Consider the following 288358-nt stretch of genomic DNA (forward strand, 5'->3'; position numbering starts at 1 on the left):
TTCTATTGGGGTAAAAACTATCTTACTCAAGTAATTCACACAATTCATCCCATGTTTTTTCACTTGGAGTGGACAATTTTACTAACTTTTTGAAAGTTTCATCCACATTAGTATACTTTTGAAAAGTAGACTCGATGAAAAATAATTGTTTGATCTCATTTTTTATAGAGAGATCAAAATCCAAAGCTTCCATGAAATCTTTTCCTATGATGCTTCCTTTGATGCCAGCAAAATTTGATTTATCCCTTGCTATGAGGTACAATTACTGGTGATACTCTTCCTAATGAATCAGCTTGTCTCCAATTCCTATTAATCTAGGTAGTCCCTTCTGATTAAGTACATTAAATTTCTTGTGAAATTTCTGAATGTTGGACTCCATATTGTGATATTTATTCCCCAATTGCAGCATAAGGTTCCTTTTTTTAAGGACCTTCCTCACTTCCAAAATTGTCTTTGTCCTATCTGCAATTTCTAATTCTTCTCATTCTTCCCTTGTTTTAGAATTCAGAAGTCCGATGAGAGCAGTAGCTTCACCAGGATTCTACCCTAGATTTTCTTTTACTTCTTCAACAACCTCTTTTGACCTCTATAGTAACTCTTCCTGCTCAAAGATAATCCCAATTTAGGGCCATATTTCAGTCATGACCTCATTTATTTCTATCCCTGTGCCAATGTTTGTGCCATTGTCGATTCACTTTGCAATAGCTCAATGTTTTGTGTTAAAGTTGGCAACAGGATCCCCCAAGGAGAGTTTTGGGGCTAAAAGCCCATGTTTTGGGTCAAGTTTTGTAATAAAATTGTAAAGTCTCCACATTTTATGGTCGCGAAGTGCAAAGGTGTCATAAGTCATAAAGGGTTGTCTGCCCTTAGTTTTGTAAAGAAGAGTCGGCTGTAAAAGATCTATCTATGGTCCGCGGACCATGGATTATATAAAAAGAGCTAAGCTCTAAGTAGTTTAAGTGTCATATAGTCATGGAAGAAGAGTAAGATAGTCATAGCTCTGAAGTAAGAAGTCTAAGTTTTGAGTCATAGTATAGGTAGAGGCTCTGCAGTTGAGTGCGCAGAGGCCTAGGGTAGAAGTCTGCAGTTGTGTACGTAGGGCGGGTAGAGTCTGTAATCGCTTGAAGATATCAATAAAGAGAAGAATTCTGCAAATTCTGTGTCTTTGTTTCGATTAATGCATCTTTTCATTTTATGTATGAATTTCCTTTATAATTCTTATATGATGCGCAAATTAATGTAATTATGTTGGATAACTAAATGCAAATAAGAATTCTTGGGCAGCAGATCCCCCCATAGTATGGTTTTGGGGCTTAAAGCCTGAATTTTGGTAAAAGTGTAATATAAATACCCCGCGAAATGTGGGTGTGGAGCGCGAGAGTCTAGGGTTGTCCACCCTAAAATAATGTAATTTAATGTAGAATGTGTCAGCCTAGCCATGGTCCATGGACCATGGAATCGTATAAACAGAGCGATGCTCTAAGTGTAAAAGGCAGTCTTAGCTTTCAGAAGTAATCTGGGTTTTGAATAAGGAATTCGCTCTGAGTTTGTAAGTCTGAGTCATGGATCGTAGTAGTAGTAGTAAGAGGCTCTACAGTTGAGTGTACAGAGGCCTAGTAGAGTCCGCAACTATGTGCGCAGACCCCTGCAGCCGAGTGCGCAGGGCGGAGTTGGGATTGTACTTGAACATAGGATTAATAAAAGATAAGTTTATTCTAGAATACTATGTGTTTATTGCTTCTATGATATTTATGCATCTCTTTACAGTTTATGATTTCATGCACTAGTTATAAATATTGAATGATTAATAAGAATATTGGGCCCACATAATTAAGTTAATATCTATAATAAAAGCACAGTAAAGGTAAAGGATCTAGACAACATCTCTTTGCTCCCTTTACAAAGCTACGCAGAAGTAGTTGCACAAGTCGCGAAGGACAGATGACTACACGGAATAGTGCAAGCATGTAAGATTGGCTCGCAAACTTCACAGACTTCATCAAGACATCCCTAGGGTGGAGAAACCTGGTTCCAGTACCCTCCCATACTACCTCGGGTGAGACCTCAGTCTACACACCACGCACTATTACAAAAGGTCCAGTAGTACCGGGATTTTCTTGGCTAAACTCACTACTGAACCTGGGTTAGGCCCCAAGTAGCCAACAAATGGTTCTGTCGGGACCAAGATCTGCCTAAGGGATGTCTGATGTTGTGCCATTGGAACCCTACAAAGGAAGAAATTGAAGAGTGGTTGGACAAGAATCTTCACGAGTTTGTGACACAAGAAAACAGAACTTCGTAGATATCCGAGGAGAGGTGGTTGGATCACTACGTATATATGGAAATCCACGAGATATTCTTCACGTCCTTCCCTTCTGAATTTTACGAGTGGATCGCAAGTTTAGCTGACAGCCAGGGAAGGTATAAGCTCGATCAACCGATAGTGTGGACTCCAGAATTAGTGCGCAAACTTGAGATATTGAAGATAAGATCGCGCGAGCTATGGACCATTGGCTCGACCGAATAATATGGGGATTTATCACTAAGTTTGCAATAGACACGACCGTGAGCTACAATGAAGCAAAGCAACGTTTTCTCAAGGGATCGTGAGGTAGGTACATTAAATCCCTGAATACCTGGATTAAGATGTTTTTATGTGAAAAATAGGTGATGCACGTACATTAATGTTTGGAACAATGCGGAGCAGGAGAATCTACAAAGGTAGCGGGGAATTAGGAAATAGTCCCTTGATTTCACCTTCACGAGAGAGAGAGGAAGAGCTCACTCGGTTCTCTCTGAGAAGTGTGGTCAGTTTGATAAGGCATCACATTCCACAGTTACAACCTCCACTTACGCCACCACCCATTTCATCTTCTTCACCTACATCTTCACCCACCCCACCTCCACCAACACTGCAGTACAGCATGGCGAGTGCGATCAAGCTACCTGTATTCAAAGGAGTATGAAATGAGGATCCGAATTAGTTCTGGTTCATGGTAAGAGCAGTATGGGAAGCAAAAGGGGTCATGGACGAAAACATTAAGAAGGCTACATTGGTGAGCGCGTTGCAGGATCGTACGTTGACATGGTATATCAAGCATTCCAATGATCACCCAAATGCAGGAATAGTAGAGATCCAAAGCGCGCTAAACAGAGAATTTAGCCAGTCAAAATCAGAGACACAATCAATCATCAGATTTAAAGAGATCATGATGCTTCTAGGTGAGACCCCATGAGATCTGGATCAGTGGATGAAGAGTATGATCTACGAGGCTAATATGACACTAATGGATGCGCAGCACCATGCATGGTTTGTGGCCTCTTTGACAATAGACCTAAGGATGGCATTGTCACAGCAGAAACTTTCAACCCATGCCAAAGTGTTGGAAATGGAGATGAGGTTGCATGAAACACCGATACAGGATCCGGGGCTGGGAGTTCAAGAAATCCACGTGTAGCTACGGAATCTATACTTGGAAATGTAGAGCTTGAAGCAAGATAGGGCACCACGACCAAAGGCACGCAATGAGGTATGGTGTATAAAATGCAAAGGTCAAGGCCACAATAAGGATCACTATCTAGTATTCGCAAACTACTTGGAGGGAGGGGAACCAATGTCATTGAGACCAGAAGCACACACAAGGATAAGTACAACACCCGTGTTATGGTGCGCGATCTTTCAGATAGGAGGAAAACACATGATGGAAAATTGTCATCTGTTGCAGAAGTATACACAGACACTGCAATAGCTGTTTTGCAATTTCTGTAGATCGATGGGCCACGAGAGCGTACTTGTTGCAGCTACAAGTTGATGATGGAGCGGACCCCAGCCTATAGAATACAGACAGAAACACGAGACCTCAACCCAGCTGCGGGGATGGTCCGCGCTGGAGTTCAGGGCCGAGGTCAAGGACGAGGAGGAATGGGGCCAGGAAGGGGCCACGGACAGTCAATCTATTATTGTGGAGGACTATGGCACAGCGCTCGCGATTGTACCAACCCAACGAGAATATCTTGTTTGTACTGTTCTCAGTTTAATCATAAACCAGTGGATTGTCCTACGCTGATCACACAGATGCGCGAGAAAGGAGTACTCCAACCTCCTTTGACTCAAAATATCCAAATGATGAGATATAAACCTCACGAAGAAGACCCCAGCGTGAACATGATGCTCTGAAGTGGCATGACCATAAGGGAAGATGAGGGGAAGAAGCTTGAGGAAGATACATGGGTTCGCAAGGCTCTTACAAAGGAACCTGAGTTTGACTTAGAACGCGCAAAAGAGACTTTTATGGAAGCTAAGAAGAGCTTCACAGAGGCCTCTACTTCAAGTAGTAAGGATCGACCAGAGCCAGGAATGGATCCTTCTATGCTTACTACCTTTTTATATACATGCATGAAGTTGCTGCATGACAAAAAGGCAGTTAAGGGACTACAAGAGTTAATCACTAGGTGTGTAGGGTTAGGGGAGCCACGCATAGTTTGGAAACTGGGATAGCATACATTGCACACTGGAAGGGAGATGAGATTGACGACATAGATTGGTGAATACAAAATGGATCAGGTAATCTTGGACCTGGGGTCCGACGCAAATGTGTTACCTAAGAAAACCTGGGATCACATGGGCAGGCCCGTGTTGCAGTGGTCCCCTATCCAATTACGAATGGCAAACCAACAGAAGATCATGCCCATGGGAACGTTTCGAGGGGTGACAGTTAATATCGAAGGCACGAGCACGCAGATGGACTTTGAAGTAATAGAGATTTTTGATGACAACAATCCTTATCCCTCGTTGCTAGGAATATACTAGGCCACTGATATGAGTGGCATCACCAACCTGAAGAAGCCGAAGAAGGTATTTGAGAAAAAGTCCCTACACATAGTAGTTCCGCTAGATCCAGCCGAAGAAGCATGCTACATTGAACCTATTTGCGACTTTGATAGCGACGATGAGCTAAATTTCATTTACTAGATAACAACACAAGACCAGGATCAGGTGAACCCGACTGCAAATGGGAGAATCTCTGGGAATGTGACAGTTCTTGTACATATTCAGATGAAGAAGTAGTGCATTGGCAGAACCGGTTGCACAAGGTGACAACGTTGAATTGCAACATGATGATTAGATCACTGCGGTGCGTGATGATAGAAGCAAGGGAACTGCCAACATATTTTTATGGCCTAAATCTACCTCAGGCTGAGAAAGGCAGGATCTAGGGTAACATCAAACCATGCTTAACCTAGTAGCTAGCCCTACCAGGTCAGGAGAGGGCTTTCTCCTTGTCAATCTCAGAAAAGATGGCCAATAAAGCTTGATATAACTGATGTGAGGACTGATTTTAGGCTAGGTATGTGCACAAAGGAGTTTGAATGAATTTAATTTTGCTTTGTTGGCTCAAATGTGAAAGGCAAATTTGAGTCTGGGGAATGGACACAGTCTTGTAGAGATCTCTATCGGGTGAGGTAGGAAAATGGTTTAGCACTTCAAATTTAATGAGATGGAGAGATTTTAGACTAGTGAGGAGTTGGAGAGGGCATGAAAATCTCAAGGATCCTCTTCAAACAGCTGAAAACATAAATAACTAAACAAACCCTAGGTAGAGCACTGCAACTCCAATGAATTCTACCTTTATCCTTGCTTCATTTAGTTAAGATGAGCAGAGAGAGATAATGGCATACATAAAACACATGTAAACTTGCAATTATAGAAGGAAACAAAATACCAAATCAAGTTGCCACAAGAATCCCATACAGTGCTGCAAACCCTGGTCTATTCCTTAGCCAAACTGCTGAAATGAGTGTACAATAATTCTAAAAGCATTCACAGGAGTCCAACCTTTACAAATGACTGAAAAGATACTAGATATAGGTAACAAACAAATCATGCTAGGCTTTAGGGGTTGAATTCATGAGTGTAGGAGATGTTTCAACAAGATCTAAACTAAGAACTGAAAAGGAGGCAATGGAATAGCTTGCCTCTAAAACCTAGGAAACTGATTCATTCAGTTTCAAGCTACCTTTTCATGATGTATCTACCTCCATGAGTGAAATTTTAGCATATTTACATCAAATTCCATCAAGTTACATCAAATTACATCGTGATTTTGACTATGAGATAAAGAAAAGTCAAACTGAGAAAAAACTAGGCGAAAAACAGAGTTTTTGGGGAAAAAAGTCAATTTTCCATCCTGTGCACTGCACCTCTGTCCCTGTGCATAGCACCTTTTTGTAGCTGATTTTGGAGGCCTTCCCATGCACCAAATTTGCTTCAAATGGGCTTGTTGGAAAGTTATGTCTGTCTACTTTCCATAACAGGTGGAATTTCTGAATTTGGTGTCCATTTGCCCCTCCGAAAGTGAGTTCTTCCAACACTTCTTCCTGTGTGGCCAAAAAAGGGCAAAAAGTGCATTTTTTAGGTGTTTTTGACCCTTTTGGAAGCTCAAAACTTGACAAAATTTATTGCCCATTTTGGGCATTCATATTTTTGCATGAGGAATCCAAAAATGCTAATTTTTCCTCCAAAGGAGGTCCCTAACAAAAGCGCGCACCAGGTGGCATGGTGCACCAGGTAGAAAAACCTGTGTTTTTCTCCAAAGATTCAAAATTGACAAAAAGTATCCAAAATTTCTTGAAATTTGGGCTGAATGTCCTGCATCAAGTGCTATGTTGGGCTAAGGAAGCCTCAGCCAAAATCTTGAACTTGTCTTGCTCTTTCTTCCTCCTCAAAGCTTTCCTCAACTTGGCCTTCAAAGTCCTAATTCTCACTTTGCAAACTTTGTTTCTTGCCAAATAGTGATAGGCCATGTGCCTCAACATATTTTTCTCTTTGTTGGCCTTGTCTAGTAGCCTCTCCAGATGCATGTTCATCTTCTCCAACCAAGACTCCTTGTCATTCTGTTAAGTTTAGGTATGTTCTATGCTAGAGCAATTTATTTAAATTTTCACAGTTAGCAATCACATCAACATTACAACAAACTGCAGATAGAACATAAGTATAAAATCGCAGAAGACAAGCCAAGACAAGGGGACACAAGATATGGCACGAGCCAGGGACAAACCCCACAATGTGTGGGGAAACCCTTGATCAATTCTTCTTTTATCTTCAAAGTTCAGCAGAAAGAGAGATGGTACAAATACATTTGAAGTCAAAACTTTGACTTGCCAAAATAAGAGATTAGACATCAGAGATATTTCATCATGAAGATGACAGGATAGTTCTGATGACAAGGACTGTAGATCTGAACTCAGGTGAAGGCACACTTCTCAGTCCTCATACTTCAACTGATTCACCATGCTGCGTCCATCACTATGCTGCATTCAACACCATGCTGCATTCAACATCATGCTTTCAAGCTATTAAATAACTAAGCCCTTCAAGGGCTTCAGTCCACCTAGGAGAGTCTCTCCTAATCCATGCTGCCATCCGAACTCAAAGCAAACTGTAATACTTTCTTGGAACAGCCTTAGCTGCTTGCTATGGCTTGCAGCCTAGCAAAGCAGCTAGCTGTAGCTGTAGACTCCTTCAACAGGCCTAAACAAGATCCTAAATAGCAGCATTTCCCTTTCTTCTAATCTAATGATTGTTGATCCCAAACGTACCTTATCCATACCTTAGAACAGTAGTATTTAACACGTTGTTACAACGATTTCCATGCTGCCCCTTTACGCTGATATATGTCTCCGTTATGTTGCGGCTAGGCTTCATTTGCAACGTATAGAAGCTCCCTTAGATAGTTGTAATTGTGACAGCCGATTAGGGCACCTTCAAGTCTGAGATTAGGGCCTCTTCTAGGCCTCCTTACTGCAGCTTAGGACAACGTATGAGTAGCATATAGAAGGCCTATCCTAACTGCGTATATACATCCTTCTTGACTGCAGCTAGGTGATTTCTTCATGACTCTTTCAAGACAGTGTTTAGGGAACTTAAGGACATCGTTAGATTAGGTCTCCCTTGCCAGCGTTTAGACCTCCTTTATGCAGCGTATAGGATTCTTCATAAACCTGCGGCTAGGGCACATTATGACAACGGATAGGGCCTCCTCATTACAGCGTATAGGGCTTATGTTTCACTGCTAATCAACCCTCCTTTTGCTGCGGATAAGGCTTCTTCATAACTCCGGATTAGGGCATCATTAAACAGCAGATTAGAGTTCCCTTTTAGGCTGCGGATTTATGCCTCCTTTGACTGCGGCCAACCCTCTTCCTTGATTACTGCTAGGGCTCTTCTTAACTGCGGCTAAGTCTCCTCTTTTACCTGCGGCTAGGGCTTTCTTCATGACTACGTCTATGCCTTTTAGGTCAGCAGATAAGGGCCTCCATTAAGTGTGGATTAAAGCTCTTCTTTCAACGGATTAGAGCCTTCCTTAAGAGCGGATTAAGGCTCCTCTTTGACCTGTAGCTAGGGCACCTTCTACTGCGGCTAGGGCATCATCAGCGTACTCTTAGTGTCTCTCTCCTTCACCAAAAACCCAAGACGTGGTGAGGAGGAGATCACATGAAGAGTGTGTCTAAAAGACTTCACATCCTCTCTTATTTATACTAAAAGCGTAAGGTTGAATAGACATGACATTTTGGCTTCTAGAGCCTACATAAAAGCTGGTCGGCTTGATAATAATTACATAAACAAAATAAATTCATATCTCCATAAATACTTATCAAAATCGGATGATCTTTGGATCAATCCTATACCTCTCGACGAGAGGGATCCAATAAAATTATCAGCTGCCATAAATAAGCTGACCCACATGGAGTTTTTCCCTAGTTGCCAATTTAACACATTCTCTATCTCTTGTTTAATGGAAGTCAAAGTGACATGGTCCTCTTCATCATTTTGCTTCTTCAGTTTCAACATTTCTAGCTCCATTAGGCTTTGCTTATCCTCCAACTATTTGTTTTCTTTCTTTTTTGTCATCTATATCATCCTCGTGCATCTTCTCTTTGCCTTTGCTTTGCTGCTTATCATAGTCATATTCATTGTCTCTTTCCACTGTTTTCCCTTGGTTTTGAAAAATGTGATCATATATGAATGGTTTGTGGATAATAGTATGGAATAGAATGGAGGAATGGAATGGGAAGAGTGTATGTGGAAGGGAGTGTGGAAATGTATGTATGAAAAGGGTTTAGAGATGTGAGTAGGGTTTATGGAGTGAGTAAGATAAGTGTGTAGGGTTTTAGGGAGAGTGTGTAGGATTTTAGGGAGAGTGTGTAGGGTTTGGTGATGTGAGTAGGGCTTGTAGGGTTTGGGGATAATTGGAATTAGGTATTAGGGTTTAGAGATGCCAATTAGGGTTTGGGAGTAGTGGGATTAGGTATTAGGGTTTTTATTTTTGGCGATAGGGGAATAGATGAATGTGAATGAAAGAGGGAAGGGGGAAATGAGATGAGTGAAATGTAGTGAAGGGGAATATAACTGATGCAAGGGGAGCAAACAAAAAAAAAGACAACTTTGAAACCCTAGATAGTTTTTTGAATGTGACTATGCAACAATATAGGGTTTTCCTTTTCACCTATTTACACACCATGAATGATGATCAAAACTTTTGCAATGGCACAATGGAATGCTTCACTTACTTATTGAATGAAGATTGCACAAATTTGGAGCTTGGAAAAATGATTTGAGTGAAATTTGGGCTAATCAGGTAGCTGTGCCATGCCACTACCTAGGTGCATCGTGCTCAACACGTGTGCCACACCCATTCAAATTGCAGTGTAAAACATGCACCAAGTGCGCCGCGCTCAACATGTGCGCCACGCCAGCTGACAGGTGCGTAGCACCTTTTGAAATACACTTTTGGAGGCCTTCCTTGTGTCCAAATTGGGCACGAGACAGCTCGCTGGAAATCTTATTGAGTCTACTTTCCAACACAACTTGAATTTTTCAATTTTGAGTTCATTTGCCCTATCAAAAGGAAAATATTCCAAGACTATTCAAAATGTGCAAAATGAGGCTACCTAAAGGCAGAGTGCTGTTGTAGTCAACTTTTGAAGGTCTTCCTCAACTCCAAATTGAGCTCATGATAGCGAATTGGAAATATATTTGTGTATAGTTATCATTTGACTCATCAAGCAAGTCATTTGGCCAACCAAGCTAGGAGAAATCTTGATTTTCCCAAGGTCACTTCATATGTGCATCAATTCTCCTAAGGCAACTGTATTATTGACATTTATCTAAAACCATGACACCTGTGTAAAAAGTGAAGGAGGTTTTTCTTCCTTGGCATATTTTGGACAAAATACACTCTCAGTTTTCCCAAATTCATCTTTTCTTGCTCAGAAACATCATTGGAGTAAATCCTATCCCAATGTGTGGAACAAGGGATTTGTCAAAATGAAGTGAAATGAAGGGGATAAGGGGCTTCTAAATTCTTGAGAAAATTTTTGGAAGTAGGGAGGGATGTTAGGAAGCAGGGGAAAATGGAATCTCAGAGATTGAGTGAGGGGAATGGCTCCAAAAGGGAAAAACGCAGGCCTAGCCTAGAAAATTATGAAATTGTAGCAAGAAACTAGGGTTTGTACAAAAATGAGGAATTTGAGGGATATCAGTGATGGGACGTGTTTAATAAAGTACATTAAGTATAGGGGAAGGTGTATGGACATTAGGATACAATTTTTTCTGATGATTTGACCATCCAAGAGAAATTACCTTCAAAACCCTAGGAGAGGGAAATGAACCTTACCTAGGCACAACTGAAGCATGAACAAGGTGTAAAATGACCCATTGGAACCTAACATGATGATGACAACCCTCTGAATGATGGCACACTCAAACAAATGGTGAAGTGGACCAAAATTTGGACAACTTTGAAAGGAGTGAAAGTAAACCCTAGGCCTAATACCTAGTGACCAAATTTTGCTTGAAGACTCACTGAAATGACAAAATTTGACCCTGACACCTTAAAATCACTTTGTAAGAGCATGTTTGATCACTGGAGGAAGGTTTGAAATACTGACACTAACACATCTGATGGAGTAACATCGGTGGATGAATTCTTGGACAAATTTGAAAGCACAGTATCAGAACAGCAATGGTATGATGCGCTGGAATGGGTGATGTGCGCAACACCTACATGATGGTGGAGTACACATCAAAAGAATATTGGAAACTAGAACGAATGTAGAAAATGGATGTGCTTATGGTTTGGAAGTCCCCAACGTCAAACGAGAGCCGGGAAACTAGGACGAAGCAACTTGCATGCCCACCTATGTCGATGGGTGCAGACATGTGTTGTGCAAGCACATCCCAAACTAAGGATCGACATTCGCAACCATCTGTAGTAGCAGGAAAAGCATTGCGCCCTGCAAAAGTTCCACATAGAAGCATTCAAGAGGGTACATGGGATCTTGAATAAGGTTCACCAGGCTAGATGAACTGATTGGGACCAGCGCGTACCAGTAGTTTGATGGACCTATAGGGTCATGTACAAGAATCTGAGCGCGGAAATGATCCTAAAGATCCTGGGCAGAGTTGAAGCCATAGGTTTGGGAGGAAGGAATCCTCACATAATTGAAACGAATCGTAATGACCAGGACAAAGGAATTATGCCGCCACGCGGGGCCAAACATATGCAAATTCAGGAAGCCATTTGGCAAGGGCACTTGAAAATTCACGAACTCGAAGAAGATCGAGTATGGCTAAGGAAGAAAAGTAGGATCTTGGATGAAGAAATCAACAAACTGGAAACCGAAATTACATAGGCAGGCTGCGCCGAGAAACTAAGCTCGATAGAATAAAAGGTAGGTAGCCACACCACCGCATTAGAAGGCTTTGTGGTTTTGCTACCATCGTTGTGGTCGCACCTCACCAGACAAAGGAATCTAGGGAGCGCACCATGTAAATAAGAACACGAAGCACTGAATGAAATTAGGGTAATTGCGGGGTACCCGCAAACTAGGATGGAAGGTGCAGGGAAACCTCGCTCGGGTGGAGTAACCACCTGACTATCCATAAAAAGCATAGTCTCAGTGCTCCAAGCAATTGGAAGAGAGCGCAGTACTATAAAAGAGTATATATGGAAGAAGCGTGATAGGAGGACAACGCGGAGGACCAGTCTGTCCTAAAGGTCGCGCCCGCACATGGGAGGCAACACTGTTGCACAAGTAGACTGGGAAGTGACCGTTGGGGTCACTGTTCATGATAAGATATCCCATTTAAGATAACAAGGAGCGGGTGGCAGGCAATTAAGACACAGTGTCAGAAATCAATTTGAAACGATCTACTGCCAATATGGCATTACTGAGCCAGAGGAGGGTGAAACGGTAGAATTTGAATTCAAAAGGGCCTATAAATCATAGGTGGCACTCCACCGAGCAACCCTTAGCATTTCCAGAATTTCGTTGTTGCGTTATCAAGTGGGTATGAACCTGACGAATTTGGAGGTTGTGAGAGCAAGTTTGTGGTTTAAAACATTGTCGAAGGAGACATAGGATTCCCTGATTAGAATAATGTCAACAACCAGGGGAGCCATACAGAGCTTTGCGCCACCTATAGGGGATGCACCAAAAATCCCAAAATTGTCCCGAATGCCAAGGCCTAAAAAGGACACACAGTTAGCAAGACCGATCCATATGTCTCCATGAAACCCATGGTTTTGTAAGCTATTTATGGAAGAGAAGGGCAAAACAGTTAATATTGAGATCGGTGATGAGGAGGAGGATTTCCAGGCATTCGTAAAAGGGATTGAACCAGAGGTAGAATTGGAGGAAGACATCTAGCCAGTACGCACAGCAGAAAAGCTGCCCAAGTATGTCCCTCCGCGGAAAGGGAGGGTAAAAGTACCTAAAGATTTGGATGTCGTTAAAAGTGCACTCAAAACCCTGTTCCTCCCCGAGGGAATTTTGTTTGAAGGTTTGGCTGTGGGCCACGTACCCACGATGAAGTTTGAAGACTGGGACCTCATGGATAGTGAAAAGTTCCCTCATTTGGAAACTAGCCAACTGATGAAACAAAGCAAGGAGGGGGCAGTTATAGCGCTGCAGCCATGGAAATGGCTGCGCAGGGTGGAGGAGGCCTACTCCACCTCCTATGGATTCCACACTTTCATCAGGCACCAATCACGATATTTGTCATCAGGCAACTGCTTTGCCTAGTGCATGACGGGTACTTGTGGCTAGAGGAGCCCATTCCCATCATGGCGAAGCTTATTCATAGGATTTCTCTACTTCCCTATATGGGAAGGGACCTTGCGGAAATAGTTGGCACAAGTGGAGACTTGGCGATTACAGAGGCCATGAAAAATAAATATAAGTTGGAGAAAAAGCAAAGGGGCTAGCTTATTACTAGCATTCAAGACAAAGGGGTCTGAGTCGCTGTAGAGCTATAAAAAGGGTCTCTTTCACCTCTAATTACCTCACGTTAATATGTCAATCCGGGAGCATTTTGTTATTTCAAAGAGTGTCTCAGTCTGAGGCTATCATTTGCCAAAGTAATTGTAGTAGTATAATGTTTCAGAAATACAAGAGTAAATGTTTGTCTACAGCTTAATTTCTTCAAAATATTAAATCACGCATTCAAAAGACTAAGCAACTTATCAGTCAAGGGTTCAGTAGCAATAACCCATCCCTTTGGAAACTGATGGAAAAGGAAATCAGAGAATAGATCATGGATCTGGGAGCCGGACAGTACATGCCAATGCTCACTACAGATTGAGATCGTTCTTCACACCAACACCAATAAATGGAATGGCAGATGAGAAATGGAACAATAATTAAGAAATCAAACAGCAAGTCTACAATGGAACAACAAATCTGAAATAGGACAGCAGCTAAGTCTCACAAGCAGTAACAATCTTAATCTATCAGATCAAATGCATTAATCGTAATCAAACGGCAATCTTTCACTCTTAAGGGAAAATCGAACAGCACACACCAATGGAACAACACTGATTACTGATAAATTATGGAACAGCACTTGAAAACCATATACGGACACAGCACACTTAAATAGTAATCTGATCCAAGTATCAATCTTAGTTAGAAAGAATACGACTGCGTTTCAAAATAGAACAACATTGTTCATAAATCCAAAAATCGTAAAGAACATAACTCCCAAGATGAATTCCGTAACGTTATTGAATAGGTGCACAGCACAAAAGCTCTATAATGGAACAGTAACAGTATTTTGTCAAGACTAGCAATATTAGATCAACTCTTAAAAAAACAGTAATATGATGCAGAGTCAATACAATAGTTCTGTCTGTAGAAACCTTAATGAATTAAACATAACAGAGCATGTGATGTAAACTTATAAAACACATCAGATTACCAAATAACGTCGATAAGCAAACCATGCATAAACCAAACGTAATAATACAGGAGCAAGTGTCCTCCAGGGCCGGGCCCTTAGCCTCCAGGGGTACACCGCTTGAAGTTAATCCAGACTCAGAGATGAAGTAATAACCAAGTTTGTATTAATGCATAGAGCAGAATTACAATAAACCAGTTCTTAACGAGACTCGATGATCAAAGTTTTGATCTTTAAAGGAAATTACATAAAAGCATAACCGTGTCTAACTCTCCTCTTTTTTCCCGAGCTAATAGTGATGCCCCTTTTATAAGGGTGACGGCGGAGATGTCTAAGTGAAAAAATAGATAAAACAACAATCCCTCAGGATCAAGGATCCTGAGGGATTCGCCGAACCGTTAATCCTCAGTCATTTCTTTTCTCTCCTGCACTGAGCTGATATCTCCACCTACTTTTCCGGGCTGATTCGCTTTGATTTGCTTTTCCTTGTTTGCATTCGGTCTTCCATCAAAGGGACAGCGGTTAACCCGTCCTTGTCCTCTCCTTTGGAACGACAACTTCTCGTTTTCCCTCCTTCCTGCATAAGGAAATGACAATTGTCAGCATTTTAGTGTTGCATATTAATCTCACATGTTTTATTATAATTCTTTATCATTTTCTGAGTACATGATGCAAAAGATTTGCAAGTTCTACTGAAAAGATACTGAAATAATCATCAAAAACATACCTTCTTTAGTACTCCACACACCCCCCTGCTTACCCTGTTTCATGCCCTCATGAAAAAATTGTATTTGACATGCAAGGAAGTGAGAGAATAGGCTGGAGATGGAATCTCATGTGGAGGCCTACAGCCATGATGAGTAACTAGGTAGTCAAAGAAATGGCCTGTCTGACCCTCGGGCATCTCATACAGGGCTTGGTATCCGGGTGCAGGGTGCCAAATAATTGGACTCCAGAACCTATATCCTAACCAGGATGGCCCTGCCCTCAAAATGATTTCACCATAGAGGTGCAAGCGGTTGGCAGCTAATTTAAAATTCTCATACTTAAAAGGTTCCCTAAGTTGGATATTCGGATTAGAGATTTGATACCGAAATTTAGCTACATCAACGGCAAGGTCTTTGATAGAAAGAAAGTATTCTAATCCCTGTCGAATGAGTGCCTCATGCATGGTTCCTAATGTTTCAATTACACCTGGAGTCTTCATGAGGTTTCTATGTGCTCTCCACAACTCTACTCGGTTCCTAGGCTCAGCCCTTACCCACAAATCTAAGCTGTTTTCTTGCCTCTGGAAAGTATTGGAGGCTTTAAGCCATTTAATTTGATTGACCCCAAATGAGATGAATGCCTACAATTGGATATCCCCAACAAAAGGGCCAGCGTTCAGCTCGGTCTCCTGGTCTAATACAAGGTTATGTAAATAGAACTCACACAGTAGTCTCTAGAGTGCTTACAGCAGTCTATAAAATCATTGATAGTGTTAATTTGTATGGGAGCACCTACTTTAACAGCCTTAATTTTTAGTTGCAGATACCATTCCAATAGAAACAAGGCATAATTCTTGGCAGGGGCTCTACATGTTAAGACGTCATTGTATAAAGAACACAAGGTATCCATCTGCTTCATAATGATATCTAGCCTACGAGTTATCTTTTCGACTTTCTCTTGTTCCCTTCGCCAACCTTCAAAAGCCTCGCTTTCGGATTGATTGATGTTCCTAAGCTGCTGCTGTAGCTCTTCATAGTTTTCACGAGGGATCGTTTGCTCTCTAAGCTTTTTTGCTTCTTGTTGAGATTGCTTCAACCCTTTTTGTAGGGTTACTGTTTTTGGATCTCTTCTCCATGCAGCAGTGGAGGCTGGGAGTTTTACCTAAACTTTCCTATTGCGTTGCTTTGAGTTCATAACCGTTATCACTCCTGAAAGTAGTGCCTCCCTCTGAATTTCCTTATCACAGGTCAACATCTCGTCCATTTCTATCTTAACGTGACTATCAGTCTATTGCTGTTCCTTTTCAATTGGAACAACAGTCTGTTTCTCAGCATCATTTGGAACAGAAGCCTCGTTCTCAACAGGGTTTTGAATAGTAGGATGAATTCTAGTCCTCCACCCCTTTGCCTTGAGGGGTTTTGCTGGAGTGGTCACATTTTTCCTTCCTGAAGTCCTTTTTACCCTTTGCCTTGCTTTCAGGATCCTAATCTGTTGGTGGAGCTGGACTATTATATTCAATAATCTCTGTTGTTCCTTTCGCAATTCTTTAATTTCCAAAATTTCCTTAGAAGGAACAGCAGGCTGTTCACTGCGGCCTGGACTGTGACTAGTTTTTGGATTTTCCTTCTGGGGTGTTTCTTCACTGTTCTGCTCTGGCTGTTCTAGGGCAGGAACCCTAACTGGTTCTGTCATTTCTTGGGCGACTTCTCTTTCTACCCCTGCTTCCTCCGGAATTTCTTCTGGTGTCTTCTGGTTAGGAATGGATTGTTCCTGTTCAGTATCTCCTATCATCTTTTCATCATGAACAGGCAGATTCTCTTCTTCTACCTCCTTTGCATGTGATTCTTCAGGTGCATTTTCCTCCTGGGGTTTCTTTTCGGCATGGAGGTCTGATGGACTGGAAGGTTGGCCATATTCGCCCATATTGGCCAAGACTTCGGCCAATTCATCTTCTCCCACTGGGTCCTGCAATGGGCTCCCTTCCTGCTGTTCCATTTCCTCCTCCTGCTCGGATTGCTCAGCTTCTTCTTCAGATTTCTCAGCTCCTTCTTCATTTTCTTCTTCTTCTTCAGATTGCTCAGCCTCTTCTTCTTCTTCTTCTTCTTCTTCAGACTACTTGGCCTCTTCTTCTTCTTCTTCTTGCACTCCTTTTTCATCGTCCTCCCCTCCTGGCCGTGAGGGTTGCTCATCTTCAATTTCTATCGGCCAGTTGGTGTTTTCCTGGGGCTTCTCCAGCCTCCCTTGTAGCCGTGCTATCCAAACCAATTTCCTGCGTTTTACTGGCCATTCGGGTGTACTGGTGGTATGTTTACGCTTTGCCAATTCCTTGCGTTTTTCTGGACGCTTGGGTGTACTGGTGGCATGTTTACGTTTTGGGGATGGTGCGGTCAATCCCCCATTTATCATGGCAATTAGCTCTTCCCAGCTGCTCTGCTACTGGGTGAGGCTATGGCTGACAATTAACTGAATCAACCCATGATGACTAACAACTGACTCTACATGCTGTGCCTTTTTTATGCTCCGTGCAATGTCATGAAGTAATGAATTCAAAAATGCAGGTAAATTTATAGAGCATTTTTGCTTTAGTACAGCTAATAGTTTAAGATGTCGTGGTCTTACCACATCTTTTCTACCTTCACAGGTGATGTAGCTTTGAATGGTCCTTGCTAATTCTAGCCAGGGCTCTCCTAGTTTTGCTGGCAGAACTCCCTTTCCTCTAATTGCTAGGCTCTGGCCTTCGTCCCGAAAGATTTCTATAATCTTCTGCAATCTCTCATTTTTTAACGTCCATACAGGTCTGGTGGCTGGTAGTCCCGAGACTTCTGCGATTATATCATCGGTGACTGCTATGTGTCTCCCCCTCACTGTGGAGTAATCCTCTTGCAAATTCTGCAGGAATTCAATTGCCACCGTCTCGTTAGACTCCTGCAAGCGGTTGAGATAAGTCAGCCACCCTGCTCTTGCCAGGATTTCCCGGGCAGCAGCAGAGACTGTCAACACCTGCGGTTCCCTCCGAATCGATCTTCCTCCCATGGTTTCACTGTAAACTCTCAATGGAACGGTAGCTGTTCGTGCTGTTGAAACACAGAGAGGCTAATAGACGCAAGACTTGTTCAAAAATAGAGTATACAATAGAAATGGCTTATGAACAACAATTCATGCAGAAAAAAATAAAAATAGTATGTCGTTGAGCCGTGCCATACCCTAGTACACAACTTCCCGAATAGTGAGCTGACACGTAATCCAGGGAATGATGAGGTTAACCTCCCCCCCCCTGGAATGTGATAGGCTGTCCCAGCCGTCAAATAAAGGAGCAGCGCCCGCTCTGAAACAGAGTCATAAAGGAACAGCGTATGGCAATATGCCATGTTTACAAAAATAGCGAATTACCGAAATCGAGGGATAGAGTTGGATCGCTTATTACGTAAGAGGCTGCTGTGATATGATGCGAGGCTGGGAGGATAGGACATCTGCCGTACATTCCAAGTCTCATGCGGTCATTGTCAACTACTCTGCCATAATTGGTGATAATAAATTTACATGCATTATATAATTCGGGAAATGATATATGATTAATTACTAAGGTATAAGAAATAGAAGGGTGCTAGTAACTTTACCTATTGGTGTAAATAATGTGACTTCAATACCATTAACAGTGCTCTGTTGTCGACAGGTGTCCATAACCTTGGCAGAGTTGTTTATTTCACCCATGGAACCATGATCCTTTGTGTATACTTAGGAAATGTTGTGTGATGTCAAAATGTAGGCCATTATGTTGGCTTGGTGACCAGTTGACCATAATGCCATTCACGAGGAAGGAGAGAAAAGTGGGCAGGCCGGCTCGTGATGAGACCTCCTATTCCAAGGGTTGTTTATTTGATATACATTTTGGACCATATCCCTGGTGTGGTGACCATAGTGGAAATGCCACTTCGCTTTCATCCTCATGATCATGGTAGGTTGGCTCTTGATGAGACCCCCTATCCTGCATTTGACAATTTATAAGTCATGTTTACTCTTTCTTCTTTCTTTTTCATAAAGAACTTTTCCTTATTTATAAACAAAGGGTGGTTCAACACTCCTTAAGAGTAGGAATGGTGGAAGAAGTCTTAACATCTCAATAGGAAGATATAAACCCTTTGCTCTTATTCCTAAATAATAATCAAAGAGGATTAAAAGGGATCATCATGATAAAGATAACCAATCATAGCAGAATTAGTAGAACAGTGACAACAAAAGATGATAAGTAAGTGTGTCCTTCCTTTTGTCCTCTTACCAATGTAGAGCCTTATAAAGATAGTGATTTATGATTGGCTGATTTCAGTATGTTGTGATTTTGTATCCATTGCATAAGTGCATAGCTGTATTCTAAAAGACTTGAAAGAACAGGAGCAATAAGCATCCTCAATTTAGAACAACAAAAGGAACAAGTTGTTTCATAGGGAGAGCAAAAGCATGCAAGTGGTGTTCCTTTTGGAAAAAGGAACAACAAAATACCACAAATAGCAGAAAATACAAATGAGATTCCTTTGAAAAAGGAACAACAAAGATGGAAAACGTTGTTCCTTTGAAAAAGGAACAGCAGAACACACAGATGTTGTTCCTTTGGAAAAGTAACAGCAGAACATACCAATGTCATTCCTTTGAAAAAGGAACAAAAGAAATCAAAAATGTTGTTCCTTTAGGAAAGGAACAACAAACACACAGAAATGTCGTTCCTTAGGAAAAGGAACAACAGAAATCAAAAATGTTGTTCCTTTGGAAAAGGAACAGCAAAAGACGCAAAAATGTCGTTCCTTTGGAAAAGGAACAGCAGAAATCAAAAATGTTGTTCCTTTGGAAAAGGAACAACAAACACACAGAAATGTCGTTCCTTTGGAAAAGGAACAGCAGAAATCGAAATGTTGTTCCTTTAGAAAAGGAACAACAAAACAGGCAAATGTCGTTCCTTTGGAAAAGGAACAGAAAAAATCAAGAATGTTGTTCCTTTGGAAAAGGAACAACAAAAACACACAAATGCCATTCCTTTGGAAGTAAAACACGCAAAAATAAAGAAAAAGAACCAAATTACAACAAGATGACGGCTGATCCAAAGGGGGTTGCTCTTTCGAAAAAGGAACAACCAAAAGAAAATGCTTTTCTTTTGAAAAAAGAAAGAAACAACAAAAATAATAACAAAAATATGTACAAAAATGATTCAAGAAAAGAACCTATGTACAAATTGTAGAAAGAAATGAATTCCTTAATGAATTACAGGTGAGGAATCCTTCTCTTCCTCCCCCAAAATCTCCATATCAGCGTCTCAGCATAACTGCTGGCAGAAGGACTCCCGAGTGAGTGGTTTGTGGTAGAGACGAACTCGGTGGCGATTTGCCTTGAAGGCATATCCAGAACCGTCAATAGTGATTAGAGTAAGGGTCCCATTGTCATGTACCTTATGGATTTCGTATGGTCCCAACCAACGAGTCTGGAGTTTCCCGGGGAAGTCCTAAAACCTAGAGTCGTACAAAAGAGCCCAGTCTCCCTCGTGGAAGAATTTATTTTTAATGAGAGCATCATGTCGTTTAGCTCGCTGTTGTTGGATCAGGGCAGTGTTTTGAAGTGCAGAGAGCCTAATTTTGTTCAGCTTGTTGATTTGCTGTAATCGATTAATCTGTGCGTCGGTTAAATCTAAGCCAACTTCCAGTGATGTTCGTAATGTTTGGATTTCGAATTCTATGGGGAAAATGGGTTGTTTTCCAAACACTAATTGATAAGGTGAGTAACCAGTGGTGCTTCTCCATGTTGTTCTGTAAGCCCATAGTGCTTCAGGTAGTCTAGCAGCCCAATCACGTCTATGTGACTCAATGGTTTTCGTTAGGATTGCTTCTATTATTTTATTTCTGCTTTCTACCTATCCATTAGCCTGTGGGTGATATGGAGTAGTGATTTTATGCTGAACATGATAGTTGTTGGGTGTTGCAGCTATTCTGTTCCCAGCAAACTGTTGTCCACCGTCTGTAATTATTTCTCTTGGAAGGCCATAACGTACAAATAGATGGAACAAGAACTGTATGACAGAGTCCTCTGTAGCTCTAGGCAATGCCTCTGCTTCAACCCACTTGGTGACATATTCTGTTTCCACCAAAATATATGTTTTCTAGTTTGATGATGGGTTAATTGGTCCAACAAAATCAAGAGCCCATTAATAGAATGGTTCGATGAATAGTTATGGTTTCAGAGGCATCTCATCAGACTGACTAGGGCGTCCTGCTCGCTGGCAAATGTCACAGGCTTGGACCAATTTCTTTGTGTCTTTGAAAATCATGGGCCAATAATACCCTGTCTACGACACTTTATGTCCAGTTCTACGATCGGCGAAATGTCCACCACATGGTCCGTCATGGCAGGCTTTTAAAATGTCAAAGATTTCATCTTCTCGAACGCATCTCCTGATGTGCATGTCTGCCCCTGTGTGAAACAAATAGCCCCCAATCCAAAAAAATCGAGCACTCCGCTAAACAATCTTTTTTCGCTCATTAGGGGTTAGATGCTTTGGTAATTTACCTACTGCTAGGTAATTGGCAACATCAGCATACGAGGGTGTTTGAACAGCCATAAAAAATAGATGCTCGTCCGGAAATTGGTCTTCAACTGTTGCTGCATCGATTGGCTTTGGCATTCTTGATACAAAATCGGCTACAGGATTTTCTTTGCCAGGTCGATCCTTGATTGTAATATCAAATTCCTGCAATAAAATCAGCCATCTAGTTATTCTACCGTTTGTGATAGGCTTGTTTGCTAAATATTTTATGGCAGAATGATCTGTGTATAAGATAACAGGATATCCAGTAATGTAATGTCTAAACTTATTGATAGCATGTATTACAGCTAGAAACTCTTTTTCAGTAACAGTGTAGTTTAATTCAGCAGGGGATAAATTTTTGCTAATGTAATAAATTGCATATGGTTTTTTATCCTCTTCATGCCCAAGGACTGCTCCAATGGTTGTATCTGAGGCATCATATGATATCTGGAATGGAAAATCCCAATTTGGTCCTCGAAGGACTGGGGCTATGGATACGAGCTTCTTCAGATCCTTGAAAGCACGTTCACATTTTTCTATCCAAAGAAAATCAACGTTACTAGTTAGTGCATATAGAGGTGCAGCAATGTGCGAATAATGTTCTATAAATCTCCTATAATAACCAGAAAATCCAAGAAAACTGTGTACCTCTATTTGAGTGGTAGGAGTGGGAATAAGCAAAAGTATTTGGATTTTGGCTGGGTCTACCTGTATGCCATCTGCTGAAATATAATGTCCTAGGATAAGTCCTTCAGTCATCATCATATAACATTTTTCGTGGCTTAAACAAAGCCTGGTAGCAATGCAGTGTTGTAGGAATTTTTCTAGGGTATCCAATGCTGGATCAAAATCATCTCCGTATGGTGTAAAGTCATCCATGTATACTTCAAGTCCATCATTTATTAAATCTGCAAAAATGCTAAGGATAGCCCTTTGGAATGTGGCAGGAGCATTGCATAAGCCAAAAGGTAGAGCTTGGTAGGTAAATGTTCCCCAAGGACAAGTAAATGTAGTTTTGTCTTGGTCTTCAGGGGCAATCTGAATCTAATTGTATCCACTGAAGCCATCCAGGAAAGAAAAGAATTTCTTTCGTGCTAAAGTGTCTAATACCTGGTCGATGAATGGGAGAGGGAAGTGGTCTTTTTGTGTTGCTTTATTTAGCTCCCTATAGTCCACACAGATTCTCCATTTCCCATTCTTTTTTGGTACCACCACAAGTGGAGAGACCCATTTACTATCAGAGATAGGATAGATAAAATTGACATATAAAAATTTTTGAAGTTCAAATTTTACCACATCTTTTAGATGAGGGTTTAGTCTCCTCTGAGGTTGACGAACAGGTCTTGCATCTTTTTCTATATAAATGTGTTGTGTACATAATTGGGGGTCAATTCCTTTCATATCAGGGTAGTCCCATGCAAATGCTCCTTTATATTTCTTTAACAAATGCATGAGCTTCATTTCTTGTTCGGGTGTGAGGTTGGCATTAATATTTAAGGTTTTTCCTGGTTCATTTTCCACAATTTTACTATTTGCAACAGAAGTAACAGGTATTGTTTGATCATGTGTATCTTTCAGAGGATCTTCTTCTAATTCATTATCAAATGTTGCTTCTATCATATGATACTGTGTGCAGGATCTGGATTCAGTTTGACTAATGAAATTATTAATGGCATCATCTTCTGTTTGGTCTTTGAAATCAAGTACCTCTTGTATAGTTAATGGAGATCTAATGTTATCAGTAAGGTATGATAGAGAGTGCTTATTAGTTTTTATTATTGTGACACTTGGCTGTGCTGGAGGATATAGAACTATGTTCTTGATATTTGGTCCTTTGGTTATGGTCATATTTCCTTGCTGACAGCCAATATAAGCATCGGCAGTGGCAAGCCAAGGTCTACCTAAAATCAATGGATGTCCATCAAGTCGGGTTTTGGGATTTATTATCAGAAAATCAGTTGGATATTCCTAGGAATCAACAAAGACCATGACATCATGTAGTGTACCCTCGGGCCTAACCACGGATCGGTCAGCCAATTCTAGCAAAGTAGAGGTGGGTTCTATATATGTAATGCCTAGCTTTTGGCAAGTATTGGTTGTTAAGATATTAATTGCAGCTCCTAGATCAACTAAGGCATTGGACAGTGTCTCTCCATAAATTTGGACAATTACAATTGGATTTCCTAGGTCTTCATATTTAATGGGTGTTTCTTTTCCTGATAGTAAGCCAGATAAAGTGCTGACTACTTGGACTCTTGGATTATTTGTTATATTCCTCCTTGGTTTCTTTATGCACAATTTTTTGATAGTTTTTGCGTATATCGGGATGTCTTGAATGGCTTGGAGGAATGGAATTTTTATGTACAGATTTTGTAATTCTCCCATAATGTCAAAATTAGGATATTGTATAGATCGAGGTATGAATAATCGTTCTGGGAACGGAGGAGAGGATGTGGTTGCTTGATTATGAGTTTGTTGTTTATTCAAATCCTCTTGTTGTGACAGATGTTCTCTGGGTAACTGATCTTCAACCTGAACTGTCTTATCTCCCTCGATTTCAATAATACGCCCAGATCTTAACTGAAGATCATTACACTCCCTCAGATCGGCTCCTATCTCTGGTGTTTCTATGATTTGGACAGATTGAACCGGTCTGTTATTTAGATTGGGGTTGGGTTGGGCTGGGAGTTGCGGTCTCAGATTAGACTGGGGATTTTGTTGTAAGGCTGGAAGTGTAGGTTGAGGGAGCGAAATGGTTCCTACTGTCTGATGCATCGGTCTCTGCGAGTTTGTTTGCCAAGCTGAACTTTGTGAGGTAGGGGGAGTCCATTGTGGTGGATATGAGTTACCTTGCCAATATGGTGGGGTATAAGGAAGATTCGGCCAACCAGATTGGCTTACCTGATTCAACCACGGGTTTGAAGAAGGAAACGACTGTGATGACCAGTTTGGAAATGGGGATTGGGATTGACTTTGCCACATATTATATTGTTGAGCATTATACTGTGGAGGCTGAAAAGAAGAAGTTGGGTCTGGAAACATACCAGATTGTCTCGGCTGCCACTGACGGCATTGGTTGAGGAAATACACCGATTTTGGCTCTTCTTCCGCTTCCTTACATACCACTTTCAATCCAGGAAGTGAGGGACAGCTCTCCATAAGGTGATATTTTGTACAGATGGCGCATTTTTGGACTGCATCCAGTGGACACTCCTTGTGGCTATGCTTTTTCCTACATTGGGGACAGAAGATTGCCAAATTCTATTCTGCCTCCCTTTGGTTCTGTTTGTCCTGCATAATATCAAGTTGTGTAGTCAGTGTCCCTAGTATATCCGTTTTAAAATTTTCCAATAAATTTCCAATTTCTACACGTGCTACTCCTTCTGTCGAAATTTTATTATCTCTTACAAACCAATCATGTTCTGTCGGTTTTACTCTTGTGCTGCCTCTCGAGCTCCTGATACATAAATCAATAATGTCAGCAAAATTTTCTTGATAAATATCCATTTTCCCATAATGTTTAATGTTTCAATCCATTGTTCCTTCATGCCCCTTATTAATGTTGTTTTTATCACATTATCAGGTAAAGGTAGTGATGCATAAGGAGATCTTTGTAGATTATAATGGAAACGTTCCACATACTCCTCTAATGTTTCATTCGGTCTAGTTTTCATCTGGAATATTTCGTCCTTCAGTTCTCTAGACTTGCAATAATCCTGATATTTTTTTAGAAAAGATTCTTTCATTTGATCCCAGTTATTTATAACCCCGCCACCTAATCCCATAAACCATCTTAAAGCAGTCCCTTTTAATGTAGAGGGAAATAGTTTCTTTTCCTGGGGGTCGGTGGTGTAATCATATCCCCTACACAGTACATCAAATTCAAATAAAAATGCATCCGGATCTTCTGATGTAAGACCATGGAATTTAGGGATATGTTGAAGAGGGATTGCTTTCATAGGCGCATTTGCTACAGAATCCACTATAGGGTATTGTAATGTAGAGGTTTGGGTGTTTGGTTGGTTTTGAGCCATTACGTCGAATATATGCCAATAACCTTCTGGGATATCTAGGAGGGTATTCCTAGGTTGAGAGGGAATGGCTTTAACGGGGATAGTTTTAATAGCACTTCCTCTATCTGGGATAATGAGAATGCTTGATGTCTGAGGGGATTGAGTTTCTTCAACAGTGATTTTTGCAGCACTTCCCTTGTCTGGGTTGTTTAATGGCTGAGTTGTTCCAATAGGAGACCTTGGTTCCTCAGTTTTCCCTGTCTCTCCTTCTCCTTCACAAAGATTGCTGAAATTCCCTTCCTGTAATAGTTCTAGAGTAGAATTTTCAATTTCTTGAAAGTCCTACTCTTTAGTTTGACTATGCACCTCAGCAAAGGCTATAGATGGTGATCTTGTGGCCTGAAGGGGACTAGTAGGCTGTTTAGAAATGACTTTCCTGGGTCCTACTGAGGGTTGAGATTCTGCTTTCTTGTAGATTTCATCTATGAAGGTCGGTCGGCCAAGGGTTAGTGGCCCCTTAGCTTTTTCTGGCTTGGGTAGAGGTTTGGGATTTTTTTCTAGTTTTTTCTGCTTAGTCATGCACTCAAATTAACTACTAAATTCTATTCAAAATAAACAACAGCAAATTTGTAGGAAAGCGGACAGAGGTGCAGGGCTTTTACATGCTCCACACATAGGTTCTTACCTTTCATTTTTAAAATCCAATTCTTCCCTAACAGGTTCGTACACTACTCTGAAAAAAAGGAACAAATGGCTACACTCTTTCCCCGGAAACGGCGCCAAAATGTAGAGCTATAAAAAGGGTCTCTTTCACCTCTAATTACCTCACATTAATATGTCAATCCGGGAGCATTTTGTTATTTCAAAGAGTGTCTCAGTCTGAGGCTATCATTTTCCAGAGTAATGCTGGTAGTATAGTGTTTCAGAAATACAAGAGTAAATGTTTGTCTACAACTTAACTTCTTCAAAAGATTAAATCACGCATTCAAAAGACTAAGCAACTTATCAGTCAAGGGTTTAGTAGCAATAACCCATCCCTTTGGAAACTGATGGAAAAGGAAATCAAAGAACAGATCGTGGATCTGGGAGTTGGACAGTACATACCAATGCTCACTACAGTTTGAGATTGTTCTTCACACCAACACCAATAAATGGAATGGTAGATGAGAAATGGAACAACAATTAAGAAATCGAACAGAAAGTCTACAATGGAACAACAAATCCGAAATAGGATAGCAGCTAAGTCTCACAAGCAATAACAATCTTAATCTATCAGATCAAATGCATTAATCGTAATCAAACGGCAATCTTTCACTCTTAAGGGAAAATCGAACCGCACACACCAATGGAACAGCACTGATTACTGATAAATTATGGAACAGCGCTTGAAAACCATATACCCACACAGCACACTTAAATAGTAATATGATCCAAGTATCAATCTCAGTTAGAAAGAATACGACTTCGTTTCAAAATAGAACAGCATTGTTCATAAATCCAACAATCGTAAAGAACATAACTCCCAAGATGAATTTTGTAACGTTAATGAACAAGTGCACAGCACAAAAGATCTGTAATGGAACAGTAACAGTATTATGTCAAGACTAGCAATATTAGATCAAATCTTAAAAGAACATTAATATGATGCAGAGTCAATACAATAGTTCTGTCTGTAGAAACCTTAATGAATTAAACATAATAGAGCATGTGATGTAAACTTATAAAACACATCATATTACCAAATAACGTCGATAAGCAAACCACGCATAAGCCAAATGTAATAATAGAGGAGCAAGTGTCCTCCAGGGCCGGGCCCTTAGCCTCCAGGGTTACACCGCTCAAAGTTAATCCAGACTCAGAGATGAAGTAATAACCAAGTTTGTATTAATGCATAGAGTAGAATTACAATAAACCAGTTCTTAACGAGACTCGATGATCAAAGTTTTGATCTTTAAAGGAAATTACATAAAGGCATAACCGTGTCTAACTCTCCTCTTTTTTCCCGAGCTAACAGTGTTGCCCCTTTTATAAGGGTGATGACGGAGATGTCTAAGTGCAAAAATAGATAATACAGTGATCCCTCAAGATCAAGGATCCTGAGGGATTTGCCGAACCGTTAATCCTCAGTCATTTCTTTTCTCTCCTACGTCGAGCTGATATCTCCACCTCCTTTTCCAGGCTTATTCGCTTTGATTTGCTTTGCCTTGTTTGCATTCAGTCTCCCATCAAAGGGACAGTGGTTAACTCGTCCTTTTCCTTTCCTTTGGAACGGAAACTTCTCGTTTTCCCTCCTTCCTGCATAAGGAAATGATAATTGTCAGTGTTTTAGTCTTGCATATTAATCTCACATGTTTTATTATAATTCTTTATCATTTTCCGAGTACATGATGCAAAAGGTTTGCAAGTTCTAATGAAAAGATACGGAAATAATCATCAAAAACATACCTTCTTTAGTACTCCACAGTCGCTACCCAGTTGCTGGCAAGAAAAGTGATGAGAAAATGTCGTGGCAAAGAGGTACCAGCAATGGTCATCACGTTGGCTGAGCAATGCACAGAAGGGTATGGTTCAACTGGGTACAGTTCATCTACGAGGAGTTCCTCACGAACTATAGGGAGGCCCAAGAGTAGGGTAATACCTTCCACTACGCATGGTTGATCTTATCCATCCTGTTGGTTGCAGGAGAATTTCCTGAGAATAGTCAGTTTCCTCCCCTTGACCAAGAATTTCCAGAGGGAGCCAAATATGCGTCGCTATGGGCGACGAAGAATGCCTCATGAAACCAAGATCTTCTGGATATTAATGGAGGTGAGTGTATAAAAGTGGATCAACAAATGGCCATGCCTATCCCCCATGGTATACGATAGTCTACCGAGCTTTGCAGACTTTAAAGCAGATATGCACAATGTGTATATCAAGGCATGGAAGGATCCGGAGAAGAAATGGACCAGATACCCTTCATTGCAATTGATGATGCTATTTTCACGGTGCTCGACTCATGCCCGCCAAAATGGTGTGCACTAGATCTAGCAGCATGCGATGAGATGGCGATTCAAAAACAGAAGGATGCCGCAAAGCTGCTAGCACAATAGAAGAGGAATGAGCAACTAGCTGCAGAAGTACGAGCTTCCTGTGAGGTAGCGAAGGCCGCTGCGGAAAAGGCAGCAATAGCACCACCATCTGAGGCAACCATGATGTAGGGAGGAAGACTCCTGGACCTGACCACAGGACAACGGACAAATGACATGGTGGCAGGCATAGACCCACACACATCATCAACACAGCTAAAGCGGCCACACAGTATGAAATGAATAGGGCCCAGGAAAATACCAAGGCGTCCAAATTAGATAGGGAACCTATTACACTGACCGAGGGTGACCTATACGACATCGATGACACAATTCACGAGGTCACCAGGGAGGCACCCCAGGAAGCAATGACGAAGCAGAAAAATGTGTTGGGGGTGTTAAAGGCGCAACTCGAAGAACTTTAGGTGTGGCCCCCACAGTAGGGAAATGTAGTTTTCTAAGGGGCTATGGGTACATCAGCCACAGAGCAGTTGTTGCGGGCCAAAATGGCTAATACCGTCGTGCTGCTGGAAGCCGCACTGACAGCGGACAACATGGAGGACAAAGCCGCAGTAGGCCAGCTCAAGGGACTTGGCCTAAACTTGGCTGCCCTTCTGCGAGAGATATTATACCAATTGCACGATGGAATGATGATAGAGCTTTGCGCTAGGGAAGGATGTGCAGTATAGATTCTCAGTGAACAAAAAATCAACATCGAGCAAATCAGCCTCCAACGCGATGAAGCAGTAGCATAGACTGAGCAGTTGGAGAAAATCATCGAGGAAGCATGTCACTGTGTCCCCGAGCTAGAGATTACAATATAATTACTAGTAGGTATACAGATCCACAAATTAGCCAGTGGATTCCGCCAGGCAAAGGAGGAAGCAACGAGGATCTAGCTGGACCTCAACCTACAGATCACAGAACTATGGTTGAAGGCGCAACCCTCTACACCCCCGAAAGTCAAAGAGTAGTGGCACTGTGCCATTCAATTTGGGTTCGAAGCAATAGAGCACGCCATACAGGATTGCACGAGTTTGTTAGATCAGCCACTCTTCACCCTCACGTCACTAGAGGAAGACCCAATACTACAACATTTAGAGACAGAAGTGTGAGATTTGCAGTAGACCTATGACAATGTCTAGGGCACCACGCAGATGGTCGCCCTTACTCAATGACTGGTCGAGATGAGGGAGGCCCAGGCTCTAAAGGAACAGGTGGATGCCACGCATTAGAAAGAGGCAGTGCTTAAATCACACATCCAGCCTTAGCTCGAGGAAGCATTCATGGTCACCACCAAGATCGAGGGAAAGTTGGCACAGATGCAGGGCATATATGTGCTCAGGCAAAGAATTGCACCTGAGAACGACGCATCAGAGATACGCGCACAATTGGTACAACAAACAACAGAAGAATGTGCTATGGATGTAAGCAAAGCGCAGAAGTTGTTAGACGGACTTCGCATGAAGATCACGACACTAGCCGAGTGACTCAAGATGAGTCATGATGATTGTGTTGGGGGCCTGTTGGGTAGCAAAACCCCCCATAGTATGGTTTTTGGGCTTGAAGCCTGAATTTTGGTAAAAGTGTAATTTAAAGACCCCACGAAATGCGGGTGCAAAGCGTGAGGGTCTAGGGTTGTCTGCCCTAAAATAATGTAATTTAATGTAGAATGTGTTGGCCTACCCATGGTCTGCGGACCATGGGATTGTGTAAATAGAGCGAGGCTCTAAGTAAAGGCAGTCTTACATTTTAGAAGTAATATGGGTTTTGAATAAGGAATTCGCTCTGAGTCTCTAAGTATGAGTCGTGGGTCGTAGTAGTAGTAAGAGGCTCTGCAGCTGAGTGCGCAGAGGCCTGGTAGAGTCTGCACCTGTATGTGCAGACCCCTGCAGCTGAGTGTGCAGGGCGGAGTTGGGATTGTACTTGAATAAAGGATCAATAAAAGATAAGGTTATTCTGGAATACTATGTGTTTATTGCTTCTATGATATTTATGCATCTCTTTACAATTTATAATTGCGCGCAGTGGTTATAAATATTGAATGATTAATAAGAATATTGGGCCCACATAATTAAGTTAAGATCTATAATAAAATCATAATAAAGGTAAAGGATCTAGACTACATCTCTTCGTGCCCTTTACAGAGCTACGTGCAAGTAGTTGCACAAGTTGCGAAGAACAGACGGTTGTGCGAAGCAGCGCAGGATCAATTCACAAACTTAACAGAATTCATCAAGACATCCCTAGGTTGTGGAAACCTAGTTCCACCACCCTCCCATACTACCTTGGGTGAGACCTCAGTCCGTGCACTGCGCACTATTGCCAAAAGGGCCGGTAATACCAAGATTTGCTTGGCTAAACTCACTACTAAACTTGGGTCAGGCCCCAAGTAGCCAACAATAATATATGTTTAGACAGTGCTAACTATGAGTATCTAATAAGATAAGTAAGAAACTTAGACTAGTTTGGGAAACTGCATGGTACGCTGCCTTAGTAGCGCGAAAGTACTTGAGCCCCATGTTAGGGTTGCGCGAAGGTCAATCATACCTTTTTGCGGAGGTACTGAACGGAAGAATAGAGGGCTAGTCTAGCAAGACCTAGAACTAAATGACCTGTGTGAAGGCAGGAATAAACGGAACAAAATGGCATCACGACCATCTCAGGGTGAGGAAACTTGGTTCTAGCATCCCCCCATACTGCTTCGGGTGAGACTTTGGTCCATGCTCCGTGGGTTGATGCCAAAAGGGCCAGGAGTGTAGGGATTTATTTGGCTAATTAACGTTGAACCTAGGTTAGGCCCTAACAAGCCAACAAATGGTTCTGTTGCTGGGATAGTAATCTACACAAGATATGTGTGATGTTGTATCACTAGTATCAAACTAAGAAAGAGATCAGAGACTAGTTGGATAGGAAGATCAACGAATTCATGGCGCAGGAAAACAAAAACCCATGACTAACAAAGGAACAGTGGCTAGACAGGTACATGTATACAGAGATCCATGAGATCTTTTTCTGCTCCTTTCTGGTTGAGCTATACGAGTGGATCACGAAACTAGAAGATAGCTAAGGAAGGTGGAAACTTGACGGTCTTATTGTTTGGACCCCAGAGCTACTACAGAAATTGGAAGCATCTAAGGATAATATCCCCCTCACTGTCGATCATTGGCTCGATTGCGTCATAGGAGGATTTGTGACTAAATTCGTGGTCAAAACCTTAGCCACCTATAGCAAGGCAAAGTGGTGCTTTTTCAAAGTTTCGTGAGGTAAGTACTTGAAATATTTGAATACCTCGATTAAAATGTTGTTGTGTGAAAAATAGGTTATGCAACTACCTTGATGTTTGGAGCTATGCAAAGCAGAAAAACTTACAGGAACAAAGGAAGAAATGGTCCTGAGTATAGTCCATTGATTTCACCTTCGCAAGGTGACGAAGAAGGGATAGCGCAGGTTTCTCCATGAAGTGCTATTCGGTTAATAAGACAAGGATTCCTGCGAGTGCCACCTCCACCCACTCCACCTCCAACTTCACCACCATCACCTGTGACTTCACCTGTACCACCTCCAACTACACCGAAGTTCAGTATGGCAAACTCAGTAAAGCTTCCTTTGTTCAAAGGCTTGGGAAATGAGGATCCAGACCAATTTTGGTTCGTTGTGAAAGTTGTATGGGAAGCTTAGGGTGTTATAAATAATAACATGAAGAAGGAAACCCTAGTTAGTGATCTTCAGGATCACACACTAACCTAGTACATCAAGTACTCTAATGATAACCCGAATGTTGGAGTGGAAAACATCTAGACCATGTTGAAACAAGAATTTAGTAGGCCTAAATCTGAGGCACAGTCGATTGTGGGGTTCAAGGAAATCACGATGCACCGAAGTGAGACACCTTGGGAATTAGATCAGAGGTTGAAGAGTAAAATCCATGAAGCTAACATGAATTTAACAGATGGACCGCATCGCGAATGGTTTGTAGCTTCGCTCCTGCCTCACCTGAGGGTTGTGCTACCACAACAGAAGATAACGACTCAAGCAGAGGCCTTGGAGATTACAATGAGACTGCATGAAACACCGATGCAAGATCCAAATCTAGGGGTTTAACAGTTCCATGCGCAGCTAAAAAATATTTGCCTTGAGATGCAAAGTTTGAAGCAGGATAGAATAGTTCGACCAGAGGCATGCAAAGAGGTATGGTTTCTGAAGTGCAAATGTCACGAGCATGATAAAGACCATTGTTCGGTCTTTGCGAACTATATTGCAGGAGGAGCTCCAATGGCTTTGAGGCTAGAAGCTCAGGCAGGACCAAGCACGAGGCCTGCATTGTGGTGTGCTATATGTCAAGTAGCAAGAAAACATGCCACGGATAACTGTCATTTGTTGCAGAAGTTTGTACAGACACCGCAGCAAACTATTCTACAACTTCTGTAGGTATATAAGACATGATGAGCATAATTGCAGAAGATATGAATTGATGATGGATAGAACTCCCGCCTATAGGGTACAAGCAGAAATGCAGCCCCCTGACCAAAGCATGGGGATGGTGCAGACAAGATTTCAGAGGTGTGGATGAGGACGAGGCATAGGAGGACCTAACAGAGTTCGAGGACATTTGATCTACTACAATTGCAGAGGACCAGGACCTTATGCCCATGATTTCACTAACCCAACACGTCCGTCATGCAAACATTGCACTCTGTTTAATCATGAGATGGAAGACTGTCCTACACTGATAGCAAGGATACGTGACAAAGGGTCGCTACCACCTTAGCTAACTCAGAACCTGCAACTGATGAGGTCTGAGCCACGCGAAGAGGATCTGAACGTGAATATAGTGCTTTGAAGTGGAATCACAATAGGAGATGACAAGGGGAAACAGCCCAAAGATAGTACATGGGTTCACAAAGCTCCAATGAAGGAGGCTGAGTTCGATTTGGAGTGCACACGTGAAACCTTCATGGAGGCAAAGAAGAGCTTCGCTGAGGCCTCCACCTCAAGGAACAAGGATAAGCCTGATCAAGAGATGGACCCTTCTATGCTTACAACCTTCTTGGAGACCTGTATGAAGTTACTATGTGATTATAGCAACGCTATGAAGGGGCTGCAGGAGCTCATAAATAGATGTGTTGGAAACACTCTGGCTAAGCCGCGCATAGTCTAAAATATTGGTAAGCATAAAACAAGGATGGGACAGGAGATGAGATTGACCACGTAGATAGGAGAGTATGAAATGGATTAGGTTATTTTGGACCTGGATGAGATGCAAACGTCCTACCAAAACAAACTTGGGAACGGATAGGAAGACACATGCTACAACGATCTCCAATTCAGCTAAGAATGGTGAATCGGTAGAATATCATCGCCATGGGGCGGTTACAGGGGGGGACTGTAGATATGAAGGTGCAAGTGTGCTGGATGACTTTGAAGTAATAGAAATTGTGGATGATAGCAACCCCTATCCGACACTCCTGGGAATTGATTGGGCTACTAATATGAACGTGGTAATCAACCTCAAGAAGCGAAAGATGATATTTGAGAAGAAATCACTACGCGTAATAGTACCCCTAGATCTTGTTGAAGGATCGCGCTATACTGAACCATTCCGCAATTATGAGAGTAATGGCGATCTGGACTGTATCTATAAGATAACAGCGCGAGACCAATATTGTGTGAATCCAACAGTGGATGGATGGATTACATGGGATCGTGCAAGTTCCTACACCTTGGACTCTCATGAAGAAATAGAGTGTTGGCAGAATCGGTTACATGAAGTAACCACACTGAGCTGTAACATGATGACCTGGTCGCTGCACTGTGTGTCATCAGAAGTAAGAAATATGCCCACTTATGATGGCCTGAATGATGTAGATATCATTTTGGATGCATTTGAGAGGGAGGTACTAGAAAATCAGCGCTTCCAGGCATTGGATTGGGCACTATGCGCTACGCCCACACGATGGTTGGGTACGCATAAGGGAAGCTTTGATGATTGGTGCAAATGTAGGAGGATGATGATAACACGCTTTGGGAAGCCGAAGGTGCAAATAGCAAAGAAATATGATGGGTAGGATTATCCGCGCATGCACTTGGGAAAATGGGATTAGGCTTATGGAGAGAAGCCCCAACCTAAATGGGTGAACTTGTTCTATCACACCTTGAATGTCATCAAAATTAACTGGTATGTAGAAACAAAGCTCCGCCATGGTACAGGTGAGTGGGATATTCTGTGTGAAGGATTCATAATGACATTCAACTTCGAAGACGGGTTTGACTGTATTGACGAAGTGCTACAAGAGGTAAAGGTAGCAATATTTAGGATACTGCATGATCCTTTAAACATGATTCAGCCTGAGTGGGCTACTCAGCTGAGTCACATGCTAGAATGCTATAACATAACCGCTGAAGAAGAATATGAGGATCTGCAAAAGATTAACATCCCTGAACAGAAGGTTAGCACGAGGTTGAAAGACAACAGATTGAGAATCTTGATATAACCGTGTCATTCAAAATGAAACAAGTAAACATTAGTATAGAGGCAGAGCCCAAGTTCATGAAGATTGGAGACTACTGGGATGATGCGACGGTGGATAAGGTCGTTTAATTGCTCCGCAAATACCAGGATTTATTCCCTACCAAGTTTACAGGTATAAAGGGGATAATTGAGGACCTAGGTGTTATGAAGATCACGCTGAAGCCCGACGCAAAGCTAGTTAAGCAAAGACCTTACCGTCTCAACCCAACGTATAAGGAGAAGGTTCGGTTAGAGCTAGACAAGATGCTTGCGATAGGAATCATTGAGCTTGTGGAAGAATCTAATTTTGTAAGACCAATGGTGGTACAAGAGGAGAAGTAGAAGGATGAAATAAGGATATGCGTGGATCTCAGAAAGCTGAATGACGCTTGTGCACATGATCCTTTCCCGACTTCGTTCACTAATGAAGCGTTGGACAATGTAGGTGGCCAGGAAGCATATTCCTTCACTGATGGGTACTTGGGGTACCACCAGATCAAAATCACACCAGAGGATAGGAGCAAGACAACCTTCGCAACTAAGTGATTTTGTTTCCAGTACACTATAATGCCGTTCGAGTTGAAGAATGCGCCTGTGATTCTCTCACGCGTAGTCATTGCTGCGTTCAAGGAGTTTATTCATAAGTTCCTGGAAGTATACTTTGATGATTAGACTGTGTTTGGACTAGCGAACGCCATGTAGCAAGCTTATGCCTGATGCTAGATACCTGTTGAAGATACCAGATTGTGCTCAATCTGAAGAAATGCCTATTTTTTGTTCCTTTTGGGACCCTGCTGGGTCATGTGGTTTGCATGCAAGGATTGATGGTAGATCTTAGGAAGATCATGGTGATATTAAATTTGGAAGCGTCGAGGAGTGTGAAACTGTTATGCGCTACCCTAGGATATACAAGATATTACAGAAAGTTTATTAAAGGTTATGCCCAGATCACCGTGCCTATGGAAAAATTATTGAAGAAGGATGTCACATTCTATTGGGATGAGGATTGTAAGAAGAGCTTGGATGTATTGAAAGAAATTATGGTCACTTCACCAATTTTAGTCTTCCCTAATTGGAAGAAGGAGTTTCATGTACATGTTGATGCGTCATGTATAGTGCTAGGAGCAGTAATGACAAAGGCTGGAAAAGGAGACTTGGACCATCCTATCACGTTTGCAAGTAGAAGGTTATCCAAGGTGGGGAGGAACTATTCCACCATTGAGCACAAAACATTAGCTATGATAGACGCACTCCAGAAGTTTAGACACTACACGTTGGGTGACCATTTTATGATGTATTCAAACCACTCCGCATTGAAGTACCTGGTCAATAAGCCTATGTTGGGGGGGAGAATCTGTAGGTGGTTGTTATTGTTCTAGGAGTATGACTTTGAAATTATTGTGAAGCCTGGATGACTGAACGCGGGACCAAACCAACTGTCGTGCATCAAAATAGGGGGAGAGCCCACTAATTTGGAGGAAGGGTTGCATGACGCGCAGCTTTTGTAGTGCGTGTCACGGATGGTCATTTTGAGGATATCATACACCTACCAATGATAGGAACTGCCCCAGAGGGATACATCGTCTAGCAAAAGAAGGAGTTAGTGGTGCACGTGGCAGATTTTTCTGTCATTGCTGGGCATATATACAAAATGGGGTCCGATGAGATATTGCGATGGTATGTACTAGAGTTTGAAATAAGCAGCATCCTTGCGGACACTCATGGGGGTGCCGCGAGAGGACATTATGCAGGGAAAGTGATCGCGCAGAAGATTCTCCGCACAAGGCTGTCATGGCCAACCCTCCATCAGGATTCAAAAATGTACTGCAAGGAATGCGATGTATGTCAAAGGACCGGTAGGCCATCGCGAAGGGATGAGATGCCTTTGAATCCACAGTTGACGTTGCAACCCTTTGAGAAATGGGTGATAGATTTTGTGGGACCCATTCAGCCCCAAGGAAAGAAGGGAGTAAGGTACATTATCACCGCGACAGAATATTTGACTTGTTGGGTGAAGGCATAGCCTATGAAGGATTGCACAGTGTCACACGGAATTGGTCAAGGGGGCGGACACGACTGACCTTCCTAGAAGTCTAAGACATTCTAATGACAAACAAGACAAAATGGAGTGATCTTTCTCTAAATACACCTTTTACAACATGAAAACTACAAGTGTTTAGGCTTACCTTATTCCAAAACGCTGTTGTTGAAGTCCGTTCTTGACGATCCGGATGAGCTCCTCCTTCAAGTCAATTCCTGCAACCACAAACAATCAAACAATTACCAAGCACTTGCATTTCATATAATAAAACATATATTCAACATGCAGACCAAGGAACACATGAAATAACTCATTAACACAAGCTATTGAGAAAAATAAACCAGTTTGTATTAATAACGAAACAAAGAAACTCTTACAACCTGGCCTTGGTGTTGTGCAAGTTCCTCCCAGGGTCCATCAAGGGTTTTCCTCTACTTTGACAAAGCTCACCCTCTTCCAAGTAGAATCAAGTAAAGACAATCTCTCCTCACAAAGGCTCTAATGGAAGACCTAAATCCTACAGCATTTACCCAAAGAAAATGTATAGCTCCAACCTCTTCTCCCTCTGGCTCAATGTCTTTATTTATAGTGCTGTAAAGAGGTTATTCAGGTCCACTATCAATGGGATCATCCCCCTCTTTGGGTGGGATAGCTCCCTTATTGATGGGATAAGTTCCCCCTTAATAGAGATACATGAACCAACTGGAGGCGCATCCATTTCATCAAACCGACCTCTAGAATGTTCTAGAAGTAACCACAAGTAACTTTTTCAAGATAAAACTCGCGCATTTTGCCTTTTACAGAGGGACGCACCTGTCCCTTAACATGCAGAGCGTCCATGGACGCAGATTTTGTGAACATGGTCAGCGTCCCCGCAGGTAAGGCTAGAGAGAACCTGCGACCCCAGAGATAAACATAGTTTTTACAAGACTTTCTCTCTTCTTTGAGTTTGAGATGGATAACAGAGGCATGAGACTTGCCTAAGAGGGTAGCATGACTGTTGATTTGAGCCATACTAACTGTAAGTAGTCAAGGTGACATTTTTTAGTGTAACAGATTGCCCCCTAAAGTGCGAAGCCTGGAATAGAGTAGGGTTTTGTAATTCTAGGAAGGGTGAAGCGCTTTATCATTTCAAGGATTGTCTTGTGGATGGCCTGGTTGGAACCTGCAATTTTCAACACAAAATACATGGATAAGATTATATCATCACTGAGGTAGGCATTCCCATACTCAGATTCAAAACTTTAACTAATGGACTAACTATTCTGATACAGGAATGATCTTGCAGTACATCATTTTTTATAGACTTTTGTAGACACAGTATGGACGCAGCCATCTTTTTATGATTAGTCTACATAGATAATGAATACAAAACTCCTCGCAGCCTGGATGGTAGAAACTAGATCCAGGGTCTTCACTTCTACTTCCCGAATTGATACGATTCTAGCCATGTGATTAAATGATTCGATGTCGAACATGTTAGAAACCACTTGATTACCAGTCGATGATGTAAACTGTTAACAAGCATGAGAGAGACCACCAGTAATGTCAATGGTTTTCAAAGTACCAAGCACAACCCGTGAAATGTGAATAGATGTTTTGATGTCGAACACTTCACGGAATCCTTTGATCGAAAGTCAATGATGTAAACTGACGTCAAAGGCGAGAAACCTGCCATTGATGCATGCAGACTTCAAGGTACTGTCGATTCCTAAGTCATCTTTCTAGATAATGTGTCGATGTCGATAGAAAGCGACCCGTTGCAGGCAAGCCCACAACACGAAATCATTGTTCAAGTTGAAGAAATGTTGCTGTAAGGACTGACTCAGGGATGGTCAAATGGATGACAAGTATTTTGCAGATGAAAGTTTTGCTTGCAGACCTCTTGAACACATAACGACACGACAGATGGCTTGGTGACGAATAACTCAAAGTTAATCCCCGGAACCTGGTTAAAGACTTTCAAAGTGGTTTGGTCAACTGTGAGGTAAAAGATTTCCCAACCCAGGTGAATGAAAAGTGTCGTGTTCAAGAGTGGTAATAAAGTTTCTTCTGAGATAAAGGGTGACAAACAGGTTCATTCTTCTCTCTTTTCCCCCACCATTTCTGGCAAGTACCTCTTTATTTTTAACAAGCTTGAGGAGGATAACATATGCTTGATTATAAGCTCATCCTTCGGACGAGTCCAACCTAGTTTAAATTCGAACCCTAGGAAGGAGTGGTTCGTTCCTGTTTGTAATTGAACAGGTCCTCTACTGTAAAAGTTTAACGAGCCCAGTATAGGAGAAACTCGGCGTTTTTCAATTTTAGAGAGTCTGAAAAAACTAAAGGAGACTCCACGTTGAACTTTTTCGTATATTTGTGTCCCTCAAGCCCGAAAAAGTATAAAATAATACCTGGGGGAACCGCTTGATCTTGCGACCAAGGAGTACTTTCATAATAGTGTCGTTGACCTGAAAAGTAAAAAGCGATCAAGGACACGTCGTTTTATTTCCTTATCGAGTTTGAAACGACAAAAACCCGGCAATCTTTTCCTGATTTTACGGTCAGAAAAGAGCTAAAAGGGGACCGTCTTTTAATTCCGTTTTAACGAGTGTAAAAGAAACGCTCGGCGATCTTTTCATGTTTTAGGAGTCAGAAAAGGGCTTAAAAGATGACTCTGATATTTTTGTTTGTGAAAAATGACAATTTCCCTCGAAATCCCTTTGTCCTGCACAAAAGCGACACATTACTCATACCTGTTTAAAATAGGCAAAAATACATCGAAAAACAACTTTTCATGGTAAAAAATGAACTAATTCATCCAAAAAACCTATAAAAAGACCTTTTACCATGTCATTTTTACCGTTTCACTGTTGAGGTTGAAAAAGGAGCTTTTGACAAGAAACTTCCTGTGGTCGCTGCGGAAAATCTGACCGTCGGAATCGAACGCCGTTTCATCCAGGTATTTTACACATCCTACTCTGCATTTCTATCTGTTTAGAATTAATTTTTAGGTCTTAGTTTCATTTTTTGGGGGGGTTTTGGTTTTGGAATGCGCCTCTCGGCGGATGCAGGTGCTCTTCGGGTGACCTGCGTCCCCCGACTTTTTCTCATACGGGAAAACGGTCGGAAGACGCAGCCCGCCTTCAGGCCAGCTGCGTCCGGGCGCCCTGTGCTACAAAGCCGGGGTGCGTCTTCCGAGAAACGCGCATTTCAAAACCCCAACTCTCTCAAAAAACCACCAAAAATTCCCAAATCAATTTCTAATTGCTATTTTTGATATGCAGGGCATTAATCATGTTAGACTGGAGAGAAAGAGAGCATGTAGAGGAAGATGAAGCTGCAATAAATCATCAACCTTCCCTGGATGCCCTAAGAGCATGCGGATTATACAAATATTGGACCATACCGGGCATGAGGGGCCAGGTAAGATTCTTGGAATGGCTGGTTGAGCGATGGAACGTTCAAGAACAATGCTTTTACATAGGAGGGCACCAGCTTGAGATAGAGCCCTCGGATGTATACTTTCTCACTGGCTTGCCAAACAGAGGTGAGCAACTTAGTCTTGCGGGGACTAGGCCGGGTGGCCAATCCCTTGATAGTCTCCGCGAGGATTGGTGCACACGTGGGGCTCACCATTCAAAAGGCATAGAGATAAAACACATCACTCTACCGGAACTCAAAGTCATAGCGTTCACGGTTACCAGAATTTGCGGCGCGGCCGCTTTACACATTGCTTCCGGATCCCAAATGCGGATGGCAATTGACTGTTACCAAGGCACCATTTTCAACTGGTGTGAAGCTGTGTCGGCTCATATGAAGAGCCAACTGACCAAGGCAAAGAACGGACGACTAAAGACTTTTGGATATGGGCCTATAGTCGTGAGCTTTGCCTTGGAGAGAATTCCAATGCTGATCCCTCAGCAACTCACTGTTGATATCTTGGGTCCTCGGCAGCCAAAGCTGATACGATGGGTTGCGGTGATGGCCCGGCATCCTGACGAGGGCGCGATAGTAGTTCGATTCTCAGATAGTTATTTTGACTGGTTAGAGGGCCAGCTTTTTGTGATACAGGACTTTCCGTATGCCGGAATGGATTTCAGAGGTGATCCGGACATGGTTCTTCCACAGGGAGAACAATGGGACGACAGAGGTACTTTTATTTTCACAAGTTTCCTAATTATGTATTTTTTGCATTTTTTATATATATCGTCTCAAAACTAATAGTAAAACTTTTTCAAAATGCAGATGTTGGTCCACAGCGTCCAGCCAACCTCCGGCCTTATGATAGACTACATCCAGCTGCACCGGTACCGGCCCCACAGGACGCGACAGCAGAAGTACTAGCTGAGTTGGAGCATGATCTAGAGCGTCTCACGGCAGATATACCTGAGACTACTATGGACGACATTCCTATCAGGCTTCAGCGTTTCGTAGTCGCGGTCCCTGGACCGTTTAGGAGATTTTTGCGTAAGGTAGCCCGCGCAGTGGTGTCATACAGAGAGCACCACCAGTGATTGACTAGTCACTTTTGTAGTCACATGTGACATTTTTGACTTTTTGTACTATCATTTTGCCGATCATAAGGTGTTTTCAACCTATGATCGAAGACGATGTATATATTTTTTGACACACTTCTACCTATATATATCACTATTACCGGCTTATCTTGTTTAACATATGTGATGAAATGTTTTTAAATTTACTTGCATGATTATCGTAAATGTCTGTCCAACACTCGAGAAGCAATTGCATCTGCTAATGTATTCAGGGACCTTGGAATATGTTGATATTCAATGTAATCAAATTCACGTTCCAAGAGACGCACTCTCAAAAACAACCTTAATAACACAGGATTTCTAATGGCATAAACCCTATTGAAATGTCACCCAGCGGAGTCGCCAATTTGTCACACGGAATTGGTCAAGGGTGCGGACACAGCTGACCTTCCTAGAAGTCTAAGACATTCTAATGACAAACAAGACAAAATGGAGTGATCTTTCTCTAAATACACCTTTTACAACATGAAAACTACAAGTGTTTAGGCTTACCTTATTCCAAAACGCTGTTGTTGAAGTCCGTTCTTGACGATCCGGATGAGCTCCTCCTTCAAGTCAATTCCTGCAACCACAAACAATCAAACAATTACCAAGCACTTGCATTTCATATAATAAAACATATATTCAACATGCAGACCAAGGAACACATGAAATAACTCATTAACACAAGCTATTGAGAAAAATAAACCAGTTTGTATTAATAACGAAACAAAGAAACTCTTACAACCTGGCCTTGGTGTTGTGCAAGTTCCTCCCAGGGTCCATCAAGGGTTTTCCTCTACTTTGACAAAGCTCACCCTCTTCCAAGTAGAATCAAGTAAAGACAATCTCTCCTCACAAAGGCTCTAATGGAAGACCTAAATCCTGCAGCATTTACCCAAAGAAAATGTATAGCTCCAACCTCTTCTCCCTCTGGCTCTGTCACACGGAATTTGTCAAGGGTGCGGACACGACTGACCTTCCTAGAAGTCTAAGACGTTCTAATGACAAACAAGACAAAATGGAGTGATCTTTCTCTAAATACACCTTTTACAACATGAAAACTACAAGTGTTTAGGCTTACCTTATTCCAAAACGCTGTTGTTGAAGTCCGTTCTTGACGATCCGGATGAGCTCCTCCTTCAAGTCAATTCCTGCAACTACAAACAATCAAACAATTACCAAGCACTTGCATTTCATATAATAAAACATATATTCAACATGCAGACCAAGGAACACATGAAATAACTCATTAACACAAGCTATTGAGAAAAATAAACCAGTTTGTATTAATAACGAAACAAAGAAACTCTTACAACCTGGCCTTGGTGTTGTGCAAGTTCCTCCCAGGGTCCATCAAGGGTTTTCCTCTACTTTGACAAAGCTCACCCTCTCCCAAGTAGAATCAAGTGAAGACAATCTCTCCTCACAAAGGCTCTAATGGAAGACCTAAATCCTGCAGCATTTACCCAAAGAAAATGTATAGCTCCAACCTCCTCTCCTTCTGGCTCAATGCCTTTATTTATAGTGCTGTAAAGAGGTTATTCAGGTCCACTATCAATGGGATCATCCCCCTCTATGGGTGGGATAGCTCCCTTATTGATGGGATAAGTTCCCCCTTAATAGAGATACATGAACCAACTGGAGGCGCATCCATTTCATCAAACCGACCTCTAGAATGTTCTAGAAGTAACCACAAGTAACTTTTTCAAGATAAAACTCGCGCATTTTGCCTTTTACAGAGGGACGCACCTGTCTCTTAACATACAGAGCGTCCATGGACGCAGATTTTGTGAACATGGTCAGCGTCCCCGCAGGTAAGGCTAGAGAGAACCTGCGACCCCAGAGATAAACATAGTTTTTACAAGACTTTCTCTCTTCTTTGAGTTTGAGATGGATAACAGAGGCATGAGACTTGCCTAAGAGGGTAGCATGACTGTTGATTTGAGCCATACTAACTGTAAGTAGTCAAGGTGACATTTTTTAGTGTAACAGATTGCCCCCTAAAGTGCGAAGCCTGGAATAGAATAGGGTTTTGTAATTCTAGGAAGGGTGAAGCGCTTTATCATTTCAAGGATTGTCTTGTGGATGGCCTGGTTGGAACCTGCAATTTTCAACACAAAATACATGGATAAGATTATAGCATCACTGAGGTAGGCATTCCCATACTCAGATTCAAAACTTTAACTAATGGACTAACTATTCTGATACAGGAATGATCTTGCAGTACATCATTTTAATAGACTTTTGTAGACACAGTATGGACGCAGCCATCTGTTTATGATTAGTCTACATAGATAATGAATACAAAACTCCTCGCAGCCTGGATGGTAGAAGCTAGATCCAGGGTCTTCACTTCTACTTCCCGAATTGGTACGATTCTAGCCATGTGATTAAATGATTCGATGTCGAACATGATAGAAACCACTTGATTACCAGTCAATGATGTAAACTGTTAACAAGCGTGAGAGAAACCACCAGTAATGTCAATGGTTCTCAAAGTACCAAGCACAACCCGTGAAATGTGAATAGATGTTTTGATGTCGAACACTTCACGGAATCCTTTGATCGAAAGTCAATGATGTAAACTGACGTCAAAGGCGAGAAACCTGCCATTGATGCATGCAGACTTCAAGGTATTGTCGATTCCTAAGTCATCTTTCTAGATAATGTGTCGATGTCGATAGAAAGCGACCCGTTGCAGGCAAGCCCACAACACGAAATCATTGTTCAAGTTGAAGAAATGTTGCTGTAAGGACTGACTCAGGGATGGTCAAATGGATGACAAGTATTTTGCAGATGAAAGTTTTTCTTGCAGACCTCTTGAACACATAACGACACAACAGATGGCTTGGTGACGAATAACTCAAAGTTAATCCCCGGAACCCGGTTAAAGACTTTCAAAGTGGTTTGGTCAACTGTGAGGTAAAAGATTTCCCAACCCAGAGTGGTAATAAAGTTTCTTTTGAGACAAAAGGTAACAAACAGGTTCATTCTTCTCTCTTTTCCCCCACCATTTCTGGCAAGTACCTCTTTATTTTTAACAAGCTTGAGGAGGATAACATATGCTTGATTATAAGCTCATCCTTCGGACGAGTCCAACCTAGTTTAAATTCGAACCCTAGGAAGGAGTGGTTCGTTCCTGTTTGTAATTGAACAGGTCCTTTACTGTAAAAGTTTAACGAGCCCAGTATAGGAGAAACTCGGCGTTTTTCATTTTTAGAGAGTCTGAAAAAACAAAAGGAGACTCCACGTTGAACTTTTTCGTATATTTGTGTCCCTCAAGCCCGAAAAAGTATAAAATAATACCTGGGGGAACCGCTTGATCTTGCGACCAAGGAGTACTTTCATAATAGTGTCGTTGACCTGAAAAGTAAAAAGCGATCAAGGACACGTCGTTTTATTTCCTTATCGAGTTTGAAACGACAAAAACCCGGCAATCTTTTCCTGATTTTGCGGTCAGAAAAGAGCTAAAAGGGGACCGTCTTTTAATTCCGTTTTAACGAGTGTAAAAGAAACGCTCGGTGATCTTTTCATGTTTTAGGAGTCAGAAAAGGGCTTAAAAGATGACTCTGAGGTTTCACTTTTTCATAAGTTTTAACGAGTTCGAAAAAATGATAAAAATGTACTCATGGTTTTCACTTTTTCGTAAATTTTAATGAGTTCGAAAAAATGATAAAAATTTACTCATGGTTTTCATTTTTTCGTAAGTTTTAATGAGTTCGAGAAAATGATAAAAATTTACTCATATGGCCGGCTTTCAATTTAATTTACGAGCAGGAAAAGACGGAAAGAACTCGGCATTTTCATTTATTTTACGATAATGAAAGATAGCAAAATAATCTCGAGATTTTCATGAGTTTAACGAGTCTTGAAAATAACTGAAATTGACTCGAGATAGGTTTCATTTTTACAAAAGCTTGAAACAGAGAAAAACTATGCTTCATAGTAGTTTCATTTTTACACAAGCTTGAAACAGAGATAAAACTGTGCTTGATGCCCCCTAAGCATAACTGTTAGAGCGCATGCCCCCTCAGCTTCATTTCATTCAACTAAGTACAAGCTGGATGGAGTGAAGGTTCATGAACGAGATCATTTGAAAGACTCGACCTAAAATTGTAAGAAAATTATGCAAAAAACTGAAATAACTAACCTAAAAATACAACTTAACATCTATGAGATCTAGTCAATCTCTCGACTCAAGTAGAGGAGGATTTGTTTCATTTTTTAATGAGCTTGACACAGGAAAAGAACTATGCTCAGATTCGGTTTCATGTTTACGCAAGCTTGAAATGAAAAACTATGCTTCTTAAAAGTTCACATGCCCCCAGCATAATGACGCAAAACGAGGTACATGCCCCCCAAGCTTCATTGCATTCAATGAGGTGGATGGAATGAAGCTTTACTTTCAAGATCTTGGAAAGACTCGTGGGAGTTGTTTCATTTTTTAGTGAGCTTGACACAAGATAAGGAACTATGCTCATAACTACACTACAATCTACCTAACAAAAACTATACTCGAAAAAACCTTGATTCATTTTTTAACGAGCTTGACACAAGACAAGGAACTGTGCTCTAAAAACCTTGATTCATTTTTTAACGAGCTTGACACAAGACAAGGAGCTGTGCTCTAAAAACCTTGTTTCATTTTTTAACGAGCTTGACACAAGACAAAGAACTATGCTCATGACTACTCTCTACAATCTACCTACTTAACCTACCCTTGTTTCATTTTTTAACGAGCTTGACACAAGACAAGGAACTATGCTCAAAAAGTTCGCATGCCCCCAGCATAATGATGCGAAATGAGGTACATGCCCCCCAGGCTTCATTGCATTCAACCGGCTGGATGAAATGAAGGTTTACTTTCAATATTTAACTTGAAAAGGGAGTTGTTTCATTTTTAAAGAGGTTGACACAAGAAAAGAACTATCCTCATACCTGATTCATTTTTTAACGAGGTTGACTCAGTAACAGGAACTATCCTCAAACCTGATTCATTTTTTAATGAGGTTGACTCAGTAACAGGAACTGTCCTCAAAACCCTACTTTCTACAATCTACCTACATATCCTAAAATCTAGCTGATTCATTTTTTAATGAGGTTGACTCAGTAAAAGAACTGTCCTCATACTAGCCTGTTTCATTTTTTAACGAGGTTGGCACAGGAAAAGGAACTGTCCTCGAACACACTGATTCATTTTTTAACGAGGTTGACACAGTAAAAGGAACTTTCCTCGCTAATCCTACTTTCCTATATAACCTACTATCTACCTGATTCATTTTTTAATGAGGTTGACTCAGTAACAGGAACTTTCCTCATAACATCCAATTTCATTTTTTAACGAGGTTGAGAGAGGAACAAACTATCCTCGCGCTCACTGATCATGGCTTCCAACTGGAAGAAAGACATGTCAATGGACACACCTTGATCATGGCTTCCAAGAGGTCTTCATCAGAAGGAAGAATAGTCTTTTGGAAGGAAGACACGTCAAGGGACTCAAAAGGGATAAGAACATCGTGTTCAAATAATCCCATAGAGTTTTCCATGTCAATTACCGGATCTAAATCAAAGGAAGATGAGCAAACAACGGGAGGCTCACTTACATCGGTAGCTGAAAACATGGGACCAGTTGCCACATAATTAACCCGTGGCGGGGTAGATACCACTTGAGAATCAGGAACATTTAGGGTTGTCGTATTATTGGTAGTTGAGACAAGACTAGGGAACGAAAGCTGGTCTACAGTCACAATACTTCCATTGTGAGGGAAAGACATCACGCGAAAGAGTGTCGATACGACAGCTTTCATTGCATAAACATAGTCTCGCCCAAGGAGTAAATTGAAATCCAAGGGACCTCGAACTACCATAAGATCAATACAGACAGTTTTACCTTCCAAGGTAATAGAAAACTTAGGAAGGATCCCTAAAGGTTCACTAATGGTTCTGTTAAAAGCTTTCAGATTCTGCGTAATAGGTGCAAGCTGAGGGGAACCCAAAGCTTTCCAAACAGTTGAGGATAAAATACTAACAGAAGCACCCTCATCTACCTGAGTACGATGTATGTCCCTACCACCAGCCTTGACAATGATTTGGAAAGGGATGGAGGAAGGAAGACGAGGTTCTGTCAGTCTATTCCAATCAAAGGAAAAGACCTCAGTGCTTGGAGGGGGTTCTATAGAAACAGGTGAAATGCCCCCCGGCATAGAAGAATCTGATGTAACAAGAAGAACATCAGCGGTATGAAGTTCACTCTCCAAAGGGAAAGTGTGATCGATCGAATGTGAAATTGAATCGACCACTTGATCAACTAATGGATCATCAACCTGAGTGACATGAGTTTCACTCTCCAATGGAAGAGTGTGATCGACCGTACTTGAATTTAGATCAATCACTCCGTCAGTGGATGGTAGGTTGGGAGAAAGTTTACGGTAACCAGTTGGAAATTCTTGCTGTGGAACAGTAAGGTTTTCCAACAATGTTGAGGCTTCATCCATGTGAGGGCAAATGTGAGTTTGATGACTCCCTTTGCATAACTTACAAGGAAACCTAACTTTACCCTTTTTCTCAGGAACCTGACTATCACTGGTTGATGGATCAATGGAAAGTTGATGGGATTTTTCTGACCATACTTCCAGGACCTTTGGAATACCAGGACAATTGACAAGGAAGTGGTCACCCTTACAAAGCCTGCAAGGGTATTTGGGTTTACGGTGCATGTCAGAATTTTCCTCAACACAACTAACACTTACAGCCATGGTTGGTTGGTTGACTTCTTTCTTATCTTGCTTCTTCTTCTTCTTCTTCTTCTTCCCTTTCTTCTTCTTCTTAGCCTCCTGGTTACTAGCATCAAGGCTTTTACCAGGCGAAGAGGAAGAAATGGAGGAAGAAAAATTAGGCGAAGAAAGTAAAGGGTCAACAGAAGGTTGGTGATGTTGAGATGGTGAACTCTGTTGAGGTGAAGCATTCGGTTGAGATGGAACAATTGGAGTATTTTGGGCCAACGAAGTTGAAAATAACCATATCGGTAAACCTATTGTAAATCCAGGTAATGACAAAGTAGCCATATAAGGAGGACCAACATTTCCAAAGTAAGGAAAAGTACTAGGATTCTCATTAGGAGGGGTTCCTAGGTTGATAAATTCCGGAACATTTGCCATTATATTCAACTTCAGTGAATTTTATTAACAATTTAAAACTAAAATTAACAATTCACAATTCACACTTAACAACTAAAATTCACAATTCACACCTATGGTCTCTAAAAGTAAAAACAAACAAATTAACACGCGCTATCAAATCTAGGAGTCAAACCATACACAAACAGTAGCCTTCCGGACCGAAAACACTAGTTGGTGATGAAGCCCAACATCGCCGAATTCAGTACAGAAGTGGTGGGTGGAACAGTTACCCCGGCAACCTGCTTAATGAATAGACCGGACCAAGTTCCTCCACTTTAACCGTCTCGAGTGAAGTGAACCCCCCGGAAAATCCAAGTGAGTATAACCGACGTCTGCTCCAGGTACAGTGGGATCTTCCCTCCACCGTCACCTTGGGTAGAATCCTAAAGATTATGGTCACTAAGGTTACCAACGGCCACAAGTACACCTGGGGGAACAGTCTAAACTCCGACAGCACGCAAGGGCAGAGTAGCAAGCTCAATCCCCTTACCGGCTCCTTGACAGTAATCCAAGGTTTACCGATAAGTGACCCCTGGCTCCTCGACAATGGTTAATCCGAGGTTTACCGTTTGTAATACGTACTGTCTGGCGTCGTTCCCAATGAGGGAGGATGGATCCCCTCACTGGTTCGGACACGAGCTCGTGCTTCTCCTTTAAGAGGAGCTTTCCCAGAGTGCAATTGAAACAATTGGATTTATTCTACTCAAGATAAACTATCTGTTTGGTTTTGTAGTCTTGGAGAGTTAAGTACTCACCTACTCCAAGACCCTAGCCTAAGCTATGTTGGTGTTTCAGAGCCCTAGAAATGTAAAAATTACTAGATGAATTTTAATTAAGCGTTGTGTTATTAAGGCTGTTATTACTCAAATGGGTAAATGGAGATGAAACCAATGGTGTTATGACCCGACTCAACTGAATGCAATCGAATATGATAATGCAATCCTTTCAATTCGATGAATCCTAACTAGAGTAAGGAGAGAGTTTCCATTCACTTCCAACAATGCAAAAAATTGATCATTAAGAGAAAATTTAACAAATTCTCTAATGCACTAATTTCATCAAGAAAAACTAATGCAAATCAATTCCAAACCAATTTTTTTTATTTTTATTTTTGTGTAAATTCAAATCAAAGAAAGCTGATCTAAATCTACAATTGATTTTTCAGAATGTAAACTATGCAATTGTAATCTATGCACAATTCACTTGAAAAGTATGCAAATGTAATCTATGCACATTTTTCATTCATATTCTGAAAATGAGAACTCTAATTATGCAAATGTGATCTATGCAAGAGAATTCTCAAACACAAGATGATTCTAATGTAATCTAAGAACCAATCAAGTGCAAGTCGAGAAAATTGGGTGAGAGTTCCAAAGATCAAAACATAAAAACACTCAAAGGCGATTAACACTCATACACAATTTAGCCCCCCCCGGCGAATGAGGGGGAAATTTTTTTGCAAAAACAAAAGCAAAAAGATGCAAAATTGTGAAAAGACTGAGAGAAACCTCCAAGTAATGACCAAAGGAAATCAAATTAAGAATTTCTCAAAAAAGAGACTCAAAACACCCAATTGATGAAAGCTAAAAGCAGGAATGCTAATGAAACAAGTTCAGGTGAAAATTTTTGACAGGGTACTAAAGGATCTGGGCAGAAAACACTAAGAAAAACCAAAATCTAAAAGAAATTAAAGCAAAAATGGAGTTTTCCCAAATTTTTACAGGAAGACGCAGGCAACCCGTTAGAACAGGCGCGGGCCCGCTCTGTGCAAACGGCAACAGCGCGTCCAAAGACGCACTGTGCAGTACTCAGAGGCTGCGTCCTTCTGGAAAAGTTAAGAAAAACCAAATCTAACTAAATCTAAAGCTAAGCCACCCAAATACTAATTCTCACAGTCAAAAACCAGAAAATAAAAATGATTTTCTCAGAGCAAAGTTCACATAAAGGAAAAGACTTTCACATTAATGGATTCCCCAGCGGAGTCGCCAATTTGTCACACGGAATTTGTCAAGGGTGCGAACACGACTGACCTTCCTAGAAGTCTAAGACGTTCTAATGACAAACAAGACAAAATGGAGTGATCTTTCTCTAAATACACCTTTTACAACATGAAAACTACAAGCGTTTAGGCTTACCTTATTCCAAAACGCTGTTGTTGAAGTCCGTTCTTGACGATCCGGATGAGCTCCTCCTTCAAGTCAATTCCTGCAACCACAAACAATCAAACAATTACCAAGCACTTGCATTTCATATAATAAAACATATATTCAACATGCAGACCAAGGAACACATGAAATAACTCATTAACACAAGCTATTGAGAAAAATAAACCAGTTTGCATTAATAACGAAACAAAGAAACTCTTACAACCTGGCCTTGGTGTTGTGCAAGTTCCTCCCAGGGTCCATCAAGGGTTTTCCTCTACTTTGACAAAGCTCACCCTCTCCCAAGTAGAATCAAGTGAAGACAATCTCTCCTCACAAAGGCTCTAATGGAAGACCTAAATCCTGCAGCATTTACCCAAAGAAAATGTATAGCTCCAACCTCCTCTCCTTCTGGCTCAATGGCTTTATTTATAGTGCTGTAAAGAGGTTATTCAGGTCCACTATCAATGGGATCATCCCCCTCTATGGGTGGGATAGCTCCCTTATTGATGGGATAAGTTCCCCCTTAATAGAGATACATGAACCAACTGGAGGCGCATCCATTTCATCAAACCGACCTCTAGAATGTTCTAGAAGTAACCACAAGTAACTTTTTCAAGATAAAACTCGCACATTTTGCCTTTTACAGAGGGACGCACCTGTCTCTTAACATACAGAGCGTCCATGGACGCAGATTTTGTGAACATGGTCAGCGTCCCCGCAGGTAAGGCTAGAGAGAACCTGCGACCCCAGAGATAAACATAGTTTTTACAAGACTTTCTCTCTTCTTTGAGTTTGAGATGGATAACAGAGGCATGAGACTTGCCTAAGAGGGTAGCATGACTGTTGATTTGAGCCATACTAACTGTAAGTAGTCAAGGTGACATTTTTTAGTGTAACAGGCTCAATGTCTTTATTTATAGTGCTGTAAAGAGGTTATTTAGGTCCCCTCTTTGGGTGGGATAGCTCCCTTATTGATGGGATAAGTTCCCCCTTAATAGAGATACATGAACCAACTGGAGGCGCATCCATTTCATCAAACCGACCTCTAGAATGTTCTAGAAGTAACCACAAGTAACTTTTTCAAGATAAAACTCGCGCATTTTGCCTTTTACAGAGGGACGCACCTGTCCCTTAACATACAGAGCATCCATGGACGCAGATTTTGTGAACATGGTCAGCGTCCCCGCAGGTAAGGCTAGAGAGAACCTGCGACCCCAGAGATAAACATAGTTTTTACAAGACTTTCTCTCTTCTTTGAGTTTGAGATGGATAACAGAGGCATGAGACTTGCCTAAGAGGGTAGCATGACTGTTGATTTGAGCCATACTAACTGTAAGTAGTCAAGGTGACATTTTTTAGTGTAACAGATTGCCCCCTAAAGTGCGAAGCCTGGAATAGAGTAGGGTTTTGTAATTCTAGGAAGGGTGAAGCGCTTTATCATTTCAAGGATTGTCTTGTGGATGGCCTGGTTGGAACCTGCAATTTTCAACACAAAATACATGGATAAGATTATATCATCACTGAGGTAGGCATTCCCATACTCAGATTCAAAATTTTAACTAATGGACTAACTATTCTGATACAGGAATGATCTTGCAGTACATCATTTTTTATAGACTTTTGTAGACACAGTATGGACGCAGCCATCTGTTTATGATTAGTCTACATAGATAATGAATACAAAACTCCTCGCAGCCTGGATGGTAGAAACTAGATCCAGGGTCTTCACTTCTACTTCCCGAATTGATACGATTCTAGCCATGTGATTAAATGATTCGATGTCGAACATGTTAGAAACCACTTGATTACCAGTCGATGATGTAAACTGTTAACAAGCATGAGAGAGACCACCAGTAATGTCAATGGTTTTCAAAGTACCAAGCACAACCCGTGAAATGTGAATAGATGTTTTGATGTCGAACACTTCACGGAATCCTTTGATCGAAAGTCAATGATGTAAACTGACGTCAAAGGCGAGAAACCTGCCATTGATGCATGCAGACTTCAAGGTACTGTCGATTCCTAAGTCATCTTTCTAGATAATGTGTCGATGTCGATAGAAAGCGACCCGTTGCAGGCAAGCCCACAACACGAAATCATTGTTCAAGTTGAAGAAATGTTGCTATAAGGACTGACTCAGGGATGGTCAAATGGATGACAAGTATTTTGCAGATGAAAGTTTTGCTTGCAGACCTCTTGAACACATAACGACACGACAGATGGCTTGGTGACGAATAACTCAAAGTTAATCCCCGGAACCCGGTTAAAGACTTTCAAAGTGGTTTGGTCAACTGTGAGGTAAAAGATTTCCCAACCCAGGTGAATGAAAAGTGTCGTGTTCAAGAGTGGTAATAAAGTTTCTTCTGAGATAAAGGGTGACAAACAGGTTCATTCTTCTCTCTTTTCCCCCACCATTTCTGGCAAGTACCTCTTTATTTTTAACAAGCTTGAGGAGGATAACATATGCTTGATTATAAGCTCATCCTTCGGACGAGTCCAACCTAGTTTAAATTCGAACCCTAGGAAGGAGTGGTTTGTTCCTGTTTGTAATTGAACAAGTCCTCTACTGTAAAAGTTTAACGAGCCCAGTATAGGAGAAACTCGGCGTTTTTCAATTTTAGAGAGTCTGAAAAAACTAAAGGAGACTCCACGTTGAACTTTTTCGTATATTTGTGTCCCTCAAGCCCGAAAAAGTATAAAATAATACCTGGGGGAACCGCTTGATCTTGCGACCAAGGAGTACTTTCATAATAGTGTCGTTGACCTGAAAAGTAAAAAGCGATCAAGGACACGTCGTTTTATTTCCTTATCGAGTTTGAAACGACAAAAACCCGGCAATCTTTTCCTGATTTTACGGTCAGAAAAGAGCTAAAAGGGGACCGTCTTTTAATTCCGTTTTAACGAGTGTAAAAGAAACGCTCGGCGATCTTTTCATGTTTTAGGAGTCAGAAAAGGGCTTAAAAGATGACTCTGATATTTTTGTTTGTGAAAAATGACAATTTCCCTCGAAATCCCTTTGTCCTGCACAAAAGCGACACATTACTCATACCTGTTTAAAATAGGCAAAAATACATCGAAAAACAACTTTTCATGGTAAAAAATGAACTAATTCATCCAAAAAACCTATAAAAAGACCTTTTACCATGTCATTTTTACCGTTTCACTGTTGAGGTTGAAAAAGGAGCTTTTGACAAGAAACTTCCCGTGGTCGCTGCGGAAAATCTGACCATCGGAATCGAACGCCGTTTCATCCAGGTATTTTACACATCCTACTCTGCATTTCTATCCATTTAGAATTAATTTTTAGGTCTTAGTTTCATTTTTTGGGGGGGTTTTGGTTTTGGAATGCGCCTCTCGGCGGACGCAGGTGCTCTTCGGGTGACCTGCGTCCCCCGACTTTTTCTCATACGGGAAAACGGTCGGAAGACGCAGCCCGCCTTCAGGCCAGCTGCGTCCGGGCGCCCTGTGCTACAAAGCCGGGTGCGTCTTCCGAGAAACGCGCATTTCAAAACCCCAACCCTCTCAAAAAACCACCAAAAATTCCCAAATCAATTTCTAATTGCTATTTTTGATATGCAGGGCATTAATCATGTTAGACTGGAGAGAAAGAGAGCATGTAGAGGAAGATGAAGCTGCAATAAATCATCAACCTTCCCTGGATGCCCTAAGAGCATGCGGATTATACAAATATTGGACCATACCGGGCATGAGGGGCCAGGTAAGATTCTTGGAATGGCTGGTTGAGCGATGGAACGTTCAAGAACAATGCTTTTACATAGGAGGGCACCAGCTCGAGATAGAGCCCTCGGATGTATACTTTCTCACTGGCTTGCCAAACAGAGGTGAGCAACTTAGTCTTGCGGGGACTAGGCCGGGTGGCCAATCCCTTGATAGTCTCCGCGAGGATTGGTGCACACGTGGGGCTCACCATTCAAAAGGCATAGAGATAAAACACATCACTCTACCGGAACTCAAAGTCATAGCGTTCACGGTTACCAGAATTTGAGGCGCGGCCGCTTTACACATTGCTTCCGGATCCCAAATGCGGATGGCAATTGACTGTTACCAAGGCACCATTTTCAACTGGTGTGAAGCTGTGTCGGCTCATATGAAGAGCCAACTGACCAAGGCAAAGAACGGATGACTAAAGACTTTTGGATATGGGCCTATAGTCGTGAGCTTTGCCTTGGAGAGAATTCCAATGCTGATCCCTCAGCAACTCACTGTTGATATCTTGGGTCCTCGGCAGCCAAAGCTGATACGATGGGTTGCGGTGATGGCCCGGCATCCTGACGAGGGCGCGACAGTAGTTCGATTCTCAGATAGTTATTTTGACTGGTTAGAGGGCCAGCTTTTTGTGATACAGGACTTTCCGTATGCCGGAATGGATTTCAGAGGTGATCCGGACATGGTTCTTCCACAGGGAGAACAATGGGACGACAGAGGTACTTTTATTTTCACAAGTTTCCTAATTATGTATTTTTTGCATTTTTTATATATATCGTCTCAAAACTAATAGTAAAACTTTTTCAAAATGCAGATGTTGGTCCACAGCGTCCAGCCAACCTCCGGCCTTATGATAGACTACATCCAGCTGCACCGGTACCGGCCCCACAGGACGCGACAGCAGAAGTACTAGCTGAGTTGGAGCATGATCTAGAGCGTCTCACGGCAGATATACCTGAGACTACTATGGACGACATTCCTATCAGGCTTCAGCGTTTCGTAGTCGCGGTCCCTGGACCGTTTAGGAGATTTTTGCGTAAGGTAGCCCGCGCAGTGGTGTCGTACAGAGAGCACCACCAGTGATTGACTAGTCACTTTTGTAGTCACATGTGACATTTTTGACTTTTTGTACTATCATTTTGCCGATCATAAGGTGTTTTCAACCTATGATCGAAGACGATGTATATATTTTTTGACACACTTCTACCTATATATATCACTATTACCGGCTTATCTTGTTTAACATATGTGATGAAATGTTTTTAAATTTACTTGCATGATTATCGTAAATGTCTGTCCAACACTCGAGAAGCAATTGCATCTGCTAATGTATTCAGGGACCTTGGAATATGTTGATATTCAATGTAATCAAATTCACGTTCCAAGAGACGCACTCTCAAAAACAACCTTAATAACACAGGATTTCTAATGGCATAAACCCTATTGAAATGTCACCCAGCGGAGTCGCCAATTTGTCACACGGAATTGGTCAAGGGTGCGGACACAGCTGACCTTCCTAGAAGTCTAAGACATTCTAATGACAAACAAGACAAAATGGAGTGATCTTTCTCTAAATACACCTTTTACAACATGAAAACTACAAGTGTTTAGGCTTACCTTATTCCAAAACGCTGTTGTTGAAGTCCGTTCTTGACGATCCGGATGAGCTCCTCCTTCAAGTCAATTCCTGCAACCACAAACAATCAAACAATTACCAAGCACTTGCATTTCATATAATAAAACATATATTCAACATGCAGACCAAGGAACACATGAAATAACTCATTAACACAAGCTATTGAGAAAAATAAACCAGTTTGTATTAATAACGAAACAAAGAAACTCTTACAACCTGGCCTTGGTGTTGTGCAAGTTCCTCCCAGGGTCCATCAAGGGTTTTCCTCTACTTTGACAAAGCTCACCCTCTTCCAAGTAGAATCAAGTAAAGACAATCTCTCCTCACAAAGGCTCTAATGGAAGACCTAAATCCTGCAGCATTTACCCAAAGAAAATGTATAACTCCAACCTCTTCTCCCTCTGGCTCAATGTCTTTATTTATAGTGCTGTAAAGAGGTTATTCAGGTCCACTATCAATGGGATCATCCCCCTCTTTGGGTGGGATAGCTCCCTTATTGATGGGATAAGTTCCCCCTTAATAGAGATACATGAACCAACTGGAGGCGCATCCATTTCATCAAACCGACCTCTAGAATGTTCTAGAAGTAACCACAAGTAACTTTTTCAAGATAAAACTCGCGCATTTTGCCTTTTACAGAGGGACGCACCTGTCCCTTAACATACAGAGCATCCATGGACGCAGATTTTGTGAACATGGTCAGCGTCCCCGCAGGTAAGGCTAGAGAGAACCTGCGACCCCAGAGATAAACATAGTTTTTACAAGACTTTCTCTCTTCTTTGAGTTTGAGATGGATAACAGAGGCATGAGACTTGCCTAAGAGGGTAGCATGACTGTTGATTTGAGCCATACTAACTGTAAGTAGTCAAGGTGACATTTTTTAGTGTAACACACAGGTGCAACTACTGCAAATTTCCTCTTTGGGTATGTACTGATGCAATTTGGCTATCCAAATATCTTGATGAGTGATTGTGGTACACACTTTTTGAATGAAACAATCAGCGCGCTGATGGAGGAATTATAGGTATATCACTAGAAGAGCATGCCTTATCACCCACAGGCTAATAGGATGGTGGAAGCATTCAATAAAGTGTTGGAGAACGCGTTGACCAAGGTTTGCAATGCTCAGCGAAGTGATTCGGACCTACGCATACCTGCAATACTATGGGCTTATCAAACGACATGCAAGAAGTTGACTGGAAAAACCCCCTTTAGGCTTGTCTATGGTGTTGAATCGATAATTCCTATGGAGTATATTGTGCCTAGTCTGCGCATAGCGGTGCTCACAAGTATGATGGATCGCGGAGTCCTGGAGGAAAGGCTCACACAACTAGATGAACTTGAGGAAGAGATATTTATAGTTGGATTTCACCAATAGGTCGAAAAGAAGTGCGAAAAAGCATGGCATGATCAACACATTAAGTTGTGCACCTTTAAGGTAAATGACTTGGCTTTGTTATATGATAGTAAATTTGATAAATTTCTAGGGAAGTTTAGGATGCACTGGTGTTGAGCCTCGAACCTACACCTTCCTATACACCCTCTCAGCCTTCTTTTTCCACTCATTTCATCCACCAAGTTGATTAAATCATTGTATTTTAGTTTAAAAAAGAGCTTTTGACATGGTTTTCTAACTACGCTGATGACTGTTGTTTGGTTTAGAATTTTGTTCAGAGAGCTGCGGAAGCTTCTCAGTTTCCACAGCCGACACAGGTTTCCGCAGCCGACACAGGTTTCTGCAGCCAGCACAGGATTCCGCAGCCGTTTTGTCAAACACCATGCTACAGGTGTCCTCTGAAGAAACGAGCCATATGGGCAAGTTACAGGAGTCAAGGACATGGAACATGTCCCTCCAAATCATCCAGCACGCCCATAAAAGCCGCGGTCAAACAAGGGGCAAAGGATAGTCAACGAAAGTGTTCAGCGGTGGAACAACTCTGCGTAGCTCTGTTTTTGAGCACGTGAAGCTACGTGGCACAGTCCTTAGCCACGAAGACATCCTGGTAGCGTGAATCCAACAGCCATACCTCTCAGATTTAATAAACATGATGACAGTTACCTAGATCCGGGCTGAAGAGGATTTACGTGTCTCTGGCAGCGTCGTTAATAGCATATATTTAGTTAATTTGTTTAGCTTTCTTTCCTTATAAATAACGCGTCCATGAATGCTGTAAAAGTTAATCTCTTGTAATGTAATTCGAAGTTGTTGTATTTCCCCACTGCACTTTTACGTTGCTGTTTAATATATGAGAAGACTGGTTTAAACTTAAGCTTGTAGTTGTTCGTTGAATCGGCTGAAGTGGCAGAGGGCCCCTGCTCACTAAAGCCTTGCACAGTTGTCCTTTAACTCTTGCATTACTTTTTTTTCCTGTTCATGTATATTAGCTGTACAGTTGTCATTTAAATGCTGCGTTTTATTTCATCATGTATATTAGCTGTACATAACAAAGCTTTTTGATTTCTGTTGATTTACATTTTCATTGCTGCTCTTTTATGGTTACAACTGATCAGTGTTTTCTGCAGGTTTTCTTAGGCAGCCCGGGGCAATTTTTCACCTTTTATTTTTATAACTATTGGCATACGAGATCATCTTGTCTTTGTTGCTGACTCTTGTTTTCTGAAGTTTGATTTCCAGTACTGTCATTTCCTTAAGTTGTACATTTATTTTCTGCTCTTAGATATCATGCTATTCATCTGTTAACGGTTTCTTTCTATAATCAAATAACTTTATTAGGAACCAGAATATCACTCATTATAGCTTGATTTAGTTTGCTTTAGATCTCAATTGCTTGACTTGTTCATGATTGTTTCTCACAGGGTAAATTAAGCTGAAAGGCAAAAGGTCAAGAGAGTTAAAGTAGTGTGATTAGTTTCTTTTATGCAGCTTAACTTCTTTTAGATTTCACATTGCTTAACATCTCATGATATCTTTTCACAAGGAAGATTGAGTTGAAGAGTTGAAATAGTGTGGATTAGTTGTTCTTACTTTTAATTGAATTTAGTGTAGATTTCACTTTCATTTTCATTCAGCAACAAAGATACTGGGCCGATGTCATTAGTTCATTGTTTGATGTCTTTATTTCTTTTTAAGAATTGATTTCATTGCAGTGATTTTAAAGCTTTCTTTCTTTTAAGTTTTGAAAAACCACTTAGAGATCACCATAATCATCCATATTTCACTTGCTTTATCACCTTTTCATCATCTCACATTAGGGAAAGATAAATCCAAAAACAAACTTGAAAAAACTAAAAACGACAAAAGACTAAGTAAATGGTTATCTAGTACATATAGTACACTTCACTTCGTCAGTTTACGAACCCCGGGTTGACATTTTAAAGTAGCAATTTAGACCTCACTAAATTGACCAAACATTTTGGCACCATTGCCGGGGAAGTGAAATTAGGTAGCCAAATTCTTTAAAAAAAATATATAATAACAAGAAAATTTCAAGGAAGGAAAATTAATAACCTCTCAAAGTATGCTCTCCTCTTGCACCTAGAGTGATCTGGAGGATCAGAAAAGAGAAAGTTTTTGGTTTAATAGTTTCTTAAGTATGCTCTCTTCTTGCACCTAGAGTGACCTGGAAGATCAGAAAAGGAATTATTACCCCGACTTGAAGGAAAAATAAAAATGACATGCATAGAGCAAGAGATTCTAGGGGAAGGGTTTTAGCTAGGGCTAAGAGTTCGATTTTTACAAGTCCATCCACTTCAAGGGATAGACAAGAGACATCTTCATCATCTCCAACCCACACTCCTAGTCCTAGGGTCCCTGGAATTCAAGAAGCAGTAGTTGACTCACCCACACCATCTATCGAGTCTGAATTAGGAAGAGACCCTTTCCTTCCTTCCACAGGAGGACAAAATGTAATTGAAGAAGTAGAATCACCTGAGGAAGAAGAGGGAGAAATTCCTTCTCGTTCACCCTTAGTAGAAGAACCAGAAGACTCTGAAGTCTCCAGGGAAACTACCATGACAGAGGAAGGAGCAACTGGATTTGGTAGAGGTAGAGGTAGAGGAGGAGGAGGAAACAATGGAGGAGGTAGAGGTAACATTGGGGGAAATAGGGATGGAGATAACTCATTTGGATTTCCTATAGTCGATGAGGACTCCCGAGCCACAATGAAAAACATCTCACCATATGTCCTCCCAAACTTCCATGGGTTAAGGAATGAGGACCCTGAAACATTTCTATTTGAGTTTGAGATCGTATGTCGAACTTATGATTATCTGGAAGACTCTCAAAAACTCAAACTGTTTCCTTCAGCATTGAAAGGAGCAGCCTTGAAATGGTTCATGGGATTACTCACTCAATCCATTAGGACTTGGAATGATATGAAACAAACATTTTTGGATAGGTACCTGGACTATTGTATGCCCACCAATCACAAGGATGAGGTATTCAAAATGGTGCAAAGAGAAGATGAAAACTTGGAGGATTTACTTGAAAGATTTCAATACAACCTGAAAAGAGCAAAAATGAGTAACTTAGATGAGGAGACCTTGAAATCCCTTCTATTAAAAGCCATTAGAGATGAATGGATAGATATTTTGAACATGATGGGAAAAGGAGACATATCTCAACTTCCACTTCATGATATAGCAGAGCTATGTGTCCATCTCTCAAGGGGGAAATCTAAAACTCAAAAAGGGCCTAGAGATCCTTCTCTCATCAGAGCAAACAAATCTGCAACTGGATCAGTAAGTAGGGCTGAGATTGGCAACATGCTTGATGAATTCAAAACTGACATCTTAGGGAGTCTTAGTGAGCAACTATACACCCTTAAGATTCACAATAAGCAAAAAGCAGAAGCTGAGGCTTTGGCCATCTTTTGCCCAAAGTGTAGGAAGAAACATGCTCTAAGGGAATGTCCCTTGGATGCAAAAGTTGTAGAAACATGTGTAATTTGTTTAGAGAATCATGAGACCAAGGATTGTCCTTCAATTCCTGGGCTCAAAGCTGTCTTTCAAGAAGATCCAAATACAATCGAATCTCTCTGTTTTGTTGCAAGGAAACCTTGGCAGGGGCAAAAAAATCAAGGGTTTAGCAACTCTATGAATTTTCAACCCCCACCAAATTGGAATCCTTGGCAACAACCTTGGTCCCAACCTCAAAATCCTTTTCAATCATGGGTACAAGGTATGCAAAATCCTTATGGGAGATTTGCTCAATTTTATCAATATTCTCCATCTTTTCCAAATCAACAAGCTTTACAATTTCCAAATCAAAATCCACAATTATCATTACCATTTCAACAACAACAACCTTCTCAACAGAATCCAAATTCCCAACTCTTGCTTCCATTCCAACAGAAGTCAAATCAAATTCCTTCCCAGCCATTGCCAAACCCCAATAATAAAAACCTTCAAAATGCTTATATGGTAGAAGGACAACAATTTCCTACCTATATGATTGTTCCTCTCAATGATGTACAACTCAGATCTGATAGAATTTTATATAATCCTTCTATAAATGCCCAAAAATAAGACATTTTTGAGGAAGAGTCTCTTGAAGCCAATAAAGGTTTTGAAGCATCTCTTCAAAACCCAAACACTCAAAAAGAAAAAGAAAAAGAGTTAACCCCCACAACTCCCATAGTTGAGCAACCTGCATCTTTATCCACACCTCCTTTTCCCGAAAGATTACAAATTGACAAAGGAGTGGAAAAACAAATTTGGCTGCCTGACTATAATTTTCTAGATGAATTGAAGAATGTCTGTATCAAGATTCCCTTGTTACAAGCCATTAAAGAGATTCCTATTCTAGCAAAAACAATAAAGGAGTTGAGCCTTAAAATACCAGGAAAGAAACTAAGAGACACAAGAAGAATCCACCTGGTAGGAAAAATTGCAGATATCATAATGGGTAAAATTACCATGCAGAAGTATATAGATCCCGGTAGTCCAATTGTCAAAACACATATCAATGGAATTGAAATTCCAAATACTCTGATTGATTTAGGGGCTGCTATCAACATCATGAGTAGACAGACTATGGAACAGTTAAAACTTCCTAATCTTCTTTTTACACCTACTTTATTGCAACTTGCAGATCGATCAATTATTAAACCAGATGGTGTATTAGAAGATATTTCAGTCTCCTTAGACTCGTGGGAATATCCAGTGGATTTCATGATTTTAACTCCCAAGAGTAATCTAGGAGGACATCCTCTCATCTTAGGAAGACCTTGGCTAGCCACAGCTGATGCTTTCATCAGTTGTAGGTCTGGGGATATGTATATTTCTGATGGTAATTTGACAAAGAAGTTCAATCTGTATCCTCCAGCAAAAGCAATTACAGAAATAGGAGATAATGAGTGGGTTGATGATGAAGATACTATACAACCTGTCCTTACCATTTCTGAGATTAGTGAAGATAGTCAAATTCTAAACACACTAGAAAACTTTGGAACACTTTCAGGATATGACTACACACAATTTCAGTTGGATGCCAACATTGAGTATCTATCCTCTAGACAGATGTCTCTTTTCTCTATGGAAGAGTTTGGTAGTTCCACCATTGAGATCCTTCTAGGGAAAACATTGAATATCAACAGAAACTTGGAAAGATCACAACAAGAAAAGTTAACCAAACTCTTGCAAAAGCATTCTACTGCATTTGCATGGGAGTATACTGATATGAAAGGTATCGACCTTAAGACTTGCATTCATCACATCTACATCGAAGAAAATAGTAGACCAATTAGACAACCTCAGAGAAGGATGAATCCAAACCTTAGGGAGATAGTGAAAGAAGAGCTCCAAAAACTACTCAAGGTAAACTTCATTTATCCAATTTCAGATAGCCGATGGGTTTCTCCCTTGGTTATAGTACCTAAAAAGAATGGTAAATGGAGGGTTTGCATTGATTACAGGGAATTGAACAAAGCAACTTTGAAGGATCACTTTCCTCTACCCTTTACTGATCAGGTATTAGACACTTTAGCAAGCAAAAAGTATTTCTCATTTTTGGATGGTTTTAGTGGTTACAATCAGATTCAGGTAGCACCTGAAGATCAGGACAAGACCACATTTACTTGTCCATGGGGAACTTTTGCTTACCGAGTACTTCCTTTTGGATTATGTAATGCACCCGCAACATTTCAAAGGGCAGTACTAGGAATCTTTTCTGATCTAATTCATGATTGTGTAGAGATTTATATGGATGATTTTACAATTTATGGTAATTCATTTGAAGAGGCATTAGAGAATTTGGAAAAAGTCCTTACAAGATGTAAAGAAACAAACCTTTCATTAAGTCATGAGAAATGCTTTATGATGTTTACTGAAGGGATTGTTTTAGGACATCATATTTCGGGAGATGGGATTAAAGTTGATAGATCAAAAGTTGAAGTCATCTCCAAGTTACCTATTCCAAATTGTCAAAGAGATGTTAGAAGTTTTCTTGGATTTACTGGATATTATAGAAGATTTATTGCAAACTTCACCAAGATAGCATCTCCGCTCTTCAAATTACTTAAAAAAGACTGTGAATTCAAGTGGGATCCTGATTGTCAATCTGCATTTGAAACTTTGAAAACAATAATATCTGAAGCACCCATTTTGAGAGGACCAAATTGGAAACTTCCTTTTCATATTTCTACAAATGCTTCAGATACAGCTCTAGGAGCTGTATTGGGACAAAAGGATTTAGTTCCTTATGTCATTTACTACACCAGTAAAAATCTGACTCCCACTGAGTTAAATTATACTGTGACTGAGAAAGAGTTCTTAGCTATTGTTCATGCAATCAATAAATTTAGACACTATATAACTGGCTATGAAACTTTTGTCCATACTGATCATTCTGCAATTAGATATCTCATGAACAAACCTGTTACTAATGGCAGAGTTACAAGATGGCTTTTACTTTTACAAGAATTCAATATTACTGTGTTAGATAGACCAGGGAAACAAAATACAGTAGCTGATTTCTTGTCTAGAATCCAAAATACTAACGAAGATTCTCCTGTAGAGGATAAGTTTCTAGATGAATATTTGTTTGCAGTAACTACTAAAACTCCTTGGTATGTAGATATTGCTAACTATTTGGTTACAGGGAAGCTACCTCCACACTTATTTCCTAATGAGAAAAGGAAAATTATTCGGGAGAGTTCAAATTATTCATGGATTTCTAATGAATTGTTTAAAATAGGGCTAGATTGTGTGATCAGAAGATGTGTTCGGGAAGATGAAATGCCTGACATCCTCAAGGCATGTCATGATGAACCATGCGATGGACATTTTGCTGACAAGAGGAAGGCCTATAAAATCCTTTCTTTAGGATATTATTGGCCTTCTCTCTTTAAAGATGCAAAACAATATGTTAGAAGGTGTGACAGCTGCCAGAGAGTTGGGAGACCAACTCTTTCAAATGAAATTCCATTACAGCCACAGGTACTCATCGAACTCTTTGAAAAATGGGCTTTAGATTTCATTGGAACCATTAATCCACCATCTAGACAAAAGAAATATATATTGGTTTGCACTGATTATGTCACTAAATGGGTAGAATCCAAGGCATTGCCTTCTGCCACTGAAAATTCAGTTGTTCAATTTCTTTTTGAGGATATTTTTACTCGTTTTGGTGTCCCAAGAGAAATTGTGATAGATCAGGGAAGTCAATTCACATCTAAATTGATGAAGAAGCTGATGGAAGAATACAAAATCAAGCATAGAAAATCTACTCCGTACCATGCGCAAGCAAATGGCCAAGTGGAGTCTACAAACAAAGTCCTTGAGAACATCATCACCAAAACTGTTCATCTACATAGAAGAGATTGGGCAAAAAGGCTTCCTGAAGCCTTATGGGCCTATAGAACTACATGGAGGAATACAACAGGACATTCTCCCTATGAACTTGTTTATGGGAAAGAAGTCCTGCTCCCCATTGAGTTTCAAGTCAAGACTTTCAAGATGGCAGTTCAATTGGGGATGAATCTATCAGAAGCCCAAAAGCACAGAATGGAGCAGCTGAATGAGCTAGATGAAATAAGACAAGATGCAATTTTAAGGACTGATCTAGTTCAGCACCAAAGAACTAAGTGGCATGACAGATATATCAAAGAGAAAAAGTTTCAAAAGGGAGATTGGGCGTTACTGTTTGATTCCAAGTTTAAAGACTTCAAAGGAAAATTTCAGACTCATTGGCTTGGACCATATGATATTGATGAAGTCTTTAGCAATGGAGCAGTTCGAGTCAAGACCATTGATGAGTTTCAAACTCCTCTCATTGTGAATGGCCACCGATTGAAAATTTATCATAAGCCACTCTCAAAAGAGGAATTTGTCAAAATGTTTCAAGAAAATTCTGCAATGAGGTTGGTGGAGAGGAATCCTTCTCCTCCATCAGCCTAGTCTTTGTTTCTTTCAGTTAAAATATATATATATATATATATATATATATATCTTTTGTATAAGCCTGAAAACCAATCATAGATTGGCAGTCTTATACATAAAATGTAGAGTGAAAATCAGGGGCACCTGACACTCTATATTTTCCAAAAAAAAAAAAAAAAAATCTCTCTCTCTTTCCATCTTAACTCCACCTCATTTGCCATTTCAGTTCATCCATCTCATTTTCATCTCCATCTTCACTCCACTTCATTTCCATCTCATTCCACTCATTTCATTTCATTCCATCAATAAAAGTCCCTCTCAGGACTATTTTATTTAGTTAGTTCTTCTCTAACTATCTTTGTGCAGTTAAAGGGGTGTTGTCTTAGTTTCCGCAGCTGGAAACCATTTCCGCAGCCAGAAACAGTTTCCGCAGCCAGAAACGATTTCCGCAGCCAGCATCACTCTGTCCTTACAGCCGGCATCACTCTGTTTTCAAAAAAATCACAGTCAAAGGTTAGTGTCATCATCATCAAGTGCAGCAAAGACATGGGGCATCTTCAAGATCAAAGAACAACAATGGGTCAGAAGCCTTAATCAAGAAATGATAAACTTCCAAAGGTATGATCAAAAATCTCTACCAAATAACAATTCAATGTCATTATTATGCATAGTTATTAAACCATGGCAAGTTCCACTAAATGCAATGATTTGATACGGCAAGCCCCATACCACTCCTCTTCCACGATGTCATTCCACACACCTTATTCATTTCTAACGGTCCCATGATCATTCTAAATTTAAACTCGAGATGGACTGCTCTCCCATTTATTGGTCGTACTTTTGAGACGTGACCTACTGTACTACGGCTCTCCTTCACCATAATTTCCGCAGCCGTCTGCTGAGACGTGTGCGCAAGTCATCCGATCCAAAAGGACTCAGCCGTTATTCTGCCCATTTATCACTTCACTCCCGCATGCATTCGATGTTGAACTCGTTACTGTTGCTTACCCTTTACTCCCTCGGTACTCATACCATTCCCTGTTCTCCATTTCCGCTGCATCCATTACAGCTTGCTCCAAACCCTGGCTACAGTCACCACATACATCCTGAACTTTGATTACGGCCACTCCAGTTACCCTAAGAATCCCGTAATCAACCCATTTTTTTTCCTGAACCTTCATACAAGTAGAATTTTCAGTCGGAATTTAAAGCCGAGAATGGGAAAACTACTAAGAGCTGAACCGAAAGGACCAAAATACCTGGAGGGTTATCCTCAAACGAAGGAGTCGTTGAAGAAAGTAAGGTGGCTGAGATTCATTCAAAAGTTCAGGGGCTATAACAAAGAAGTGACTAAAGCCTTTGCATGGTCCTTTAATGGACACGTAGTGGAGATAGGAGACTTAAAATTTACAGTGACTGAGGCCACAATAGCAGCTGCAACAAGTCTCCCACAAGAAGGTGAAAGGTGGTTCAAAAATAGAAGTGTGGACGATCAAGGATGGAGAATCATGCTCCAAAACCCAGGTATGGATACCTTTGTATTTACAAAAGGAATCCCTGTGCATGCAATAAAAGAAGAATGGTCCACTCTGTTATTACTTATCCAGAAATTTATCACATGCGAGGGTCGTTTTGGTTCCATGTACATGTATCATGCCAGGCTAATGATCAATTTTATGGAAGGTTATACCCTTAATTTTCCTTATTTTCTGTTATCAAGCTTGAAGAAAATGAGCTCTACTGTTCAAAAACACGTAGGCAATATTGAACCCCATCTTTACCATCATGGGTTCATAAAAATCCTTATTGAAGATCAGTTGAAAAACACTAAGGATACTTGGGAAATTTTTTTGACAAGAAACCACTTCCAAGAATTGACTGAAGCCTCTGGAAGCAGTTCCCCAAAAATTCCAAAGAGAAGTAGGAGGAAAGAAAAGAATATTACAGCCCAAGACTCTCCTACAATAGACATTCAGGAAACTATTCAGAAAGAAGAAGAAGAGGGAGCTAAAAACAAGAAACAGAAGAAGGACAAAGGCAAAATAACCATTCAAGAAACCTATCCATCCCCTGAACCATCCATAGAGGAAGATTCTCAAACTTTGGCAGAAAGATTAGTACATCTTCAAGCTGCTGCCATAACAAAGAAACAAAAAGGAAAACAGAGTGCACAGGAAAAGAGCACTAGTCCACACGTGAGGAGGAGCAGTAGGATAAAAAGAAAGAAGAATGTAACCCAAGAAAAACAATCAAACTTTATTGATTTAGGTGAAGAAACACCTGAAAAAGCTCCATCTCAGCCAGACATTGAGTCAAGTCCTCCACGTGATGAAAGCCCTTTTCGGCCAGAAAGAGAGGACAGTCTTCCTCCTCCACCAGATTTTGATTTTGAGCCTAGCCCAAGAAAGACAGCTGAAGTAGATCCTAATCAGCAAGAGGTATATAACTACCTAGAGTCCTTGGAACAATCAGCTGCAGGACCAAGCACCACCTTGCCGTTTGATGCACAAGTACAGTCTTTAAAACAGGAAGTGTTTGAATTGGAAGTCCTAAATAGGCACATCAAACAGGAAAACGAAGCACTCAAAGAGTAGAGTAAGGTAGACCAGATTGTCCATGATAACACTATGCTCCATTTAGGACTGTGGCAAAAGAAGAACAGGAAGCTGAAGAAAAAGTGTAAAAAGTTGAGTAGGGCATTGATTAATCTTAAGTTCAAATGTCTAGTCAGGAAACCAAGGACCATTTTAGCATCAAAGAGAAAGAGAAGAGGGCTAGATGTTCTTGCAGAAGCCTCAGAGCATATGGATTAAGGGAAAATAACTAAGTTTTGGTTGCATGAGGACATGCAACACCTTCACAGTGGGGGTATGTTGAGCCTCGAACCTGCACCTTCCTATACACCCTCTCAGCCTTCTTTTTCCACTCATTTCATCCACCAAGTTGATTAAATCATTGTATTTTAGTTTAAAAAAGAGCTTTTGACATGGTTTTCTAACTACGCTGATGACTGTTGTTTGGTTTAGAATTTTGTTCAGACAGTTGTGGAAGCTTCTCAGTTTCCGCAGCCGACACAGGTTTCCGCAGCCGACACAGGTTTTTGCAGCCAGCACAGGATTCCGCAGCCATTTTGTCAAACACCATGCTACAAGTGTCCTCTGAAGAAACGAGCCACATGGGCAAGTTACAGGAGTCAAGGACATGGAACGTGTCCCTCCAGATCATCCAGCACGCCCATAAAATCCGCGGTCAAACAAGGGGCAAAGGATAGTCAACGAAAGTGTTCAGCGGTGGCACGGCTCTGCGTAGCTCTGTTTTTGAGCACGTGAAGCTACGTGGCACAGTCCTTAGCCACGAAGACATCTTGGTAGCGTGAATCCAATAACCATACCTCTCAGATTTAATAAACATGATGACAGTTACCTAGATCCGGGCTGAAGAGGATTTACGTGTCTCTAGCAGCGTGGTTAATAGCGTAGATTTAGTTAATTTGTTTAGCTTTCTTTCCTTATAAATAACGCGTCCATGAACGCTGTAAAAGTTAATCTCTTGTAATGTAATTCGAAGTTGTTGTATTTCCCCACTGCACTTTTATGTTGTTGTTTAATATATGAGAAGACTGGTTTAAACTTAAGCTTGTAGCTGTTCATTGAATCGGCTGAAGTGGCAGAGGGCCCCTGCTCACTAAAGCCTTGTACAGTTGTCATTTAAATGCTGCATTTTATTTCATCATGTATATTAGCTGTACATAACAAAGCTTTTTTATTTCTGTTGATTTACATTTTCATTGCTGCTCTTTTATGGTTACAACTGATCAGTGTTTTCTGCAAGTTTTCTTAGGCATACGAGATCATCTTGTCTTTGTCGCTGACTCTTGTTTTCTGAATTTTGATTTCCAGTACTGTCATTTCCTTAAGTTGTACATTTATTTTCTGCTCTTAGATATCATGCTATTCATCTGTTAACGGTTTCTTTCTATAATCAAATAACTTTATTAGGAACCAGAATATCACTCATTATAGCTTGATTTAGTTTGCTTTAGATCTCACATTGCTTGACTTGTTCATGATTGTTTCTCACAGGGTAAATTAAGCTGAAAGGCAAAAGGTCAAGAGAATTAAAGTAGTGTGATTAGTTTCTTTTATGCAGCTTAACTTATTTTAGATTTCACATTGCTTAACATTTCATGATATCTTTTCACAAGGAAGATTGAGTTGAAGAGTTGAAATAGTGTGGATTAGTTGTTCTTACTTTTAATTGAATTTAGTGTAGATTTCACTTTCATTTTCATTCAGCAACAAAGATACTGGGCCGATGTCATTAGTTCATTGTTTGATGTCTTTATTTCTTTTTAAGAATTGATTTCATTGCAGTTATTTTAAAGCTTTCTTTCTTTTAAGTTTTGAAAAACCACTTAGAGATCACCATAATCATCCATATTTCACTTGCTTTATCACCTTTTCATCATCTCACATTAGGGAAAGATAAATCCAAAAACAAACTTTAAAAAACTAAAAACGGCAAAAGACTAAGGAAATGGTTATCTAGTACATATAGTACACTTCACTTCGTCAGTTTACAAACCCCGGGTTGACATTTTAAAGTAGCAATTTAGACCTCACTAAATTGACCAAACGATTGGTTAGGGCCCTATGTCATTAAGGAAATTACCGATGGAGGAGCTGTACAGCTAGTCAAAATGAACGTAGATCCCTTCCCAGGAAAGGTCAATGGCAGTCGATTGAAGCCATACACTGACGGTCTGGCAATGTGACTAAATGAAGGTAGCATAGTCTTAGTGATCCAGGCAGCTAAAAGGAGGTGCAAGATTATAAACTACACTGTCCGGGTTGGGGAGCTGTGCAATTGGAGGATTGTGCAAAGTAAGGAAGTGTCACAGGGTTTGCGGTAGCACAAAGGGAGCTGCACTACTTAGGGAGAAATTGCGCAAGTCACCAAAAAGTGACTGTTAAAGTTATTGTTTATGATTTAACGATAGAAATGTGACCAAATGGAGTGTCCAGCCAGCATTTAAGACAAAATTTTTGGCTCAGATCCTTGAAAAGATGCTGCCAATCCAGCATTAATGAACTCAATTTGGGGGGAACGGTCAGATTTGAATTCAAAATGCCCTATAAATTACAAGTGGTTGTCCAACAAAAGCCACTTGGCATTTTAAGAATTGAGTTGTTGAGCTCCCAGGCGCACACGAATCGCGAGCACTCTAAACTTCTGATAGCCATTAAATTATTTGAGACATTATTGAAGGAGAAATAGGAGTTCTTGCATAAAATCATGTCAGCACCCACAGAAGCTATAGATACCAAAGCAATAGAGTCAGTGCTAGAAATGGAGATGGAGGCAAAAGTAGTTTCTCTAGACGTCATCAAGTACTAGCCGAAGTCCCAAAATCATCGAGAACGTCGAGACCAAAGCTGACCCCAACCAAGGAGATCGTGAAGGATACCAGTGCATGCATCACCAAGAAGAAACCCACCAAAACACACCGCATAGGAGAAAGGCAAGACCATAAATTTGGAGCCGGAGGAGGACATTGAAGACATCCCAATGCATGATGAGGATGTGGGAGTCGAGGTAGAGGAGGTTGAAGCCTAGGGTGTGAACCCTATTACTCAGTTTCCTGAGTATGTCCCTCCACGCAAATCCAAGACAAGGTGCTGAAAGAAATCGATGAAAGAAAGACCCCCTTGAAAACCCCTCTACTGCTGGATGAGATTGTTTTCAAAGGACCATGCTTGGCGCGGGTGCCACTACTGAAACTTAAGGACTGGAACCTAGATGATCACAAGAAATTCCCACACCTGGTGATCAAGTAGTTGATGCGTTGCATCATTGATACAAACACTGGAATGGCTGCATTAGAACCTCGGAGGTGGCTCAGAGGAGTAGACAAGGCAGGGTTGCTCAACCTGCTTCGGGTGTCACACTACAACCACACCCCGGTGATAGTATTGGTCATCAAGTAGCTGTTATGCTTGGTCCATGATGCGTGTCTGTGGCTAGTGGAACCAATACCTGTCACGGATAGATTGAATTACTAGATAATGTGATTGCCTTACACAAGAGAGAATCCGGCCATGATATTTGGCGGAAAAGGTGGTGAACAGGCCCTCGTAGAGTCTATGAAGGAAACATTTAAACTAGTGAAGAAACCGCATGGATATGCTATATCAAGCATCTACAACCCTGCTGTGGAGGTAGCCACATAGATCTTATAAGGGAAGGTGATGAGAAAGCGTCGCGCCAATGAGGTGTTGGCACCTATCGTTGCTCTAGCAGCCCGGTGCACCGAAGGAGTCTAGTTCAACTGGTCAGACTACCTTCGCGGAGAATTCTTAGAAAACTATCGCGAAGCACAGGAGCTCAGAAAGACGTTCCACTACTCGTAGCTCTTGTTGTCAATTGTGTTGGTAGCATGGGAGCTACCCAAGGACAGTTAGTTCCCTTCGATCACACTGGACCTCCCAAAAGTAGTGAAGTACGATTCGCTATGAGTGACCAAGGGCATGTAGTGAGTCAAGGATATCAAGATCTTCTGGATCTTGATGAAGATGAACATCCGGATGGACATCAATCGCAAACCATGATTGTCGCCTATGGTGTACGTCAACCTGTAGGGCTATGCAGAATTTAAAGCCAACTTCCATCATGTATCCATTAGGGCATGGAAGGACCCTACGTAGAAATGGTAGAACTTGCCTTACCAGGCAACGAGTGACAACATTGATCCAATACTTGATCAATGGTAAGAATAGTGGCATGATATAATAGACTTGGCAGTGGGAGGGAGCAAGTCTACCGTGCATAGAAAGAAGAAGGAGGCCAAGCTTAAGATGACACAGCTAGCCAAAAAGAGGAAAAAGGAGGCCGTTGATATGGCCCAAGAGGAGCGTGAGGCCACGTAGGAGACAGTGAAATAGAAAGGTGTGATAGAGCGGGGCTCTGACAAAGGCGCAAGGTCACCTTCACATGAGACAGAGGAGGAGACCGTACAGCACGGTGTGGACCCTCAGGATACGTCCGCCCACATCAAGCACCCAAGGGAGCTAGAGAAAGGAGGGTCCAGGAAGAAATCATAAGCTACCAAGACATCACTAGACCCTATCATGCAAACATAGGGTGATCTGCATGATATCGATGACACAGTAAGGGATGTCGCTGCAGAGGCCCTACAATAATTTGAGCAGCACTAGCATATCAGCTTGGGGGCTATCCAAACAGGGTTGCAGGAGCTGAAAACCCACACGTCGTAGGCTGGCACGGTATCTACTGGCTTGGCTATTGCCACTTCAGAAGCTGCTGAGATGTTGCGTGAAAATGCCTCCAACACAATCATGCTGCCTTATGGAGCATTGACCACAGAGAATGAGGCTGACGGGCCCACTGTCAGCACCCTAAAGGGAGTAGGGTTGAATCTGGTAGTAGTCCTGTGTGAAGCACTCTAGCTCTTGCAGGATGGATTGATTGCAAAGTTGAGGGCCAGTGAGCACCGCGCCCTCCAGGTGATCAGTGAACAACGGATCAACAACGAGCTGATGGAACTACAACGAGATTCTTCCATTGCCGCTGAGACTGAGAAGACCAATCAGAGCAAGCACATTATGCAGGTCATTGAGGAGGCATGTTGAATGGTCCTATAGTTGGTCATTCCTGAGGAGGAGCCAGTCGAGGTACATATCTGCAAGCTGGCCACAGGGGTGCATGATAGTCACACTGAGATGGCAAATGTTTAGTTAGATTTGAGCCTGCAGATCACAGAGTTGCAGTTGAAGGCCCAACTGTCGAGTGATAAAAGGTGTCTTTTTAACTCCTAATTACCTCACATTAATTGTCAACCCAGGGACGACTTTTTGTTTCAAGAGTGTACTCAGTCTGAGGCGGCTATTTATTCAAGAGTAATGTTTTACAGTATAGTGCTTAAAAGTAAATGGATGCTTGAAAATAAATCTAACTACAACAACATAAACTCAAATGCTCTAAAATCCAACTATTTACTCAGCAAACATCAATCGAGGATACAGTAGCAATAACTCATTCCTCTAGAGATTGATACAATTGAAATCAACTAGAACAAGACAATCAATCTAAGAACGAGGAAGCAGTAACCAATGTTCTCTACAATTGATAGCCCTGCTTAAAACAATCAAAAGGAAATAGAAATTGAACTAAAGCTGCTATTGAAAGTAAATTAGGAAAACTCTTTAAAAGCAAACTCTTGCAATTAATCAACCAAACTGAACAGCGAAGTAAATGGACAACAAACTTATAATTAAAGGAATTAAACAATAGCAAAGCAAAATTAATAAAAATCTTTACTCTAAGAATAAATCAGACATAAAACAGAAATAGAATGGCAACTAATTAGAAATGAAATATACAACAGCGCTTAGAGCCTATGGTGCTAAAATAAATAATACACGCAGCATACAGAGATATTAAGAAAAACAGTAATCTGAGTCTGATACCACAAGTATTAATCCTGGTTAGAAAGGGTAACGATTACAATTCATAATGGAACCACAATGTCAATTGAACAGCAATCGTATGAAGTATAAACCATAGACAAATACAGTAATACCATCTTAAGAAGGTTACAGCTTGATTACTCTGCAATTAAACGGCAATAACATTCTGTAGAGAACAACAATGTTACATTAATGACTTTAAAGGAATAACAATACATTATAAGATCAGAATGCACATTACGACTTTCTTGTTGCAGAGAACGATATATGAAATATAACAGATCTGCAATTTAAGATAACAAAAAACACTAAATTACTGATTCAAGCTGATAATACAAACCACGCATAAACCAAAAAGATAATATATAGCAGCAGCAACGTACTCCACCAGAGGCTGGGCCCTTAGCCGCCAGCGGATGCTGCTGGGTTACTTCAGATGAACAGAATGAACAGCAACTCCCAAATCATGTATTAATCATCAAATTGTGAAATCATTACAATAGCAAAAGCTTGAGAATTACAACATGCAACAATCCCTTCTTCTTCCTATCCTATCATGAATCATGAATCCTTAATTCTCCATCATTTTTCCATAATTTTTCCATCCCCATCTCTGATCTCTATTTTCATTTAAATAGAGAGAGATCAGAGAGAAGTTACAATAAAGATAAGTACAACATGATTTCTATTACAAAATTGGTTTTCCTCTAACCAATTGATCAACAAGAGCAAAGCGAATTTGCCTTTGTAGCTGAGATTTGGAGGACGACCGCAACAACAAATCTGAGAAAATCATGCTCAAAGAACCCTGCATTTCTCTCAATACATGTTGAATTTGGGTAAACCATTTCTTTTCAAAGTTAATTGGGTCCGTTGTGGACAAAACCCATGTTTCGGATTTTCCAGATTCTTCTTCATTTGCTCAAAATCTCAATTGCAAAACTGTCACTTCTTATTCCAGCGAAATTCTGAGTTGGCACTTTTAATGATCAAATCTTCAATCTAGAAATTATCTTGGAGGCTAAAAATGGTGAAATAATGTTACAAACAATTTATTAAAACTATCATTGATAAAATCATGCATAATCATCAATTTATTGGAAATAAAGGAGAATAAATAACATTCATTCATAAGAGCATAAATCATCATAAAATGGATTTATATAATAAATGACATGATGAAGAATAGTAGAAATGGGTGGAATAAGTGTTCAAAAGTGATAATAATAATGGCATATTAACGGCCCAACACCAACCTTCCACTCTGCTAGAGCTAAAGAAGCAGCGGGCGACCACTGTCACATAAGAAGTAGCAACGGTGGATAGTGCAGTGGCAGACTGCACGCAACTTTTTGAGCAGTCATTTGAGGTCCTAAAAAACTTACAAGAGGACCCCAATGTCCAGCAACTAGTCACAGAAGCATGCAAACTATAGCAGTGCTATGATGAAGTTAAGGTTACAGTATGAACCGTCGTGCTGACACAAAGACTAGCAAAGCTGCAAGAGGCCAAGCAGTTGAAGGAATAGGTGGATGCAGCGCTGCACAAGGAAGCAGTGTTGAGGGCAAGAATGAAGCCTTGGCTGGATGAGGCTTACATGGTGACAGGATCTATTGAAGGAAATCTTGTGACTCTGCAAGTGACGCATCAAAAGCTTCAAGTCGACAGCTCAGGAGCAGTGACCGAGCAGATGGTCAAAGACGAAAAGCAAGCAGCAACTCAGTGCACTGTCAAGGTTGCGGTCATACGAGTCGAACTAGAAGGTCTTCATGCAAGGATCTCCATGCCTACTGAGTGACTTGAGGGAAAGTCACGATGTTTGTGTTGGGAGCCTATTGGGAACATGATCCCCCAAGGAAAATTTTGGGGCTAAAAGCCCATGTTTTGGGTCAACTTTTGTAATAAAATTGTAAAGTCTCCACATTTTGTGGTCGCGGAGCACGAAGGTGTCATAAGTCATAAAGGGTTGTCTGCCCTTAGTTTTGTAAAGAAGAGTCAGCTGTAAAAGATCTACCCATGGTCTACGGACCATGGATTGTATAAAAAGAGCTAAGATCTAAGTAGTTTAAGAGTCATATAGTCATGGAAGAAGAGTAAGATAGTCATAGCTCTAAAGTAAGAAGTCTAAGTTTCGAGTCGTACCATAGGTAGAGGCTCTATAGCAGAGTGCACAAAGGCCTACGATAGAAGTCATCAAGTGAGTGTGCAATCCCCTCTAGTTGTGTACGCAGGGCGGGCAGATTTTGTAATCACTTGAAGATATCAATAAAGAGAAGTATTCTGCAAATTCTATGTCTTTGTTCTGATTAATGCATCTTGTCATTTTATGTATCAATTTCCTTTATAATGCTTATATGATGCATGAATGAATGTAATTATGTTGGATAACTAAACGCAAATAAAAATATTTGTTTACGCGGTACTAACTATTAGTATCTAATAAGATAAGTAAGACAGTTAGACTAGTTTGGGAATCTTCACAGTACGCTGCCTTAGCAGCATCAAAGAACCTGAGCCGCAGGTTAGGGATGCGTGAAGATCAATCGTACTCTTTCACAGAGGTACTGAAGGGCGGAATAGAGGGCTAGTCTAGCAAGCCCTAGAACTAAGTGACCTGCGTGAAGGTAGGAATAAAATGAATAAAACAAAATCATGACCATCTCAGGGTTCAGAAACTTGGTTCCAGCATCCCCCCATACTGATTTGGGTGAGACTTTTGTCTGCGCTTTGCGAGATGATGCCAAAAGGACCAGTAGTGTGGGGATTTGTTTGGATAATTAACATTGAACTTGGATCAGGCCCCAACAAGCCAACAGTTAACCTATGTGTTTTTTGCACTTCTACCAAGTACCCATTATCAATCTTCAACTTCTACTCCTAAAGGTTATTTAGCTGTGTCTTCATCTTCTCAATTTCATGTCCTTTGATTGATAGGTCATCCATTTCTCTAATGAGTTCCTATGAAGAATCTATCAACTATCCCTCAACGGTGATAGTTGCTAAAGAAGATGCCCCTGCTACTGATGTAGATGCAATAGTGACTGTTGTCAATGGAAATGCTACTAATTGTGTTGTTTTTTCTCTCTCTTTTAGCAAATTCTCCATTTCAACCTCCATTTCCTTGATCTATCCACTCTGTTCAATTAGGTTCCTAAACATATCTTCATTTTCCTTCTCAAGCTCTCCTACTTCCATAGTATGTGGGTCCTATGGAAGGAAGTTTGAATTTCTTTTTAAGTGTTGCAATATTAGCATTATTCCTTTTGAAAATCTCTTTTGTTTTGATCCTAAACATATCTTCATTTTCCTTCTCAAGCTCTCCTACTTCCATAGTATGTGGGTTCTATGGAAGGAAGTTTGAATTTCTTTTTAAGTGTTGCACTATCAGCATTATTCCTTTCGAAAATCTCTTTTGTTTCTTTCACATCACTCGGATCATATCCCAGTTTGATTACAAGGTATTCTAATGATTTGATCTTTCTATATTTGGATAGAGAGGATATTTTTTCTCACTTAAGCTGAGATTGGATATTATTCAAAGAGGCTTGTAGCTTAGAAGTTACCATTGTAGATGTAGTCAAAATGGAGTATAAAATTTCTCCAGTCTGCTTATGCATATCTGTCTGGTCAATTGGATGAAATTGATCCACATCAAAGGAAAAGATAGGTTTCTTGTAATCTCTTGGAGCTTTAGGGAAAGGAATTTGAGAATGTAGAAAGATTATCTACATTTTCCCCTTTTTTGTATCAAATGCAAATAGCAACCTATGCTGTGAGGAGGATGTCTATTTCCATAACTGTTTATAAGTTGATGCTTTTCACATTTCATTTTTCAATTTAATTTCCTTATACTTTGCAAAAATGTTTGGTTCAACTTGGTCATGAACCAATTATCCTAACTGAGAAGTGTCCACTGGATCTTAGGAGGTTGTAAAAAATGGAGATCCTACAAAAATTTCCTCAGTCCGCCTCGAAGCATGAGGGCCTGTCAAAACTATTGTCTATACATTTTCATATTCAAAGGATCCTTTTGTTGTTGGAGTAGTCTTCTGCCTTTTCTTATAGATTTGAAACTTATTTTTAGGAATTTATTTGACTATAGGGGAAGCCTCTTCCCTTGGTCTCCTTTCATGCTTCTCCTGTGGTGTAGGAGTCTGTGATGCTGTAGTGGAAATTACCTTATCTTCTGCCTCTTGTAGAGTGTTTTCCTGCCATTGGTCCTAGTTCATATACTTCTCTATATCTGGTCTGGGAGTGTTAAGTAATGGAGTAGTCTTCCATTCTACTCTTAGTTTTGAAAGTGCTCCCAAGGGGTCATATGACTAGGTGAAGCCGAGTTGGAAGTTCATTTTGCTTTAGGAAGATATTTTCTTCTTTTGGTGCTTCTCTACTATTGCAAATGAATAGGCCCATCTGTGTTTTTATTTTAAATTGTGATTTCATATTTTCTACCACAAATTATAGATCATCCATATTGATCCTCTGTCTTATGACCTCCAATGAGAAAATCCTCATTGCGACAAACTTTGGAAATATGTAAGGTGGAAATTCATAGCCATAAACCTCAATCTCTGTGTAGATTTGGTACAAGTACCAGTCTCCTATTCTCATTTGCTCACTTAGATGAAGAAATATGTTAACTTCTGGACCTATTATTGGATCAATATTATTGATTAACAAACAGGATATTGTGTATAAAAACTTATCAGCATACTCTGTGAAAGTAAATTCATTGGAGTGTTTCCTTACCAAGGAAGTCCAATGAATTACTGATTGGGGATTTCCCTACTCCTCCAATTTCTACAAAGGAAACTAAAATCTATTTGCCTGATGGTATAGAAACAAATAAACAAGTACTGAAGCATATTTGAAAGTTCCCTCCATGGAGAATTTGAGGAATTGATCATGGATTACATCTGATATAAAGTGGTTGTAATTAAAGATGGTGGGTTTTTCACCTGTTGTGAAGGCTTATTAAAAACCAATAATGACCTAATCAACCCACTGATCGGATTGGTAACCCAGTAAACATGAAACAATATAAATAAATTGCTTGTTCATCTTTGAGAATGTAAAGGATGAATATGGGGGGGTTTCTTGGGTAATTGGCCATCCTTAGGGAGAAAAGTCTCAAAAATATTAGCTATATGTGGGAATATTAGGTTCTTGTAGAATTCCATGAGGGAATCTACTATAAATGGTTTCAGAGGGGTAGAATTTTACAATTGGATCATTTGGGAGATGGATTCAGTTGTAATGGTGAAGAAGATATCATTATTTTGGGCCACAATTTCCCTCTAACTGGGAATATATCTGAATTGACACCATGACACAAACTCAGGAAAATGGTAGGTCTGGGGAAAAATTAATTGGATTAGGGAGGATTCCCATGGACCCAATTCATCCTTAAGTTCTATGAATTTCTATTTTAACCAATTGTGGAGTTCATAAAGGTCAAACTCACAATTGGTTTCAACGATCTTGTATTATTGGTATACCAAGGATTGATGGTCTAAATCTATGATCGGGAGTAGCATGGGGCCATCAATTTAGGCCTTATATTTTCCTTTGGGAGCCATGCTGGAAGGAAAATAGACAAGAAAGTTTGAATTACCCTAGAAAAATTTTATGAAGACTAGTGGTCGGATGCATAGTCGTAGTGACAGGTTCTGCTGATTGAGTGTTGCAATAGGCTTTGATACACACATGGATCTATATAACAGTTATGGTCTAATAGTCTCGAAACAATGCAAGAAGGAAAGGAAAATAAACGGGCTCGGGGTCTATTTAAGGACAAACATGGATAGCCGTTGTAATTACATGTTTAATGGAGAGGGTCAGTTATGCTAGGAAGGGGTGGCTATTAAATAATTTAATGGTTTGATGACAGTGTGACGGAGGTTCCAAGTGGCAGTGGTGCACTAGGGTGAAGTGGGAACGAGAAGTGACAGGGATGGGAGATAAGTGAATAGAGGAGCGTCATGTGGAGGCATCATGTAGGAGTGAGGTGGTGATGGGAAGATAAGAGTAATTTAGTAGAAGGGAAGTGGGGTTCGAAGATATGAGGTGGTGGAAGAAGAGTGGAGCGGGAGCGGAAAGGTCAACAGTCGTAATTGGTGGGCGTGGGAGCAAAAAGGTGGTTTTCGGGGGGGGGGATGGTATATGGTATTAGACGAGGGAGTCTGAAATGGATGAGGAATGGACACATTGTAAGTGTGGTGAGTAGGGAAACCACCTTTCGGACCCCCCCTTGTGTTAACCATCGGAAGGACTAGGGAGGCCCAAAACTCCTCACCCGCCGTTGATCCGAGCGGGTGAGATCTCGACCGTTGAAAATTGTGGTCCATTTATTACATGGTGACAAAACTCATCGCATCAAAATAAAAATTTATTATATTACATAATCGCGGCTTATGCAAATACAATTTCACTTAATTAATTAAATTAACCCTAATCTAAGCATGTTTAAATTGTGCATTGTGATTTTCAACTTATTTAAAATCAAATCAACTTTACCTAATCCTAATTTCAACCACGATTACAGTGTGTGGTCGAACCATTAATTTTTCCTAACTACTATAATTTAACCACAGTTAAACTATGTGGTTAAACCATTCACTTATCTAAACTAATTATATTTAATCAAGCCTAATCACACTTAAACGGTGTGATTAAACTAACTAACCCTATTTATCTAACTTCAATGTGGCATTTTAACTAGAAGCACATTATTCAAACTTTCTAAGGTGTTACTGATGGATTTTTCATTTTTTGAGTGCCATTTAGACTTGCTCACTTATTTTTGGGGTATTTTGATCATTTTTTCAATTTTCTCATATATGTTTTTTATTTTTTTTTATTTCTTCACATATATATATTTTTCTTTTTGTATCCCCTTTATTTTCTTTTCTTTTCTTCTATTTTTTCTTTTTCTTTTCTTTTGGAAATAATTTGTAGAAAGGAAGATTATTTACAATAATCATATACATGAAAATTCACAGATAATCAACTTATGATCCTATAGATTATAGGACCCTAACAGTGGCTCCAATGGGGATGGCATGCTCCTTTTGAGATGTTAAGAATGCTATAGATTCTTAGCCTTTATCCATTGGGCATGGAGTCCTTATTCTCTAGATAAACTGATTACATGTTTTTATTCTTAAATATGGGTAACAAATCACCAGAAGCTCAAGGCCTTCTCTTCGGGCTTCAACTTCTGATGTTAGCCACCTTCACTCTTGCAGTAGAATAGTAAAATGATATATACAGTAATTCTAAATGAAAACTCATTTAACTTTGAGGAAAGCAGTGTTTGAGAAGTCTGTCATTGACAGGTCCACCAGGCAGTAATTCTTCAATCAAGTACTTCAAGAAAAATGCATTATTTCCTCAGAAGGCTACAACTTTGTAGGGTCCCTTCCATAGATGATCAACTTTCCCATGTTTTCCTTTATCCTTATTCCTTGAACACCATTTCAACACTAGATCCTCTAGTTGAAAATCATCTGCCTTATTCCTTCTATCATGGATATTTTTAATCTTATCCTGAATGATTTGAGTTTTATTATAGACTTCCTCCCTGGACTATTGCAACTAAATCGGCTAATTAATTATTCTACTTAAATCATTGGTTCCTACCTAAAATTCCTGTAAAATTTTAACACATGAACTCCCAGAGAAGTAGGAAAAACAACATCAAGTCCATATACTAATACGAATGGAGACATCCCAATAGACTTTTTGGTGTTAATTCAGTTAACCCATGGGGCATTAATCAACTTTCTATGCCTTGAATTTTTATTCTCCTGCAGTAGCTTTGTAATGATGGTGACTAAACTCTTATTGGAGGAATTAGCTAACCCATTTCCTTGTGGGTGATAAGCATTTAAGTGTCCTAATTTTATGTTATACTTATGACAAAACTCGATCATTTTCTTTGATTTAAAGGTTGCAGCATTTCCTGTTATGATATTGTGTGGGCATCCAAACCTAGACAGAATGTTACATCTAAAAACTGTATGATGACTGTGTCTGTAGCCTGCCTGGTTGGGATAGCCTCAATCCACTTGGTAAAATAGTAAGTGGTTGTCAAGATCCATATATTTTGAGTTGAGGAGCTCAGATGGATTTCTCCAATGAAATCTAGGCCCCACTGTTAGAAGGGGACCTCCACTGAAATAAGCTTTAGGGTTAAGGGCAAAAACTTTCTTTTACCTTCAAAAATTTGGCATTGATGGCATGTTGAGACCTTCTTGTACACATTTACAAATAAAGTGGGTTTATAGAAACCAGCTCTGAGGATTTTATTAGTTGTGGTTTTCCAACATAAGTGTCCTCCACAATCTCCTTTGTGGAATTCTTGCATGGTCTTATCTGCTTCATCCTTCAATAAATAGTTTAGAAAAATACTCCCAACATCTTTCCTATACATATTTTGACCTAAAATGCAAAATTTCATAGCTTTCAACTTAAGAAATCTAGATTTAGTTTTAGTTAAGCCAAGAGGAGCTTGTAAATTCTGTAAAACAAAAATGATATATGCATACTAAGGAGAGGTAACAAATGCTTCCGAAACTGGTTGAGTCACCTGCTCTTCCTGTTCATCAAGAGAAGCTATGAAATTTATGTAAAGAGCATGGAAATTTGACTCAGCCATTAGCTTAGCCAATCCCTGCCTTTCAATAAGCTTGGTAGGATTTACTTCAATATCATACTATAGGATGACTGTTATCCACTTTCCCCATTTTCCATCAGGATCTATCTGTGTAAGAATATCTTTTAGCACATCACTGGGAACATAAGAAATTGTTATAGCACCATTTACCACCGTTGGTAGATTTGATGCTCTAGTTATGGCCTAGGGAAACCCTTCATTCTAGACTTTGTCCAAAATTCGAAAAAACAGTGTTTTACTTCCCATACGCTACTTTGCCCTATGTTAAAATCATGTACATGTGGATTAGTATATACCAAACCCACGTATATGTGTTAAAACACTAAAAAATAAATAATATCCTTAAATTCGGGCAGATTTTATGGGTTTTACCTGTTACTCACCTACAATAACCCATGGCCCAACTATTTTCCAAAAAACAAAAACAAAAACAAACAAACAAAAACAAACAAACAAACAAAAACAAACAAACAAACAAAAACAAAAACAAAAAAAAAAAAAAAACAAAAAACAAAAAAACAAAACAAAAAACAAAAAACAAAAAACAAAAAACAAAAAACAAAAAACAAAAAACAAAAAAACAAAAAACAAAAAACAAAAAACAAAAAAAACAAAAAACAAAAAACAAAAACAAAAACAAAAACAAAAAACAAAAACAAAAACAAAAAACAAAAAACAAAAATACAAAAATACAAAAAAAAAAAAAAAAAAAACAAAACAAAACAAAACAAAACAAACAAAAACAAGAACAAAAAAACAAAACAAAACAAAACTAATTTGGAGAAGTATAAATAAACCTCCATGGGAAGGCCTAAGGGGAGAAGAGATAAGATATTTATATTATAGTTGATTGATCCCTGATCAAGTCTGAAGAAATCCCCGTGCCTCCTGCACTCCCAAGTTATAGAAAACCTTTGTTTCCTCTTTCGAGATGTCCTTCATCCCTCCTATGACATCCTTGTGTGTATCGATGGAGGAAGATTGTTGAGGCTGGGGTAGGACGGTTCCGCTTACAGTTGGAGGAAGACTTAGGTTGTATTTTTCCACCTTTCATTCAACTTACATCAATAAAGAAATGTTGTTTTCTTCCTAATATTTATCATGTTTATGCATTGATGCATGTTATGATTTTCTTATAAATCTTATGCTAATGCTCAATTGCTCATTTGATTATATGATCTAACACATATATCATGAACATGATTTTTGTTACTATCGTTGTATAAGCTTTGCTTGGATAAGTTATAGGTTCTAAAGGCATTAGAAGGAGCAGAGGGTTGGACCCTACTGGATCGACCCCGAATGTAGGACCTCCGAGTAATACCACTTCTTCCCACTTCAGTGGTTTAAGAATTTAGATTGTTTGTCTGCACATTTCTTTTTGTTGTATGCCGTCCGCTCTGTTGGGGTTTTCAACCCAAGACCCTAGGGTGTTTCCACCCACAACAACAATTATGTGAGAATTTAAAATGTAAACTCTGAAATATTTTACTGCTTTTACCAATGAAAAGGCTTGTTTCTCCATGATGTTATATTTTAGGGATGCATCTCTCAAGGCCCTGCTAAAGAAAGCAATAGGTTGCTCAAATCCTTCACTATTTTTCTGCAAAAGAATATCTACAATAGTATGTTCAAATGCAAAAGAAAAAATCATAAAATTATTTGTAAAGTCAAGGCCAATTAAAACAGGAGTCGTTGTTAAATTTAACTTTACTTCATTAAAATATTTTTTTGGCTTCAGTGTTCCATTTTATCTCAACATATTTCTTTAGCATATCAGTGATGGCTTTTAAGATCTTGACCAGGTTTGGAATAAATCTTTTGAGGAAGTTTATCTAGCCTATAAAAGATTGGATTTCTTTCTTGTTTCTGGGAGGGTCAATTTTTTGTATGGACTTGACTAGGTTAGGATATATCCCAACATCGTCTTTAGAAATAATATGACCTAGAACTTTTCCCTCCTTTAAACCAAAAAGAGTTTTTTTAGGGTTTAAGGATATTCCATATTTTCTGTGTTTTTCGAAAACTCTTCTTAAATGTAGCAGATGGTCTTCATCTGTTTTTGAAAACACAGTTATATCATCTAGGTAAATTACTATGAACCTATTTATTTCATCAGCAAATGCATAGTCCATAGCTCTCTGAAAGGTGGCCCCTGCATTCATGAAGCCAAAGAATATCTTTACATATATAAAGGTCCCCCAAGGTGTAGTAAAATTTGTCTTGTGTTGATCATCAGGGTGAACCAGAATCTGGTTGTACCCTGAGAAACCATCCAATAGAGAAATTCTACTAGAACCAACTACTCTTTGTAAAATATGGTCCATTTTAGGGAGAGGATAGTTTTCTTTAAGAGAGACCTTGTTTAAATTCCTAAAATCTACACAAAGTCTAATTTCTCATGTTTTCTTCGTAGTTGTTACTAGATTAGAAACCCATTTTGTGAACCTCAAGGGTGCAAACAATTTCTTCACTTCTTTCTGTATTAGAGGTAATAAAATTGGATTTACCCTTCTTAATTTTTGTTTGAAGGGTTTTTTTCTTCTCTTATGGGGACGGTGTGCTTTATGATACTAGTATCATAAGATTTTAAGTCCTCATAACTCCAAGAAAACACATCAGATAATTGTTTAAACAATTCAATGTAATTTTGCTTTTCTTTAGGAGGCAAGGATTTAGACAGTTTTACAATATTAGGATTTTATTATGTTCCTACATTACAGTCTTCTACCTCATCTCCTACATGTTCAATTTTTGGATTTTTCACCACATCATTGAAGTCAAAAAGCTCTTCCAGTGACACCAATCCTCTTGGCAGCACATTATCATTTAATTGCAGAACCTCAAGTTCTTCTTGATTGTCATTACTTTCCTTTAACACTATTTTTATTATTATTATTATTTACATCGCTATCAATATCATTATCTACATCAATATTCACACACTCAAACTCACCTTTCATTTGTAAAAAATTCTCTATTTGCTCATCATTACCAAAAACTTGCCAATATCTTACATTATCAGGGACAGCTGGCTTGTGTTTCAATTCCACAACATATTTCCTATTGTGATAGAAATGTATTTTGAAAGTACTGGCTAAAACATACAAGGCATCGGCTAAAATATTTTGGCTTCGAGGGATAATAGAACAATCACATTTGAAAAAGCATTGCAAAAAATATAAGATTGCATTCCTATAGGCTCTTAATGTAGGGTGTTTAGCATAATATTCACCCTTAATTTGATTGATAATTAGCTCAGAATCCCTATGCACAGAAATTACTTTTTCTCCTAATCTCTTTAAAATTTGCAGCCCTAAGATCAATGCCTCGTATTCAACTATGTTATTGGTGCACTGAAAATTAAGTTTGTCACCGTGTCCCTTTTCCATATTTTTTGATGCGTTTACAATGAGAATACATTCCCCTACTCCATCCTTACTCACAACCCCATCGAAATTCATATTCCAAAGTGCTTCTGCCTCTACATCATTTTCTTTAGTATCCCAATTTTACTACTTTTGTATCACTGATTTCAGCCTCTAAGTGTGAAAATTCATTTTCTACACATTCAATATTATATAAGGTAAATGAATCCATGTCTGAATGTACTGAATACAGGGGATAATTGTTGGGTTTGTCTTGACTACTAACCATATACTTCATTAGTGTCTCCCTATATAATCTTCTTGGCTGACCAAACACTGGAATGGTAGCATAATTCATGTCCATTTGTAAAGTTCCTTGTAATTTTTCTCCCCAGGATCTAGAGAGCAACATTCCATACTTAGGAGGTATGTCTGCTACTACAATGTCCATCACCAAGATCTTTGTTGGTATTTGGACTAGAGTAACACATAAATCTTTGATTAATCCTAAGCATCTTACCTTACTTGAATCAAATGAATATAAATATTTGTATGGCTTGGTTATGTTTAATCCTAGCTTCTCCATCTTAGCCCTAGGCATTAGATTGTGTGAGGATCCATAATAAAGCATAGCATTGTGTATAATTTTATCATGAATATTCAGGCTAATGTAGAAAGGGGGAAGACTTCTATCCTAAGATTTTCCTTCGACCTTAGGTCCAAACAATAACTCAGGTTGGTCATCAGTCAAATTGATTGTGTTAGTCCCTTCCCCTATCTTCAAGGCTTTTATGACTTGTGATCTATATGCATTTTTATTGATTAATTTAGTGAGAGGAATAGAAATTTTTACTTTAGCCAGTTCATTTTCAATGCTAAAAGATGTAGGAGGTTTTTCTATTTCTTTAGTAGTTGCATCTTGTTTCTTAGAAGTTTCCTTCTAAGAATCATCTTTAGGCTGGCTAGTAGAAGGGGTATCAGTTTGGGTCTTCTTGGGAGGAGTGTCGTAGTCTTTTTACTCAAGTTATATTCTCTATGTATTTCCATAACTACATTCTAATATCCTTGTTTGTAGTCTTCAGACTCTAATGGAATGGCTTTTGGTTGTGAGAGAAGGAAAATGTCTTGCTCTTCGTTAGTCAGGAAAATGTGGTCAACTTCAGTTTCCTCAAAAAAAATTATTTTATTTTCTTCAAGTTATTCAAGTATGTCAGTTTCCTCATCTACACGGATTTCCTGGAATGGAGGTCTAATCTGTTGTTGATCTTTTTGGCCTCTCTGCTCTCTTTGTTTAATCCGAGGCTAGTTTTTCCTTAAATTTGGATTTTTAATTTGGGGACCACCTTGGTTTTCCCTTGGAGGGGCTCTATCATTTATATTAATTATCTCCATTATTTTTACTAAAGTATCCAACTTAACATCAGAGGAAGAAGAAGCATGTTCCTTTCTTATGGTAACTCTCCTTTTAGCATTCACTCTAGTTGTCTTTGCTAATAGATTGGCTTCAACACTAACTAAATTTATCTACAATTCCTCAAGGGTTGCAAGGTTTCTTTCACTTAATTGGTAAGACATATTAGGGTCAAAACCATCTGGGAATTTAATTAGGGCTAGCCCCGGAGGAGTTTATATTGTTGTAGGGATAGAGTTATATATATTGTTAAATCTGATACAATAGTCCTAGACTGTTTCACCAGGGGCTCTCTTGATACTTTCATACTCTATTAAGATTTGTAGAGGGTTCTTTTTCACTTCCCATCTTCTAAGGAAGGTTTCATGAAATTGAGTAAGGTCTGGGATAGAACGAGTTGGTAATCCTTTAAACCATTTTTTAACCTGGCTAGTGATACTTTGAGCAAAAAATCTCATTTTACATCAACATCATCGTCTCTTGGAGGTCTAAGTAGTCATTCATTTTATCAATATGTTGTTGAGAAGTTATGGGCCTAGTGCTATCAAATTTTGGAATCCTACTCTAGTAATCTTGAGGCATTGCATTAAGTTGTGCAGGTATGACTAAGGGTTCATAACAGGCTGCCATGATTGTTAAATGAGAATGAGAAAATGATGAAATTATAATAGATGTGTATGTGGGAGGTATTAAAGAAGGTGGATTAGAACTCTGTTGAGTTGGTGTAGTAGTATTAGTGGAGGTAGGCATTGTGGTAATGAGATAAGTTACTAAATGAGTAGTATAAATAGGAGGAATTTCTAGTGGGATAGAAATACTAGGTATAATTTTTTTTGGGGTTGGGGATGAAGTAGTAAAAGAAGAAGGTGAGGGTTTAGGTGACTGATGGATCAGGGATTTATGTACAGCCTGATCTAACTAGCTTACCAAAGCTTCAAGCTTATCAAATTGTTTGAGTTCATCATCAACAGAATCTAATTTAACAGTTTGAGGTTTGGAGATATAAGGTTTTAGCAGGCTTTCATCAATCACAGTTTTAGGCACAAAGTTGTCAAATTTATTTCTAAAAAGACTATGTTCAAAATACAAATCAAATTCTATATATTCTAAAGTGAAAAAAATCTCAGGAAGGGAATTAACCCTGGGTAGAGGACCTTCACTTGATTCACTCTCAAATACACTTTTCTTTCTAATTATTTTTTCTGGATTATCTACAATTTTCAGTGGATTTGGATCTAGATTAGCTCTAGTGTATATTCTTTTAGGAGCCCTATCTACTATTAAGTATTCACAAATAAAATATATACAACTTTAAAGTGGAAAATAGCCTGAAACAAGCAAGCCACAAACTTGAAATAACTTTAAGGTCTAATGAAATCTTTACCAAGGAAAATTGAATTTATATGAAATATGTTCATTCCCCAATATGTTTGCCACGATGTTATCACTCCATAATGTCCCAAGCTGTAAAGGAATTCCAGAGGTAACCACAAAACAACTTTTAATTTTAGTAGTTATCACTTCTAAACTAAGAAACGGATCTCTTTGCTAGATTTAGCTTTGTTGCTTTAAGATTTTAAGCTAGATATAAGGTTCAAAGTTTGGTTTTTTGAATTGTTTGGTTGAAATTGTAGAGAAAGACCATTGGGAAAATTAAGTTAATAGCCTTAGGGTGATCAGATGCAGAAATATCAGAACAGATGTAACAAGGCAAGGTAGGCAGGCTATTGGATCATTGTGGCTTAAAGGAGTGATAGAGAGGAAAATCTTAAGGTTCAATTAAACATAGAGCAGTTCAGAATTTTATATTTAATTTCAGTTTGAAAACATATATATTGCTTATAAGCCAAAACAGAGTGTAATTAAACAAATTCAATCTCTCATTTTCTTTAAACAATACAGATCAGAATAACATATGGAAAATAGAGATACAAGAAGTTTATAAAAAGAAAAACATCACCAGTTTGCTTGACATAAGAATATTGGAATAGATTTTTGTTTTAAAGAAATGATCACTTTCAACTCAGTAAACAACTTTACATCAATAGCATGCTTTCTTTATCCAAGTTCCAACATTTGCACTTCGATTTATGAAGTACTTATACAAAATTATAAAAAAATATCTTAAGTGAAAACCTCAATATCTTTTACAAAATATTATAAATTGTTTGTAAAAATAGAACAAAAATATAGATAATTGAAGCTGATGTAATGCTCTGTCACTATTTTTGAGGTATGATATTGATGATTCAGATTGAAGAAGTGTTGCCATGTTTTTGGGGTAAAAATTGTCTTACTCAAGTAATTCACACAATTAGTCCCATATTTTTTCACTTGGAGTGGAGAATTTTACTAACTTTCGAAAAGTTTCATCCACATCAGTATACTTTTGAAAAGTAGGCTTGATGACAAATAAGTGTTTGATCTCATGTTTGATAGACAGATCAAAATCCAAAGCTTCCATGAAATATTTTGCTGTGATGCTTCCTTTGATGCCAGCAAACTTTGGTTTATTCCTTTGCTATGCGGTACAATTGTTGGTGATACTTGTCTAAACTAATTTGCTTGTCTCCAATTCCTACTAATCCAGGCACTCCCTTTTGATTAAGCACATTAAATTTCTTGTGAAATTTCTAAACATTGGACTCCATATTGTGACATTTATTCTCCAATTGTAGCATAAGGTTCCTTTTTGTAAGGACCTTCCTCACTTCCAAAATTGTCTTTGTCCTATCTGCAATTTCTAATTCTTCTAATTCTTCCCTTGTTTTAGAATTCAGAAGTTTGATGAGAGCAGTAGCTTCACCAGGCTTCTGCCCTAGATTTTCTTTTACTTCTTCAATGACCTCTTTTGACCTTTGTATTAATTCTTCCTGCTCAAAGATAATCTGAATTGAGGGCCATATTTCAGTCATGGCCTCATTTATTTCTATCCATATACTCTCTTTAGCTTGTGCCAATGATTGTGTTGTTGCTAATTCACTTTGCAATTGCTCAATCTTCTGTGTTAACCTGTGTGTTTTCTGCACTTCTGCCAAGTACACATTATCAATCTCTAGCTTCTGCTCTTGAAGGTTATTTAGCTATGTCTTCAGATTCTCAATTTCCTATCCTATGATTGACACATCATCCATTTCCCTAATGCGTTCCTCTACAGAATCTATCGATTGTCCCTCAATAGTGATAGTTGTTGAAGTAGATGCCCCTATTGCTGATGTAGATGCAATAGGAGATATTTTCAATGGAACTGTCGCTAATTGTGTTATTTTTTCTCTCTCTTTTAGCAAATTCTCCACTTCAAACTCCATTGCCTTGATCTATCCACCTTGTTCAATTAGGATCCTAAACATGTCTTCTTTTTCCTTCTCATGCTCTCCTACTTCCTTATTATGTGGGTCTTCCGTGGAAGGAAGTTTGAGTTGCTTTTTGAGTGCTACAATATCAACATTCTTCCTTTTGAAAGTCTCTTTCCTACTTTCACATCGCTGGGATCATATCCCAATTTGATTACAAGGTATTCTAATGATTTTATCTTTGTATATTTGGCCATAGAGGATATTTTTTCTAACTTAAGCTAAGATTGGATATTATTCAAAGAGGCTTGCAACTTAGAAGTTGTCATTGCAGATGTAGTCAAAGTGGAGTACAACATTTCTCCAGTCTGCTTATGCATATCTATCTGGTCAATTGGATGAATTTGATCCACATCAAAGGAAAAGATAGATTTCTTGTAATCTCCTTGAGCTTTAGGGAAAGGAATTTGAGCCTATAGAAAGGCTATCTGCATTTTCCCCTTTTCTGTATCAAAGGCAGATAGCAGCCTATGTTGTGAGGAGGTTGTCTTCTTCCAGAGTTGTTTATAAGTTGAGGCTTTTAACATTTCATTTTTCTATTTAATTTCCTTATACTTTGCAAAAATGTTTGGTTCATCTTGGTCATGAACCATTTCTCCTGACTGAGAAGTATCCACTGGATCTCAGGAGGCTGTAGAGGATGGAGATTCTGTTGTTGGACTAGTCTTCTACCTTTTCTTGTATATTTGAAACTCCTTTTTAGGAATTTATGTTACTATAAGGGAATCCTCTTCCCTTGGTCTCTTTGTTGGGCACGGGATCCCCCAAGGAAAATTTTGGGGCTTAGAGCCCAAATTTTGGTCAAAAATTGTAACTTCGATGTAAAGACCCCGCATTTTGTGGGCACGGAGCGCAATAGCTTGTAAATGAGTCATAAGGTTGTCCACCCTTAATTTTGTAATGTAATGTCGACTGTTGAGATCTACCCATGGTCCGTGGACCATGGGATTGTATAAATAGAGCGAGGCTCTAAGTGTAAATCAATAATGGAATAAATCAAAAGAATCTAAGGATAAAGAGTTGAGTTGTATCTAGAGCGTGAAGTCTAGTTTTGGGTCATAGAGTAGGAGAAGGCTCTGTAGATAAGTGAGCAGAGGCCTAGTAGCCCACAATTGAGTGCGCAAAGGTAGGTTGAGTCTGTAACCATTGAAGCATTAATAAAGATAATTTTTATATCATTCATGTGTAATTATTTCTTGTTTTCTACATTGAATGTATTGGGTATAAATTACATTTCTGTTGTTTATATGGTGCACGAACATGTATGATTGTGTTAAATGAGTGAATGCGAGATCAAATATCTGTTTATGAGAAGTTAACTAACATTAATAAGAAGATAAGTAAGATTTTTGGTATAATTTAGGGAAATAGCACATATCACTACCATAGTAGTGTGAAATCACCTCGGCCCTTGGTTAGGGATGCGCGAAGGAAATTATAACAAATCGCGAAGGTCTCGCAAGTCATCACAGTGAACGAAGTGACCTACACGAAGGTAGACACAGTTTCACTCAATCGACCCTTCACACATCTCAAGGGTAAGGAAACTTGGTTTCAGCATCCCCCCATACTGCTTCGAGTGAGACTTCAGTTCGCGCTCCGCATGCTGATACCAAAAGGGCCAGTAGTTTAGGGATTTGCTTAGCTAATTAACTCTGAACCTTTGTCAATCTCCATCAAGCCAAGAAATGGTTCTCTTTCCGGGACTGGAATCTGCATGAAATATGTCTGATGTCGTATCATTGAATCCAACTAAGAAGGAAGTTGAAGGTTGGTTGGACAAAAGAATTCACGAGTTCATGGAGTAGGAAAATAGGAACCTATGACTATCAAAAGAAGAGTGGTTAGACTGCTACCTGTACATAGAGATCCATGAAATTTTCTTCGCGCCTTTCCCTACTGATATGTACGAGTGCTCAAAAATACAAGAGTAAACATATGCTTGTTTACAGCAAACTACTTTTAAAGACTAAACCATACATTCAGAAAACTATGCAATTTATCAGTCAAGGGTTTAGTAGCAGTAACTCATCCCTTTGTAAACTGATGGGACCAAAGGAAATCAGGGAACATATTGTTGATCTGGGAACCAGATAGTAAAGGTCAATGCCCACTACAGTCTCAGATCATTCTACAAACTGAAGCAATAATAATGTGAATAACAGGAAATGGAACAACAGATAAGAAATGGAACAACAACTAGGAAACTGTAACAGCAATTAAGTTTAATAAGCAGCAACACCTTAGTCTACAAGATCAAATGCAACAATCGTGTCCTACAGAAATCAAATGGCAATCCTTTACCTTTAAGGATGAATTGAACAACACACAGAAATAGAACAGAATTGACTAATGATGGAATATGGGACAACGCTAGAAACTCAAACAGTAACTTAACACATGGCACACCTCAATAGTAATCTGATCTGGGTAATCCAATCATCAGTCTTTGTTATAAATAATACGATTGTATTTCAGAATGGAACAACAACGTCCATAGATTGAACAATCGCAAGGAAATATAATCTCTAAGATGAATTTAGTAAGACGAATCCTATAAAAGCCAGTTATATCAGTACTTAAGGAAACAGCATTGCGTTGCAGAGTTATAATGTCTCTGTCTCAGAAAACGATATCACTTAATAGATCAAAAGTAACAGGGCTGTGATGTAAAATAATAGAACATATCAGATTACCAAATAAAACTGATGAGCACACCATGCATAAACCAAAAGTACTAGTACAGGAGCAAGTGTTCCTCCAGGGCCGAGCCCTTAGCCTCCAGGGGTCCACCGCTTGAAGTTATTTCAGGATCAGAGATGAAATAGCAACCAAGTTTGTATTAATGCATAAGATAGAATTACAGTCGATCACTTCTCAACGAGAGTCGATGATCAAAGTCTCAACTTTAAGAGAAATTACATAAAAACATAACAGACTATCCCCCGGGCTAACAGTGCTGCCCCTTTTTATAATGGCAAAGGTGGAGATGTCTAGGTGCAAAAATAGTTAAAGCAGTGATCCCTCAGGATCAAAGGATCCTGAGGGATTCACCAAACCGTTGGCTCTCAGTTATCTCTTTACTTTCTTGCGCTGAGCCGATATCTCCATTTCCTTTCCTGGGCTGATATGATTTGATTTGGTTTTCCTTGTTTACATGTGGTTCCCCGTCAAAGGGACAACAGTTACCTGGCCTTGTCCTTTCCTTTGGAACGACAGTCTTTCATTTTTCCTTCTTCTTGCATAAGAAAATGAAAATTGTCAGTGTTTTCATTTTGCACATTAATCTTACAGATTTTATTACAATTCCTTATCATCTACCTAGTTGATGATGCAAAAGGTTTGTAAGTTTTAATAAAAAGATGCTGAAATAATCACCAAAAACATACCTTCTTTAGTACTCCACACACCCCCCTGCCTACCCTTTTTCATGCCCTCATGAAAACATTGTAGTTGACACGTAAGGCAGTGAGAGAGTAGGCTGGAGATGGGATCTCATGTGGGGGTCTACAGCCATGATGCATAACTAGGTGTTCAAAAAAATGGCATGTCTGACCCTCAGGCATCTCGTACAGGGCTTGGTATCCAGGTGCAGGGTGCCAAATAATTGGACTCCGAAACCTATATCCTAACCAGGATGGCCCTGCCCTCAAAATGATTTCGCCATAGAGGTGCAAGCAGTTGGCGGCTAACTTAAAATTTTCATAATTAAATGGTTCCCTGAGTTGGATATTCGGATTAGAGATCTGATATCGAAATTTAGCCGCATCAATGGCAAGGTCTTTAATAGTGAGAAAGTATTCTATTCCCTGCCGATTGATTGTTGTATGAATGGGTCCTAATGCTTCAATTACGCCTGGAGTCCCCATGAGGTTCCTATGTTCCCTCCACAACTGTACTGGATTCCTAGGCTCAACCCTTACCCACAAGTCTAATATGTTTTCTTGTCTTTGGAAAGAATTATAGGCTTTAAGCCATTCAATTTGATTAACCCAAAATGAAATAAATTCCTGTAATTGGATATCCCCAAAAAAAGGGCCAGGGTTCTGCTCGGTCTCCTGGTCTAACACAAGGTTATGCAAATAGAATTCACACAGTAATCTTTGAACCTTTACCCTGTAGTGCTTACAGCAGTTTATAAACTCATCGATGGTATTAATTTGTATAGGGGCGCCTGATTTAACAGCCTTTATTTTCAATTGCAAATATTGTTCCATTAAAAACAAGGCATAATTCTTAGCAGGGGCTCTACATGCTAGGACGTCATCATACAAAGAGCATAAGGTATCCATCTGCTTGATAACTATATCTAACCTATGAGTTACCTCTGTGACTTTTTCTTCTTCCTTTCGCCACCCTTCAAAGGCCTAGCTTTCATAAATTGACGTTCCTTAGTTGTTTCTGTAGTTATTCATACCTTTCTCGAGGAACCGTTTGTTCTATGAGTTTTTCTACTACTTGTTGAGCTTGCGTCAAACCCTCTTGTAGGGTTACCGTCCTCGGATCACTATCCCACATGGTGGTAGTGAGCGAGAGGTTCACCTGAATCTTTTTATTGCATTTTTTCGTGGCTCGTATTCCTTCAGGGGATTGTGCCTCTGTCTATACTTCTTTGTCATAGGCCAATACATTATGGGTAACAGTCAAATGCTGTTCCTTTTGAATTTGAACAACAAACTGCTCCTCAACAATATTTGGAATAGCAGACCGCTTTTTGACAGGGTTTTGAACAACAGGATGGACTTTGGTCCTCCGAACCTTTGTCTAGATGGGTTTTTTGCATGTTTCCCTCCTGAAGTCCTTTTTACCCTTTCCCTTGTTTTCAAAATCCTGATCTGTTGTCGAAGTTGAACTATTACATTCATTAGTCTTTGCTGTTCTTTCCGTAATCTCCTAATTTCCTCAATTTCCTTAGAAGGAACAGTAGACTATTTACTGCGGCCTGGACTATTATCTTGATCAATTCCCTGGTTTTCTCTTTGTGATGTTTCTTCGTTGCTCTGCTCAGGTTGCTCAGGGGAAAGAACCCTAGCTGGTTCTGTTATTTCTTGGGTGACTTCTTTTTCTGCCTCCCCTTCTTCCAGAATTTCTTCTGGTGTAGTCTAGTTAGGAACTGATTGTTCCTGTTCTGTATCACTTCTCTCTACTGTCATACTTTCATCATGAAAAGGCTAATTCTCCTTTTCTACCTCCTCGTCATGTAATTATTCGAGTGCATTTTTTATCCTGAGCAGAGAGTTCTTTTGGTTCTTCTTCAGAATGGAGATCTGGTGGGCGGAGAGGTTGGCCATATTCGCCCATATTGGCCAAAATTTTGGCCAATTCATCTTCTCTCAATGGATTCTGCAATGTGTTGCCTTCATGATGTTCTGTTTCCTCCTCCTACTCAGGTTGCTCAGTTTCTTCCTCCATTTCTCCTTCCTCATTTCCTTGCATTCCTTTCTCATTTTCTTCCCCTTCTAATTGTGGGTGTTGTTCATCCCCTGTATCGTCTATCTCTACTGGTTGGATGGTGTCATGCGGAAAGAGTCAATTTTGTGGACAAAACCGACCTCCCTAGAAGCTAAGGCTTTCTAGTGACAAACAAGACAAATAAACACTACCTTTCTCTAAATATGCATTTAGAATACAAGTAATCAGGTGATAATAACATACCTTTAGTCCAACGCTTTGTAGTAGTCCAGCCTCGCCGATTCGGATGAGCTCCTCCTTCTCTTCGAAACCTGCATTCACTAACAAGCCAAAAGATTAAATAGCACCTGATAAACTTATAAAATAACACATATCCATCATACAGACCAAGGAGTATATGAAACAAATCATGAATAACAATCTGTTGAGAAAAATGAGTTTATTTGCATTAAGTGGAAACAAAAGAAACCATTACAACCTGAGCCTTGGTGTTGTGCAGGTCCCTCCTAGGGTCCAGCAAGAGTTTTCATTTACTTTGATCAGCTCACCCACTTCCAAATAAGGCTAGGAAAGGATGGGAATCTCTCCTCTCAAGCTCTATAAGGGAGTCCTAATTCCAGTAGCATCTACCCTTAGGAATGTTCAGCTTTCAACCTCTCCTCCCTCTGGCCCAATGCCTGTATTTATAGTGCTCTAGAGGAAGTTAATCAGGTCCACCATCAATGGGATAAGCCCCTCTTTGAATGGGATAGCTCCCCTCTTGATGGGATAAGTTCCTCTTTCATAGGGATACATGAACCATCTGGAGGCGCTCAATACACGTCAAACAAGCTTCTAGAATGCTCTAGAAATGACCACAAGTAACTTTTTTGGAGTGAAACTTGCGCCTTTTGACCTTTACAGGAGTACGCACCCACCCCTTTACAGACAGAGCGTACAAGTACGCAGGTATTGTGAACTTGGGGTGCGTACAAGCAGGTAAGGCTAAGAGAAACTGTGTACCCAGAGATATATAGATTTTTAAAGACTTTCTCTCTTTCTTGGAGTTTGACATGAAGAGCAGAGGTATGAGACTTGCCAAGGAGGATAGTATGACAGTTGATGGAGCCATACTAACTGCAAATAGTCATGGTGACAAATTTTAGTGTAACAGCTGGTATCTCCTTGGCAATTTCCCAGCCTCCCTTTAATCCATGCTAATCGGACCAATTTCCTTCGTTTTTCTGGACACTCTGGTGTACTGGTGGCATGTTTACATTTTGGGGATGGCGTGGTCAATCCCCCGTATATTATGGCAATTAGCTCTTCCCAGCTGCTATGTTGCTGGGTAGGGCTACGGCTAACTATTAACCATATCAACCCATGGTGACTGACGACTGATTCTACATGCTGTGCCTTTTTCATACTTCGTGCAACATCATGAAGTAAAAATTTAAGAATGCAGGTAAATTTACAGAGCATTTCTGCTTTAATACGGCTAAAAGTTTAAGGTGTCGTGGTCTTACCACGTCTTTCCTGCCTTCACAGGTGATGTAGCTCTGAATAATCTTTTCCAATTCCGCCCACGGCTCTCCTAATGTTGTAGGTAGAACTCATTTTCCTCTAATTGTCAGGTTCTGGCCTTCATCCTGGAAGGTTTTTATGATCTTCTGCAATCTCTCCTTCTTTAACGTCCATACAGGTCCAGCAACTGGCAGTTTTGAGACCTCTGCGATTATGTCATCGGTGACTGCTATATGTCTCCCCCTTACTGTGGAGTGATCTTCTTGCAAGTTCTGCAAGAATTCTATTGCTATAGTCTCATTGGATTCCTGTAAACGATTGAGATAAGTTAACCATCCTGCTCTTGCCAAGATTTCCCATGCAGCATCAGAGACTGTCAACACCTGTGGTTCTCTCCGAATCGATCTTCCTCCCATGTTTTTGGTTTCCCTGTAAAATCTCAGAAATGGCAATGGAACAGCAAGTTGTTCATGCTGTTAAAACACAGAGAAACTAACAGACGTAGGACTCGCTCAAAATCTAAAGGGCTTTACTAATGCCATAGAGCATACTATGGAAATGGCTTAGGAACAACAAGCCATGCAAAAATTAAAAAAAATAGTATACCGTTGATCCGTGCTATTCCCAATTACACAATTTCCCGAATAGAGTTCTGACATGTAATCCAGCGCATGATGAGGTTAACCTCCCCCCCGCAATGTGATAGGCTATCCCCGGTCGTCAAATATAGGAGCAGCATTGTTATAGACATTTTTGGGCCCTACAACCCCAAGCATGAAATTTCCAAAAACCAAGGGCTCCTAAGTCCCTAAAAGTGTTGTTCTAACCCCTAAAGGAACAATGTCAACAGACTACAGCTTCTCCCAGAAGTTCTCCATGAGAAACTGCTCAGAATTGGTCAAAACAGGATCATTGCAGCTGCTCCACTGGCTAAGTGCATTGCATCCCACCTAAATACACTGTGTGGGTGTGTTGCATTTCAAAAATCCCTTCTGTGGGGTGCGATGGGCGAGAAATGACAAATGGCAGTGTCATTCCGCAAGGTGGAGAAGCAATGGAAGCTTCCAGAATCTTCTCCTGTGACACTTGCCTCACTGAATTCGACCAAGGATGAGTAAGAGACCATCAGTCTCCAAGTGGAAGCAAGAACTATCAGAGAGAAGACACTAATCAAATCACAAGCTGACTCATCCCCCTTACAGATATCTATATATGGATCCCTCATCCCAGAGATCCAGAGGCTGGAATTTTGCATATTGTAAGGAATTGCTATTGGTTTCTTGAGACAAACATCAGATTGTTGGGTGATCTAAGCTTTGTTTGAGGTGAAGAGGGGCTTCTTTGCTGGGAGGTTGATGCTGGGTCAGAAAAACTGGTTGTAACTCCTCTTGGCTCTTTTCTTGTTTATCAATAAAAGCTATTTGATTTTTCCTCCATGCTTTTGTGTCATTGATGCTTGCTACATTTGTATGGTCAATTTACATCTGATCCTAGATTGTTTATGATTATAGATCCATGTCTTTGTATAGTGCTATGATTTTGTGATCTTACAGGTACTTTGTGAAGCTGGGCGTGCAAGGGAGCAGGTAGCTGAGGACTATCAAAGAAGAGAGGGATCAAATCAGGAGATTAGCGCAAGACAGAGGTTGGTCTTTCTGTTCCTCTCTATCTATAATTCGTAAAGGAAAAACGAAAGTAGCTTTTCTCTGTTTGTTTCTAAGGCAGCTGTCACACCTTAGTGGGATAGAGCAGTTCTATATAGACACTTTTCCCTGTAACAAAATGGCGACTCCGCTGGGGAGCTAATTAGTTTGTTTGTTTATCATTCTTTGTTGTTTGTTTCATAAACTTACAAGTAGCATTCGAACTGCATTTGCCATAACGAATGCAAAGTAGATAACTGCTACTTCAATCCATCTACTGGATCTGTTTATGATTTAAACAACTGATTCACAAACTATCTGATTGCCCTTGTGATAGCTCTTAGATCCTCCTTAGATCTACCCCTGATTGTTGCATTACTGATAACTTTTTGCTCGGCCAAAACCCAAGAACTGAACTGCAAACTGTGACCCAGAACCCGAACAGAGTCTCATTTCTAGCCCAGCATAGGTACTGTTCAGAGATTCTGAATTTCAGCACACTTCCCGAGTGGACAACCTGCGCTGCATTTCAGATTCTCTATGTTACAGGTGCGCTGATCAGACTAGCTCTGTGCAGTTGTGGCTTCTGTGGTTCATTCTTTCTAGTTCTATTCCTGAATTTTGCTGCCTGTGATCAGTATATGTCTATTGGAAACCCCTTTTCCTTGCTGTTATTCCGCCTCCTTTGTACAAAAGAACTGTAGATGTTTTTGTGTGTTTGTTGAGTCATTTATAGTTCCCCTTTGCAAAACTAACATAATCGTACTGTCGTCCTTTGATTTGAAACTGTCGCAAGTGTCGATTTCAATCGTAGGAAAGAGTTTGATTGCTGTTGATGGTCGATTGTCCTGTTACTATTGCTTTTTGTCTGAATTTGTAACTTTCTAGTGTCGAGAACAAGTATTCAGTTCAAAATCGTAAAGTGTTGTGATCGTCTCCATTTTCTGATTTCAAAAAGAAACTTGTTGATATTTGTTGCTTGAAAAGAAATTCAGATTTGTGCATCAACTTTCTTTTTAGCATTCATATACTAAGAAAGTCGAAAACAAATACATGCATGTGCATTTGCATATAGACAGTTTGATTGGCTTGATTTAGGAAAGTGCATTTAGAGTGTGCTCTTTGCTCTTTGTGAAAAGATTCTGTCTTTCTTTTCCCTAGTAGCTAGGATTTTCATTGCATAAAGGAGATAAAAAGTTTGTTTATCATCTTAGATTGCATTTTAGGAATTACATCTACATCTCGTGGTAAACCCGAAAGGCAAACTTCATAAACAAGATCAACTTCAAATAAATTCAATGAATCTAACAACGCTCTGGAACTTAACGCACAACATTTAGAAGTCTAGGCTAGAGACGTATTCCGACGTCGTAAAGCCTGGTAACTATTGTTCTCACTGATGGTTGGGTGATTCCTCCACTTTGAGACGATAAGTGCCAGTGTGGACTTGTGCTCCCACGTACCGTCAAGTATATTTTGGGAGACCCCAATAGGCATAATCCTTTATCCATAGGAAGCCGTGTTTGCTGCCCTATCGATCGTAATGCACTGAACACAACATTCGGGAAGATTGACTGCCGTACCGTAAAAAGTATTCTGCAGTTTTACGATTGGTTTGGTAATCCCTCTACCTAGATTTCCAGAGCAGTCCCTTTTGCTCCTTTTCAGACTCCTTAATGGAAAAGGTCCATCTGAGCACTTGTCATTTCAGGCTCATTAAAAATCGAAGGAGACTAGAGTCATCTTTTGTTTTTTCTCGACTCTTAAAAATTGAAAAAACAAGTTGTGTCAAAGCGTCTAAAATTTGTTTTAAAACGGAATATTCATTACCCTTTCCTACGTTGATCTTGGGTTGAGAAAAATGGAATCCACCAACCAAGGAATTCCCCTTGGAGGAAATCTTAGTCCCTTCTCCTCTTGGGGAGATGTTGGTGCACCCCATATGGCCACATTGTCGCTTCTAGGATTGACAATTGGTTTTCCTATATGGCTCTTCTCAACCTCTGTCGTTCAGAATACCACTATTCCTGAACAATCGAATCAGCAACTAGACGAGTCCAGAGTTACCCACTAACCTTCTACTTCCTCTAATTCTTCCTCTCCTCCTTCCTCTTCGCTTGATGGGACTGGTAAAGCCAAAAGTCAAGTACCTAAGGAGAAGAATGAAAAGAAGAAGAAAGAGAAGAAAAAGAAGGATCCAAAAGCAAATGGGGGCAAACGAGTGTCATCTAGTGAAAATCCACACACTGCACTGACCAGGCCTAAATCGCCATGTGTCATTTGCAAAGGAGACCACTATCACAGAGATTGTCCTTGCATCCCTCGGATCTTAAGGGATTGGCCTCCTCATTTGCACAACCCGGTGTCGTCAACCTCTGAGGGTCATGTTGAAAACACACCGTCAACTAGTGAAAGTGAAGCCTGAAGACAAAAAGGAAAATATAGATTTCCTTGTAAATTGTGTGAAGGCGATCATGCCATCCACCGTTGTCCCTTCTTAGACGAAGCTAAAAGAGTTTTGGATGATCGTCCAGTTTCACCGTTAAGACTTCCTCCTGGATATAAAAAACTCTTGCCGAGTCCATCACTAGTTGAAAATCCGGCTGGCCCGCTCAGGTGGCGGCCGAAGCATCTATCATTGAAGATAAACCATCTGAACCCATACCAGACGAAAGTCAAAAGGTCGAGGTGGCAGTTGACCCGGTCTTGCCTTCAGAGGTTCCATCTTCAGATGATACAATCACTGAAGAGAATAAGGATGACACCGCCCAAATTCTTTTCATAAGCACAGACTCCAACGAACATGGGGGCAATTTACCTGTTCCTTTACCGCAGGAAGGAAGTTCGTCAGAGTCGTACCCGGCCGTCTATTCGGTACCACCTCCAAGCAACCTAGTTGTCTCCTTCGACTAGAATCAACTAGGCAGACCCCGTTTACCAGCTAGTATACCATTCTAAATCATTGTTCAAATATATAGAATGGTTATGGATGGTACCATCATAGATGAGGGGGCTTCTGTGAGTATCCTTTCCTCAACTGCTTGGAAAGCACTTAGTTTGCCATCGCTTTTGCCTGAGATGAGAAATCTAACAGGTTTTGATAAAGGAACCAGTCGACCGTTAGGGATCCTTCCCAATGTGCCCATAACATTGAGAGGGAAAACCGTTCACATGAATGTAATGGTAGTTCAAGGACCCCTGGATCACAATCTACTCCTTGGACGAGACTATATTTATTGCATGGGAGCAATTGTCTCCTCACTCTTTAGAGTAATGTGTTTTCCGCACGAAGCTCTTTAGAGTAATGTGTTTTCAACACGAAGGAAGAGTGGTCAAGCTCGTAGACCAACTTTCATTTCCGGGATCATACATAGCAAATAGTCATATACCATCCCTAAATGGTCTTTTCACGCAAGAAATGTCTCAATCTCCAATCCGTCCACCCGATGAGCGTGAGTGATTTGGGGGGACATGCACCCTGGTCTGCTTCGGCAGGAAAACTTCGGGTATAGGGTAGGTTTCTGCGAGAGAATATGACTAGTTTGTACTCCCATCCGTGATTGGAAGAGGGGGTTATTCTAGAACAAGATTCTCTTGTCAAAGTTATGTGAGTGGATTAGCCTCCTTCACTCACCTTTGTCTATTTCGGTAGACATCGTCGAAGAAGTGTTTTGTTTACGCCTTAAATAGAACAATCTTTGGTAACCTGTAAGAGGTAGGCCTCTCTCGGTAAAACAAATGTTTTAACAAAATAAAGAAGGGGTAACCTTGAAACTCTATTTTATACCTGGGGGCATGAAAACCTTTTGGAGTGCAAGCAAAGAGTGATCATTTATTTGTTTTTTTTATTGGTCATTTCCTAACTTGCATAAAGAAAGGATGTGGGGCAAAAATCTAAAATTTGTCGTTTTATATGAGACATTCTTATAACACGACTGGATTAATCAAGCAGTTTTAGCACATAGTTCAAGCTCGTTAAAAAATAAACATAAGACATGAGCAAATGTTTCCCCACGCGTTTAAGCTCGTTAAAAAATGAACTATTCCCCGGTAAATAACCATCGTGAATGTAATACTTCAGCCATTAAAGCCTTGGTCGTGTTTGCACCGTCACCTCCACTTTTTCATTGGCCGATCATTCACCTCCATTTGATTGTTTACCCATTTTGAGGAACAACTGCGAAGAGTGATCTCACTAGCCATCCTTGTGACACTGCCGTGATTGGAAAATTCCAAACCTTACCTGGAATTAGCTGCTACCCTTTTTATCACTCGTTCCTCAAAAGACGAGTCTCCTTTAAGCTCTTTTCAACTGACTCGTAAAATATGAAAAGATTACCGAGCCATTGGCCTCTCCAGCTTGTTAAAGGGACAGGAAGTGCTATCCCTCCTCTAAATTTTAATATTTTTGGACCTGAGGGATTATTACACAAAAAGATCGAGCGCTTGTTTTGTTCGGCTCGTTAAAAGTATCGAAAATTCATCCCTTTTGTATTGTTTTATACTTTTTCGGACTTAAGGGATTAGATGACGAAAAAGGAATTTTGGATTTACCTTTACGTTCATTTTCAGACTCTCTAAAATTGAAAATGACCAAGTTATCTTTGTCGTTAAACTCGTTAAAAGTATAATAGCGACAAACTTGTCTATAGACGAGAACGAGTTTCACTATCGCTAGGCTCGTTAAAACATAGCGATGGGTTTTTCCGAAGGGAAGATTATAGAACAAGCATATGTTATCCTCCTCAAGCTTGACAAAAATAAAGAGGTACTGGTCAGCAATGACTGGGGAAAATTGGGAAGAAAACTTGAAGAAACTTTGTTGGTAGCAAGTCGCTCTTGAACATGACACTTCCACTCCGTGTCCGAGTCAGGTTGGGTTGTTTCATTCACTGGTCACATCACCATGGTCATGCCATACCATCCACATTTGGGGTTAATGCTACCAATCCATCACATCAGTGTCGTCGATATGTTCAAGAGAAGTCATTTAGAGAATTCACCTATGTCTCACCCACTACCATACATTTATGCTCCATTCTTTCATGATCGCCACCCTGAACCTTATATCACCAGATCGTTTTCACCTCCATTAAAATCATTTGCTCCGTTCTGTGTCATTGATGGGGGATTCATTAAGGCCCTCCTGCGACAGATCACTTCTTGTCGACATCAGCTCATTATCCAAGAAGTTGATCTAGGAACACCCCATTCAGTACTTTGAAGCTTGCATGCCTCAATGGCAAGTTGCTCACTTCCGGCGACAGGTTTACATCAATGGCCTTCGACCGAAAGATTTTGCGTGGTGTTCGACGCCAAGTCCGTTATTCACACCACGTGAATTGTACTGCAGTACCTTGAGGGTCATTATCATTATCGGTGATTCCTCTCGTGCTTGTTAACAGTTTACATCATTGACTGGTAATCAAGCGATGTATTTCCATGTTCGAATTCAGAACATTTCTCACATGGATCGACTTGTACTTCGAGTGAAGATCGAACGAGATTGAAGACCCCGGATCTAGTTTCATCCATCCGGGCTACGATATATATTCAGGGAAATAAAGACATTAAATGTACATCATTGCTGCACAGATAATCATCCACTCGAAAGGATGATGGCTCTATCAGAATCATCAGTCTACACTTAGATGATTGTCTGTCCTATGTACATGAAAAAGAATTTATAAAGCTGAGCATGGGAATGCCCGCCTCAACTAGATCATGAAAATATTATGAAGATAATGTATTGTATTGTATCTTATTACAGGTCTCCTCCCAGCATTGAAAGAACTTCGGATCCTCATAATAAAGCATTTCACCCGACATCAAAAGATTAACGACCTCATGCTTTAGGGGGCAACTGTTATAGACATTTTTGGGCCCTACAACCCCAAGCATGAAATGTCCATAAACCAAGGGCTCCTAAGTCCCTAAAAGTGTTGTTCTAACCCCTAAAGGAACAAGGTCAACAGATTACAACTTCTCCTAGAAGTTCTCCATGAGAAACTACTGAGAATTTGTCAAAACAGGATCATTGCAGCTGCTCCACTGGCTAAGTGCGTTGCATCCCACCTAAATACACTGTGTGGGTGCGTTGCATTTCAAAAATCCCTTCTGTGGGGTGCGATGGGCGAGAAATGACAAATGGCAGTGTCATTCCGCAAGGTGGAGAAGCAATGGAAGCTTCCAGAATCTTCTCCTGTGACACTTGCCTCACTAAATTCGACCAAGGATGAGTAAGAGACCATCAGTCTCCAAGTGGAAGCAAGAACTATCAGAGAGAAGACACTAATCAAATCACAAGCTGACTCATCCCCCTTACAGATATCTATATATGGATCCCTCATCCCAGAGATCCAGAGGCTGGAATTTTGCATATTGTAAGGAATTGTTGTTGGTTTATTGAGACAAACATCAGATTGTTGGGTGATCAAAGCTTTGTTTGAGGTGAAGAGGGGCTTCTTTGCTGGGAGGTTGATGCTGCGTCAGAACAACTGGTTGTAACTCCTCTTGGCTCTTTTCTTGTTTATCAATAAAAGCTATTTGAGTTTTCATCCATGCTTTTGTGTCATTGATGCTTGCTACATTTGTATGGTCAATTTACATCTGATCCTAGATTGTTTATGATTATAGATCCATGTCTTTGTATAGTGCTACGCTTTTGTGAGCTTACAGGTACTTTGTGAAGCTAGGCGTGCAAGGGAGCAGGTAGCTGAGGACTATCAAAGAAGAGAGGGATCAAATCAGGAGATTAGCGCAAGACAGAGGTTGGTCTTTCTGTTCCTCTCTATCTATAATTCATAAAGGAAAAATGAAAGTAGCTTTTCTCTGTTTGTTTCTAAGGCAGCTGTCACACCTTAGTGGGATAGAGCAGTTCTATATAGACACTTTTCCCTGTAACAGGCATGCCGATCTGCCCTGGAACAGAGTCATAAAGGAAGAGCGTATGGCAATATGCCATGTTTACAAAAGTAGCAGGTTACCAAAATCAAGGTGTAAAGTCGGATCACTTAACAAGTAAGAGACTGTTGTGATATGATGTGAGGCTGGGAAGATAGGACGGTTTCCATGCATACAGAGTCTCATGTGGTCATTGTTAATTGTTCTGTCATGATTGGTGATAATAGATTTACATGCGTTTTATGGTTCGGGAAATAATATACATTCTTCTTATGTGATTTATTACTAAGGTATAAGAAACAGAAGGGTGTTAATAATTACCTATTGGTGTAAGTAATGTGACTTCAATACCATTAACAGAGCTCTGCTGCCGACAGGTGTCCATAACCTTGGCAGAGTTGTTTGTTTCACCCATGGAACCATGATCCTTTGTGTATGCTTAGGAAATGTTGTGCGATGTCAAAATGTAGGCCATTATGCTGGCTTGGTGACCAGTTAGCCATAATGCCATTCACGAGGAAGGAGCGAAAGGTGGGCAGGCCGGCTCGTGATGAGACCTCCTATTCCAAGGGTTCTTTATTTGATATACCTTTTGGACCATATCCCTGGTGTGGTGGCCATAGTGGGAATGCCACTTCACTTTCTTCCTCATGATCATGGTAGGCTGGCTCTTGATGAGACCCCCTATCCTACATTTGACAACTTATATAAACAAGTCATTAAAACATCATTTTTCGCTCTTTTTTCTTTCTCTTTCATAAAGTACTTTCCCATTTATACACAAAGGGTGGTTCAACACTCCTTAAGAGTAGGAATGGTGGAAGAAGTCTTAATATCTCAATAGGAACATGTAAACCCTTTGCTCTTATTCCTGAATAATAATCGAAGAGAATTGTAAAAGTTTAAAAGGAACCAACATGATAAAGGTAACCAATTAGAGCAGAATTAATGGAACAATGACAACAAAAGATAATGGGTAAGTGTTTCCTTCCCTCTGTCCTCTTACCAATTCAGAGCAATTTCTTATAAAAATAACGATTTTATAATTCATTGATTTCAGTATGTTGTGATTTTGTATCCATTGCATAAGTGCATAGTTGTGTTCCAAAAGACTTGAAAGAACAGGAACAGTAGGAATCCTTAATTTAGAACAAAAAGGGGAGCAAGCATAAGTAAAAGGAATACGAGGATGTTGTTATTTCAAAAAAGAAGAGCGAAAGAATACAAGTGGTGTTCCTTTTGAAAAAGGAACAGCAAAGATCAAAAATGTTGTTCCTTTGGAAAAGGAACAGCAAAAAACACAAATGTCGTTCCTTTGGAAAAGGAACAGCAAAAGTCAAAAGTGTTGTTCCTTTGGAAAAGGAACAGTAGAAAACACAAATGTTGTTCTTTTGGAAAAGGAACAGCAAAAATCAAGAGTGTTGTTCCTTTCGAAAAGGAACAGCAGAAAACACAAATGTCGTTCCTTTGGAAAAGAAACAACAAAAATCAAAAACACAAATGTCGTTCCTTTGGAAAAGGAACAACAAAAATCAAAAGTGATGTTACTTTGGAAAAGGAACAGCAGAAAACACAAATTTTGTTCCTTTGGAAAAGGAATAGAAAAATGAAAAGTGTTGTTCCTTTGGAAAAGGAACAGCAGAAAACACAAATGCCGTTCCTTTGGAAAAGGAACAGCGAAAATCAAAAGTGTTGTTCCTTTGGAAAAGGAACATCAAAAGCACAAGGTAAAAAAAATAACCGCAAAGTTAAAGCAAAATGAATGGCTGATCCAAAAGGTGTTTTTCCTTTGAAAAAGGAATAGCAGAATGGAAATGTTGTCCCTTTGAGAAAAGGAACAGCATAAAATAATAAAATTGTTGCTGCTCCGAAAAGTAACAGCAAAGTGTTGATACAAAAATATGTACAAAAATGATTCAACAAAACAAAGAAATTATGTACAAAGTGTAAAAAGAGATAAATCACTTAATGAGTCATAGGTGAGGAAGACTTCTCTCCCTCCCCCAAAATTTCCATATCAGAATCTTCGCATAGCTGCTAGCAGAAGGACTCCCGAGTGAGTGGTTTGCAATAAAGTCGAACTCGGTGGCCATTTTCCTTGAAGGCATATCTAGAACCGTCAATAGTGATTAGAGTAAGAGTACCATTGTCATGTACCTTCTGGATTTCGTATGGTCCCAACCAACGAGTCTGAAGTTTCCCGGGAAAGTCCTGAAACCTGGAATCGTACAAGAGTGCCCAGTCTCCTTCGCAGAAAACTTTGTTTTTAGTGAGAGCATCATGCCATTTAGCTCACTGCTGTTGGATTAGTGCAGTGTTTTGAAGTGCAGAGAGCTTGATTTCATCCAGCTCATTGATCTGTTGTAATCGATTAATCTATGCCTCGGTTAGATCTAAGCCAACTTCTTGTGCTGTTCACAATGTTTAGATTTCGAATTCTATGGGAAAGATGGGTTGCTTTCCAAAAACTAGTTGATAAGGTGAGTAGTCGGTGGTGCTTCTACATGTTGTTCTGTAAGCCCACAAGGCTTCTGGTAGTCTTGCAGCCCAATCTTGTCTATGTGATGCAATGGTTTTTGTTAGGATTGCTTCTATTATTTTATTTCTGCTTTCTACCTGACCATTTTCCTGTGGGTGGTATGGAGTAGTGATTTTATGCTGGATATGATAGTTTTTGAGTGTTGCAGCTATTTTGTTACCAGCAAAATGTGGTCCATCGTCTGTAATTATATCTCTTGGAAGGCCATAATGCACAAATATATGGAACAGGAACTGTATGACAAAATCCTCTGTAGCTCTCGACAATGCCTCTGCTTCAACCCATTTGGTGACATATTCTGTTGCCACCAAAATATATGTTTTCTAGTTCAAGGATGGGTTAATTGGTCCAACGAAATCAAGGGCCCATCGCTCGAATGGTTCAATGACTAGTTGTGCGTTCAGGGGCATCTCATTGGACTGACCAGGGCGTCCTAATCTCTGGCAACTGTCACAAGCTTGGACAAATTTCTTTGCATCTTTGAAAATTGTAGGCCAATAATACCCTGTTTGCAGTACCTTATGTCCAGTTCTGCGATCGGAGAAATGTCCGCCACATGGTCCGTCATGGTAGGCTTTTAAAATGTCAAAGATTTCATCCTCACGGACGCATCTCCTGATATGCATATCTACCCCTGTGTGAAACAGGTAGCCCCCAATCCAAGAAAACCGAGCACTCCGCTGAACAATCTGTTTCCGCTCATTGGGGGTTAGATGTTTCGGTAGTTTACCTACTGCTAGGTAATTGGCAACATCAGCATACCAGGGTGTTTTAACAACAATAGTGAACAAATGTTCATCTGGGAATTGATCTTCAACTACTACTTCATCGATTGGCTTTGGCATTCGTGAACGAAAATTGGCTACAGGATTTTCTTTTCCAGGTCGATCCTTGATTGTAATGTCAAATTCCTGCAATAAAATCAGCCATCTAGTTATTCTGCCATTTGTGATAGGCTTGTTTGCTAAATATTTTATGGCAGAATGATCTGTATACAAGATAACAGGATATCCAGTAATGTAATGTCTGAACTTATTGACAGCATGTATTACAGCAAGAAATTCTTTTTCAATAACAGTGTAATTCAATTCAGCAGGGGATAAATTTTTGCTCATATAATAAATTGCATATGGTTTTTTATCCTCTTCATGCCCAAGGACTGCTCCAATGGTTGTATCTGAGGCATCTGATGATATCTAAAATGGCAAATCCCAATTTGGTTCTCGAAGGACTGGGGCTGTGGACACAAGCTTCTTTAGATCCTGGAAAGCACGTTCACATTTTTTTTCCAAAGAAAGTCAACATTCCCTGTTAGTGCATACAGAGGTGCAGCAATATGCGAAAAATTTTCTATAAACCTCCTATAATAACCAGAAAATCAAAGAAAACTGCGTGCCTCCGTTTGAGTGGTAGGAGTAGGAATAAGAAAAATTATTTGGATTTTGGCTGGGTCTACCTGAATGCTAGCTTCTGAAATATAATGTCCTAGAATAAGTCCTTTAGTCATCATCATATAGCATTTTTCGTGGCTTAAACAAAGGCTGGTAGCAATGCAGCGTTGTAGGACTTTTTCCAGTGTGTACAGTGCTGGATCAAAATCGTCTCCGTAAGGTGTAAAGTCATCCATGTATACTTCAAGTCCTTCATTCATTAAGTCTACAAAAATGTTGAAGATAGCCCTTTGGAATGTGGCAGGGGCATTTCATAAGCCAAAAGGTAGAACTCTGTAGGAAAATGTTCCCCAAGGACTAGTAAAAGTGGTTTTGTTTTGGTCTTCAGGGACAATCTGGATCTGATTATATCCATTGAAGCCATCTAAGAAGGAAAAGAATTTATTTCCTGCCAAAGTGTCTAATACTTTATCGATGAATGGGAGAGGGAAGTGGTCTTTTTGTGTTGCTTTATTTAGCTCTCTGTAGTCCACACAAATCGTCCACTTACCATTCTTTTTTGGTACCATCACAAGTGGAGAGACCTATTTACTATCGGAAATAGGGTAAATGAAATTGACATCTAAAATTTTTTGCAGTTCAGCTTTTACCACTTCTTTTAAATGGGGATTAAGTCTCCTTTGAGGCTGGCGAACAGGTCTCGCATCTTTTTCTATGTAAATGTGGTGTGTACATAATTGGGGATCAATTCCTTTCATATCAGGGTAGTCCCATGCAAATGCTTCTTTATAACTCCTCAATAATTGGATGAGCTTCGTTTCTTGTTCAGAGGCGAGGTTAGCATTAATGTTTAAGGTTTTTCCCAGTTCAATTTCCACAATTTTACTATTTGCAACAGAGGTAATAGGTATTGTTTGATCCTGTGTATCTTTAAGAGGATCTTCTTCCAATTCGTTATCGAATTCTGCCTCTATCATGTGACATTGTGCGCGGGATCTGAGTTCATTTTGACTAATAAAATTATTAATGGCATCGTCTTCTGTTTGGTCTATGAAATCAAGTGCCTCTTGTATAGTTAACGGAGATCTAATGTTATCAGTAATGTGTGATACAGGGTGCCTATCAGTTTTCATTATTGTGACACTTGGCTGTGCTGGAGGATATAAAGCTAAGTTCTTGATATTTGCTCCTCTGGTTATGGTCATATTGCCTTGTCGGCAGCGAATATAAGCATCAGCAGTTGCAAGCCAAGGTCTACCTAAAATCAATGGATGTCCATCAAGTCGGTTTTTGGGATTTATTATCAGAAAATCGGTCGGATATTCCCAGGAGTCAATAGAGACCATGACATCATGTAGTGTTCCTTCTGGCCTAACCACAGATCGGTCAGCCAGTTCTAGTAAAGTAGAGGTGGGTTCTACAGATGTAATGCCTAGCTTTTGGCAAGTAGTAGTTGTTAACATATTAATTGCAGCTCCTAGATCAACTAAGGCATTGGAGAAGGTTTGACCATGAATTTGTATGGTTAATATTGGACTTCTTGGGTCTTCGTATTTAATGGGTCCTTCTTTTCCTGATAATAAGTCAAATAGAGTACCAACTACTTGGACTCTTGGATTGTTTGTTATATTCCTCCTTGGTTTCCTTACACATAATTCTTTGATAGTCTTTGCATATATCGGGATGTCTTGAATGGCTTGGAGGAATGGAATTTTTATGTACAATTTTTTTAATTCTCCCAGAATGTCAAAATCAAGATATTGTGTATGTCGAGGTATGATTAATCATTCTGGGAACAAGGGAGAGGATTTGGTTGCTTGATTATGAATTTTTTGTGTATTCACATCCTCGTCTTGTGACGATTGTTCTCTAGGTAACAGATTTTCAACATGAACTCTCTTGTCTCCCTCGGTTTCAATAATACGCCCAGATCTTAGCTGAAGATCATTACACTCCCTCAGATCGGCTCCTATTTCTAGTGTTTCTACTATTTGGACACATTGGACTGGTCTGTTATTTGGGTTAGGTTTGGGTTGGGCTGGGAGTTGCGGTCCCAGGTTAGGCTGGGGGTTTTGTTGTAAGGCTGGCAGTGTAGGTTGAGGGAGCAGAATGGTTCCTACTAGCTGATGCATTGGTCTTTTCCAGTTTGTCTGCCAGGCTTGATTTTGTGAAGTAGGAGGTGTCCATTGTGTTGGGTATGCATTACTTTTCCAATATGGTGGGGCATAGGGGAAATTCAACCAATTGTATTGGCTTGCTTGATTCAGCCACGGGGTTGATGAAGGAAATGACTGTGGTGACCAATTTGGAAAGGGCGGTTGAGGTTGATTTTTCACATATTATATTGTTGAGCATTATACTGTAGAGACTGAAAAGAAGAAGTTGGGTCCGAAAACATACCAGGCTATCACGGCTGCCACTAACGGCGCTGATTGAGCAGATACACCGATTCTGGCTCTTCTTCTGCTTCCTTGTATACTGCTTTTAATCCGGGAAGTGAGGGACAGCTTTCCGTAAGGTGATCTTTTGTGAAGATGGCGCATGTTTGGATTGCATCTAGTGGACACTCCTTATGGCTATGTTTCTTTCTGCATCGGGGACAAAAGATTTCCAAATTCTGTTCTGCCTCCATTTGCTTTTGTTTGGCCTGCATAATATCAAGTTGTGTAGTTAGCATCCCCAGTATATCAGTTTTAAAATTTTCCAATAAATTTCCAATTTCTGCATGCATTACTCCTTTTGTCGAAATTCTCTTATCTCTTACAAACCGATCATGTTCTACCGGTTTTAGTCTTGTGCTACCTCTCGAGCTCCTGATACATAAATCAATAATGTCAGCAAAAATTTCCTGATAAATATCTCCTTTTCCCATAATGTTTAATGTTTCAATCCATTGTTCCTTCATACCCCTAATTAATGTTGTTTTTAACACATTATTAGGTAAAGGTAGTGATGCATAAGGAGATCTTTGAAGATTATACTGAAAACGTTCCACATACTCCTCTAATGTTTCATTTGGTCTAGCTACCATCTAGAATATTTCATCTTTTAGTTCTCTAGACCCGCAATAGTCCTGATATTTTTTTAGAAAAAATTCTCTCATTTGATCCCAGTTATTGATAACACTGCCACCTAGTCCCATGAACCATCTCAAAGCAGCCCCTTTTAATGTAGAGGGGAATAATTTCAGTTTCTGGGGGTCGGTGGTGTAGTCATAACCCGTGCACAACACATCGAACTCAAATAAGAATGCATCCGGATCTTTTGATGTAAGACCGTGGAATGTAGGGATATGTTGAAGAGGAATTTCTTTCATAGGTGCATTTGTTGCAGTGTCCACGATGGGGTATTGCAATGTAGAGGTTTGGGTGTTTGGCTGGTTTTTAGCCATTTGGTCAAATATATGCTAATAACCTTCTGGGATATCTAGGAGGGTATTCCTAGGTTGAGACAGAATGGCTTTAACAGGAATGTTTTTAATGGCACTTCCTTTATCTGGGATAATGAGAGTGCCTAATGTCTGAGGAGATTGAGTTTCTTCAAAAATGATTTTTGCAGCACTTCCCTTATCTGGGTTGTTCAATGGTTGAGTTGTCCCAAGAGGAGACCTCGGTTCCTTAGTTTCCCCTGTCTCTCCTCTTCCTTCACAAAGATTGCTGAAATTCCCTTCTTGCAATAGTTCTGGAGTAGAATTTTCAATTTCTTGAAAATCCTGCTCTTCAGTTTGACTATGCACCTCAGCAAAGGCTACAGATGGTGATCCTGTGGCCTGAAGGGAACTAGTAGGCTGTCTGGAAATAACTTTTTTGGGTCCTACTGAAGGCTGAGATTCTGCTTTCTTGAAAATTTCGTCTATGAAGGTTGATCAGCCAAGGGTCACCAGCCCCTTAGCTTTTTCTGGCTTGGGTAGAGGTTTAGAATTCTTTTCTGGCTTTTTCTGCTTAGTCATGCACATAAATCAATTGCTAGGTTCTACCCATACAAAACACCAGCAAATCTGTAGGAAAGTGGGCAGGGGAGCAGGGTTGTCACATGCTCCACATGTAGGTTATTACCTTCCGTTTTTAAAACCCAATTCTCCTTAGTAGGCTCTTACACTACTCTGAAAAGAAACAAATGGCTACACTCTTTCCTCGGCAACGACGCCAAAATGTTGAGCTGTAAAAAGGGTCTCTTTCACCTCTAATTACCTCACATTAATTTGTCAATCTAGGAACGTTTTGTTATTTCAAAGAGTGTCTCAGTCTGAGGCTATCATTTGCCAGAGTAATGCTAGTAGTATAGTGCTCAAAAATACAAGAGTAAATGGATGCTTGTTTACAGCAAACTACTTTTAAAGACTAAACCATACATTCAGAAAACTAAGTAATTTATCAGTCAAGGGTTCAGTAGCAATAACTCATCCGTTTGTAAACTGATGGGACGAAAGGAAATCAGGGAATAGATCATCGATCTGGGAGCCAGACAGTAAAGGTCAATGCCCACTACAATCTCAGATCATTCTACACACCGAAGCAATAATAATGCGAATAACAGGAAATGGAACAGCAGATAAGAAATGGAATAGCAACGAGGAAACTGTAACCTCAATGAAGTTTAATAAGCAGCAACACCTTAGTCTACAAGATCAAATGCAACAATCATGTCCTACAGAAATCAAATGGCAATCCTTTACCTTTAAGGATGAATCGAAAAACACACAGAAATAGAACAACATTGACTAATGATGGAATATGGGACAGTGCTAGAAATTCAAACAGTAACTTAACACACGGCACACCTCAATAGTAATCTGATCTTGGTAATCCAATCATCAGTCTTAGTTATAAATAATACGACTGTATTTCATAATGGAACAGCAACGTCCATAGATTCAACAATCGCAAGGAAATATAATCTCTAAGATGAATTTAGTAATACCAACAGTCAAGTGTTACAACACAGACATTCTATAATTGAACAGCAACGGTATCTTGTAAAAGCTAGTTATATCAGTACTTAAGGAAACAGCAATGCGTTGCAGAGTTATAATGTCTCTGTCTCAGAAAACTATATCACTTAACAAATCAAATGTAACAGGGCTGTGATGTAAAATAATAGAACATATCAGATTACCGAATAAAATTGATGAGCACACCATGCATAAACCAAAAGTACTAGTACAGGAGCAAGTGTTCCTCCTAGGCCGAGCCCTTAGCCACCAGGGGTCCACCGCTTGAAGTTATTTTAGGATCAGAGATGAAATAGCAACCAAGTTTGTATTAATGCATAAGACAGAATTACAGTGGATCACTTCTCAGCGAGAGTTGATAATCAAAGTCTCAAATTTAAGAGAAATTACATAAAAACATAACAGACTATCCCTCGGGCTAACAGTGTTGCCCCTTTTTATAATGGTGAAGGCAGAGATGTATAGGTGCAAAAATAGTTAAAGCAGCGATCCCTCAAGATCAAAGGATCCTGAGGGATTCGCCGAATCATTGGCTCTTAGTTATCTCTTTACTTTCTTGCGCCGAGTCGATATCTCCATTTCCTTTCCTGGGCTGATAAACTTTGATTTCGTTTCCCTTGTTTGCATGTGGTTCCCCATCAAAGGGACAACGATTAACCTGGCCTTGTCCTTTCCTTTGGAACAATAGTCTTTCGTTTTTCCTTCTTCCTGCATAAGAAAATGACAATTGTCAGTGTTTTCGTTTTTCACATTAATCTTACAGATTTTATTACAATTCCTTATCATCTACATAGTTCATGATGCAAAAGGTTTGTAAGTTTTAATAAAAAGTTGCTAAAATAATCACCAAAAATGTACCTTATTTAGTACTCCACAACAGATAGCCAAGGAAGGTGGAAACTCGACAATCCTATTGTGTGAACCCTAGAATTAGTACAAAGGTTTGAAGCATCGGAAGATAAGATTATGTGTGTTGTTGATCATTGGCTCGATCAGATTATAGGAGGATTCATTACTAAGTTCGCGGTCAACACCTCAGTCAGCTACAGTGAGGTAGCGCAACGCTTTCTCAAAGGACCATGAGGTAAGTACGTAAAGTCTCTGAATACTTGGATTAAAATGATATTGTGCGAAAAGAGGGCTATGCAATTACCTTGATGTTCGGCGCTACCAGAAGTCGAAAAACCTACAGGAACGAAGGAAGTAAGGGACCAAAAAATAGCCCCTTGATTTCACCTCCACGAGGGGATGAGGAAGAACTTGGAAATATCTTGCCACAAAGTGAGATCCATTTGATAAGGCAAAGAATTCCATGAATACCACCCCCACCCACACCTCCACCAGCTTCGTCGCCATCACCTCCATCACCCATACCACCTCCGCCACCACCGCGATTCAATATGGAAAGCACAATAAATTTTCCTGTGTTCAAGAGAGTGGGAAATGACGCTCCGAACCAATTCTGGTTCATTGTAAAAGCCATATGGGAAGCACAAGGAGTTATAGATGACAATATAAAGAAAGTGACACTAGTTAGTGCCCTACAGGAGCACGTGCTGACCATGTATGTTAAGCACTCCAATGATAATCCAAATGAGGGAATCGCAGATAACAAAGCAACGCTAAATAGAGAATTTAGGAGGCCGATGTCTAAAGCATAGTCGATCATTGGATTCAAAGAGATCACAATGCTACCAGGTGAGACTCCTTGGGAGCTGGATCAAAAACTAAAATGCATGATTCGCGAAGCTAATATGAATCTGACAGATGGACAACATCGTAAATGGTTTGTAGCATCGCTAACACCATATCTAAGGAATGCGCTATCATAACAGAAGTTAATGACTTAGGCAAAGGCCTTATAGATCGCGATGAGGCTACATGAGACCCCTATGCAAGATCCTAACTTGGGAGTTCAGCATATCCATGTGCAGCTGAACAATTTATGCCTGGAGATGCAGAGTCTAAAACAGGACAGGACAAGACAGCTCGACCAGATGTACGTGAAGAGGTGTGGTGCATAAATTCAAAGGTCAAGGTCATGACAAGGACCACTGCCCAGTTTTCATGAATTACCTCGCAGGAGGAGGACTAATGTTGTTAAGGCCGGAAGTGTAATCAATACCTAGCATGAAGCCTACTCTGTGGTGCGCGATTTGTCAAATTGGGGGAAAACATGCTACGGACAACTGCCATTTGTTACGGAAGTATACACAAAATTTTCAACAATTGTTCTGTAACATTTATAGGTCAGTGGGACACAATGAGCACACTTTTAGAAGCTATGATTTGATGATGAATAGAACTCCCACCTACAGAGTTCAGGCCAAATCGCGACCCATAGGCCAGAATGTAGGAGTGGCGTGAATAGGATTTCAGGGGTGCAGATGAGGTCGAGGTGGAGGACAACCTCGAAGAGGTCGTGGACAGTTGATATGCTACAATTGCGAAGGGTCAAGACATTATGAACATGACTGTATGAACCTAATGCATCTGTCATTTTTTTATTGCAACTTGTTTGATCATGAGACTGAAGATTGTCCTATGCTGATAGCTAGGATACGCGACAAAGGAGCGATACCACCTCCCTCGACTCAAAACCTGCAGATGATGAGGTCTAAGCCATGCGAGGAAGACCCGAATGTAAATATTGTACTCTGAAGTGGAATCGTGATGGCAGATGACAAAGGAAAACAACCAGAAGATAGTACTTGGGTTCACAAAGCTCCAGGGAAAGAAGCGGAGTTTGATTTGGAGCGTGCTCAAGAAACCTTCATGGAAGCCAAGAAGAGCTTTGAGAGGCCTCCACTTCAAGAAGAAAAGATATACTGGAGCCAGTGATGGACCCATCCATGCTCACAATGTTCTTGGAAACATGTATGAAGTTACTCCGTGACAGTAAAGCTGTAAAAGGGTTACAGGAACTCATTAACAGATGTGTTGGGACTGCGCTAGGAAAACCGTGCGTATTCAAGAAGATCAGAAAACACAAGACCATAACGGGAAGAGAAATGAGACTAACCGTGCAGATTAGAGAATATGAGATGGATCAAGTTATCCTGGATTTAGGATCGGATGCAAATCTTGTACTGAATCAGACATGGAAGCGAATGGGGAGACCTACGCTGCAGTGATCTCCTATTCAACTACAAATGGAAAACCAACAGAAGATAATACCCGTGGGGTGATTGCAGGGAATCACTATGGATATTGAGGGAGCGAGCGTGCTGGCAAACTTTGAAGTGATAGAGATTATTGATGACAAAAATCCCTATCCTACGTTCTTAGGAATTTATTGGGCCACTGACATGAATGGGGTGATTAATCTGAAGAAGTGGAAGATGATTTTTGAGAAGAAGTCACTACGCGTAGTTATACCCCTGGACCCTGCTGAAAGATCGCGCTATACAGAGCTAGTGCGCAACAATGAAAGTGATGATGATTTGGATCACATCTATAAGATAATAGGGTGAAACCAGGACTGGGTGAATCCCACTGTAGATGGACGGCTTACATGGGAGCACGAAAGCTCATGTACTTCGGATTCGGATGAGGAGATGGAGCAATGGTATAATCGGTTACATGAGGTAACTACACTGAATTATAATATGATGACAAGGTCATTGCACTGCATATTGACAGAAGCAAGAGACCTACCTACTTATGATGGCCTAAGTGAGGTAATCACCTTCTTGAATAAATTTGGAAGGGAGGTGCCAGAAAAGAAACACTTCCAGGCCTTGGATTGGGTACTGCGTGCTACGCCTGCAAGGTGGTGGGGCACACATAAAGGGAGCTTTGACGATTGGCGCGAATGTAGAAGGATGATGCGCACATAATTTTTGAAGCTAAGGGTGTGATTGACAGACAAATACAATGGATGAAATGATCCACATGCGAGTCTAGCTAGGTGAATGCAGGCATATGGAAAACAACCTATGCTGATGTACATGAACTTCGCCCTGAAAGGTATGGTCAATAAGTATGTGTTGGGGGACAAATGTGTAAATGGCTCTTAATGTTGGAAAGACATTATGTAAGAATGAAAATTGTGCAGAAGGTTATCCACGCAAAAGCATTCAACAAGGTCTGCAACGCACTGAACAATGTATGTAACGTGCAGCGAGGTGATCAGGACCTGTGCGTACCCGCAATACTATGGGCTTATAGGATGACATGTAAGAAACTGACAAGATAGACACCTTTCCAGCTTGTCTATGGAGTGCAAGCTGTAATGCCTATGGAATACATTGTGCCTAGTATGCACATAACAGCACTCACAGGTATGATGGATCGGGGAGCCCTGGAGGAGAGGCTCGCGCAGTTGGAAGAGATCGAAGAAGAACAGTTTTTGGCTAGATTTCACCAGCAGGTACAAAAGCAATGCGAAAAGGCTTGGCATGATCGACATATTAAGTTGTGCACCTTCAAGGCGAATGATTTGGTGTTGGTGTATTATAGTAAGTTTGATAAATTCTCAGGGAAGCTCAGAATGCATTGGTTGGGACCGTATGTTATTAAGGATATCATAGATGGTGGCGCGGTGCAGTTGGTAAAGTTAAATGGAGAAATCTTCCCAGGAAAAGTAAATGGTAGTCATTTGAAGCTATACACAAGTGGCCTAGCCATATGGCTAGCCATAGGAAGCATAGTCTTAGCGCTCCAGGCAGCTGAAAGGAGGCGCGGGACTATAAACTACTCTGCCCAGGAGCTATGCGATGACAGGACTGCGCGCAATAGCAAAGTGTCACAAGGTCCGCGACGACATGAGGGTAGCTACGCTGCCATGTGGGCTGGTTGGAAAGTGATCATTACAGTCACTATTCACGAAGTAATGCTTGGTTTGAGACCAAATGGAGTGAGCAATAGGCATTTAAGGTGAACTTTATGGGCTATATTTGGGAAAATCTATCGTCAAGGGAGAACTCGTGACAGAAAATGAGGTCGACAAGCCTATGGTTAGTGTATTAAAGGGGATCAGGATAAACATGGTTACCCTCCCTCAGGAGACGCTCTATGTTTTGTAAGACGAAGTTACTGTAGCACTGCGAGCCAGGGAGGGTCACGCACTCCAGGTCATGAGCGAGCAATGCATCAACATCGAACAGTTGAGCCTATAGTGCGACGAGGTAGTGGTGCAGAACCGACAGATTGTGTAGGTGGTTGACGAAGATTTCCAGATGGTCCCGGAGCTAGCCATCCAAGAAAAGGGACCAGTGGAGGCACGCATCTGGATACTAGCAGTAGGGGTGCATGAGGTGAAGGAAGAGATGGCCAAGTTTCAGCTGGAGTTGAACCTTCAGATAGTTGAGCTACAATTGAAGGTGCAGCCTTCAATGCCGCCGGAGGTTAAGGAACTCCACGCCAGCGTGATTACAATGGCCATAGCAGAGGTCAACGAAGCGAAAGACTATACCAATCTATTTGAAGAGTCGTTCAAGGTTCTCACCACTCTACAGGAGGACCCAAACATACAATGCTTAAAAACAGAGGTGCGCGAGCTGCAGTGGAAATATGATGAGATAAAAGGGACTGTGTAGACGGTTGCTCTTACACAAAGTCTCACACAAATGTAGCAGGAAAAAGTGCTCAAGGAGCAAGTGGATGTTGCTCGACACAAGGAAGTTGTTTTGAAGGCACGCGTACAACCATGGATTGATGAGTTGTTCGTCATTACAGCCTCTATTGAAGCAAAGCTCATGCAAATGCAAGGCACACAGGAACAGGTTTAGGGAAGCAGTTCAGCCACATCGGTTTCTGAACAACACGTCCAGGAAGTGCAACAGGTAGCCACTCAGTGCGCTGCCGATCTTGTAGCAGTCCAGGCAGAGTTGGGAGGTCTTCGCGCAAAGATCTCCAAACTGACAGAGTGACTCAAGGGCGAGTCACGATGTTTATGTTGGGGGCCTGTTGGGCGCAGGATTCCCCAAGGAAATTTTTGGGGCTTAGAGCCCAGATTTTGGTCACAAATTGTAACTTTGATGTAAAGACTCCACATTTTGTGGGTGCGGAGCACATAGATTGTAAATGAGTCATAGGGTTGTCTACCCTTAATTTTGTAATGTAATGTCAGTTGTAGAGATCTACCCATGGTCCGCGAACCATGGGATTGTATAAATAGAGCAAGGCTCTAAGTGTAAATCAATAATGGAATAAATTAGAAGAATCTAAGGATGAAGAGTTGAGTCATATCTAGAGCATAAAGACTGGTTTTGGGTCGTAGAGTAGGAGAAGGCTCTGTAGCTGAGTGCGCAGACCCCTACAGCTGGGTGTGCAAGGCAAGTTGAGTCTATAACCGTTGAAGCATTAATAAAGAGAAGTTTTATATCATTCTTATGTATTTATTGCATGTTTTCTACATTAAATGTATTGGATATAAACTACATTTATGTTGTTTATATGGTGTGCGAACATGTATGATTGTGTTAAATAAGTGAATGCGAGATCAAATATATGTTTATGCAAAGTTAACTAACCTTAGTAAGAAGATAACTAAGATATACGGTATAATTTAGGGAAATAGCGCAGATCACTGCCACAGCAGCGCGAAATCACCTCAGCCCCTGGTTAGAGCTGAGTGAAGGCGATTATAACAGATCCCGAAGGTCTCGCAGGTCATCACAGCACACGAAGTGACCTACGGAAGGTAGGCACAGTTGGACTAAATCGACCCCTCGGACATCTCAACAGTGCGGAAACTTGGTTCCAGCATCCCCCCATACTGCTTCGAGTGAGACTTCAGTCCGCACTCCATGAGCTAATGCCGAAAGGGCCAATAGTGTAGGGATTTGTTTGGCTAATTAACTCTGAACCTAGGTTAGGCCCCATCAAGCCAACACTCTTCTCATGCTTATCCTGTTGTGTAGGATTCTATGTTGTTGTAGTGGAGAGTACCATTTCTTCTGACTCATGTACAATGTTTTCCTACCACTGGTCCTGGTTCATATATTTCTCCATCTCTAGCCTGGGAGTGTTAATGTATGGACTAGTCTTTTGTTCTACTCTTAGTTTTGAAATTACTCCCAAGGGGTCATATGACCAAGTGAAACTGGGTTGGAATTTCATTTTCTTTAGGAGGATATTTGCTTCTTTGGTTGATACTCTACTATTGCAAATGAATGGGCCCACCAGTGCTTTTATTTTAAACTGTGATTTCTTCTTTGTTTCCACAAAATGCAGCTCATCCATATTGATCATCTATCTTATGTACTCCAATGAGAAAATCCTCTTTGGGAAAATATTTGGAAATCTGTAAGGTGGAAATTCACAGCCATAAACCCTAATCTCTGTGTAGTTTTGGTACAAGTACCAGTCTCTTGTTTTAATCTCCCCACTTAGATGAAGAAATATTTTAACTTCTAGACCTATTCTTGGCTCAATATTACTATTAAACAAAGAAGAGACTGTGTATAAAAATAGTTCAACATACTCTGTGAAAGTAAATTCATTGGAGTGTTTCCTTACCAAAGAAGTCCAATGAACTATTGATTGGGAATTGCCTTGCTCATCTAATTTATGCAAAGAAAACTGAAACCTATATGCCTTATGGTAAAAAATCAAATAAAAAAGTATTAAATCATATTTGAAAGTTCCCTCTATAGAGAATTTAAGGAACTGATCATGGATTGCATCTAATATAAACTGACTATGATTGAAGATGGTGGGTTTTTCACCTGTTGTGAAGACTGATAAAAAACCAGTAATGGCCTCATCAACCCATTGATCAGATTGGTAGCCCAGTGAACATGAATAAATAGAAATAATTTGCTTGGACATGTCCGGGAACATAGAGGATGAATATGGTGGGGGGGGGGGGGGGGGGGGTGGGGGGGGGGTTCTTGGGTAATTGGGCATCCTCAGGGAGAAAAGTCTCAAAAATCTTAGCTTTGTGTGGGAAGGTTAGGTTCTTGTAGAATTCCATGAGGGAATATACTGTAAATGGTTTTAAAGGGGCAGAATTTTGCAATTGGAGCATTTGGGAGTGTTAGCTACCTATACCAATAGGTTTCATTTTTCATGATTGGTAGGGGAAGTGCCAAATATGCTCTACTTTGGTGATGCAAAGATCTCATATTTTGTGGAAAACACATATCTACAATTGTTTGATGCTATCCTACTTCTGAATGGGTGATCCAACAGTCTAAACTGGGTCATGCCATATTTCAATTTTTGTTGTAGATTAGAGAAAGAAATTTGTCCAAACTGTTCAATCTTGGCAGATCAGTAGTTAGGTAGAGAATGAAGGTTCCCAACTTCTTAATCTGGGGCCTTGGAAGTAATAAGGCTAGCCTTAGATAGAAAATCAAAAGAAAATGGAAAGAGAAAAGAAAAAGAGCAATTGAGGGTTTGCCAGTCTAAGTGCACCCTCCTTGAAGTAACAAAAAATGCTAGGCAATAGAATGGGTAGGTAGATGGGGTTGCAGAAGCATGACTTCTTTCATATTTCTGGCCCAAACAGAGAAAAAAGATATTGGCCAGAGCACATCCACCTATCCAGCATTTTGGTGACAGTAAAGTGAAGCATGTCTAATTTCCCAATCATTCCCCATCAAACTCCTTGCTAACATCCCACTATCACCTTGGTTCATAAGAGAAATCAAACTCATTTGTTGATCCTTGTTGTATAGAAGAGCCACATTTCTTGTGTAAAAATCTTTTCATTTTGATCTACTCTCCTAACTAAGTTTGTTCCCTAAAAACTTAGTGTTTGCCTCCTCTCTTCCATATCTCCCATCCAATACTAACTACTAACTCTATTATTACTTAACTCCCTATCTTCCCCTTTTCCCTATTACTATATCACTATTGTGTATAAAAACCCCAAAAAATATGTATTCCCCCTTCCCCTAGGCAATATAGCCTTAAGTCCCAAAGGGTCGGAGCACAAAGGAGTTTTAGCGCTAAGGCAAAAGCGCGCTAAAGGGTCTATTTCGGGATTAAATCAACATCTGGTTGATTTAACAGCCCAAGCGCATTTCACCAACAAATACATGAAAACCCATTTGTTCTAAAAAACATTACAAAACCCACAAATCCGCCATTGTCCTAAGTTTTGTACCTGGCGCGCCTTTCCACAAATATCATTTGTTTATTGTCCGCTCCCCGCCGTATTGTCCGATCACCTCCGCTCCCCGTCGACCGTCGGATCTGGGCCCTCCCATCCGACGGCCCACAGCAATATCGGACCACCCCCGATGCCTGTACGTTAGCGCCCGAAATCTGTCAGAGGGTGACGTCAGGGCTCGGACACGCGTCAATCCTGGGTTGTATCGGGCGGCCTCCTGCCAAAACCGCGCCCATACCTTAAGCGGTCCGATATTACCGCTTACCACCTTCCATTTACCGCCCCCCACGTCACCCCTACGTCAGCTCCAAGTCGTTGCTGAATCAGCGTCATGTCAGCGCCTGACCCGCCACTGCTCTAACTGTCTGCCACGTCGCCCGTCCACCTGGACCACTCACAGACCGCCACATCACCACTCCGTACCTGACCCCACCTATGACGTCATGTTGACGTCATCGGACAAAAGGCGCCAAAGGCCAAATTTTCCATATTTTTGCCCAAAAAACGTGTTTTTCATATTGTTTCCAAAAAAGCTACTGTGCTCCTGCATGAGTGATTACGTCGCTTGCTCACCAACCTTCAACACTATTTCCTTGTTGCTGGCACCGTGGATTCACCTGCATGTCAACGCCATTGTCATAGTAAACCCAGGTATTTATCGGTATCCCTCTGTGTACCGTGGTTTTTGCATAATTCACCAAAATAAGCAAGAAACAAGAGAAAACACTGTAATTACCAGAAAATCCTCGGTGACCAGCGTTTCATTTCCCACTGTAAGGCCGAATTCACCTACAGAGTTTCCGCATTGAGCCAAATTACCATAAATTCACTGTTTGTTTGCGCATTCGCAAATCTAAACCTTTGCTAGACAAATCCACCAGGAAGGCCACCCTCAAACCCAGCATTTGCTCATTTGAATATCTCCCTGGAGCATTTCAACTCAGTTTCTCCTCTGTCTACCTTGTCCTCTCTGAAAATTGCCCCCTCATTGGAAATTCACTGCTCTGTATCGCTGTGCCCAGAAAATCAAGTTCAAATCCAATTCCAAGTATCAGTGGACCATGGAAGCCCCTGTAGCTCTAAACATTCCACCTTTAAATGCCCCACAAAGAGAGCTAGAATGGCTGCCCCTGGCTGACAGAGACTACCAGATGGCAGAAGTAATCCCAGAGTACAGCAAGTATCATATTCATTTTATTAATGAGCTAAAAGCCAAACATCTCAGTGGAAATGATATTCTAGGGATTTGGGACTCCAATTTGCCCATTTTCAATCTTCCTCAAGTCAATATCCTACCAGATTTAATCCATCGATGCAGTGCCAACTATGACCCATGTCAGAGAGCTGTCCTCAGTCCCTCAGGCTCAATTTTGTTCCATGTCACCCCTGAGGCTATAAATCAAATGCTGCAATTTCATACTACAAAGCCATTGACTCCTCTATCTATGATGGACTTGATAAAGCAAGGAGGCAAGCTGTCCAGTGCCCAAATCATAGAGATTAATCAACTATTCATTCAATCAGGCTCTCAAACTGTGACTCCTCCTATTGGAAATGAATATCTCAACGAGTTGGGAAAAATGCTTGTGGATATGATCAGTTATGTCCTGGGATACAGATCAACTAAGGATGTTGATGAAACCATTCTGGCCATGATGTCTGTTTTCTCCCCTGGAAAGCCTCCTTCTGTTCACTATGATTATGCTACATACATTGCCAATAAAATTCATGAGCAATTGATGAATTTAGAGAGGGAAAGGATATTTAGATACACTTCTTACATCTATCACTTGTTCCTATTTTATCAGCCTGATAGCTTCCCTATTACTCTCAAGAAGTTTGATGCTCAGGGAAACCAAAGGTCTGTGGTATTTTGGTCTTCAATCTTTCATCACATATCTTTTTCACCATATAGCTACTGTGAATTCATAGACCTTTTTATCCATCCAGCCATGTCCTTGCTGTTGAGTTCCCCTCCTCCAAGATTGACAGATGAGATGCAAAGAATCCTCCAGCTCTCAAAGGCCTACAGCATTGGGGATTGGTACTTTTACCAACACCATACAATGATCAGAATATATGGCTGTGAGTTAGCCCCATATAGGCTACCAAGATATGTCCCTATGAGACTTTTTGCTTTAGAATATTTCAGACAATTTGGAAATGCAGACATGATCCATTTCCACAGCAAAAATAAGAAGGTACAACTCAAAGTCAGAAACCAGCTAGGCCCATTTATTTATAATAAAAGAGAAGAGGCATGGCAAGAAGCAGATAAGATCCTGCAACGCCTCGGGTTGCAAACCAGTTTCCTCTGGATACCCTATGATCCCAATCATTTCATTAGTCTTAGAAGGGTCAAATATAAATTGGCTAGCTATGATCATGTCAGGTTGCCTCATATTGAAAAATATTCAAATCAATTAGAATGGAAAGAGGGCACCCTAGATGAAGCAAGTTCTAAAGAGGAAATAGCACAAAAAGGTGCAAAGACACTTGAGAAGCAAGCTGACTTGGAATATTGTGGGCAGGTTTTTTCTATTCCTCATACTCAACTCGGAGCAGCTGCCTCATCTTCTACAACTCCCCAGCAAGCAGCTCAAACTATTCCTCAAGCAGCTAGCACAGATAAGGGAAAAGAAATGGAGCAGGAGCAGACACTCCCAACAACAGAACAGCAGAAAGAACAGGCAGAACAGCAAGAGGAAATGGCTGAGGCCCCTGTATCCACAGAGCAACAGGCTCAAGAAAGTGTGCCTCCAAGGCAGGAAACAACAATGGATACCTCGGTACTTCAAACCCCAATAAATGAAGAGAGAACTAGGAAGAGGGACAGACAGCAAGAAACTCCCCTCACTACATCAGCAAGTCAACAAGGGGAGAAAAGGCAAAGGCTAAACCCTTTTTCTGAAGAAGAGATGCCTATTGGACCATCCATGGGTATGGGCCCCCCTAGTATGGAAGCATCAGCCAGTTCCTTCCAGCAGGAACAAGAGAGACCGCTTGGAGGAGAGGTCAGTTCCTCAAGCCAGCAAAGAAGAGCAGAGTCTGGAATCAAAAAGCAATTTATGGATATAAAAGCTAGGAATGAGCCAGTCAGAATCCAGCTTTATAATCATTTGCTCAAGATGGCTCCCACTAATCAACAGAGGCTCATGTCAGCATATGACATTGCAGAAGGGAAGATGACTATGAGCCATTTTATGCCTACCATGCTACAGCCACAGTCAGCTGCAGATTACATCAGAACCAACCTAGAGGTATTTGCAAAAGACATCCACCCAATGGACCAAATAGAGCTACATAAGCAAACGGGTGAGATGGTCTACTCTACTCTTGCAGATAAAACATTTCTAGCACACAAACTGCAAAATTCTCTCCATAATACTACTGCCCAACTAGAATTGGAGAAAGCTTCTTCTCAAGCCAAAGACAACAGGATTAGATCTTTGGAAGATATCATTATAGAGCTTGGGCATGACCCAAGTGATCCTAAAGCTATGCAGGCACTCATGAAGAAAAAGGATGAAGATATATCATCTTTGAGGAAGATGGTCAAACTTCCAGCAACCCTTCACCCCCAAACAGAAGATGTTGCTCAGCAGAGAAAGGATCAAGATGTAGTGGCCATGCTGTTGACACTACACAAACAATTGGTAGAAACAGAAGGACGATTGATAGCAATAGAGGGTGCATTATAGGCAGCCCTGAAACAAAAAGGAGGAGAGCAGATACCTCATCCCTCTCAGCCAGTAATTAACCTTGAGGAGCCTCCTCAAATTATAAGTCCTCCCATAGGACAAGCACCAGAGGCAGGCCCTTCAGTAGCAGCACCAGCAACAACATCAGGACAGACACCCAGCCTTGATATGCAAAATATGATTAAAGAACTTCAAGCTCTGGAGGCCCAAATGGCAGAATTAAATGAGGCCAGAGAAAAATTGGCTACACTTAATGAAAAATATGATAAATCAAAGCAAAGTGTATCTGAAAAAACAAGAGAGGTAAGGGCTCTTGAGAAGAAGATAAAAGAACTGGAGAAAGAGCTCTCTCTTGATAAAGTTGTGGCTGAAATCAAGAAAGTCCTGTGGGCCAATATTGGTCAGTCTATAACAGATCAATGGCAATATATTGAAACCATCCATGAGCATATAGATCTCATAGGCAGGGCCCAAAAGGAAAGTCAAAGAGCAAGGGCATCTCTAGGTAATATGCCTGAGATAGCCAATAGGATGATCAATGTCCTTAACAATCGCACAGGCCCCCAGCTGGCAGCAGTGGGTATCTCTAATAGAACTGATACCATTTTACTAGTAAAAAGGGTGCTCACTTTGAGAAATCATGTGCAAACATTGGATAGAAGGTGCCAGGAAATGCAGACAGAGGTGAACAAATTCATGGAGAAATTTACAGCATTGCATAACAGAGGCCTTCCCAACTTACTAACCAGTGCAGGAAGGTTACTATCTCATGAAAACTATGCCAAGAGGGTAAATACATATGCTACAAATCAGATCACTGCAACATCAAGTGCCCCAGAGGAAACAGGGCCTGCATCTGGGCAGAGTCTCTATCAGAAAATAGAGAATTTGTTTTTTATCATGAATGAGATTAGAAATCTATTTGAAGTGCCTCCAAATTACTACAAATATACTGAGGCAGATGAAACCTTAGGCATAATTTTGAGACATCAGTTGCCTACTCAGGAATGGTGGACAAGCATGATACGGACATTGCTGTGAAGAAATAGATTTTTCACCGAATTTTTGTACATCAATTATAAGTCATCATGTTCAGAAAATTGATATATTCACTATGACTGGAGAGGAGTGGACAGAGCCAACTCAGCGAACAAATTTGGCCACTAAAGCAACACCGACAGATGCAGATGACGGGGCTGAGATAGCTGCAGCACGACAAAGCAATAAAGGGCTTATTACTCAGAATCAATACGAAGCACCCAGCAGACCCAGTTGCCCCAAAAGTCAAGAATCTCTGACAAACAGCAAGAAGTTGTTGTATATTCATTTAAGTAGCTTTTAATTTTGTAAAAAATATCTTAGAAAGTTGGTAAGAGAAGTTATTATGCAATAACTCAGTGCTGAGATATTTTTGTGATATTTTGTATATATGCACCCCCGCATAGCTTATTGGGGGTTGTTGTTACTCATTTGTTCAAGAGAACTCGGTTGTATATCCTCTGAAAGATATAATACAAAGGAGCTGTTGGTTTCCAAAGGAATGAGTTTTCCTTGGACCTGATGTGATGAAACTATTGACTGCTGCAGGATTCTAGTGTTATGGCGTGATACAATAAGTGTTTTCTACCCGTATTTCTATTTCATTTTTTACTTAAGCTGGCTGTGATGTATGGTGATTAATCTTAGTAGAAAGGTAAAAGACTAGTTCAAGATTTGTCCATTAAAGACACCCTAAACTCAATCCTTACTACTAAATATGTTTTCTTCAGGGTTAGCTGCAACTATGGAATTCTTAAATGCTCCTATTTGCTCTAATCACATGATAAGTCTTTATTCAGTAATTCTCTTTTGCTGCTGAGTAGGATTTGTTCTTCATTTCGTGTTGCACTGTGAAAGAACTCTTGATTGCCTTTCCTGGTGTAATTTATACTGTCTCTTTTCTAAAAAATCAAAGTTTGTATCATGAATATCCACCTAGCCTTGCAGTGAAACTCTCTTTATCGCAGATATCAAATACTTTTCATTTCTGGACTCCACATGCCCAATGGACTGAACGTTCTTCGATGCTTGCACGCCCTTCTTTGAACAATAGCCGACAACCAAAATTCAAACAAAACTCTCACCTCATAACTAGCCTAAAATCTTCAAAAAAACAAAGTTAAAACTAAAAGAGAGAGCCCTCTCTGATTACAGGTAGGCTAGAACCTGTAATCCAAAGCTTGGTTAGTGGTTACCCCGGCCGTATTCCCTCAGGAGTCAAAGGGAACAACCTGGGTGTTAACATAAATGGCGACTATGCTGGGGACCTGAATGAAATTCATAAACCCCTGTCTGATTCTTAATACTGTAGATAAAGCCTGAGTGACAGCCAAACAGCCTTAGAAACTGCCTCTACTTTGCATTTGCAGGAGTATATAAAAGCTGCCTCAGTCAATCTTTATTCAGTCTTAAGTTCCATACAGTTGTGCTATACTTGATCAGTCCTTGTCAAATATCACTATCTCTTAGAAATTCTCTTAAAGAAAATCACAGAAACTGGCTCCTAAGAAGAAAACGCGTTATACAAGATCTAACCCGGATCCAGATCCATCACCTGAGTTCCAAAATCCAAACCTGATTTCAAGAATCCTTAAGAAACAAAAATCGGAAGGGACTTTATCAGATTCAAGTTCTGAAGCAGGATTCCAAACTAATATTCCAACCTCTGCTAAGGTTTCTCTTCATCCTCATAACACCGTTCCACAATCTCCTAGTTCTTCATCCACTTCACATGGTGTCCTTTCAACCCCTCCATCAACTACACATACCCTTCTCATCCCCTTTCCTCCACTTGTCCCATTCATTCCTGTTATCCCTATTGTCCCACCAAACATGGCTAATAGATATGCTCCACTGCAGTTACCTGCCAATCCAGGGCCTATGCCTCAAGATTATCAAACCAAGATATCATATTTTGATGGTACTGACTCTTATTCAGCCCTTCAACATACTAAGAAAATGCAGGATTATTTTGAAAATTATGAGATAGATGATGATGGGGTCAGAATGAAAATTTTTGTGCAAAGTATAACGAAGATGTAAGATCATGGTTCAGGTCACTTCCAGCAAACTCCATAGCTGACCCCGAAGCCCTCTACCAAACCTTTATCAACAGATGGGAGAAGAAAAAGGATCCACTTCATATTTTATCTGAATACAATATTATCAAAAGAGGTCCTCAAGAAACTGTCTTGTACTATTGTGCTCGGTTCAACAATGTCTACAATGCTATTCCCCAAAATCTCAGACCCCCACCTGATCTGGCCCTATATACCTTTCCTGATGGGTTTGATTCAGATATGGCATACCAATTGAGAGAAAGAGCTCCCCGAACTTTAGCTGAGATGCAAGACATAGCAGTTAGTGTAGAAGCCAACTTGATAGCTAAGAGAAATAGGACCAGAACTGAAAGAAAGACTACCTTCAAAGAAGATCCTTCAGGCTGGGATCAGAAATTAGATGCAATAATCTCTGGTATGCACAGATTAGGTGACAGAGTAGAATCTGTTGAGAGAAAATCATCATGGGAGGCACCACAGAATAATCCTATCAGGAATCCAAATTTTAGAAGAAATCAAAATCCTAATGTTGGCAAGGCCAGCCCTGAACCAGAGATTAGACCTCCGTTCCAAGAAAACTATGCTGAAGCATCTACTTCTAATGAGCAAGTAGATGATACCCACATTAATTTGATGGGTCTGAACGATGATCAACAAGTTTTTCTCAGTCAAGAAGATCATGAGGATGATGACATCAATCAGTTCCAAACTAAATCAGGTGAATCATTTGATTTCAAACAAGGCTATGACACAGCTGTTTTTGAAGTTCATAAACAATACAAATTGAGAAGCAGAACTGTAAATGTGACACAGCCTGAGAAAACAAAGGATACCCCACAGCCTAAGAAGGCTACTATCATAGAGCCAATTAACAAAACTGATTCAATTACAAATGAAGTAACAGTTGAAGAGGTAACTGAAGCATTTCCCTCAAATCAACAACCATTGGCTACACCACCTTTACAGCACAATCTAGGAAACACTTTTCAAAAGATGAGAAAAAAGGACAAACCTCAAGATCAGATTGAAAGTCAAGAAGAAACCTCTAAAAACTCAATTGAGAAAGAAAAGGATGGTAACCAGAACACCAAGATCCAATCTGAAAAACCTTTTGACTTAGAAGCTGAAGTTGGTAAATTAAAGATAGCCATTCCTCTTTCAGAGCTAGCCAAACATAACATTTACAAGCAACAAATCAAGAAGTCCCTTCAACTGACCCATAATAAGGATGATGTCAATGTGCTGGATGACACCCCAGAATTGCTTTTCAGTCCAGAGGTTGATGGAAAGATAGGAGATACTGGAATCTTACCTTTTTATGTCAGCTTGCATATTCATAATAAGATATTACACAATTCAATGTTTGATTCAGGCGCCTCTCATAACCTTATGCCTAAGTTAGTAATGGATAGATTAAATCTAGACATCACAAGACCATATAAGAACCTATTTTCATTTGACTCCATCCAAGTTAAGTGTTTAGGCTTGATAAAAGATCTATGTGTTTCCCTTGTCCAGTACCCAAATAAAACAATCTTAATGGATGTTGTAGTTGCTGATATCCCACCTAAATATGGAATGTTGTTATCAAGATCATGGGGAGCCAAACTCCAAGGTTCCCTACAATTGGACATGTCATATGCCACCATCTCTGTCTTTGGGCAGCCAAAGAGGCTATACAGAGAATCACTCATGAAATACATGGTGAGCAGTGAAGAAAAACCTCAAAATTTCCCTATTTATGCAGTCCATTCTGACATGGATTCCTTCATTCTGTTCAATAATGATATAAGTCCAATATCTAATGACAAATCTGTCTTACTTGAGCAAGATCTGCATATGCATTAGCAATCAAGCTCCCAAGAAATCCAGGCTGGGCAAACAATTGATGAAACCGTTCTAGAAGACAAACCAGATGAAAGACAAGATCTCCAGCTTATAATCCCAAGTCATAGAGAAGCTGTTAAATATCCCCTCAATCAAGAAATCCTTTGGTTTCTTGAGTTTGATGGATCAGTCAACAAATTAGGGGCAGGAGCTGGAGTGTGGAATCATAACAAACAAAACAATCATGCAGAAGGTCGAGCCTATAGGCTTAATTTCAGATGTACTAATAATGTGGCAGAGTATGAGGCTCTTTTGCTAGGCCTCAAACTGGTAAGATCCTTACAGGCCACAAAAGTTTCAATCCTGGGAGACTCAGACCTCATTATTCAACAAGTGAAAGGAAATTTTGTCACCAATGACAAAAGACTAAGATCATACAGGTCTGCTGCTGTTGAAATACTCAAAGCTTTCACTGAATTTCAAATGACCAAAATAGCTAGAACCCACAACCTTCATGCACATAGTTTAGCTACATTTGCCAGTACATGCAAATTGCCTTTTGAACCCAACCACTGCTTTACAGCTGAGATTAAACACAGACCTTCTATCCCAAACAATGTCAAAGATTGGCAAGTATTTGAGGATGACACACAGATAAATAGTTTCTTGACCTTGCAGCATGAATTTTCAGGTTTGAACATTGATGTTGATTCTGTGAAAGACACACAACCACTAAGTGAACAGGACCAAACAACTATATCGCCCAAAACAGCAAATCAAATACTTTGTCCAACAACCTTTGACAAGGAAAATATATAAGAACTTAAACAATTGCATTTTGATGAAATAGCTGGTGCAGAGGCTGAAGTCATACAGCTAAAAGACTATTTTATACCAACAGGCCTGACTCCGTTGGAGGACATTTTTTACTCAAATGATGTTCCTAGAAAACCAAAAATGCAACCCCTTAATGCTGCCACTGAAGAGTGCAACATTGGAACTACTGAAAAACCCAAGATAATAAAATTGTCTACATCTTTACCTCCTGACCAAAAGCCCAAATACATTGACCTCTTTAAAGAGTTCCAAGATGTGTTTGCATGGAGTTATGAGGATTTTAAATCCTATGACACCTCTGTTATTCAACACACCATTCCTCTCAAGCCTAATCAAAAGCCATTCAAGCAAAAATTAAGAAGAATCAATCCCATGCTTCTCAAGCCAAAGACAACAGGATTAGATCTTTGGAAGATATCATTATAGAGCTTGGGCATGACCCAAGTGATCCTAAAGCTGTGCAGGCACTCATGAAGAAAAAGGATGAAGATATATCAGCTTTGAGGAAGATGGTCAAACTTCCAGCAACCCTTCACCCCCAAACAGAAGATGTTGCTCAGCAGAGAAAGGATCAAGATGTAATGGCCATGTTGTTGACACTACACAAACAATTGGTAGAAACAGAAGGATGATTGATAGCAACAAAGGGTGCATTACAGGCAGCCCTGAAACAAAAATGAGGAGAGCAGATACCTCATCCCTCTCAGCCAGTAATTAACCTTGAGGAGCCTCCTCAAATTATAAGTCCTCCCACAGGACAAACACCAGAGGCAGGCCCTTCAGCAGCAGCACCAGCAACAACATCAGGACAGACACCCAGCCTTGATATGCAAAATATGATGAAAGAACTTCAAGCTCTCGAGGCCCATATGGCAGAATTAAATGAGGCCAAGGAAAAATTGGCTACACTTAATGAAAAATATGATAAATCAAAGCAAAGTGTAGCTGAAAAAACAAGAGAGGTAAGGGCTCTTGAGAAGAAGATAAAAGAACTGGAGAAAGAGCTCTCTCTTGATAAAGTTGTGGCTGAAATCAAGAAAGTCCTGTGGGCCAATATTGGTCAGTCTATAACAGATCAATGGAAATATATTGAAACCATCCATGAGCATATAGATCTCATAGGCAGGGCCCAAAAAGAAAGTCAAAGAGCAAGGGCATCTCTAGGCAATATGCCTGAGATAGCCAATAGGATGATCAATGTCCTTAACAATCGCACAGGCCCCCAGCTGGCAGCAATGGGTATCTCTAACAGAACTGATACCATTTTACTAGTAAAAAGGGTGCTCACTTTGAGAAATCATGTGCAAACATTGGATAGAAGGTGCCAGGAAATGCAGACAGAGGTGAACAAATTCATGGAGAAATTTACAGCATTGCATAACAGAGGCCTTCCCAACTTACTAAGCAGTGCAGGAAGGTTACTATCTCATGAAAACTATGCCAAGAGGGTAAATACATATGCTACAAATCAGATCACTGCAACATCAAGTGCCCCAGAGGAGACAGGGCCTGCATCTGGGCAGAGTCTCTATCAGAAAATAGAGAATTTGTTTTTTATCATGAATGAGATTAGACATCTATTTGAAGTGCCTCCAAATTACTACAAATATACTGAGGTAGATGAAACCTTAGGCATAATTTTGAGACATCGGTTGCCTACTCAGGAATGGTGGACAAGCATGATACAGACATTGCTGTGAAGAAACAGATTTTTCACCAAATTTTTGTACATCAATTATAAGTCGTCATGTTCAGAAAATTGATATATTCACTATGACTGGAGAGGAGTGGACAGAGCCAACTAAGCGAACAAATTTGGCCACTAAAGAAACACCGACAGATGCAGATGACGGGGCTGAGATAGCTGCAGCACGACAAAGCAATAAAGGGCTTATTACTCAGAATCAATACGAAGCACCTGGCAGACCCAGTTGCCCCAAAAGTCAAGAATCTCTGAAAAACAGCAAGCAACTGTTGTATATTCATTTAAGTAGCTTTTAATTTTGTAAAAAATATCTCAGAAAGTTGGTAAGAGCAGTTATTATGCAATAACTCAGTGCTGAGATATTTTTGTGATATTTTGTATATATGAACCCCCACATAGCTTATTGGGGGTTGTTGTTACTCATTTGTTCAAGAGAACTCGGCTGTATATCCTCTGAAAGATATAATACAAAGGAGTTGTTGGTTTCCAAAGGAATGAGGTGGACCTGATGTGATGAAACTATTGACTGCTGCAGGATTCTAGTGTTATGGCGTGATACAATAAGTGTTTTCTACCCGTATTTCTATTTCATTTTTTACTTAAGCTGTCTGTGATGTATGGTGATTAATCTTAGTAGAAAGGTAAAAGACTAGTTCAGGATTTGTCCATTAAAGACACCCTAAACTCAATCCTTACTACTAAATATGTTTTCTTCAGGGTTAGCTGCAACTATGGAATTCTTAAATGCTCCTATTTGCTCTAATCACATGATAAGTATTTATTCAGTAGTTCTCTTTTGCTGCTGAGTAGGATTTGTTCTTCATTTCGTGTTGCACTGTGAAAGAACTCTTGATTGCCTTTCCTGGTGTAATTTATACTGTCTCTTTTCTAAAAAATCAAAGTTTGTATCATGAATACCCACCTAGCCTTGCAGTGAAACTCTCTTTATCGCAGATATCAAATACTTTTCATTTCTGGACTCCACATGCCCAATGGACTGAACTTTCTTCGATGCTTGCATGCCCTTCTTTGAACAATAGCCGACAACCAAAATTCAAACAAAATTCTCACCTCATAACCAGCCTAAAATCTTCAAAAAAACAAAGTTAAAACTAAAAGAGAGAGCCCTCTCTGATTACAGGTAGGCTAGAACCTGTAATCCAAATCTTAGTAAGTGGTTACCCCGGTCGTATTCCCTCAGGAGTCAAAGGGAACAACCTGGGTGTTAATAGGGAGAAGGATTCAACTATAATGATGAAAAGGATATCATTATTTTGGGCCACAGTTTCCCTCTAACTAGGAATATATTTGAATTGACACCATGACACAAACTCAAGAAAGTGGTAGGTTTGAGGAAAATTGAATTTGGGTAGGGAGGATCACCACAGACCCAATTCATCGTTGAGGTCTTCTTGGTATATGAGGAGTTGATGGTCTAAATCTATGATCAGACGTAGCATGGGGTCATCAACTGATGCCTTACATTTCTCTATGGGAGCTGTGATGGAAGGTAAATAGACAGGAAAGTTTGAATTACCCGAGAAAAATTGGATGAAGGTTGGTGGTTGGATGCATGGTCACAGTGACATGTTCTATTGACTAAGTGCTGGAACAGACTCTAATTTGCAAATGAAACACTGTAACAATTATGGTCTTATAGTCTTGCAACAGCACAGGGAAAGGCAAATAAGCTGGCTTGGGGTCTATTTAAGGACAAACATGGATAACTTTTTAATTACTCGTTTAACAGAGCGGGTTTGTTATGCTCATAAGGGGTGGTTATTAGATTCTTTAATAGTTTTATAACAGGGTAACGGAGATGCCAGGTGGCAGAGGCACACTGGGGTGAAGTGGGAATAAGAAGTGACAAGGGTGGGAGATGAGTGAATAGAGGAGCACCATGTGGAGGCATCATGTAGGAGTGAGGTGCTAACGAGATGATAAGAGTGATTTGGCTAAAGGGAAGTGGGTTTTGGAGAAATGAGGTGGCAGAAGAAGAGTTGAGCGGGAGACGATAGGTAAATGGTCGTAATTGGCAAGAGCAGGAGCAGAAAGGTGGTTTTCAAAGGGTGCGACGGTATATTGTATTAGGTGGGGGGGGAGTCTAAAATGGATGAGGAGCAAACATTTTGCAAGTGTGGTGAGTGGGGAAACAGATTTTTAGACCCCTCCCTTTGGTTAACTGTTGGAAGGACCCAGGGAGTACAAAACTCCTCACCCGTCATTGATCCAAGAGGGTGAGATCTTGACTGTTGAAAATTGTGCGTCATTTATTACATGGCAACAAAACCCCTCACATCAAAATAAAACTTTATTATATTACATAATCACGTCTTATACAAAGACGATTTCACTTAATTAATTAAATTAACTCTAATATAAGCATGTTTAAACTGTGCACTATGATTTTTAACTTGTTTAAAATCAAATCAACTTTACCTAACACTGCTTTCAACCAAAATTACATTGTGTGGTCAAAATATTTTTTCGTAACTATTGTAATTTAACCATGGTTACAATGTGTGACTAAACCATTCACTTATCTAAACTAACTATATTTAATAAATCCTAATCACGTTTAAACAGTGTGATTAAACTAACTAACCCTATTTATCTAAATTCAATGTGGCATTTTAACTAGAAGCACACTATTCAAACTTTTTAAGGTATTACTAATGCATTTTTCATTTTTTGAGTGACATTTAGACTTGCTCACTTATTTTTGGGGTATTTTGATTCTTTTTGTTAAAATTGGCAACTAAGGCCAAACTCCATGTGGGTCATCCTATTATAGCAATTGATATTTTTCTTGGATCCCTCTCATCAAGAGGTGTAGAATTGATCTAAAGATCATCTGATTCCAATAAGTATTCATGGAGTTATGAATTTATTTGTGTTACAAAAAAAAATTTCAAGGTCGGCCAACAACCAAATAAACCCCACATGTGCTCAACGTTTTAGGATAAAAGGAGATGGATTGAGAGTCATTTCTCACACACACTTCTATCTTGATTTCTCTCCACTTTACTTTGGTTTTAGTGGAAGATAAATCTAGGAGTGGAAGCCCTAGATGTTGGAGGAAAAGAGGTTTCCCTAGATGCAGATAGAAGGAATCCCTAGACACAGATGGAAGAAAACCCTAGACACAGATGGAAGGCAACCTTAACACTATCCTAAGGCAGCCCTAACCTACACTATCTCAAGTGTAACCTAGCCACAGTCAAGATAAGGATATACGTTGCCCTAATAGGTCCTAGCCACGGTAAAGTCATGGGTCTTTTGGAGGATTGAGCTACTATTAGGAGGGCCTAGGAGCTGGGCTAGAAGGCAGCAATCCCAGGCCTACTTCATTGAAGGAGAAGTGATGGTAATGTCACCCTTGTGACCACTTGAAGAGGAAGCAAGGTCTGTGTGAAAGCCACAGGCATGTAAGTATTGTTTTGATGGTCAAAACAACCCTCTACATGGAGTTGTAGGTGTCTCCTCAACCAGGGAGGTCACCTACCTTGTAAAGAATGGGAGGATGCATAATTCAAGGTGAGTTATGGGCTGATCATTGGACTGTTGTAGGTTATAGGAGGGTGCCCTAACTAGTGATCACATTTTTGCCATGAACAGCAGTACAGAGATGTTGGATACTACCACATAAGAGCTGCAATGTCACTAAAAAATAGGAAAATGGGACAACAACATGTTGGGATGAAAAATTTGATGGGACAACCCAATGGCATAGGATAGCTATGAAAATTGTGCAGTAGTGGCACAAGTGGGACAACTACTAACTAGTGCCACAAATTAAATAGGACAGCAAGGTGCATAGTGTTGTATAGATGCATGGGACATCAAGGTACATAATGTTTTATAGATGCATGGGACAACAAGGTAAATAGTGTTGTATAGATAGATGGGACAGCTGTGACATGACAGCAATGGTACATGGGACAACAGCAAGCATGGAAAACATGGCAGGCATGGTGCATCATGGAAAGCATGGACAACACGGAAAGCATGGTGCAGCATGGAAATCATGGACAACATGGAAAGCATGGTGCAACATGGATAGCAAGGATAGCAGTGGCAAGCATTGTATTGCAAGCACATGAGACATGATGTATGACAACATGGTTATGGTGCAGCAATAGGTGCAGCAATATAATGTGTACAACATGGTCATCAGGTCCAGCATTGTGATGATGGGTGTAGCATGGTGCAGCACAGTGAGGTGCAACATGATGATGGGATGCAGCAAAATGATAGGTCAAGGAGTCACCTTGGAGAATCAGTTGAAGCAGCATGTCTTCAACTGATCTCATGTATCATCTTCTTAGAGATGATCTATGTTCTTATCTATATAAGTCAAAGTGTTGACTTCTGTTGTAAATGTACTATCTCTCCCTCTCTCTCTACTAAACTATTGAAGAACATAAAAGAATAATTGATCAAGGGTTTCCCCACATTGGGGTTTGTCCTTGGCTAGCACCACATATTGTGTCCTCTTGTCTTTTCTTGTCTTCTGTGATTTATGTTTATGTTCTATCTGTAGTTTACTTTAATTCTGATGTGATTGCTAATCTGGAAAAGATATTGAGCTAAAATTGAAATAAATTTCTCTAAGCATAGAACATACCTAAAATTAACATGGTATCAAAGTTGAGGTGAAGAAAATTCCCAAGCAAGAGTGAAAGAGCAATCACCAAATATAGTTTGGAAAGGATAATGTTGGCCATGGAATCCCCCCAAGGCATATTTTGGTGCTTAAAGCCCAATTTTTGACCAAGTCCTTTGTAAAAGCTCCGCGATTTGTGGGCACGGAGCGCGAAGTCATCAAAGAGTCACAGGTTTGTTTGCCCTTGTTTTTGTAATGTAATGTCAACTTAATAAACCTACCCATGGTTCACGGACCATGGGATTGTATAAATAGAGTCAGGCACTAAGTGTAGAAGATAGTTAATCAAGGAAGAGAACAGAAGCATGATGAGTCTAAGAGATTAAGTTGAAGTGTAAAGTGTGTCTTTGGGTCGTAGAGTAGGAGAAGGCTCTCCAACTGAGTGCATAATGGCCTAGTAGTCCGCGGCTAAGTGCGCAGACACCTGCAGCTGAGTGTTGGGCATGGAATACCCCAAGGCATGTTTTGGGGCTTAAAGCCCATGTTTTGACCAAGTCCTTTGTAAAGTCTCCTCGAATTGTGGGCACAGAGCGCGAAGTTATAATAAAGTCACAGGGTTCTCCACCCTTGTTTTTGTAATGTAATGTTGGCTTGATAGACCTACCCATTGTCCGTGGACCATAGGATTGTATAAATAGAGTGAGGCTCTAAGTGTAGAAGAGAGGGTAGCAAGAAGAAGCATGATGAGTCTAAGAGATTGAGTTGAAGTGTAAACTGTGTCTTTGGGTTGTAGAGTAGGAGAAGGCTCTATAGTTGAGTGTGCAGAGGCCTAGTAGTCCACAGCTGAGTGCGCGGACCCCTGCAGCTAAGTGCACAGGGCAGACTGAGTGTAACCATTGGAAGAATTAATAAAGAGAATTTTACCATATTTCTGTGTATATTTTCTTGTTTTAATGTATTATTGGGTATAAATTGCAAGTTAATTGTTTATTTGTTGCGGAAACTCATATGAATGTGTTATATAAATTAATATAATGTAAGACATCCATTTACGTGAAGATAATTAACTAGTATAAGAAGATAAGTAAGATCTTGGGTGCAACTTGGGGGAATAGCGTAGACCACTACTCCAGCAGCGCAGAAGCCCCACAACCCCTGGTTAGGGCTGCGCAAAGGCAAGCATATCGGGGCACGAAGGCTAGGAAAGTGCACAAAGAAGCCTACACTAAGGGACTAACAATTAGACAAGATCAATCCCTCAGACATCTCAAGGGTGTGGAAACCTGGTTCCACCACCCCCCATACTACTTCAGGTAAGACTTTAGTCCGCGCTCCATGGAATTTTGCCAAAAGGGCCAGTAGTACAGGAATTTGTTTGGCTAATTAACTCTGAACCTGGGTCAGGCCCCAACAAGCCAAAAAATGGTTCTGTTTTCGGGACCGGGATCTGCATATAGATGTCTAATGTCGTATCACTGGAATCCGACAAAGAAAGGAATTGAAGATTGGTTGGTTAGAAAGATTCACAAGTTCGCAGTGTAGGAAAACAGGAATCCGCGACTATCAAAGGAAGAGTGGTTAGAATGCTACTTATATACAGAGATCCAAGAAATTTTCTTCACATCTTACCCCACTGAGATATACGAGTGGATCACGAAGCTAGCAGATAGCCAAGGAACGTGTAAACTCAATAGACCTATTGTGTCGACTCCAGAATTGGTGCGCAAATTGGAAGCATCGAAGGATAAGATCATGTGCATTGTTGATCACTGGCTCGATTGAATTATGGGAGGATTCATCACTGAGTTCATGGTAGATACTTCAGTCAGCTATAGCGAGGCAGAATGATGCTTCCTCAAAGGGTCACGAGGTAAGTACGTTAAATCTTTGAACACTTGGATTAAAATGCTACTGTGTGAAAAACAAGTTATGCGAATAAATTGATGTTTGGGGCTAAAAGAAGTGGGAGAATATACAGAAATGAAGATAGTACAGAACTAGAAACTAGCCCCTTGATTTCACCTCCATGAGGGGGTGAGGAAGAGCTCGCGAAGGTCTCACCAAGAAGTACAATCAAATTGATAAGGCAGAGGATTCCGTGCATACCACACCCACCCACACCGCCACCAGTTTCACCATCTTCACCCCCATCTTCGCCCATACCACTTCGGCCACCACCGCGAATCAATATGGTCACCGTGATAAAGTTGTCAGTGTTCAAGGGAGTATGGAATGAAGATCCAAACCATTTTTGGTTCATGATAAAAGATGTATGGGAAGCGCAGGGAGTCACAGATGACAATATAAAGAAGGAAATATTGGTCAGCACTCTGCAAGATTGCATGCTAACCTGGTACATTAAGCATTCCAATGACAATTCGAATGCGGGGATCATAGATATACAAGCTACACTAAAAAAAGAATTTAGTAGGCCAAATTCAGAGGCGCAGTCGATCATTGGGTTTAAGGAAATCACAATGCTACCAACCGATACCCCTTGGGAGCTAGATCAGAGATTGAAGTGCACAATTCTTGAAGCTAACATGACGTTGACAGATGGACAACGCCACAAATTGTTTGTAGCATCGTTAACGCCGCATCTAAGGAACGCTCGGTCACAATAGAGGCTAACAACTCAGGCCAAGGCCTTGGAGGTCGTAATGAGATTGCACGATACCCCCATATAGGATCCCAACCTAGGAGTTCATCAGATTCACACGCATTTGAAAAACTTGTGCCTTGAGATGTAGAGTTTGAAACAAGACAGGACAGCTCGCCCAGAAGTGCGCAATGAGGTATGGTGCGTAAAGTGTAAGGGCCAGGGACATGACAAGGAGCACTGCTCGGTGTTCGCGAATTACCTCAAGGGAGAAGGGCCAATGCCATTGAGACTGGAGGCACAAGCATGACTAAGTGCGGCGCCTGCACTATGGTGCACGATTTGTCAAATAGGAGGAAAGCATGTCACACGTAACTACCATTTATTGCAGAAGTACAAGCAAAATTCACATCCGTTGTTCTGTAATTTCTGTAGATCAGTGGGACATGATGAGCTCACCTGTAGAAGTTATGAGCTGATGATGGATCAGACTCCTGCCTATAGATTTCAGGCCGAAATGAGGCCCCTTGACTAGAATGCAGGGACGGCGCGAACCAGATCTTAGGGGCGCGGATGAGGCCAAGGTGGAGGAGGACAAGGAAGAGGTCACGGACAACAGATATGTTACAATTGCGGAGGGCCAAGACATTATGCCTACGATTTTACGAATCCAACATGACCCTCATGCTTGTATTGTACATTGTTTGATCATGAGACAGAGGATTGTCCCACGCTGAGAGCGAGGTTGCGTGATAAAGGAGCACTCCAACCTCCCCTAACTTAGAACCTGCAAATGATGAGGTTTGAGTCATGCGAGAAAGACCCTAATGTGAATATTTTTCTTTGAAGTGGAATTATGATAGGGGATGACAAAGGAAAGTAGCCTGAAGAAAGTACTTGGGTTCGCAAGGCTCCAACGAAGGAACCAAAGTTTGATTTGGAGTGCACTAAGGAATTCTTCATGGAAGCCAAGAGGAGCTTCGTTGATGCCTCCACTTCAGGAAGTAAAGATACACTGGAGTTGGAAATGGACCCATCGATGCTCACAACGTCCCTGGATACATGCATGAAGCTGCTACACAATAGCAAGGTTGTAAAGGGGCTACAAGAACTCATAAATAGATGCATTGAGATTGTTTAAGGATAATCGCGCGTAGTCCAGAAGCTCAGAAATCACATGACACAAATGGGAAGGGATATGAGATTGACCACGCATATTGGAGAATATGACATGGACCAAGTGATTCTGGATCTAGGATCTGACACAAACATCCTACCAAAGCAGACATGGGATCACATGGGAAGACCTACACTATAATGGTCTCCTATCCAACTGTGAATGGAAAACTAGCAAAAGATCCTACCTATGGGGAGGTTGTAGGGAATCACAGTGGATATCAAAGGAGCAAGCACACTAGCAGACTTCGAAGTGATAGAGATTGTTGATGATAGCAATCCCTACCCCATGCTATTAGGAATAGATTGGGCCACTGACATGAATGGGGTGATAAATCTGAAGAAGCACAAGACGATTTTTGAGAAAAAACCTCTACGCATGGTTGTATCTTTGGACCCTGCAAAAGGATCACACTACATCGAGCCGGTGGACGACTATGACAGTGACGATGACTTGGACTGCATCTACAAGATAACCACGCGAGAGCAAGACTAGGTGAATCTGACCGCAGATGGATGAATCTCATGGGAGCGCGAAAGCTCCTGCACATCGGATTCAGATAAGGAAATAGAACGATGGAAGAACCGTTTACACGAGGTAACCACATTGAACTGTAGCATGTTGACAAGATCATTGCAGTACATATCAACGGAGGTGAGGGCTCTGCCTACGTATGATGGGTTAAGTGTGGTGGATGACTTCCTGTGAAGATTTGAAAGAGAAGTGTCGAAATAGCAACGTTTTGAAGCTTTGAAGTGCGTACTTCATGCTACGCCCGCAAGGCGGTGGGGTACGCACCAAAGAAGTCTTGAGGACTGGCGCGAATGTAGAATGATGATGCACATCCGGTTTGGGAAGCCTCGGATGCGATTAGCAGACAAGACTATCGGACGAAACAGTATGTGCACCCACCTATCCAGATGGATGCAAACATATGGTGCGAAACCTGCGCGGATGCACACAGTCTTCGCATTAGGAGACACAATTAGTAAGCAAGTTCGGGCAAGGCAATGGCATGAACAAACCCTCTAGTTGGAACCATGAAGTATGGAAAGACCAAGTGCACAGAAGGTTATTGACGCAGAAGAATTTAACAAAGTGTGTGAAGCGTTGAACAAGGTCCACAATGTGAAGCGAACTGACTGGGACCTACACGTACCAATGGTTCTATGGGCTTATAGGACTACATGCAAGAACCCGACAGCATAGGCACTACCGAGGCTGGAGTATGAAGCGAATGCAGTAAGCCCCCCATAGAGCATGAAATTCCTAGTCCGCGCATGGCATCACTGGTAGATACGATGGTTCGCGGAACCTTGGAAGAAGAAATCCAACAAGGCAATTTTAGGCTCTAAGAACTTGAGAAAGAAATGGTGCAATTAAGGAAGAAAAGTGCTCTGGTAGAAGCAGAAGTCAAAAAGTTGGAGGACGAGATAAAGGAAGATTTTCTCGATAAGAAGACTCGGGTGATAACATAGGGTGTGCACGATCATGCTGACAAGTTTGAGGACTATCTTCGTGAATTGATCAGTCTGATGCCTTCGCTTGGATCGCACATTACTAAGCGAATCAACCAGGGTGGCGCGTTGCAGATGATAAAGTGCGCGATGCCGCCAGTAACAATAAAAGGTGGGTATTTTCCAGTAAAAGTGATGGATGACTGGATGAAACCCAATATAGGAGGCGTAGACACCTGATCAGCCGAGGGAAGTACAGTCTTAGCACTCCTGGTAGTTGAGAGGAGGCGCGGGACTATAAACTACTATGCCCGGGAGCTGCGCGATGTTGGAGCTGCGTGAAAAACCAAAGAGTCACAGGGTCCACGACCATGCAAGGGGGGTTGTGCTGCTACTAGGGTTGGCCAGAAAGTGACCATTGAAGTCACTATTCATGATGTGATGCTCAACTTAAGACCAAATGAAGTGAGCGGTAGACAATTAAGACGCAATTTATGGGCAAGATTTGGGAAAATATAGCGCCAATGGAGCATTAATGAACCAGATTTTGGGGGAGCGGTCTAATTCAAATTCAAAAGGCGCTATAAATTACAAAGGGCTGCCCAGCAAACAACACTTGGTCATTTGCAAATTGAGCAGTTGTATACCCTGCGTAGCCTAAGAAAAGCCCTGTTTGACCTGTGCAGAGCGTTGATTGAGCCCCTGAGTACACAAGTCATAGATTTCTGGTCGGACATGATGGGAGCATCTAAGGAAGTTATGGAAATCACAGAGATGACTACCGAAGAGGCTGCATAGGCCCTGACTGTGGGAGATGCCCCTAAAGTCGCTAGGATTGTGGTAGAAATCCTTAAATCACTGCACACACCAAGACCAAAGAAAGACAAATAGGTGATGGTTCCCGTACGTGTGTCCCCATGAAACCCATTACGCACCAGTCTAACAATGGAGGAGAAGGGGAAAGCTATTAACATAGAAACCAACAAGGAGGGGGAAGACCTGTAGGACCTTATCATCGAAGAATATGAGGACGAAGGCATGGAGGAGGAAGCTAAAATTGTGTACCCTCCAACAAAGTTGCCTGCCTATATCCCCCCGCGGAAGGGGAAGGCTAAAGTGCCCAAGGATCTTGACGAGAGAAAGAGCTCTCTCTAGACCCTGCTCCTCCTAGAAAACATCATTTTTGAGGGCACGCACCTGGGACAGGTACCTAGCTTAAAATTTGAATATTGGGACCTTAGTAACCACGAGAAGTTCCCTCACCTAGAGACCATGCAACTCATGAAGCCTAAGTAGAAAACCACAGCAGGGGTTACCGAATTAGAGCTGCAAAAATGGTTTTGCGGAGTGGAAAGGCAGGGTTACTAAACTTGCTTTGGGTGCCACATTTCCACCGTGCCCCAATAACAATTTTTGTCATCAAGCAGTTACTCTGCCTAGTGCATGGTGGGTGTTTTTGGTTGGAGGAGCCCATCCCCATCACAGAACACTTGATTCACCGCATCACCCAGCTGCCATGCAAGGGAGAGGACCCTGCAGATATCTCGGAGGGGAAAAGCAGTGACTTGGCCATCGCAAAGGCCATGAAGAAGAAATATAAACTAGAGAATAGTTGGAAATAATTAATTCCTACTTGTCTATGGTTGTAGTTTTCTATTTGAGGAGTTTGTTCCTATGTAATAGGAATTTAGTTTCTCCTAGTTTAGTGTGTGGTTGAGAGAATCTCTCAACCACACTACTGTACGTCTAAGATAGCATTCCTATCTTAAGACTACTGATTGTATAAATATGTGTGTAATCATTCAAGAATCAAGAGAATATATTTTGAGTGATTGCAATTTTATCTTGGTATCAGAGCCTGTGAGGGCCTGGCCCCTCCTGGGCTTGGCCCCTCCTGGGCTGATTGAAAATAAAGGGTTTATTATATGTTGTTTGTCCATCAATTTTTTTTTTATGGTCTGTTCAAGTGCTTGATCGGCTGATTGAAATCGTGTTGCTGAGCCGACCCTGCGAGCTTGTGATTTGATGGAGCTCGACAGTGTTGAATACAATTCACAGCGCGGTTGATTTGCTACCTCTATTTGTGGGATCGGTCTCGGACCAAGAAATTGTTCAGTGGAACGGCTCTCGTGTTGATGGAAATGAGGCTCGAATAGAATATATGGAAAAAGGAGGAGAGGCCAAGGAGGCCAGATTTCTGTTTTTTGTTTGCAGGCCGCAATTTTTTGTTTAATAGATCTGTTGCATCATGATCTGTCATACTAATGTCATTTACATACTAATTTCTATTATTATTGGAGCTCGGCGGTGTTGAATGAGCTCGATGGCCATGGAGGAGGTCGGGATCGTTGCTGAGCTCGACTGCCATGGAGGAGGTCAGGATTGTTGCTGAGCTCGACGGCCATGGAGGAGGTCGGGATCGTTGCTGCGTGAGGTGGATCATCGGTTTATAATGGGAAAAGGAGACAATTTTTACCAAAATCAAAATCATCAAGAAAATGGATCGGCAAATGGAAGCTCTACTGCTCCTCACCTGCTTTCGTCTTTTCAAATGGGTCCGCTATTCAATCTATCTCACAGAGCGGTGTTGGCCCCGGTGACCCGATGCCGTGCACTGAACAACATACCACAGTCCTCCCACGTGAAGTTCTATTCTCAGAGAGCAACCAAAGGCGGCCTCCTCATTACCGAAGCAAACGCAGTGTCACCGCAGGCCATCGGGTTCCCACATTCTCCTGGCATTTTCAACGATGACCAAATCAAGGCCTGGAGAAATGTTGTAGCCGCCGTTCATGAGAAGGGCGCCATCATTTTCTGCCAGATATGGCACGTCGGCAGGGCGTCCCACAGAGTTTATCAGCCCAACCATGAAGCCCCACTCTCATCCACCAGCAAGTCGATTCCAGAGCAGTCGAGCATCTTGATGCCTGATGGCTCTAGAGGCAGCTGTTCCAAACCCCGTGCCCTCGCGACAGCAGAAATTTCTGAAATTGTAGCACAGTTTCGCAGAGCGGCCAGAAATGCAAAGTTGGCCGGATTCGACGGTGTGGAAATACACGGAGCCCATGGTTACCTGATCGATCAATTTCTCAAAGGCATTTTACCGTGGAAAAACTCTGAATTCGGCCAGATCAAGGGTTTAACTACTGAAATCAGCCATTGTTTCAGGATAAGATGGTTTAAGAATTGTGATATTAGGGATCTGGCGAAATGAATACAGAAAACAACCAGGTGAAAGATCAGTAACGTGGATCTGTTGGTGAGGGCTAGATTTGATAACAGCATTGGGCTTTGTGCTCTGTAATGGGATATAACCAGGAGATTCGAACTCAGGTCACTGATATATTCCAGAAGTGATCGCCGAGAGTTTTTTGGACATTTGTGTGCACAATAAACTTTGTGCAGAAAGATGAAGAACGGGGTGATAGAATGTAGTGTTTGCCACTCCAAGTTGGGTCTTTCCCCAACTGCCCGTGCCGTTTCGAGGGCATACGATCGGCATCATGCAAAAGTTTTGTTTGCCATTATCATGCTCCTGTTCCAGGTCCGAAGACAAAAGCGACAGTGAAGATGTTAAGCAATTCCAAGGTTCTGGTGCGTTGTAAGCCGAGGAGAAGACCGAAGGAGGCTGCAGTCGCGCAGTGATCTGCGTGTTGGACGGGGCTGCATTGGCTCTCGTTTTTCGCCGATGATTTTATCTGACTTGTTCTGAGGGTTGAGGCAGAGAAGGAGCGACGCCCTCTAGCCCGTGCGTGCGAGATAGGTGTTGTGAGCATGCGAAGGGTCTGTTGCCGATTATGTGGAAGCTCTGTTGCCCGTTATGTTATTGTGGGATATCTCGTATACAGAGATCTACAGTGGCTTACCGTGTTGGAGTCGAGACCTGTGTATGGTCTCGCTGCGCTGGACTGCGTCTGGCATGAATTATGTTTGGTGTGATGTCGTTGCTCGGATCTGAGCTAAGGTCTCCATGGAGTCTGATGGCTTTGTTCAAAATTTCAGGCATGAGTTCAAGCGTTGGTCCTCCGCTATGGGCTGGAGCCTGTGGTTTTTGGAGATCGCTCCCCCTCCAGAACTTGTGACCCCTCCAGATGTTGGATTTCTTAGCAGCTTGGAGCGATCTCGAATTTGTGAGATTGTCGTGTGGCTGGTTACCTTTGTCTCTTCGATGCAAGGGTGTTTGGGATTGCAGTGAGCTGAATCCTAACACAGATCCGAGGATGACAGAACGAAACAACTTATGTGTGTCTGCGATTCAGAGAGTGAGATCCGAGCAGATGACAGCAGATCGGTCGAACCGGTGGACTGGTTATGTTGGCAGAGGATTGGTTGTGAAGTGGCAGCCCAGCATGGAGAAGATTGTTGGGTCCAAGAACACTCCAGGATTGGAGGAGATCGGGCCGGTGGTGTGTGCCGAGCAGGCAGCCAATTGCAGATCACTGGTTATGATTCATGATATTTCTGGACTCTAATAGTTGCTGTTATGATTGGGAAATAATCATCTTTGGGCAAAGATAGAGAAATTTGATATTTTGTCAACCTGAAAGTTTATTTTTTATATCTTGGAATTATGCATAATATTATTGAGCCTTATTGAGCCTAGCTAACTCAATGTAGGTAAAGTTGTTTTGTTAGAATTCATGACTCTAACAAATGACAGGATAAGCATGGAGTTCCAAGAATTTATTTGACAATGATGCCCAAGATGTGAACAGTGAACAGATGAGATAAAGGAGCAGCAACAACGGTTATGGTGGACAGCAAAGTAGATTTGTTTGAGTTAGTGTGGAATAGACTCCCTAGCATGTTGTAATAATCATTGTATGTACCCAGAAACTCCAAATGTTGAAGTATGGAATGTAAGCCTTGTAAAGGCATTTGAAAGTTCGTGGTGATCTTAAAACCACTTTGTAATGGTTTATGGTCAGCCTGAAACCATCTTTTGTCACTGTAATGTGATGGTTGGTGGTGAGCCAGAAACCATCTATATAGTCTTTGTGACTGAAGTGCCTTTGTGGCCAGCTTGCCTTTGTGGCTGAATGGTTGGTGGTGAGCCAGAAACCATCTATATAGTCTTTGTGACTGAAGTGCCTTTGTGGCTGAATCGCCTATGTGGCTTGAGGTGCCTTTGTGGCTGGCATCGTGGATGTCAATATGTTGTTTGACAAGCTCGCCTTCGTGGCTGTGTTGAGCTTTGGCTGAGTTGAGTCAGCGTGCCTTTGTGGCAGTGTGTACACGGGAGCTTTGTGCTCGTAGGAGCAGGTGGACTGCAGAACACCTGGCTCGGACTCAGATGATTTTTTTCTGAGTAGAAGGGGATTGGCGTTTTTCGCGCTAACAGCAATGCCAGGAAGGCCAACTGGCGCGTCTGTTAGGCCATTAATCGCGCCAATGGGTGCGGGTTTTTCGTTCAGGATCACGCCAATTCACCTTCAAGGGGATCCGTGGGATCGGAGAAGTTGTGGATCTGTCCGAGGGCGGCAGATTGTGTTTTTGGAGGTTTTGTACATGCAATTCTGATAGTGGTGGATTTGACTATCATGACAAGTAGTCATTAAGGGGGGGAGTTGGAAATAATTAATTCCTACTTGTCTATGGTTGTACTTTTCTATTTGAGGAGTTTGTTCCTATGTAATAGGAATTTAGTTTCTCCTAGTTTAGTGTGTAGTTGAGAGAATCTCTCAACCACACTACTGTACGTCTAAGATAGCATTCCTATCTTGAGACTATTGATTGTATAAATATGTGTGTAATCATTCAAGAATTAAGAGAATATATTTTGAGTGATTACAATTTTATCTAGAATAAGAAAAGGGAATATGCCATATCCACGATCAACGACAAAGCAATAAGAGTGGTGACCCAAATTCTGGCAGGTAAGGTTATACGCAAGTGCCACGTCGATGAGGTACCCATGCCCATGGTAGCACTTGCTAAGCAGTGCGAGGAGGGGGTCCATTTTAACTCGTCTAAGTTCCTCTGCAAGGAATTCTTGGAGAATTGTCACGAGGCTTAGGAACAAGGAAAAACATTCCACTGTGCATGGCTTCTTCTATCCATAGTGCTCGTGGTAGGGGAATTGTCAAAGGACAGCCAGTTCCCCACAATTCACATGGAACTGCTGGAGGCTGCGAAGTACGCTTCGCTCTGGGCCACAAAGGATGCAAACCAGATCTGCGACAATAAGATATTTTGGGTGTTCATGGAGATGAACCTCAAAATAGGTATCAAGATGCAAGCCGCGATTATCACCCACTGTCTACAACAGGCTGCAAAGTTTTGCAGAGTTTAAAGCGGACCTTCACATCATATACATCAGAGCGCACAAGGACCTGGCCAAGCAATGGAGAGAAATACCCTTTGTAGCCATGGACGATGTAATCTTTAATCTACTGGATACATGGCCATTGGAGTGGTGCACTCCAGAAATCGGGGCAATAGAGAAGTCTACGGTGCAAAGGAAGCAAGAGGAGGCCAAACTACGCATGGCACAATTGGCAGAAAAAAGAAGGAAGGATGCAGTGGCAGCAGAAACACAGGAGGCACAGGACACTGCACAAACAGCAACTGAACAGAAAAAGGCCACAGCAGCAACAACAGCACATGACGCAGCCACGAAGGCGCGCCAGGGCAAAAAGTCACCTTCTCATGGGTAGGAAGCAGAGGAAGAGGATGGATGCGAGGACCCACAAACCACGTCAACAAAGCTGAAGCGCAAACACCCGACCAAGTGGACGGGCCATGCAAGAAGGTCAAGGCATCGAAGCTGTCTATTGACTCGATCACCCTTACCGAGGATGATCTGCATGACATCGGTGAGACAATGTGTAATGTCACCTCCAAGGCCCTCCTAAATTTTATGCAGGAGAACCAGATTGTGTTGGGGACCCTCAAAGCGCATCTGGTACCCTTAGCCTGGTACCCTTTCTACCAACCTCACAGTAAGGATAATGGAAGCAGAGCAGATGGTATGCACTCGGGTGACAAATACCATAGTGCTACCGAAAGGGGCACTGATGACAAAAAATGAGGCCGACAGGCCTATGATTAATGCACTGAAGGGTATCAGAATCTACATGGCTGCACTCCTGCAGGAAACATTATACGTTCTGCAGGATGGGATTACTGCAGAACTGCGGGCTAGGGAGAGTCGCGCCCTGCAAGTACTAAGCGAGCAGAAAATCAACATGGAATAATTAAGCTTGCAGCATGACGAGGTGGTGTCACAGAATTGGCAGCTAGTACAGGTACTGGAGGAAGCTTGTCAAAACGTCCCTGAGCTGGCCATTCCAGCAAATACACCAACAGAGGTGTGCATCAATAGGCTAGCAGCAGGGGTGTGCGAGGCGCGGGAGGAAATGACAAAGGTTCAGCTGGAGTTGAACCTTCAGATCACAGAGCTGTGGTTGAAGGTGCAGCCATCCACCCCTCTAGAAGTAAGAGTACAACACGCCAACGCTATTACAGTGGGACTCAACAAGATCGGGAGTGCAGTAAGGGATTGCAGCAGAATGTTGGAGGATTCATTTGAGGTCTTCACGAACCTGCAAGAGGACCACAACATCCAGTGCTTACATACAAAGGTGTGTGAACTCCAATAGAAGTATGACATTGTAAAAGGAACTGCGCAGACGGTGGCCCTCACTCAGAGGCTCATGTGGATGCAACAGGCCAAAGTGCTAAAAGAACAGGTTGACGCAGCACAACACCATGAATCAATCCTAAAGGTGCGCGTTCAGCCTTGGATTGACAAGGCCTTCACCATCACAACACCAATTGATGGCAAGCATGCATAGATGCAAGGAACATAGGCACAGATGCAAGGAAGTAGTTCTGACACCATGGTCTCGGAACAATGCCTATAGGAGATCTAGTAGGCAGTCGCTCAGTGTGTTGCCGACCTTGCAGCAATTTGGATAGAGTTGGAGGGACTCCGCGCAAAGATCTCCACACCGACAGAGTGACTCAAGGGTGAGTCATGATGTTTGTGTTGGAGGCCTTTTGGGCATCGAATCCCCTAAGGCATGTTTTGGGGTTTAAAGCCCAAGTTTTTACCAAGTCCTTTGTAAAGGCTCCGCGAATTGTGGGCATGGAGCGCAAAGTTATAATAGAGTCATAAGGTTGTCCACCCTTGTTTTTTGTAATGTGATGTTGGCTTGATAGACCTACCCAGAGTCTGCGGACCATGGTATTGTATAAATAGAGCAAGGCTCTAAGTGTAGAAGAGAGGGTAGCAAGAAGAAGCATGATGAGTCTAAGAGATTGATTTGAAGTGTTAAGTGTGTCTTTGGGTCGTAGAGTAGGAGAAGGCTTTGCAGCTGAGTGCACAAAGGCCTAGTAGTCTGCAGCTGAAAACACGGACCCCTGCAACTGAGTGCACAGGGCAGGTCGAGTTTGTAACCGTTGGAAGAATTAATAAAGAGAAGTTTACCATCTTTCTGTGTATCTTTTCCTGTTTTAGTGTATGATTGGGTATAAATTGCAAGTCACTGTTTATTTGCTGTGTGAACTCATATGAATGTGTTGTATAAATAAATGTAACGTAAGACATCCATTTACGCAAAAATAATTCACTGGTATAGGAATATAAGTAAGATCGCAGGTGCAACTTAAGGAATAGCGCAAATCACTGTTGTAGCAGTGTATAAGCCCCACAGCCCCTGGTTAGGGTTGTGTGAAGGAAAGTATATCAGGGCATGAAGGCTAGGAAAGTGTGCAAAGCAGCTTGCGTGAAGGGACTAACAGTTGGACCAGATCAACCCCTAAAACATCTCAAGGGTGCAGAAACCTAGTTCTAGCACCCCCCCATACTACTTCAGGTGAGACCTCAGTCCACGCTCTGCAGACTGTTGCTAAAAGGGCTAGTAGTACAAGGATTTTTTTGGCTAATTAACTTTGAACCTAGGTTAGGCCCCAACAAGCCAACACTGAGTGTTTAGGGAAGGTCGAGTCTGTAACCGTTGGAAGCATCAATAAAGAGAAGTTTCATCATATTTCTACGTATCTTTTCCTATTTAAAGTATTATTGGGTATAAATTGAATGTGTATTTTTTATTTGCTACGTGAACTCATATGAATGTGTTGTATAAATAAATCTAACGTAAGACATCCATTTACGTGAAGATAACTAACGGGTGTAGGAAGATAAGTAAGCAGAACTTAAGGAAATAGTGGAGAGTGTTGCTCCAGCGGAGAAAAAGCCCCACAGCCCTTCGTTAGGGCTACGCGAAGGTGAGTATATCAGGTTGCAAAGGCCAGGGAAGTGCATGAAGTAACCTGCATGCAGGGACTAGCAGTTGGACCAAGTCAACCCCTTAGACATCTCAAGGGTCCGAAAACCTAGTTCCAGTACCCCCCCATACTACTTTGAGTGAGACCTCAGTCCACGCTCCACGGACTGCTGCTGAAAGGGCCAGTAGTATAGGGATTTGTTTGGGTAATTAACTCTAAACCTGGGTCAGGAACCAACAAGCCAACAAATGGTTCAGTTGTCAGGACCAGGATCTGCATAGAGATGTCTAATGTCATATCACTGAAATCTAACAAAGAAAGGAATTGAATATTGGTTGGATAGGAGGATTCAAGAGTTCACGGCACAGGAGAATAGGAACCCATGACCATCAAAAGAAGAGTGGTTAGACTGGTACTTATACACAGAGATCCATGAAATTTTCTTCACATCTTTCCCTACTAAGCTATACAAGTGGATCATGAAGCTAGCAGATAGCCAAGGAAGGTGTAAGCTCGACAAACCCATTGTGTGACTCCAAAATTAGTGCGCAGATTGGAAGCATCGGAGTATAAGATAGCGTGCATTATTGATCACTGACTTGATTGAATTATAGGTGGATTCATCACTGATTTCGTGGTAGATACTTCAGTCATCTATAGTGAGGCAAAATGACGCTTCCTCAAAGGACCGCGAGGTAAGTACGTTAAATATTTGAACACTTGGATTAAAATGCTACTATGTGAAAAGCAGGTCATGTGAATAAATTGATGTTTGGGGCTACGAGAAGTAGGAGAATCTACAGAAACGAAGGTAGTACAGAACTAGAAACTAGCCCCTTGATTTCACCTCCGCGAGGGGGCGAGGAAGAGCTCGCGAAAGTCTCACCAAAAGGTGCGATCAATTTGATAAGGCAGAGGATTCTGCGCATACCACCCCCACCCACACTGTTGCTAGTTTCACCATCTTCAACCCCATCTTTGCCCATACCACCTTAACCACAACTGCAAGTCAGTATGGCAAGCGCAATAAAGTTGTCAGTGTTCAAGGGAGTAGGAAGTGAAGATCCCGACTAGTTTTCGTTCATGATAAAAGCTATATGCGAAGCGCAGGGACTTACAGATGACAATAGAAAGAAAGAAACGTTGGTCAACGTGCTAAAGGATCGCACACTGACCTGGTACATTAAGCATTCCAATGAAAATCCAAATGCGCGGATCATAGATATTCAAACTGCGCTAAACAAAGAATTTAGCAGGCCGAAGTCAGAGGCATAGTCGATCATTAGGTTCAAGGTAATCACAATGCTACCAGGATAGACCCCTTGGGAGTTGGATTAGAGACTGAAGTGCACAATTCGCAAATCTAACATGACATTGACGAATGGCCAACACCGCGAATGGTTTGTAGCATCGTTAATGCTGCATCTAAGGAATGTGTTGTCACAACAGAGGCTAACAACTCAGGCCGAGGCCTTGGAGGTCACGATGAGACTACACGAGACCCCAATACAGGATCCCAACCTGGGAGTTCAGCAAATTCATTCATAGCTGAAAAACTTGTGTTTTGAGATGCAAAGCCTAAAGCAAGATAGGACGGCTCACCTAGAAGTGCGCGATAAGGTATGGTGCATAAAGTCCAAGGGTCAGGGACATGACAAGGACCATTGCCCGATGTTCGTGAACTACCTCGTGAGAGGAGGACCAATGCCATTAAGACCATAGGCACAAGCAGGACCGAGCGCGACGCCCACATTATGGTGTGCGATTTGTCAAATAGGAAGAAAGCATGCTACATATAATTACCATTTATTGCAGAAGTACACGCAAAATTCATAGCAATTGTTTTGTAATTTTTGTAGATCAGTGGGACATGATGAGCTCACCTATAGAAGTTATGAACTGATGATGGATTAGATTCCTACCTACAGAGTTTAGGCCGAAACGTGGCCCCTTGACCAGAATGCAGGGATGGCGCGAACTAGATTTCAGGGGCGTCGACGAGGCCGAGTTGGAGGAGGACCTAGAAGGGGTTGCGGACAACTGAATTGTTACAATTGCAGAGGGCCAGGACATTATGCCCACGATTGTACGAATCCAATGTGGCCATCATGTGTGTATTTTACATTGTTTTATCATGAGACAAAGGATTTTCCCACACTAATAGCGAGGTTGCATGATAATGGAGCACTCCAACCTCCCTGGACTTAGAACCTGCAAAATGATGAGGTATAAGCTACGCGAGGAAGACCCTAATGTGAATATTGTGCTCTGAAGTGGAATTACAACAAGGGATGACAAAGGCAAGAAGCCTAAAGAAAGTACTTGGGTTCGCAAGGCTCCAACGAAGGATCAGAGCTTGATTTGGAGCACGCTAAGGAAACCTTCATGGAAGCCAAGAAGAGATTCGTTGATGCCTCCACTTCAGGAAGTAAAGACAGAACAGAGCCAGAAATGGACCCATCGATGCTCACAACATTCCTCGAAACATGCATGAAGTTGCTGCATGATAGAAAGGCTGTAAAGGGGTTGCAGGAACTCATAAATAGATGCGTCGGGACCACACCAGGAGTACCGCACGTAGTCCAGAAGCTCAAAAAGCACACGACACGAATGGGAAGGGAAATGAGATTGACCATGTAGATTAGAGAATATGAGATGGACCAAGTTATTCTGGATCTAGGATCAAACGTGAATGTTTTGTCGAAGCAGACATGGGAGCGCATGGGAAGGCCTACGCTGCAATGGTCTCCTATCCAACTATGAATGGCGAACCAGCAAAAGATAATACCTGTCGGAATATTGCAAGGAATCACAGTGGATATTGAGGGAGCAAGTGCGGTAGCAGATTTCGAAGTAACAGAGATTCTTGATGATAGCAATCCCTACCCCGCACTATTAGGAATAGATTGGGCCATTGACATGAATGGGGTGATCAATCTGAAGAAGCGTAAGATGATTTTTGAGAAAAAGTCTCTGCATTTAGTTGTACCTTTGGACCCTGCAGAAGGATCACGCTACATAGAGCCAGTGTGTTACTACGACAACGATGATGATTTGGATTGCATCTAAAAAATAACTGTGTGAGAACAAGACTGTGTGAATCCAACTGTGGATGGAAAAATCTCATGGGATCACGAAAGCTCCTACACATCAGATTATGACGAAGAGATAGAACGATGGCAGAACCGGTTACACGAGGTAACCACACTGCACTGTAACATGATGACGAGATCTCTATGCTGCATATCAAGAAAGGTAAGGAATCTTCCTACGTACGATGGGTTAAGTAAGGTAGATGACTTCCTGAACAGATTTGAAAGAGAAGTTACGTAACAACAACGTTTCGAAGCTCTGAAATGGGTACTGCGTGCTATGCCCGCAAGGTGGTGGGGTATGCACCAAAGGACCTTCGAGGACTAGCACAAATGAAGGAGGATGATGCACATGCGGTTTGGGAAGCCTCAGATGTGACTAACAAACAAGATTGCTAGATGAAACAGTCCACATACTCATCTGTCCAAATGAATACATGCATATGGTACAAAACCTACGCAGATGCACACAGCCTTCGCGTTGGGAGACACGGTTAGTAAGCATGTGTGGGCGAGGCAATGGCATAAACAACCCCTCCGATGGGAACCATGGAGTATTGAAAGGCCAAGTGTGTAGAAGGTTATCCACGTAGAAGCCTTTAATAAACTATGTGAAGCGCTAAACAAGATACACGTTGCACAGCGGACTGATTGGGACCTGTGCGTACCACTAGTTCTATGTGCTTATAGGACCGCATGCAAGAAAATGACGGCATAGGCACCTCCGAGGCTGGAGTATGGCACAAACACTGTAATCCCCATAGAGCATAAAATGCCTAGTCCGCGCATGGCAACATTGGTAGATACGATAGTTCATGAAACCTTGGAAGAAGAGGTAATGCAACTGAACGAAGCAGAATACTTGGGACCTGATGAGGAAATCGGACAGGGTGACCATAGGCTCCAAGAATTTATGAATGATAGGGTGCGGTTAAGGGAGAAAAGCACTCTACTAAAAGTGGAAGCCAAGAACTTGGAGGACGAGATCAAGAATGATTTTCTCGATAAAGAACCTAGGATGACAAAGCAAGGTGTGCACGATCATGCTGACAAATTTGGGGACTATCGCAGAGAATTGATCAGCCTGAAGCCTTGGGTTGGATCGCATATTACTACATGAATCAACCATGGTGGCGCATTGTAGATGATCAAGTGCGTGACACCACCAGTAACAATAAAAGGTGGGTATTTTCCAGGAAAAGTGATGGATGACCAAATGAAACCTTATATAGGTGGCGCAGCCACCTGACTAGCTGTGGGAAGTATAATCTTAGTGCTCCTAGCAGTTGAAAGGAGGTGTAAGACTATAAACTACTCTGCCTGGGATCTGCGTGATGTTGGAGCTGCGCACAGAAGCAAAGTGTCACAAGGTTCGCGACCGCGCAAGGGTGGTTGCACTGCCGCACGGGTTGGCTGGAAAGTGACCGTTGGAGTCACTATTCACGATGTGATGCTCGACTTGAGGCCAAATGGAGTGGGCAGCAGGCATTTAAGACACGATTTATGGGAAAGATTTGGGAAAATTTGTCGCCAAGGGAGCATTAATGAACTAGATTTGGGGGGAAGGATCAAATTCAAATTCAAAAGGCGTTATAAATTACAAAGGGCTACCCAGCAAACAACACTTGGTAATTTACGAATTGAGTTGTTGTATACCTCGTGCATTCCAAGCAGAGCCTGGTTGACCTATGTAGAGCATTGATTGAGTCCCTGATTATGCGAATGATAAATTTCTGGATGGACACGATGGTATCATCTGAGGAAGTTATGGAAATTGCAGAGATGACCGCCGAAGAGGCCACGCAGGCCCTGACTATGGGGAATGCCCCTGAAGGCACCCATATTGTGATGGAAATCCCTAAATCACTGCGCACGCTGAGGCTGAAGAAAGACAAACAGCTGATGGTTCAAGTAAGTGTGTACCCACAAAACCCGTTGCGTACCAGGTAACAATGGAGGAGAAAGGGAAATTCGTTAACATAGAAACCGACGAGGAGGAGGAAGACATAGAGGACCTTATCATCGAAGAAGATGAGGAAGAAGGCATGGAGGAAGAAACCAAGCCTTCACACCCTCCAACAAAGTTGCCCGCCTATATCCACCCGCGGAAGGGGAAGGCTAAAATGCCTAAGGATCTTGACGAGAGAAAGAGCTCTCTCCAGACCCTGCTCCTCCGAGACAACATCATTTTTGAGGGCACGCACCTGGGATAGGTGCCTAGCTTAAAATTTGAAGATTGAGATCTTGTTGACCACGAGAAGTTCCCTCACCTAGAGACCGCGTAGCTCATGAAGCCTAAGCAGAACACCATGACAGGGGTTACCGGATTAGAGCCGCGAAAGTGGTTGTGTGGAGTGGAAAAGGTAGGGCTACTAAACCTGCTCTAGGTGCCACATTTCTACCGCTTCTCAATAACAATTTTCGTCATCAGGCAGCTACTCTGCCTGGTGCATGGTGGCTATTTGTGGCTAGAGGAGCCCATCCCCATCACGAACCACTTAATTCATCGCATTACCTGGCTCCCATGCAAAGGAGAGGACCCTACAGATATCTCGGAGGGGAAGAGAAGTGACTTAGCCATCGCAGAGGCCATCAAGAAGAAATATAAACTAGGGAAGAAGAAAAGGGGATACGCCATATCCAGCATCAACGACAAAGAAGTAAGAGTAGCGACGCAAATACTGGCAAGTAAATTTATGTGCAAGTGTCGCGCGGATGAGGTACCTGTGCCAGTGGTAGCACCTGCTGAGCAGTGCGTGGAGGGGGTCCAGTTTAATTGGTCTAAGTTCCTCTGCAAGGAGTTCTTGGAAAATTGTCGTGAGGCCTAGGAACAAGGCAAAACATTCCACTATGCATGGCTTCTGCTGTCCATAGTGCTCGTGGCAGGGGAACTTCCAGAGGACAATCAGTTCCCCACAATTAAAAGAGATCTTCTAGAGGTCGCAAAGTACGCTTCGCTCTGGGCCATGAAGGACGCAAACCAGATCCGCGACAGCAAGATATTCTAGGTGTTCATGGAAATGAACCTCAGGATGGGGATTAACCGCAAGCCATGGTTATCACCCACTGTCTACAACAACCTGCAAATTTTTGCAAAGTTTAAAGTGGACCTCCACAACATATACATCAGAGCACACAAGGACCCGGCTAAGAAATGGAGCGAGATACCCTTTGTAGCCATGAACGATGTAATATTTGATGTACTAGAGACATGGTTGCTGGAGTGGCGCACCCCAGACATCATGGAAATGGAGAAGTCTATGGGACAGAAGAATAAAGAGGAGGCCAAATTTCACATGGCGAAGTTGGCAGAGAAGAGAAGACAAGAGGCAGCAGCAGCAAAAACACAGGAGGCACGGGATGCTACACAGACAGAAGTAGAAAAAGCACAGGAGGTAGCTGAGAAGGCACACAAGGGCCAAAAGTCACCTTCGCATGGGCAGGAAGTAGAGGAAGAGGAGGATGGCACGGACCCACAAACCACGTCAACACAACTGAAGTGCCAGTGCCCAACTGAGTGGACGGGGTAGCGCAAGAAGGTCAAGGAATCAAAGTTGTCTATTGACCTGATCACTCTTACTAAGGGTGATCTACACAACATCGGTGAGATGGTGTGTGATGCCACCTCCGAGGGCTTTCATAACTTTGCGCAAGAGAACCAGATAGTGTTGGGGGCCCTTAGAGTGCAGCTGCAAGAGTTGCAAGTGTGCACTCCTCAGGCTGGTACCCTCTCGACTAGCCTCACAGTAGGGACAACTGTAGCAGAGTATATGTTGCGTGCCCAGACAACAAACACCATCGTTCTGCCAGAAGGGGCACTGGTCACCACAAATGAGGCCAATAGGCCTACGATTAATACACTCAAAGGTTCAGGATCAACATGGTTGTGCTCCCACAAGAGACACTATACATTTTTTGGGATGGGATTACTATAGAACTGCGGCCTAGGGAGAGCCGCGCGTTACAAGTATTAAGAGAACAAAAGATCAACATGGAGCAGTTGAGCTTGCAGTGCGACGAAGTGGTGTCGTAGAACAGGTAGATGGTACAGGTACTAGAAGAATCCTGTCAGATGGTCCCTAAGTTGGCCATCCCAGTAGACGCATTAGCATAGGCGTGCATCCATAAACTAGCAACAGGGGTGCGCGAGGCACGGGAAGAAATGACCAAGGTTCAACTGGAGCTAAACCTTCAAATAGCAAAGTTGCGGTTGAAGGCACAGTCGTCCACCCCTCCGGAATTAAGAGAACAGCTCGCTAGAGCTATTGCATCAGGGCTGGACGAGATTGGCAGTGCAGTAAGGGACTGCACCAGAATGTTGGAGGAGTCATTTGAAGTCCTCACAAGTATGCAGGAGGACCCCAACATCCAGCGCTTAGAGATAGAGGCATGTGAGCTCCAACAGTAGTACGACAGTGTCCAAGGGATCGCGCAGATGATGGCCCTCACTTAGAGGCTCGCACGCATGCAATAGGCCAAAGCACTGAAAGAGCATGTGGATGCAGAACAGCATAAAGAAGCAATCTTGAAGGCACGCATTTAGCCTTCGATCGATGAGACCTTCACCATCACAGCAATAATCAAAGGCAAGCTCGCACAAATGCAAGGGACGCAGGAACAGGTCTAGGGAATCAGTTCTGACACCTCGGTCTCAGAACAACGGGTACAAGAGATTCAACAAGCAGTCACTTAGTGCGTTTCCAACCTTGCAGCGGTTTGAGCAGAGCTGGAGGGACTCCACGCAAAGATCTCCACATCGGTAGAGTGACTCGAGGGCGAGTCATGATGTTTGTATTGGGGGCCTGTTCGGCATGGAATCCCCCCAAGGCATGTTTTGGGGCTTAAAGCCCAAGTTTTGACCAAGTCCTTTGTAAAAGCTCTGCGATTTGTGGGTGTGGAGCGCAAAGTCATAATAGAGTCACAGGGTTGTTCGCCCTTATTTTTGTAATGTAATGTCGGCTTGATAAACCTACCCATGGTCCGCGGACCATGGGATTCTTTAAATAAAGTGAGGCTCTAAGTGGAGAAGATAGTTAATCAAAGAAGAGAACAGAAGCATGGTGATTCTAAGAGATTAATTCGAAGTGTAAAGTGTGTCTTTGGGTCGTAGAGTAGGAGAAATCTCTGCAACTAAGTGCGCAGAGGCCTAGTAGTCTGCAGTTGAGTGCGCGAACCCCTACAGTGGAGTGCGCAAGGTAGGTCGAGTGTGTAACCGTTGGAAGCAATAATAATGAGAAGTTTCATCATATTTCGGTATATATTTTCCTGTTTAAAGTATTATTGGGTATAAATTGCAAGTGTGTTGTTTATTTGTTGCGTGAACTCATATGAATGTGTTGTATAAATAAATCTAATGTAAGACATCCATTTATATGAAGATAAATAATGGTTGTAGGAAGATAAGTAAGCGGAACTTAGGGAAATAGTGCAGAGCGCTACTCCAACAGCGTGGAAGCCCCACAAACCCTGGTTAGGGTTGTGCAAAGGCGAGTATATCATGGTGCGAAAGCCAGGGAAGTGTGTGAAGTAACCTGTGCACAGGGACTAGCAATTGGACCAAGTCAACCCTCAAACATCTCAAGGGTGCGGAAACCTGGTTCCAACACCCCCCCCATGCTACTTCGAGTGAGACCTCAGTCCGTGCTCTGTGAACTATTGCCAAAAGGGCTAGCAGTACTGGGATTTTTTTGGCTAATTAACTCTAAACCTGCGTCAGGCCCCAACAAGCCAACAGACAAAAGGATCAATCGATTCCTCATCCCTCTTCAAATTTGCCAAGGGTGAAGTCAAAGCAGAGAACATTATAAGAATGGTGCAGTGGAAGCTTCTGATGGCCTACCTAAAGACCACTTCATTGGGAAGTCCGAATCTAAGGGTGGAAAGAAAGACAGATGCGTTGTTTGTAATAAGTTCATCCATTATGCGAAGCAGTGTTTGAATGGCAGGGACACATCTCTTGATGTAGATAACAATCATTCCAGGGACATCAATGATTGAGGGAATGACAGGTAATGCAGGTCATCAAGGAAATGGCAGACTCTTCAAGAAAGCAAGGAATCCCAGGTATGAAGAATCAAATGTTGTTTCTGATAAGATAAAGAAGTATTATCTTGTATTGTCCCTCTCCTTCAGATTCTTTGGGAATATGGCTTATTGATGTAGTGCCTCAAGGAACTTCATCAGATAGGAGGGTGCTCTCTCTAATTTAGTAGAGATGGAAACAATCGTAGGATTATACTTGGAGACAATACCACCTATCCCGGAAAGGGTGTAGGGAACGTTACCCCTCAATTGAATGAGGGTAACTCGATTCATTTACAAGAATATCTTTTGTGTACCTAATTGCAAGAAGAACTTTGTGACCATTTCGGAAATGGAAGTCAAAGGTTTTAGGGTTGCATTCATCGATGCAAAGGTATGTATTTGAAAATGGAATTTTTTAGACGCTTTTGAGTTCAGGGTTATATCAAGTTGCAAGAGGTCCATTGGGGATCATGTCAGTTGTCACATCTCATCTATAGCATAGAAGGTCTACTTATCATGGGACCCTACCTGATGTGATTAAGATGATGACAGGAATTCCTAAATTCAAAAGGAGCATGAAGGTACATGTCTAAGATGTACTAAAGGAAAATCTTACAAGGGGACCATTCCCCTCATGTAGCAGGTCCACAGGTTTGGAACAACTTGAGCGGTTTGAGATTCATAATCGGGAATCTCATGTATGCAGGTGGAAGAAATCCCTCTATGGCTTGAAGCAAAACACCCCAGGCATAGTATGAGAGGATTGATAGCTGTCTAATGAAGCTGAGACTCACTAGGAGTGAAGCCAATCCAAACCATTGCTCGAAGGTTGTGGATGATAGACCTCTCATATTGGCACCTTCTGAGGACGACCTATTTCTGTCAAGTGTAGACCCTCTCATTTGCAGAAGTAAGAGGGAGTTAGATTCTGGATTTGGAATGGTGAACAACAAGCCTGCAACTACCTCGATGGAGCTTAACTTTCAGAAGTTATGTGGTAGGGATAGTGGACCTGATTTGGGAAATGCCTCTGAGTTTCACAAACTCATACTAGCATTGATGTTCTTGGTGAACTCCCATTTGGATATATGTTCTGCAGCTAGCATGATGACCTCATATATGGTTGAGCCTCACTGGATTGGTGCCAAGAATTTTCCGAGATATATTCAAGGCACAATCTCTCATGGAATGAGATACACTACCGGAAATGTGAAGCTGCATGATTATTTGAATACTGATTGGGTAGGCAGTGTGGAGAATCACAAGAGCACTTCTGAGTGCTTGTTCTCTTTTGGGTTCTGTTCAATATCCTGGATGATCAGGAAGCAGAAGTCAGTTGCCATAAGCACCATTGAGACCGAATACATAGCTACGAGTATGATCTCATGTGAAGTTGCCTGGTTGTGGAAACTCTTCAGCGAGATGTTTGTACACATGATGGATACTATCGAGATCCTCTGTGTCAACCAAGGGGAGATATTTGATTGTTGAGGAATCCTGTATTCTATGATTTCTCCAGCATATAGACATCAAATACTATCTTATATGGGATATGGTACGTCGATGAGCAAGGAGGCTCTATCGCATTGAGACCGATGTACAGGTCACGAACATTCTGTCAAAACCCTGGAGAAAGGTCAAATTTGTGACTTTCCCAAACGACATGGAGTCATTGAGAGACCTTCTTATAAAGGTCGTGCATGATGCATGCATTGAGCTCCGGGAGCTCCAGGGGGCTTGGGGTACTGCTTGGAGCAACAAGTGACCATAGGGCGACTCACCCTCCCCTAATGGTGCACAGTGTACAGGGTGAATGGCTCAGCCTTCCCCTATGATACCCTGAGGCAACTTAGGGGTAGGATAAATGGTTCCCCTGTCGAGGCATCATACCCATGTAGTCTGGGACTCATGGGAAGTACCTCTCATGTGGCCAATGAGTACAGAAATGGGGTTAGGGACCATAGTAGTACTATCGATTGACGCATCATTGTATCTATCATACTCCTTATGCTAGGATGACCTCCATTGATCTAGGATCAATGAAACTGATCTAGGATCAGTATGAGTGCTTTGAGACACTCTCTTGTGATCTTGATTTGGGATCAATAAAACTGACTTCATTTCAGTAGAGAATGGTATGAGACATTCTCGATCAATTCTTCTTCATGGTTTAGCATAGCAGAGCAGTGCAGGGCACTGATGGCAGAGATAGTACAGTCAAACATATGGATCAACAGATGGAGTTTTCCCTAATTGAGAGGGAGTGTTAAAATTGGAAAATAGGGCCAAACTCCATGTGGATCATCTTATTTATGGAAGATGGTATTTTTCTTGGATCCCTCTCATTGAGAGGTGTAGGATTGATCTAAATATCATCCGATTTTGATAAGTATTCATGGAGTTATGAATTTATTTGTGTTATAAGACAATTCGTCAAGGTCGGCCAACAACCAAATAAATCCCACATGTGCTCAACGTTTTAGTATAAAAGGAGATGACTTGAGAGTCATTTCTCACACACACTTCTATCTTGATTTCTCTCCACTTGTATTGGGTTTTATAGGAAGAGAAATATAAGAGTGGAAGCCCTAGACGTTGGAGGAAAAGCGGTTTCCCTAGACGGAGATAGAAGGAAGACCTAGACACAGATGGAAGGCAGCCCTAGACGCAGATGGAAGGCAGTCCCAAATGTAGATGGAAGGCAACCCTAACACTATCCTAAGGCATCCCTAACCTACACTATCTCAAGGGTAACCTAGCTGCATTCAAGATAAGGATATACACTTCCCTAATAGGTCCTAGCCACAATAAAGTCATGGGTCTTTTAGAGGACTGAGCTGCTATTAGGAGGGCCTAGGGCCTAGGCTAGAAGGCAACAATCCAAGGGCTACTTTAGCAAAGGAGAAGGGATGGTAAGTTCACCCTTGTGACCACTTGAAGAGGCAGCAAGGTCCGTGTGAAAGCCGCGGGCCTGTAGGTATTGTTTTGATGATCAAAACAACCCTCTAGATGGAGCTGTAAGTGTCTCCTCAACCAGCGAGGTCACCTACCTTGTAAAGAAAGGGAGGCTGCATAATTCAAGGTGAGTTATGGGCTGATCATTGAACTGTTGTAGGTTAAAGGAGGGCGCCCTAACCAGTGATCAAATTCTGTCCATGAACAATAGTCCAGAGATGTTGGATACTTCCACATAGGAGCTTCAATGTCACTAACAAATAGGACAATGGGATAGCAGCATGTTGGGACGGCAACATTGATGGGATAGCCCAATGACATAGGATAGCTATGACAATTGTGTAGCAGTGGCACAAGTGGGACAGCTGCTAACTAGTGCAGAAAATTAATTAGGACAACGAGGTACATAGTGTTGTATAGATGCATGGGACATCAAGGTACATAGTGTTGTATTGATGCATGGGACAACAAGGTACATAGTGTTGTATAGATACATGGGATAGTTATGACATGACAACAAAGGTACATGGGATAGTAGCAAGCATGGAAATCATGGCAAGCATGGTGCAGCATGGAAAGCATGGCAAGCATGGACATCATAGCAAGCATGGTGCAGCATGGCAAGCATGGTGAAGCATGGATAGCAGGGATAGCAATGGCAAGCATGGTGCTGCAAGCACATGAGACATGTTGTATGACAACATGGTTATGTTGTAGCATAAGGTGCAGCAATATGATGTGTACAGCATGGTCATGAGGTCCAGCATTATGATGATGGGTGCAGGATGGTGCAGCACAGTGAGGTGTAGCATGATGACGGGATGCAGAAAAATGATAGGTGAAGTAGTCACCTTGGAGAATCAATTGAAGCAACATGTCTTCAACTGATCTCATGTATCATCTTCTTAAAGGTGATCTATGCTCTTATCTAGATAAATCAAAGTGTTGACTTTTGTTGTAAATATACTATCTCTCTCTCTCTCTCTCTGTTGAACTATTGAAGAACATAAAAGAAGAATTGATCAAGGGTTTCCCCACATTGGGGTTTGTCCTTCGCTAGTGCCACATCTTATGTCCTCTTGTCTTGGCTTGTCTTCTGTGATTTATGTTTATGTTATATCTAGATTTTACTTTAATGTTGATGTGATTGGTAATCTGGAAAAGATATTGAGCTAACTATGAAAATTGAAATAAATTGCTCTAAGCATTGAACATACCTAAAATTAACATTTTTTCAACTTTCTCATATTTTTTTATTTTTTTATTTCTTCACATATATAACTTTTTCTTTTTGTATCCCCTTTGTTTTCATTTCTTTTATTCTATTTTTTCTTTTTCTTTTATTTTGGAAATAATATGCAAAAAGGAAAATTATTTACAATAATCATATACATGAAAATTCACAGATAATCAACTTATGATCCTATAGATTATAGGACCCTAAAAACAGGAGCTATTTCTGATGAAGTTCACTGAGTTAAAAGGCATTATAGGTGATTTGGGCGTAATGAAGATCACTTTGAAGCCAGATGCGAAACCCGTAAAACAATGACCATATAGGCTAAACCAAAAATACAAAGAGAAGGTGAAGGAGGAGCTTGAGAAGATGGTCATAGCTGGAATAATTGAACATGTGGAAGAATCTGAATGGGTGAGCCTGATGGTAGTGTAGGAGAAAAAGACTAAGGGAGAAATAAGGATTTGTGTCAATTTAAGAAAGTTGAACGATACATGCATACATGACCCGTTCCCAACACCATTTACTGATGATTTTTTGGATAATGTGGGAGGACAGGAGGCCTACTCCTTTACTTATTATTTTTCGGGGTGCCATCAGATTAAGATTGCACTGGAATATAGAATTAAGACCACTTTTTCTATTGAATGGGCATCGTTTCAGTATACAGTCATGTCAGTTGGGTTGAAGAATGCACCTGCGATATTCTCCAGAGTTATCGTCGCAACGTTTAAATAATTCATTCAAAATGTTATGGAGGTTTACTTTGATGAGTGGACATTCTTTGGACTATTAAAGAAGCATGTTTTGAGCATGTGCTTGATGTTTGATGTCTACATGAAATATCAAATCTCGTTGAACCTAAAAAAGTGTATTTTTTGTGTACCGTATGAAATATTACTGGGACATGTTGTTTGCAAGCAGGGGTTGATGGTGGACCCTACAAAAATTGATGTTATTATCAATCTGGATCCACCGAAGAATGTGAAGCAACTACTTGTGACTCTAGGAGATACTGGTTATTATCGGAAGTTCATAAAGTCATACGCACAAACCACTGCATCGATGGAAAAATTAATAAAGAAAGATCTCACCTTTTGTGAGGATGATGAATGTCAAAAGAGCCTCAACACCTTAAAGGAAAAAAAATTCACTGCATTGATTATGGTGTTTCTAGATTGTAAGGAGCTCCACGTTTGTTATAGAAATTTTTGTGCCTTACAGCCTCGAGCATGAAATGTCCATAATCTAAGGGATCCAAAGTCCCTAAACATGTTGTTCCTACCCCTAGAGGAACAAGGTAAACCGACCACAGCAATTCACAGAAGTTCTCCACCTGAAAACACTCAAAAACAAGCCAATTCTAGATCATGTCAACTGCTCCACTGAGCATCTGCGCTGAATGTCAACTACTCCACTGTCTACCTGCGTTGAATGTCAACTCCAACAAAGGCTACCTACGCTGAGCGTAATTGGACAAGTGGCAGGCTCATTCCTCAATGTGTCAATGCCCAGGAAGCTTCCAAAATGACACTTGCATCAAGGAATTCGACTGGTGATGAGTAAGAGGTTCCAAATCTCCAAGTGGAAGCAAGAACCTCCAAGTGGACTCAAGAACTGAAAGAGGGAGAGGACACTAGTCAGATCTCAAGCTGACTCATCCTCTCTCCAAAACATCTATATATAGATCTCTCCTCCATGAGATCTAAAGGCTGGAATTTTGTTATTGCAAAGAATTACTATTGGTTTGTGACTGGAAACATTGGGTGCTTAATGCTTTGAAGGGAGCTGAAGAAGGAATTCCATTCTGCTGGGAAGGAGATGCTGGATTGGAGCCCTATGGGTTGTATCTCTTCCTGAACCTTGTTATCAATCAATAAAGCTATTTTGATTCTTTCCTATATGCTGGTGTATTTTGTATGATTGCATTAGTGTATTTGATTTACTTCTAATCCTGAATCATTTATGAATATGTATATTTGCCTTTGTGTTGTGTTCTTCTCTTGTCGCAAGTAGTTGTTCTCTTGTCACAGGTAGCTCTTCTCTTGTGATCTCGTGGGATTCAAGTAGCTATTCTCTTGAGCAAGCGAGGAGGCAAGTAGCTGTGGACACCCAAAGAGAAGAGGATCTAGATCGAGGGACAACCGGAAGACAACGGTAAGTCTACCAATATCCCCTCTTTCACATTTCATAAAGGAAGAAATCATAATAGCTGTATTCGTTTGTTGCTAAGGCGCTGTCACACCTTAGGTGGATAGGATCGTCCTGCATAGGCATTTTTCCCCAGAAAAAATTGGCGACTCCGCTGGGGAAGAACTTGTTTATTCATTTCATTTGTGTTTCAGTCATTTGTTTACTTCATAGACTTGACAGCAACTATCGAACTGCATCTTTCCCGGATGCAAAGTAGAAGGTTGCTGCTTTGATCCAGTTGCTGGACTTGTCTATGATCTAAACTAGATCCACAAATGATTTGATGATCCTTGTGATAGTCTTTAGTACCCTCTCAAAGCATCCCTCTGTTTATACCTTGCTTGTGTTTCTGATTTGGCCTGAAACAGTTGATTTTTGAGCATTTTGTGACCCAGAACCCAGGGGAAATGAGAGTTTCTCCTTCAGCGCAGGCACTGTGAAGGCAGTCTGCATTTCAACGCAGGTCCCGTGAAGGCTACCTGTGCTGAATGTCAACTCCACAGTGTTAGACTTGCGTTGAACCAGTTTGGCTTTGTGCAGCTGGGGTTCTTTGCTGTCTATTGCCATGTTTTGATCTCTGTTTTTTGTAGCCTTTAACCAGCATAGGTACCAGTCTGATAACTCCTTTTCTTTGCTTAGATTCCGCCTCTTTTTTGTACAAAAAGACTGTGAATGTTTTTATGTATTTGTGGCGTCATTTACAGTTTTCCTTTGCATGAGTAAAGTAGTCATCCTGTAGCCTTTGATTCAGATCTGATTGATAGTGATCTTAGAAGAGAGTTCATTGGTTGTTTTCAGATTGATTATAGATTTACTTTTGCTTATTGGTTTGAATTTGTCTCTTTCAAAGTGTCAAAACAAGTCTTTATTTCGAAAAATCGCAAAGTGATTGTAATCTCTTCTACCCTTGTTGATTTCGAAGAAAGTAAACTTGTTTGTATTGATCATTTTAAAAGCAAATTCAAAGTTGTGCAAAAAGCTTTCTTTGTAGGCACTTATACTAAGAAAGTGGAAAACAAACACCTGCATTGTGCATTTTGCATTTGATAGTTTGCATGTTGGATTTAGGGAAAGTGCATTAGAGTGTGCTGATTGCTCTTTGAGAAAAGATAGTGTTATTCTTTTCCCTTAGTAGCTAGGATTTTCAAAGTTGAAAAGATAATAAAGCTTGCTTATCATCTTAGACTGCATTTAGGAATTTGTATCATACATCTCGTGGTGAACCTTGAAAGGCAAACTTTTAAAAGATCAACCTAAAATAAACTGAATGAACCTAACAATGCTTTGTAACATAACGCACAACATAGAGGTCTAGGCTAGAGACGTGTTCCGGCGTCGTTAAGCAGAGTGACCGTCGATCTCGTGGAAGGTGGGTGATTCCTCCTGAGGGACGATAGCGCTAGTACGGATTGTGCTCCCACGTACCGTCGAGTATATATTGGGAGACCCCTATAGGCATATATCTTTTATCCTTAGGATGCCGTGTTGGCCGCCCTACTGATTGCAATGCAGTGAACACAGCATTCACGAAGATCGACCGCCCGTACCCTAAAAAGTATTCTGCGGTTTTGCGAAAAGTTTGGCACACCCTCTGCCTAGAACTCCAGAGCAGTTTCTGTTGGCCTTTTTCAGACTCTATAATAGAAAAAGTCCATCCGAGCATTTGTCACTTCGGGCTCGTTAAAACATCGAAGGAGACTAGAGTCATCTTTAGCTTTTTCTCGACTCTTTAAAACTGAAAAAGCAAGTTGTGTCTAAAGCGTCGTTAACAATTTATTTTAAACGGAACAATCACCCTTTAATCCTGCGTTGATCTTTAGGTTGAAAAGATGGAGCACACCAACCAAGGAATTCCTCTTGGTGGAAATCCTAGTCCCTTCTCCTCTTGGGGAGATGTTGGTGCACCCCACATGGCCACATTGTTGCTTCCAGGACTGACAATTGGTCTACCAGTTCGGCTCTTTTCAACCAGTGTCGTTCAGAACACCACCATTCCTGAACAGTCAAGTCAACAGTTAGATCAGACAAGAGTTGCCTCCCAGCCTTCAACTTCATCTTCCTCCCCTCCTTCCTCTTCGCTTGACGGAACCGATCGAATTAAAAACCAGGTTCCTAAGGAGAGGAAGGAGAAGAAGAAGAAAGAAAAGAAGAAGAAGGAACCTAAGGCGACTGGGGGCAAACAAGTGTCATCTAACAAAAATCCACACACCGCACTCGTAAGGCCTAAATCGCCATGCGTCATATGCAAGGGAGACCACTTCCATAGAGATTGTCCCTGTATTCCCCGGATACTAAGGGACTGGTCCCCTCATTTGCACAATTCGGTAGCATCGACCTCTGATAGCCATGTCGATTGCTCACCGTCAACTAGTGGGAGTGAAGCCCCAGGACAGAGCGGGAAAGCTAAATTTCCCTGCAGATTGTGTGAAGGCGATCACGCCATCCACCGTTGTCCCTTCTTAGACGAGGCAAAAAGAGTTCTGGAAGATCGCCCGATTTTACGAGCGCATCTCCCTCCTGGATATCAAAGACTCCTGCCAAGTCCCTCACTAGTTGAAAACCTGGCTAACCCGCCCAGGTGGTCAGCCGAAGCACCTGTCATTGAAGATGAACCGTCTGGATCCATTCCTGACAAAAGTCAAAAGGTTGATACGGCAGTTGACCCGATTTTGCCTTCAGAGGCTCCATCTTCGAATGACACCATCACAGAAGAGAATAAAGACGACAGCGTCCAGATTCTCTTCATCAGCACTAACTCTGATGATCAAGGGGGCAATGCCACCATTCCTTTATCGCAGGAAGGAAGTTCATCGGAGCGATATTCGGCCGTCTATTCGGTCCCACCACCAAGCAACCTGGTTGTGTCCTTTGATTGGAACCAACTAGGCAGACCCCGGTTGCCAGCCAGTATACCATTCAGAATTATTTGTCAAATATACAGAATGGTAATGGCTGGCACTATCATTGATGAGGGGGCATCTGTGAGTATCCTTTCCTCTATTGCTTGGAAAGCGCTTGGTTCACCAGCGCTTTTACCTGAGATGAGAAATCTATCAGGTTTTGATAAAGGAACCAGTCGACCTTTAGGGATCCTCCCCAATGTGCCTATAACATTGAAAGGGAAGACCGTTCAAATGAACGTGATGGTCGTTCAAGGACCCTTGGATTATAACCTACTCCTTGGACGAGACTATATATATTGCATGGGAGCTGTAGTCTCCTCACTCTTTAGAGTAATGTGTTTTCCGCATGAAGGAAGAATGGTCAAGCTCGTGGACCAACTTTCGTTTCCCGGATCACACATCGCAAATAGTCATGTGCCATACCTAAATGGTCTATTCATGCAAGAAGTGTCTCAACCCACGGTCCGTCCTCCTGATGAGCGCGAGTAATCCGGGAGGATATGACTGGAACCCAGGGGGCATGCGTCCTGGCCTGCTTCGGCAGGAAAACTTTGGGTATAGGGTAGGTTTCCGCGGGAGAATATGACTAGTCCGTACCCCGTCCGTGGTTGGAAGAGGGGTTGTTCTGGAATAAGATTCTTTTGTCAAAGTTATGTGAGAGGGCGGGGGTCGTCACTCACCTCTGTCTATTTCGGTAGACATTGCCGAGGAAGTGTTTTGTTTGAAAGATTAACGAGACAATCTTTGGGTAACCTGAAAGAGGTACCTCTCCCGGTGAAACGAAAGTTTCGATGGCAGAAAAGTAGAGGTAACCTTGAAACTCTATTTTATACCTGGGGGCATGCAAACCTTTTGGAGTGCAAGCAAGGGGCGACTATTTATTTTTTAAATTTTTAGGTCCTCCCTTTAAACCTGTAGGTCTAACCCTTTAAACTCGTAGGATTAGCCGTTTCCGAACTTGCATAAAGAAAGGATGGGGAGAAAAGCTTAGTGAGATGAAGCTCCATAAAAAATAGAATCTTGATGAGACACTCTTATCAAATGACTGGGTAATCGAGCAGTTTTAGCATAAAGTTCATGCTCGTTAAAAAATAAACGCGAGATCCGAGCAGTTATAACGCGGTCTTCATGCTCGTTAAAAAATAAATATAAGCAGTGAGCAGAGTTTCCTCCAGTGTTTAAGCTCATTTTTAACTAAAAAATGAACCTATCCCGGTAAATAACCACTGTGATCATAAATTTATCAGCCATTAAAGCCTTGGTCGTGTTTGCACCTGCCACCTCGACTTTTCATTTGGCCGATCGTTCACCTCCATATGATTGTTTACCCATTTTGAGGAATAGCTGCGAAGAGTGATTTCACCTAGCCATCCTTGTGACACTGCCGTGATTGGAAAATTCCAACCTGTACCTGGAATCAGTTGCTATCCCTGTTTATCACTCGTTCCTCAAAAGACGAGTCTTCTTTAAGCTCTTTTCAATTGACTCGTAAAATATGAAAAGATTGTCGAGTTTTGGCCTTCCAGCTCGTTAAAGGACAGGAAGAGCTATCCCTCCTCTAGATTTTAATCTTTTTGGACCTGAGGGATTATTGCACAAAAAGGTCGAGCGCTTGTTTTATTTGGCTTGTTAAAATTATCGAAAACTCATCCCTTCTGTATTGTTTTATACTTTTTCGGACTTAAGGGATTAGATGACGAAAAAGGAATTTTGGAGTTAACTTTATGTACCTTTTCAGACTCTCTAAAAATGAAAAGTACCGAGTTATCCTTGTCGTTAGACTCGTTAAAATTATTAAATAGCGACAAACTTGTCTTTAGACGAGAACAAGTTTCACTATCGCTAGGCTCGTTAAAACATAGCGATGGGCTTGCCCGAAGGGCAGGTTATAGAACAAGAATATGTTATCCTCCTCAAGCTTGACAAAAATAAAGAGGTACTGGTCAGCAATGACTGGGGAAAAATTGGGAGAAAATCAAGAAAACTTTGATGGTAGCAGGTCGCTCTTGAACATGACACTTTTCCTCCGTATCACAATCAGGTTGGGTTGTTTCATTCACTGGTCACATCACCATGGTCTTGCCATACCATCCATATTTGGGGTAATGCTACCGATCCATCGCATCAGTGTCGCCATATGTTCAAGAGAAGTCATTCAGAAAGAGTCAACCGGGTCCCATCCACTGCCATACATTATCCTTCATCCATTCATGACCGCCACCCTAAATCATATGTCACAGATCGTTTTCACCTCCATTAAAATCATTAGCTCCGTTCCGTGTCACTGATGTGGGATTCATCAAGGCCCTCCTTTGACGGATCGCTTCTTGTCGACATCAGCTCATTATCCAAGAAGTCGATCTAGGAACAACCCCTTCAGTACTTTGAAGCTTGCATGCCTCAATGGCAAGTTTCTCACTTCCGGCGACAGGTATACATCAATGACCTTCGACCAGAAGATTTTGCGTGGTGTTCGACGCCAAGTCCTTTATTCACACCACGTGAATTGTACTGCAGTACCTTGAGGGACCTTATCATTATCGGTGATTCCTCTCGTGCTTGTTAACGGTTTACATCATTGACCGGTAATCAAGCGATGTCTTTCCATGTTCGACTTCAGTGCAATTCTCACATGGATCGAATTGTACTTAGAGTGAAGATCGAACGAGTTTGAAGACCCCGGATCTAGTTTCATCCATCCAGGCTGCGATATATATTCAGGAAAAATAAAGACATTTGACATGTACATCATTGCAGCAGATGATCATCCTACTCAAAGGATGATAATTTCGCCAAAATTATCAGTCTACCATCAGACGATCGTCTGTTCTATGTACAAAAATGAATTTATAAAGCTGAGCATGGGAATGCCCACCTCAGCTGGATCATGAAAGCAGTAGGAATCATAATGTATTGTATTTTATTTTATTACAGGTCTCCTCCCAACAGATGGATGAACTTCGAACCCTCCTGGATAAAGCATTTCACCCGATAAATGGCCTCATACTTTAGGGGGCAACTGTTATAGACATTTTTGTGCCTTACAACCTCGAGCATGAAATGTCCATAATCTAAGGGATCCAAAGTCCCTAAACATGTTGTTCCTACCCCTAGAGGAACAAGGCAAACCGACCACAACAATTCACAGAAGTTCTCCACCTGAAAACACTCAAAAACAAGCCAATTCTGGATCATGTCAACTGCTCCACTGAGCATCTGCGCTGAATGTCAACTGCTCCCATGTCTACCTGCGTTGAATGTCAACTCCAACAAAGGCTACCTGCGCTGAGCGTAATTGGACAAGTGGCAGGCTCATTCCTCAATGTGTCAATGCCCAGGAAGCTTCCAAAATGACACTTGCATCAAGGAATTCGACTGGTGATGAGTAAGAGGTTCCAAATCTCCAAGTGGAAGCAAGAACCTCCAAGTGGACTCAAGAACTGAAAGAGGGAGAGGACACTAGTCAGATATCAAGCTGACTCATCCTCTCTCCAAAACATCTATATATAGATCTCTCCTCCATGAGATCTAAAGGCTGGAATTTTGTTATTGCAAAGAATTGTTGTTGGTTTGTGACTGGAAACATTGGGTGCTTAATGCTTTGAAGGGAGCTGAAGAAGGAATTCCATTCTGCTGGGAAGGAGATGCTGGATTGGAGCCCTATGGGTTGTATCTCTTCCTGAACCTTGTTATCAATCAATAAAGCTATCTTGATTCTTTCCTATATGCTGGTGTATTTTGTATGATTGCATTAGTGTATTTGATTTACTTCTAATCCTGAATCATTTATGAATATGTATATTTTCCTTTGTGTTGTGTTCTTCTCTTGTCACAAGTAGCTGTTCTCTTGTCACAGGTAGCTGTTCTCTTGTGATCTCGTGGGATTCAAGTAGCTGTTCTCTTGAGCAAGCGAGGAGGCAAGTAGCTGTGGACACCCAAAGAGAAGAGGATCTAGATCGAGGGACAACTGGAAGACAACGGTAAGTCTACCAATCTCCCCTCTTTCACATTTCATAAAGGAAGAAATCATAATAGCTGTATTCCTTTGTTGCTAAGGCGCTGTCACACCTTAGGTGGATAGGATCGTCCTGCATAGGCATTTTTCCCCACAACAACGTTTATGAAGATGTGTCATGCATAGCTTTGGGGGTTGTCGTAGCATAGCCAGAAGAATCGAATCTTGATCACACCATCGCATTTGCAAGTCGAAAAATAGTGGAAAACAAGATCAAGAACATCATGCAGACACAAGAACCATCAGTCTAGTGACAACAAGGGCAACGATAGAGAAGCTAGTAGAGGAAGTACGAAAGGCTGCCACACAGTGCACAAAAACACTTCAACCTTTGAAGGATGCATACATCATACTCAAAGCAAAGATTCAGGACATACCAGCTGAGTGACTTGGGATGAGCCACATCTTTGTATTGGGGTCCTATTGGGTAGGGTCCCCCTAGGTCAAAGTTTTGTCAAATTTTTGTAAAGAACCCGCATTTTGAGGAGTAGAACGTGCTTCACGCAGTTTTTTAGGAGTCATAAGGACTTTAGGGTAGGTCAAAGCCCCTTATTTTGTAAAAGGATGGGATTAATTTGTATGTTTTGAGTTACGCCCATGGTTTGTGGACAATGGTATTATAAGAGGAAAATATATATAAAGGGTTTTCTTAGTAAGTGAAAATTCATTTAATGTTTTGATGTTTTTGGGTCTATAATCATCATATATTTCTATGTTAAGGCGAAGGGCAAGGTCTCTATGCACAACTGTGTGCATAGGGCTAGAAGGATTGTAATTGGGAAGTTTCGAAGATAATAAAGAATATTTTGAAGGCACATATGTGTACTTTCATGTTGTACTTTAATTTATGCAAATATTGTTTACTTTTATGTTCTGCAAGTAAAATATAAGATCACAATTCATATCTGGATGCAGTTGCAGTTAATTACAGTTAAGATCCATTGGTTCATGCACAGTAGATAGAATTTTAGATCTGCGAGTATTCTTTTTTTATGAATAGATCAGATTTGATATAACATTGAGTAAGATGTAGCATAGTAATAGATCTGTAAGTAAGACTAAGTCAAGATTGACAGTCCATATCCTTCTAGATGCAAAAACCTGGTTCAAGCATCCCCCCATATCACCTCGGGTGAAACTGCAGTCTGTGCGAGCAAGTTGTTACCAAAAGCGTCAGTGATAAAGGGTTTTGTTAGTTAGCGCAGCTAAATTGAACCTCAGTCTAACCCCCTCAAGCCAACAATCCTCTACGCTCATTTACTCTTCAACAACCAACTCATCCAGCCTTCAATACTCCTTTGTGCTACTATATCAAAGCTTTTACACCCCAGCGCAATTTCGGAGCCCAAACATCTCGTAACTCTATTAAGAAGATGTTACGATACTACAATATTTAGATTGGCCTTTAGTTCATTCTTCTTAGCTCCTTATCGCATCTCCACCATAGGACCACTGCCTGTGACTGTCGGTATAGCACTTAGGTGCTAGGTCCTTTAGCATCCTACCGAGGGCCTTTCTCCTCATGTTATTTCTCTATGCCCTTAGTTTTCTAGGCTCCAAAACCAAGCGCCAACAACATTGAAAGATTCACATATCGTAGATTTCTCCAAAATTCATTTAAAGTAGTGTTCTGAAATATCCAAACTCCGATATTCACCACAACACTTAGGTGTTAAGCCTCACTCTACACCCTTGGCTATTTTGGTTTCCTCGACCATGTGTCAGCCCTAATATCGGATCCCCCTTATCGACACTTTTTCAATTTCCAACTATTATAAAGTGCCAACTTCCTCAACCTCCCATATACGATCTCTGATATGGCGTCATCACTGCCACATGGTGACTCCTTAGAGGTGACATGTGTCACCTGGTTATGGCCCATTAGACCACCCAATATGGTTGAATATGCCTGCCACGTGTCCTGTTGTACTGCCATGTCTTGCTAACATCAGCTGCCACTTCTCTCATATCAAAGCCAATCAGATCCTACCATGTGTTCTTATCAAATCCAATCACATGTTGCCTTGTGTCCTTATTGGATCCGATCATATTTTTCCATGTGTCCTGCTAGAGGAGAGAGAAAATGAACTGCACACCTTTGGTTTTGTGATGAAATCCTTTGTTAATCCTCTTTTAGAATTCCTCAATGCTCTTAAAGGCTTATTGCCACTTAGTGATATTGAAACTTTTTAAAGGTTCCTCACTTGAAAAGTTTTGATATTGTGATACGCCAATCTCCAACATGCCAATGTGTCGATCCACCGATCTTCGATGTCTTTGGGTCTTCGATTTCCAATACACCAATGTGTCTATCTCCGATTACCAATACACCAATGTGTCAATCTTCGATTGGCGATACACCAATGTGCCGAACTCTGATTTCCAATATACCAATGTGCTGATCTCTAATTTTTGATACACCAATGTGACAATCTTCGATATGTTGATATTCTTTCTTACCTAAGGCTTCAAATCCCTAAACTTCACCAAGCCATAAATTTTGAACCAGGAGTCTGTTTTTGAACTTTTTCATATTGTTGGAAAGATATTACAGAGCACTTTCCAATGGAGAGGGTCTGATTCAGTCTTCGAGCCCATATTCTACCTCTAATATGGCTCCAAGATATCTAACATTATTCTTCTCCTTGACTCTCTAGACAGTTGGAATCACAACCACTAAGGTGATCCTCTACATCAAGCCTGCAACTACCATGGACTTCCTCCTGGTCCATCACTACCAACATCTGTTGCACAAAGCATCCAATCTAGTATGGCTGACATCAATGCCAACTTCCCAACACATCTCCCCAGTGTGACGGTTGATATCAGTGTCAACACATTTGTATATGTCTTCACTAGGCCATTAGCCATCTAGACAATGCCAACTATCCAACAATAACAATAGAGCTAAATAATAGCATCATGAAGTATTGGAGTAACAACATCCTTAAAAATGTGGAGTAGCAACATCTTAGGTTAGTTGGGTCATCCAATAGACATTTTCCTTAGCATCTTGTTAGTAAAACACCCAAAACAATTATTCTCCTTTCAAATGTAAGGAAAACTTAGTGGATTAGAGTGACATAAAGATTTGGCATACCTGAATCAAAAGATAGGATAATAGATGGAAAGGATGTGACTTTTGAGGACAAAACAGACAAAAAGGTAAGAAAAAAGGTGATAAAAAGATGCCAAATCAGGAGCCCAACACGACCTTGTTTGAAAGATGAATTACATATTCATACTTTCAAAAGGGACTTAATTCAGTTATCATAAAAAGCCAAAATCCTGACCATAAAGAAGTTCCAATAATATGAAGAAAGGATTATAAAAAAATATGAGAAGAACATTCAAGAGAGAGAGAGAGAGAGAGAGAAACCCCTTATGGCAGAGTAAGTAAAGTAACCTCCTAATTGAGTCTTTTGAAATATTCTTATCAATTATTTCTAATTGTTTTCCTCTTTCCTATTCCACGCCTTTTCATTTACATGATCCCTGGGAGCTCAATTTAGTCCATTTTCGAAAAATTTAATTTAATTTTATGAACATTTTTTTAATATTTGTATTTGAGGTTCTGCAGAGAACTCCTGAGGGTTCATGGTTAGTGTGATGTTTTGACTTTTATGCTTAAGATTGTAAGTGTGTAACTCATTTCATCCCTATGAGTTTATATGGAGACATCACATTAAGTTCTCTGTAAATATGGTCTACTCCTTTTCATGTTGCTCATTGGCATGGTGTGTTTTACTTACTATCATGCTAAAAGGAAATCTACCCACAATCTTTCCTTTACTCTTTAAAAGTGTTATGATGTGAATATCATTTTTAATACCATTTCCATGAGAAGAGAATTTTTAGTTTTCACATGCAAATCATGTAGATAGAACTTCTTGTAGTCATATTTATTCACTTTTCATTCTGTGAATGAGATGATGTACTTTACAAATAAATTTTCTATATGAGAGCTTTAATGGAAGATTTTTTTGGGTTTTGTTTTTAGCACACCCCGCTACATTAATTTGAGTACATAAGAAGAATCCTCAATTAATCAAGAGATGTGCATCACCTCTATAAAAACAAGGAGAGTCTTTCTTATTCCCCACAAGATTTTCTCTCAATGTTGGTCATTTTCCCTTGTCAAGAAAAAGTGTTCAACATGCCCCCAACATAGTGGGAAAACCTAAATTATATGTGTATTTGCATTCTTTTCCAAGTGGCACATAAGGGTCAACTCCCTTAACTTTGGAATTAGGATATAATGTCGTCTCATGACTATGGGTTCCATTCATTAGTGGATTTAGGAATAATTTTATCATTCACTAGGCTTAAGAACCATATAATGGTTCTACCCTCTCACCTTTTCCTTTTGTGGAGTTCTCACCCCCCATACTCTTTATGTCAGATGGTTTGCAGTCATGGTGTATATTTTATTATCATACATGATTAGATTTTACAAAATTAAGGCCTTGGTCTTAAAATAAATAACATTATGCATGTATGCCCTAAACTAAGTAGTTAAATATACTTGGGCATGCAAGGCCCACCCAACCTGGATCAGTAGGATAATAATAAGATATTGATTTACATGAAAGGGAATCATCTTAGGGACATTACATTCATCTCCCCCTTATTTATGCATTGTCCTCAATGCAACATTTACATATGTATAATCACAACATTTAATCCTTGAACTTTATTCTCTTCCTAGGTACATCATTGCATGCTTTTCATGCCTTTGATCTTCGAATTTTTTTATTTGTATCGTCATTCTTAAGAAAAACACAAGAACCTTGAATCATGTTCTCTTTTAAAGCACATAATTGCATGCTTTCTGTATTTTTAGTCTTTAGTTTTCCTTAAACTTTTCCATCTATCTCAACAAGAATTTTTATTTTGACACACCTTTATGGTCTATTTTATAAGTCATATACACCTTCTTGGCTAACGCAGCCCCTTCTCTACATTTCATTCATTTAATTAATCCATTATTTTGATAAGGTGTTTTGGATTTGCCTCTCCCTTGCTATACTTATTGGTTTTCTCAAGAATCCCCTACTCTTCACCACACTCCTTCAAGTGATCCTTCATATGCCAAAAAATTTTCATTCAAGGATAGCACTAACACGTTATAGGATATCCACTAGTAATCATTATGCAACAATTCAAGGAAGCGATATATCTAGGGCCAATAATGTTTCTTTTTCCTAAGCTTACTTATTTATCCATCTTAGTTTATATTTCCCCCCTCCTAATATAGTTTCATTGTAGTCTTTTATACTAAGTACCTTAACCTACAACACCTATTGCACTTGACCAATAGTCCTTGCACTCTAGTCATACACATGAGTTATTGATCAATTTACCATTTTAACTATCTTTAGAAACATTATCATGAAATGTTCACATACATGCATAAAATACCAATTCATTTGCTTCAATTCTAAAATCTTTAACTAATTATCACGGTATTGTGTACACAATGAAAACTTGCAATTACTTCCTGTACGAAATAAACCATGCATTCGCTCAATGCATTTACAACAGGAAATTCATCCATCCTATGAGTGTATTACATACTTACCCAACCATTGTCCTACATGACTGCTCACATATACATAGATTTCATTGTTATTCATCATGACAGCTCTTATCCATCGTGACATATTTCTTATGCACAAATTTTTAGGATCTAATTGATATCACATGTATTGGAAGCATCCTACCTTACCCATACCCCTCTTGGGTAGCCATACAACACATGTTTTTGTTCCCAAATCGTTCCTTAGCTAGAACAATGTAAGAACGCATTCACTGAGGATTTTGAAATCCTCCCGCTCTAGGTGCCTTAGGCTGACCTCCTATACACCACAAGGGGTATCCCTGGCTATAATTTTATCCTTCTCAAAATGCAAATAGAATAGGGTTAGATAATGATCAAATGAGATGTTATAGTAATAATATAGCTTTAACAGAAGAAATTTTAATCACTAACATTCAATGAGTCATATAACTCATGCATCAAAGACAAACTCAGAAAAAATTACAAATAAAAGAAAATAAAGTAAGGAAACATAACACATAAAAATAAATAGAAATATAAGTATTTGAGACAGAAAGCTGACTTAATGATAATATGCAAGAACAATGCAGCATGTGCAACTATTCTTTCTTTCTCGAGTTAGTTCCACAATAACTAATGAACTCATAATAAATATCAAAACCATCAAATTATGAAAATCAACACGAGAGCATAATGATTTTAAGTTTCATTTATATCCCAAACACGAAAATATCACATGCACTACAGATAAAAGAAAACATAACAATTTGAAAATATGTAAAGCAAAAGATTGCTCTTAGCCCTAGAGGCAAGCTCTTGGAAACTATTCTTCAATCAAATGCTCAATATTTCAGTCACTCAATTCGATAATAGATATCAGAACATCAAGGAACTGAATTAAAGGAAACTACTAAATGTGAAACAAGTCCTACATTTAGCGTGATTTAAACTGATATGAAACAATACATATACAAAAAAAAAATGAATTGCAGAGTTATATCATTCAATCAACGAAGATCAATGTATCATGTAAAATTAGATCCATAAAAAAAAATGGTTCTTCTATCAACCATCCCCACATAGAGAGAAAAAATGTTTTAAATAATAATAATATAAGTAACTATCTTAAAGTAACTATCTCAAACTAATTAAATGTCAAAATTAAAAATTAAAATAAAGTAAACTTAAGTTAAACTAATTAGAGTATCATGACCGCCTCCATGACTTTGATACTTCATATTTCTTTGACATAACCATAGGAGAGGAACTTTGAGCTCCACGCATTCTTGTTATAGGCACCTGAGTTGTGATTAATGGGATTTCACTACAATCTTTTGGTTAGTTTGTAACTGATTGCATCGGTTGAACTGGTTGAACAACCTGAGTAGTTGAAGACGCCTTCTACAGGATAATGTTCTGATTTGTGAGCCTTCTGACTTCAGCAATTTTTCCCCAATCAGTTGGTACTAGCCAAGGCACACTTTTGTATTTATTTATTGCCATTTTTAGTCAAGATATGATCTAATAGTGTGTCACAGGAAGCTTTTGTATCAACTTATTTATTCCAGCTAAGATGGTTAAGTCTCTTTGAGAGCACTGATTACTATAGTTGGTGAAATAGACTCCTCCCCTTGCATAGCCAAAAAACCAAGATCTTTCTCTATGGCCTTCAACTTATCATGGAACTCTTCATTAGAAATTAACCAAATATCATTTCCCCAAAATGATAGAATGCCAAATCTGCCTAAATAATTCCAATCAACCCTGAAATCCTCAATCTCTTTGCAGGCCCTGTAAAATTCTTCTTGCATGAGTCACATTATGATGCATTTTTCTTTCATCATACATAGGTAGAATACACAATCGTCCCTTGGAGGTACATTAATTTGGCTAGAGTTTCATCTTCTATAGTGTTAATAAAATCAATGAACGGGTCAATGTCATTTAGTCTTTATTTCAACATTGAAGTTGTGATTTTAGCCTCTAAATTAGCACTCTCGATTATCCTTTTTTCACAGTTAGAGAGAATCTCTACATAGGCTGTTACTATTGAGATTTTATGCTTAATTTCCTTCCAAATTTCTTGTTTTTCCTGTATGAGGACTTGTCTTCCTGTGGTGGTCACCTTGATCACCTCTTGCAATGATTTGACTTTGTCTTGTTTCTTCTTAAATGTATTTTGATTTTTTTCTATCATGGTGTTATTTTTTTCTAGCAATGTTGCCTCCCTCCTATTATAGCACCATTTACCACTCTTGGTAGATCTAATGCTCTAATTATGGCCTAGGGCAACCCTTCCTTCCAAACTTGGTCCAAAATTTAAGAAATTTGTGTTTTATTCCCTATACGCTACTTTTCCCTGAGATAAAAGCATGTACACGCAGGTTAGCATATACCCAACCCACGTACATATGTTAAAACACTTAAAAAAAATAATTTTCCTTAATTTCGGGTGGAATTCACGGGTTTTACCTGTTACTCACCTCCTATTCCTTGTGGCCCAACTGTTTCCCAATTAAAAAAACTAATTTGGAGAAGTATAAATAAACCTCCATGGGAAGGCGTTAAGGGTGAAGAGATGAGATATTGATACTATAGTGATATTATCCCTGATCGAGTCTAGCGAAATCCCTGTGCCTCTTTGCACTCCCCAAAGCTTCAGGAAAACCTTGTTTCCTTGTTGGAGATATCCTTCATATTTCTTGAGATATCCTTGTATTGGTGATGGAGGAAGATTTTTGAGTCCGGGAAAGGACGGATCCGAAGGATGGTTCCACTTGGAGTCGAAGAAGGACTCAGGTCGTATTTCTCCACTTTACTTGCAGCTAACTTCAATAAATGAATGTTGTTCTGTTTCTGATATTAAATGTGTTTATGCATCTATTTATATTGCAATTCGTTTATGAATCTTACATTGATGTGTAATTTTTCATTCATTTATATGATTTAATGTTAATATCATGAACATGATTTATGTTTCTACTATTGTATATGTTTCATTTTAATAATTTTCAGGTTTCGCAGACATCAAGAGAAGTTGAGGGTTTGCAACCTATGAGATCTACTCAAATGTAGGACTTCCGGGTAAGGACACTCTTACACAGTTCAGTAGAATAAGCATTTAGGTTGATTGCATGAGAATTTCTTGTTGTGGTTTTTCCTCCACTCTATTGGGGTTCTCAACCCCAAGACCCTAGGGTATTCTCACCCATAACAGAACTGGCAACTCCACTAGGGATAACATTCTTGTTATTCCTTGTTTGGGTTGTTTGTTCTCAATCAGGGTTCAATTTCTTGATTGCCTGCTTTTACAGTGGTGTTTGATCCATTAGTGTCCCAGACATCAAGTCTGATATTCTTGATCAAACTTTGATTTTTGATTTTTCCTAATTAAGCTTTGTATATGTTGTTTTCTTGGGTTACAGTCGCATATACACAAAGGTTTGTTCAAGAAGACTCGTGTATATGTGAGTTTCTTGTATTAGAAATGTGTGTGCACGCTTCTGTGTCTTTACACAATCGTGTATGAAATTTTCTGAATTGTTTTTTCAAAAAAAAACTCCTAGTTAGGTCTACTGCCTGGTGATTTATGTTGTTGTATGGTCATATACTGTCTAGAGAACTTTGTTTTCCTACAAGCTTTCTTTTTCAAAATCTCCTTCTCACTGAAAAGTCTTGATTGTCCTGTGATTGCTTCTTAAGAAAGTTCGTAGTTTTTGTCTTGGGTTCAAGGCTTCGCTTTGAAGTTCTTGGATGTTCTGGTTTTCCAGAACAAGAAATTGATTTTGATTCCGTTTTCAGTCCAGATTTCAAGTTCGCTTGCTTAGCTTTTTGTTGCTTTTCGTGCTTCTTTGAGAGTCTTTTTGGAAAGTTTGAAAGTATTTCTTTCTTGACATTTTGTCAGTTTGTTGAAATCTTTTGTTGCTGTTCGGATCAGTTTGTGCAAGTTTGTAGTCTTTCTTGTTTCAAGTTTCATTTATTTATGAGTTTTATAACTTGCAAGATTTAAAGACTCCTTGTACTTATTTCTTGATCTTTTGAATTTTAGTAGTACTTTTGTGACCTCAAAAAGTTGCTTTTTTTTTCCTTAAAGGAAAAACACAAAAAACATCGCTTTTGTTTTTCTTTTTCCAAGCTTTTGGTTTTTTTTTGTTTTTTTTTGTTGAGAAGCGAATTGTGATCTTTTGCAATTTGTTCTACTTGCTTTGGAGAGAGATTTGTTTTTAATTTTGCCCTCTTCATTTTCAAGTTGGCTTATTGTCTCTATAAAGAACCGCATTTTCTTATGAGTGTTGTTTAGGATCTTGCATCATCATTTTGACTTGCATTAGGTTAGTTTTCATTTTAAGCATTCTTAGTCTTTTTAGATTTTGGGTGTGTGTGGATTGTTTCAGAAAAGAAAAGAAAAATATTTTTCTTATATATAGGTTTTCGTAGAACCCAAGTAGAAATCACTCTTCATCGAAGAAAATGACTGCATCCATATAGTTAGTTTTCTATTGGTTTCTTTTGCATCATAAAACATCATCAATTTCACTCTCGTAATTCCCCCTAACTTAAAGAACAACTATATAAAATCAAGTGATCTAATAAAATGAACTAGAAATTTTATTATTGTCATTAATAAACACCAACAAGTTTAGGTTCATTAGGGCCTTGGAATAGGTGAGTGGAGAGTTAACTCTCCAAGGCTGCTCAAATTACAAAACTTAGAAGTTGAATAAAGAGCAAAACCCAATATTGTTAGAAAGATCGGGAAAGCTCCATGACTGGGAGTTAAGCATGAGGGAGAGTGAAGACAAGGAAGAGAGATACCCCCTCTCCTACTTGTTGGATCCTCTCTCATGACTATTCAACCTATATTTTGATACAAGTTGGTATCCATAGTTGCCTTTCCTAGGGATCGCATAGGTGGTTGCGGAGGGGAATCCTATGGCACCTAAGGCTGACGTTGCATCACGTTCAGCAGTACTTCTGGAGGGTACCCTTGTGAAGCTTGAGTACTTGTACCGACAAAGGCTATTGTCTGGAGGTCAGCGTAACTACTTCTGATACCTTCACTAGTAGGCCTGGGGCATAATTACCCCAGACTATTTTTAGAAGGCCCTTGATTTTGACTTTCTTGTATTTTGGTGTCTAGTATTAATCACCTAGAGTAGAAATACTTAAAACTTCTTTGATTTCTTTTATCTTTAAGGACTTCTAGAGAGTTCTCTTTGCTCCTAGTTTTCCCAGCTTTACAATTTTTTGAGTCTTTAATTATATCTCTTTAAAATAATTCAAAGTGGTTGATCGACCGGCTCGTTGGTCCAGGAGACTTCATGGGCTTTCACCTACGAGTCCTGAGCCTTCTCCTCAAAGGCGTAGCAAAAATCCTACCAGTGGTTTTCAACCGGTGGTAGCAGGCGCATTAGAGATTGATCCTCCGGTTGGAGTTATTGATTCAAAGGTAGACCTGGTACAAGTAGAGAGTTAGAGTGGAACACTCCAGTTCTTTCTCGAGTCCTCTTCCAGTCAGAAGACAATATTGAGGTTGAAGAGATTTCTGAGTCTATCACATCTCCTAATTATCCTATTCCTCCTAATTATCCAGTCATTTTATTATACATTGGGACTCCGAACAACAAGCCTTCGAGCCCAGGTTTATATCGATCATTTCCTTCGATGAACACTATTGGAAGCATGGCATCCACGACAAGTGCTACAAGTATGCAAACTCTAGTATCCGTACAAGGAGGAGGAACCATTTCTATACCTTCTGTTACTCCTAGCACTGCTATATTTTGTTCTACTTCCATTCCATCTTTGAGTAGAAGTTCTCAAGCTATTTCCTCTAGCATTGGTTTCTTCCCTTTTGGAATGCCGACCAACAAAATTCCTTCGGTTCCTTTAAGTATTCCATTAGCTGCCTCCACATCCATGGCAAGTGGATCAACTTCTTTTCATTCTTTCCCATTTAGGGGTGGTCATATACCACATTCCAATCCAACTTTGGGATCATGTCTTTTTCCTCTACGGGTCAAAGTTATAATTCATTTCAAAGTTGGACAAACCCTGCAGTTAGTGGGTTAGGAGCCGAGAATCAATCTTATTTTAGCCAACAAGGGAATATGTCATATTCTTCTATTATTTCTTTCCAGAAAATTTCTCCCTATGCTAATGCATGGAACCCTTACCAAGGGCTCTTTGCTCCTTTTAACACTTCTCTGGGGGCAACTTTACTAGTTATGGAGGTTTTCGGCAGGAGTTGGTCAAACTTTGGTTTTTTCTAGAACACAAGGAGATCCTTATTGTTTAGTTGGGTCTACGAGTTACTTCAGGCAACCTGGTGCCTTCACAAATCCAGGCCATTCTTTTCAGAATGTTGGGAGTTCTACCCACACCATGTGGAATCCTTAGGGTCCGCCATGACTCCCTTTTCTGGCAACGTTAAACTTGCCAAATCTCTCTAAATTGACTAATGATCCAATTAGGTATAACCCGGTTTCACCTCCGGTCCCAACCAAACTTCCCTCAGATATACCAAATTCGAGAGGATGACTGGTGAAGATCTGGGTGACCATGTAACCACTTTCCACTTATAGTGTTCGTCCAACTCCCTGATAGACGATTAAACCAAGTTGAGATTATTTCAATGTACCTTAACTGGAAATGTGGCTAAGTAGTACATAGAACTTCCAGGGGGTACCTTCACTTCTTTCGGCAATTTGGCTACTATCTTTTTGAACCGTTTTCACTTGCTTGTCTGATATGATGTTGGAACTGAGATTTTGGCTAATTTCCAATAGGATCAGGCAACTCACATTTAGTATCATATCCATGAATGGAGGAGAAGGAAGAGGCTCATTAAAGCCGATATTCCATGAGGATTCCTTCTTAAATGGTTTCTTAAATCGTTACAACCTGAGATATCTAAGGATGTGTCTCTCTCCGGTGTTTTCACCGAAAAGAAAGCTATTTCAGAGCCCAATAGTTGGAACTTATATATTCTCAGTCTGGAGTTCTTCAAAAAATTATACTTAACGCTCCTAAAGCCAAGGTGGATATAGCCAAACCGAAGCCAGGTCCCCATGCCGATGGGCTAGTCGAATCAATTGATGCCAACACAACTAACCTATTGAATCAATTGCAGATGTTGTCATTACAAACAGCTTCTTCTATGCAGGCATCATTGTTTGTATCTACACCTTCGCAACCGACGTCTATAAATGTCGTCCAAAATTCTAACCCCAAAGAAAACCAACAATCTAATGGGAAGAAGAAAGGACAGGGGCAGGAAAAAGAGTTAGGATGGGAAAGGAAATGCAAACAAACCCAACAATGATGTTGGAGGGGGTAGGAAAGAGTCCAGGAAAAAGGTAAAATTTCCATGCAAGTTATGCAATGGGGATCATTTGACTCATCTCTGCCCTAAGATTCAAGACGCTCAACACTTTTTAGTGTAGCAGGGGTCCTCTAGCTCCTAGGTTGTCCTCACTAACCCTTTTCCCCAAGAGTAGCAATTACTTGCTGGTGCAAACTCTAATGTTGGTACCCCTGCAAGGGGCAACCAAGAAGGGGATAATTCGTCAAATGTCTACATGATGAGTTCGCATATCAACGTCGCTACGTGATCGCGTGATTACGATGAATCAGAATCATCTAAGGCTAAGTCTACTTCTGATGCCTTAGAGCCACTCCATATTGAGAGGCCCTCTGTTGATTCTATACCTTGGATGCTAAAAGGCTCCACAAAGCTCTCTATCATTAACCATAATACTAGGGTAGCCCAGAACTACTCGATTATAGAAGATCTGGCTCAGAGTCCTTGTGCTATGTCAGCGTTAGAGGTACTCCATTCATGCCCTGCTCAAAGGAGTGCATTACTCTCAGCAATCAAAGCAGTAAATCCAAAAAATTCTCTTGTGCTCACTTTTGATATTTCAAATGTCAAAAAGAGACTCCCCCATCATATGGATTTTCAGATGAAGTCTACATGCCAAAAGACCAACATATTTTGAACTGTTATTGATGAGGGAGCTTCCACATGTGTGATGTCCATGTCATGTTGGAAGGCCATTGGATCGCCTCAAGTCATTCCTTCACTGAATCTATTGACAACATTTGATGGACATTCTCATAGGCCGCACGGGATTATTCCAACCTTTCCCATCTGTGTTGTGGGAAAGGTGGTGCGAATCTAGATTACAACCTCCTCTTAGGTAGGAATTGGATTTACGAGATGGATGCCATAGTTTCATAATTATTTCTCTAGGTTAATCCCACGCATCTTCTGATTCTACCATTCCATCAGTGGACAATCCCAAGAAACCTATAGAGAATTTAGGAGTGGGGATGTACTCTTCTTTAATGGGTATTTTCGATCTTCATGCTCCTTCAACTAGAATCAATGTTATTTCATCCTCCAAGCGACCTTCTCGAAGATAGTTCTTTCGAACTCATTATTTTTCGAACCCTTGGCCTTTACCTTTGTCTAACACCACATTAGATGGAGGGCAGGTAGGTGGAATGGCATTTCCTATGTCTATAGCAGAAATTGTTTATCAGTCTATTGTTAATTCTACAAACTTCCATCCTATTCCTTTCTCAACAGAGGAGTTAGATGGAGATGTGTCTCCGGCTTGGACCCTTGATTCAACTTCGGCTTAGGATTTCTTAGATACAATCTTACCATCTGAGGAAGCAAGCTTGGAAGTAATGATGGGTGTTGATAGACCATGGGATGATCTACATCATCATTCATATTTCCTCGCTCATTTGCAAGAAATTGAGTCAAGTTTGTCTAGTCCTTCTACTAGTGATTTTCATACAGTTTTAAACCCTTTGGCCTCAGCACAGTTTTCTACTGAAGGTAACATGTCTTTTATCTCACGAACTGTACCAGTGAACATCTCTAGGAGTCCTAACATAATCAAAAAATGTCTTCATTTGAGCTAACAGTTCCCCTGAAGAAATTCAAACTTATACCAATCTCTTCAAAGAGTTTCATGATGTGTTCACTTGGTCTTATGAGGAAATTCCTGGAATAGATCCATCTATTGTCTAGCATGAGATCAAGACATATGAAAATGCTAAACATATTCGTCAAAAACTTCAACCAATTAATCCTAGAAAAGCAAAAGCTATTAAAGTTGAAGTCAAAAAGCTGCTAAAGGCAGGTTTCATATACCTCATTCCTCTAACTGAATGGATCTCTAATCCAGTCCTCATAGACAAAAAGCAATGAACAATTTGAGCATGTATAGACTTTAGGGACCTAAATAAGGCTTGTCCGAAAGACAATTAAACCACTCCCTTTATTGATCAAGGTATTTATGAATGTGTGGGTAATGAAATTTTTCTGTTCATGGATGGATTCTCTAGTTACAATCAAATTACTATCCGTCCAGAAGATCAACACAAAACAGCCTTTATTTGTCCTTGGGGTACATTTGTGTACAAAAATATGCCTTTTGGCCTCAAAAATGCTAGAGCCACTTTTCACCAAGCCATGTCTTATGCTTTTCATGACATCAAGCACATTATCGAAGCATATCTGGATGGTTTAGTTGATCTTTCTTGAAAGACATTTGATCATCCTAAGCACCTTCGGTTGATCTTTGAGCGGTGTCATTTTTTTAAAATCCGGTTGAATCCAAATAAGTGTGTTTTCGTAGTCACATCTGGACGGTTGTTAGGATTAATCTTGTCAACAGAGGGGATTCGTGTTGATCCCTTCAGGGTTGAGGAAATACTTCAGTTGCCTCCCCTGTCTTCCATACATCAACTTCAAAAACTCCAAGGAAAAGAAAATTTCTTGAGGAGATTTATAGCCAATTATGTCGATATCACAAAAAGATTTAAGTGTTTGCTTAAGAAAGGTGTCCCATTTTTATGGGATGATTTCATGCAACGATCTTTTGATGCTTTGAAAAAAGCATTAACCTCTGCTCCATTATTGAGTCCACCTGATTATAGAAGAGATTTCCTCATGTACCTCATTGCAGCAGAATCAACCATTGGTATGGTTCTGGTTCGGGAAGTTGATTCTTTATGTGAGCATGTAATCTACTATCTAAGTCGAGGCTTGGTAGTTACTGAACTGCGCTATTCTCCCATCGAGAAATTAGCTTTGGTAGTTGTCCATGTTGTCTAGTGGCTTCGGCATTACATTCTACTTTGAAAAACATTTGTCTTGGAAGTCATCAATCCATTTCAGTTTGTTCTCCATAAGTGAGTGATTGGTGGCAAATATAATAGATGGATTGTCATTTTGCAAGAATTCGATCTCAAATTCATGTCGACTAAATCTAAGAAATATTTATTATTTGTAGAGTTGATATTAGAGCTACCTTGTGAGGAAGAAATTATTCACGAGGAAAGTTTTCTTGATGAACACTTATTTCTTATTTCTTCACAAGATCCTTGGTATGGGGATATCATTATATATCTCCAGACTTTGAAGTTTCCGCCCACTTTTTCCAAAGATGAGCATAGAAAGTTGCGTCACCTCACTAAGAATTATGTTATTATAGGTGACACATTATATCATCGTGGGATTGATTCAATCCTTAGGCATTGTTTAACCTTGGAAGAAGCTGAGTCAGTTCTTAATGATTGCCATAGTGGAGCTTGTGGCAGTCATCTATCCGAGCTTGCAACAGCCCAAAAAATTTTGCGAGTAGGCTACTTTTGGCCTTTGATCTTCAAAGATTGTATTGAAGCGGTCAAAAGATGCCATCCTTGCTAGGTCTATACTCAGAAAATGCATGCGCATCCAGCTCTGCTTTTCCTTGTTATCACTGTTAGTCCTTTCACGAAGTGGGGCATTGATTTTACTACTTGTAATCTGCCTTTGGCAGGAAATCACAAGTACATCATAGTGGCTATAGACTACTTTACAAAGTGGGCTGAGGCCATGCCTACTTGTAAGAATGGCAGTGAAACAACGGCCTTTTTTTCTTCAATCAATTTATTTCTTGGTTTGGTATCCCTAAAGAGATTGTCACTAATCATGGCATTCATTTCCAAAATCAAATGATGTCGAAATTGGCTCTCAAGTTGGGTTTCTGGCAGGAGCATTCATATCCGTATTATCCTCAAGCCAATGGGCAGGTTAAAGCCATGAACGAATCCCTTAAAATCATCCTACAAAGGACGATTAACAAAGCTAGATCTAATTGGCACATCATGTTGTATTCAACACTTTGGGCATACAGAATGTCAGTTAATACTGCCACTGGAATTACTCCTTTTCAACTGGTTTACGAGTTGGAATCTATCTTTCCTATTGAATGTGAAATTCCTTCCCTTAAACTAGTTGTTGAACTTCTTCCAGAGAATTCTAGTCTCAATGATGACCTCATTCATTTGGATCATCTTGATGAGCAGCTTCGAGATGTTGCCACAATAAACGAAGCCCATAGAAAAAGGGTAAAAACTCAATACGATAAAGTTGTCTGTCCTATAAATTTTTCTAAAGGTGACCTTGTTCTGGTCTACAATCAAGACAAAGACACCTTAGGGGCAGGCAAGTTTAAGTCCATGTGGTACGGTCCCTTTATAGTCAAGTTAGTTTTTAAAAAGGGATTTTATGAATTAATTGACTTTGAAGGAAACAAGTCGGTGAAGCCCAGAAATGGGCTTTACCTTAAGAAGTACTTTTCTTAGGCTTCGGTCGATCACTTACTTGTTTGTATATATTGTATGCTATACATATCTATCTATCAATTTTAGTGATGTTGATATTTTTGATCTGCTTTGGCAGGTATTGATGGACGATTCAATATATTTAGGATTTGTTGATGGTGCAAGTAGGCATACCTAGAACCTTGCTTCCGTGGCTTGGGTGATTATTATCCATCTGGCTAGTTGATGGTTTCAAGAGGAGTATGTATCGATCTTGCTTCGAATAATATTGCAGAGTATACTGCCGTTATTAATTTTCTATCCGAAGCGATATCTCTTAATATTGATTTGTTAATGGTTTATTTAGACTCAAAACTGGTGGTATCTCAGCTGAATAACATTTATCGGGTATGAGATCCTTATTTGTATCATCAATTTCTGAGAGTATGATTGTTGCAACGATCATTTGTTTATATCACATTTGTTCACATTCCACAATCAGAAAATTCTTTATTCGATTCTATTGCTAATCAAGCATTGGACTGGCATATATATCATTCATCAAATTAAAAATAAAAAATAAAAAATAATCAAAATATCATATGTATATATGATCATCATAAAATCGCATGTACATAGATAGAGTGTTTGTGTCCAAAATAATATACAAAAATCGGGACAAAATTCCGTACAAAATTTGGGCTTATGCCCATCAACATGTCTAATCATAAAAAGATCTGACCATCTATCTAGTTGGCTTAGTATGAGTAGCTAGAAAATAAACAACGGCATTGGCCACACGCCAAAATAGTCACACACAGTCCCATGGTACTCCTACCACGCGATGTTGCATCTCCTCGGGTAAGTCCTTTATGGCTATCATGGGTACTTGGTGAGTCAGTCTCACCAAGTTCCTCTGAACTGCATGGAGAACTCTCTCTGTCTTAGCTGCAGCCCCTTCAACATCTCTTCCACGATGCCTATGTCGGGGAAATCCGTCAGGTCTCACTGGCCCCACATCTAAAACATGATCATATATTTTGTAAGTGTCTATCTCATAAAAAGATTTTTGAGTTCATTTATATTAAAAATCCAAAAAAATCTTAAGAAATTCAAAAAATCAAAAATTGTTACCTATGGCACCCCATGCTGCATCTGGTGGTAATACTAAATCTAGATCTCCTCAGAAATCCATTCCGGCATAGGGGTAGTTGTCAACTGCGATGACCTATTGATCCCACCATGTGAAAAACTCGTCATCAAAAGTCGTCCTGGGGACATCACCACCCCCTAGGCATTTCATCAGGTTAGCCCATCTACCCATCCGCGGATCCCTCAAGCTACTAATGGTCGATAATACCTTGGGTCGAAGCCCAGGTACTTTCTCAAAGAAGAACGAGCATAAGATTGTGTCGTATCCAAAATTCTTTGTCTGGCCCTTTTGAATGGAAGTGAGTAGGTTCTTCATGTTGTTCAGTAGAGGTGTACACGAATCAAGCATAGCAGTGAAGCATTCCACGCTAGGCTCATGGATACACATGAGGCCTGATGTAAAGCAGTAGAACCGTTTACCCTGGCGATGGTAAATAGTAGGATTTTCAAGGATAAACTCTCTACGTGCTTGATTGGAATCTAACTTCCAATCTTTTCAGGATGACCAGGACAGTATATGTGGATGTAGTCTTCTACACTAAGACTACCTCTCGTCCTGCCAATAGAATGCACTATCTCTCCCCTTCGAGAAAGACCGATAATGAAGTAAATATCTTATATCTCGATCCTTAGGGGCATCTGATCAATCATGAATGCATCATCTTTTGCACTCCAGTAATGAATCAGCAACTCAAGCAATCGTGTATTTGCCTTCATGTTTGGCATTTTAAAGAATTTTAGTAAGCCACAACCTCTCAAAGAATCTAAGGCATTTTGATCCTCCATCACTTGGTTATCACTGGCACTATTCTCCCTTTCTCGCCAGGTGATTGTCATCCTACCCAAAAAAGATGTTTCAAATCATTAGATTTATGTTTTAAATTTTTTACTCACGCACATGCAGGTTCCATTGTTACACAGTCATGTGTACGGCCCTCATATACTCAGGTTACCTGTATTCAACCCGCGTATACATAGACTTAAAATCTTTAACATATTTTCCTATGGTCAAATTATGAAAAAAACATCTAAAAAGTATCACAAATGATTAAAAGCATGATAAAAGGGTTATCTGGAAGTTTTGGAGCAATTTGAACAGTTGGATTAGATGGAGGAAGTTTGTTTGAGTTTGTCTCCACAGCTCCTTGCTTAAAACACAAATGACAAAAATGTGAGTCCAAAAGTCCTTATATAGGTTGCAAAATGAAAATTATTTTTTCAAAAGTTGATTTTTATCTTATGGACTTTTTGACCTTCTAGCTTGGAGTGTCGAGAAAGGGTTGCCTTTACAGGAAATTTTGGAGACTTCTTTGAGAAATCATTTTGGTCCCATGACTATAGACCTTTCACGGCAGGTTTCGTTTTCGTACTGGCATATAGGTTAGGGAATACCACTTTCCGCTACATTTTGCATACTAGCCTCCATACTGCAATATGTTTTCCATAGGTTCGACCCCATCGTGTCTTGGTTCACAAACCATTTTCACTCGTCGACTTTAAAATCATGACGCGATTATAGAAATTTAACACCCTAATAATAAAACACTCATAAAATAAATAGCAGAAATATACAAAAACCAGACATGGCGGAAAAGGCCTTAGCCTCACTATATTCCTCTCATGATCAATCCAATCCAATGTACAAAGAATGATAATAGTACAAATAAATACATAAGGAATTTTGTCTCAATATAGTGCATCTATCTTGAACAAACTTGGTTGAGATAATATCTCAACAACACACTAATCTAGGAGAACTAGATGGAGAGAATCTCTCATCCTAACTAACTCTCTAGTTTGAGGAACTAACTCCTAATTCTCAAGATTTGATTTATTTAATTATAATTTTGGATTTATAATTGTTTTATTATGAGAGTGAGGCTAACATTCCCTGCCGACCCCCCCCCCCCCACAAATGATATATCCAAAATAAGAACAAGGAACCCTCTTCCAAGTTCTCAAGTTGATCCTCAAAAAACATTTGCCTGAAAAACCGCCAAAGCTAGATGTTGAAGAAACTGCGATATGAAGAGACCATGAGTCAGTTGTATGTCTGATTCATCTCTGAATGTCACTTGACAACTCCATCATGTGCCAAGCTGTAAAAGGATCCATCTGTCCTTTGCTTTCAATCAGCATCCTTTGTCCACTGACAAAATTTTGATGAACGCCCATTGGCGAATCTGCTGATGATGATCGCCCACTGGCTGATGATGTTGAAAAACAACTCACTATTGCTTTTGTTGTGTTTGAAAATTACTCACTACTGACTTTGTTGTCGATCGCCCACTGGTGAATTTGTGGATGCTCACTCACTGATGAAAATGCCCACTGGTTGCTTCGCTGATGTTGTCAAGACTTTCAGTCTGACAACCACTGTCAATTTCATTGACATTTTCCCCCCTTTATCAGCTGAAAGGAGAGAAAATCATCTTCATTTGATTTCTAAACTCCCCTCCTTCAGGTATAGGAGAGTTTGACTGTTGTACTCCCCCGTTCAACTGCACGAGAGTACCATCTTCATTTTTACTGTTGGCTACAATATGTGTGAGTGAATTCGATTGTAAAACTTATACAATCTTCTAACCGTGGATGACCATTCCCAGGGATCAATCCATGAATAATTGATCTTCAATCGCGTTGATTGTTGTTGTTTGTTGCATTGTGTTGATGAATGATTTGATTTTTCATAACGATGGAGATCAAAACATTAATCTTCGAGATGACTGGTTCTTTGACAATGAAGGCATTTTGGTTTGACTGCAACTTCAATTTGTGCACATGTCTGTTTGTCTGCAACTTCAGTTTGTGTGTATTTGTGTTTGTTTACAACTTTCTCAGAACTAGCCAATGTGATTTGTGCAAGAAACCCTGCACTGACAAACATAATGGGCCTCGAATAATCTCCGATATGCAATTTGGCTTCATTTATGACATATCCTAAGCCTCATCGATTTCTGTTATTTTGAATTTCTTCCCATGGCTTAATGATTGTTTTGGAAGAAATTTGAACTGGATTAGGGACCACTTCGACACTTGAAGTTGGTTGGATCAGTGACTTGGAATCATCAGCTGTATTTGTATTATTCAAAGACTTGGAAGCATCACTCTTCTCTAGCAACTCGGTTCTTTGTAGTTGCATCTCGAGTTGAAGAAACTCAATCATTTCATGTGCATGTTGAAAATGCACTTGAATATCAGCAAGAGTTGCTTTTCTGATGTTCACCATGTCATCAGCTGATGATAAAATTAAATTTTTAATAATTCGGGATAGTTGAATGTGTGTTTCCATGTTAGCTTGCTCACTTTGAATTCAGGCTCGCTTGTATTGTTTCTTATTGCTTATGCTTTAAACACTTGTTAGAGTTATATACCTTGGTTACTTGAACTCTTGATTTCACGCTCGCTTGATGGCGATTGCTTTGCTTGAATGCTTCACTGACACTTTGTGAATGCTTCAATCAACTTCACACTCGCTCGTTTGTTGTAGATGTCATGCTTTGAACTTTCGGACTTGATTTTGACATGCATGCTTGCTTGGTTGTTTGAATGACATGCTCACTTGCTTTGTTGTTTGAATGACACGCTCCCTTGATTTATTGCTTATTGCAATTGTGTTAAACACATAATTGATTTGATTCTCACTTGAAGAATAGAATACTAGAATTCACACTCGTTTGATGATGATTGCTTGCTAGATGGCTTGCTTGAACTTGCTTGAGTGATTACTGACACTTTGTGCTTTCTTGAATGTACTCACTGAATGTGTTTATTTTAAAAAAGGAAGGGTGTCGAACACTGTCGAAAATGCACCCAAGAGACAAATGACAAGTTCAATCTTGATGAATCAATTGAAGACTTACTTGACTTAATGTATTCACCTTAACAATTCAAATTAGGGTGTCGGTTACAACCGAGAATGCACCCGTACAATTTAGTTAAAAAATATTTATATGCAAGTGATACAAAAAGTGTTGATGATGTTGATGTCATATTGGCTTGAAATGCTTGATTTTGAAGCATCCTTAACTTGATTGCTTTAATTACATGATGTGAAATGTTCTTTCTTGGAAGATCATTTTATCAAGTTGATGATGTGCTTGTGTACTTAAGCTTGATTACAGGAACTTGATTAAGCATTCTTATACTTAATCTTGCTTACGTGCATGTAGTTGTTTAAGCATAATACAAAGAGAGCATTTTGATAATCTGAATACAAGTCATGCACACTCATTCATTACAAACAGTGTACCTAAGATCCCCTTATTCAATTTTGGGCAGATCTAGGACACAAGCACCACAAAAATTATGATTTTATTAATTACTGGACTACATCATTCTTCAATGTCACAACTTTGTCGTGAAAACTTCTCAAATAAAATGTCACACTCGCAAACTTTGGAAGCAAATTGTCCTCAAAAAACTTCCTATACTGACTCAATCGCTCTCAAAGTAAAAGATTACTTTGGATTACAATAATGACTTTCACTTCTCCAAATTTACAAAATAAGCATCTTATGACTCCACAAAATCACTTATTACTCCATTAGAAATACTCCTTATCTCGCCAAAATATACAAAAAAACACCTCTTACTTCTCACTCCAAAAAACTTATCACTCCATTACAAAAAAAAAAATTCACTTTACTTCCAAAAACAATTTTATGAAATCACTAAATTGATTTCAAAAATTTAAAGCACTCCAAAAGAATATTTCCTATTAAAAAATACCTTATTATTCTTTAGTATTGACTTGATGAAATTCATTCTCACTTCAGATCGGGCCCTTGGAATCTGAGATCAGAGTAATGCCATTGAAGCTCAGATAATAATTGCAGTCATGGAGATGAGTTCACTTTCTGTCGATCGATCCAGCGATAGCATAAAGAAGGCCGACAATTCATTCAACATTGAGGGCATGGTTTTCCCTTTTCTGAAACCCATTGTCACAACCCTTCCTCCTTCCAATTCACTAAATCGCCCGCAATTCAACCAATACTTCTTCCAATCAGTTTCAAATTTAACAACTACGCTGTAAGTCGATTCCTGAAACAGCAGATTGAGCTCGAGTTCACCAATCTAATTATAATTCAAGCCCTATAATTATCTCGTCGCCTTCAATTCCTATAAATATTCAAGATTTGAACCTTCAGCCATCCGAAAAACACCCCGATTTCGAAAAACTTCAACTTGAATTAAACCTAAAATCGTAATGGTCTAGTCTCGCCGCAGAATTAAAAAGATATATTTCAAAATAGCTGGATATAGCACAAAACTCCTGAATTCTACTTTAGCAGCCGATGACACCACGAGAATGTCGAACCCTGCCTATTTTGTCGTTGCGGCCTTGGAAGTCATGTTGGGGTCAGACTCAGAGGTGAGGTTTGAGGTTGCACAACGCTTTTTAAACGACCAGTTTTAATGGTTTAACGTGAGGAGAAGGGTTTTCTATGGTGGATGCGATCTTGTCATGATTCTATCACGGCATTCCAGAGCATCCTTACACAATGCAAAAATCAACGCACAATTCATTCAAAGAATACATCAAACCTGGTTCTCTGCTTTCTAGCTGTCAATCTTTGGGGAGATCTCTCGGTCCAAAACCCTTAAGAAGACCACCACACACATATAGAACCACTTCCAGATTCGAAGCAAGCAATTGGGTGATTTAAATCCATCGCCCATGGCCTTTCTACTCCTCAAATTCTGCAGATCCGCAATGTGACTGCATATAACTCACACAGTCCACCGCTCGGCCCACTGCTTTGGAAGCTCCAATCCCAACACGGTTGCCAAATTTTATGATGACTGTCTTTTAAACTAAGGTGATCTTCGGATCTGCGGATCCCTACCTCCAGCTAAAGTGAATCTGGGCACTAACTGATATCGATCAATAGAGCTAAGATGCCAAGACAATATATACATTATTCTTTACCCATCTTTCGAGTTTCTTCCCTGCGTATGCATACAGATGTCAGATCTATCCTTATACGCGATTTAAATATGGGCAGAGAGGGTTCTGGTAGAAAAATAAAATGTTGGATCTATACGCTCGAATCATATCATATCTATTTGAAGGGAGACATGGAACTCATTGTCATTTTAAGGATCCAATGGATCTGACCATTACAGATCTATATAAGGGTAGAAGAAAGCCTATTACCTTGGCGACATCTTCTGAGGTAGACTATTGCACTGCCCTTATCACAAAAGGAACCATTAAGTCCCCCAAATCTCAAATCGATGCACAATGTCCACGGAAATCATAGGAGACAGTGATAGATGGGATGAACAATAAGGGGGTTTTCCAATCTGATTCTGTAGGAGACATTCTCGACCCTTAGCTCTGATACCACATGTAGAAATTTAACATGCTAATAATAAAACACTCATAAAATAAATAGTAGAAATATACAAAAACCAGAAATGGCGGAAAAGGCCTCAACCTCACTATATTCCTCTCATGATCAATCCAATCCAATGTACAAAGAATGATAATAGAACAAATAAATACATGAGGAAGTTTGTCTCAAGATAGTGCGTCTATATTGAACAAACTTGGTTGAGATAATATCTCAACAACACACTAATCTAGGAGAACTAGTTGGAGAGAATCTCTCATCCTAACTAAACTCCCTAGTTTGAGGAACTAACTCCTAATTCTCAAGATTTGATCTATTTAATTATAATTTTGGATTTATAATTTTTTTATTATGATAGTGAGGCTAACAGCGACGGTAGAGCCAACCTTTACATGGGCATCTTAGTTAGATCCTCGCTGACATTTTTTGCCAATGCTGCTATATTGAACAGGCTCGTGAGTCCTCTTTAGTCCTGCCATGACTTGTGCATTGAAGTCTCATTCTCATTCCTCTGCACTGTTTTCTAGCCTTATACCCTAGAGGCTCCTTTGTGTTGAGTTGTATTTTTGCATTGCATATTGACTATTTGCACCTTTTGGCCTTGAGCCGGCTTCATTTGGACTCGTGTTTAAGCCACTTTTCGACCATGTCTTCTACAAAATCAACCTTGCAATCACTTAGACTCTGTGACTTTACGCACTCTTTTACCCATGGAAAGAACATTCCTTTGAGTTTCCTTGACGAGTTTCGCCACCTTGTATTGAGCATAGGAAAGTTCCCCTCCCAGGAACTAGAGCATCTGTTTTTTCGACACTCATTCTTTCCAATGTACTATAGCATTGTTTTATTCTTTTTCAAGCTTCATATAAAAGAAAAAGACAAAAAGAAATTATATTTTCCAAAAAGAGCGGGAACGGGACATTATTTCCATATTTAATAGCAGTTAGAGTCAGTTGTGTAGCCCTTGAACAAAGCACTCAAAAGTAAGTCTTTTCCTCCATTGGCATGGGCTTTAGTTTGACTTAGGAGATCCTTAACCCTATTGTTGAGTTAGCACTCCTCCAATTGGTTACCTCTTCCAATCATATGGAGAGTTTGCTTATGCCTCTTGCATGATGAGTTTATACAAAGTTATCATATGCTACCATGTAGTCACAAATGAGTTGTGCTTTTGTTCAAGGGAAGTAAACCTTATTCGTCCCCTCTGCGGGTGTCTCTTGACCTATTTTTCGGTCGGCCATCCCTAGTTGTCAGTGTCATGTTTGTTATCACGTCATCTATATTGGCCCTTTGCTCGTGCCGGTTTGAGAAGGTCTCCATTGACTTCTTACTAGCAGATCTTGCTCTTATTGACTACAACAAATTGCTTTGAGGGCATATCTAGAGCCACACCCTGGCCCTATTTTCATTATTGACAGGTCACCTTGTGATCAGCATTGATTAGTATCATGGGTCTTTAACTAAGTGGTTTCCCTTGTTTTCGATATCAGCTTTCATTATCACACATTGGGATTCATGCGGTGCCTTGGTTTCCATTTGACCCTATTGGTGGATTCCTCACCTTTCTATCGGCTTTCATTATTGGTTGGTTCAGAGGGTTTCTATCGTGTGCTAACCACATCTTGTGTACTCCAAAAACGTGCTTCGGTTGGGTTACTACATCTTTGTTCATCTGATTCCTTCGACATTATTGGCCTATGGGTTACACTCATGCTAGATTGATGAACTAATGCATAATGCCTTCCTTCTAGTGGATCTTTTCCCATGGACTTCAACTCATTGCTCTGGGAAAGAGATCTAGAGTCCATTTAGCAATACCTTAGGGTTTGGAGTCATTAGTGGCAGATTCCTTCACTATAGGCAATGGGAAAACATCATTGTCTCTTGATTGATAGATTCTTCCAAGTGTTCGACTATAGCTCATTTATTCACACTTGTTAGATTGTACTGGGTACCTTGACTCTCATCATCATTATTGGTGAGTAGACTCGCATTTCTTAATGGTATACATCAATGACCGGTAATCAAATGATTTCTCACATTGTCAACTTCAGATCATTTATTCCCATTGTGTAGAAATGTACCACAACAGTGGGTGAAGACCTCTGGTTTTCATCAGCATGTCTTGGTTCACTTGTTAGTTTCCCCTGTTTCTACTAGTTGACACCATCCACCTTATATATTGCAGTTCATTACAGTGATATCTTATATGTTCACACCCGAGTTTCAGTGTAGTACCATTTATTCCATCATGTTCACTTGGTACTATTTGGATCAGTTTCTTGACTTCAATGATCAGCTTCATACTTCAGCATCATTGATCAGTTCTTTATATGTGATATTCAGACATGTACTTTCTTGATTATGATTTGATGATCCATTATGTATTTCCAGTTCCTTTATACTTGTATGCATATTGGGCCCACTTTTGTACTTGACATGTGGACATGCTTTGCTATTTCTGAGCATGGGTATGCCCGCCTCAGAGAACAGTTTCTTTTTTATCTCTTTCGATGGCTTGGCAGGCTGAATTCTGGTAAACTCATCCTCGGTCTCAACATGATTCCTTCTATACACTTAATACATTTTGGCCATCGTATTAGGGGTCATCTCTTATAGCACCATTTACCACTCTTGGTAGATCTGATGCTCTGATTATGGCCTAGGGCAACCCTTCCTTCCAGACTTGGTCCAAAATTTAAAAACAATGTTTTATTCCCTATACGCTACGTTTCCCTATGATAAAAGTGTGTACACACAAGTCAGCATATACCCAACCCACGTACATATGTTAAAACACTTAAAAAAATTAAATTTCCTTAATTTTAGTCGGAGTTCACGGGTTTTCCCTGTTACTCACCTCCTATTTCCTGTGGCCCAACTATTTCCCCATTGAAAAAACTAATTTGGAGAAGTATAAATAAACCTCCATGGGAAGGCCTTAAGGGAGAAGAGATGAGATATTGCTACTATAGTGAGATTATCCCTAATCAAGTTTGACAAAATCCTTGTGCCTCCTTCACTCCCCAAAGCTTCAGGAAACCCTTGTTTCCTTGTTGGAGATACACTTCATCTTTCTTGAGATATCCTTGTATTGGTAATGGAGGAATATTGCTGAGGTCAGGAAATGATGGATCCAGAGGACGGTTCCACTTGGAGCAGGAGAAGGACTCAGGTCGTATTTCTCCACTTGACTTGTAGCTAACTTCAATAAAGGAATGATGTTATGTTTCTAATATTGAATGTGTTTATGCATCTATTTATATTGTAATTTTTTTATGAATCTTACATTGATGCGTAATTGTTCATTCATTTATATGATTTAAAGTTAATATCATCAACATGATCTATGTTTCTACTATTGTATATATTTCATTTGAATAATTTTCAGGTTTCGGAGACATCAAGAGAAGCTGAGGGTTTGCACCCTACAGGATCTACTCAAACATAGGACTTTCGGGTAAGGACACTCTTACATAGTCCAATAGAATAAGCATTTAGTTTGATTGCTAAGCATTTCTTGTTCTGGTTTTCCCTCCGCTCTGTTGGGGTTCTCAACCCAAGAACCTAAGGTGTTTTCACCCACAACACCTCCTCTGAATTGTTTCCTTTATTGTCTAGCTTCATCGAGTTCATGTTCTAATTGGGAAACTGGTGAGCTCCAGTATTGTAGCAATAATGCTACAACACCTGGGGCTTCCTGTCTCTCATTTTATCAACCCGGTAGTTCGTACAAACTTGGAAGCGACGGTGCTATATGCACAAGTACTAGCTCTTGTCGCAGCTGTCACTTGGTCAGCTGGCACAAGTCCACTAGGGCTCAAGCCAACTTCTATAGGCTCTCAGAAGAAGCTTGCTAATTGATGGACGAAAGCTAATCTCAAAGGAAAGCTACTCTACTTGACAAAAATGAACTGAAAGCAAATCAAAGCATGTAAACCTAGGAAACCCTAATTTTAACTAGTCTAACCTCTACAATGCAAGAAATGTGAATGAAACTTCTACCAATGCTGTTGTTACCTCTAATAGGTGCAAATGCATGGATCTAAACTACTTGCATCATGAAAGATATGTTTTTTGTATTTTTCCTTTAAGTGTGTGGAATGATGGTGATCTTGTGCTAACTAGGGTTTGGTTGTGCAGATGGGATGAAGAAGGAAGGAAAGCGTGGGACAGGTTGGGAAGGCTAGGAGAGGTCCCTAGGGACCCTTAGCATCCATCCACAGAGTTTCCTCACATTCAGATGCTCAGCAACCGAGAGAGTGGCCTTCTACAGGATGGCTGTGGAGGATCCTACAGGATACTCTGTTTTCTACAGGATGACCTACCGTGAGTGTTTGGAGTGATGGAGGAGTGATGGAATGGTAGGGGGAGATGTGTAAGGTAGGAATGAGGCTGGTGATGGCTGTAGAAGTGGAGGAATAGGATAGGGAGTGAATGTAGGGAGTAGGTTGGAAGATAGAGGGCTAGGTCAATGAAAGGGCTAGAGAATGGGAGTACGTGAGGAGTGAAAGACTTTGGGAGATAACAGAGCGGAGCAGGGGTCAAAGATATGGTTGCATGCGTGATCAAGATGGAGGACGAAGTGATGGAATGAGGGAGAGCAGTGTAAGTGAAACAAATGCTTATGACTGTCACTCAACCAAAAATGCATCAACCTAAACTACCTATGCTTGTGAATTCAATGAACAGCAATCTAAACGCGAAGGAGAATGTGCATGAAGTTGTGATGAAGGTGTGTGGTGCAGGTGTGAATGGCAAGGAAGCATCTAACGTGACTGTGACTATATTGCAGCAATCATCAAGTAAAGAAATGCGTGTTTTTGGTGGTTAGTCATGGACTTCACTCCAATCCCAGATCAGACGGCAGTGAGCCTTAACAACCTTTTTGTTGGAGCTCCAATCGATTATATCTATCCTCTGCTACACTAAGCAAGTGGAAACAAATTCAACATAAGCAACTCCTATCTAACTCATGAAAAAGAACAACTTAACAACCTGTAATTCGAATTGCATGTGTAAATGAAAAGCTCAAAGTGCTGAAATGAAATGGAAACAACACTACAGCAGAGGGGACCTATGGCTCTCAGGTTGGGCCCTAACCTGAGAGTTATAGTCTCCTTAAGAAAAACTCAGAACTAGATCACAAACTGCCTTCTTTATTCATAACTGATATCATGCCAAATTGGCTTACAAAAAGGAACGAAAATTGAATTGTGCTCCAAAATTACAATAGCAATACAAGAGTTTCAACAACCTATCTAAGGCTAAGGCCTTCATACTTATACAAAAACGATGATCCAACAAGTGTCCTACATTTTAGGAGCTCGGCTGTCCAACTAGAGTTTAACTGCTGATCCTGTAGGATGGTCATAATTGCTGTTCCTGTAGAGCAGTTTATAACTGCTGTTCCTGTAGAACAGCTGGCCGTTTTTTAGGCTCGGAGGGGAGATGGATTAGAGCTCGGAGTTCTTGATGGGAATCACGAGGGATGTCCCTAGAACCGTGGACATCCTCTCCCAAAACCCGCAGTGCCACCTCGTTGTCTCCTTAACTCCTTTTTCGTTGTCTTTTGCTCCCTTTTAATGCCAAAACCTGGAATCAAAATGCATTAGTCACGTAGAGAGAGTGCCTACCCTTCTTCCTACAAACAACATGAATAAACTAAGAAATGCATGCATAAGCAATAAAAATGAATGGTTTGAGCAAGTAGAATAGGCCAAAATGAGCCCAAATTGTACCAAAATTGGGGCTCATCATCACCCCCCAGCTGAACCATTTGCTCATCCTTGAGAAACTTAGTCAAGATCCTCATCCTTCATGGCTTGCACTGCTCCCCTTACATCCCAAGCTTCTGTGGTGATGTCTTCTTGGTCGGTATGAAACCCTGCTGTGTTTTCTACTTTTTCCCATTGTGCCTGGTCATCCTTTTCTGTACTTCCTTCGACCAATCCTAGCAGCAATGGAGGGCTGAGTTTAAGGCCAATCCAGCTGGCCTGAAGTCTTTGCATGGATCTCTTGTAGAGGTCTACTCTTGCCGATGCTTCCCTCATTCTGGTCGGGGTATGGTACTCCCGGATCTTCAAACTATGTGCCAAGGCATGCCACCTACGTGCACAAGCCTGGGCAGCAGTTTCCCCCAATAATCTGTCCATGTCCTCAAAGTGGGCTATTGCTTGAGCTTGCTGGTCCATAAATTTCAAGGAAGCTGTAGGATCATTTGATAACTGCTGGCGGGCTGAGATGAGGGCAACCGAATCCTCTGGTTCTGCCCGAATGTACAGTGGCTCCCTCACTTCTCGGCTCATGACCGATTTTTCTTCAGTGGCCCTCTGATCCTCATGATTCAGCCACGAAGCAAACGCCATCAACTGTAGATCGCCCAAGGCGATATTGGGATCCCAAGAGACTTCGTTGGGCAAAACCAGATTGTGGATGTAGAATTCTGCTAGCTTGGCTTTGTCCTCTGCTGAGCTAGTACTGCATATTTCAGCGAATTGCTGTGGGTTATGGATCTACTCAATACCTCTTTGTGCTAGTGTGTTTATCTTGAACTGTAGCCACTGATCCTTCAAGTATAACCCATAAGACTTTGCAGGATGTCTGCACTGCAGGGCCTCCATGGCCCAACTGGCCATGCAAGCCAATTGTGTTTCCTTTTGTTGCATTTGTTCCTTTAAGGCCTGCACTTCAATTCTTATCTGTTGTTCTTCTTCCTGTAGAAGTGTCTTTGGCTCTTCAAGATTGGTGGTCAGCTCCTTCTTGCCTTCTTGTTCATTTGTGATGCCCTTAGAGGACGTTTCTGCCCCTGCCTTGAGTTCTTGTAGCTGCGACCTTAACTTCTGGTTTTCTTCCTGTAGAAGTGCCTGCTAGCAACTAGCCACATGTTTGGCCATGGTGAACTCGCTTCTGACTTCCCTGAGCTGATCTTGTAGAGGGCCTATGTCCCCCACCCCCTTTGATTTGGCAATTTGCATCCATGTATGGGAGCGAACTCTTTCTTTCTCTAATTCAAAGAATAGGGGTACAGTAAATTTTTGTGGGATGATCTTGCCCACCTCCAAGAAGGTATAATATGAATTCAGATTGGGCGAAGGGCTAGGTTCGGGTATATGTTCTCTTGCTGTTTCTTCAGGTAGTTCTGCCTCATCCGCCCCTGGTGATGAGGGTCCTCCTTCTTCTCTTTGTTCAGTTTCCTGTAGTCGAGCCAAGGTATCCTGTAGGACGTTTTCAGCTTCCTGTAGCCTGGTTTTCTCGTCCAACAGGTCCACTCGGTCTTGCCATGTGCTCTTCTTCGGACTTCCCTTTTCGTAGGTGACTGTGACCTTCGAGGGGGATTTTTCTTTGGGAGAATCAAGGGTATCCTTAATGACAATTGGGCTGTTGGACTGCTTCTGTGGCTTCCCTATTTTTATCCGAACACTTCTCCATGCTTTGAAGTAGAGAGGGGGGTCCCTCTTCCTTTTTCCTTTTGGCTTAGGTGGCGTACTGAGGCCAGCTAATACAGCCGCTGCCTCTCGGGCTAAAACATCCACCTTCTGCTTCTTAGCTTTTGGTTTTGCATGGCCTCCTGTAGAAGCCTGTTTTTGTACTTTTGTGCTCCCTGTAGAAGCTGTTATCGGGCTTCCTGTAGAAGCCTTGGTCTTTGCTTTTGGGCTTCCTGTAGAAGCCTTGGTCTCCTTTCCTGTCGTGGCAGGCGTCTTTACATCTACTTGCTTTGCTGTAGGGGTTTGATCCTTTTGTTTGCTTGTGGGTGCTGAAGTGGTATTTGGGTTGACATGGCCTGCCCCAACTTTGTCTCTTCTGCTTTTTGACCATATCTCTCTTGCTGACGGGATGGGGGAGTCAGCTTTTTCTTCAGCCTCCTTTTCTTCAGCCACCGCTTCCTTGTCTTCACTGCTGGAGGAGCCACTATCTTCGATCAACATTTTAATGTCCCCATCTCGTGTTAGATTCCTAAATGACTCCCAGGAGAGGGGAACTTTATACGAGTGCAGTGCATCCTCCACAAGCAATTTTATTAACCCATGATGGGCTATCTGATCAGGGACGCCCTGTCTTAGCTTTGTAGCACACTCCATTAGGGACTGCAGGAGATAATAAGGGATGCTTAGTTTTTGCTCTGCAGGAAGGTCAATTCTGTGCCTTAACTCAGTGAGGAGCCGGAAGTGATATGCATACACGATACTGAACCGGCCTTCACAAGTAATATATTTCATAATTTGCAAACTGACTTCATTCCATGGTGGTGACAGGCTGGTCCTCCTCACCCCGTTTTTATCCTCAGAGAATTCTTCCTCAAGTGTGAAAAACTCCTTCTTTGCTTGCTGGCTCTGCTTCCGCTCTTCTTTATCCCACGGCAGACCCATGGGCAGTTCTGTGATTCGACTTATATGCTCTGGGGTGAGTTGGAGGCTGAGACCTCTGAAGCTTACCGTGGCCAGTGTCAGGGATTTAGGCTTCAAGGCCTGTAAGAATTCCTCGGCTACTTCACCATCGTAGCCCTGTAGCTTATCACAAAAAGGCATCCATTGTGCTCTAGTGAAGAGCTCAACCACTGCCGGGTTTCTCCTTAATGTATTTGAATCAGTGGGCTCTCGCCTGATAAACCCACCAGGCATGACGAACATAGTGGTTTTGACCAAAGGCGGTAGATACAAAGGAAATTCGGTCTTAGAGACAGAGCATGCAATGAATTCACAGACCACAGTCTAATTATACTGCTATCCTGTAGAAGCGATAGTATAGGCATGGCAATCCAATATCTTTTATGACCAGACTGTGAATAATGACCTTGCCACCTTTGAAAACCAATTGCGGAAGGAGTTTCAGGGTTACCTCTTTTCCGCCACCTTTTTTTACGTGAAGACTTCACCTTCCTGTAGATACTGCTTTCCTGTAGGACTGCATTCCTGTAGAAACTGTTCCTGTAGGAGCAATGCGCAGACTTCAGGGGGAGATATAGTTGGACAGCGGTCGAGAGGTGCCTCACCAGCGTTCAGGTAGCCGAGAGCTTGGCGTATCAACATGCAGAGGTAATCAGAGGAGCTACTCGAGTCTTGAAGTGAGGTTGATGGATATACACGCTTAATCGAGCCGATTAGATTTTGAATCGGCGCAGCCCGTGGCGCGGGGGGTGAGTTGTCCCCGCCGGACCGTTGGGTGACGTCACCCATCATCCACCTACACATTCGCTTGCTGCCGCATTCATTCCCACAGATCTACCGCCGCCCTTTTCGGTTAAACTCGTTTCACGGTTGACGGGACTGATCTTCACGTGCGTGCTGCGTGTGTCCTTTGTTGTGGCTGCCACCTCATCATCCTACTATCCCTTCACTAGCCGATGTGGCCAGTCAACTGGCCTTACGGCCGCTCAACCATTCACCTTTATGCCATGCAAAACAAATCAAAGTAATATCCATGCGATTTGATGGAGAGAAGGATTAGAACACTTACCTGCGTGCGTCTGCATATGATTTTCAGGTTTTTGGACGACGGATCTACCTGCTGCATGTGGCTTACACAGTCCGGAGGCTCGTGGCCATGGGATGCTGGCGCTGTGGTGGACGTTCTGGTTGCATGCGCCCGCGTTTTTCTTGCAGATGGCTGGCTGATGAATGGCATCCACTCCTGCAGGTTTGACTGCTACAGGATTCCCGCGGGAGCCTTGCAACAGTCTCAACTCCTTGGGTGCATGCTGCATGCTGGTGGTTCTGGCTTCTCGATCACGATCCCAGTGCTTCTGATGCATAACGTGGATGTGGTATGGCTCTCGGTGCTTGGTTTTTCTTTGACAAATGTTTTTTTTCACGAGAACTCATTGCTTTGTTGTGCTGCTGCAGGGATCTTGGTTGCATGGCGACGAGGATGGTGGAGCAAGATAATAGCAATGTTCAGGGTTGCCATCAGTGGCATGCATGCATTCAATCCACTCCTCAGTCGCTAGATCTTCATTTGAAACACATTTCGGCCGTCGCAACCTTCTACAGGAAGTTTCCTGTAGAACACAGAGCTTCCTGTAGAAATTTTGCACTTTCCTGTAGAAGATCCGCGTCTTCCTGTAGGAAGACTGTCTGTTCCTGTAGAAAACTGTATCTTCCTGTAGAAGATCCAAATCATGATAAAAATTGCACATACCTTGAAAAACATTGTTATTCTTGGAGGAGGTGTTGATGACATCCTTTGCTAGCATGATGAAGGCCCCTGGCTTGGAGTGGAGAGGCTTCTTCTCCTCCATAGAACATCTGCATGCAAAACTTTTATTGTGCTTATTGTTTTTTCTTCTTTTTTTTCTCTCTTTTTTCTTTTTTTTTTTTTTGAAAAGATAGCAGGGGCGCCCCAAAGAGGTTTTCACCCTTGCTACCTGCCCTGAGCGCCTCAAAGAGGTTTTCACTCAAGGATCTTTTTTAAACTTTCTTTTTTTTTTTTTTTGAAAGACAATAGGAGTGCCTCAATGAGGTTTTCATCCCTACTGCCTGCCTTGGGCGCCTCAGAGAGGTTTTCACCCAAGGATCTTTATTTTTCTCTCTTTTTTTCATTTTTTTCTTTTCCTTTTTTTCTCTCTTTTTTTTTTTACCCTACCCTACTTGAAAAAAACAAAATCATTTTCAAGTATAAGAATACTTCCAATGGAGCCATGTGCACATCGAGATTAGAGACAGGATGATGTAAAGGCTCGGAATGCATGCTTTGACAACTATCCAACTTTCAGAGACAAAATGATCTGACTTTGAAAGTACAAAACATAGCTGAGGAAGAGAGTACTGCTGCATCTGAGTGACCTTCTGAAACCATATCTCAATATAGCTTTGATATCCTTGGTTCTTTTGCTGATCTGGATCATTCTTCATGTCACCTTCTATCATGACCTTCTGATCTTCCTCTTTTTGTTGATCTTCCTCTTGAGTACATGGAAGATTTGATGGTAACCATGAGGGATCTCTCTCGAACTTTGATTTAGATCTCTTTTCTCCATCAAGTGCAGCCCATGGTTCCTTGATCTCCTCTTTTGAACCTTCTTTTACTGGATGTGATCCTTCAATGCTTTCAAGATGATCTCTTTTTTGCAATGCTTTTCCTGAGCCATGGTGAAGATCATTGAGCTCAAGAGGAGTTGTTTGCACATGTTGTGCCTCATCATTACAACTGTGTTGAGCTGCTCCAATGTATGGCTTTGGAAATGGTACGGGTAGCTCAGTGGAGGTGTGAAATTGAGATGGAGATGGATGGCATTGTGGTTGGGTAGGCATTTGGGGTTGCCTTGGTGGAGGAGGAGGCGATGGTTGTGGATGAGCAGGTGGTGGAGGAAAATGAGCGGGATGAGAGTTATACTGGGGCCTCCACTCCTGATAAGGTGCATTCCACTGAGGTTGTGGCTGAGCATAAGAGTGAAATGAATGAGCAACTGGTTGGGCATAGTATGGATCTGTGAAGGAACAAGGAGAATATGACCAAGGAGGAGGTGTAGACTAGGAAGGATGAGCAGGGGGATCCCAAGAAGGCATGAAAGTGGCTTGATAAGGGTCATAATAGGTCTCGGGTGTCCCTTGTAGATCCTGCTGGTAGGGTATGGGTCCATGTGGCCTCCTTTGGTTCATATAACAGAGTGATTCAGTGGCTCTCTTGGCTCTTTGATATGTAGCTTTGTTTCTAGGCAAGGAAGGGAACTGATCTGTAGGATGGTATTCCTCACAGATGAAACACACTTCTAGGGAGTGCATTGGACACTCGTTCATAGGATGCTTTTTAAGGCACCTAGGACAAAAAATGACCAAAGCCCTCTTGGCTTCCTCTTGCTTCTTCTGGATCCGCAAGGTATCCAGTTGCATGGCAAGAAACTGCCTCATATCACTCTTGAAATCTTTGATCTGATTTTCAAATTCATCTTTGGACAAGATGTTGCTCCCAACATCTCTACTTGTAGCCATTTGCTTCAGAGGAATGTTTCTTCTTCTTCTCCCCTAGAGATTCTTCAGATATGTCTTGATGTCCACCCAGGGGTCCTTTCATCACAGCCATCGAAGAAGAACGTTGGCTGTGTGAAGCAGTGGGGGTGTTGTGCAATCATTTTTCTAACTTATCTCTACTCCTACAAAGCATGAAACAGATTGAACTGCAACTAACTATCTTGCGAAATTGAAAGGAAAGCAGGAAAGGACTAATCTATTTTGCTCAAATGAAATTGCAAGAATGAAATGCTAGGCTACGCTTGCGAAATTGAAACACTAATCTACGCTTGCAGAATTGAAATGCGGAATTGAAAGGCTATTCTAGGAAAGCAGGAAATGCTAATCTATGAAAGCGGGAAATACTAATCTAGGAAAGCAAGAAAGGCTAATCTACTTTTGCATAAATGAAATTGCATAATGGAAATGAAATAAACTACTTAGAAGAAGGTTGTAGTAGAAAATAGAAGAATAGCAACAATCACCAACACTCTGATGCTTCCCCGGCAACGGCGCCAAAAATATGGTGAGCTCCAGTATTGTAGCAATAATGCTACAACTCCTAGGGCTTCCTGTCTCTCATTTTATCAACCCGGTAGTTCGTACAAACTTGAAGCGACGGTGCTATATGCACAAGTACTAGCTCTTGTCGCAGCTGTCACTTGGTCAGCTCGCACAAGTCCGCTAGGGCTCAAGCCAACTTCTATAGGCTCTCAGAAGAAGCTTGCTAATTGATGGACGAATGTTAATCTCAAAGGAAAGCTACTCTACTTGACAAAAATGAACTGAAAGCAAATCAAAGCATGTAAACCTAGGAAACCCTAATTTTAACTAGTCTAACCTCTACAATGCAAGAAATGTGAATGAAACTTCTACCAATGCTGCTGTTACCTCTAATAGGTGCAAATGCATGGATCTAAACTACTTGCATCATGAAAGATATGTTTTTGTATTTTTCCTTTAAGTGTGTGGAATGATGGTGATCTTGTGCTAACTAGGGTTTGGTTGTGCAGATGGGATGAAGAAGGAAGGAAAGCGTGGGACAGGTTGGGAAGGCTAGGAGAGGTCCCTAGGGATCCTTAGCATCCATCCACAGAGGTTCCTCGCATTCAGATGCTCAGCAACCGAGAGAGTGGCCTTCTATAGGATGGCTGTGGAGGATCCTACAAGATACTCTGTTTTCTACAGGATGACCTACCGTGAGTGTTTGGAGTGATGGAGGAGTGATGGAATGGTAGGGGGAGATGTGTAAGATAGGAATGAGGCTGGTGATGGTTGTAGAAGTGGAGGAATAGGATAGGGAGTGAATGTAGGGAGTAGGTTGGAAGATAGAGGCTAGGTCAATGAAAGGGCTAGAGAATGGGAGTACGTGAGGAGTGAAAGACTTTGGGAGATAACAGAGCGGAGCAGGGGTCAAAGATATGGTTGCATGCGTGATCAAGATGGAGGACGAAGTGATGGAACGAGGGAGAGCAGTGTAAGTGAAACAAATGCTTATGACTGTCACTCAACCAAAAATGCATCAACCTAAACTACCTATGCTTGTGAATTCAATGAACAGCAATCTAAACGTGAAGGAGAATGTGCATGAAGTTGTGATGAAGGTGTGTGGTGCAGGTGTGAATGGCAAGGAAGCATCTAACGTGACTGTGACTATATTGCAGCAATCATCAAGTAAAGAAATGCGTGTTTTTGGTGGTTAGTCATGGACTTCACTCCAATCCCAGATCAGACGGCAGTGAGCCTTAACAACCTTTTTGTTGGAGCTCCAATCGATTATATCTATCCTCTGCTACACTAAGCAAGTGGAAACAAATTCAACATAAGCAACTCCTATCTAACTCATGAAAAAGACCAACTTAACAACCTGTAATTCGAATTGCATGTGTAAATGAAAAGCTCAAAGTGCTGAAATGAAATGGAAACAACACTACAGCAGAGGGGACCTATGGCTCTCAGGTTGGGCCCTAACCTGAGAGCTATAGTCTCCTTAAGAAAAACTCAGAATTAGATCACAAACTGCCTTCTTTATTCATAACTGATATCATGCCAAATTGGCTTACAAAAAGGAACGAAAACTGAACTGTGCTCCAAAATTACAATAGCAATACGAGAGTTTCAACAACCTATCTAAGGCTAAGGCCTTCATACTTATACAAAAACGATGATCCAACAAGTGTCCTACATTTTAGGAGCTCGGCTGTCCAACTAGAGTTTAACTGTTGATCCTGTAGGATGGTCATAATTGTTGTTCCTGTAGAGCAGTTTATAACTGTTGTTCCTGTAGAACAGCTGGCCGTTTTTTAAGCTCGTAGGGGAGATGGATTAGAGCTCGGAGTTCTTGATGGGAATCACGAGGGATGTCCCTAGAACCATGGACATCCTCTCCCAAAACCCGCACTGCCACCTCATTGTCTCCTTAACTCCTTTTTCGTTGTCTTTTGCTCCCTTTTAATGCCAAAACCTGGAATCAAAATGCATTAGTCACGTAGAGAGAGTGCCTACCCTTCTTCCTACAAATAACATGAATAAACTAAGAAATGCATGCATAAGCAATAAAAATGAATGGTTTGAGCAAGTAGAATAGGCCAAAATGAGCCCAAATTGTACCAAAATTGGGGCTCATCAGAAACCTTAATGCGTATGAACTTTAAGCCTTCAGTTTCTGACGCTTTGGAGGTGGAAAGGGCTTGATCCACCATAGCTTTGTATTTTTCAATTTTTTTGAGATGTTGCTCTTCTTTTGCCTAGAATTATTATTTTAAAACATCCAAATGATTTTGTTTTCTCTTGAATTCTTATTTCTTGAGTTGAACAAGAGTTCCAAATGACTATGTTTTCTCTTGAATTCTTCTTTCTTGAGTTGAACAAAAGTTTTCATCTCCTATAGCCACTTCACAATCTCTTCTCTTATTTCGAAATCTTGTATTAAAATATGAGGATCATAGTTAGGGATATTCATAATACTTTGCAGGCTTTTAATCTCCTTATCTATTTCCTCCAACAATTTTCTAAAAGGACCAATTTCTTTAGGTTAGTCAACTTGACTAATCACCATGTCTTCCAGCTCTTTAATCTGGTTAGCCCTAGTTCTCATAGCTATTCATGCAATATGAAATTGGTTAGATACTTTTTCTAGCATGGCTTGCATCGTCCTATTTCCAGTTATGGAGTCAAGTAATCATTTGGTGATCATTTCCCTCGCTTTCCTACGCAAATTGATCATATCAAGGTCTGACACTTTGCCCAAGTTAATTACCAAGGAAGATGTATGGGAACCTACTAATTGTTGATTCTCACCCAGTTTCGGTTGGATTACCATGAGATTAAAAGTATTTGTCTCAAAATTAGTAGAAGAGATAAACCTTGGCCCAACTCTGGGGGCCACATCCTTGAGCATCATTTCCTCTACTAATTAATCATGTTGTGGAAAAAACGTTAAATTTTGCCCAATTTTTGCATTGACTTTTCTTCGACAAAACTATGTTTGATATTCAAGGCTTGCGCCCTAGAATCCTTAGGCCTAGTATCCTCAATAGTTTGTTACATTTCTTTATTTAATTTTTCAACCTCTTGTTCGAACACTTTAGTGTCTACATCACCTTCCTTTGCTTTCACACGACTCGTTGCCTCTTCTAGGCTTAAAACCTCATACTTCCTCTTTAGCGTTCATAAGTTAACTAGTCTCTTCATCATCATATTCCTCGACGAAGTTGACCTTGTTTATAAGAGGAGGTTGTATGGGAGGCTCCTCCGATCATTGTCCTCTCTGTAATATTTGAGGAACATTAGGATGAAGATATGGAGGTTGATTCCTAGGTGGATAGTTAGGATTTCTATTAGGTACATTTGGTACATTGGGGCAAAAGTTGGGTTCAATTGGTGGGTTGATAGGGGCAGGGGAAGGTACCCTGTTTCATACTTCCAGGAGTTGGATTTTATTCGTTAGAGATTTAATGAGTTTAGTCATTTCTTCAATCTTCTTATCTTTTGAAGACGAAGAAGCGAGAAGTTGAGGGGAAGTTTCAATCACTTTATTTTCCCTTCAGATCGACTATCTCTAGTCCCTCTTCCCTATAACGATTAGATTTCCTTCACATCAGCAAGATTTAGCTTGCTTATCAACTAAAGTAGAAGGTTCTCTCTATCACAATGCATACGAAATATCATCGAGAGAAAGGTGGAATAGGTGATGATCATTGTTGTGTCAGATGGGAAAACATTTGTTGGTAGTTGATTGTAACATTCCATAAATCCCTTGTTAAAGTTAGAAATTAATTCGTTGGGTTTAAGCTTCAAAGCATTAAACTCAGCCAGTCATAGTTATTTATTTTTCTTAACATATAATTTTTTGAGAAACAATTCGACCAATCTATGGTATTAATGTCATTGGGAGGAATGTTCCTAAACCACTTTCATGCTTCACCCTTGAGACTTTGCATGAAAATTATCAAGAAAATGTCGTCATATTTTGCGTTGAGGTTTTCACAAAAGTCATGGAATTTACCTACGTGATCCTCAACAATTCTTTTCCCTTCATTATCAAATATATGCAATTTTTTATCTTGTTTAGGGGGGATATCATGTAACGACACTAAAATGTTAAGGGGGTGATATCAGCATTTACCCAAGAGTTCATGGTTGGAGGAGGAGGAGGAGAAGGGGGTAAGGATTAGTATGGTGAAGGTGGTGGGCTATTCTGTGGAGTAAATGGAATAGGGATTGACTCAACTTCAGAGTAAGACGCTAATGATGAGGCTAATGGATAGGATTCACTAGTAGAAGAACATGTATGAATACCTTCCCAAGTTTTTAGAATAGGAGACAGGGGATGGGTTTTTCTAAATTCGTCAAGTCGTCTCCTCCTATTAATGATAGTCACTAAAAGATCTGGGTTGTCCAAAGGTGTATGCCTTATTTTAGAAGTTGATCGGGTTATTCTTATAAGGGTATCCATATTGGAGTCGCAAATAGTGTAGGTAGTTTTTTATTATTAGTTTTTTATCTCTCTTTTTTTTAAAGAATTAAAGTGTGAAAAAAATCAAATGAAAAGGTGTGATTAATAAGAGTACCTAGCCAAACAATGAATGTGCACCTTCATCATGTGATAAAGGCCTCGATTATTTTCATCATTTTGGAACATTGGGATTAGACTACACACGTTTATCTTCCTGAGTCAACACCTCCCAATTTCGGCGAAGCTCCTTGGGAGTGTAAGAAACCTCCAAACTAAAAGGAATGTCTGTTTGTATAGGATCAAGAATAGTCATTAAGAAAATTTTAAAAAAGTTTTTCCTCGACAATGGCGCCAAAATAATGTTGGTTCCTAAATCATTCCTTCATTTCCTATTAATATCTATATAACCACCTATGTATGACAACAATACGACGAAAGTCTCTTTGCCAACTTTTCTATTTCTGGCTTGCTTTCATGTGTGTATGCTGACAACACTACCTATTTCCTCAACCCAAAAATAATCACCAGTGGATGATAATGCCAACATTCATCCTGCACCAAACCAAATGACAACATTTTGTTTTCAATTACATCTATAGCATTTTTTTTAGCGATTGAAGGCAATCTTGAGTATGGATAACTGAAGAGCACTTTTGAGTCTCCTTTTTTATGTCTATAATACCCTATAATGTCCTCTATTTTTTACCAACTTCACCTCAAAACGTACTCACCACTTGCCTGTATTCTTCAAGAGCATAAATTTTAGCATCCTTATGTTATATGAGGTGATTTATATTTCAAAGCATGATTTTTATGTTTTCTTATAGTACAAATAGGATTATTTATTTTTTATACTCTCTAATCAATGGAGTGGCTCACATAGATGTTTAGCGTTTGCTTAAGGGGTCCTGACCTAGGTTCAGAGTTAGCTTCGCCAACCAACAAAACCCTACGCTACTGGCCCTTTCGGCAACAACCCATGTAATGCAGGCTGCAATCTCACCCAAAGCAATATGGAGGGATGCAAGAACCAAGTTTCTACATCCAGAGACTAGTTTGATGTCTTCCAGCACCTCAAATATTCCTTCGTGTGGATCTATACACTCTTAGAGCTCGTTGCTACAACTCTGTTAAACAGACTTAAAATCTTCGCGAAAGTCTACGATCAGTCCTTACCAACCTTTAATAGTCAATCTGTCTACTTATCTGCATCAGAGAGCAGTCCTAAATTAGGGATCACAAAGATTTACTTAAGTTAGTAATAAACATCAGATAATTCATCAAAGTCTTTGCGAAAGTACTTAAACAAGCATTACGTACATCATTAACACTTATTCAAGATAATCACGTAACATTCAATCAATATTCCATAAAACACATCATTCATCGACAGAATATAGCATTAATAGAAATAAACAGAAATACGAAAAAATTCTTCAGAAATTGTCTTTATTGATCTTCAATTCAAGGTTACGGACTCAAAACTACCCTGCGCATATAGCTGCAGGGGTTCACACACTCAGCTATGGACTCTACCTAGGCCTCTGCGCACTCAACTGCAAAGCCTTTCTTCTTTCTTACCCACTTCTCTTCGCTATCACTTCCCCTCCATTCTACTCTTAATTTCCTTAGACTCTCTAAGACACACCTATTTACAGCCTTTTTCATAAAATTTCATGGTCCGCAGACCATGGGTGAATCTCAAAACCAACTCAAACTTTACGTAAAACAAGGGCTAAGCCCCTTTGACTCCTATCCATCTACGCGCTTCGCATCCACAAATCACAGAGACTTTACAATATTACCAAGACTTGGGTTATCTTAACCCCAAAACTGACCTAGGGGACCCCATCCCAATAGGCCCCCAACACAAAGATCGTGACTCGCCCTCGATTCACTCTACTGGCACTGCAATCTTATTGGGAAGATCCCCCAGCTCCACCTAGACCACTACAACTTCGGCAACGCTCTGTGTTGTTTCCTGCTGAACTTCCTCAACCAATTTTTCTGTGGCTAGTCCTTCTACGACCAGCCTCATCGTTTGTTATTTCTACTGCGGTCCTTTAAGCTTATCCTGAATGGCAGTCGTGACTTGATAAGCCTCCTCAAACCAAGGTTGTAACTTGGCCTTTAGCAAGGTCTCCTTCTTATGTGCTTCTCCCACTTGTGCCAGTAGTTGCTTTCCTTCATGTAATTTGGCAAGGCACTGCACTAGTGCTAAGGAGCCCAAATTTTCCCCAACTTCATCATATTTTCACTGCAACTCCCTTACCTATGTGTTCAACGTCTGCAGGTCTAGATCCTCCTGCAGATTGGTCACTGGCTCCATAGCCTACTCGAATAGTGTCACACAGTCAGTGACTATGGCATCCAAGGTAGCCATGCCATCCTTTATCGCAACTTCACGCTTCTCTCAGACCTCAGGCAGAGTTGTGGGCTACAATTTTAACTGCAGCTCTGTAATATTCATGTTGAACTCAAATGTGACTCATCCAACTTTTTCTTTAGCCTCAAGTACACCATCGACTAGTTTTTTTTATTTTGGCTTTTGGTTGTGCATCCTCTGGGATGTGAAGATTAGGCACTGTCTTACATGCCTCTACTAATTTTGACTCCAGATTTCAACTATGTATCTGAAGTGCCTCCTTTTCCTTTAAAGCCTACATATTTTTAGCGAAAATTTTCTCAATGTTGACTTTTTACTCACTTATGAGGTTGAAGGTGTGCTGCTCCCTAGTTCTCAATTCATCTTCCACCTCCATATCTAGCACGTGGATGGTTTTGCTGGAGAGCGTTGCTATATTCAGTCCTATTTTCTTGATTTTACTCAGGATAATACGATCATCGACGGACTCCATGTGAATGGACTGTCGAGCAACAGTATAGTTTTGAGATCCAGGGTCCTTACTAGCTTTGCTGGTTGGCTTGTCTTGGGTGTCAGTCTTGCTTGATCCACTCTTGCTTGTCCAATGCCCACCTGTATTCTGCTTGTTTGGATCTACAACTCGTGAAGATCCTTCTGGATTCTGCCCAGTGTCTGCATGTATTGCTTCTCAAACTGTTGCAGCACTTCGGTTGTTGTATCCCTGATTTTATCGCCGATCTCATTGAGATCTCCTTCTGTTAACACCATGGGATCAACATGTGATTTATCATATTTCTTCTTCTTGCCACTTCATTTCAAAATAAATGGGGTGCTCTGCCCCTCATCTCCTCCACCGCCTTGTACTGAAATTTCTTCTTCCCTTGTCCCTAGCGAAGGTGACTTGTCACCTTTTTGTGACTCACGTTGTTCCTATTCCTCTTGCTCCTTAGCAGCGCGTTCTTGCTCCACATGAGCCTTTTATGCAGCTTCATTCTTTTTTTGTGTTGCGGCTGTACGTGCAGCCTACTTAGCTACCTCCTTTCGTTTCTATGCGGCAGAAATTTCCGCATAGGTGCTTGGTCCAACAACTAAGTCTGACGAGGTGTGCCACTCTGTAGGCCATTTCGATATAACCTCGTGTACATCTGTTTCTGACACTAAATAGGGAAATTGGTACCATTTTTGATCTAGATCCTTCAGCACCTAGATATATACTCTATGGAAATTGGCCTTGAATGTTGTGTAGGCTGACAGCTATGTGAACAAGGTTGGGGACAACCTCAGATGCTAATTGATGGCCATGCAGAGATTGATTTCCATAAGAACCCAACATGTCTTTGTCTCTGTAATCCACGCGGAATCCTTTATAGACCATAAGGAAGTGAATTGCATTTCCTCCAGCAATCCTTCCTCAACCAGAGGAAATTGTCTATCCTCCATCAATTCCCGTGTGATTTATTATATTTTTTCTCCTTTCCATGTCGTTTCAAAATAAATGGGGTGCTCTGCCCCTCATCTCATCTGTCGCCTCGTCCTGAAATTTCATCTTCCTCTGTCCACGGCAAAGGTGACTTGTCACATTTTTGTGACTCATGTTGTTCCTATTCCACCTGCTCCTTGGCAGTGCGTCCTTACTCCACACAATCCTTTTATGTGGCTTCCTTATTTCTCTATGCTGCTGAGGTACACATAGCCTGCTTAGCTGCCTCCTTTCGTTTCTATGCTGCAGAACTTTCCACACCCGTGCTTGGTCTAGCAGCTAAGTCTGACGGGGGGCGCCACTCTGCAAGCCATTTCAATAAAACCTCTTGTACGTCTGTTGCTAACACTAAATAGGGAAATTGGTACCATTTTTTCTCTGTATCCTTTCGCTCCTGGATATATACTCTATGGAAATCAGCCTTGAATGTCGCATAGGCTGACAGCTATGTGAACAAGGTTTGGGACAACCTCGGATGCTAATTGATGGCCATGTAGAGATTCATTTCCATTAGAACCCAACATATCTTTGTTATATAGTAAAATGACCCCCTCATCAACTCAGAGGGGAAAGACATGATAGCTGAAGCAAAGACCAAGATCATAGGCCTTGTTTCCACACTAACGCTGGCTAAACACTGACAACATGCTTTATAAAGCTTCTCTATAAGCCTAAGGGAGCATTAGTGACCCTACTAACTCTACTTGTTGGTTCGGGGACAACATTAATGGATCCTAATGAGAATCTAGAGGTCAAAGGAGCGAATTAACTCATAAATGTCCCTATATTCTCTCCTAAATCTACTCAAAAAGGCAAGGAAATATCTAAAGTTCAACCTATTTGTGGTATTTCTAATCCTAATGAAGGAGGCAAATGGGAAAGAGCTCAAAATCATGGCAACATCATTGCTTTTACCTTAAGAGACTCATGGAGGAACTTGGCAACCCTAACTCAATTGCTACATAAGCAAAGCTAGGGCTATGGTGATAGAAGTCAGATCATTTGAAAGGATAGCTTACTTGATTGTTGAGAATAGTCTCAAATCTAAGCATAAGAAGTTGCTAAGAAGGGAGAGAGAGAAAGGAGCTGGAGGGGTAAGGGAAGTTTGATGCAACAAATGGTTGTAATCACTCTTCCGACATTAATATAGAATTGCAGTTGTATTGTCTACTCTGTGGTGTTGCTACTATCATTCATTTATTTGTTTGTCCAATACCTTTTAGCATGAGTAGCATAGTTATGTGTAACTAGATGTCTTTTATGTATTCATGTATTATTTATCAAGGTTGTATGGTGTGATTATGCTTGTCTCTTCTATGTGCAGGACTTGATCTGGAGTCGGCTCAGGGGACATCCACCTAGCTACATTGTGCTCTCTAGCAAATCTACATGGAGGCTTGAGGTAATGAATCTATCTTGCTTTAATAGTTAATTATTGTTTATGGCATGTATGTAACTTTGTGACATCTGCAGATATTCTTACAGTCTTCCAAGGGTCCTGGGAAGACCCTTGAGGGTATCTCCATTCACCATACACCATGAATTTTATCTTATAGCAGAATTGGCGACTTCGCTGGGGACTATACATTAGTTCTCTATTCACCCGGACAATTCCTGGTTTCCTCCTCCTTCTAAGACCTCCTAATACTTCTACATTCCTTTTCTAGCCCATCAATACCTTGTTGCATTCTTCCCTCATACATTCAGCCTTGGATCTGATCCCCAAAGCCCTATTTTGAACTCTTTCCCACACTAATGCAGGTTAGCAGAGCAAACAAAGATTTATAAATATTTGTGTCTGCACAAATAGTGTGTTAGTAGATCAGTAACTCTCTGTGGCCTCTACTGCAGAGCATTAGTCACCCAAATTTTGACATGCAGTTGTGTATGTAAACTCGAAGGGATGGGAAACCTGCTCGTGGACTGAAAAAGGATCTGCAGCTATAGTTTGTTAGCAATATCTGTGTCCTAAAAGAATTTTTCTTTTAGGAAATAGTTTTTTTTCTTTCTTAAATAGTTTTTATAAAAGAAAAATCAACATTTTTTAATTCATTCTTCTGCTTAGTTGGTTAAAATCAGCTTTATCTTGGTTTTAAATAGTTGTTAGAAAGCATTGGAAAGGTTTATGTTGGTTAGTATTGTGTTATAATGACTAGGATGCATGGAACAAATATGAATGTATGAAAGACTCTCACTTGTAGAATACAGCTTATTTCATCGAATTGAATATTTTCAAGCATTGTCTTTTGCATGATTTTGAGTCAGAGTCCCACCAAATATCATACATCAACACCCCTATCGAAGACACTAAAAAAGTACACATAAAATTTACCTAAAATCAATCAGTAACTCTTTATAGAGCAAACAAACATTAGTTCAGGCTAGGATCTTGGGATAGGTAGTGTGAGTAAACTGCCCAAGATCAGAAACCAAAACTAGTGTCATTAAAAGAGAGAAAATTCCTTCTGCACTCATACTACCGGGACCACTCCAGTCAAAGCGGAGCTAAATACGAGACAACATTGGACTGTAAGTGAAGGTAGCCCACCTTCTCTTACAACTCCTTTGGTTATTCTGTGTATTTGGGATCCCTTATGGGATTTCGAAGCTAAGTCAAGGACTCAGGTATCCTAACCACACAGCGTACTGTCTGCGACTATGTCCACCCCTGTAGTGTCTGTGATATGAGGTATCCTTAGTGGGCATACTTTTAGGGACTTACACAAGGTGACTGGGACGAGCTGCCCTGGTACCTAACACAAACAGACCTACTCTGTCTTTAGTTTTTGGGAGGGTGCTCATCTTCACGAGAGTACTTGGCCCCTCAATCTAAGGTTCGGGTGAAGCTCTAGGGCAACTGTAACTATACATTTGACCAACCCTCTCTGTTATTCATTATGATACTGGGCTTCATCTCCAATGATCGGTGCTTATCAGACAAGGCCATTTCCCTCTATTCATTGATTGTTTCACTTAGTGTATTTTTTATTTTTTTATTTTATTTTTTTAGGCACTCGAGTGTTATCATTAAGACTTTAACAAATATCACGATAAAATTTATTGATAAAAATTAACAGTCACCGTGGCAACATCCAGCCCTCGTCATCAATCTAGATGATTGTTGGGACTTCCTCCACTCATTGTGGAAGATCTACCGAACTCCAGTGAACCAAATTCCCCATCTTCTAGAAATCAATCTCCAATATCTCACACAGAATCTGTTTGGACAACCGACGATTCAAGCTTACCAGAGGATTTCTTTATTGTAGGATTTCTTCCTCCCTATAACCCTTCGATCATGAATCCGTTGGACCCACTCTTGGTTCGCATGGCACCTATACCCCCTGTGTCTTCAGTTGGAACATTTCCATCCATCCCGTCGACGACTAACAGGTCATGGAAATTTTTGGACACTTTTGGTCCCCCACCACTTCCCCAGTCGACAGTCACTACCACACCATTGATGGCAAACCCTGCTATCCCATTTGTCCCAGGTACAAACCCTCACATGACACCCTCCATGAGTGGAACCCAGCCTATGCCAGGTTCCACCCCCTTAGTGTCAAACTCTATACCTTCGACAAGTGCTACATACAGTGCTCCTTATAACGCTCAATATAGCACAGTTAGTGCAGGTCCCTTCAACCAACAATATGGTTGGCATCCATTGTATAGTTCTAACCCCCAGATTCAAGTATCTGGGGGCACTCCCAATATGCATATACCAGTTGGGAACGTAATAGTTCCCCCTCCATTTTCAGGCATGTATGGTCAGTCACTGATTGACATGAGCACTTCTTATGTCAGTCAAGGACATATGGTTAGTTCTGTGGCAGGTGGGAATCCTCAAGGAGGTCCCAACCAATCCATGGGGGCACCCTACTCACAACCTCAAATGAGTCAAGGGGGCACTGCTTATCCTGGGGGCAATGTTATACCCCAGCATCACAATCCCCATGGAAATCCACATTACAATGCCATACCCCAAGGAAACTACTATACCACACAACCTATGTATAATATTGGGACTCAAACGATGGGAGGACCGCAAGGTTCCTCCAGTCATATGTCATCGCCTTGGTCTGAGTCAGGGGCATTGCACACTCTACCTTTTTTGTCAACACTGGATATCCCCAACTTGTAAAAACTTACAAATGACCCCATCTATCATAACTTATTCTGGCCGTCATTCCTACATAAAATACTGACAGACATCCCCAAGTTCGAAGGGAAACAAGGGGAGGATACGGGTACCCATATCACCACCTATCATCTTTGGTGTGTTTATAACTCCATGGGGGGTGATAGTATCTGGTTACGTCTTTTTCCTCACACCCTTACTAGCAACACAGCCAAGTGGTACATCGAGTTACCATGTGCATTAGTGAATACCTTTGATGCTCTAGTGATGGAATTCTTAAAGCACTTCTAGCTACCCATCCGTTATGAGACTGGGATAGAACTCCTTACTTCATTACATCAGGATACCGCCACCCACATCTCTGATCATATACATGATTGGAGATGTAGGCGGAGGTTAGTCAAAGCTCCCCTCCCAGACTATCTCTTAGCGGATTGGTTCTGCAATTCACTACTCCCCCAAATTGCTAAGGATGTTGCCTTAGGCAGTGCAGCCACATAAGACCAATCCATACATAATGCCCAGCAATTAGATCTGATATATTCACAGTCTGGCACTCTTTACAACGTAATCTCCAATGCCCCTCACAACTCCAATGCTTCCACTACTTAACACCCCGGAGCACATGCCGATGGGATTATCGGTGCAACCTCCAAGGCTGTTGTAAAACAACTCAGCAGTCACATTGCCCAGATGTTAGTGGACCTCTCTACCAAATCGACTGCTCTTCCTACCATCGCGATAAACTATATGCAGTTGTTATGAAACCAGCTCAAGAAAAGATAGAAAAGATAGATCAACGCCTTAGAATTCAGCCTCTTCGAGGGGGCAACCTCCTTTACATTACATAAATGAACAATTCTTCGATCATTCAAATGACAAAACCTCCTTTCTATATATAGGAGTCTAAGGAGTCATAATATAATCTAGCCGACCTAACAATAATAATATAAAGCCACAAAAATAACAATATAGGGATTCCATGGGGCACAGAAATAACAACATGGGGGTAATAGGGGCACAACAATATAAATAAGGGGTATAACTACAATAGTAATGGGGTAATCACTAGTATTATAGGGACCCAACATGCCCCTCTCCTTCAAAAAAGTGTTGTCCTCAACGCTTGAGTAGTTCTGGATGCTTCTGCATAAAATTCTCATCCTCCCATGTGGAATCTTCAGCAGATAAGTTCTTCCACTTGATAAGATACTCTGAAATTGATCGATTTCGTAGCTGTCGAGTTCTTGTTTCTGTGACTGCTTCCGGTTCCAATATAATTTTTCCTTCCTCGTCAAGTTCTGGCAATATTGTTTGAACTGGGAGCTTGTTGCCTATAACCTTCTTTAAACATGAAACATGGAAAACTGGGTGCAATCGAGAAGCTGCAGGAAGCTCCAATTTGAATGCCATAGTACCAATCTTTTGCAACACCTTGTACGGACCATAATACTTTGGTGATAATTTATTATCCTTCTTAGCTTGCTTTAGGGACATTTGCTTGTATGGTTGTAGCCGTAGGAATACCCAATCACCTACATCAAAACTTCTTTCACTGTGATGTTGATCTGCCTGTTGTTTCATTCTATTTTGTGCCAACACGAGGTTATCCTTTAAGAGTTGGAGGACTTGTTGTTGATGTTCGATGTGATGTTCCACTGCCTGAACCTTAGAATTTTCTCTTAAATATGATGTGATGGATGGTGGTTGATACCCATAAAGTGCCATAAATGGGGTCATTTTTGTTGCTGTATGGAAGGAAGTGTTATACCACCATTCAGCCAAAGGCAACCATTTGACCCATTGTGTCTGTTTATCAGATACAAAGCAACGAAGATATCCTTCCAAACATTTGTTTACTATCTCAGTTTTCCCATCAAATTGAGGATGATAAGATGAGCTATGAGCTAATTGAGTACCAAGACAAGAAAATAATTTTGTCCAAAAATTTCCAGTGAAAATGGGATCTCTGTCACTTACAATAATCTTTGGGTTTCCATGTAGCTTTTGAATTGTTTCCATAAATGCAGTAGAAACTGTACTAGCTTTAAATGGATGTGATAATGCACAAAAGTGTGCATACTTGGTAAGTTTGTCAACTACCACCATGATTACACTCTTTCCCTCAGACTTGGGTAAACCTGTGATAAAATCCATTGAAACCTCCTCCCAACGTTGGCTTGGAATGGATAAAGGTTGTAATAGACCCGGTGTCTTAATTGTTTCAACTTTATTTTGTTGGCAAACCAAACATTCTGCCACAAACTTTTGAATATCTGATTTAAGATGTTCAAAGGCCTTTGTTGCTTCCAGAGTCCATGAAAATGCATCTTTCTTCAATAATGTTGTTAGAGGTGCTGCTATTCTCCCATAATTCTTAACAAATTTGCGGTAATACCCTGTCAACCCGAGAAATCCTTGCAGATGCTTTATGGATGTGGGGATTTTCCATTCCTTAATGGCTTTAATTTTGCTAGGGTCTACCTTAACTCCTTCATGAGATACAATATGACCCAAATATTCCACCTCCTGGACTCCAAAGAAACATTTGGATCTTTTTGCATATAATTGTTTCTCCTCCAATAGTTGTAGCACCTTGTCAACGTGTTCAACATGATCCTTCCAAGACTTGCTGTAGATTAGTATATCATCAAAAAATACTAACACAAATTTTCTAAGGAATGGTTTGAAAATTGAATTCATCAAACCTTGAAATGTTGAAGGTGCACTGGTAAGGCCAAAAGGCATGACCAAAAATTCATAATGACCCTCATGAGTTCTAAATGCCGTTTTCGGAATGTCTTCAATCTTCATTCTGATTTGATGATATCCCGAACGAAGATCCAACTTGGTGAAGTAAATTGATCCATGCAATTCATCCAGTAATTCATCAATGACATGAATGGGGAACTTATCTTTAATAGTGAGCTTGTTGAGCTCCCTATAATCCGGACACATTTGCCATGATCCATCCTTCTTGTGCCCCAATACTACTGGAGCAGAGAAAGAACTTTGACTTGGTTGAATTATAACAACCTCTAGCATTTCTGCAACCATACGTTCAATTTCACTTTTTTGGACATAGGGATATCTGTACGGCCTGATGTTTGGAGGAACACTTCCTGGAATCAGATGGATAGCATGATCATGATCACGCATAGGTGGGAGACCTTTGGGAGTCTCAAATACCTTGGAATGATTGTCCAGGACTTTTTGGAGATCTGGAGAAATAGATGATTCCGATGTGGAAACATCTAGCGAACATAATTGTGCAATTACACCTCTTTGCTCCTTTTTTAGAAGCTTTGTCATACCATTAGAGCTGATTATCTTTCCTGGTTTCCCTGCAATACCCCTTAATTCAACTTCCTTTCCATCCGTAGAAAATTTGATGAAAAGTTCTTGAAAATTAAAAGCTATTGTACCCAAGGATTGTAGCCATTGGACTCCTAGTACAACATCAGCACCTCCCATTGGAATGGCAAGCATTGGGCTAGTCAATACATATTCTCCCATGGATAGCTTGATATTATGGCACCTTCCAGAGCAATTTATTGTTCCTCCATTTGCAATCATCACTTGATACTTTGGTGTTGGATATAGGAAGCAATTCAATTCTTTCGCTACCCTACAATGAATAAAATTGTGGGTGCTTCCTGAATCAATCAACACTATTACCTTTTTCTTCTTGATTTGTCCTTCTATCTTGATAGTTTGAGGAGTGGTAATTCCCGCCAATGCATTACAAGATATGGTCAGATTTATTTGTTCTTCATCTAGGCTTTGTTCCTGGAGTATATCTTCTTCTTTTGACCTTTCTTGCTCCTTTTCTTCTTCCTCTTCACAATCTATGTAGAATAATTTCTTCTCAGCACACTTATGACCTTTAGTGTATTTTCTATCACAGCTGTAACAAAGCCCTTTTCCTCTTTTTTCTTCCAATTGTTGTGGTGTCAACCTTATAGGTTGTGGAAGACTAGGGGCAACAACACTTCCGTCTTTATAGTTGTGAGTGGTATGCTTCCTGGTTGCCATAATTTTGCTTTCCATTTTTCTTGCTAACCTGAATGCCTTCTCTAATGAATCAGGTTCCAAAAGGCGAACATCATGTTGGATATTATCCTTTAAAGACCCTATGAACACATCAATCCTATGCTCCTCTGGAATATCTTTTACCCTTATGTTCAATTTTTGGAACTCCTCAATGTGCTCCATTACTGAACCCTTTTGTTTGAGACTTATCAATTGGCTAAAAAAAGTGTTGCTTTTTGTATTTTCATAATGTGCTATCAATTCTTCCGTAAAAATTGCCCAAGTGATAAATTGTTTATGAGAGCAAAGCCATTGATACCATACAAACTGATTTGGTTCCAAATATACAGTTTCCATACGTACCTTTTGTGTGTTTTGCACATTATTGAGATCAAAGAACTGTTGCATCTGTAATATCCATGTGGCGGGATCCTTGCCATCAGACTTCCTCATATCGATTTTTGGAATATGGTGAGTCTTCAATCCAACATTAGTGTCTATGGAATCATGATTAACATTTCTTTTGTTCTCATCATGAGTTTCCTTTAGTACCCTTTCACCCTTAGGGACCATTTCTTGTAGCAACTTATTCATATTTATCTTCAATTCGTCCATGTCTGTCTTCAAATCTATCTTCAAATCATCCATCTTAGCTTCCACGTCAATCGTCTTAGCTTCTACGCCTTTCTTTAAACAGTCCATCTTAGCTTCTACACCTTTCTTTAAACCATCCATCTTAGCTTCTACATCTTTCTTTAAACCATCCATCTTAGATTTTGTTCCTTTTTGTGCAAGGGATAGTTGTTGCACTTGGTCTTGTAATTTTGATATATCATGTTGCATTTCTTCCTCTTCTTCATGAGTCATGCTAGAGCTTTAAGGTTCCTTACTAGGCGTTTGCATTTTCTTTCCTCGGGGCATCAGTTACCGATAATAATGCTCTACTATGCCCTTTGAATTCCTTCAAAATAAATTTTCAAACCAAGCTTAAGCAAAAATTTAAGAAAATCTACACACATTTTTCAATTTGTAGGAGCTCGATATTGCCTCTGATTTATCTCTGTACTTTCCAATCATCTACTTTTGAATTTGTGAGCTATAGTAGCCCTTTGTGTCCTCTTTCCAATGCCACAAGTCTGACCCAAACTAGATTCTCCAAGGAAGAGTTATGTGAAATCTCCAACAGTGACTTGCTTATAGACTAGTTCACTAGAGCGAACTTGTATGACGTGCCACGAGTCACTGTTTCAACCTTTGGATACAAAACCTCCTTTCTATATATAGGAGTCTAAGGAGTCACAATATAATCCAGCCGACCTAACAATAATAATATAAAGCCACAAAAATAACAATAGAGGGATTCCATGGGGCACAGAAATAACAACATGGGGGTAATAGGGGCACAACAATATAAATAAGGGGTATAACTACAATAGTAATGGGGTAATCACTAGTATTATAGGGACCCAGCAGCAGTCTACACAAAAACTTGGTGGTAAGAATAAGAAGAATAAGAAAAAGATTGCTCCTTCTGAGGAGTAGTCAAAAAATCATCAAAACCCAAAGCAGAAGGTTGTTGCGCCTCCTGACGATGGAAAGGATAAACCTACCTGATTCCCTTGCAAAATTTGTGCGCAAGACCACATGACATATCTTTGTCCGCGTCTTCAGGAATGCACAGATTTCCTTGCTAAAAAGCACATCGGAAGGACCCCTATTTTCCTGAATAATATTTTCCCTGCTCAGCATCAGCAGCACCTTATTGCCAACCAACCCCAACCCTTGCAAGGGGGCAATGGTGGTTTGCAACATCCTTCATGTGGTGAAGGATCCTCTACCACTTACACCTTTGAAACGGTATATCTACAAACAAGAGCCAAATCCTATGGAGTTTCTGTCACTCATGCAGAGGAACCTTCCTCAAGTCAAAACCCACTACCGCCTAACGATTTGCATATCGAAAGGCTGGTTGCTAACCTTGTGATTCGCCCCCCTAAAGGGGCACTTCAACGCACAATGCACGATACATCTCCACGTGCCGCCCAAAACTACAATATTGTAGAAGACTTGGCGCAAGCGTCGTCAACTATGTTGGCGCTCAAAGTATTACAAACATGTCTAACACAAAGGAAATCTTTGCTTTCAGCTATTGGTGGTATCGAACCACAAGATTCCATGCTTGCAGTTTTCGACATGGAATAGTGTAAACCTCCCCTTTCCCACCAGCTTGCATTTCAAGTGCAAATATTTTCGTAAGGTAAAGGTATACATAGAACTATCATCAACGAAGGTGCTTCTACCTGTGTCATGTCGGGTTCATGTTGGCTCGCTTTGGGCTCTGTTGTACCTTAAGAAACCAATTTCTTGGTTGTATAGAAATTGTGCTTAAGATATTAATGTTTATAATTATTTTCACTTGTTTGTCACTTAATTGTATGTTGTATTCTCAAATGAAGGACTTGAAAGACTTGGTTTTAAACCCTCAATACTTAGGTGACATGAAAATATCAGAATTCCATTTGATTGCTAAATATAAATGATGAATGAACAAAGCTTGTAGAAATCATAGACAATATTTTGTTTTACACAGAATCTGTTATCTGTGACACTTTGAGAAGTTAAAGATAATATGTTGTCTTACACAGAAACTACTATCTGTAACTTAGAAGAATTGCAGAGGTGGGAACTTAAAGTATAGGAATCATAGATAATATGTTGTTTTACACAGAATCTACTATTTGTGACACTTGGAGAAGTTAAAATAATATTTTCTCTTACACAGAAACTACTATCTATAACTTAGGAGAATTGCAGATATGGGAACTTCAAGTATAGGAGCGCTCTTTTAAGGGATTTTAACTTCATTTACATAAGCAAATAAAGACCTACAGCTTCATTACCATACATACCTAAAGGAATAAAACATTTGATGACACATCACAGAGAAGTCACAAAATCATACCCAACAATGTATGGAAAACTTATGATTCTTCATTAATCAATAGTTGTATCAGGAATATAGTGGCCTAGTCTCCAGGTTCTCCAAAGTTTGAACCCCTTCTCTGTAAACTTTCCTCTTTTTATATGTTATGAGACAGTTGGTAATCACCAAAATTTTCAAACCACCTAACTATCCTCTAACTGTCTAAAGTGAAAATTATTACCGAATATTACATAGAGGGTAAAAGATACCTCATTCTCAAGAAAATAAAATAATAGGAAATAACAGAAATTAGAAGGAGATGGTTGTTCGTTGTTAGAATCTGTAGCTTGAGCCTATGGTTCTATTGATGTATTTTTGTGTTGCTCTGTCATCCATTAATGGAGTAGTGGAGGAAGTGGCAGGGTATGGTGAGTGATGTGGGCAATTAATAGATGAAAGTGGTGGAAGATGTGGAATGAGCAATGTGGGGCAGAAAACTTTGGGAGCTCACCGCGGGGGTAAAGAATGTACGGGAGTTTCAACGAGCTTGAACCCCCGCAGTGATTTCAGGCCACACATCTTAGTCAACCATGCTAACGTCATGGTCAACTGCAGGGGTTGAGCTTTAATTAACCTTCATGCCCATTGCTCCCCTACAACACACCTCAATGTACTCATCAAGCTATCGCTTGATCACGCCTCTTGAATCTGCATGACCTTTAGCATATGACAAACCTTTGGTTACCACAGAACTCAAAAAATTAAAACTCTGGTTGATAAACCTTTTACATCCATTTTTTCAACACACTTTTGACTCCCATATGGACCTAATAGGAAATAAAAACTACCATTTAATGATTTATTGGGTCCGATTTTAGAGATAAGACTTGATATCCATCAGCATCATATGGACCTGATAAGAAATAAAAACTGCCGGTTAATGATTTATCAGATCCGATTTAAAAGATAGAACCTGATTACTTTCCGACCTAATATTCCGACCTGATATTTGGCCCGGACTTCAGCAAATTAAATTGTATTTGATACACCATCACGTCCGATCTCCGAAATAAACCCCATTCTAGTTAACTACGTGATTTTCGTCGGATCTGTGGCCTGTTGATCGGACGGCCCAAATCTTCTCGTGGGTTTATCACTTTCAAAAGCCATTAATAATATAAAATCAACCATTTCTTTCATATTTTTTATTTTTCTTTCATTTTGTGATAAAACTGAAAATAAAACTTAAATAACAATGGATGCTACAACATTTGGCTCCACCTGGGGATAGTGCTTTTGCCACAGAAGCACTAAGAACCACAGATCAGTGCCTTCACCTCGGGCATGGAGTCATATATTTCTTAACCAATTCAAATTCTATGGCAGTAGCCTTAGTTGGGCATGGAGTCCAAAATTCTGAAAACCCTGAAATTTGAAAGACTAAAACCTGATATTCTTGAAATCTGAAACCTCTGCAAACCAATTTCCAACTGGGATAATCACCCTTATTTATCAGCTAAAATTAAACTAAATAACTGCAATTGGAAACCAAATTCTCAACACCTGAGTTTATTTACGTACAGGTTCCTACCTATGTACATGACTCATCTCAATCAGGTGAAGTCAATCTCCCAATGGTACTAGGTTAGCATTTGAGTGCTTGATCTAGAACCATTCTTCTAGTGAATTTTGAAAATACAATTCATCTTGAACAGAAAATAAATTATGCATAAGGGAAACTCACAACAAAAATTAGGAATGTATCCACAAAATGGTATGTGTAGGATGCTAATAAATTTCTCCATGTAATCTGCCACAGGATCTTCAAAAGTATAAGAAAAAATATGGTCCCGATCAACCCCAAAAGAAAAAATCTCTATGTATGAAGGTTCTTGCTCGAATAAACCTTCTGTTGGGATAATATGCTCAATAGAACAATCAGAAACATCTTTAAGAAAACTATCTATGTCACTTCTATGTATCCACTTTTCATCTTTGAGCTTTGATTAAAAATTATTTGTAATTATGACCTTAGGAAATAAAAGAAAAATTTTCACATCACTATATGAAATATGGCCAAATTCAAATAGATTGTTTACCTATGATCCATGGGCATCATTTTGTTCTTCAATGCAATGATAAACAATCACTTTATCATATTTATTTTTACATAAGATAGCCTCTTTTACTATGATAGATGGCTCAACATATTGTTGTCCAACATTTCCCACTTGTTGGTTCTCTTCTCTATGTCCAACACCCAATTGATGAACTCGAAGACCTTCATCCTATGAAAGGAAACCAACACCTATCCTTTCTTATAGGCTCCATCAAAGAAGCACTTCCACACCCCTTCTGTTTGCAGCTCTATATTTACACAGGCTGAAGTAAGCTTCTTCTTGTTATCTTTAGCCAATTCTACATTTGTTATAGACATTTTTGGGCACTGCAACCCCAATCATAAATGTCCATAAACCAAGGGCTCTTAAGTCCCTAAAAGTGTTGTTCCAACCCCTAAAATAACAAGGTCAAATGATTACATCATCTCCCAGAAGTTCTCCATGAAAAACTACTTAGAACTGGTCAAAACTGGACCATCTCACCTACTCCATGGTCAAAGTGCCCTGCATCCCACCTAAATGCACACGGGAGGTGCGATGCATATGGAAAAGCCCTTCTATGGGGTGCGATGGGAGAGAGTGGACAAATGGCAGGTTCAATCTGCAAGGTGGAGGATCATGGAATCTTCCAGAAACTTCTCCTGTGACACTTGCCTCTCTGCATTCGCCCAGGGATGAGTAAGAAATCATCAATCTCCAAGTGGAATCAAAAACTATCAAAGAGAGGACACTAATCAAATCTCAAAAGCTGACTCACCCCCCTTGCATACATCTATATATGGATCCCTCATCCCAGAGATCCGGAGGCTGGAATTTTGTATCTTGTAAGGAAGTGCTGCTGGTTTCTTGGTGTAACATCATAGTGTTGGGTGATCTAAGCTTTTCATGAGGTGAAGAAGGGCTTTCTTGCTGAGAGGGTGACGCTGGGTCAGAACAATTGATTGTAATCCTCTTTGCTATTCTTGATTATTAATAAAGTTATTCAATTTTTCCTCCACATTCTTGTATGATTGATGATATATGCATTTGTGTGGTCAATATATATCTGGTCATTTCCAATCTAAATTTTCTTAAAATTCTTATTTCTTTTGTTTAATAACTTATATATATACCCTAATTTTAGCTCTTGGATACATCATTATGATTTTAAGAATATCTATTGACGCATTCTCCCCTGATGATGGACTCACTTGGTAGTCCGAAACGTTGGGTTCATAAAACTCTACAACAGGTCATTCCTCTTGTACCTAAAAATATATATCTGGTCCTATATTGTTTATGATAGTAGATCTCTATTCTTGGATAGTGTTATGCTACTTTGATTCCACAGGTGCTCTTTGAAGTTGGGTAAACGAGGAATCAAGTGGCAAAGATCTATCATAAGGGAGAGGAATCAAGCAAGGAACCAAGCACAAGATAGAGGTTGTTCTCCTTTATTCCCCTCTTATCTACTTCTCATAAAGGAAAACGAAAGTGGTTTTAGTTTGTTTGTTTCTAAGGTAGCTACTAGCCTTAGTGGGACTAGCAGCTCTTCATAGACACTAGATTTCCCGATAACAAAATGGCGACTCCACTGGGGAACGAATAGATTGTTTGTTTGTCTATATTTGTTTTCTTTATAAACTTACAGACGGAGCCTGAAGTCAAGCCAGCTAGCCTTCGAACTGCATTGGCTATGCAAGTGCAAAGTAGATCAATGATGCTTCAGTCTATCTTTGGGTTTTGTTTGATGAATTAAACAATTGATTTACAAACTCTCTAATTGCCCTTGTGGTGGCTCTAGTAACCCCCTTAGATCTACCCCTGTGATTTATTTACTGATTACCACTTGCTCAGCCTAAATCCCTGAACCGTGCTGCAAACTATGATCAAGAACTGGATCAAAAGTCTCGCATTGTACCATCACACCCTCTCTTCAAGGATATCAGTATGAATCGCACTTCCCATGTGCTGTAGGTGGGATGCATACTGGAATCCCTGTGTAATAGGTGAGTTGATCAGAAAAGGCTAATTTTGCCTCCAGACTTTGGTTTTTCATCACTTTTTTAGCTCTATTCAGGAGTTTTGCTGTCTGCAGTCAGTATACCTCTGTTGGAAACGCCCTTCCTTGCCATTATTCCGGCTCCATTGTGCAAAGAACTGTAAATGTTTTTATGTATTGTGAGCCATTTTCAGTTCTCTTTTACAAAGAAGTAGTGTAATTGAACTGTCGTTTCTTGATTTGGAAGTGTCGCAAGTGTCGTTTTCAGTCATAGAAGAGAATCTGGTTGTTCTTGATAATCGATTACACTGTTACTCTTGCATTTGATTTGAATTAGTAGTTTTTCAAGTGTTGAAAGCAAGTTTTCAATTCCAAATCGCAAAGTGTCGTCATTGTCTTCATTTTGTCTTGAAAAGAAACTTGTTAGTAATGTCGCTTTGAAAAATAATTCGGATTTGCGCTTAGCTTTCTTTTTATCATTCACACATTAAGAAGGCTGAAAACAAATACATGCATGTGCATTTTCATTTAGATTGTTTGTTGGTTTGATTTAGGACAGTGCATATAGTGTGTGCTCTCTGCTCTATTTTGAAAGAATATCATCTCTCTTTCTTTAGTAGCTAGGATTTTCATTGCAAAAAGAATATTGAACGATTGTTTATCATCTTAGATTGCATTTTAGGAATTGTATATCTACATCACACGGTGAACCTGAAAGGAAAATTTCTTAAGCAAGATCAACTATAAAATAAATTTAATGAACCTAAAAACACTTTGGAACCTAACGCACAACATTATTAAGTCTAGGCTAGAGACGTATTTCGACATTGTAAAGCCTGGTAACTGTTGTCTTCATTGTTGGTTGGGTGATTCCTCCTGTTATCACTGAAAATGCTGTTGCCAAAAATTTTTAGCCTAGTTTAAAGACCAGGGTGTTTTCGCAGCGTCTGAATTCTTTTTAGCAGTTTCGCAGCGCATAAATTCGTTAGCAGTTTAGCAGCGCCATCTGTTTTAGTGATTTCGTAGCGAAATCACTAACCTTGCACTGGCTGTGCTACCAAATTGGGAATTTGCCCGAAACCATTGCCATTTTCACCAGCGGTCATGTTTATCAAAATCCACTGAGTTATGCATGAGTACAGGCTTGAAAATAAACAACTCAGACATTCTGATGATGTTCTGAACTATAGGCAGGATACATATGGCTCCTTTAGTGGGCTATTTCTCCCAGCCTGTTGCAGATGGTCTTGACCCAAGATTGCTTGTGACCCTTGGAACAAAGGCAGTCAGCGCAACAGGGAATATCTTTATAAACACACATGAGCAATCACCAAACAAAGTAATGCAAACTGCAGGTGGTATTCTTGATAGTCTTACTTATTGGCTAAATCTTGAAGATTTCTCAGCTAATGCTCGGATGAAAAGGCCCATTTAAGCCAAAGGAATATGTTAGAGTACCTTTGATTACAAAGGATAACAGAGGTTGTCTGCTGCTTTGGATTGAGTATAGTTTCGAGGAGAATGCAGAATTGCTGATTGCTTCATGCCAACAGGTTGTGAGTCTATGATGTATTTCAAAGGACAGTCGAAAACCTGCAAGCTCAATTGTTGAGACATATAAATTAGTCACGAAGCATGTAAAGGTGCAAGTTTTGATATATTTTATGCTCAAGTATGCAATGGTCATATTGTTTCCTGAGTCGAGTGTTGTCACAGCATACTACCAGAAGCTATTGAAGGAGCTGGAACATTGGCTCAAGTGTTTACAGATGGGAAGACCACATTCAGTGTCATAAAAATGATTGCCATAATGTTTGCGCGGGGGAGTGTTCACTTCTTAGAGAATTGAAGGTTTTAATGGAACACTGGAATCTCTAAATAATCCTGTAGATTAACGCTTTGATGTTGGGATGGATGGAGCAAACAGTGCAAAGCACTGACTTACTGGCAACAGTGTCTGCGGAAAAGGTTGCAGTTTGGCCTGTTTCATCACTTCTAGAATCAACTGCACAAGAGTCTTCGAGAGTGAACAATTCTAATCAAAAGCAAGAGACAAAATGGCCAGAGCAATCTGAAGAGCTATTAGGGTTGATTGTCGATTCTCTCAAGGCATTCGATGGTGTAGTTCCCCACGGTGGTCCAGAACCGAGACAGAGGCCACAATCAACTCAGAAAATTGCTCTTGTTTTAGATAAGCCTCCAAAACATTTGCAACCAGATATTATTGCTTTGATGACAAAGTTGATAGTCATTTCAGAACATTCATTGGCTGCTTAAGCATTATTGGATCGACTTCAAAAACCAGATACATAGCTTGAGCTGTGGTTACCTGTTCATGCCGCGTTAAGTAAGCTACAAATTGGGAATGGTATCCAGGAACACATTCCGTTTCAAGTTCTGGAGTTGCTGATGGATACAAATCTCTCAACAAATGCAATGTTAATGAAGGAGTTTTTTCCCAAATGATATGTGTCAACACACGGGTCTATATGGGAGCACCGCTTTCATATTATGGCTGAGGACTATACAAATGGGCCGGTGGAGATTTCTTCTGCTGTGGGTGAAACCGATTATGGACAAGTGACAACATACGTGTTAACTGTATGACACATGGCCTCTACAACAGCGCGCTGGATTGTGGGATTATGTTTGTGGAATTGCCGGGTGTTATAGATCATTCCGTTCATGCGCAAATGGAGGAAGACAAATTGAGCCATTGACACAAGATATCTCAACTCTTTCTTTTTCGCCTTTGATTTGCGTTGTTGGGACTGTTTTGCCAGAGTTTATCAAATGGAGACAGAGGGCGAAATTGATGCTTGGTGGAATGAGCACGTTTACCCTGAAAAATGCGGGTTCCATGGAATATGTGAGATTTTTACGGAGTTAGTTCGCCAAACAAGGAAATTCCAAGGGCGCAGAGGATCTTTCGAGTATGATGTGAACCAAGACCCCATGTTCATACAATTAATGAAGCTGTTGTATATTATTATGAGACAAGATGTCATTCGTGTGGCTAATTTTGCCGACTTCTGATCGATCACCCTGGCTTGCATAACACAGTGCATGGCAATATGAGAAATTGCTAAATTCATTTCAGAATCAGAGGAGATTGATATTGTTGACAGAAGATATGCATGGGAAAAACGGGATTGGCAAAAATGTGCAGCATTTCATTGCAAAAATAATAAAAAAAAACAAGGCAGGGGCCACATTCGTTGGAACCATACCCAGAAAACGACACCAGCAAGTTTTGATGCCACTACTGCAATCTGGAAAATGTTGGTGGTGAATTTGAATGCATTGCCTCCTTAGAGGGCCATGAGGATGAAGTCAAAAGTGTTTCTTGGAGCGCGTTTGGTATGATACTTGCTACATGTGGTCGAGATAAGTCTGTTTGGATTTGGGATGTTCAACCAAAGAATGATTCTATCAAAGTTTTGGGCAGAGGATGGAGATAATAGATAGGAGCCCGAGAACTCATTTCATCAAGTGTTTTGCAAAGTTGGGTTGTATTTTTATGCACATAAGAGTAGGATGGCGGAGAGTTCAAGTAGCAGAAAACAGAGGTAATCGCTGCAAGGCATGACGGCCCTAGTCATTGGCGGTACAAAAGAAATTGGACGTGCTGTTGTGGAGAAATTAACTAGTTTAAGAGCTGCTGTTTATACATGTTTGCATGCAGAGAAGGCGCATTTTGATATCATGGATTTTGATGTTGTTAAGATAGCAACAAAGTCTTTTATTCCTGCATTATTTGGACATGGCACAGGGGATCTTTTTATTCAGCCTCATCATTTAGATCTCACATATAACTCATATGCTGGTGATAAAAACATCATCAAGTTCGAGGAGGTCCAGGATTCACACAAAATGACATTACTGAAGATGCCATTGATCATTCCCACTCTAGGTGGCAAATGAGATAAAAGCAGTGACAGCATCCTTGACAAAAATTGTATTGATACTGTAGCAGCATTTCTCACAGGCAACCGAGTTTCTGACTGTACTTTGGCTAGATTTGCTCGAGTTTCAATTTCAATAGATGATGAAGAAAGAGTGATCATGGAAGCAATCATTGCCTCTTTTTAAGATTTGGAAACTGGAGAAGTTTCTCAAAATGAAACCTCCCAACTTTCAGATACTATATCCTGTAAGAAAACTTCACTTGACAAAGTCAAGGCACAAACCTAGACTTGTTATAAACTCATCTGCTGAAAGCAACACATCAATAAACATATCTAAAGGAAGTCACCAACAGAGGTAATTTCTTCATAATGACCAATAGCAACAGCTGCAACCAGTGGGTTTGTCTACGATGGCAGTATCCTTCAAATGGTGAACCGTGAACCCTAGCAAACAGCAAATATTCAATTTTGTGAGCAGTTTAGAGGAAGACTGTGTTTTCAAGTCACACAGCAGTTTCGTAGCGCGCTACGAAACTGCTGTAGATGACTGTTTTATGATAAAAAATGAAATTGATGCTGAGGTCAGCTACTTTTGAATGAAATGTTTTCAGAACATAAAGGTGACTATTCAAAACTATCCTAACTGTTCAGAAAATGACAGATGTGCCTTGCAAAAAGGTGAAATGTTTTGTTTCCAGCTAAAGTCTCGTTAAAGGCACTTTATGACCGAATTATTAGGGTTTTGGTTTTAGTTTTCAGTGATCCGGTTTGTACACCTGTTCAGCTCATAAGGCTTTCAGCTCATTTGAAAGGTGTGGTAATATGCGTTGTTGGGAAGAATTAAAGAGCAGAGGACATGTTTTTAAAGTGATGAAGAGTGATGGGAGACAGAAGCCGTGAAAACAGAGCACCTTCCTTGGTTAATTAATGAAGCCATCTACGTGACTGGAATACAAGGCCAACTCATTTAGTGTACTTTCCTTCAAGACACCTCAACCCAAGCAGCAAAAGGACATGTGTCAAGAGCCAGAAAAGCATCATGCTACGAGGAGCAAAGATTGTGGATTTTGATTAAATGAAAACCATTTGTAATTTCAGTTTAGTCATTATGTAATTAATAAGTTAGTTATGCACTAGATAGGGATAGTCAATAGCCACCTTCGAGGCTCCCCTCATGCTGGAGGAGGAAGCTCGAGGTGGTTAAGTTTGCTTGCCTATATATGGATCAATGTTAGATGTAGAAAGGGTTGGATATTTTATACAAAAACAGAGTTGTTTTGGGCCATTGTAAGACTTGTGACAGTAATAGTAAAACAGTGTTGATTTCTTCTCAAGATTCTCGATGGATTATTGTGTTCAAATATAATGATGGTGTTTTATATTTTATGTTCTTTTACAGCCTTGTTGTAACACAATCACTCAGAATTCATAATCTTATGCTCTGACTTCCTGTGTGTTTGGCAAGCTGTGGTTTTGATGGAGTATGTTTGACATGTAATGCAAAGAGCCTTGACATCCATGAAATGACTATGTTTTTCTTGTTTACTTAGTATATGAGACTCCATAGCCCAATGAGAACCAGTTTGATATGTTTCCAACCAGCTTTAGCTTTCATGAATGAATAAAGAGTTAGTCATCTGTTGTAGTGAAGGATTTTTATCAAGAATTTGTGAGAGAGCCCTCTCTGATCAAAGAGGCTAATCTTTGATCTAAAGTTAGGTTGAAAGAGTTACATGAAATCTTGCTTGGTTGCAGCCCTCAGTAGTGATTTTGTGATAACATTTTGGTGCGTCTGCCGGGAGACTGAAGCTTACTCTCTCCCGAAATTTGAAGATTAGATTTCTGAAGGTAGCAGGAGTTCAAATGATTTTCAAGGCTGCAAAACTACCTTGGCGACTCCATTGTTGAAGAATTCAAGGTTTATATATTCATGGTGATTCCACTGGAGTTATGAAGGACCCAGAAGCTGCCATTCTTAGTTCAAGGTATGCATGCATAGATTTCTCAGGAATTCATGGTTTCCCAAATCATTTTCCCAAGGATGCATATTTTCTAAGGAATGGTCCAAAATTCAATGGAGAAGACTTGAGTTTAACATTGAAGCATATAACAGATTTTTGTCATTTTGCTGAGCTTCTTAGAGTTAAACATGAAGATGTTTGCATTATGTTATTTTATGATTCACTGCAAGGGAAATGCAAACAGTGGGTTGAATGCTTGCCTGCCGAATCCATTAAGTCATTTCAAGACCTTTGGCTCATGTTTTTGGAGGAATGGACAGATAGGACAAAGGTGGTGGCAGACTCTCCCTCAGTTGAAGGTTTCAAACAATGGAATGATGATCATAGTAAAGAAGAAACAAATGAATCTTTTTCTTTGTCCTTATCCTCATATCTGAAATCCTTTGACTGCAAGTCAGAGGATAAGATGAAATTTTTTGATGAATTTGCCAAAGATATTGAGAAAGAAATTGAAGGTTTAGAAGGACAAATTCAGGCATACAGTTTTCCTGATCATGATTATTATTCTCAGAAATTTTTTATGGCTGAACGCAAGGAGACTATGCTGGTTCCTTTCTCTTTCACGATGGAGGAACTGAACACTGTGGTTGAAGATCAGTTTGCACAGCTGGAAAGTTACAACGAAAACCAAGCTGATCATGTATTCTGGGATCCTGTAGCTGATTACATGGAAGAGTTTTACTCTCCAGTGTTTCAGTTTTCCTATGAAGATCAGAGACAATTTCAGTGGCAGCGATCATTACACTATCACATTGGCTCTGAAATCCGATACAGTCAGAGACAATTTCAGTGGCAGCGGTCATCACACTATCACATTGGCTCTGAACTCCGGGACAGTCAAAGAAATCAAATATCAGATGAGGCAAATGATTGGCTGCATTGGAAGTTTCATATTGATTGAGCTGAGGGAAGTTTGAATTGTTAGGGTAGGTAGGTAGGTAAATGCAAATAAGCTCAAGGTCAATTGAGCATTTTTCAGTAAATGTAGTTTTCTTTTACTCCTACAGTCATGCTTGTTGAGCAAATTTCTGTTTGTCATAAATGGGTAAGGCACTGGAACTGCAGGTTCTTAGTGTACCACAAGGGCACACTATCCCAAGTGGAGCCACTGTTATCACTGAAAATGTTGTTGCCAAAATTTTTTAGCCTAGTTTAAAGACCAGGGTGTTTTCGCAGCGTCTGAATTCTTTTTAGCAGTTTCGCAGCGCATAAATTCGTTAGCAGTTTAGCAGCGCCATCTGTTTTAGTGATTTCGTAGCGAAATCACTAACCTTGCACTGGCTGCGCTACCAAATTGGGAATTTGCCCGAAACCATTGCCATTTTCACCAGCGGTCATGTTTATCAAAATCCACTGAGTTATGCATGAGTACAGGCTTGAAAATAAACAACTCAGACATTCCGATGATGTTCTGAACTATAGGCAGGATACATATGGCTCCTTTAGTGGGCTATTTCTCCCAGCCTGTTGCAGATGGTCTTGACCCAAGATTGCTTGTGACCCTTGGAACAAAGGCAGTCAGCGCAACAGGGAATATCTTTATAAACACACATGAGCAATCACCAAACAAAGTAATGCAAACTGCAGGTGGTATTCTTGATAGTCTTACTTATTGGCTAAATCTTGAAGATTTCTCAGCTAATGCTCGGATGAAAAGGCCCATTTAAGCCAAAGGAATATGTTAGAGTACCTTTGATTACAAAGGATAACAGAGGTTGTCTGCTGCTTTGGATTGAGTATAGTTTCGAGGAGAATGCAGAATTGCTGATTGCTTCATGCCAACAGGTTGTGAGTCTATGATGTATTTCAAAGGACAGTCGAAAACCTGCAAGCTCAATTGTTGAGACATATAAATTAGTCACGAAGCATGTAAAGGTGCAAGTTTTGATATATTTTATGCTCAAGTATGCAATGGTCATATTGTTTCCTGAGTCGAGTGTTGTCACAGCATACTACCAGAAGCTATTGAAGGAGCTGGAACATTGGCTCAAGTGTTTACAGATGGGAAGACCACATTCAGTGTCATAAAAATGATTGCCATAATGTTTGCGCGGGGAGTGTTCACTTCTTAGAGAATTGAAGGTTTTAATGGAACACTGGAATCTCTAAATAATCCTGTAGATTAACGCTTTGATGTTGGGATGGATGGAGCAAACAGTGCAAAGCACTGACTTACTGGCAACAGTGTCTGCGGAAAAGGTTGCAGTTTGGCCTGTTTCATCACTTCTAGAATCAACTGCACAAGAGTCTTCGAGAGTGAACAATTCTAATCAAAAGCAAGAGACAAAATGGCCAGAGCAATCTGAAGAGCTATTAGGGTTGATTGTCGATTCTCTCAAGGCATTCGATGGTGTAGTTCCCCACGGTGGTCCAGAACCGAGACAGAGGCCACAATCAACTCAGAAAATTGCTCTTGTTTTAGATAAGCCTCCAAAACATTTGCAACCAGATATTATTGCTTTGATGACAAAGTTGATAGTCATTTCAGAACATTCATTGGCTGCTTAAGCATTATTGGATCGACTTCAAAAACCAGATACATAGCTTGAGCTGTGGTTACCTGTTCATGCCGCGTTAAGTAAGCTACAAATTGGGAATGGTATCCAGGAACACATTCCGTTTCAAGTTCTGGAGTTGCTGATGGATACAAATCTCTCAACAAATGCAATGTTAATGAAGGAGTTTTTTCCCAAATGATATGTGTCAACACACGGGTCTATATGGGAGCACCGCTTTCATATTATGGCTGAGGACTATACAAATGGGCCGGTGGAGATTTCTTCTGCTGTGGGTGAAACCGATTATGGACAAGTGACAACATACGTGTTAACTGTATGACACATGGCCTCTACAACAGCGCGCTGGATTGTGGGATTATGTTTGTGGAATTGCCGGGTGTTATAGATCATTCCGTTCATGCGCAAATGGAGGAAGACAAATTGAGCCATTGACACAAGATATCTCAACTCTTTCTTTTTCGCCTTTGATTTGCGTTGTTGGGACTGTTTTGCCGGAGTTTATCAAATGGAGACAGAGGGCGAAATTGATGCTTGGTGGAATGAGCACGTTTACCCTGAAAAATGCGGGTTCCATGGAATATGTGAGATTTTTACGGAGTTAGTTCGCCAAAGAAGGAAATTCCAAGGGCGCAAAGGATCTTTCGAGTATGATGTGAACCAAGACCCCATGTTCATACAATTAATGAAGCTGCTATATATTATTATGAGACAAGATGTCATTCGTGTGGCTAATTTTGCCGACTTCTGATCGATCACCCTGGCTTGCATAACACAGTGCATGGCAATATGAGAAATTGCTAAATTCATTTCAGAATCAGAGGAGATTGATATTGTTGACAGAAGATATGCATGGGAAAAACGGGATTGGCAAAAATGTGCAGCATTTCATTGCAAAAATAATAATAAAAAAACAAGGCAGGGGCCACATTCGTTGGAACCATACCCAGAAAACGACACCAGCAAGTTTTGATGCCACTACTGCAATCTGGAAAATGTTGGTGGTGAATTTGAATGCATTGCCTCCTTAGAGGGCCATGAGGATGAAGTCAAAAGTGTTTCTTGGAGCGCGTTTGGTATGATACTTGCTACATGTGGTCGAGATAAGTCTGTTTGGATTTGGGATGTTCAACCAAAGAATGATTCTATCAAAGTTTTGGGCAGAGGATGGAGATAATAGATAGGAGCCCGAGAACTCATTTCATCAAGTGTTTTGCAAAGTTGGGTTGTATTTTTATGCACATAAGAGTAGGATGGCGGAGAGTTCAAGTAGCAGAAAACAGAGGTAATCGCTGCAAGGCATGACGGCCCTAGTCATTGGCGGTACAAAAGAAATTGGACGTGCTGTTGTGGAGAAATTAACTAGTTTAAGAGCTGCTGTTTATACATGTTTGCATGCAGAGAAGGCGCATTTTGATATCATGGATTTTGATGTTGTTAAGATAGCAAAAAAGTCTTTTATTCCTGCATTATTTGGACATGGCACAGGGGATCTTTTTATTCAGTCTCATCATTTAGATCTCACATATAACTCATATGCTGGTGATAAAAACATCATCAAGTTCGAGGAGGTCCAGGATTCACACAAAATGACATTACTGAAGATGCCATTGATCATTCCCACTCTAGGTGGCAAATGAGATAAAAGCAGTGACAGCATCCTTGACAAAAATTGTATTGATACTGTAGCAGCATTTCTCACAGGCAACCGAGTTTCTGACTGTACTTTGGCTAGATTTGCTCGAGTTTCAATTTCAATAGATGATGAAGAAAGAGTGATCATGGAAGCAATCATTGCCTCTTTTCAAGATTTGGAAACTGGAGAAGTTTCTCAAAATGAAACCTCCCAACTTTCAGATACTATATCCTGTAAGAAAACTTCACTTGAAAAAGTCAAGGCACAAACCTAGACTTGTTATAAACTCATCTGCTGAAAGCAACACATCAATAAACATATCTAAAGGAAGTCACCAACAGAGGTAGTTTCTTCATAATGACCAATAGCAACAGCTGCAACCAGTGGGTTTGTCTACGATGGCAGTATCCTTCAAATGGTGAACCGTGAACCCTAGCAAACAGCAAATATTCAATTTTGTGAGCAGTTTAGAGGAAGACTGTGTTTTTAAGTCACACAGCAGTTTCGTAGCGCGCTACGAAACTGCTGTAGATGACTGTTTTATGATAAAAAATGAAATTGATGCTGAGGTCAGCTACTTTTGAATGAAATGTTTTCAGAACATAAAGGTGACTATTCAAAACTATCCTAACTGTTCAGAAAATGACAGATGTGCCTTGCAAAAAGGTGAAATGTTTTGTTTCCAGCTAAAGTCTCGTTAAAGGCACTTTATGACCGAATTATTAGGGTTTTGGTTTTAGTTTTCAGTGATCCGGTTTGTACACCTGTTCAGCTCATAAGGCTTTCAGCTCATTTGAAAGGTGTGGTAATATGCGTTGTTGGGAAGAATTAAAGAGCAGAGGACATGTTTTTAAAGTGATGAAGAGTGATGGGAGACAGAAGCCGTGAAAACAGAGCACCTTCCTTGGTTAATTAATGAAGCCATCTACGTGACTGGAATACAAGGCCAACTCATTTAGTGTACTTTCCTTCAAGACACCTCAACCCAAGCAGCAAAAGGACATGTGTCAAGAGCCAGAAAAGCATCATGCTACGAGGAGCAAAGATTGTGGATTTTGATTAAATGAAAACCATTTGTAATTTCAGTTTAGTCATTATGTAATTAATAAGTTAGTTATGCACTAGATAGGGATAGTCAATAGCCACCTTCGAGGCTCCCCTCATGCTGGAGGAGGAAGCTCGAGGTGGTTAAGTTTGCTTGCCTATATATGGATCAATGTTAGATGTAGAAAGGGTTGGATATTTTATACAAAAACAGAGTTGTTTTGGGCCATTGTAAGACTTGTGACAGTAATAGTAAAACAGTGTTGATTTCTTCTCAAGATTCTCGATGGATTATTGTGTTCAAATATAATGATGGTGTTTTATATTTTATGTTCTTTTACAGCCTTGTTGTAACACAATCACTCAGAATTCATAATCTTATGCTCTGACTTCCTGTGTGTTTGGCAAGCTGTGGTTTTGATGGAGTATGTTTGACATGTAATGCAAAGAGCCTTGACTTCCATGAAATGACTATGTTTTTCTTGTTTACTTAGTATATGAGACTCCATAGCCCAATGAGAACCAGTTTGATATGTTTCCAACCAGCTTTAGCTTTCATGAATGAATAAAGAGTTAGTCATCTGTTGTAGTGAAGGATTTTTATCAAGAATTTGTGAGAGAGCCCTCTCTGATCAAAGAGGCTAATCTTTGATCTAAAGTTAGGTTGAAAGAGTTACATGAAATCTTGCTTGGTTGCAGCCCTCAGTAGTGATTTTGTGATAACATTTTGGTGCGTCTGTCGGGAGACTGAAGCTTACTCTCTCCCGAAATTTGAAGATTAGATTTCTGAAGGTAGCAGGAGTTCAAATGATTTTCAAGGCTGCAAAACTACCTTGGCGACTCCATTGTTGAAGAATTCAAGGTTTATATATTCATGGTGATTCCACTGGAGTTATGAAGGACCCAGAAGCTGCCATTCTTAGTTCAAGGTATGCATGCATAGATTTCTCAGGAATTCATGGTTTCCCAAATCATTTTCCCAAGGATGCATATTTTCTAAGGAATGGTCCAAAATTCAATGGAGAAGATTTGAGTTTAACCTTGAAGCATATAACAGATTTTTGTCATTTTGCTGAGCTTCTTAGAGTTAAACATGAAGATGTTTGCATTATGTTATTTTATGATTCACTTCAAGGGAAATGCAAACAGTGGGTTGAATGCTTGCCTGCCGAATCCATTAAGTCATTTCAAGACCTTTGGCTCATGTTTTTGGAGGAATGGACAGATAGGACAGAGGTGGTGGCAGACTCTCCCTCAGTTGAAGGTTTCAAACAATGGAATGATGATCATAGTAAAGAAGAAACAAATGAATCTTTTTCTTTGTCCTTATCCTCATATCTGAAATCCTTTGACTGCAAGTCAGAGGATAAGATGAAATTTTTTGATGAATTTGCCAAAGATATTGAGAAAGAAATTGAAGGTTTAGAAGGAAAAATTCAGGCATACAGTTTTCCTGATCATGATTATTATTCTCAGAAATTTTCTATGGCAGAATGCAAGGAGACTATGCTGGTTCCTTTCTCTTTCACGATGGAGGAACTGAACACTGTGGTTGAAGATCAGTTTGCACAGCTGGAAAGTTACAACGAAAACCAAGCTGATCATGTATTCTGGGATCCTGTAGCTGATTACATGGAAGAGTTTTACTCTCCAGTGTTTCAGTTTTCCTATGAAGATCAGAGACAATTTCAGTGGCAGCGATCATTACACTATCACATTGGCTCTGAAATCCGATACAGTCAGAGACAATTTCAGTGGCAGCGGTCATTACACTATCACATTGGCTCTGAACTCCGGGACAGTCAAAGAAATCAAATATCAGATGAGGCAAATGATTGGCTGCATTGGAAGTTTCATATTGATTGAGCTGAGGGAAGTTTGAATTGTTAGGGTAGGTAGGTAGGTAAATGCAAATAAGCTCAAGGTCAATTGAGCATTTTTCAGTAAATGTAGTTTTCTTTTACTCCTACAGTCATGCTTGTTGAGCAAATTTCTGTTTGTCATAAATGGGTAAGGCACTGGAACTGCAGGTTCTTAGTGTACCACAAGGGCACACTATCCCAAGTGGAGCCACTGTTATCACTGAAAATGTTGTTGCCAAATTTTTTTAGCCTAGTTTAAAGACCAGGGTGTTTTCGCAGCGTCTGAATTCTTTTTAGCAGTTTCGCAGCGCATAAATTCGTTAGCAGTTTAGCAGCGCCATCTGTTTTAGTGATTTCGTAGCGAAATCACTAACCTTGCACTGGCTGCGCTACCAAATTGGGAATTTGCCCGAAACCATTGCCATTTTCACCAGCGGTCATGTTTATCAAAATCCACTGAGTTATGCATGAGTACAGGCTTGAAAATAAACAACTCAGACATTCCGATGATGTTCTGAACTATAGGCAGGATACATATGGCTCCTTTAGTGGGCTATTTCTCCCAGCCTGTTGCAGATGGTCTTGACCCAAGATTGCTTGTGACCCTTGGAACAAAGGCAGTCAGCGCAACAGGGAATATCTTTATAAACACACATGAGCAATCACCAAACAAAGTAATGCAAACTGCAGGTGGTATTCTTGATAGTCTTACTTATTGGCTAAATCTTGAAGATTTCTCAGCTAATGCTCGGATGAAAAGGCCCATTTAAGCCAAAGGAATATGTTAGAGTACCTTTGATTACAAAGGATAACAGAGGTTGTCTGCTGCTTTGGATTGAGTATAGTTTCGAGGAGAATGCAGAATTGCTGATTGCTTCATGCCAACAGGTTGTGAGTCTATGATGTATTTCAAAGGACAGTCGAAAACCTGCAAGCTCAATTGTTGAGACATATAAATTAGTCACGAAGCATGTAAAGGTGCAAGTTTTGATATATTTTATGCTCAAGTATGCAATGGTCATATTGTTTCCTGAGTCGAGTGTTGTCACAGCATACTACCAGAAGCTATTGAAGGAGCTGGAACATTGGCTCAAGTGTTTACAGATGGGAAGACCACATTCAGTGTCATAAAAATGATTGCCATAATGTTTGCGCGGGGGAGTGTTCACTTCTTAGAGAATTGAAGGTTTTAATGGAACACTGGAATCTCTAAATAATCCTGTAGATTAACGCTTTGATGTTGGGATGGATGGAGCAAACAGTGCAAAGCACTGACTTACTGGCAACAGTGTCTGCGGAAAAGGTTGCAGTTTGGCCTGTTTCATCACTTCTAGAATCAACTGCACAAGAGTCTTCGAGAGTGAACAATTCTAATCAAAAGCAAGAGACAAAATGGCCAGAGCAATCTGAAGAGCTATTAGGGTTGATTGTCGATTCTCTCAAGGCATTCGATGGTGTAGTTCCCCACGGTGGTCCAGAACCGAGACAGAGGCCACAATCAACTCAGAAAATTGCTCTTGTTTTAGATAAGCCTCCAAAACATTTGCAACCAGATATTATTGCTTTGATGACAAAGTTGATAGTCATTTCAGAACATTCATTGGCTGCTTAAGCATTATTGGATCGACTTCAAAAACCAGATACATAGCTTGAGCTGTGGTTACCTGTTCATGCCGCGTTAAGTAAGCTACAAATTGGGAATGGTATCCAGGAACACATTCCGTTTCAAGTTCTGGAGTTGCTGATGGATACAAATCTCTCAACAAATGCAATGTTAATGAAGGAGTTTTTTCCCAAATGATATGTGTCAACACACGGGTCTATATGGGAGCACCGCTTTCATATTATGGCTGAGGACTATACAAATGGGCCGGTGGAGATTTCTTCTGCTGTGGGTGAAACCGATTATGGACAAGTGACAACATACGTGTTAACTGTATGACACATGGCCTCTACAACAGCGCGCTGGATTGTGGGATTATGTTTGTGGAATTGCCGGGTGTTATAGATCATTCCGTTCATGCGCAAATGGAGGAAGACAAATTGAGCCATTGACACAAGATATCTCAACTCTTTCTTTTTCGCCTTTGATTTGCGTTGTTGGGACTGTTTTGCCGGAGTTTATCAAATGGAGACAGAGGGCGAAATTGATGCTTGGTGGAATGAGCACGTTTACCCTGAAAAATGCGGGTTCCATGGAATATGTGAGATTTTTACGGAGTTAGTTCGCCAAAGAAGGAAATTCCAAGGGCGCAAAGGATCTTTCGAGTATGATGTGAACCAAGACCCCATGTTCATACAATTAATGAAGCTGCTGTATATTATTATGAGACAAGATGTCATTCGTGTGGCTAATTTTGCCGACTTCTGATCGATCACCCTGGCTTGCATAACACAGTGCATGGCAATATGAGAAATTGCTAAATTCATTTCAGAATCAGAGGAGATTGATATTGTTGACAGAAGATATGCATGGGAAAAACGGGATTGGCAAAAATGTGCAGCATTTCATTGCAAAAATAATAATAAAAAAACAAGGCAGGGGCCACATTCGTTGGAACCATACCCAGAAAACGACACCAGCAAGTTTTGATGCCACTACTGCAATCTGGAAAATGTTGGTGGTGAATTTGAATGCATTGCCTCCTTAGAGGGCCATGAGGATGAAGTCAAAAGTGTTTCTTGGAGCGCGTTTGGTATGATACTTGCTACATGTGGTCGAGATAAGTCTGTTTGGATTTGGGATGTTCAACCAAAGAATGATTCTATCAAAGTTTTGGGCAGAGGATGGAGATAATAGATAGGAGCCCGAGAACTCATTTCATCAAGTGTTTTGCAAAGTTGGGTTGTATTTTTATGCACATAAGAGTAGGATGGCGGAGAGTTCAAGTAGCAGAAAACAGAGGTAATCGCTGCAAGGCATGACGGCCCTAGTCATTGGCGGTACAAAAGAAATTGGACGTGCTGTTGTGGAGAAATTAACTAGTTTAAGAGCTGCTGTTTATACATGTTTGCATGCAGAGAAGGCGCATTTTGATATCATGGATTTTGATGTTGTTAAGATAGCAAAAAAGTCTTTTATTCCTGCATTATTTGGACATGGCACAGGGGATCTTTTTATTCAGTCTCATCATTTAGATCTCACATATAACTCATATGCTGGTGATAAAAACATCATCAAGTTCGAGGAGGTCCAGGATTCACACAAAATGACATTACTGAAGATGCCATTGATCATTCCCACTCTAGGTGGCAAATGAGATAAAAGCAGTGACAGCATCCTTGACAAAAATTGTATTGATACTGTAGCAGCATTTCTCACAGGCAACCGAGTTTCTGACTGTACTTTGGCTAGATTTGCTCGAGTTTCAATTTCAATAGATGATGAAGAAAGAGTGATCATGGAAGCAATCATTGCCTCTTTTCAAGATTTGGAAACTGGAGAAGTTTCTCAAAATGAAACCTCCCAACTTTCAGATACTATATCCTGTAAGAAAACTTCACTTGACAAAGTCAAGGCACAAACCTAGACTTGTTATAAACTCATCTGCTGAAAGCAACACATCAATAAACATATCTAAAGGAAGTCACCAACAGAGGTAGTTTCTTCATAATGACCAATAGCAACAGCTGCAACCAGTGGGTTTGTCTACGATGGCAGTATCCTTCAAATGGTGAACCGTGAACCCTAGCAAACAGCAAATATTCAATTTTGTGAGCAGTTTAGAGGAAGACTGTGTTTTTAAGTCACACAGCAGTTTCGTAGCGCGCTACGAAACTGCTGTAGATGACTGTTTTATGATAAAAAATGAAATTGATGCTGAGTTCAGCTACTTTTGAATGAAATGTTTTCAGAACATAAAGGTGACTATTCAAAACTATCCTAACTGTTCAGAAAATGACAGATGTGCCTTGCAAAAAGGTGAAATGTTTTGTTTCCAGCTAAAGTCTCGTTAAAGGCACTTTATGACCGAATTATTAGGGTTTTGGTTTTAGTTTTCAGTGATCCGGTTTGTACACCTGTTCAGCTCATAAGGCTTTCAGCTCATTTGAAAGGTGTGGTAATATGCGTTGTTGGGAAGAATTAAAGAGCAGAGGACATGTTTTTAAAGTGATGAAGAGTGATGGGAGACAGAAGCCGTGAAAACAGAGCACCTTCCTTGGTTAATTAATGAAGCCATCTACGTGACTGGAATACAAGGCCAACTCATTTAGTGTACTTTCCTTCAAGACACCTCAACCCAAGCAGCAAAAGGACATGTGTCAAGAGCCAGAAAAGCATCATGCTACGAGGAGCAAAGATTGTGGATTTTGATTAAATGAAAACCATTTGTAATTTCAGTTTAGTCATTATGTAATTAATAAGTTAGTTATGCACTAGATAGGGATAGTCAATAGCCACCTTCGAGGCTCCCCTCATGCTGGAGGAGGAAGCTCGAGGTGGTTAAGTTTGCTTGCCTATATATGGATCAATGTTAGATGTAGAAAGGGTTGGATATTTTATACAAAAACAGAGTTGTTTTGGGCCATTGTAAGACTTGTGACAGTAATAGTAAAACAGTGTTGATTTCTTCTCAAGATTCTCGATGGATTATTGTGTTCAAATATAATGATGGTGTTTTATATTTTATGTTCTTTTACAGCCTTGTTGTAACACAATCACTCAGAATTCATAATCTTATGCTCTGACTTCCTGTGTGTTTGGCAAGCTGTGGTTTTGATGGAGTATGTTTGACATGTAATGCAAAGAGCCTTGACTTCCATGAAATGACTATGTTTTTCTTGTTTACTTAGTATATGAGACTCCATAGCCCAATGAGAACCAGTTTGATATGTTTCCAACCAGCTTTAGCTTTCATGAATGAATAAAGAGTTAGCCATCTGTTGTAGTGAAGGATTTTTATCAAGAATTTGTGAGAGAGCCCTCTCTGATCAAAGAGGCTAATCTTTGATCTAAAGTTAGGTTGAAAGAGTTACATGAAATCTTTCATGGTTGCAGCCCTCAGTAGTGATTTTGTGATAACACCTCCACTTACGATAAGTGCCAGTATGGACTTGTGCTCCCACGTACCGTCAAGTATATATTGGGAGACCACAATAGGCTTTATCCTTTATCCATAGGAATTCGTGTCTGTCGCCCTATCGATCGCAATGCACTGAACACAACATAGGAAGACTGATTGTCGTACTGTAAAGTATTCTGCAGTTTTGCGATTGGTTTGGTAATCCCTCTATCTAGATTTCCAGAGTAGTCTCTTTCATTCCTTTTCAGACTCCTTAAAGGAAAAGATCCATCTAAGCACTTTTCACTTCAAGCTCACTAAAAATCGAAGGTGACTAGAGTCATCTTTTGTTTTTTCTCGACTCTTAAAAATTGAAAAAACAAGTTGTGCCAAAGCGTCTAAAATTTATTTTAATCGGAATAAACATCACCTCTCCTGCGTTGGTCTTAGGTTGAGAAAATGGAGTCCACCAACCAAGGATTTCCTCTTGGAGGAAATCCTAGTCCTTTCTCCTCTTGGGGAGATGTTGGTGCACCCCATATGGCCACATTATCGCTTCCAAGATTGACAATCGGCTTGCCCGTATGGCTCTTCTCGATCTCTGTCGTTCAGAACACCGTGATTCCTAAACAATCAAGTCAGTGACTAAACTATACCAAAGTTACCCCCCAACCTTCTACTTCGTCCAATTCTCCCTCTCCTCCTTCCTCTTCACTTTATGAAGCTGGTAAAGCCAAAAATCAAGTAACTGAGAAGAAGAAGGAGCCAAAGGTGAAAAGGGGAAACCAGGCATCGTCTAGCGAAAATCCACACACTACATCGTCTAGGCCTAAATCGCCATGTGTCATTTGCAAAGGAGACCACTGTCATCGAGATTGTCCTTGCATCCCTCGAATCTTAAGGGACTGGTCTCCTCGTTTGCACAATCCGGTGTCATCAACCTCTGACGGTCATGTTGAGAATACACCGTCAACTAGTGAAAGTGAAGCCCCTAGACAAAAAGGAAAATGTAAATTTCCTTGTAAATTGTGTGAAGGCGATCACACCATCCACTGTTGTCCCTTCTTAGATGAGGCTAAAAGAGTTTTGGATGACCGTCCGGTTTCACCCTTACGGCTCCCTCCTGGATATAAGAAACTCTTGCCAAGTCCGTCTCTAGTTGAAAATCCTGCTGACACGCCATTGTGGTCGGCTGAAGCATCTATCATTGAAGAAGAACCCTCTGAATCCACACCAGACGAAAGTCAAAAGGTCGAGGTGGCAGTTGACCCGGTCTTGCCTTCAGAGGGTCCATCTTCAGATGATACAGTCACCGGAGAGAACAAGAACGACACCGTTCAAATTCTCTTCGTAAGCACAGACTCCGATGAACATGGGGGCAGTCTACCCATTCCTTTACCACAGGAAGGAAGTTCATCAGAGTCATATCCGGCCATCTATTCGGTCCCACCTCCAAGCAACCTAGTTGTTTCCTTCGATTGGAATCTACTAGGCAGACCCCGTTTACCGACTAGTGTACCATTTCGAATCATTGCTCAAATATATAGAATGGTCATGGCTAGTACCATCATAGATGAAGGGGCTTCTGTGAGTACCCTTTCCTCAACTGCTTGGAAAGCGCTTGGCTCGCCATCGCTTTTGCCTGAAATGAGAAATCTAACAGGCTTTGACAAAGGAACCAGTCGACCATTAGGGATCCTTCCCAATGTGCCGATAACATTGAGAAGGAAAACCGTTCACATGAACGTAATGGTAGTCCAAGGACCCCTAGATTATAATCTACTCCTTGGACACGACTATATTTATTGCATGGGAACCATTGTCTCCTCACTCTTTAGAGTAATGTGTTTTCCGCATGAAGGAAGAGTGTTCAAGCTCGTAGACCAGCTTTCATTCCCCGGTTCACACATAGAAAATAGTCAAATACCATCATTGAATGGTCTTTTCATGCAAGGAATGTCTCATCAATCCCTAGTCCGTCCACCTAATGAGCGCGAGTGATTCGGAGGACATGACTAAAACTCAGGGGGCATGCACCTTGGTCTGTTTCGACAAGAAAACCTTGGGTATAGGGTGGGTTTCCACGAAGGATAAATGACTGGTTTATGAGAATAGACTGGAATAATATTCCTTCGTCAAAGTTATGTGAGTGGAGCCAGTTGTGCCACTCACCTTTGTTTATTTCGTTAGACATCACCGACGAAGTGTTTTGTCCGCAGTGTTGATAGAATAATCTTTGGTAACTTGGAATTTTTTTTGCTATACCCAGGGGCATGCAAACCTTTTGGCGTGCAAGCAAAGAGTGACCATTTATTTTTTAAATTTGTAGGTCCTCTAACCCTTTAAACTCGTAGGATTGGTCGTTTCCTCACTTGCATAAAGAAAGGATGCGGGGCAAAGCTTTGAAAAAATGCCATTTTAAATGAGACATCCTTATTATACTACTGGATCGAGCAGTTTTAACGCGGAATTCAAGCTTGTTAAAAATAAACATAAGCAATGAGCAGATGTTCCCGCAGAGTTTAAGCTCATTAAAAAATGAACCAATCTCTAGTAAATAACCATCGTGAATGAATTATCATCAGCCTTTGAAACCTTGGTCGTGTTCTCATCATCACCTCCACTCTATATTGGCCGATCATTCACCTCCATTTGATTGTTTACCCTTTTTGAGGAATAGCTACGAAGAGTGATCCTGTTAGCCATCCTTGTGACACTGCCGTGATTGGAAAATTCCAAACCTTACCTGGAATTCGTTGCTACCCGAATTTATCACTCGTTCCTCGAAAGACGAGTCTCCTTTTAGCTCTTTTCAGCTGACTTGTAAAATATGAAAATATTGTCGAGCGATTTGCCTCTCCATCTCGTTAAAGTGACCGGAAGTGCTATCCCTCTTTTAGATTTTAATCTTTTTGGACCTGAGGGATTATTACACAAAAAGATCGAGCGCTTGTTTTGTTCGGCTCATTTAAATTACGAAAATTCATCCCTTTTGTATTATTTTATACTTTTCCGGACTCAAGGGATTATATGACGAAAAAGGATTATTGGAGTTTTCTTTACGTCCCTTTTCAGACTCTCTAAAATTGAAAAGGATCGAGTTATCTTTGTCGTTAAACTCGTTAAAACCGAATAGCGACAAACTTTTCCATACAAAAAAGAACGAGTTTCACTATCGCTACGCTCGTTAAAACATAGATATGGGTTTGCCCGAAGGGAAAATTATAGAACAAGCATATGTTATCCTCCTCAAGCTTGAAAAAAATAAAGAGGTACTGGTCAGCAATGACTGGGAAAAATTGGGAAGAAAACTTGAAGAAACTTTATTGGTAGCAAGTCACTCTTGAACATGACACTTTCACTCCGCATCCGAGTCGGGTTGGGTTGTTTCGTTCACTGGTCATATCACCATTGGTCCATCACACCATCCATATTTGGGGTTAACGCTACCAATCCATCATGTCAGTGTCGCCGATATGTTCAAGAGAAGTCGCTCAGAGAATTCACCTGTGTCTCATCCACTGCAATACATTTACGCTCCATTCTTTCATGACCGGCACCCTGAACCTTATGTCATCAGATCGTTTTCACCTCCAATAAAATCATTTGCTCCGTTCCGTGTCATTGATGCGGGATTCACTAAGGCCCTCCTATGACGGATCGCTTCTTGTCGACATCAGCTCATTATCCAGGAAGTCGATCTAGGAACAACCCTTTCAGTACTTTGAAGCTTGCATGCCTCAATGGCAAGTTTCTCACTTCCGGCGACAGGTTTACATCAATGGCCTTCGACCAAAAGATTTTGTGTGGTGTTCGACACAAGTCCCTTATTCACACCACGTGAATTGTACTATAGTACCTTGAGGGTCATCATCATTATCGGTGATTCCTCTCCCGCCTATTAACAGTTTACACCATTGGCTGGTAATCAGGCGATGTCTTTCCATGTTCGACTCCAGAACATCTCTTATATGGATCGACTTGTACTTTGAGTGAAGATCGAATGAGATTGAAAACCCCGAATCTAGTTTCATCCATCCGGGCTGCGATATATATTCAGGAAAATAAAGACATCAAGTGTACATCATTGCTGCACAGATAATCATCCGATCCAAGGGATGATGGCTCTACCAGAATCATCAGTATGCACTCAGACGATTGTCTATCTTATGTACATGAAAATGAATTTATAAAGTTGAGCATGGGAATTTCTACCCCAGCTAGATCATGAAAATATTATGAAGATAATTTATTGTATTGTATCTTATTACAGGTCACCTTCCAGGTTGAAAAAAAACTTTAAATCCTCATGATAAAGCATTTCACCTGACATCAAAAGATTAACGACCTCATGCTTTAGGGGGCAACTCTTATAGACATTTTTGGGCACTGCAACCCCAATCATAAATGTCCATAAACCAAGGGCTCTTAAGTCCCTAAAAGTGTTGTTCCAACCCCTAAAAGAACAAGGTCAGTTGATTACATCATCTCCCAGAAGTTCTCCATGAAAAACTACTCAGAATTGGTAAAAACTGGACCATCTCACCTGCTCCATGGTCAAAGTGCGCAGCATCCCACCTAAATGCACACAGGAGGTGCAATGCATACTGAAAATCCATTCTATGGGGTGCGATGGGCGAGAGTGGACAAATGGCAGGGTCAATCTGCAAGGTGGAGGATCATGGAATCTTCCAGAAACTTCTCCTGTGACACTTGCCTCTCTGCATTCACCCAGGGATGAGTAAGAGATCATCAATATCCAAGTGGAATCAAGAACTATAAGAGAGAGGAAACTAATCAAATCTCAAAAGCTGACTCACCCCCCTTGCATACATCTATATATGGATCCCTCATCCCAGAGATCCGGAGGCTGGAATTTTGTATCTTGTAAGGAAGTGCTGCTGGTTTCTTGGTGTAACATCATATTGTTGGGTGATCTAAGCTTTTCATGAGGTGAAGAAGGGCTTTCTTGCTAAGAGGGTGACGCTAGGTCAGAACAATTGGTTGTAATCCTCTTTTCTATTCTTGATTATTAATAAAGTTATTCAAGTTTTCCTCCACATTCTTGTATGATTAATGATATATGCATTTGTGTGGTTAATATATATCTGGTCCTATATTGTTTATGATAGTAGATCTCTATTCTTGGATAGTGTTATGCTGCTTTGATTCCACAGGTGCTCTTTGAAGCTGGGTAGACAAGGAAGCGAGTGGAAAAGATCTATCAGAAGGGAGAGGAATCAAGCAAGGAACCAAGCGCAAGACAGAGGTTGGTCTCCTTTATTCCCCTCTTATCTACTTCTCATCAAGGAAAATGAAAGCGGTTTTAGTTTGTTTGTTTCTAAGGTAGCTACCAGCCTTAGTGGGACTAGTAGCTCTGCATAGACACTAGATTTCCCAATAACAACATTGTCATGCAGCATGAAGCAAGAAAAATCATCTTTTTCCTAGCTAATACAGGTTAATTACTTGCTTCATTATTTGTGATTGTTCTAATAAATCTTGTTTCTCTGTATAACCTCATTTCTTCCCCACCACAAATTGGTATGACAACATACTAAAAGTCTAATTTCAAAACACCACCCAATTTAGCTCCCCATGACCTAGATAGTAACATTCCAAATGTAGCAGGGATATCTGCTACCATTACATCCATTGCCAAACTTTTGGCTGGAATCTTGGCTAGTGACACCACCACTTCTTTAATACCCCCTAGACACTTGAATTTAGGTGAATCAAAAGAATACAAGTCTTTGTAAGGTTTAGTAACTTGTAGGTTTAGCTATTTCATCACTGATATTGGCATAAGGTTATGTGAGGCTCCTGAATCAAACATACAATTGTGCAAGAGTAAATCATGAACCAATAAAGAAATGTAGAAAGGAGCTGTTGAAGAATCTACCTCCTCCACATGTGAACCAAAAACCACTACTGGTTTATCTTCTTGCAAATTCACATTGTCATTTATATTCACATTCTGAGATAGATTGATAAACTCTGTAATTTCTCTTTGATAAGTTGGTGTTTTAACCAACTTTGTGAGGGGTACCTGAATTCTGGTCTTTTCTAACTCTTTGGTGAAACTGAACACATGAATCTGTTTAGCATTCTTTTCATTCCCATCTTCACTTTTCTTCATGACTGAAATCTCTTGTGGAATGGAAACAAGTTTCTCTAAAGGAAGTTTTTCACTTTTGTCTTGAGAGGACTCACCTTGAAGCATTTTAGTCTTGCTACTTGTATTTTGCTACTTCTTTCCTTTATTCAATTGTTTTGCAGGCTATGGTTCTTGTTCTTGTGGAGGTTCCTTTTCTAAGGGAGCTGGAACTTGTTGCTCACCTTCATTTACTTGACTTCTAGATCTTTTCCTTGATCTCAAGTCATATTTCTTATGTCATTCTGCCTGCATAAAATCAGAAAACCGCTTGCAACATTCATCAATTTCATTATCATCATAGATGGCATCTGTTTCACTATATTCTCCTCCCTCAACACCTATTTCATCTTCATCTATTGCATACAATGTGAAAATATGGTCATCATGATCTTTGGAATGCTTTGTTACTCCATCAAGATCTGCCTCTATAAACAGTGGTGCTTTAATCTGATCTTGATCTTCTCTCTCCCTCTGTAAAATTTGCAAAGGTTGTCTTCTATATTCAGGATTAAAATTTCTATTTTGTTGTACTTGTTTCTAAGAATTCTTACTCTCTAATTCCAATTTAATCAATTTATTAGACAAATTTCTAATTACATTACTCGTATCCTCTAATGTTTGATCTTGAGAGGATTCTACTTTAGCCTTTCCCTTATCTTGGATAGGCTATGTATCTGGTGTTTTACCTGCAGCCACCAGATTTGCTTCTATCTCTAATGCATCTATTTGGATCTGATCAAGGGTTGGGGATCTCCTCTCCCTCAATGTGAATCCAAAATTTGACTCAAAAGCCCCTGCAAAAGTTATTTTTTCACCAGCAGGAGGGGGCTTAATCTCCACTGGAAGGCTATTGTACAATTTAATAAATCTTCTGAAGAATTCAGCAACACTTTCATCAGATTTCTTCTTGATATCATTAAACTTTGTGATTGAATACCCATGGTCTCTTTTCTCTCCCCATCTCTGGGTGAACAGGCGCTCCATCTCTTCCCATGTTGTAATAGAGTTATTAGGAAGCCCTTTAAACCATTTTCTTGCTTCTCCATCCAAGGATTGGACAAAAAGTCTTAAAACAACATCCAAATGTTCAACATTTAGGTTTTTTGCAAAATTACCAAATACTAATACATGATTCTCTGTTGTTTGTTCATCCTCCCCTATGAAACGACGAAGAATCTTCAATTATTCTTGTGGCATTTGATTCAACTGTTGTGGCAATTGAATAGGTGCATACCTATTCATAAAAAATGTAGGTTCTGCCATGTTCGCTCCTGAATTTATTGAACCTTGATTACCAGCAGATGTGGAACCTGACTGAGGAGTAAATGAAGTGTGCAAAGGTGGTAATGTAGTTATAGCGTCAGGCTGAATAACTATAGCAGATACTGAAAAAGTAACAGACTCTAAAGACCATTCCTAACAGTTGGGTTTTTGGAATGAATTGGATGTAGAAGGTGACTCTTGGTCAATAAAAGATGAATGTGAAAGATGTGATGAACTAATGCCTGGTGCAGACAGTGTAGGACTTGGTGTAAGTGGAGCTTTAGGCCTTCCAACCCTCTTGAAAACTAGCCTTTCAGGATCTGAATGGGCTTGAACTTTCTGTTGTGAGTTGTCTGACCTTGTATGGGGTTTCTTTAGAGCCAGAGTTATTTCTTTTATTCAAAACAACCAAATATTTCCTCCTCATTGAACAACCAAAGGAAAATATTGAAAACCTAGGGAAAAGTGTTCTTGTCTTCTCTCCCTGGAAACGACGCCAATTAATGTTGTACCTTAAGAAAAACGTTTCCTGGCTGTGTAGAAATTGTGCTTTTGAGTTTAATGTTTATAATTATTTTCACTTGTTTGTCACTTAATTGTATGGTGTATTCTCAAATGGAGGACCTGAAAGACTTGGTTTTAAACCCTCAATACTTAGGTGACATGAAAATCTTAGAATGCCATTTGATTGCTTAATATAAATGATGAATGAAGAAATCTTGTATAATTCATAGACAATAGGTTGTTTTACACAGAATCTACTATCTGTGACACTTTGAGAAGTTAAAGATAATATATTGTCTTACACAGAAACTACTATATGTAACTTAGAAGAATTGCAAAGGTGGGAACTTCAAGTATAGGAGTCATAGAAAATATGTTGTTTTACACATAATCTACTATCTGTGACACTTGGAGAAGTTAAAGATAATATGTTGTCTTACATAGAAACTACTATCTGTAACTTAGGAGAATTACAGAGATGGGAACTTCAAGTATAGGAGCACTCTTTTAAGGGATTTTTAACTTCATTTACATAAGAAAATAAAGACCTGCAGCTTCATTACCATACTTAAAGGAAGAAAAAATTTGATGACACATAACAGAGAAGTCACAAAATCATACCCAACAATGTATGGAAAACTTCTGATTCTTCATTAATCAATAGTTGTATCAGGAATACAGTGGCCTAGTTTCCAAGTTCTCCAACGTTTTAACCCCTTTTCTGTAAACTTTCCTCTTTTTATACATTATGAGACAGTTGGTAATCACCAAAACTATCAAACTACCTAACTATCCTCTAACTGTCTAAAGTAAAAATTATTATCGAATATTACATAGAGGGCAAAAGACACCCCATTCTCAAGAAAATAAAATAATAGGAAGTAATGGAAATTAGAAGGTGATGTTTGTTTGTTGTTCGAATTTGTAGCTTGAGCCTGTGGTTCTACTAATGTATCTTTGTGTTGCTTTATCATCCATTAATGGATTAGTGGAGGAAGTGGCGGGGTATGGTGAGTGACGTGGGATTTTAATAGATGAAAGCGGTGGAAGATGTGGAATGAGCGATGTGGGGTGAAAAGCTTTGGGAGCTCACTGCGAGGGTAAAGAATGTACGGGAGTTTCAACAAGGTTGAACCCTCGCAGTCATTTTAGGCCACACATCTCGGTCAACCATGCTAACGTCACGGTCAACTGCGAGGGTTGAGCTTTAATTAATCTTCGTGCTCATTTCTCCCCCACAGCACACCTCAATGTACTCACCAAGCTATCGCTTGATCGCGCCTCTTGAATCTACATGACATTTAGCATATGACAAACCTTTGGTTACCACTAAGCTCAAAGCATTAAAACTCTGGTTGATAAACATGTTGCGTCTGTTTTTTCAATGCCCTTTTGACTCCCATTTGGACCCGATAGGAAATAAAAACTACCATTTAATGATTTATCAAGTCTGATTTTAAAGATAAGGCCCGATTACTTACTGTCCCAATATCCGTCGGCGTCATACAGACCCGATACGAAATAAAAACTGTTAGTTAATGATTTATCGGGTCTGATTTAAAAGATAGAACCTGATTACTTTCCAACCTGATATTTGGCCGAGACTTCAGTGAATTAAATTGTATTTGATACACCATCACACATGATCTCCGAAATAAACCCCATTCTAGTTAACTATGCGATTGTCATCAAATATGTGTCATGTTGATCGGACGACCCAGATCTTCTCATGGGTTTATCACTTTATCAACCATTTCTTTCATTTTTTATTTTTCTTTCATTTTGTGATAAAACTGAAAATAAAACTTAAATAACAATGGATGCTACAACAGGTTCTCCAACCCTATCCCCGCCATTGAATTCCCTTAAAGCTTTCGACGACCACACTTTCATCCCAAAAGGTTACCTTGCTAGCTACCCCATCACTTTGAGTGGGAAAATGGTAACGGTGGATATTGAAGTTGTGGATCAGAAACTCGACTATAAACTACTTTTGGGCCGAATTGAACTTATGCCATGAATTCCATTATGTCTTCGGTCTTCCGTATCATCCTATTTCCCTTAAATGGAAAGATAGTCACAGTGGACCAACTATCCTTTTGCACCCCAGATTACTCCCCGTTACCTAGCGGCTTTGTACCCTTAGTGGTTGGTGTACTTGACTTACATCAGTATCGGTACTCGTCTATTGAAGGGCTCTTCCCTGATGAGTCGTTTCCCTCTTCTGTCGCTCGCGGTTCCATAGATGGTCTTTATGGTTTCATCCATTCCTCACGAACCGACCGATCCTTAGATCCTCATGGCCCCTTCAGAAATTGACATTTACAAAGAACAGATGTCATTGTCATCAGCTGAATTGGCCTGCGAGGCCATTCAATCTGCATCCGTATCTCCGGTCACTTTGGTCACAGCCAACGGTACTGCTGCCCCTCCCATAACTGCTCCATCTTTCAATCCCCTCAATTAGGTCCTACCTATGGATGAAGCTATTAGAGAGATCATGAGCTTAGAAGAGCGACTTGGGGAGGACTCACACCATTGTGTTCCAATATTTGATTCAGACATGATGCCTCTTCAAAACCTGTCACCTGACACACCTTAAATCGTTTCCTCACCATATACGACTATCCAAAATTTGGACTCGGAGGGAAACATGTGAAATCTTTCAAAGACATTGCTTTTCAATATTTCAGTCGTGACAGGCATCGTGGAAAACATACAGATTGGAGCCAATCACAATCCTGAGGAAATTGCGATCTTCACCTACCCTTTTAAAGACTTCCGCGATGTTTTCCCTTGGTCTTCTGAGGAAATGCATGGCATAGACCCTTCAATTGTCAAGCATGAGATCAAGAAGTATCGAGCATTCTTTTTATGGTATTTTTCTTGCTCCTTAATCCGAAAAATCCTCGAGTCTCCTTCTTTGGGCTCGTTAAACTTCCACGAAGCAGATCGAGCCTTCTTTTTATGGTATTTTTCTTGCTCATTAATTCGAAAAACCTCTAGTCTCCTTCTTTGGGCTTGTTAACATACTACAAAGAAGATATGAGCATGTTCTTTTTTGGGACTTTTTCTTGCTCTTGAACTGAAAATCCCTGAGTTTGTCATTGTTGGACTCGTTAAACACATACAATGACGATCTGAGCAACTCTTTTTCGCTCTTTTTCTAGCTCATTAAACTGAAAAATATCATTAGAGCATCCTTTTTAGGCGCTTTTTCTTGCTCATAAAACTGAAAAAAAAAAAAAAAAAAAAAAAAAAAAAAAAAAAAATCAAAATCAAAATCTCGAGATTTTTCTTTAGGCTCATTAAAGATTTATAAAGATGACTTGATCATTCTTTTAGGTACTTTTTTCGCTTGTTAAACTGAAAAATCCTGAGTTTTTGTCACCGAGCTCGTTAAAAATCTACGGTATTAACTAGAGCACTTGCTTTTTTGGGACCATTTCTTGCTTTTAAAATAAAAAAATCCCTGAGTTTTCCCCTTCTTCAAGCTTGTTAAATCTACGAAGAAGGAATGAGTAGTTCTTTTACCTCTTTTTCCTTTCTCAATAAACTGGAAAAGGTACCTTGAGTTTTCTTCACTTGACTAGTAAAAATTTGATGAAGGTATTGAGTTTGTCGTCGTGTGACTCATTAAAAATTCACGATGAAAAACAAGTTTAGTCTGTCTCCTCGCACTCATAACAAAATGAGGTCAACATCTATTGAACATAGGTTTCTCTTTATCCGGATTCAATAGATTAACTCACAGAAAAGTAACTGAATTGGGTTTACTATTAACCTTTTGTCGCACCCAGTTAACAGCTAAGACAAAGGGACCACCCTGGAGTCGTTCTTTACGATCTTTTCAGACTCTCTAAATATGAAAATGCCACCAAGTTGTCTCGTCTAGACTCATTAAATTAAACAGAGGAGGTATAGAGTCGCTCTTTTTTACGATCCTTTTCAAACTCATAAAACATGAAAAGATTGACGAGTTTACCTGTCTAGACTCATTAAACTAATCAGATAGGGCATAGAGTCGCTTTTTTTGCAATCCTTTTCAGACTCTTAAAATATGAAAATATCGATGAGTTTACCTATCTAGACTCATTAAACTAATCAGACGAGGAAAGTGGACAATACAACTATATTTCAGTATTAGAAAGCGTGGTTTGGCAGCAATCATTCCCTTGAACATGGCACTCCCTCAGATAAACCTTCCTTGTGAAGGCCTCTCAATATGAATCCTACCATCCTATGAGTTTAACCTAAATACCCTGATTTTCTTGCATCTTTGTATCCTAACAGTCTTTGGTGTTCATGAGTCTAGTGCTGCATGGTTAAAACAGTTGTTGTGCCTTCCATTTTTCAAGGGTTAACCTTTTGTTTCCTTCATCAACCCATCAAGCATATCCTTTCATCATGCCCTTTGTCGTTTAGACCCAATGCTCAAATATTAATCAAAAAAAAAAATCATTCTTGTCTCGTTCATGTCGATTGATGTAGGTCACATTATTGCCTACCTTTCAACAAGTATCTTCCTATCGACTTCAACACTCTATCTAGGAAGACAACCCAAAAACACATTCAGTGCCTTGGTACTTGCAGACATTAGTGGCAAGTCACCTTGTGTTTGATCAGGAGTTCTCATTATTGGCTCCTGGTTAAGCGATTCTATGAGTGTTCGATGACAAAAACATTTTTCGCACTCGCTAGATTGTATTGTGCATCTTGGATACCATCACCATTATTGGTTGCCTTCCTCGTGTCTGTTAACGGTCTCCATTATTCACTGGTAATTAGATGATTTCATGCATGTTCGACATCAACTCATATATTCACATGTTTTGATCTATGCTGTTCGGTGAAGCGGAAATCAAGACCTTGGGTAGAGGCTTGCATCACTTGGCCTTGTTTCCTCTCCCAAGTTGCGTATATTGTTTTTTGGAGACAGCTCATCAGAATGATCCTATTATGACACTGGATCTGCATTGTACTTATCAGCGACCAGCATCATCATTTGTCTCTGATGAGAAAATCACTCTTACATAGCTACTGAGCATGGGAATGCCTGCCTCAGGACATGATTTTATTTGTTTTATATATATGTGTTGTATCAGGTTTCCCGTACCACCCGAAGCTCTAATCCTCTCTCTCCTTTTATCGAAGAAGAAAAATTACAGTTAAGTAAAGTATTTTGGCCATCCTCATAACCACTGATCTCATACTTTAGGGGGCATCTGTTATACAGCAAAATGATCCCCTCATCAACTTAGAGGGGAAAGACATGATAGCTGAAGCAAAGACCAAGATCACATGCCTTGTTTCCACACTAACACTGGCTAAACACTGACAACATGCTTTATAAAGCTTCTCTATAAGCCTAAGGGAGCATTAGTGACCCTACTAACTCTACTTGTTGGTTTGGGGACAACATTAGTGGATCCTAATGAGAATTTAGAGGTCAAATGAGTGAATTGACTCATAAATATCTTTATATTCCCTCTTAAATCTACTCAAAAAAGTAAGGAAACATCTAAAGTTCGACCTATTTGTGGTATTTCTAATCCTAATGAAGGAGGCAAATAGGAAAGAGCTCAAAAGCATGGCAACATCATTGTTTTTACCTTAAGAGACTCATGAAGGAACTTGGCAACCCTATCTCAATTGCTACATAAGCAAAGCTAGGGCTTTGGTGATAGAGGTCAGATCATTTGAAAGGATAGCTTACTTGATTGTTGAGCATAGTCTAAAATATAAGCATAATAAGTTGGTAAGGAGGGGGAGAGAGAGAGGAGCTAGAGGGGTAAGGGAAGGCTGATGCAACAGATGGTTGTAATCACTCTTCCGACATTAATATAGAACTGCAATTGTATTGTCTACTCAGTGGTGTTGGTACTATCATTCATTTATTTGTTTGTCCAATACCTTTTAGCATGAGTAGATTAGTTATGTGTAACTAGATGTGATCCAGGTGGATGTTGGTGGCCACTCACCTATCCCATTTGGACTCCCACAACTGTCCTTTTTAGTTTTTCAGTTTTCGTAATTGTAGCACAATTTACTATTTTTAGCAGTTTTTCAGATCGTGAACTTCCAGAGCTGTTTTGAGGCCCTAAACAACGTTTTTGGGAAATCTGGGAGAAACATCAATCCATGGTCCATGGACAGATGTTGCTCTTCCTAAAGTTGTAGTGCTCGGATAGATCTTTCTAATGAGTTATTGTACGCATCAAATGAAGGTCGGGTGCCAAACTTATGACCCGGGGAAGTTGATGTACCAACTTACCCAAAACAGTGGCCACAATTTAGCGTTGCATCTTCTCAGGTTAGGTTTTGGGATGTTAAGGGTTTTCCATTGTTTCTTAACAATAAATAGACCTTCGAGCCTTATTGTAACATAGTTCAGAGGCAGGTAGCCACCACATCTCTTCTCATAAATAAGCTACCATCACCCTAGCTGGTGTATTTCCATTTCTATTTGTAAGCATATTTCAGTATTTTACATTAATGAAATGAAGTATTATTTCCGTTGCATCTCTGTGTTTATGGTTATATTTGTAATTTGTTGTATTCTTGTTTAAATCCCGATCAGTGGTATCAGAGCGGTGTGCTTTTTTTCTATGTTTTTCATTGCATGTCCCCAATGAGGTCAGGATATAAGGAGTTAGGGCTTGAACTGGTCGAACCTTTGCAAGACCAACCTTGAAAATCCCGACCGCCTCCCATGACAGATGAAAAGAAAGACGAGGGGGCAGGAGATCCTATCAAAATATTGCTCGAAGAAGCCCTCAAGCGATAAAGGAATGCAATGATGGATAGCTTTATGCAGATCCTTCAGCAGCTACCCAAAGGCAATGCATCGACTTCCAACAGATACTCTGGAAATGCCACACCCTTTAAGTTACAAGTTAATTTTGAGATCCCCATATTCAAGGGTTAGATAGATGCAGATGTCGTAGATAAATGGTTAGATTTTCTAGAAGGGTATTTTTTTGTTCATGAATTTTCGAGTCGAGAAAAGATTGTTTTCGCTCTTCTCAAAGTAGCCCCCCACATCAAGGACTGGTGGGAAACCTACCGCGAGCAGAAGGATGAAAGCACGGGCTCACTATTTTCAGTGCACCTACTTGGAATTCATTCTGAGATGCCATCAAGGAGTAGTACTACCCTGTCAAAAGCTATGAGGACAAATACATAAAGTGGACCACGCTACAGTAGGGAAGGGACCAAGATGTGCTGGAGTTCACAAACATTTTTCATACCCTTTGCACACAGTGGGTATCAAGGATTTTGAGCTACATTTGGTACTCAAATATTGTGGTTGCCTACATAGGTACATCCAAAAAGAGATGGAGTTCCTGAACATCTCCTCGCTTGGCACGGCGTACCAATACGTTGTCAAAATCGAACAGAAGTTCAAACAGAAGAAGTGAGACTTTGGATCTGCAAATCCAAAGACCAAAGGACAAAGCCAAGGCAAGGTGACCCAAGAAAACCCGTCGAAGCCAGCAAGAAAAGAACAACACCACGAAGTCGAAGAAGGACACAGGAAAGCTGTGTGAGTTCCATAAGAGCCCTACTCATAACACAAGTGAGTGCCGGACCAAGCAGTCGCTAGTGGCCGAGTTGAAGGCTTTTGAATCAGATGCATGTTCTAACCCTAATTCAGAACCTAACAAGGGGAATGGCAAAGGGAATCAAATCATTGATGTGGAGGCCAGCGCCACTGTTGCCACCGTCAAAATCTAGAAGAATGAGCCCGAAGATCCAGAGGACGAGGAGCGTCTTTTCCACTCACAGATGTGGGTGAAGGGTTCACCGCTGCAATTCATTGTCGACAATGGTAGCCAAAAGAACCTCATTTCAGCAGAGGTCGTGAAGCAGTTGGGCCTACTGACTACACCACACCCACAGCAGTACAGTATCAGGTGGCTTCACCAAGGATGAGATCTCTGAGTTCGTCGGCAGTGTCGCCTTCCCTATAGCATCAAGCCCTTCACATATGAGGTATTATGTGATGTTGCACCTCTGGATGTTTGTGATGTACTATTAGGTTAGCCATACTTATGGAGGCGACATGCTGTGTATGAGTCAAGGCCTCATGCTGTCATTATTTCTTTGGGTAATTCATTACACAGGATACCGCAGGTAGCCCCACCTACCACCACCTCTTTGATCGTTGCTAAGAAAGACAGCAAGCTCATCTCCCGGACTAGGAAATTCATTTTCTGTCTGGTTTGCTTCCAAAGTAAGGGGAAGATCATCACCACATCCATGACCCCCGCGAAGGGTTCCTCCATGCAGTAGTGATCAAAGAGGTGGGCAACAAAGTCTGGTTGCATCTGCAAAAAGAACGCCTTACAAGAGCCCATCAGAAACTTTGACCATGCCGACATGGTCCTTACACCATTACCAAGGCTATGGGAAATAATGCTTTGGAGCACAACATTCCTCCATTCCTTTGCTTGCACCGAGTGTTCAATGTGGAACGCCCTCGACAATGCTTCCCACCATTACTGGACACATTAGAGATTGCAAAACAACTCACTAGGGACCAAGTTCAGCAAATGGAGGAACTCAACACAATGGGGACCATTGCTTCTTAAGGGGGGAGGAATGATCTAGGTGGATGTTGGTGGCCACCCACCTATCCCATTTGGACCCCCACAACTATCTTTTTCAGTTTTTCATTTTTCGTAATTGTAGCACAATTTACTATTTTTAGCAGTTTTTCAGGTCTTGAACTTTCGGAGCCGTTTTGGGTCCCTAAACGGCGTTTTTTGGGAAATCTAGTTTTTCTTTCCAAAGTTTCAGTGCTCGGATAGATGTTTCTAATGAGCTATTGTATGTGTCAAATGAATATCGGGTGCCAAAGTTACGACCCAGGGAAGTTGATGTACCAACTTACCCAAACAGGGCCCATAATTTGGCGTTTCATCTTCTAGGGCTAGGTTTTGGGATGTTAAGGGTTTTCCATTTTTTCTCAAAAATAAATAGGCCTTCCAGCCTTCTTGTAACACAGTTCATAGGCATGTAGCCGCCACATCTCTTCTCAGAGATAAGCTACCATCGTTTTAGCTAGTGTATTCCATTTCTGTTTGTAAGCATATTTCAGTATTTTACATTAATGAAATGAAGCATTATTTCTATTGCATCTCTATTTTTATGAGTATCTCTGTAATTTGTTGTGTTCTTGTTTAAATCCAGATCAATATGTCTTTTATGTATTCATGTATTAGTTATCAAGGTTGTATGTTGTCATTATGCTTGTCTCTTCTATGTGCGGGACTTGATCTGGAGCCGGCTCAGGGGACTTCCACCTAGCTGCATTGTGCTCTCCTTAAATTTACACGGAGGCTTGAGGTAATGAATCTATCCTACTTTGATAGTTAGTTATTGTTTATGGACATGCATGTAACTTTGTGACAGCTGTAGATAATCTTACAGTCTGCTAAGGGTCCCAGGAAGACCCTTGAGGGTATATCCATTCTCCATACGTCATGCATTTTATCCTATACTAATCTTCATCTTTGTAATCTGGGCAGCATCCTTTGTAGACCATAAGGAAGCGAATTGTGCTGCATCTGGCAATCCTTCCTCAAGTGGAGGAAATTGGCTATCCTCCAGCAATTTCCATGCAACGAGCATAATTGACAACAATAACCAAGCGTAGTGGAATGGCTTGGTCTCATCCTGGGCTTCATGGCAGTTTGCTACGAACTCCTAACAGAGGTATCTTGCCCAATTAAATTGTATGTGTTTCGCACACTACGCAGCTAGGGAAACTACTAGCGCCAGAACTTCATCCTCGCAGCATTTTCACATCACCTTCCTTGCTAAAATCTGGGTAGCCAATTGAATTGTCGGGTCTATTATAGAAATAATTGAATACCCTCGCGACTTCTTAAGGAGGTCGTAATCCATCTTCATCCTTTCTGCAACGTCTTTTTCCCCAGTCTTTCCGCCAAACTCCTTCGCTGGGTTCACACCCTTATAAGGCAGGTGCGTGATTCTATGAATTAGCATGTTTGTAATGGGGATAGGCCCTTCCACCCATAAACAGCCATCGTGCACCAATGTGAGCAGTTGGTGCACACATATCATATTGATGGGGGTGTAGTGCTAATGTGGCACCCATAGCAAATTGAGCAACCCTGAGTGTTCAACACAGTAGACCCATTCCTCTTTTTGCAACGTTGTAACACCTGATTCTGTTGGGTTGTGTTATATTCTTTCCATGACTAGCCCACGTAGTTAACTAGGGGTTATGGGGGAGGGGGGGGGGTCACAAGGGGTTTGAGGTGTACCCGTAACCCCACTCTATGGGGTCTGAAGCATCGCCCCAGAATATTTTGGTTTTGGACCCTATGTTAGGTTGGGCGGACCCACCTATGGTTTTGTGCATGATTTTTGAACATATTTTTTGGACGCGATGGTTTTCGATCCATGTTATTGGATGCTTTGGCATGTATAAATATGTATTGTAACATTGAAAGGAATATAATGAAAAATCAAGCTGGCAATCCCGGTTTTGGGATCCAGGGGAAATTTCTGTGTATAAGTGTTTTATGTGTTATGCTCTCGCATTGTTTATTTTCAGTGTTCTAGAATCGTATGCAGGTAATTTCTATATGGGATTAAAACCTACATTTGGTATCAGAGTTGTTTTGGCTTCAAGGGGATGCCTTTGTTATTGAGGGGTTTCGCTTAGGCCTGTGGTAGACCCTGTTCAGTGGGAGATCTGCGACATCAATTCTGGTGGTGAAAGAAGATGGCGAGCAGTGGAAAGATAGAGATCGAGAAATTTAATGGTCAGAGTTTTGAGTTGTGGAAACTCAATATGGATGATACGTTGGTGGATAAAGATCAGGGGGATCGTGGAAGATCCAAGTACTAAACCAAAGGGAGTGTTCGATGAAGAATGGAAGAAGTTGGATCGGAAGGCAAAGAGCGCAATACGATTGTGTGTCTCAGATTCAGTATTTCTGAATTTATCAGGGGAAGCTATAATGAAGGCTTTGTGGGACAAGTTAGGGACTTTGTACTAATCTAAGTATCTGGTGAATAAACTGTTCTTGCGGAAAAAGTTGTATAACCTGAGGATGAAAGATGGAGACTCGGTGACAGAGCATCTGAACGCATTTAATACTGTGGTAAGTTAGTTAACATCTGTTGATATTAAAATTTCAGATGAAGATAAGTGCATCAGTTTTTTGTGTTCTCTACCAGATTTGTGGGATAGTCTGGTTATTACAATAGGTAGCAATGAAACTGCCTTACATTTTGATGAAATAGTCTCATCCTTGCTGATGGAGGAGATGAGACGGAAAAATATGGAGAGCCAGAATGGTGATGCCTTGTCTGTACGAGAACGGTCCCAGAACAGAAACAAAAATAAGTCATCGAGTGGGAGACCTAAATCTAGAGGGAGATCAAAATCTCCAGGAAAAACTGTAAAGGTGGTGTGTTGGAAATGTTGAAAGGAAGGGCACTTCAAAAGGGACTGTAAATCTAAAGCTCCTAATAAAGGAAAGGGATCTGATGATGCTCCTTTCGTAGAGGTGAAAACCACCTCAGATGAAGGTGGGGATGTGTACTTGGCTTCTTCAAGTACACATATAGATCATGAGGCATGGTTGATTGACGCAGGTGCATCCTTTCACTTCACTCCCCATAGAGAGTGGTTCTGCGAGTATGAGAAATATGATGGTGGTGATGTCTTCTTAGGGGATGATAGGAAGGATAGAATCATTGGTCACAGAAAAGGAAAGTTGAAGCTGCAAGGTGGAAGGGTTAGAACACTTCCGGGTGTTCTGCATATTCCTGCATTGGCTAGAAATCTAATTTTTGTAAGCAAGCCAAATGATGTAGGTGTAAAAACAGTGTTCGAGAAGGATACTTGCAAAATGGTTCGGAGAGCACTGGTGTTGATGCGGGGAGTTCTAATTGGAACTTTATACAAGCTGCACGGTAGCATTGTTATTGATGGGTGCAACAACTCTGCGGTTCCTGAAAGTGGAGCAGAAAATCTAGTGGTCTCTAGAGAGAACACCATGTTGTGGCATCAAAGGCTTGGACATATTGGAGAGAAGGGCCTTCGAATACTTCATGGTAAAGGTATGGTAGAAGGTATGAGTAATAGCTCTCCGGATTTTGATTTCTGTGAAAATTGTGTATATGGGAAGCAGAATCGGGTGAGTTTCCCCTCTGGTAGTAAGAGGGCGAAACAAATATTAGAACTTGTGCATAGTGACGTGTTTGGACCTATGAAGGTTCCATCACTGGGTAAGTTTGTGTACTATGTATCATTTATAAATGACTTCTCAAGGAATACATGGATATATTTCCTTAAGAAGAAATTAGAAGCCTTTGACAAGTTTAAAGAATTTAAGGCTCTCATGGAAAATTAGACAGAGAAGAAGATAAAGGTGTTGAGGACAGATAATGGTGGAGAGTTTTGCAGCAAGGAATTTGAATAATTCTGTAAGAGGTGTGGTATAGCACGACAGAAGACTACTCATATACACCTCAGCAAAATGGAGTTGAAAAAAGAATGAATAAGACATTGATGGAAAGGGCAAGAAGCATGCTCAGTGGTGTCGGGCTAGGACAGGAATTCTGGGCAGAGGTGGTGGATACTGCATGTTACCTGGTCAACGGGTCACCTTCATCAGCGTTGGAGGATAAGACTCCACAAGAGGTATGGACTGGTAAGAAACCCTCTCTTCCACATCTGAGGGTATTTGGATGTGATGCATATGTACATGTTCCAAAGGAGAAACAAACCGAGTTGGATAGTAAATCTAAAAGGTGCATCTTTATTGGGTATAAGGATGGTTTAAAGTGTTATAAGCTTTGGAACCCAGTCACATGGAAGGTTGTGTATAGCCAAGATGTGGTTTTTAGAGAGGTAAAAGATGTTATTAAACATGAAGTCCAACCAAAGGAACCTGAGAAGATAGAGTTTGAGCTTAAGGAGGAAGAATCAGACTCTACATCAGAGGAGGAATCAGAAGACGAAGAGCCACAAACTCCGGGTGTGAGAAGATCAGTTCGAGAAAGAAGGCAGCGAGAAAGGTATAATCCATCTGCTTTCTATTCAAATTTTTCTTTATCTATTTTTGACGATGATCCCAGAACTATGAAGGAAGCAGTAGATTCAGAGGATGGAAAACTCTGGAAAGAGGCCATGGTTGATGAACTGGCATCTTTGCACAAAAATGAGGCTTGGGATCTGGTGGAGTTGCTAGTTGGAAGGAAACCCATTGGTAGCAAATGGGTGTTCAAGAAGAAGACAAATGCAGAAGGAAAGGTGGAGAAATACAAAGCTCGGTTGGTAGTAAAAGGTTATTCCCAGGTGTTGGGAATTGATTTTGGTGATATTTTTTCTCCTATTGCCAAGCTAACTTCTATTAGACTACTTTCATCTGTTGTTGTTGTTTTTGATTTTGAGGTAGAACAGATGGATGTGAAGACAGCATTTCTTCACGGGGATCTGGAAGAGGAAATATACATGAAGCAACCTGAATTCCCCCTGTTGTTTTTTAAGTTTTGGGCAAAGGCTTAAATTTTGCCTTAGCCCCCAGAAAAATCCCCGTGGAGGATATTATCTGTGATATTGAGTTTGGGATCCGAGGTTTACCTGATAGGATCAAGGATACTATCAGGCAGGATTGTGCAGTGGCCTTGAGAAAGGCTAAGCCGCCTAAGAGTAACCTCAGCAAAGAAGAATCCTTTGCTCTCAGATCCTTAAACCAGAACAAGGATATCATTGTTCTTAAGGCAGACAAGGGTGGTGCTGCCGTGATTCTTAACAAGGTTGATTACCGCAGCAAGATGTTGGATCATCTTCATAATAGTGGTAGCTACAAAAAGCTTCCCAAAAATCCTTTAAAGAAGGTTGCTAGAAATGTGGCTTTGGCCATTAAATCCATTGGCTCTTTGAGTTCCTTGCACCATAAGCTCATTGAAAGCAACCCTATTACTCCTAGAATCTATGGCCTCCCAAAGATTCACAAGGAAGGAGCCCCCTTAAGGCCCATCGTCAACACCATTGGAGGTCCTACCTATCTTCTTGCGAAGTTCCTGGCTTTAAAGCTTAAGCCCCTTGTTGGTCAGACAGAGTCCTTCGTAAAAGACTCTGCTTCCTTTATTGAGGAGCTCAAGGACATTAAGCTTGATCCTGGGGACATTCTTGTCAGTTTTGATGTTGTCTCCCTGTTCACTTGCATCCCTATTAATGAGGCCATGGATGTGATCAACTGCCTAACAGATCCTGACACGGCCAGGTTGGTTGAGATCTGTCTCACTTCCACCTTCTTCAGTTTTGAAGGGGAGTTCTTCGAGCAAACATGTGGGGTTGCAATGGGATCACCCCTTTCCCCTGTTGTTGCTAATCTGTTTATGGAAGATTTTGAGTCCAAGGCTCTGAACTCTTCCCGACTCCTACCTAAACTATGGAGGAGGTATGTGGATGACACCAATGTCATCTGGTCTCATGGCCAGGATGAGCTTGATCTCTTCTTTGATCATCTCAACAGGCAATCCTCAGCCATTAAGTTCACTAAGGAGCAGGAAGTTGAGGGATGCCTTCCTTTCCTTGATATTCTTATTTCTAGGAATGATGATGGTTCCCTCGCCCATCAAGTTTTTCGAAATAAAACTCATACGGAACAGTATCTTCATGCCAGTTCCCACCATTTCCCCGCTCAAAAGATGGGTGTTATCAGTACCCTTGCTACTCGGGCCCTGAGGATCTCGGACAAGAAGAGCTTTGAGAAGGAAAAATCCCATCTGCTAGATGTCTTTGTGGAGAATGGTTACAGTAGATACATGGGTCAAAGGGCTTTCCTTAAAGCTTCCAAGAATTTTCTGGCTAAAAGAGAACCAAAAGATCGAGTTCCTGGTGTCCATCTTCCGTATGTTCAAGGGACCACTGATAGAATTGGTAGGATTCTCAGGAGACATAGTATCCCTGTGTCCTTTAGGCCCCTGAACACCATTCGTTCGTCCCTCAGATCAGTGAAGGATCCCATCGACCCTAAAGATATGAAGGGTGTTTATATGATCCCTTGTTCCTGTGGGACCCCCTATATTGGGGAGACTGTTCATTCCATTAATCAGAGGATTACCGAGCACGCATCGGATCTGAAGCATAGGAGATCTAAGTCTTCCGCTTTGGCTGAACATGCTGAGAAAACCAATCATCATGTTTGTATTGAAGAAGCCAGTGTTATTGCTAAGGTTTCACATTTCCATCATCGAAAATTCAGGGAAGCGCTTGAGATTGAAAAGAGACCAAGCAATCTCAATAGAGAGGATGGTTGGAAAGTCAGTAGGTGTTGGGTCCCAGCCCTCTCTTCCTAGTCGTTTTTCCGTCCTCTTTGGTTTTTTGTGTCTTTTATCTTTATTTTTACTTATTTATTTATTTTATTATTATTATTATTATTATTATTATTTTTATTATTATTATTATTTTTATTTTTAATTTATTGATTTATTTATTTTTCGATTTTTATTTTTAATTTTTGGTTATTTATTTATTAGTTTTTATTCGCGTGATATTTATTTATTTATGTATAGCAACCTATTTCTTCTGATATTTCAAGGTCCTTTATGCCTATTTTTCCATTTTAATTCCTATTATTTTTATATATTGATTATTTTTATTTAAGGGCCTTCATATAACTAATTTTCCTTTCAAATTCTTTACAGCTTATATTTTTAACTAATTTCCGATCTAACATATCATCCTTTGATTTTCTTTATTATATTCTGAACTTATAAGGTCCTTTTTATAGCTTAATTACCTTTTATTAATTAACATACAATTTTTAATAATATTTTTAAATAAAATTAATTTATATATTACTAGGCATTTAACTTATCCTTTATTATAAGGTCCTTTAATTAACTAGTTTTCCATTTAAGGTCCTTTTTATAGCTTAATTACCTTTTATTAATTAACATACATTTTTAATAATACTTTTATATAAAATTAATTTATATATTACTCTATATATCTAGGCATTTAACTTATCCTTTATTATAAGGTCATTTAATTAACTAATTTTCCTTTTAAATTATTAACTAACTTATAATTTTTATTAACTTTGATTCTCTTTATTACCTTTTATTATTTTTAATTAACATACAATTTTAATAATACTTTTAAATAAGATTATTTTTATATATTCTTCATATATTTCTTAGGCATTTAACTTATTCCCTTATTATAAGGTCATTTATTTAACCAATTTTCCTTTTTAAATTATTAATTAACTTATAATTTTTAATTATTAGGTCTCGTGCCAAATACCCTCAATAATAATATTTTATTTATTACTCTATATATCTAGGCATTTCACTTATCCATTTATTATAAGGTCATTTAATTAACTAATTTTCCTTTTAAATTATTAATTAAATTATAATTTTTAATTATTAACTTTGATTTTCTTTATTACCTTTTATTTTTTAATACTTTTAAATAAAATTATTTATATTTTTTAGGCATTTCAAGGTCATTTATTTGACTAATTTTCCTTTTAAATTATTAATTAACTTATAATTTTTAATTATTAGGTCTCGTACCATTTACCCTTAATAATAATTTATTTATTTTTACGAATTAAACTATTATAATAATTTTGACCCCTGTCCTTGAGTCAAACTAGCCGTTAGGGAAGATAGTTGTTGGAGGCTCCGCTCAGACTATTTAGCATGATGAGCTAGATCTGTTTCTTCAACTTGTCCTGACGATGAACCACACTAGTTGGTTCGAAACGCGTCGACAAATGAGATTCCATGTGATTTTCGCCGAAGAATCTTTCTCTAACTGGTATGCAAGTTAAAGAAGTCTTTGTATGGGTTAAAACAGTCACCAAGGATGTGGTATCAGAAATTTGATACATTTATATGGGGACTTGGCTTCACCAGAAGCAAAGAAAATCACTATGTGTATTTTATATTAATTGGTGACCATGTTATTTATCTGGTCTTGTATGTGGATGATATGTTGTTGGTTGGAAATGACAAAGAAATTATCCAAGATTTGAAGACCCAATTGTCCTCCAAATTCGACATGAAAGATCTTGGTGCTGCAAACTATATTTTTGGCACGGAAATTAAAAGAGATCAGGCAAAGAGGAAGCTCTAGCTAAACCAAAGGAAGTATGTTGAGACAATACTACAGAGGTTTAATATGCGGGATAGAAAACTGGTGAAGGTTCCTATTCCTGTAGGTGTAAAGTTATCTATTGAACAGTGTCCCAAGACACAAGAAGAAGAAGAGGATATATCCTGTGTTCCATATGCAAGTGCAGTCGGTAGCTTGATGTATGCAATGGTTTGTATTAGACCAGACATTGCACATGTAGTGGGAGTATTGAGCAGGTTTATGTCAAAACCAGGGAAGGAGCACTGGATAGCAGTGAAGCGAGTTTTCAAGTATTTACATGGCACTAGTGATTATGGTTTATGCTACCAAGGAAGACTAGGATTGGACAGAGTTTTGGATATTTGTGGATTTGTTGATGCAGACTAGGTTGGAGATCTGGATCAAAGAAGATCTAAAAGTGGGCATGTGTTTAACCTATTTGGAGGTGCAGTCAGGTGGATGAGTAAGAAATAATCTATAGTGGCACTATCAACTATAGAGGCTGAATACATGGCAGCCACTCATGCAAGCAAGGAAGCAGTTTGGTTGCAAAGATTGTGTTCAAGTATGGGGTTAGTACAGGGAGCTATAAGGATAGACTGTGACAACCAAAGTGCAATTTTCTTGGCAAAGAACCCTGCTTATCATTCAAAGACAAAGCACATTGATGTTCAGTATCACTTTGTGAGGGATATGATAGAAGACAAAAAGGTGTTGCTGGTGAAGGTGGACACTTTGAAGAATACTGCAGATGCATTGACAAAATCTATGAGCTCTAAGAAGTTCTCTTGGTGTAGAGAGACAATGGGTGTTTCAGGGCTGGAAAAATGACTAAGCTCTCTTGTGGCCCCTTGTGGAAAGAAAACAACAAGTGGGAGAATGTTGGGTTGTGTTATATTCTTTCCACAACTAGCCCAAGTAGTTAATCGGGGATTATGGGGGGGAGGTCACAGGGGGTTTGAGGTGTACCTGTAACCTCACTTTATGGGGTCCACGGCAGCACCCTGGAAAATTTTGGTTTTGGACCCTATGTTAGGTTGGGTGGACCCACCTATGGTTTTATGCATGATTTTTGCACATGTTTTTTGGACGCGATGGTTTTCGGTCCATGGTATTGGATGCTTCGGCATGTATAAATATGTATTATAACGTTGAAAGGAACATAATGAAAAATCAAGTTGGTAGTCCCGGCTTTGGGATCCAAGGGAAATCTATGTGTATATGTGTTTTATGTGTTATGCTCTCGCATCGTTTATTTTCTGTGTTCTAGAATCGTATGCAGGTAATTTCTTTACAAGGTTAAAACCTACAGATTCTACAAAATAAACCCTCCTCATATATTTTTTTATCGCTAAGTGTGGGAACTTAGCGTGGTCTGCGAGGTCCCAATCCTCCATTTTTAATAACAGGACCCTTATGAGCTGCGGGCCTTCAAAATGGACCCACTTAGGTATCAGGGGTGTGGATATTGTGAATTTCTTGGCATCCGGGTCCTTCATGACCTTTGCTTTTCCCTTCCATGGAGGGATATACTTGGGTAGCCTTGTTATGGGTTCCACTCCTTCAGCATCAATATCTTTTGTTCCCTGGGCTTCTTCCACCTCCAAGTCCACTACTTTCTCTGGTTGCTTATCTTTCTTTTGCTTTTGTGTTTTGGTATGATTCCTTGGGGATGCGCGCAGCGACACCAAATTTTTATGCTTGTCCTTCACGGATTGCTTTGATTTGGCTGGTCAGGTTTCTCTGGTAGAGGTAGGCTTCAACCTAGGTGACCTCACTGCCGCAGGCACAGGAGCTGGAGCTTCCATACTTACAACTTCCGGGGCAGTGGTCTCAGAGACAACATCGCTAGTACTAACAATTTCACTAGGACCTGGTGCAGACATTTTGTCAAGAATAAGCTTATGGTTTATCTCAGACAACTCAAAAAAAAAGGGGCTCGCAACTAAATCTTCCCAAAATTCTCAGCTCATAGGCAACAAATAGCGAAATTCACTAACAATTCAGAGAGGGAAAATTGTTCTCTGTTGGACCAGCACGCGTAATTTATAAGAATTTTTGACTTCAAATCTAACCATTCCCCCCAATTTTTGATAATAAGTTTTGCTTTGGCGGTAGATCTTCAAATATTTTTGCCTTAAATGTCACCACCCTGCTCCACTTAACCATCTTCTGGAAATCAAGTCATGAACAGTAACACCAATGGTCACTTTCTGTTGTGTTGTGTGGTACCTTCCCTCATAGTGCAACTTCATGGATTGCATCTTCGTCATTCTCTGCGCAGCCTGCTCACTGTGTTTCCTTCCGAGATGGGCAGTGTAGTTTATAGTTCCGCACTCCCTTTCAACTGCCTGGAGCACTAAGACTATCTTTTTGCCATATAGTCATTATGCAGGATCCCCTATATACAATTTCAACATGTTCCCATTCACTCTCCCTAGGAAGGATTCCCCATTCAACTTCGCAAGATGAACTGCACCTCCATCTGTAATTTCTTTGACAATATATGGCCCTAACCAATGCATTTGGAATTTTCACAGAAATTTATTGAATATACTATTATATAACAGGACAAGATCGTTTCCATTGAACTTGTGAAGCTTGATATGGTGATCATGCCATGCTTTTTCACGTTCCTTTTGTACTTGTTGATGGAATCCTACCAAAAATCAATCCTCTTTGAGATCCATCAACTATGCAAGCCACTCCTCCAACGCCTCACCATCTGTGTTTTGGGAAAATTTAGTGTTTCTTCAAACGCCTAACCCTCTAGACCTAGTAGCTAGTCTAGAAACAACATACAAAGTAAATCATCGCTTTTCCTATAGTTAACAGATAAGAGAAAGAAGAACAAAATTACCAACCTATAATTTTCGCTTGATACCTCTCTCCTTTGACTGATTTCACCACTCCTTTCTGTACTTAACTCGCTTGGAAAGTACCTGCGCACAAGCCAAGACAGAAACCCATCAAAGCAAACAATAACGACGATCTATTAATTAAACATATCATAGAATCAAGAATACAGTATACATCATATAAACACATGAATGGAAAAAACTTAGAATTATTTATTGATAGAAGGAAATATTACAACCCATGTAGATGCATGCTTGATTCAGTGTCATCCTTCCAACTTCAAACCCTTCTCTCCTTATGAAGCAACAATTCGACTTCATTACAATACTCTTACTAATCTCATTCAAACAACATTTCCTTAGCTCAAGAAGTTCCAAAGTTCCAACCTAGACCAGCCTTTGAATGCTTGGTCAATTTATAACTGAATGGAGGAGGTTAAGCCATTAATGGCCCTCATGAATACTTTTCCAAAATTGGGAAGTGGTTCCATGGAGGAAGGGATTATGGATTAAGGTTCATTCATCCTCTTCCTCACCCAAAAGTGAGCTCAATCCATCTGGAAACTTCCATAAGCATCCATTGGATGAGGAATCCAATGGATTCATTTTAAAAATTCGATGAATCTCACTCAACGCAAGTGAAACAAAGGCCAAGTGCGTTGCAGTGCACCCAGACAGTGCAATCCCTGCATTGCAATGTAGCCTGATAAAGGGCCACCTGCGATGATCTCCTTAGGGGCATTTTTTGGATGAATGGTGACATGGAAACTCTTGGGAGGAAAGCATGATGTAGGTTTACCTCATTAGGGAATGAAACAACTGTATTGGGGATTGATGGACCCTAATAATAGAGATCTGGAAGTCAGCATTGATGTGCCCAAATTGACCTGTAACAGTTGCCCCCTAAAGCATGAAGTCAAAAATAAACATGTCAAATGAGATGCTTTACCATTTGGAGGGAAGGTTTTGAAACGAAAGGAGACCTGCTTCAGTTACAATACATATATCATGATACTTTGATTTTTCTCACAAACTAGCTGAAGAAAGGCATACCCATGCTCAGCTTATAAACTTTCATTACATGTACAAATATAGTCATCTACAGATATAGACCTATGAATGGATGACCATGAATGTAAGGCCATTGTACATTTGATATAGTACTCCTGAAAAATATATCGCAGCTAGCATGGATGAAACTAGATCCGGGGTCTTCAATCTCATCCAATCTTTCACTCAAGTACAAGTCTAGCCATGTGAATTGATTATCTGAGGTTGAACATGGAGAGATATCATCTAATTACCAGCCAATAATGTAAGCCGTCAATAGACACAAGAGGAATCACCGATAATGATAATGACCTTCAACGTACTGCAGTACATTTCGCAAGGTGTGAATAAACGATTTGATGTCGAACACCATACGAAGTCTTTCGGTCGAAGGCCAGTGATGTCAATCTATCGTCAAAAGCGAGAAACCTGCCATTGATGTATGCAAGCCTCAAGGTATTGAAGGGGTGTTTCTAAGTCAACTTCTTGGATGATTTGCTGATGTCGACAAGAAGTGACTCGTCGTAGGAGGACCTTGATGTATCCCACATCAACGACATGAAACGAGGTAAATGATCTTGGATATGAAACATCAACTAATGACACAAGGTTCAGGAATGGCGAGCATGAAAATGAAGGTTTACTATATTGTAAAGGATGAAGTTTTGAACTGAATGACTTCTCTTGAACATATCGGCGATACTAAAGTGAATTGGTAGCATTGACCCAAAACAAACTGATGGATTCTATGATAGACCAATGGTATGATAACCATCAAGCTAAATGACCCAATCCACATAGTCATGGTGATGAGGTGAAAGTGTCATGTTCAAGAGTGACCTACTACCATAAAGTGTTCCCAGCTTTTTCCCATTTTCCCCAGTCATTTCTAATTAGTACTTCTTTAATTTTTATCAAGCTTGAGGAGGATAACATATGCTTGTTGTATAATTCCACCCTTCGGGTGAATCCATTGCTATTTGATGTTTTAACAAGTCTAGCGAAGGTGAAACTCAGCCTTGTCTAGATGGACAAGTTTGTCATTATTTGATGTTTGTAACGAGTTGAACGACAAAGACAACTCGGTCCTTTTCATATTTAGAGAGTTTGAAAAGGGACGAAAATGAAACTCCAAAAGTTCTTTTTCATAAATTTGTCTCTCAAGTCCGAAAAATCATTAAACGATACAAGAGAGAACCTATTGATCATGTTTGAACAATGAGTACCTTTTTCGTAGTTAATCTATCTTAGCCTGAAGAAGGGATAAAACTATACTGAGTAGATATCGATTCTAATCCATTAACGAGCTAGAAAAGACAAGTGCTCGGTAATCTTTTCATGTTTAGAGAGTCTAAAAAGAGCTTAAAGAGGACTCCAAGCGGGTTCCTTTTTCATTTTTAACAAAGCTCAAAAAAGTGATAAAAGTTTGCTTTGTGGTTAAAGATGTTCAATTTACACGTAAGCACGTCATAACTGCTTGCTAGTTGTCAATCCTACTCAAGATTCCATCAAAAGATTAAACAATACATGTTCATGGATTAAATAAATGAAAACCAATGTTTACTCGATTAATGTGCAAGAAATAAACATAAAAACTGGTTCTTACCATTCATTTTCACCATCTCATTTTTACCTTCTGATCTCTGGAGCAGTTTCTTCCCAAAGTTCATCAGTTGATTGCGAAGGATTGAAGGGATCATTCTTTATGTTTTTTGGACCAAGTAGGATCTAATTTTGTTCTCTTTCATTTCATTCTATGTATCTCTTATTTTAGTCAAGAACATTTTAGGGTTTTGAGGTCCCTAGGGTTTCTTTTTCTAATTCAGGAATATGAAATGGTAATCATATGGAGAGAATGAGAACATGAAGAACAAGATATCATAGCCTTGAGTAATCAGGGAACAGTCGAGGCCCTAAGAAATTGTGGATTTCTCAAATATTTCCAGTTATCCAACATGCGGAAGCATATGAATATTTTACGATTCCTTGCTCAATCATGGGATCTGACCAATCAATATTTTCACATTCGGGAGAAAGAGGTCCCTTTTACCATCAATGATATATATTTCCTAACTGGACTGTCGAGGCGAGGTGCCCCCATTTCACTAACAGGTCTTGTCCACGGAGGTAGACCGGTGAAAGATTATGTGCGACAGTTCTGTAGGCAAGGTGCCCAGCCTAGTAGAGACAGAAAGATACTTATCAAGGATGTTAGTGATTTACCGCTAAGGACGATCCTTTTTACCATTGCCAGATTGGCTGGCAGTTCCACACTTCATTTGGCCAACAAATCATACATGCAGTATGCCTTAGAATGTTTAGAGCCAAAAGTATTCAACTAGTGTGGGGCTATCCTTTCATCTATGAAAGAGCAATTGACCAAGGTGAAAAAAATAAAGATCAAAAATTTCGGCTATGGATCAATCGTGATTTCTTTTGCCTTGGAGAGAATACCCCTCTTGCAGCCATAGCTCATTTCACTGGTTGTATCTAGACCAAGAAACCCACGGATGCAGAGGTGGATAGATCTAATGGCTAGGCATGGTGCCTACTCTTTAATTGTATTTACCCCTACATTCTTTGAATGGTTCAATCAACAGGAGATGACCTTCGTAGAGTATCCATATTCAGAAATGGATTTCCGTGAAGATCCAGATTTACCACTACCGACTGGAGAAATGTGGAGTGCTATTGGTATATTGTTTGACCAAGTGTTTTAAATTTTTAAAGTTTTCACATTTTTTTGTGTTTTTGATTACTTCCAAGACTAAACAAAATCAAATTTTTATGTATACAAATATCAGACCTGTTCAACCTATGGGAGACCCACGAGATGTAGCTGGACTAGCACAGAGATCTATAGGGAGAGTGGTTCTCCGAGACTTGAATTTGGCTGAGACTCTGGCTGAATTGCGAGATCACATAGAGGGATTAACCCTGGGCATTCCAGATATCTGGATCGAGGAGCTTCCTATGCGTCTGCAGCGCCACACCATCAGTGTGCCAGGTCGTTGGATGAGACTTTTGCACATGATAGCATAGGCAGTGACTTGTTATCATGAGCACCACTAGTTTACTAAGATACGTTTTCTGCATACAATTTAGTTTTTGGGTTAGATGACCAATTTTTGTCTTGGACACAAACTACTTGCAAAAACTTTTTAAAATTTACTTTCAGGTTTTTATTATGGTTGAGTGATGCAATCCTATTCAACTGATGATGCTAATTGAAAATATTTACTTTACATATGTTGCAAATGTCTATTTAACACATAATTTTCTAGAGAGTCGGTTAATGTGTTTAGACTTCTGGAAATATGTTGATATTGAATAAACTCGAAATACCTTTCCAAAATACGAACTCTAAGGAACATATGATGAATTGCTGGGTTCTGAACACTATAAATGCTAGTAACTTTTAGCACAATGAGCTGTGAGTCTAACCTAATGTGATTCGGCGAATGCTAAATGAAATGGCATCAAAGAGAAGTTCAATCAACGCGCTATACTCAGCGATATTTTTTGTTGATTGACCAATACAAATCCCTCTAAAACTCATTAGCTCGTCGCTTAGAGCGAAAATGGCCCATGCTGCAGAAAAAAGGTTCTGCGTACTACGACTAGCACTGTCGGCATAACCAACAAATGGTTCTGAAAAGTTCGACATTCGCAACAAATGCGAAGTGGATTACTTAACCAAATAAAAACCCTTA

General features: G+C 40.4%; 1 pseudogene; it reads left to right on the forward strand.

Annotated features, from left to right (window-relative positions):
• Nucleotides 1–147854: 147854 nt before the first annotated feature.
• On the forward strand, nucleotides 147855–148616 carry LOC149139014 (12-oxophytodienoate reductase 3 pseudogene; annotated as a pseudogene).
• The last annotated feature ends 139742 nt before the right edge of the window (nucleotides 148617–288358 follow it).

This window comes from Pinus tabuliformis, chromosome X, assembly GCF_031772625.1.
Source record: "Pinus tabuliformis cultivar Carrire ecotype Pingquan chromosome X, CPIR1, whole genome shotgun sequence".
NCBI classification, from domain to species: Eukaryota; Viridiplantae; Streptophyta; class Pinopsida; order Pinales; family Pinaceae; genus Pinus; species Pinus tabuliformis.